At 44.6% G+C, this 288358-nt stretch overlaps 1 protein-coding gene across 1 annotated transcript; it reads left to right on the top strand.

Annotated features, from left to right (window-relative positions):
• Positions 1-47490: 47490 nt before the first annotated feature.
• Positions 47491-281659, top strand: LIPC (lipase C, hepatic type). Its single transcript, XM_066589963.1, has 11 exons — positions 47491-47549; positions 129255-129381; positions 172940-173008; positions 236455-236642; positions 247811-247990; positions 256374-256491; positions 260460-260693; positions 264746-264988; positions 275914-276034; positions 278093-278302; positions 281300-281659. The coding sequence occupies exons 1-11, from the start codon at positions 47529-47531 to the stop codon at positions 281433-281435; spliced, it is 1647 nt and encodes a 548-aa protein (XP_066446060.1). The 5' UTR covers positions 47491-47528; the 3' UTR covers positions 281436-281659.
• Positions 281660-288358: the final 6699 nt, after the last annotated feature.

Genomic DNA, 288358 nt, shown 5'->3' with positions numbered 1-288358 from the left:
CCCACCCATGCTGTGGGTCCACAGGGAATTATAAATGCATCTGTTTCCACTTGTAAAGAACCCCAGTCAGACTGGGGCATGCAGTGTGGGCCGAAGCCCACCTGCATTAAGCACGACATTACTACCTCAGCTGTGTTGGGCAATGCAATGGGATATTTCTATGTACCGCCGGTGGCTTCCTGGCACCCACCCATGCTGTGGGTCCACAGGGAATTATAAATGCATCTGTTTCCACTTGTAAAGAACCCCAGTCAGACTGGGGCATGCAGTGTGGGCCGAAGCCCACCTGCATTAAGCACGACATTACTACCTCAGCTGTGTTGGGCAATGCAATGGGATATTTTTATGTACCGCCGGTGGGTTCCAGGGAGCCACCCATGCTGTGGGTCGACAGGGAATTATAAATGCATCTGTTTCCACTTGTAAAGAACCCCAGTCTGACTGGGGCATGCAGTGTGGGCCGAAGCCCACCTGCATTAAGCACGACATTACTACCTCAGCTGTGTTGGGCAATGCAATGAGATATTTTTATGTACCGCCGGTGGGTTCCAGGGAGCCACCCATGCTGTCGGTCGACAGGGACTTCACAATAGGGAGTTGTACCTGCCTGTGTCTATGAATTAAAAAGCCCGGTCTGACTGGGGCATGCAGAGACACCTTGACAGAATGAATAGTGTGTGGCACATAGGTTCCCCATTGCTATGCCCACGTGTGCAGCTCCTGATGGTGGTGGCACAGGATTCTATTTCTCATTGCTTCTGTACAGCATTGTGGGCTATCGCCCCGCCCCTTTTAAGGAGGGTCGCTGCCTAGCCGTGCCAACCCTCTGCAGTGTGTGCCTGCGGTTCCTCGTCATGGCAGACGCACTTCTAAATAGACATGAGGGTGGTGTGGCATGAGGGCAGCTGAAGGCTGCGCAGGAACACTTTGGTGTGCGCTGTGGGGGGGAGGGGGGGCGGTTGGGCAGCATGTAACCCAGGAGAAGTGGCAGTGGAGTGTCATGCAGGCAGTGATTGTGCTTTGTTGGAGGTAGTGTGGTGCTTAGCAAAGGTATGCCATGCTAATGAGGGCTTTTCAGAAGTAAAAGTTTTTGGCAGGGGGGGGCCCCACTCTTGCCGCTATTGTGGCTTAATAGTGGGACCTGTGAACTTGAGATGCAGCCCAACATGTAGCCCCTCGCCTGCCCTATCCGTTGCTGTGTCGTTCCCATCACTTTCTTGAATTGCCCAGATTTTCACACAAGGAAACCTTAGCGAGCATCGGCGAAATACAAAAATGCTCGGGTCGCCCATTGACTTCAATGGGGTTCGTTACTCGAAACGAACCCTCGAGCATCGCGAAAAGTTCGTCCCGAGTAACGAGCACCCGAGCATTTTGGTGCTCGCTCATCTCTACTAAAGTTATAAATATATAGTACTGTGCAAAACTTTTAAGCAGCTGTGCAAAATGCTGCAAAGCAAGAATACTTTCAAAAGTAAAGTGTTAATAGTTTATGTTTGTCAATAAACAAAATTTAAAGTGTATGAACAAAAGAGAAATCTAATTCAAATCAATATTTGGTGTGACCAATCCTTACCTTCAAAACAGCATCAATACATCTAGGTACACTTGCTCAAGGTCAGGGTATATAGGATCATAGTCAGGTGTATGATTAACCCCTTCCCGCCACAGGGCATAACTGGCTCCCTGGTACTTAATGCAACAGGACTAACAGTTACGCCCTGTGGATACTGCGAGATCAGAAGAGATCAGCAGTGCCCCATTGAAATCAATGAGATAGCATTGCGGACCTCTGTGACAGCTGTGGCAGGGGATTCTTTCGTGCCACCGGGGGGAGCCATCATCACTGAACACTGTGACAGTGCTGTCACAGTGTTCAGTGATGAGTGGACCTTCGTGGAGCAGGTGCACTTCTACAAGCACGGCTGCTTCAGTGAACGGGCATCTGAAACTTTGCCCATTGAAGGCCTGCACATGTAAAAAAGAGCACAGAAGCTTCAGTCACATGCATTTTGCATGCGCACATAGGCACGCAAAAAAAAAACTGCTCATCTGACCAAGCCCTCACTTAGCATTTTTTTAATTAATCAAAAACTATTAATCCTTTAATTCTTGAAAGCATTTTTACATTTTTTCCACATCTGCCAAAACCTTTTGCACAGTACTATACAGTATTGATTAATATCACTGCTGATTGGGGCAGTGGGCTAAGATAATCTTATGGGAAAACCTCAAATAAGCCTCAAGCTTGATAATGATTTCTCATCAATACACATAAAAGTTAACATAATAATAAAAAAATTGATTTATATGTAGTCAGCATTTGTCCACCATACTGTTGCTAGTGCCATATAAAAGTGATAATGTAAGAATAAATTTACATTCAACCCTGTTTTGATGATCCTCAGCTATATAGTAAGGAAAATGTAAATTCTAGTGTCTTTGTAATATATATCAATGCTAATTTTGCTTTGTTGTTGTTTGGTCTGTTTTCTCTTTGTGTAGTCCAGAAAAAACTGTGAACAAACTGTCATTGTTGGACTTGCTGAGGTAAGTTCTCACAGGTCAAAAATGCTGCAAAATGATCGCAGCAAGATTAGCTGTGGAAAGGCTCATGCGTCAGAATTCACTAACGAATTCCACCTCAAAAACCACTTATTTTGGCATGGATGCACAAACAGAATTGGCTCTGTCAATTGACAAAATCCAAGTGCAGAAAGCCAATGTGGAAAATTGCATCTCCACATCAAAATCTGACACATTGCTCATGGCATTTACACTAAAAGATTATCATTCAGATTCCTGTGATCCAGCGAGAATCTGAATAATTAGCAATCAGTGTAAAAGGTCCCTTAGGTGTTCATAGAGTTTAAAGTTCACTTTCTATAGTGAAAGACCGAGAAATGCAATGCTTCTAAAATGTAGTAAAAGTCCCAAAGATCAGTAAAGCTCTCTCTCAAGTTAAAGGGCCACTCCGGTGATTTTTTAAATTCATATCTGATTTAGCTAGGCCTCCAGTATAAATAAGTGAGCTAGCGTTACCTTGGTTAGTTATTTCTTTGTCTGAAACTTACATACTCTTTTGCCTCAGATGGTCACCACATTTTTGACCAGCTCAGATCTACTTGGGGCATATGGATTCATTTTCTAGTGAGTTTTTTCAGTCTATGTAATGCTGTTACATGAATCCTACCACAGAAACTGTCTAAAGAGGAATACTGGCTCTCCTGTCACAGTTACTGATGATGATTACTTGTCTCCTGTCACACAGTTATAATAGAGGAGATCACAGCTCATCCTCCTGACTGCCTGACTGTATACTTATGGTCTGTAGCTTATATAGGTGAAAACAGAAGGTAATGATAATTAAACTGCCCCCCCAGCAGGCAGAATGGTGGCAGAATGTTATAACCTTAGGTAATTCTGTGCTGATGCATCATAGGCTCTCAAGATGGGGACTGAAAAACATCAGAAAGGGAGCTGCATCGCAGGGAAGGGGGCAGGCATGTAAGAATTGCGTCCCTTTAAGACAGCCATTGTTGGTGCCGGTATATGTTTTCTCTTTAATTGTATATTTTTAGACAGAAAATGTATCTTTCCAAATGTTGTACAACTGCTGGTCCCAGCACACATAAACATTAACTAGTACTGATATCCAGCTGGCCAGAACATTGCTCTACAGTAAATATAAATTAGAGATAAAGCAGGGGTCACAAATTATTTCCCTTTTGAAGAATTGACATTTTTGAAATGAAATACATAAGGTTGAATATGCATTGGTTTACAGCAAAAAAAAACTGCAGCAAATTATAGGACAAGTTGGTGGAACTCTTTTCTAGACTCGGGAGGATCTACCATGGTGTTTTTGTTAAAGAAGGTCAGGACAATAATGAAAATTATTATCAGATGTGTTGAGTATGTGAAAAACAAAAACTGTTGGGATGCACTAGAGCAGAACAGCCTCAATATAGTATTACAGGATTGTACAATATGATTCAGCCCTCTGCCAGCAGATAATGCCTTGTTAACTGCATGCATCACATAATAGTAGAGACAAAATGGTATTGGAAGCCGTAATTTGAATTTCAAGATTATGCAGTATATTTGTGTACACAGTGTATATCGAAGATAGCATGCTGTATGTAATTTAGTTGTGAGAGTTATTCTTGAATGATTGACATCTTCTTCTCATTGTCATTTTCCAAGTAATCCTGGGTCTGCTTATTATGTTCAGAGAATCAGCATGGAGCTTCCTGTCACTGAACATAGTGTTTATGCACTGGATTTCTTGGTAACGACATGCTAATGTAGTGTAGCTGAATACGTTGGCGTAGGTACATTGAGTTCAGGTCATTTAGGACAGCTCATCATCATATGTGGGGTCTGTGATTTTCAACAGAAATGCAGGCAAACCTACTGAGTTATCCTAAGGCCAATTTCAGATGAGCGCATTACAAGTGAATTCCTGTGCCCATATTACAGATGTATTGTGTCTAGAGTTGAGCGAACGTACTCTGGTGAGCTTGATGCTCGTTTGAGTATTAGCGTACTCGATGGTGCTCGTTACTCGAATGAGCATCAAATCGTGTTCGACCCCGCCCCAGCTTTTGACTCCTCCCCGCTGTGACGTGCCTGTTTTGGCCCCTCCCTGCTGCGATGCAGCGCGCGCCATTTGAACATTTTTGGTCTGGCAGGAAGGAGAGGGGGAGAGAGGGGGAGAGATAGGGAGAGGGATAGGGAGAGGGATAGGGAGAGGGATAGGGAGAGGGATAGGGATAGGGAGAGGGATAGGGAGAGGGATAGGGAGAGGGAGAGGGAGAGGGAGAGGGAGAGGGAGAGAGAGAGGGAGAAAGAGAGGGAGAAAGAGAGAGAGGGAGAGAGAGGGGGAGAGAGAGAGAGAGGGTGAGAGGGAGAGGGAGAGAGAGGGGGAGGGAGAGAGAGGGGGAGAGAGGGAGAGAGAGGGAGAGACTCGGGACCCTGCGTTCCACAAACAAAAGTGCTCGAGTCTCCCATTCTAGTCAATGGGGTTCGTTACTCGAGTAGAGCTGTCGAATTTTACGAAAAGCTTGACTCGAATAACGCAGACCCGAGCATTTGGGTGCTCGCTCATCTCTAATTGTGTCCATAGGTCTACTGACCCAAACTCACAGCATTATAGATCTCGATGATGCTGTGAGCTCAGGTCAGGAGATGCAAAGTTGAGCTGGTTTACGCAGCTGTAATATAGGCACAAAAATGAACCTAAAGTTCTCCTCTGAAAGTTGTCAAAGGCTGGAATCAAACATGCAGTTTTTGATACAATTTTAGGTGTAGTTTTCAAAGCCAAAGCAAAAACTAGATACAAAAAAATCACACATTTTCTTATTTGTATCCACCTCGGCATTGGCTTATGTAAATTTTTTTACAAGCTGCCACAAAAACTGTACGTGAAAACTTTTCTTGGTATTTGTTTTTGCATTTTTTCTTGCCTCATAATGCTGCAGCCAATTAATTGTTAATCTTTCCCTCACATAGTGAATACTACATGGGGTAAAGATCAGCAGCACCTATCTTCCCGCAGTTATTTTCAAACTCCTGTGCTGTCGCACGAAGTTTGAATAGCCAGCAAAGGGGAAGAAATTCCCCTCGTTCAGGTGCAACTATGCTCCATGCAGTCCAGTGTAGTTGCGCCTATGCTCGTCTGAATAAGCCCCTAAAGGAACACTAGCTAACATACATGATGCGGCAGAAATAACCTATCACCAGCTGCCTCCATATTCCTGAATAGCCAAGCGATCAAAAACCTTCAAGTGATTACAAAAGCCCTGCAGCAATATTTAATGGAAGCAGCAATTAAGTTTCTATTTGTACAGTAAGGGCCTATTCACATAGGGGCATTTTCTGTCTGTATACATTTTTACTGACTGAATACGGAAAGCTTACAGACCCATTGAATTAAATTGGTGCCTTTAGTTGTTTTTTTTCATGGACTGATGTGGCAAGTAGAAAAAATGTTGTAGCACTTCTATATTCATGTAACAAAATCCCCCATTAAAGTCTATGCATTAGCGCCACGCCTTTTTTTGCTCAACCTTTTTTCTGTGGGCTGTGACAAAACTGACATTGCTTGGGTCTTCTTGCACTTTTTATTGCCTGCATGAAAAGTGGATATCACACAGATGCAACACAAACTTTATAAAGCACACATATGCACCAAAAACACATACCCACACTGTGAAAATGGTGCGTTTTCACAGCCCAAAATTGTATACACCCTTTAGACACATACGATTTACCCTGGCGGGACAGAACACCTATATTACTAAAGACAGAACAATACCAGGGAATACGGAAATGAGGGAGGACAAGCTGAGAAGGATAAACAGAAAAGCAGACTCACGCGGATAACAGACAGTAGAACACACGAGTGGAAAATACAGAACATGAGCAGATAGCAAGGTAACTGCCGGAGCAGCAGCTAAACATGAAGTGAAGGGAAAGAATCTCATGAAAACGCTACAGCACTGTCTGAAAGGCCCAAGGCAGCTTTATAGGGTGGTGATCAGAAAAGATGCATCAGCTGAGCAGGAGGCCCAGAAGCAATTAAGCCTAGGAGTGAAGAGAATTAGCTCATAAGTTTACTGAACAGGGAAAGCAGGACAATGCCCACGTCTGCCAGACACAGAAGCAGAGGATTGTGTCTGAACAGTGCACCTAACAATTCTGGAGTAGCCAGCACAATTGTCTACCCTAGCTCCATAAAATTCTTTGGTGGGAGTTAAAGAAGGAGGTTGCAGCACACAAACCCAAGACAATTAGTGAACTGGAGGCCATGCCCATGAGGAGTGGGCTAAGATTCCTTAGGAATGTTGACAGAAGCTGGTGTCTGGCTATGCATCACATTTGAAGCAAGTCATAAAACGCAAAAGGGTGTTCTACTAAGTTCTAAAGATGCTTGTCGGGGGGTTGAAAAATTCTAAAACTGCTGTAGCCATTAGGAGTTGAACAATTTTGATTACAACTGTAGATGGATCTGTACAACCCATGTATTTATTACATTGATTGTCCAATTCTTTCTATATTGACTTAAATGTTAAAAAGAAGCATACGGAACTCCTTTCAAAAAGCATGCTGTTACTTCCGCTCGGTGCACTAAAGCGCCACGCCTCAGAATGGAAGCAGGATTGTGTCCTTTTAAAACCGCAAACACTCACTCAGCACCTGCACTAACAAATTGCACCTCTCCAGGCTGAGATGGAAGGACGCCTGTCCCTTACTAACCAGGGCAAGTGGGGCACCCCTGCCTAAAAGCGGGGTGATCGTCCTGATAGGGTCAGCCCCACTGTCTTCATCTGGGACCTAGCTATTCCTGATCAGGAACCTGGAGAAGTGCGCAAAACACACATAGGACACAACACTGTTCACACACTACACAGAATAGGACTGCACATAGAGGACATGTCTGGCCACCTGCACAGACATACAAAACACGTCACTGTTCACACCAACATACAGAGTAACACAACCACACAGGACAAGACTGCACATAAAGCACATGTTTGGCTACCTGCAATGACATACCACATGTCACTGTTCACACCAATACATATAGTTGTGCATACAACATATAACAGGAACCCCACCCAGAGCTCACATAAAGATGGTAAACCATGGCCAGTCCAAGTGTCCTCACACCAGGAAAAAAAGACAGTCAGACACCATGCTGACATAGAGAACAGTGTCAGGCATCACCTATCTGACACACACAAGACATAAGATGTCTGGAGACCACACCTGTCAAAGGGAACAGAAAAAGGGCGTCTGCATATGATGCAGACAGGGGCTACAGGTGTCCAGACCGTTTTCAGGGGAAGAGCGAGACACTTCAGACAAGCATGCACCACACCAGCTCTGAGGGGGATTAACAGTGATATATAAAGCACTAAAATGACCAGCAATCTTTCACAAGAGTTTGATGGTATTTATCTGCTGCAGATGGGAAGGGGTGGGGGGATTCGCTGGTGGACAATACCACATCCAGCCAGCTCAATTAATCCCTACCTGTGAAGGTGTGCACAAGGAAGCCTGTAGAACCACAGGTCCGAGATGCACGACCTTAACACATACTTTATCTTATGCATCTTTAACACTGAAGCCAGTGGAGAATGGATTAGACAACTGAAATAAAAAAATTCACGAGTTGCTGTATGCATTCCTATCATGCATATAAACTATGAGCGGTCCGTCTCTGCCAGTGATCCGGCCCTCTTCTAGCCTTTCTGCTAAAAACCGACACATTTCTTAATGAGTGATGCCCCCAGATCTTCTCACTGGAGACGTCATGCATACCACCTCCAATGCTGCTTGTGCCGCACTGATGACAGTGCATGCGCGTGACATCAGTCCGGCTTGACAATGAATTAATGTGTTACTTGATGACTCAGTGTGGCACAGGCTAGAAGAGAGCCAGAAGCATATGGTGTGGGTGAAACTTATTGGCCGATATCTTTGCATAAGAGACATTTTGGCAAAAGGTAAAAGCAACACTGGGTTCCTTATGACAGTGCATATATAACAGTATATTGGTTACTACCATGTTGTCCCGAAAATAAGACCCTGTCTTATATGAATTTTTGCCCCAAAAGAGTCACAGGGCCTTATTTTCAGGGTGTGTCTTATACTTACCTAGCAGGCGCCATTCGGGTCCCTCCCGCTGGGCTCCCCAGTTCTGGGCAGGCTTGCTTGCAGTTCTCAGTGCCGGCAGAACATCGCTTGCTGGTAATGGGATTTGTATACTCCGCCTCCAGCAAGCAATTGCTCTGATTGGTTCATCGAGCAGCGCAGTGATTGGCTGAGCCGTGGTGCTCGAGAACCATTTAGAGCAATTGCTTGCTGGTGGTGGGGTTTACAAACCCTTTTACCAGCAAGCGATGTTCTGTCAGTGCTGAGAATTGCAAGCAAGCCTGTCCGGAATGGCGAGAGGTACCCGGACTGTGCCTGCTAGGTAAGTATTGTTTTTTTACACGTAGTATAACTAAGGCTTATTTTCGGGTATGGCTTATATTTCAATGCCCCCTCGAAGATCAGGGTAGGTCTTATTTTAGAGGTAGGTCTTACTTTTGAGAAAACACAGTAGGTCAAATTTAGGTGACAGATATCCTTTAAGTATTTTCCCTCGCTGAAATCTTGCACCTGTGATAGACTTCTGGAGCATACACAGATAAGCTAATGCTGGCTTCCTTATGACAGTGCATATATAACAGTATGTTGGGTTACTAGGTCAAATTTAGGTGACAGATATCCTTTACGTATTTTCAGATAACATTTTTGACACATCTCAGAAAACCTTGTGGAAGTCTGTAATTAATAAAATGAGAAAAATATATAAAAACTGGCAGCTCGGCCTATATAATAATATTCACAATATGCTTCACAATTGATTAGGCTTGGTTGTTTGTACAGATATGGAACAATGCAATGTCTGTATCCTCCTCCTCACCATGTACTGAGATTCACTCCAGTAACTACAATTTATTCACTGCTAAAATCTTCCATTTTCACGCCGCCAGTTCATTACCAATTTATTATTAGAACATTGAAGATTTGCAGAAAAAAATGTATATTTTCAACAGCTGAAATTGGAATGAATCCCATACACTATAATCTCAAGAAAGCAGGTATTAATGCTCTTAAGAAAATGGTGCTCAACTATAAAATACTCCACATTCTTGACTAAGCTGCTGGATTGAGAATTAAGATTTATATACAGGTTGTAATATTTACATCCATTACTGAAAATGCTAAAAACTGCTGTTTGTGACTTTTCAAGCATATACGCCATTATATCAGTCCAAACAAATGTAACTTACTATTCATAGAGTTATGGAAAAAGCAGGTGCAGGCAAACCAGTATAAGAGAAAATGTGGTACCTTAGGTATTTAAGCAGAATGGGAAGGCCTAAGGAAAAGGTGAAAAACATAATGTTTAGGCTGGCAATTCACAGCAAAATGAGTCACAAATTATATTTTCTCTTCATTTCTTGACGGTTGATTTATTTCCACGCAGAAAGCTAGAAGAAAATTGTATAACTAAGAGATTTAAATAGCACCTTGGAGAAAATCACTTTTTTCCCGTGGGTCCTTGCTATTACTATATGGCCAGTAGGACAGCTATCACACTACAAAAGTCATTGCTTAGGGCTGTTTACATTAGGATTCTAATGTACGTTTAATATATACATTAAAAGTCCTTAAAAACTGTATACAAACCTATGCAATTTTAAAGAGTATCTGTCATCAGTTTTCTGTTAATTAAACCAATAACAGTGCTACAATAGTGTTGCAGCAATCTTTCCCACACTGACTTTTTTTTAATAAATGTTCATTAAAGCATACCCTTACAATCAAAGTTTTAAAATCTCCCGCTTTGTAGGTAAATGCAGCCTAGCGGTCTGGAGGGACATGCTGGACTGACTCCCCTAGCTGCATTTTTTCAACAAAATCCGCCTCCACAGCCCCCCATGTAATGTGAATGACATAGTTGGCGTCATCCGTGCATCTTGTTGGCATTGCTTTCAAATGATGAGTGTTCACACGTAAAGATAATTGTTTGAAATCCTCCCCATTTCCCTAGATTGCTGGGTCATTTGTTAGTGTTTATATGTAAGCTGGACATAGCTAAGAGAAGATGCGATAAGTGGACAATTGTTTGCAGGTGGGCGTGAGTGTATGCAAAGAATCTCTAGGCAGTAGGTTTTTAATTAGTGCAAAGAAAAAGCCATTGTCTACTGCTGCAGTATGTAGATTGGCTTTTGAATGGGTCATTCTGTTTAGCTGGGCAAACAATCACCCCTCCCCTCAAGTTGTTCGAAAGACTGAATGACTGAACAACTGCTGTTTAAACCTAACAGCAAGTGAATAAACTAGAGACTATTTTTATGCAGGCTGAAACTCAACGACCAGCGACAAGTGAACAAATAGTGCACGATGTTTTCGAATTTACACATTGCATGTAAACGGACCATTACAAACTTTGTAAACAAAGCTCTGGGGTGAGTCAATGTGCTCCAATTAATCTGCTCCAATTAACCCTTTTCGAGAAACAGGTAAAGTGTTACTGGTAAATGCATAGAGATGGGAGGTGCCAACAGCCACGAGTTGATGCATGTGTTTCCGGAAATTGCAGTTTCCCAGTTAGAAATACTGGTCATGTGACTGAGCAGAACAACCAACCTGTTTTTTCAAAAACCTTTACCAATTGGAGTAATAGAGTGTAAATACATAGAGGAGAAGGACATAGTAAGCTCATTTGGGTATGCGGCATTCTATGTTACAAAGGTAATAGGCTTCTGACAAAAATGTGGGATTATGGGATGATACCCTTAACTGTCTTCATTGTGTTAGGTTGCTATGTCTATAAGATAATGTATGTTTAATTTATATAGATTAAATATATACATAAAGTATAGGCTAAACTCATTAAAATTATGGTTAGTGATAGCAAGTAGCATCACACTCTGTAAGTGTTCTCACTTCATGATTTACCCTTCAACTATAATCACTATATACATTTGTCTTTTTTTAGATGGGATGTTGCAGGAAGAAGAGACTTGTCACTGTAACAGAAATGTCATTTCCAATGTAAATTCCATTGTAAAAGTCACTCTTCAAACAGCTATTGCCCTTACTAAATTGTCCCTGTCACAGGTTGAGCCAGAATAACATCAGGGAAATTGACAGCTGCACAGACGGGAGCCACAGTACATTGAACATGGCAACAGTATACAACTGTGAAGTACTGTACATTACGTATCAGTCATTCAGACATACTTCAATAAGCATAATTATACAGTATAAATAGAATTTTGTGCATACCTAAATATACAGTGTTAAAACAACTCAACAATTTCTAATAAAAAAAGAATAGAAATTACATGTCTTCAAAAAGAAAACTATCATACCACATACATAGTATTACTTTGGTAATATCAATAATTACACCATCCTTGACAGGTTATGATGAAGCTCTGTTTCTGAGTCAATTTAGACAATATGTTAGAGGAACGAATGAACAGTATAGTTACCAATAAAGGAAATCTGTCAGGTTGAACATGCTGTCAAAACTGCAGGCATCATGTTATAGAGCAGAAGAAGCTCACCGGATCGATATATAGTCTTATGGGAAAAGATTCAATATAGCTTGTGTTTTATTCATTTATATGTCTGCTCTTTCTGAGCTGAACAGTCCAATGGGCGGAGCTATCAGTGATTGTACATGCAGGGGTAGCTGTTAATCATTCACAGATAGCTGTCAATCACTGATAGGACCGCCCATTGGACTGTTCAGCTCAGAATGAGCAGAGGTTTAAAGGAATAAAATACAAGTTATACTGACATTTACTCCATAAAACTATATAACAATCTGCTAAGCTCCTCCTGCCCTATAACAGGCTGCCTGAAATTTGGATGGCATATTCAAGCTGATAGAATACAATATTATAATATATTTAGGTAGGTAGAGAGATAGGTAGGTAGAGAGATAGGTAGGTAGAGAGAGATAGGTAGGTAGAGAGAGATAGGTAGGTAGAGAGAGATAGGTAGGTAGAGAGAGATAGGTAGGTAGAGAGAGATAGGTAGGTAGAGAGAGATAGGTAGGTAGAGAGAGATAGGTAGGTAGAGAGAGATAGGTAGGTAGAGAGAGATAGGTAGGTAGAGAGAGATATGAGAGAGAGAGATATGAGAGAGAGAGATATGAGAGAGAGAGATATGAGAGAGAGAGATATGAGAGAGAGAGATATGAGAGAGAGAGATATGAGAGAGAGAGATAGATAGGTAAATAGATAGATGAGAGATAGAGAGATAGATATGAGATAGATAGATAGATAGATAGATAGATAGACTTTGGAGAATATTAGATCATATTCCTGTGTAATTGTGCTGGAGGACCATCGCTGTTACCCACAAGAGCCGACTTTCATGTTCTCTTATTCCACAAATGATGAAATGATCTGTTTCAATTCACTGACTTTAATCTAAATAGGAAAAGAACAACCCATCATATTGAAATCACATAGGAGGTATATTCTGTTTTGAGTACCCAGAAATGTACAGTATGAAAACTGAAATATATGGAAACGGATGATCGGACTTCTGAAAGGTTCTATATAGAAAACTGATGCAAAAGCTGAATATGCTTCTCCGTAACATCAATTATATGATTGTTAACTGATCTAGTCATTTCATGGTCTTTTTTTATTCCATCTTTGATCTCAGTACCGTGACAAATGTTGAACAATAAAAACAAACCAGTTAGTATAAGACAAGTTTACTTTAGGTTGCTTTAACATACGGAAGCAAGACCTGTATGGAATACAGAACCTTAGTTAAATATAAAGTTTATAGCTGATGGTTGCGTCTGTGTCTTCAAAACCCTTACAAGTTCTACATATGGAGCAAATTTGTGTCCGTGTATGTCCCCAATGATATGACTATTATCTTGCTATATTGCTTCCTAAAGCCTGAAATATAGTGTGTGATATTTGTTGCTGCAGCTCTTAATTGAAAATGACTGCAATAAGGCAGCGCTCAAACATACATATAAGCTTCTTCCAATAATTTCTTGATGAAACAGATGTTGAATTGTAAACAACAAACACAATCCGTGTTTCTAATGGTGACTTGCATAATGCGGAGTGATTTGATTTACAGAATAATTCCCTGGAAATTACTGGTTTATTTACATAACCTTTACAAACATTCACATGAGTTGTTTTGTTTATAATGTTGTTTCTCTTTAAACACGCAATGGAAATTGAAATAATGAAGAGTTTTGTGTAACATTTCATGTTAAGGGAGAAATAAAATTAGTGTGGCACTGTGTTAGCCAGAAACATGTATGATGTTAAATACTCTTGTATAAAATAAGACAAAAGTATTAGAGAGGTGATACTTAGAGATGAGCGAGCATACTCGCTAAGGCAAACCACTCGAGCGAGTAGTGCCTTATTCGAGTACCTGCCCGCTCGTCTCTAAAGATTCGGATGCCGGAAGGGGGCGGGGAGCGGCGGGGGGGAGTGGGGAGGAATGGGGGGGGGGGGAGAGAGATCTCTCTGACTCTCTCCCCCCTGCTCCCCCGTGCTCACCGCCGCAACGCACCTCTCACCCACGCCGGCAGCCGAATCTTTAGAGATGAGCGGGCAGATACTCGAATAAGGCACTACTCGCTTGAGTAGTTTGCCTTAGCGAGTATGCTCGCTCATCCCTAGTGATACTTTCATTGGCTAACCACAATAAAATATATAGGCACGCTTTCGATGCAACTAGGGCTGTTCGTCAGGTTGGTGTAGCAACATATATCTGAAGAAATATATATGTTCTGTGTATATACACACTTCTCAACATTGAAATTGCAGCACCAAGAAGGAAAAGCCTTGGAATTATGGAAATCGCAGGATCGATAGACATGTTAGTGATATGTAAATGATGAAAAAATAGAAACAAAATATTAAAAACATTTCTATTAACTCAATGTCGAGCATGAGCACCATGCACAGAAATATACACACCTACACGCAGGCTATCAGTAAGATTATTATTGGTTGTCTGAAGACTGTTCTGCCACGCTGAATGCACTTGGGCACGCAAATCATCAAGATGCGCAGCTGGGAACTCTGTTTGCAATTGCCAACCAATTTGCTCGATGGAAGACAAGTCTGGAGACGCTGCAAGGCATGGTAGCACGTTTAGGCCATGTAGGTTGCTCACAGCTGCACAAGCAACATGCAACCTGGTGTTGCTGTGTTGAAAAATGGCTCTTGGGACACTTCAGAGAAATGTCTGTATGACTGGTTCCACAACATAATTAACATAATGCTGAGCTGTTAGTGTACCTGTAATGAAGACTGGAGGGGTCCAGATACTGCACACTATGTCACCCCACAATAAAATCTCAGGAGTAAGATTCTGTCACTTGCAGTTTGCAACAAGTAGCGATAACTAACACGTTGATGCATTGCACAATCATACCGCATGACTTTATCCAATTAATTTGGATAAATTTAAGGTTTCATATGGCTGAAAAAGCCTGCTTTCGATCTGGCTTTGAGACCATTGAAGCCCCTCCCGCATGTCACAAATTGGAACTAAGTACTCGAAAATGTGACCATTTGCAAATTTTAACGACATCTTCAAGTTCCTCGATTTGCATAACCTAACAAATTTTCCTTCATTGTGTTGCAATTTCAATGTTGAGAAGTGTATATTTCTTCAGATATCTGTTCTTACATCTGCTTGACGAAGAGAACTAGTAGCCTAAAAAACTTGCGAATATATTTGTTCTGGTTAGCCAATAAAGGTATCACTTCTATAATACTTTTGTCTTTTTTATACAACAGTACTTAACATCATATTTTAAGGGAGGAAAACGTATACAGCAAATGCATATCCAGGATCAGGCTTTGTAGCTCCTAAGGATTGCAGGTTTTCACCCTTTAACCCCAAACGGGATGTGATTTTTAGCTGCTATGATCCCCAGGTTTCATCTCCAGAATAGCCGCTGGTTGGTGAAGCAAATAGGCAATAGAGTCAAACAAGCCAGGGCTCAGTACTGAGAAGTTAGTGTAGAGTCAATTATAAATAAGAATTAGAGTCAGGTACAGAGCAAGATGAAAACCAGGAGATCTACGAGGTACAAGGCAGTAGGAAAATGGGTAGTTAGACAGACAAGCCAAGATCATCAGGTCAGGATAACAGAACAGAAGGGGAAATCAGAAACAGGTACAAACACAAAACAGGTAAATAGGTAATCAGAATCAGAACAGGTATTCAAGATCAGGTAAGGGTACTTTTAGACAGAGCGAGAAATCATTTGCCCAAACGAACAAATGATGTTACTGTTACGATCGTGTGGGCAGGCAAAGCACGGGACCCACACGATCGTGACCAAAGGGACTCATATGCATACAGGCTTCACACAACTGACCCTGTACTGCAGAGGAGGATGACCTGGCCCTACCTAAGTGGGGACATTGCCCCAATAAGGGCAGCCCAGCGGTCTTCAGATCTGGGCCCTAGCTGATCCTAGGAGCCACGCACCGTACAGGATACATACACATGCCACATGACAGGGACAGTACAACTGGATACACAGCATACAAAATGCAACCACTAGTAACAGATAGGAAGTTGAATATAAATACCAGGTATTAGTTGACATGTTGTACAATATGTGGAAGCTAGCAGGCCACTTTCACTCCTGCTCACCTTGAACTCTAGACACAGACTGACCAAGAGCTGGGTTTATATGTAAACACAGACCCAGGAGATTGGCTGCTGGAGATTAGCACACCCAGCCAGCTCAATCAGCTCAATCAATTAACCCTGTGAGGGCTGTGCTGCTGGAAGCACCATAGTACAACATGTCTCAGCAGCACACGTAACTAGAGATGAGCGAACGTACTCGTCCGAGCTTGATATTCGTGCGAATATTACGGTGTTCGGGATGCTCGTTACTCGTAACGAGTACCACGCGGTGTTCCGGTTACTTTCAGTTTCCTTTCTGAGACGTTAGCGCGCTTTTCTGGCCAATTGAAAGACAGGGAAGGCATTACAACTTCCCCCTGTGACGTTCAAGCCCTATACCACCCCCCTGCTGTGAGTGGCTGGGGCGATCAGATGTCACCCGAGTATAAAAGTCGGCCCCTCCCGCGGCTCGGCTCAGATGCCGTGTGAGTTAGCTGAGGGAAAGTGCTGTTCTATTGGAGTTGCTGTAGGGAGAGTGTTTGTAGTGAGTGTAGGCTTCAAGAACCCCAACGGTCCTTCTTAGGGCCACATCTACGTGTGTGCAGGCTGCTGTTAGCAGTGGAAAATTTTTTTTTTTTTTTCTCAAAATCGGCAGTGCAGAGCATTGCACCCGGTATTAGGGACAGAAGTGGTGCTTAGGCAGGGAGAGTGTTAGGAGTGAGTATAGCCTTCAAGAACCTCAACGGTCCTTTCTAGGGCCAAATTTAACCGTGTGCAGTACTGTGCTGGCTGCTGTTAGCAGTGTTGCATATTTTTTTTTTTCAAAAAATCGTCTGTGCAGAGCATTGCACCCTCCATTGATACTACAGGGACAGAATTGTGTAGGCAGGGCCACAACACAGTTATTGTTCATTGAATATCCGCAGTGGGGCCCTCCCTTTGCAAAAAAGCGAATTAAAGGGGTGGTCTCGCGAAACCAAGTGGGGTTATACACTTCCGTATGGCCATATTAATGCACTTTGTAATGTACATTGTGCATTAAATATGAGCCATACAGAAGTTATTCCACTTACCTGCTCCGTTGCTAGCGTCCTCGTCTCCATGGTTCCGTCTAAATTCGCTGGCAGCTTGCTTTTTTAGACGCGCTTGCGCAGTCCGGTCTTCTCCATTCAGCACGAGCCGCTTCAGTGTGCTCCCCGCTACAGCTCTTCTGCGCATGCGCAGACGAGCTGTCACTGCTCGGGAGCGCGCTGGAGCGGCCATTCTGCACCATCCTCTGTTAGAGGAAGGTGCAGAAACTGGAGCTGCCCAGCGGAGAAGACCAGCCCAGCCCAGCCCAGCAGCCCCGAGAAGCCTCCCAGGTAAGTGATGGGTCGGGGGGGGGGCTGCCGCTGCGCCGGGCTGCGCCGGGGGGGGGGGCTGTCGCTAGGCCGGGGGGGGCTGTCGCTGCGCCGGGGGAGCTAGCGCTAGGCCGGGGGGGCTGTCGCTGCGATGGGGGGGGCTGTCGCTAGGCCGGGGGGGCTGTCGCTGCGATGGGGGGGGCTGTCGCTAGGCCGGGGGGGCTGTCGCTGCGCCGGGGGAGCTAGCGCTAGGCCGGGGGGGCTGTCGCTGCGATGGGGGGGGCTGTCGCTAGGCCGGGGGGGCTGTCGCTGCGATGGGGGGGGCTGTCGCTAGGCCGGGGGGGCTGTCGCTAGGCCGGGGGAGCTAGCGCTAGGCCGGGGGAGCTAGCGCTAGGCCGGGGGGGCTGTCGCTGCGATGGGGGGGGCTGTCGCTAGGCCGGGGGGGCTGTCGCTAGGCCGGGGGAGCTAGCGCTAGGCCGGGGGGGCTGTCGCTGCGCCGGGGGAGCTAGCGCTGGGGAGCCGGGGGCTAGCGCCGGTTACCTGCTGTCTGGTCGGCGGCTGCGGGGCGTCTGGTCGGCGGCTGCGATGCGTCCGGTTGCCATGGAGACACAGCTGGCGGCGTCTCGGGAGCGCGCACGTCGGGCTGCAGCGAGCGACTGGGAAAGAGCCGGCGGCCATCTTGAGGAAACTTTTATAACTTGCTGAAACGCTGGAACGGTAAGTACGAACCAGCTAGAAATGTCATTTACAGGGGGGCTTAGTAATGTGTGTTTAATGGGGGGGACTGGGCAAAAAAAAAAATTAACTGCTTCCTCGAGACATCTCCTTTAATTATATTTGGCCTGCCTGTGTCAGTCCTAAGGTCTCCGTGTACGTGTGTGCTGCGTGGAGAACGTACAAAAATCAAACGCAACCAGCTACGGTTTACTGCAGGCTTGCGCCATTGTCTTTCCTGACTGGCAAATACCTGCTCTGCCAGAGTTAATAACTCTGCTACACTAAAGTTGTGTGACACTTTTTCAGGGCCACACCACAGTTAAACGTATTGTTCATTGAATATCCGCAGTGGGGCCCTCCCTTTGCAAAAAAGCGAATTAATTATATTTGGCCTGCCTGTGTCAGTCCTAAGGTCTCCGTGTACGTGTGTGCTGCGTGGAGAACGTACAAAAATCAAACGCAACCAGCTACGGTTTACTGCAGGCTTGCGCCATTGTCTTTCCTGACTGGCAAATACCTGCTCTGCCAGAGTTAATAACTCTGCTACACTAAAGTTGTGTGACACTTTTTCAGGGCCACACCACAGTTATTAAACGTATTGTTCATTGAATATACGCAGTGGGGCCCTCCCTTTGCAAATTTGCGAAAAAATTATATTTGGCCTGCCTGTGTCAGTCCTAAGGGCTCTGGGTACGTGTGTGCTGCGTGGAGAACGTAAAAAAATCAGACGCAACCAGCTACGGTTGAGTGCAGCCTTGCGCCAATTTCTTTCCTGCCTGGGAAATCAAATCACTGGTAATACAGCATGCTGAGGGGTAGGGGTAGGCCTAGAGGATGTGGACGCGGCCGAGCACGCGGAGGGCCAAGTGAGGGTGTGGGCACAGGCCGAGCCAGTGCGGTGGCCAGGGGTAGAGGCAGGGCCAGACCGAATAATCCACCAACTGTTTCCCAAAGCGCCCCCTCGTGCCATGCCACCCTGCACAGGTCAAGGTGCTCTACGGTGTGGCAGTTTTTCACAGAGACGCCTGACGACCGACGAACAGTGGTGTGCAACCTTTGTCGCGCCAAGATCAGCTGGGGAGGCACCACCAACAGCATGCGCAGGCATATGATGGCCAAGCACCCCACAAGGTGGGACGATGCCCGTTCACCGCCTCCGGTTTGCACCACTGCCTCTCCCCCTGTGCCCCAACCTGCCACTGAGATCCAACCCCCCTCTGAGGACACAGGCACTACCGTCTCCTGGCCTACACCCACACCATCACCTCCGCTGTCCTCGGCCCCATCCAGCAATGTCTCTCAGCGCAGCGTCCAGACGTCACTAGTGCCACAGTTTGAGCGCAAGCGCAAGTACGACGCCACGCACCCGCACGCTCAAGCGTTAAACGTGCACATTGCAAAATTGATCAGCCTACAGATGCTGCCGTATAGGCTTGTGGAAACGGAGGCTTTCAAAAGCATGATGGCGGCGCCTGCCCCACGCTACTCGGTTCCCAGTCGCCACTACTTTTCCCGATGTGCCGTCCCAGCCCTGCACGACCACGTCTCCCGCAACATTGTACGCGCCCTCACCAACGCGGTTACTGCCAAGGTCCACTTAACAACGGACACGTGGACAAGCACAGGCGGGCAGGGCCACTATATCTCCCTGACGGCACATTGGGTGAATTTAGTGGAGGCTGGGACAGAGTCAGAGCCTGGGACCGCTCACGTCCTACCCACCCCCAGAATTGCGGGCCACAGCTCGGTGGTGGTATCTGCAGCGGTGTATGCTTCCTCCACTAAAGCACCTTCCTCCTCCTCCTCCAACGCAACCTCTGTCTCGCAATCAAGATGTGTCAGCAGCACGTCGCCAGCAGTCGGTGTCACGCGGCGTGGCAGCACAGCGGTGGGCAAGCGTCAGCAGGCCGTGCTGAAACTACTCAGCTTAGGAGAGAAGAGGCACACGGCCCACGAACTGCTGCAGGGTCTGACAGAGCAGACCGACCACTGGCTTGCGCCGCTGAGCCTCCAACCGGGCATGGTCGTGTGTGACAACGGCCGTAACCTGGTGGCGGCTCTGCAGCTCGGCAGCCTCACGCACGTGCCATGCCTGGCCCATGTCTTTAATTTGGTGGTTCAGCGCTTTCTGAAAAGGTACCCCCACTTGTCATACCTGCTCGGAAAGGTGCGCCAGCTGTGCGCACATTTCCGCAAATCCCACACGCACGCTGCCACCCTGCGGACACTGCAACATAGGTTTAATCTGCCAGTGCACCGACTGCTGTGCGACGTGCCCACACAGTGGAACTCTACGCTCCACATGTTGGCCAGACTCTATGAGCAGCGTACAGCTATAGTGGAATACCAACTCCAACTTGCGCGGCGCAGTGGGAGTCAGCCTCCTCAATTATTTACAGAAGAGTGGCCCTGGTTGGCAGCCATCTGCCAGGTCCTTGGAAAATTTGAGGAGTCTACCCAGGTGGTGAGCGGCGATGCTGCAATCATTAGCGTCACCATTCCTCTGCTATGCATCTTGAGAAGTTCCCTGCAAAGCATAAAGGCAGACACTTTGCGCTCGGAAACAGAGCCGGGGGAAGACAGTATGTCGCTGGATAGTCAGAGCACCCGCCTGTCTATATCTCAGCGCGTTGAGGAGGAGGAGGAGGAGGAGCATGAGGAGGATGAGGAGGAGGGGGAAGAGACAGCTTGGCCCACTGCTGAGGGTACACATGCTGCTGGGCTGTCATCCTTTCAGCGTGTATGGCCTGAGGAGGAGGAAGAGGAGGAGGAGGAGGATCCTGAAAGTGATCTTCCTAGTGAAGACAGCCATGTGTTGCGTACAGGTACCCTGGCACACATGGCTGACTTCATGTTAAGATGCCTTTCTCGTGACCCTCGCGTTACACGCATTCTGGCCACTACGGATTACTGGGTATACACACTGCTCGATCCACGGTATAAGGAGAGCCTTTGCACTCTCATTCCCGAAGAGGAAAGGGGTTCGAGAATGATGCTATACCACAGGGCGCTGGTGGACAAACTGATGGTAAACTTCCCATCCGACAGCGCTAGTGGCAGAAGGCGCAGTTCCGAGGGCCAGGTAGCAGGGGAGGCGCAGAGATCAGGCAGCATGTACAGCGCAGGCAGGGGAACATTCTCCAAGGCCTTTGCCAGCTTTATGGCTCCCCAGCAAGACTGTGTCACCGCTCCCCAGTCAAGGCTGAGTCGGCGGGAGCACTGTAAAAGGATGGTGAGGGAGTACGTAGCCGATCGCACGACCGTCCTCCGTGACGCCTCTGCCCCCTACAACTACTGGGTGTCGAAGCTGGACACGTGGCCTGAACTTGCACTGTATGCCCTGGAGGTGCTTGCTTGTCCTGCGGCTAGCGTCTTGTCAGAGAGTGTTTTTTTAGTGTGGCTGGGGGAATCATCACGGATAAGCGTACCCACCTGTCAACCGACAGTGCCGACAGGCTTACACTCATCAAGATGAACAAAGCCTGGATTTCCCCAGACTTCTCTTCTCCACCAGCGGACAGCAGCGATACGTAAGCAATACGTAGGCTGCACCCGCGGATGGAAGCTACGTTCTCTCTCACCATCCAAAACGGGGACATTTCTGCTTCATCAATCTGTGTCTAATATTCCTCCTCCTCCTCCTGCTCCTCCTCCTGAAACCTCACGTAATCACGCTGAACGGGCAATTTTTCTTAGGGCCACAAGGCTCACTCATATAATTTTTCTAAACAATTTTTATATGTTTCAATGCTCTTAAAAGCGTTGAAACTTTAACTTGAACCAATTTTTCGTTAAACTGGGCTGCCTCCAGGCCTAGTTACCACTTAAGCCACATTAACCAAAGCGATTAATGGGTTTCACCTGCCCTCTTGGTTGGCCATGGCCAATTTTTTTGATGTACATTAGTACTGTTGATACAGCAATTTTTGTGGGCCCTCGCCTACAGTGTAATCAAATGAATTTTTAGCCCACCTGCATTACAGCTGATGTTACATCTGCTGTGTTGGGCAATGCAATGGGATATTTTTGTGTATCGCCGGTGGGTTCCAGGGAGCCACCCATGCTGTAGGTGCACACGGAGTTTAACCTACATCTGTCCACTTGTAAAGAACCCCAGTCTGACTGGGGCATGCAGTGTGGGCCGAAGCCCACCTGTATTAAGCACGACATTACTACCTCAGCTGTGTTGAGCAATGCAATGGGATATATTTATGTACCGCCGGTGGCTTCCTGGCACCCACCCATGCTGTGGGTCCACAGGGAATTATAAATGCATCTGTTTCCACTTGTAAAGTACCCCAGTCTGACTGGGGCATGCAGTGTGGGCCGAAGCCCACCTGCATTAAACATGACATTACTACCTCAGCTGTGATGGGCACTGCAATGGGATATTTTTATGTACCGCCGGTGGGTTCCAGGGAGCCACCCATGCTGTCGGTCCACAGGGACTTCAGAATAGGGAGTTGTACCTGCCTGTGTCTATGAATTAAAAACCGCGGTCTGACTGGGGCATGCAGACACCTTGACAGAATGAATAGTGTGTGGCACATAGGTTCCCCATTGCTATGCCCACGTGTGCAGCTCCTGATGGTGGTGGCACAGGATTATATTTCTCATTGCTTCTGTACAGCATTGTGGGCTATCGCCCCGCCCCTTTTAAAGAGGGTCGCTGCCTAGCCGTGCCAACCCTCTGCAGTGTGTGCCTGCGGTTCCTCGTCATGGCAGACGCACTTATAAATAGACATGAGTGTGGCGTGGCATGAGGGCAGCTGAAGGCTGCGCAGGGACACTTTGGTGTGCGCTGTGGGGGGGAGGGGGGGCGGTTGGGCAGCATGTAAGCCAGGAGAAGTGGCAGTGGAGTGTCATGCAGGCAGTGATTGTGCTTTGTTGGAGGTAGTGTGGTGCTTAGCTAAGGTATGCATTGCTAATGAGGGCTTTTCAGAAGTAAAAGTTTTTGGGAGGGGGGGGCCCCACTCTTGCCGCTATTGTGGCTTAATAGTGGGACCTGTGAACTTGAGATGCAGCCCAACATGTAGCCCCTCGCCTGCCCTATCCGTTGCTGTGTCGTTCCCATCACTTTCTTGAATTGCCCAGATTTTCACACAAGGAAACCTTAGCGAGCATCGGCGAAATACAAAAATGCTCGGGTCGCCCATTGACTTCAATGGGGTTCGTTATTCGAAACGAACCCTCGAGCATCGCGAAAAGTTCGTTCCGAGTAACGAGCACCCGAGCATTTTGGTGCTCGCTCATCTCTACACGTAACAGTTACAGTTTGCTCGTTCACTTGGGCAGTCAGTTAAAACAAAAAGATAATTGTTTATTGTTTTCTTTACAGGATTGTTTAGTTTTCTGTGCCAGTAAATGAGAACAACTGAACGATCTGTGTTTAAACCAAACGATTAGCAAACAAGTCAACAATGATTTTAATGCTTGCATAAAAGGAATGATAAATGATAAGCGAATAATCACCATTCAGTCGTTGGCCATATTTACACTGAATGAGTATCATTCAATTCCGAGCGATCCAGCATTTTTTAAAACTATAATCATTCCGTGTAATAGCACCCCTAGCCGTTCAGAGTTAAGACAAACAGATCATGAGGAAGAACACACAAAGACTCCATGAGTGCTGGCAAGTTTTGCAGGGCTGAGCAGGTTTATATAGAGCGGCAAGCATACTCATCGAGCAATAGAAAGAAACGGTGGTTGAGTGTTATATAGAGATGAGCGAGCACCAAAATGCTTGGGTGCTCGTTACTCGAGACGCAATTTTCGCGATGCTCGAGGGTTCGTTTCGAGTAACGAACCCCATTGAAGTCAATGGGCGACTCGAGCATTTTTGTATATCGCCGATGCTCGCTAAGGTTTTCATTTGTGAAAATCTGGGCAATTCAAGAAAGTGATGGGAACGACACAGAAACGGATAGGGCAGGCGAGGGGCTACATGTTGGGCTGCATCTCAAGTTCCCAGGTCCCACTATTAAGCCACAATAGCGGCAAGAGTGGGCCCCCCCCTCCCAACAATTTTTACTTCTGAAAAACCCTCATTAGCAAGGCATACCTTAGCTAAGCACCACACTACCTCCAACAAAGCACAATCACTGCCTGCATGACACACCACTGCCACTTCTCCTGGGTTACATGCTGCCCAACCCCCCCACACGACCCAGTGTCCACAGCGCACACCAAAGTGTCCCTGCGCAGCCTTCAGCTGCCCTCATGCCACACGCTGGCCTCATAGCCACACCACCCTCATGTCTATTTATAAGTGCGTCTGCCATGAGGAGGAACCGCAGGCACACACTGCAGAGGGTTGGCAGGGCCAGGCAACGACCCTCTTTAAAAGGGGCGGGGCGATAGCCCATAATGCTGTACAGAAGCAATGAGAAATCCAATCCTGTGCCACCTCCATCAGGAGCTGCAAACGTGGGAATAGCAATAGGGAACCCATGTGCCACACACTATTCATTCTGTCAAGGTGTCTGCATGCCCCAGTCAGACCGGGGTTTTTTATAAATAGTCACAGGCAGGTACAACTCCGCAATGGGAATTCCGTGTGCACCCACAGCATGGGTGGCTCCCTGTGTGAGGGTATATGTATATATTGCCATATGATTTTTATGCTTCATACCTATATGCAAGTTCTATTCAATTCCAAATAAGAAAAAACTTAATCTGTCGCCTTAACATCAGATATTCCAAAGGCCTTGGAAGACAAAATGTATCTTGAACAAAATGTATCTTTAAACACAGCAAAGGAAGAACCAGACACAAGGACGCGTACTTGGCTGTTTTTCCAGAGGCGCCGTAGCAAGATATCAAGATGTTCAACTATGTACATAATTTTCACTGTCTCAGGCCGGAAATCCGGACTTCCCATATATGGTTATGAGCCCATCACCCCTTGCTGGTGATGGGACAAAGGGTATAAGATCTCATGTAATCTGTAATAAAGGACGGCAGAGAGCCATGTCCCGTGTGAGGAATGATACCAGACATCTGTGTGGTGTTTCTTTCTTTGCGGCCGGCAGCGGGGCAAGTGGGGTGGGCCTGATTGGTGCTGTACTTAGAATATTTTACCCTGTCACCTGGAACCCACCGGCTGTACATAAATGTATGCCATTGCAGTGCCCAGAACAGCTGAGGTAACGTCAGGTTTAATGCAGGTGGGCTTCGGCCCACACTGCATGCCCCAGTCAGACTGGGGTTCTTTAGAAGTGGACACATGGAGTTACAACTCCGTGTGGACCGACAGCATGGGTGGGTCCCAGGAAGCCACCGGCGGTACATAAATTTATCCCATTGCATTGCCCATAACAGCTGAGGTAACGTCCGATTAAATGCAGGTGGTCTTCGGCCCACACTGCATGCCCCAGTCTGACCGGGGCTTTTAATACATAGACACTGGCAGGTACAAATCCCTAATGTGAAGTCCCTGTGGACACACAGCATGGGTGGCTCCCTGGAACCCACCGGCGGTACATAAATATATCCCATTGCATTGCCCAGCACAGCTGAGGTAACGTCAGGTTTAATGCAGGTGAGCTTCGGCCCACACTGCATGCCCCAGTCAGACTGGGGTTCTTTAGAAGTGGACACATGGAGTTACAACTCCGTGTGGACCGACAGCATGGGTGGGTCCCAGGAAGCCACCAGCGGTACATAAATATATCATATTGCATTGCCCATCACAGCTGAGGTAACGTCCGATTAAATGCAGGTGGTCTTCGGCCCACACTGCATGCCCCAGTCTGACCGGGGTTTTTAATACATAGACACTGGCAGGTACAAATCCCTAATGTGAAGTCCCTGTGGACCCACAGCATGGGTGGTTCCCAGGAAACCACCGGCGGTACATAAATATATCCCGTTGCAGTGCCCATCACAGCTGAGGTAACGTCAGGTTTAATGCAGGTGGGCTTCGGCCCACACTGCATGCCCCAGTCAGACTGGGGTTCTTTACAAGTGTACACATGCAGTTACAACTCCGTGTGGACCGACAGCATGGGTGGCTCCCTGGAACCCACCGGCGGTACATAAATATATCCCATTGCAGTGCCCAGCACAGCTGAGGTAATGTCAGCTTTAATGCAGGTGGGCTAAAAATTACTAGGATTACAATGTAGGCGAGGGCCCAAACAAATTGGTGTACCAACAGTACAAATGTACTTCAGAAAAATTGCCCATGCCCAACCAAGAGGGCAGGTGAAACCCATTAATCGCTTTGGTTAATGTGGCTTAATTTGTAACTAGGCCTGTAGGCAGCCCAGTTAAAATAAAAATTGGTTCAGGTGCAAGTTTCAATGCTTTATTGAATTGAGAATTGAAACGTATAAACATTGTTTACAAAAGTTATATGACTGAGGAGGAGGAGCAGGAGGAGGAGGATGAATATAATACACAGATTGATGAAGCTAAAAGGTCCCCGTTTTTTATGGTGATAGAGACCGATGCTTCCATCCGCAGGTGCAGCCTACGTATTGTTTAGGTATCGCTGCTGTCCGCTGGTGGAGAAGAGAACTCTGGGGAAATCCAGGCTTTGTTCATCTTGATGAGTGTAAGCCTGTCGGCACTGTCGGTTGACAGGCGGGTACGCTTATCCGTGATGATTCCCCCAGCCGCACTAAACACCCTCTCTGACAAGACGCTAGCCGCAGGACAAGCAAGCACCTCCAGGGCATACAGCGCGAGTTCAGGCCACGTGTCCAGCTTCGACACCCAGTAGTTGTAGGGGGCAGAGGCGTCACCGAGGACGGTCGTGCAATCGGCTACGTACTCCCTCACCATCCTTTTACAGTGCTCCCGCCGACTCAGCCTTGACTGGGGAGCGGTGACACAGTCTTGCTGGGGAGCCATAAAGCTGTCAAAGGCCTTGGACAGTGTTCCCCTGCCTGTGCTGTACATGCTGCTTGATCTCCACGCCTCCCCTGCTACCTGGCCCTCGGAACTGCGCCTTCTGCCACTAGCGCTGTCGGATGGGAATTTTACCATCAGTTTGTCCGCCAGGGTCCTGTGGTATAGCATCACTCTCGAACCCCTTTCCTCTTCGGGTATGAGAGTGGAAAGGTTCTCCTTATACCGTGGGTCGAGCAGTGTGTACACCCAGTAATCCATAGTGGCCAGAATGCGTGTAACGCGAGGGTCACGAGAAAGGCATCCTAACATGAAGTCTGCCATGTGTGCCAGGGTACCTGTACGCAACACATGGCTGTCCTCACTCGGAAGATCACTTTCAGGATCCTCCTCCTCCTCAGGCCATACACGCTGAAAGGATGACAGGCAAGCAGCATGGGTACCCTCAGCAGTGGGCCAAGCTGTCTCTTCCCCCTCCTCCTCATGCTCCTCCCCCTCCTCCTCCTCCTCCTCAACGCTCTGAGATATAGACATGAGGGTGCTCTGACAATCCAGCGACATACTGTCTTCCCCCGCCTCCGTTTCCGAGTGCAAAGCGTCTGCCTTTATGCTTTGCAGGGAACTTCTCAAGAGGCATAGCAGAGGAATGGTGACGCTAATGATTGCAGCATCGCCGCTCACCATCTGGGTAGACTCCTCAAAGTTTCCAAGGACCTGGCAGATGTCTGCCAACCAGGCCCACTCTTCTGTAAAGAATTGAGGAGGCTGACTCCCACTACGCCGCCCATGTTGGAGTTGGTATTCCACTATAGCTCTACGCTGCTCATAGAGCCTGGCCAACATGTGGAGCGTAGAGTTCCACCGTGTGGGCACATAGCACAGCAGTCGGTGCACTGGCAGATTAAACCGATGTTGCAGGGTGCGCAGGGTGGCAGTGTCCGTCTTGGACTTGCGGAAATGTGCACTGAGCCCGCGCACCTTTCCTAGCAGGTCTGACAAGCGTGGGTAGCTTTTCAGAAAGCGCTGAACCACCAAATTAAAGACGTGGCCAGGCATGGCACATGTGTGAGGCTGCCGAGCTGCAGAGCCGCCACCAGGTTACGGCCGTTGTCACACACGACTATGCCCGGTTGGAGGCTCAGCGGCGCAAGCCAGCGGTCGGTCTGCTCTGTCAGACCCTGCAGCAGTTCGTGGGCCGTGTGCTTCTTCTCTCCTAAGCTGACGCTTGCCCACCGCTGTGCTGCCACGCCGCGCGACACCGACCGCTGGCGACGTGCTGCTGCTGACACATCTTGATTGCGAGACAGAAGTTGTGTAGGAGGAGGAGGAGGAGGGTGGTTTAGTGGAGGAAGCATACACCGCCGCAGATACCAACACCGAGCTGGGGCCTGCAATTCTGGGGGTGGGTAGGACGTGAGCGGTCCCAGGCTCTGACTCTGTCCCAGCCTCCACTAAACTCACCCAATGTGCCGTCAGGGAGATATAGTGGCCCTGCCCGCCTGTGCTTGTCCACGTGTCCGTTGTTAAGTGGACCTTGGCAGTAACCGCGTTGGTGAGGGCGCGTACAATGTTGCGGGAGACGTGGTTGTGCAGGGCTGGGACGGAACATCGGGAAAAGTAGTGGCGACTGGGAACAGAGTAGCGCGGGGCCGCCGCCGCCATCATGTTTTTGAAAGCCTCAGTTTCCACAAGCCTATACGGCAGCATCTCCAGGCTGATCAATTTGGCTATGTGCACGTTTAACGCTTGAGCGTGCGGGTGCGTGGCTGCATACTTGTGCTTGTGCTCCAACACGTGCGCTAGCGACGGCTGGACGGTGCGCTGAGAGACATTGCTGGATGGGGCCGAGGACAGCTGCGGTGAGGGTGTGGGTGCAGGCCGGGAGACGGTAGTGCCTGTGTCCTGAGATAGGGGGTGGATCTCAGTGGCAGGTTGGGGCACAGGGGGAGAGGCAGTGGTGCAAACCGGAGGCGGTGAACGGCCTTCGTCCCACCTTGTGGGGTGCTTGGCCATCATATGTCTGCGCATGCTGGTGGTGGTGAGGCTGGTGGCTCCACAGCTGATCTTGGCGCGACAAACCTTGCACACCACAGTTCGTCGGTCGTCTGCACTCTCAGTGAAAAACTGCCACACCTTTGAGCACCTCGGCCTCTGCAGGGTGGCATGGCGTGAGGGGGTGCTTTGGGAAACAGTTGGTGGATTATTTGGTCTGGCCCTGCCTCTACCCCTGGCCACCGCACTGCCTCTTCCAACCTGCCCTGCTGCTGCACTTGCCTCCCCCTCTGAAGACCTGTCCTCAGTAGGCTTAGCAAACCAGGTGTGGTCAGTCCCCTCATCGTCCTGCTGCTCTTCCTCTGAATCCTCTGTGCGCTCCTCCCTCGGACTTACTGCAATTACTACTCCCTGAGTGATAGACAACTGTGTCTCATCCTCGTCGTCCTCCTCACCCACTGAAAGCTCTTGAGACAGTTGCCGGAAGTCCCCAGCCTCATCCCCCGGACCCCGGGAACTTTCCAAAGGTTGGGCATCGGTCACGACAAACTCCTCCGGTGGGAGAGGAACCATTGCTGCCCATTCTGGGCAGGGGCCCGAGAACAGCTCCTGGGAGTCTGCCTGCTCCTCAGAATGTGTCATTGTAATGGAGTGAGGAAGCTGGGAGGAAGGAGGAGCAGCAGCCAGAGGATTCAGAGTTGCAGCAGTGGACGGCGTAGAACTCTGGGTGGTCGATAGATTGCTGGATGCACTTTCTGCCATCCACGACAGGACCTGCTCACACTGCTCATTTTCTAATAAAGGTCTACCGCGTGGACCCATTAATTGTGAGATTAATCTGGGGACACCAGAAACGTGCCTCTCTCCTAATCCCGCAGCAGTCGGCTGCGATACACCTGGATCAGGAGCTCCGCCTGTGCCCACACCTTGATTTGGGCCTCCGCGTCCTCGCTCGCGTCCATGTCCTCTAGGCCTACTCCTACCCCTCAGCATGGTGTATTACCAGTAGTGCAGAAACAGAACGCTGTAATTAAATGTGCCGCTTATTGGCCTGTGGTTGGAGGCTGACTTCGCTTACGGAACGCACAGCAGAGCCAGGAAAGAATTTTGTGCAAGCCTGTAGTGAGACGTAGGTGCGTATGACTGAGCTAGTGGAATTCACAGCGCAGAAGCAGTCAAGTGTCCAAAGGCCACTAGTAGGCCTTAAGTATTTTGCTTCTTTTTTTTTAAAGGCTGAGCTGAGACAGCAGACAGATACTGTAGGCAGCGTATATATGTATACTGTTTCCCTCTGGACGGGATGACGGCGGTGATATAACGGGCAACGCAGAGCCAGGAAACAATTTTGCGCAAGCCTGCTGTAACACTTAGCTGCATAATAATTAGGACTACTACCCCCAGCAGAGACGCAGTACACTCAAGACGGTCACAGGCAGCCCAAAGATAGTATTTTTCCCAAATTTGTTTGAAAAATTCCACTGCCTATATAGACAGTATATCTCTTTCACCTTTCCCACTGTCCCTGCCCCACCAGTACTGGCCCTATACTCTGTACAATGACTGCAGACTGAGGATGCAATACTCTGCACGCCCGATTTACAAAAAAAAAAAAATTGTGCAACACTGCTCACAGCAGCCTCAACAGTACTGCACATGGTCAGATGTGGCCTTAAGAAGGACCGTTGGGGTTCTTCAAGCCTAAAATAACTCCTAACGCTCTCCCTATAGCAGTAGCAGCACTGTACCTGAACTATGTCAGAATGCATCTGTGGCGAGCCGCGGGCGGGGCAGATTTAAATACTCGGGTGACACCTGATCTCCCCAGCCACTCACTTCAGGGGGGTGGTATAGGGCTGGAACATCACAGGAGGAAGTTGTAATGCCTTCCCTGTCTTTCTATTGGCCAGAAAAGCGCGCTAACGTCTCAGAGATGAAAGTGAAAGTAACTCGAACATCGCGTGGTGCTCGTCTCGAGTAACGAGCATCTCGAACACCCTAATACTCGAACGAGTATCAAGCTCGGACGAGTACGTTCGCTCATCTCTAGTGTTATACATATTAGATGTCTAGAAATTGCTCTCTGCATTCCTTCTTTGATGACCTAGTGTGTATGGGGCACTGTATGGGGAGAGTATGCTCCTGGATGAAAATTAGAATTATATTTAATTCCAATATAGGCCCTTGAAATAAGTTACTTAAAAGAATATTCTGATGACTGCATTGTTAGAAATATACATAGGATATGTCATAAATGTTTAATAGGTACTTGTTACACATCTGGGACACTCACTATTCCTGAATTCCAAAATCAAGAAATCAGTTCAGTTGCAAAAGCCAAAAGGGATGCCTTTAAATTGGGTTACAATATCAGAATTATAGATTATCCACTACATAAATGTAAAATGAAAGATGTTTGGCCGAGAGTCAAATATAAGAAACCTGAGATAGAATGTTCGCTGGCTATACAATACCCACCTGTAGTGTGAACATACTAAGAATTCTCTAATGCTGCAAGTAAAAAAAACTGCATTATGCTAAAGAAATGATGTCACATTAGATGCATTTAACATTGCATTAAATGGTATTTATGTCAAAACTGTCATGATTGCCCATAGCTCTCAATTAAGTGCTAGCTACAGTTTACCTGTTGTAGTCTGATCAGCCACCGACTCTTACCTGACATTAAAATATTTGATCACACGAATCTTCTAACTTGATATCTCCATTCACTATTGCTTTGCTGGAGTATTAGATGCCACAGTAAAGGAAAATGATTGTTGTCACAGAACAAAATGTTCTGGTTGAGATCAGGAGTGTCAGGGATAAGTTCTTTATAAATTGTACACTCTGAGAATCAGAGTGTTTAGAAATCCACTCTACCCCCCTCCGTACGGATTAGGCTGCTATTCAGCTTTTTAATCTATTGCAATGTTGTTCTCTTTTACACGGGCCGAGAAATCGCTCAGGTTCCTGAGACTCTTCCCAGAGTGTACAGCTTACGGAGAACACTGCCTGGGTACCATAAGTACACGAAAACTATGAAATCACAAGTGTCACAAGCAGTGATTGAAGAACTCATTGTTTATTCAGGTATTATTTTCAAGAATGGATTCTTATGGAGTACTGCATGTTATATAAATGCCACACTTTGGTATTTTCTATGGTCAGGTGAGTATAAAGTAACACTGGTGTAATCATAGCAGGTATATAAAAATAGTGGTGTAAAAATAAAAAATATATCATATGACGTGGACAATTAAGACAAATGTGCATGTTTTATAGAACATCTCATATATACTAAAGCCTTTGATTGTGTGTAAATCGGGAAAAAAAACATATAACACAGTTCAAAAAACTAATGTATTAGGCTTCCTAAATGTATTACCTTCTCAAGTCACACAGATAGCCAACAACAGAGCAAGCAAGAAGATGATGAAGATCAAAAGAATTCCAACTGTGATTTTGACCTAGAGGAAGAACCCGATCCATGATAACCTCCAGCTTGTGAACTGTTTCTTAGGGAATTCAGTGTATAAAGTCATAGCTTTTATCTGCACAAGAATATATTCTATTTTTTCCAGCAATTTTATTATATTTATTTATTTTAACCCCTTAAGGACGCAGCCCTTTTTTTCCCTATTTTCGTTATTTCCTACCCTCTTTTCAAAAATCATAACTCCTTTATTTATCCATCAACGTAGATTTCTGGGGGCTTGTTTTTTTGCGGGATGAGTTTTATTTTTCAATGGTACTATACAATGTATCATATAATGTACGAAAAACTTTAAAAAAATTCTAAGTGGAGTGAAATGAGAAAAAAATTAATTCTGCGATCTTTGGGAGGGTCTTGTTTCTTTGGCGTACACACTGCAACAAAAATGACCTGCAAATAACATAAAATACAAAGATTAACCTGTTGAGATTTTGTATGGAAATATGAAGAGAACTTAAGTAAAAATATGAGCACCTTGAGAAATAGGAACACAGACAACATGCAGGTAGTAAAAGCATAGAATATACAGTGCAAGGGTACAACATGTAATATATGGTGATATGAAGCAGAAGAGACAGCACTGCAGTGTATCATAGAATGAAGTTTATTCACCTATGTTTCAGCTCTTCCATAAGGTGTTTTGTGGGTTTTCCAATGCTGTTCTGAACATACAATTGGTGATTAAAGTTCATTCCTTAATATATTGGAGCACTGTCTTTTCTGATTCTTATCATTAGATTGAGGAGTTCCCTCTAGTTTGGTTTCTGGAGAGCTTGGAATCCACCTAAATAAGTCAATGAGTGTGCTGCTCTATTCTGTGTTTTTATGTAATATATAATATACTTCAGACCAAACCTATAAGGTAGTGTTCAATAATCAGACCTGTATAATGGGACTTTACTGAAAAGCTCTTTTATAAGTTAAGTTAGCATCTTGCGAACACTGCCCTTTCATCTGGCTGGATAGCAAGAACTAGGGGAAAGATGGGAGTATGGCTGCATATCAGAATACAAAGAGTATATTTGCAGTTTGCAACAATGAAGACACAAAAGAGTCCATAGGAGTTAAAACAGTGTGATATATATTTTTTATTGAATAGTTCTTTATTAGAAACGTTTTTAAAGTGTAAACTAAACTTAAATGATTAACAAGGCCAAATCCAAACAAAACTGAGCAAATAGTTAACAAAGGAAACAATATAGTTGTTACAGAAAATGTATAAGGTAGACAAGGAAGTTCTTAGGCATGTACAAAATTATTAGGTGTTGAGCATCCACCACTCAACCAACTCAAAGGAAAAAAGGGGGGAAAGAGAGAGAAGGGTCGAACAGGGTTGTGCTGTTGTACAATGTTAAACTATGCAGATCGTGAGCTCCTGCCAAGGCTGCAAAAGTAAAGCTCTTTTACACGCAATGATTATTGCTCAAAATGAGCGATAATTGCTACATGTAAATGCGGGCATTGTGCATTTTTCGTTTGAATGATGAATTTTAGCTTCGCATAAAATACATCGTTCAGCAGTTGAAAGACTGAGCAAATACATTCCATTTAAATAGCATTTTGCTCATCTTTCAAAAAACTGCATGATAACAGTGTACTTGTGTTTTGCTTTGCATACATAACCAGTACACAGTGTACTCTGCCAGGAGGAGAACAATAGAAGCTGCCAGCAGATGTTTACACACGCCCAGCTCAGCAAACAACTCCTGGAGGAAAAAGAAGATAATTAAATGTCCTTTTACATGCAAATGAAGATGATTAAAGTGTTAAGGTCAATTTACACACACAGATAATCTTCCAAAAGATTTAAAGATCAGCGATCATTTTACATAAAGTACTAATAGGCACTAATTTCTATTAGTACTTTATCAGGTTCATTTGCATGCAAATGAGCTTCTGGGAGCTGTTACAGAACTCAGCAGGAGGTCTGAGTTCTGTAATTAGCACCATTGTTCAGCCAAGGACTGCTAAGAGAAAACCATGTAATCTCTATCTCCATGTGGAGAATTCAGCACCATGGACAGCAGACACAGCATGCGGTTCTGCTTATCAGCTGTTCTGCCAAAGGATGGTTTTCAAGCAGAATTGAAAACCGTCATTCAGCAGAAAACTGAAAGATGGGCACATTTAGACACAATGATTGTCGCTCAAAAGGTGGTTTTTGAGCAAATTTTGAGCAATAATAGTTGTGTCTAAAAGGGCCTTTAATGGCCATTAAAGACATTAATACTTTATGCAAATACATCGCTAAATCTTTCAATCTTTTGGCCATTTGAAAGATTATCTTTGTGTGTAAAAGGACCTTAAGATAAAACAAGAGGAACTTTTTCTCTCAAGACAACAATATAAACAATTAAGGGTTTATGGTAAAATATAATGTCTAAGAGTGGCTTCACACGAGCGTGTGCGTAAATAGGCGCTCAGCCAATCACAGGCAGCTCTCGCCTGTCATTTATTCAGCGTAAGCTGCCTGTGATTGGCTGAGCACCTCAGCCAATCAGAAGCAGCTCTTTGGGCAGGAAGGGATTTTAATTCTCTGCCTGCTGAAAGAACTTCAGTGCAGAGCTGGGGACAGCGCAGACAGGATGTGGCTGAGCCCCGGCAGCTGAAGAAAGGTGAGTATGTTTATTTTTTTATTTTTTACACTAGTTTGGCTTATTTTTCAGGGTAGGACTTATATTTAAAGCCCTTCCCTGAAAAGCAATTAAGGGATGCCGGCAGCTGGGTCCTCTAGCGCAGCTATCATCTGTGACAGCTGTGCTAGGGAATTCTTTATTCCCAGCGGGGATGAAGAAAACATCCACCGCATGTGGCAGACGTGTTCTTCATCCTCGCGGGGGACACGGCAGCGGCAGACAGGTAAGTATATATATATATATATATTGTTTTTACACTATAAGGGATGATTTTTCAGGGAAGAGCTTATACTTAAAGCTCTTTCCTGAAAATCACTTCAGGGGTGCCGGAAGACCATTGCCTTCAATGGAGCTACCGGCAGTGACCACTGCTCCGTTGAGGGCAATGCGTGCGCTCCCTATGGTGCACGCATGTCCTATCTTTGCAGGCGCACGCCTGTAAAACATGAACATGTGAACACACCATAGGGAATGCAGTGGTTGTAATATATGCATTTTTTTTGTGCGTGCACGCACAGAAACACGCTCGTGTGAAGGCACCCTAAGGTGTCAAAGAGGAATATGTAGAAGCCTTAGAATTATATTTGTAAGAATATAGTGTAGTTCTTCCAGATAGTAAGTAAGGGTAACTGAGTTAATGACTTAAATAAGGGGAGGTGCACTTGCAGATTGGAGATTTCCAATTTTTGACAGTTGCCAAATGGCATGCAAGGGGTACATAAGAGCTAATTACAGAATAGTGAGGTGGAAGATTATTCATATTTAGAAAATAGACAGCCAGAGCTAGGTTAGGAGCCACAAAGTGGCGAGCTACTGAATAATTTAAGCTAATAAACACTGTGATATTTTTCATCCAGAGTGGTTGAAAAGTTTTATGTGGAACCACAATGAAATAGAGGGCAGTACTGTTTGTCTCCAGAGTTTTGGGACACATGCACTTGCTGTGTTTATTAGATGTCTCACCACCGAGCACCTGTAGGTTTACTCTGGGATGTCACTAAGATGAAGGAGGAAGAATGCAAGTGATTTTGGCAGACCGAAGTCCGTGAATTTGGAGGCAATATGCCACACCTCAGACCCGAAACATGTCAGCACCGGGTAGTCCCACAAAATGTGTGCTAAAGTCCCCTGGCCTGCACCGCATCTCCAACAAAATGGGGAGACCGCAGAAAACATTTTATTTAACCGGGAGGGCACCCTGTACCAGCGAGAGAGAATTTTGAATCCTGTTTCCTGAATCTTGCTTGAAATGGAGGACTTATCCGTGTAAGTGTAAATTTTTTTTAACTGTTCAGGTGTAAGCGACATCCCCAACTTCCTCTCCCAAGCCAAGTCATATGGAGGTGCGGAGTTCTCCGCGTCCAGCAATAGAATACTATACATGCGTGAAAGGGTATGGCATGAGGGACCCGTCCCACTACAAAGTTGCTCAAATAGGGTCTTTGCTTATGAAAACCCCATGGCCGAGGGTAGTGAAAGGGGAAAATGTCTAATTTGATGAATTTGCCAGAAGTTCATCCACATTGGCTCTGTGATGCTGGTCATCTAGTCTACCGACAACCACTGTCCCTCTGAGAAAAAGTGGATCGCTCTAAACCTGCCATTATGAAGCCAGAATTGAAACCCACCAACCTCTAGACTAGGAGGGAAGGCTGTGTTATCTAAGATAGGAAACAGGGTTGAGGGACTGGGTGAAACCCCAGGCTTGTGGAGAACCTGAGACAGCACTCTAAGAGTGGCTACTATTGTAAGATGCGACCTAATCTCAGCCAGGATGTCTCCCTGAACCCAAGGGAGGGCCAACAAGGATATTGCGGAAAACGTCTGTTCCATTGAGATCTACTGCTTACTTTCCGAATACCTGAGCCAGTCGACCACTCTCATTAGTAGGCAAGCCTGGTGGTAAGCACACATTCACTTTTAAACGTTGCTGTTGTCATTGCACAAACAAGACATATTATCAATAAGGTACAGTAAAGGTTTTTTTGTGAATGAACTCGTCTAGAAAAAATAGACCCTAGTGGCAAAAAATTGCATCAAAATAAGCTCCTCCTGGATCTTTGTGCACCCTCACTTTATGGGAACTTGGGGCCACCGATAATTCTGTGACATTCTGAAGGGCCAATTCTAATTGTAGGACTATGTGTGGTTTGACTGTAATGACAATCAGTATGGCACTGACAGCACATTGATGGTTAGAGTTCTTGCCATCTATCACATTTCACATATACATTGTAATGAAACTGTAACCAACCACAACTAAATGAATAAACCATCTAATTCTAGTCTAAGGCAGAAGCATTCTTAGATAAAATATAAACAAATTCTTGATCCTAAATTACATAGCAGGTAAATGATGTCAATAAATAGTAAATACACATGAAATGACTAGTATTAATGAATCAATAAGTAACAGGATATATAAAACCTCTACCGAAATTCATCTGGACATCTAACCCACCACAGTTTATTTCGATTTTCCTCCATCTTTTCTTAGTAATGTATTGTAGACAAGTTGTCTTCAGTTGTCTACATGACAAACCATGTGTCTGCTTTTTATTCTAGTGCAATCTAGTGCAAGGTTTTGCATTGGGGCCCAGGAGCTTCAAGTTACGCCTCTGCGTTAACAGGTTAAGAGAAGTTGGGGGGCCCCAAGATAAACTTTTGCACCTGGGCCCACGAGCCTTTAGCTATGCCCCTGGGGAACCTGATGTTATCAATAGGTATTTAAAACTCTCTGCACTATAACATGCAGTTTGCTTTTTCCTCCGAGATGGAAGTTATACTGCAGATGCACTGATGGCGATTGCCCTGGACATATCTAGTGATATATATCTATTTTGATTTGTATTAGTGCTCACACCCACTGGTGTTTTATTTTCTCTTGCGCTGCGAGAGCAAGTGAAAACACTCACCTCGCAGCGCAAGAAAAATGCTGTGATATCGCCAATGTTTTCAATGGGGCCAGCGGCAGCAGCGCTAGCCCCATTGAAAACATAGGGAGAATATTGCGGACTTCTGTCACAGCTGTGACAGCTGTGACAGCTGTAGCAGAGGTCCAGCATGCTATCCCATTGCTTTCAATGGAGTCGGCGCTGCTGCCAGCCCCATTGAAAGCAGTGGTTTGTGGCAGCCCCCACAGCATGATTTTCAGGGAAGGGCTTGAAATATAAGCCCTTCCCTGAAAATCATACCTATCTGGTTAAAAAAAAAATCTACTCACCTCCGCCGCTGCTCACCTCTCTCTCTGGCCGGCTCCCCTGCACTGCTGTCCAGCACTTTCAGCCAGCCGGGGATTTAAAAATCCCCGCCTCCTGAAATGGCTGTGCTGATGCACTTTTTCTTATCCACGTAGGCGCGTGCAAAAAACGCTCGTATGACTTCGCCCTTAAGGGAAAAAATTCCTTCCTCCAATCTGGCAATCAGAATAATCCCTGTATTAACAATCCTTCTGAAGTAACTAGCAATTATAACATATAACATTATAACGCTCAATAAAGGCGTCCAGGCCACTCTTAAACTCTTTTGTCGAGTTCACTGCCATCACGTCCTCAGGCAGAGATAGCTGATTCTTCAGAGTTCTTAACACGACACACACTGTGCACCGGAAAAATAACATGGAGCTACCCCCACCTGGTATCCAAAGAAACAGCTTATCCGGGCACAAGTAAAAAGCAGTACAGAATATGTAGTAATGCTCTGTACCATAGAGAGGTGCTAGTAAACAGCCAATCAGTGCATGCAATTCAGTAATACAGGGATATTACCAGTGAAATGTCCATGCTCATTGGCTGGATTTTCCAGTAAAGTGCATGTTCTGCAAACTCAGATTGTCTGTCTGTGACATTGTATATTGAGTCTTGTTTCAACTTATAATGTCTGAAAAAGAGAATTGTGTGTTGAAATTATTGTATCTGGAGTCAGAGGCGTAACTTGAAGCTCCCAGGCCCCGATGCAAAACTTGTAACGGGGCCCCCAACTATAATGCTTTACTCATAGTACTAGGTTCCCTATATGGAGAAGAGAGGGCTTATGGGCCCCCTAAGGCTCCTGGGCCCTGGTGCAACCGCATCCCCTGCATCCTCTATAGTTACGCCCCTGTCTGGAGTCCATTGTAACTTGAGAGAACACTGCATATTTATCTGCTTCAGTATGTACTCATATAAGCATGTATGTATAAGAGGAGATGTAGATTTGTGTCTTCTAGTACTTATAGTAAAGTATCCAATGATACATTGTCAGAACTTGGAGCTTTCCATAGACAGAATTTTCCAAGTAGTGCAAAACTTTCTGGCACTCTATGGGATACAGACAACCTTGTATCTTAGGGCTAACCACTCATTAATAACTATAGATGCCCATGTAACAAATAAGTGATGGTGATTTTAGATATCTTATTTACAGCTTTAGTTATCTTTTAAATACAAAACACACGTGACAGATCTGCACAGTGACATAAAAGAGAAGAACAACTGACCCAACTTTCCCTTTCAACAATAACTTCAGGAACATCAGCATAGTGCGCTTGCAAGAGAAGGATACTTGGGACTTTTTGCTACTTTCCACACAGTTTGGGTATGCATGGTTTCATGGGAAAAGGCTTCATTGCACTTAACTTCCTTACTTCATTTTAGAGATTAATGGGGGTTCCAGAAAATAGACTTCCAACAATCAGACATTAATCAGACATCCTATAAATACACTATAAATACATTTAGTGGGTAAAACCCCTTTAAGTTCTATTTGGCACCCACAAATAGGCAAGGAACAATAAACTTTTTCAGCAGCAATCCAGAATTACTTCTCTTAATCCATCGATGTCTTTAATAATCACTTGGACATGGTTAACAGAATCAGCAACGTTTTGATCCACACGTTAGGATCTTTCTCTAATGTGTGGATCGAAACGTTGCTGTCTCTGTTAACCATGTCCAAGTGATTATTAAAGACATCGATAGATTAAGAGAAGTAATTCTGGATTGCTGCTGAAAAAGTTTATTGTTCCTTGCCTTACTGTTAGTGGAGTTTGGATCCAGCTCTGCATTCAGCCTGCAATCGTGAGTTGGTTTATAACCACCACCTAGGGGTAAGTACTGCAACCACTTCCCCTATTGGCACCCACAAATAGTCACATGCAAAATACAAACAGAAGGAAAGCGAAAGCATCTAATTAATTACCTTATATATAGATAATTCATTCAACATTACAAAAAAGCAAAATAAAACAAGAATCATAGGCTTACATTTTTTAGCTTAGCTTAAACACAAAATCATGTCAAATTTAAGATATATTGCTACCTTCCAAAATTCTGTAGGAAGCCAGAATAAAAAGCTATAAATCAGTCTAAAGCAATGAGCAGCTCATTGGTTACACTGTAACTTTTAGTATGTATCAGTTGAACTGTAAATTTCTTTTCAGAAACAATAAAAGAATAATCTAAACGCGTGGAGATCAAAATGTCCTAGATGCTCCACTAAGCATTTCTTGCAATGTTTCCGTATTTATTTGTAAGAAATGCAAAAGCCATTAAAGCAGAGTACATTTCATATAAAGAAATAATGGCCTGCATAGCAATTTTCTGAACACAAATGGGAACAATATGAAAAACAAAGATTCTTCTAGTTAAATGAGTCTACAATGTTTTCAGCATTGTGTCAATGTTTCATTCATTTTAAGATTTTAAAGACAATTGAGCAAGCACAATAAGTGAAAACATGCCACTGCTTTGCAATGTAGGTAGCGTCAAATATAAATGAAGAAAGTTAAAGGGGTTTTCCAAGAGCTTAAGAAATATGGAATATTATGATAAAGTACAACTGTTCGTTTAAAGCTACACAATCCTCAGCTAGTTATACTACCCAATGCCCTGGTGGCCTCATTGTTAATAGTGCCAGGCCGCTCTCTGTGGGTGGGACTGCAATTCAGGCAGTGGGATTGAAAGCAGTGCTCTAAAAGAATAGGTTATATTATGCTGCAGTCCTCATACTGCATCTCTTCACTTTGTGATGATATTTGTGATAACCATGTGCAACAACACAAAGTAAGAGCACATATTAATGCAGCATGAGCAGAGAGGGAGGAGACATCAATAACATTGTATAAAGCAACTTACAGCCTGTCCAATTAGTCCAAGGAGGATTATAATACAGTTATATATATATATATATATATATATATATATATATATATATATATATATATATATATATATATATATATAACTCTTAAAAAACAGGCAATAAACATTGAGTGTCTTTCCATGTAATGAATAGATGCATTGAGGCCGCCAGAATGAAAGCTACTCTTACAGAGTATCCGTTATGAGATTGTGAGGTAATTACATAATTCTTTTAATTACACAGATAATGACACATGGCTGCATGTTAGTGACTTTTACAGGAATGTTGCCAAAGCAACTCCCGCTTCTTTGACATCACTTCCTGCTATGAAACTATTGGCGAAAGCTGCCCCTAACAAACTTCCTGCTCTACCTGCAACCTGCATGCATTTTGCACAACCTACTGGTGATCCTGGTGATACTGAGCGCTCTTGGCTTCCTTTCAGATAAATCTTCCTGGTTTTTGCTCCAAAAGAAGGAAAAAGTAGCTAAAATGGAAAAGAGTGTGCAATATTAACAGTATTATGTACATAGGGCATGCAGGGGGCATATAGGGCAGGAAGTCTGTAAGCCGCTGCTTCAACCAATAGCTGCAGAGGGCTGAGTGACATCAGAGAAGGGGGTATTATTTTGTCAATTTCTTATGTACAGCCCAATAACATGCAGCCATTTTGATACATTTCTATGGTATTGAGTACCTTTGGTGTATGGAGCACCTTGGAAATTTGCATTTGGGGGACCAGATTGCATGAATGAATGAACGGTCTGTTATGTTACATGACCCTAGTAGGTCCTTTTTACTAATTGTGAATATTTGCTCAGCCTTTCAATCTAAGTTGTATCACTGTCATCTATTAATTATACTTTACGCCAGTGGTAATGAAGGAGTTCGATAGATATGGGAGAGTAAGTAATTTTAAAGTCAATTTACAAAAATCGGAAATCCTAAACGTAACACTGGCCCAGACGGAGGTAGAGGCCCTTTCGGAGTCTTTCCCCTTCAAGTGGAGACTTTCGGCCATTAAGTATCTGGGGGTACAGATTCCAGCAGACCCTTCACAGATATTCGAACTAAACTTCCTCCCATACCTGGAGGGCCTGAGGGCGGAATTGAGCAAATGGAGCCCGCTCTATGTATCGTGGACAGGGCGGATAAATGCAGTCAAGATGGACTCCCTCCCAAAGTTTTTGTACTTATGCCAGACCCTCCCGGTGGCCCTGAACCGGCAATACCTTTTAATTATCCGGTCTTTAATCATTAAGTTTGTATGGATGAACCGCAAATCTAGACTTAGTCACAGGCTACTAACAAGAACCAAAGAAGAGGGGGGACTGGGGCTCCCAGACTTTTCACTCTACTACAAGGCTTGTATTGCTAACTTCGTCCTCTCGCTGTTACAAGCGAAAGCAACTAAACTATGGGTAGAAATGGAACATGCAGCCGACTCCAGGATAGTCCAGGGGGCCCCCTGGATCCCTAGACAGTACCTCGAGGAGGTAGAGAGCCTCCCACCATACCTCATAAAGGTCCTCAAGAAATGGGTGGCATGGGCCACAAGAGCGAGACTGATATCAATACCAGGCCCGCTTACACCACTGGTGGCCAACCCACAGTTCCCACCAGCGAGAGACAAGAACACATTCCTGGCCATACCAGACATTCCAATCCCTAGAATTGTAAACGTAGTAAATCAAGACGGGATGAAACCCCTGAGAGAGTTTTATGGCAACTCGCTTTACCCCCCCCCCAGGAGCCTGGTTGAGTTACCTTCAGCTGAGGTGCTTTGTGGGGTCCTGACGCCCGGGGAGTGTGTTAATAGACAGCTGACGCCATTCGAAGAGATGTGCATGTCGCCGGGGCCTACGGAGCACGGCATATCAGTAATATATAAACTGTTGCTGGACGGTGAGACGGGGGACTCCCTTCCAAATTACACGGGTCAGTGGGAGAATGAGTTAGGCGGCAACCGCTCTGCATCAGACTGGCAGAGGGCCTTCCTCATGTGCCACAAAAGCACCAGGTACGGCAGACTACAGGAGCAGAATTTTAAGATCCTCTCATGATGGTATCGGACACCGTCAAGACTACACCAAATTGACAATAGAATACCTCCGATATGTTGGAGGTGCCAAAACGGTCCGGGGACAATGACCCACATATGGTGGGACTGCCCCCCAATCAGGACCTTGTGGAGTAACGTGGAATTATTATATAATGACATGACCAGGTCTAAAGTGTCCATAACAGCGGAGATGGCCCTGCTCCTGATACTGCCCGGATCTATGGCTAGAATTAGAGCTGACTTGTTAAGGGTGGTTATTCTAGCTGTAAGAATGTTGGTACCTGAATTGTGGAAATCAGGATCTCCACCCACACGAATAATGTGGTCAGAGAAACTTAATATGTTAATGAGATATGAGGAGGAAGGAGCTGAAAGCGAAAAAGAACAAATGGGGATACATAATCTATGGAGCCCGTGGATGTCGATGAGAGCCTCGGACACGTTCAAAACCTGTCTGGAATCAGGTCAACTCGAAGGGTGAAGAATACCAATGCAAACAGGCAAGATGATTTACTACCCCCTAAAACCCACCTTCCCCTACCCCCCCACTCCTAGCCTTACCCGTTCCTCTCCCCCCACCCCGTTAGTTAGTTATAGTTTGAAATACACTTATTTGTTTTGTAGTATTTATATGTGATGCAGAGAAAGTCGGTCTAATTATCCCCACTGCACAAGAAGATGCGAAGCAAAGACAAAATGTTAAGATGGACCCAGCGAAAGATTACTGTTTATTGTAATGCATCATTTTGGTTTATAAAATCAATAAAATTCAATTGAATCTAATTATACTTTACAAGGACTTTTTGAGAACTTTCAACAGCTCCCTTAAATTAAATAGTGACGTAATCTCTTGTCATTTTACATAAGTTGTCAAACACCTTTTAGAACAGATTCCATGGAGAGAATGTACAGTAAAAAAGAAAATATGACAGAATTCTATTGCACTATAGTCCAACAAAGTGGAATACATTGTATGTGACAAATTTCTAAAATGCTCTTCAAAAGTTTTACAACTAATGTACCTGAACTTTGAAAAGTGCCAAGGGAAAAGGAAGTGACTAACAGCACATTTAAAATATTTTTTTAGCTTAAAAAAAACATTTTTTTTCAAAATATCAACATAAAGTATCAAGAAAAAGTAAATGCCCATTTGGAGTTACCTAGATTTCTGCATGAGCAAAATGTGGTCTGATTGTTACCTGAATCACAATGATAGACAAAGACATTTTATTCATGCACAGACAGTTGTACCGCTGATGTCTTTTATTGTGCACATTGAATAAATATTCAGAGGGCAGGGGGGAAAAGTAAGTGAACAATTAAATTTAATAACCTGCAGATTCCCCCAAACGTTTCTTGTAGCTGTAAATAGGATTTGCATTATGAAGAGGAATTTTGGACCATTCCTCCCCGCAAATGTCTCTGGGATGCCTTTTTTGCACAGCTGTCTTCAAATGATGCTATAATATCTCAATAGGGTTAAAGGGTTTCTCCAAGATTAGAAAAAATGCATCTTTCTTCCAAAACAGCGACACCCCACCTGTCCATTGGTTGTGTCTGATACTGCAGCTAAGAGTAAGTAGGGCTCAGCTACAATTTTAGTTTTTTAGTTTTATTGGGGGTAAAAAAAGAATGATTTATTTTACATTTATAGTAGCTTTTTTTCAATTATTATATTTATGCTAAAAAACATATGGGAATGGTTCCCTCGTTTTGTTTCGGACATTTTGATATATAATATGTATGGTTTCAGAATACAGGAGCCATACGACGACGGTTTGGGTTAGTGTCAGCTTTGGGTCATTTTCTTTTTTATGTAAATATTTTTATTTTATTCTGTAATTTTTTTACTTATTCCTGTAACAATTTTTTCCCATTTATGACCCCTTATGACATCATATAAGACCCCTTGGGGACATTCACATGCTTTTTTATTATATACTTTTCCACTGTAGGTGAGGCATCCATAGGAGCCCTAGTTTCAGGGGAAAACATCCCCTTTTAGGCCTTAGTCAGACGGGCGGTTTTCTGCGCGATTTGCGCATGCGTCCCGCGATTTTTTAAAACCATTGCTTTGCAATGGTATCGGACACAGGAGCGCTTTTTATGCGCTCGTCCGATAAATTATAGAACAGAAATCGCAGATCGCACCTATCTGCGATCTGCGATTCCTGTTCTCTTCTCTATATGCGCCCAATGGGGCCGGCGGCAGCAGCGCCGACCCCATTGAGAACATATAGAAGACAAATCATTCTTCTCTGTCATGAATTCATGAATGGGTGTGAGTGAGACCTGCCTCTGATTGGCTCAGGCTGAGCCAATCAGGGGGCAGGTCTGACTCACACCCCCTTCACACCCACTGCAGGCCAGCCGCGCTGAACTCCGGCTGCCGGGACAAGGTGAGTATATATTTTTTGTTTATTTTAACACATTTCTGGATGAATTGCAGGGAAGGGCTTATATATTTAAGCCCTTCCCGACAATTCATCCCACACTCGCCCGCAGCGCATTGCTTTCAATGGAGCCGGCTGTATTGCCGGCTCCATTGAATGCAATGCGCTGGACAGCTCTGGCCCGTTTCTAATGAAACGCGGCTAGGAGCAGATTTTCGGGCACCGGTCACGCGATTTGTGGATGCGCATCAGTCATGCGATCCGCAAAAAGCGCGAAAAAACGCCCGTCTGACTAAGGCCTTAGTAATAATAGTCACTGGCAGAGCTAATCAGGGTCTGCTAGGACCCTGCAGCTCTGCTGTGCCAGGGGGCTCCCGGTGGGTACCCGGTAATCGCCGGCTCGCATAGTGGAAGAAACACTTCCACTCTTTAGTACATAGCGCTCATTGATTAAAAAACTCTTCTACCTTCTCCTCTGAGTTCTCAGCTGTGACTAACTGCTTATAACCCGACCTGCTCCTGCTTGATTGCAGGAGTAAAGACTTTAATCCCAAGCCGTATTTTTGCTATCAGCCAGAATTAAAGCCCAGGACCAAGGGCCATAAATTTACAGCTCTTGGTCCTTAAAGGGTTAAGCAACATTTTGTAGCTCTTTTCCAGTTTGAGTTGCCTCTATAGCATGTCTTCACTGAAGTATTGTAAGACGTAAAACCTAACCTTTGTTATGTATGCATATTAAAACACTCTTTATAGTTGCTACACTGGATGTTTAGCCCAACCTAATTCATATATTCAACCGGTGATTATGTGAGTGACTGCTCACTATATATTGTGAATCACTGTTGATTGACGTACATTCTAATTCGCTTATGGGCCATTTATACGGAATCGAATTTGTGCGATAATCGTGCAGTGTAAATGCACAGAAATCGCTCACTTTTTGTTCACAGGTTTTTAAGCTGACTTTTCAGCCTAAAAGTCATCACCGGATAGCCGGCTTGTCATTCCGTGTAAATCCTCCCTGCTCAGCACTCCACATAGAAGATGAAGCACTGAGCAAGAAGCCAGCGATCCAGCAGAGAAGCCTGTCAGTGTTAAAACTCTACACAAGCACTGATGACCTTAGCGGTGACGCCAGTGTTCGTGCAGTCAGTTACCCAACTGTTGGCCTGTGTAAAACAGCCATTACTCTGAATATGCTGCTCTCTTAATGCTATGGCCATGAGGATAAGCTAGCTTTTATGGCCTCATCTATACACTAAATGTCAGTAGAGTTTAAAACTGCCCACCACAAACACACCCTAGGAATGACTCTGCTTAAAGGTTACCAAAGTCACCCCGCAACCACATTAAAAATGGGGTACACATATTTTCACAAAAAAATTATTTTGACCCAATATAGTCTGATTCAATGTCCTTTACAATCGCTGCTTTTCTATAGCGGCATGTCAAACACTGCAGCAAAGACCTTGCTGTACGCAAGACAGTAAAGCTTTAAAAATCTACTGGTAGCTATCGAAGTTCCATTTAGTAGCTGACTATTGCTCTAGGGTTTGACAAGTTATCTGCCTGATTACTGGTATCTCGCTATCTGTAGCTCTAGTAGCATTTGTTGTACTGTCTACTTAAGCTTCTTGACATAGTTTCTAGCAGCCATTCAGCACAAGTGTATTCTGAAGCCTTGATGTTAGAGGAGTCCAGATGAAGCTGAGGCAAAATGTGGTCAGTAATGTTGTTTGACAGGTCTTTCATAGTTTTACCAGCATTTACTTTCCTTTGTGTTCTTGAAGTCTGACATGATATTATTATGTATGCACATATACTTTATGTGTTTAATGGAGGATTAGTATAGTAATAGAATATGTGTTATTGATATTTACGATGGAGCTCATTAGTGAGTGTAATGTACTAATTTTTATTATTTTATGTCTGTTAATACATTTTGAACAGATTTGGGTTACACTAGTTTTGGTGTGTGTTGATTTGATAGGCGTATACTCTTTAATAAATAGTGAGGGAGGAATTGTGAAGGTTAATGAGGCAAAAGCAATTTAATTGAAGATTTTTTCTGCCACTGTGTTTACAGAGGAAAATGAAAGGCAGAGAGATAAAGTAAACTCTCAATAAAATATTGTCTGTGTAAGGGCTCAGTCACACGGGCATTTTTCCGCACGTAAAAAAGATCGCACTAGATAGAACCAATGCTTTTCAATGCAAATTTTACATGCGGAAAAACGCCTGCGGTGAAAAATATAGGACGCCGGTTCGTAAAACGCAGGTAACTGTGTCAGCAAATGTTTTTTGTATGTGAAACCCCTGGATGTGACAGCAGCGCCAACCCCATTGAGAACATATACTGAAGATCACAATCCTCTGCCATAGCTGTGACAGCTGTGACAGAGGAGTGCGATGTTTTCCCATTGAATTCAATAGAGTTGGCAATACAGCCGGCTCAGTTGAAAGCAATGGGCTGCCGGCAAGCCCTGCAGTGATTTTCGGGGAAGGGCTTAAAATATAAGCCCTTCCCTGAAAGGCATCCCAAAAATGTGTAAAAAATAAAAAAAATCTATACTCACCTCTCTGCAGCGTCCAGGACTCAGGTGCGTCCAGCAGGCTCTTCTCCTGCACTGCTATGGAGAGCTTTCAGCAGACGGGGATTTAAAATCCCTTTCTGCTGAAAGGGCTGCCTCTAATTGGCTGAACACTGTGACCAATTAGAGGCAGCTCTCTGAATGAATGATATGAATGAATTCATGAATGGGTGAGTGCTGCCTCTGATTGGCTGAGCGCAGGGACCAATCACAGGCAGCTCTCAGCTGTTATTCAATAGCTGAGAGCTGCCTCTGATTGGTCACAGTGCTCAGCCAATCAGAGGCAGGCCTTTGCTGTCAAAGTGTTTAGTGACAAAAGGACTCCCTGTGGAGATGAAGAAATCCTCTGCCACAGCTGTAGCAGAGGATTGTGATGCTCTCTGTATGCCAATGGGGCTGCCGCCAGCCCCATTGACCACAGGTAAAACCCCTGGATGCTGTCACATCCAAGGAATCCCCTGCTGCAGCTGTCACAGCCGCAGGAGAGGATAGCAGGCAGCTCACTATTGGAGCCGAAAAACGCTGCTAGGTGTGGTTTTTGCTGTGTGCCATCCGCTTTGGTCACCAAATTTTTGAACTCAAAATTTGCGTGTCAAAACGCCCATGTGACTGAGCCCTAACCCAGATAAGAAGTGCAGCGCCACCTTGAAAAACTAAAATGGACAAACTACTGCGAAATAGCATACACCCCCCATGTTCTAAGCGAATTAAAGGCTATTTCACATGGGACTACTCTTGAGCATGTAAAACTGATAGCCGTTCCGGTGATGATCACTCCTGGGCTTTTACACAGGAGTGATCATCATTCAGTGACTGGAGGCGGAACGGGACAGAGATTGTTTCAGCCCACCTGCCTCCATTCACAATAAACAGGTCGTCTTTCATTAATGAACGATGTTTACACAGAACGATGCAGCGGCAAAGCAACAATGACTTTTAGGTCTGCATGAAAAATTCGATCAGCAATTTATTGCTCATTGGTCTTTCACTACATGTGTTCACACAGCACAATTATCGTGCAAACAGCTTGAACTTCCAAGTGATTTGCACGATAATCATGCAGTGTAAAAGGGGCTTAAGTACACTGTTAGAGCAACCGTTATTTCTAATATTCAAAGTGCATCTCCAACTATAAAAATCTTTCCATAAATCAATATTTAAAGTGAATATAGGACACATTGTAACATTTGTTGCAATATGTCTTATTAGAGAAAATGCCCCTTTTTATGCTCAAGTTACTTTCCTCCCTCTCACCTCTTTAAGGGTGGACGCACACTTGCGATATTTTCTCTCTTGCGCAGCGAGAGCACGAGAAAACTCTCGCCTCGCAGCGCAAGAAAGAGGCCGGTATAGAACCGGCATATGGCAAGTGGTTTCAATGGGGCCAGCGACAGCAGCGCTAGCCCCATTGAAAGCATAGGGAGAATGCCGCGGACTTCTGCCACAGCTGTGACAGCTGTGACAGAAGTCTGCGGCATTCTATTCCATTGCTTTCAATGGGATCGGCACTGCTGCCGATCCCATTGAAATCAATGCTTTCTGGCAAGCCCCGCAGAATGATTATCAGGGAAGGGCTTGAAATATAAGCCCTTCCCCGATAATCATCAATAAGTGTGTAAAAAAATGTAAAAAATTATTACTCACCTCTCCTGTGCTCAGCCGCGTCCTCCTGCTGGCTACCTGGCACTACTATTAAGCTCTTTCCGCAGTCAGGGATTTAAAAATCCCTGCCTCCTGAAAGGGCTGTGCAGATTGGCTGAGGGCTCAGCCAATAGCAGCTACTGCTAAGCTATTGGCTGAGCGCTTAGCCAATCACACATAGCCCTTAGCTATTCATTCAAGCTGCCGATCCCATTGAAAGCAATGGAATAGAATGCCGGGCACTTCTGCCACAGCTGTGACAGCTGTGACAGCTGTGGCAGAGGTTTCCTTCATCCCTGCGGTCCCCACGGGGATGAAGGAAACTCCTGCCACAGCTGTCACAGCTGTCACAGCTGTGGCAGAAGTCCCTGGCATTCTCCATCTCTTTTCAATGGGGCTAGTGCTGCTGCCGCTGGCCCCATTGAAAAGACTGGCGATATGTCGGCGTGATGCCGATATCCCGGCGTCATGACGATTTTTTTCTCGCACTGCGATGCAAGACTTTAACTTTAGTCTTGCATCGCTGTGGAGAAAAAATCGCCAGTGGGAGTCCACCCTAACTGTTTACTGAGTTTGAGTTCACTGATAAAATCCACCCCCAGAGAGGATATTGCTTTTCTATTTCACTGAGAGATCAGATTACAGTTGCCTATACAAGTCAATAGAGAAGGGAGGTCTGAGGTGAAAGCTATGAGCATGAGACTAGCAACTATGTTATCTCCTATACAAGACACACAGAAAGAAGAGGACAACTTGCTTCTCTAAAGATGATCATACATTTTAGATAGCTGTCAGCCAAACAATTATTCAGCCAACTGTTATTCCTCCTGATCCCCAATACATCTGCATGTTCACCATGTGTTCTCAGTGGGGAGAAGGAAGGAAATATTTGTTAGCTACCTTTGGTGATGACTTTTCTCCTCCAAGAAATAAATGGGGTATGTTCTTGCCTCTAACACCTGCCGTTGCAGGAAAGTCGGGAGACCCCCTACACATTAGATGTTCTTGCTGAAATCATAAGGTTCAACCAACATTCATTTAATATGTTATATTATACAACAGTACTGTATAGTTTAATTATGATTCAAGCACTGGGGTGAGGTAGAAAAATTAATAGAGCTTTCAGCAGCATCTCTGTGACTGTTTCTCTCTACTTTCTCACTATTCAGCTGTTCCCTCTCCCCCTCCCTTTCCTTAGACTTCTGTGGGCAACTGTAATATGATTTATCAGTGAAACTCAAAACCATAACCTCTCTGCAGATGAATTTTATAAGCAAATTCAATAGGAGTAAATAGATAAGGAGGTGGGGGCCCTGATAAGGGACATTTTTCTCCAATAAATAAATTGTAGTATTTCTGATATTCACTTGTGCTATTTATTTATGGAAAGCTGTTTCTAATTGGAGGTACACTTTAAGGATTCTATAATGCCTGTATATGTTTCATAGGATTGGTGCATTGCAAATGTGGTAGCAGTAGTCAAAAAGGGGTCTAAAGTCCTACAGGCAGGGCCGTAACTATAGGGGATACAGAGGATGCGGTTGCACCCGGGCCAAGGAGTCTTAGGGCACCTATAAGACCTCTCTTCTCCATATAAGGAGCCCAGTACTATAAATAAAGCAGGGGCCCTGTTACAGATTTTGCATTGGGACCCAGAAGCTTCAAGTTACGCCTTTGCCTACAGGCCTATAACTTTTCCCTCCATTGTAGATAAAATGTATGAAGGGTTTATAAGAGATTATATTAAAGAGTATCTCAGTGAAAATAATTGTACACTTTCCATTTCAGCTTGGGTTTATGAGTAATCAGTACTGTTAAACAAGTTTGACCAACTTGTATGATGAGGCAAGTTCTAGATTAGACCAGACTAAGTAGTCGAATATCATATATCTTCCTTTCTCCAATGCATTTAACATGGTACCCCAAAAAGGTTAATACATAAAATGAGAATGCTTGGACTGAGGAAAATGTGTGTAAATCGCTAAGTAATTGACTCAGTTTCAAGCAGTAGAGGGTAGATAAAAACAGTACATACCCTGAATGGGTCACTGTTACTAGTTGATATTGAACTATATTTTCTTTAAGGTCTCCGTCAGTCGAGTGTTTTTTTGGCGTACCTGTGTACGCAAAAAGAAGCACTCCACGCGTTAGCAAAATGCTTGTGACCATGGCTCTGTGCCCATTGCTTTCAACAGGGCCGGCACTACAGCCGCCGGCCCTATTGAAAGCAATGGGCTGCAGGCAACCCACGTAGCGATTTTCGGGGAAGGGCTTGAAATATAAGCCCTTTCCTAAAAATCATCCCTAGCTTGTGTAAAAAATAAAAAATATATATACTCACCTCTCCGTAGCTGTTGGAGCTCCAGCGAGTCTTGTTGCTTGGCTCCCTGGCACTGTTATGAAGCTATTTCAGCAGCTGTGTCTGATTGCGCTCAGCCAATCACAGGCAACGCTCAGCCATTAATTGATTGACAGCTAAGCGCTGCCTGTGATTGGTCACAGCGCTCAGCCATTTAGAGGCAGTGCTCAGCCATTCATTGAATTCAAGTGAAGCCTGCTGAAAGAGCTTTCGAACAGTGCTGGGGAGCCAAGAGACAACACATTTTATTTTTTATGCAAGCTAGGGATGATTTTCAGGGAAAGGCTTATATGCCTGTAGCCCATTGCTTTCAATGGAGCCAGCTGCAGCGCCAGCCCCATTGAAAGCAATGGGAGAAGATCGCGATCCTCTTCCCCAGCTGTGACAGCTGGGGCAGAGGATTCCTTCATCCCTGTGGAGAGTCCCCTGGTCACTGAACACTGTGGGGACTCTGTGGGATATTTTTTTGACCGCTGCTCAGCCAATCAATGCAGCGCTCGATGAATCAATCATACCCATCGCATTGGTTCATCAAGCGCTGCATTGATTGGCTTAGCAGCGCTCGAGAACCAATCAGAGCCATCACTTCCTGAAGGTGGGATGAATCCTGCAACCAGAAAATGATCTTCTGTAGGCGACCGATGACTGCAAGAAGCTCTTCAGAACTCAGGAGAACAATGGGAGGGACCTGAATTGAGCCTGCTAGGTAATGTATTTCTTTTTATATAAAGCAGCCTGGGCTTATTTTTGGGGTAGGGCTTATATTTCAACCCTACCTGAAAAATCGTAGGGAGGGCTTATTTTCAGGGTAGGTCTTATTTTTAGGAGAACTGTGTATTACTGGAAATAATCCCCCTGTTTTTGTAAGCGCTGTGTAATATGTTGGCGATATACTAAGATAATTATTATTATTAATTTTAATATATTGCCATCTATGTCACAGTGATGTTTATCCAAATGGCATAAAATGATTAACCTTTTTTGCAAGTGAAGTTGGAGAACAATGAAAAAGGAGGCATGAATCAACCCCCAGAAAGAAACTATCACATTTTTCTGTGAAAAAAAATATATTTTGGTTTCCCCAATGGGGTTAAAAAAATTCTAATGGGTGCAGGCAACCCAAATAATGTCTTAACCTTCAAGTAGGATGTATGTATAATTTTGTCAGTCAACAGTAAAAAATTGAATGTAGGCACAACCTTTTTAGAGAAGTACAAGACATCAGGGGATTCGCTCAGCGTCTCTGTTTTATTGAAACCAGCATAAACAGACGCATAAATAGCGGGAAGTGCTCCTCTTCTCTACTAACAGGACACATGCCAAAGTGCTGCCCACACCTCTGGTAGTGTGCCTTCAGCAAATACCGAGGAAGGGGTGCCATAGCTCCGAAACACATCTATTTATGCTGGTTTCAATAAAACAGAAAAGTTGAACTAATCCCCTTGTGCGTCTTTAAAAACTTGTGTCTACAGCCAGTTTTTTTATTGTTGACCGACAAAATTTGGGAAGCGAAGGAAAGCTATTTAGAAACAATCGCAGTGTGGCATGTTATAATGTTATATTACATTACACAGGTACCTGTATCCTTATTTGAACTTTGAAACTTTATTCGAGGGAGAAATGAAAGAGCATTGTGTATGTGTCCTTGTCTGCGTACACATAAAACATTATTCTGCTTAGAAGCTTCTTCACAGAGTTCTCATACAGAAACAGCTTGAAACATGCTCATTATTTGATTGTCTTTATGAAAGTGCACAAATAAAGCAGGTAAAGCCTTTGAACCCCTGTGGCTATGGTTACCTCTAGTGAAAGATTTGAACAGCGATAAGAGAGATGAAATGGAAATGCTTGCCACTGTTTGCAATGAAATGCAGAACATTTGCATCATATGAATATTGCACGCTCAGGCTTCAGGATTTCTATATTATGGTGTGGCAGATCTATTTCACACACACATAAATAAGAACTGAGAAATTCTACTTCATGCACCTGCGCATTCTAACTCTTCAAATATCATTCAAGACACAAAAAAAGTACAAAATCTGAAATGGACTCAGTACATGTTAGGTTGCTTCCAGACTAGCGTATTTTGCCATCATATTTAGTACATGTTTTGCAGACAGTAATACGGAGCTAATCTAAACCTATCTAATCAAAACATGTATCTATTCACATAGCTGTATTTTTCATTTTCTAAAAACTCAGCCATCTTTTCCATTCTTGCCTCCATATTGCTATTACTTTCTATTGAGTAAATAGGGATTAGTATTTGTCCAGTAGGAAATAAAATATACAGAGGCAAATACATATCAAATACTGATGAAATACAGATGATATATGTTTGTAATGTCATCTCTTACGCAACCGGATTACGGCCGTGTTAAGGCCCATTTAGACACAACGATTATCGTTGAAAATTTGCTCAAAAGCCATCTTTTAAATGATAATCGTTGTGCCTAAATGTGCCCATCTTTCACTGTTCAGCCAAACAACAGTTTTCAGTTCTGCTTGAAAATTATCATTCAGCAGAACAGCTGATAAGCAGGACCACGTGCTGTGTTCTGCCCCCAGAGAGCTAATAACATTGTTACAGCTGTGCTCAGTTTTCAGCCCTGCTGGCAGAACAGCTGAATAAACAGGACCAGGTGCTGTCCATGGTGCTGAATTCTCCACAAGGAACCTGTGGCTGAACAATGGAGCTAATTGCAGAGCTCAGACATCCTGCTGAGTTCTGTATTGGCTCCCATAAGCTCATTTGCATGCAAATGAAGCTAATAAAGTACTAATATCAATTAGTGCCTATTAGTGCTTTATGCAAAACGATCGCTGATCTTTGTTTGTAAATGGGCCTTTACAATATGCTCATCTGAAACCAGCCTTACAACTTCAATATGTGTACAAAGAACAAACCCTATACTCAATAATTTTCAGTCATAGTTGTGCAAAACTGTTAACTGAGGGTAAAGTAATATTTCTATGGCTTTACCACTAATTAAATAACAATAGTTCCCCACGGTGCAGTAATGGTGAGACTTTCTCCATGTTATTGTTCCTGTAACCTCTTACCTCTCCAGGGTTACCAGTGCAGATTTCCTATCAAGCCATGCCTGTAGCGTGGCTTGATAGGTTGCCTGTCAGATTGCCATATAATGTAATACTATGGTATTACATCATACTGCAGGAATAGTCAGACCATCGCAAGCTCATGTCCCCTATGGCAGGTGTCCCCAACTCCTGTCCTCAGGGACCACCAACAGGTCATGATTTCAGGATATCCTATAGTAAGAACACCTGTGGCAATGTCTGAGGAACTGATAATAATTACATCACCTGTGTAACACTGAGGAAATCCTGACCTGTTGGATGTCCCTGAGGACTGGAGTTGGGGAACCCTGCCCTATGGGGACTAAAACAAATGTAAAAGTCGGTTTAAAAAGTTTTATTAATTATAAACAATATAAAAGCTAGTAAAAGTTTTAAAAAAACCTTGTGCCATATTCATATAAAAGGAATCTAAATAAAAAAAAAACTGCAAAACATATTTGTTATCATTGCATCCTTAGGCCTTAGTCAGACGGGCGTTTTTTCGCGCGATTTGCGGATCGCATGACGGATGCGCATCCGCAAATCGCGTGACCGGTGCGCGCAAGTCGCCCGCAAATCGCCCGAAAATCTGCTCCTAGCCGCGTTTCATTAGAAACGGGCCGGAGCTGTCCAGCGCATTGCATTCAATGGAGACGGCAATAGAGCCGTCTCCATTAAAAGCAATGCACTGCGGGCGAGCCCGGGATGAATTGTCGGTAAGGGCTTAAATATATAAGCCCTTCCCTGCAATTAATCCTAAAATGTGTTAAAATAAAAAAATAAATTGTATACTCACCTTCTGCCGGGAGCCGGAGCTCCGAGCGGCCGTACTGCAGTGGGTGTGAGGGGGGTGTGAGTCAGACCTGCCCCCTGATTGGCTCAGCGCTGAGCCAATCAGAGGCATGCCTCACTCACACCCATTCATGAATTCATGAATGGGTGTGAGTCAGACCTGCCCCTGATTGGCTCAGCGCTGAGAGGCAGCAGTCACTCACCCATTCATGAATTCATGAATGGGTGTGTGAGTGTTTTCAGCCTCTGATTGGTCAGGGCTGTGACCAATCAGAGGCAGATCATTCAGCAGGCGGGGATTTTAAAGCCCCGCCGGCTGAATAGTGCCGAGAAGCAGTTCAGGAGAACTGACAGCGGCCGCGGCTGGACTCCGGCTGCAGCGGAAAGGTGAGTATACAATTTTTTTTTATTTTAACACATTTTAGGATCAATTGCAGGGAAGGGTTTATATATTTAACCCCTTCCCGACAATTCACCCCGCGCACGCCGGCAGCCCATTGCTTTCAATGGAGCGGCTGTATTGCCGCTCCATTGAATTCAATGGGCAAACATCGTTCTTCTCTGCCACAGCTGTTACAGCTGTGGCAGAGAAGAAGGATTTGTCTTCTATATGTTCTCAATGGGGTCGGTGCTGCTGCCGCCGGCCCCATTGAGCTCATATACAGAAGAGAACAGGAATCGCAGATCGCGGATAGGTGCGATCTGCGATTTTTTGTTCTATAATTTATCGGACGAGCGCATAAAAAGCGCTCATGTGTCCGATACCATTGCAAAGCAATGGTTTTAAAAAATCGCGGGACGCATGCGCATGCGCAAATCGCGCCTAAAATCGCCCGTCTGACTAAGGCCTTAAAAGTCCAATCTATCAAAATAATGTATTATTTACCCCCCATAGTGAATGTTATCAGAAAAAAAAACAACACCAGAATTTTGGCCACCCCATCTCCAAGAAAAAATGTTATAAAAAGCGATCAAAAACTGTTGTGTACTCCAAAATCATACCAATAGAAACTATGGAATGTCCGGCAAAATGATCCATTGTACAACTATGTCGACAAAAAAGTAAAAAAGTTATGGCTGCCAGAAGATGGCATAAGAAAATAATTTTATTTTTTTCCAAAGATATTTTATTTTTTTCAAGTAGTAAAAAAAAATATAAATTTGGTAACGTAGTAATCATACTGACTAGAGATGAGCGAACGTACTCGTCTGAGCTTGATACTCGTTCGAGTATTAGTGTGTTCAAGATGCTCGTTACTAGAGGCGAGCACCACGCGATGTTCGAGTTACTTTCACTTTCATCTCTGAGACGTTAGCGCGCTTTTCTGGCCAATAGAAAGACAGGGAAGGCATTACAACTTCCCCCTGCGACGTTCAAGCCCTATACCACGCCCCTGCAGTGAGTGGCTGGCGGGATCAGGTGTCACACGAATATATAAATCGGCCCCTCCCGCGGCTCCCCACAGATGCATTCTGACATAGCTCAGGGAAAGTGCTGCTGATGGTGAAGCTGCTATAGGGAGAGTGTTAGGAGTGATTTTAGGCTTCAAGAACCCCAACGGTCCTTCTTAGGGCCACATCTGACTGTGTGCAGTACTGTTGAGGCTGCTTTTTGCAATGTTGCACCTTTTTTTTTTTTTTATATCGGCCGTGCAGAGCATTGCGTCCTCAGTCTGCAGTAATTTTACATAGTCCAGGGCCAGTAGTGGTGAGGCAGGGGCAGTGAAAGAGATATACTGTGTATATAGGCAGTGGGCTTTTCCAAAAAAATTTGTGAAAAAACATTCTATTTGGGCTGCCTGTGACCGCCCTCAGTGTACTGTGTCTCTGCTGGGGGTAGTAGTCCTAATTAATACGCAGCCAGCTAAGTGTTACAGCAGGCTTGCGCAAAATTCTTTCCTGGCTCTGCTGTGCGTTACACATCACCGCTGTCATCCTGTCCAGAGGGAAACAGTCTGCAGTAATTTTACATAGTCCAGGGCCAGTAGTGGTGAGCCAGGGACAGTGAAAGAGATATACTGAGTATATAGGCAGTGGGCTTTTCCAAAAAAATTTGTGAAAAAACATTCTATTTGGGCTGCCTGTGACCGTCCTGAGTGTACTGCGTCTCTGCTGGGGGTAGTAGTCCTAATTAATACGCAGCCAGCTAAGTGTTACAGCAGGCTTGCGCAAAATTGTTTCCTGGCTCTGCTGTGCGTTACACATCACCGCTGTCATCCTGTCTAGAGGGAAACAGTCTGCAGTAATTTTACATAGTCCACGGCCAGTAGTGGTGAGCCAGGGACAGTGAAAGAGATATACTGTGTATATAGGCAGTGGGCTTTTCCAAAAAAATTTGTGAAAAAACATTCTATTTGGGCTGCCTGTGACCGTCCTGAGTGTACTCGTCACTGCTGGGGGTAGTAGTCCTAATTAATACGCAGCCAGCTAAGTGTTACAGCAGGCTTGCGCAAAATTCTTTCCTGGCTCTGCTGTGCGTTACACATCACCGCTGTCATCCTGTCCAGAGGGAAACAGTCTGCAGTAATTTTACATAGTCCAGGGCCAGTAGTGGTGAGCCAGGGACAGTGAAAGAGATATACTGTGTATATAGGCAGTGGGCTTTTCCAAAAAAATTTGGGAAAAAACATTCTATTTGGGCTGCCTGTGACCGTCCTGAGTGTACTGCGTCTCTGCTGGGGGTAGTAGTCCTAATTAATACGCAGCCAGCTAAGTGTTACAGCAGGCTTGCGCAAAATTCTTTCCTGGCTCTGCTGTGCGTTACACATCACCGCTGTCATCCTGTCCAGAGGGAAACAGTCTGCAGTAATTTTACATAGTCCAGGGCCAGTAGTGGTGAGCCAGGGACAGTGAAAGAGATATACTGTGTATATAGGCAGTGGGCTTTTCCAAACAAATTTGGGAAAAAATATTCTATTTGGGCTGCCTGTGACCGTCCTGAGTGTACTGCGTCTCTGCTGCGGGTAGTAGTTCTAATTAATACGCAGCCAGCTAAGTGTTACAGCAGGCTTGCGCAAAATTCTTTCCTGGCTCTGCTGTGCATTTCGTAAGCGAAGTCAGCCTCCAACCACAGGCCAATAAGCGGCACATTTAATTACAGCGTTCTGTTTCTGCACTTCTGGTAATACACCATGCTGAGGGGTAAGGGTAGGCCTAGAGGACGTGGACGTGGACGCGAGCGAGGACGCGGAGGCCCAAGTCAGGGTGTGGGCACAGGCCGAGCTCCTGATCCAGGTGTATCGCAGCCGACTGCTGCGGGATTAGGAGAGAGGCACGTTTCTGGCGTCCCCACATTCATCTCACAATTAATGGGTCCACATGGTAGACCTTTATTAGAAAATGAGCAGTGTGAGCAGGTCCTGTCGTGGATGGCAGAAAGTGCATCCAGCAACCTATCGACCACCCAGAATTCTGCGCCGTCCACTGCTGCAACTCTGAATCCTCTGGCTGCTGCTCCTCCTTCCTCCCAGCCTCCTCACTCCATTACAATGACACATTCTGAGGAGCAGGCAGACTCCCAGGAACTGTTCTCGGGCCCCTGCCCAGAATGTGCAGTAATGGTTCCGAATCCTCTCCCACTGGAGGACTTTGTCGTGACCGATGCCCAACCTTTGAAAAGTTCCCGGGGGTCCGGGGGATGAGGCTGGGGATTTCCGGCAACTGTCTCAAGAGCTTTCAGTGGGTGAGGGGGACGATGACGATGAGACACAGTTGTCTATCACTCAGGTAGTAGTAACTGGAGTAAGTCCGAGGGAGGAGCGCACAGAGGATTCGGAGGAAGAGCAGCAGGACGATGAGGTGACTGACCCCACCTGGTTTGCTACGCCTACTTAGGACAGGTCTTCAGAGGAGGAGGCAAGTGCAGCAGCAGGGCAGGTTGGAAGAGGAAGTGCGGTGGCCAAGGGTAGAGGCAGGGCCAGACCGAATAATCCACCAACTGTTTCCCAAAGCGCCTCCTCGCGCCATGCCACCCTGCAGAGGCCGAGGTGCTCAAAGGTCTGGCAGTTTTTCACTGAGAATGCAGACGACTGACGAACAGTGGTGTGCAACCTTTGTCGCGCCAAGATCAGCCGGGGAGCCACCACCACCAGCATGCGCAGACATATGATGGCCAAGCACCCCACAAGGTGGGACAAAGGCCGTTCACTGCCTCCGGTTTGCACCGCTGCCTCTCCCCCTGTGCCCCAACCTGCCACTGAGATCCAACCCCCCTCTCAGGACACAGGCACTACAGTCTCCTGGCCTGCACCCACACCCTCACCTCCGCTGTCCTCGGCCCCATCCACCAATGTCTCTCAGCGCACCGTCCAGCTGTCACTAGTGCAAGTGTTGGAGCGCAAGCGCAAGTACGCCGCCACGCACCCGCACGCTCAAGCGTTAAACGTGCACATAGCCAAATTTATCAGCCTGGAGATGCTGCCGTATAGGGTTGTGGAAACGGAGGCTTTCAAAGGTATGATGGCGGCGGCGGCCCCGCGCTACTCAGTTCCCAGTCGCCACTACTTTTCCCGATGTGCCGTCCCAGCCCTGCATGACCACGTCTCCCGCAACATTGTACGCGCCCTCACCAACGCGGTTACTGCCAAGGTCCACTTAACAAAGGACACGTGGACAAGCACAGGCGGGCAGGGCCACTATATCTCCCTGACGACACATTGGGTGAATTTAGTGGAGGCTGGGACAGAGTCAGAGCCTGGGACCGCTCACGTCCTACCCACCTCCAGAATTGCGGGCCCCAGCTTGGTGGTGGTATCTGCGGCGGTGTATGTTTCCTCCACTAAACCACCCTCCTCCTCCTCCTCCTCCTCCTACGCAACCTCTGTCTCGCAATCAAGATGTGTCAGCAGCAGCACGTCGCCAGCTGTCGGTGTCGCGCGGCGTGGCAGCACAGCGGTGGGCAAGCGTCAGCAGGCCGTGCTGAAACTACTCAGCTTAGGAGAGAAGAGGCACACAGCCCACAAACTGCTGCAGGGTCTGACAGAGCAGACCGACCGCTGGCTTGCGCCGCTGAGCCTCCAACCGGGCATGGTCGTGTGTGACAACGGCCGTAACCTGGTGGCGGCTCTGCAGCTCGGCAGCCTCACGCACGTGCCATGCCTGGCCCACGTCTTTAATTTGGTGGTTCAGCGCTTTCTGAAAAGCTACCCATGCTTGTCAGACCTGCTCGGAAAGGTGTGCCAGCTCTGCGCACATTTCCGCAAGTCCCACACGGACGCTGCCACCCTGCGCATCCTGCAACATCGGTTTAATCTGCCAGTGCACCGACTGCTGTGCGACGTGCCCACACGGTGGAACTCTACGCTCCACATGTTGGCCAGGCTCTATGAGCAGCGTAGAGCTATAGTGGAATACCAACTCCAACATGGGCGGCGCAGTGGGAGTCAGCCTCCTCAATTCTTTACAGAAGAGTGGGCCTGGTTGGCAGACATCTGCCAGGTCCTTGGAAACTTTGAGGAGTCTACCCAGATGGTGAGCGGCGATGCTGCAATCATTAGCGTCACCCTTCCTCTGCTATGCCTCTTGAGAAGTTCCCTGCAAAGCATAAAGGCAGACGCTTTGCGCTCGGAAACAGAGGCGGGGGAAGACAGTATGTCGCTGGATAGTCAGAGCACCCTCCTGTCTCAGCACGTTGAGGAGGAGGAGGAGGAGGTGGAGGAGCATGAGGAGGAGGGGGAAGAGACAGCTTGGCCCACTGCTGAGGGTACCCATGCTGCTTGCCTGTCATCCTTTCAGAGTGTATGGCCTGAGGAGGAGGAGGAGGATCCTGAAAGTGATCTTTCTAGTGAGGACAGCCATGTGTTGCGTACAGGTACCCTGGCACACATGGCTGACTTCATGTTAGGATGCCTTTCTCGTGACCCTCGCGTTACACGCATTCTGGCCACTACGGATTACTGGGTGTACACACTGCTCGACCCACAGTATAAGGAGAACCTTTGCACTCTGATACCCGAAGAGGAAAGGGGTTCGAGAGTGATGCTATACCACAGGACCCTGGCGGACAAGCTGATGGTAAAATTCCCATCCGACAGCGCTAGTGGCCGAAGGCGCAGTTCCGAGAGCCAGGTAGCAGGGGAGGCGCGAAGATCAGGCAGCATGTACAGCACAGGCAGGGGAACACTCTCTAAGGCCTTTGACAGCTTTCTGGCTCCCCAGCAAGACTGTGTCACCGCTCCCTAGTCAAGGCTGAGTCGGCGGGAGCACTGTAAAAGGATGGTGAGGGAGTACGTAGCCGATCGCACGACCGTCCTCCGTGACGCCTCTGCCCCCTACAACTACTGGGTGTCGAAGCTGGACACGTGGCCTGAACTCGCGCTGTATGCCCTGGAGGTGCTTGCTTGTCCTGCGGCTAGCGTCTTGTCAGAGAGGGTGTTTAGTGCGGCTGGGGGAATCATCACGGATAAGCGTACCCGCCTGTCAACCGACAATGCCGACAGGCTTACACTCATCAAGATGAACAAAGCCTGGATTTCCCCAGACATCTCTTCTCCACCAGCGGACAGCAGCGATACCTAAGCAATACGTAGGCTGCACCCGCGGATGGAAGCATCGTTCTCTATCACCATCAAAAACGGGGACCTTTTAGCTTCATCAATCTGTGTATTCTATTCATCCTCCTCCTCCTGCTCCTCCTCCTGAAACCTGACGTAATCACGCCGAACGGGCAATTTTTCTTAGGCCCACAAGGCTCAGTCATATAATTTTTGTAAACAATTTTTATACGTTTCAATGCTCATTAAAGCGTTGAAACTTGCACCTGAACCAATTTTTATTTTAACTGGGCTGCCTCCAGGCCTAGTTACAAATTAAGCCACATTAACCAAAGCGATTAATGGGTTTCACCTGCCCTCTTGGTTGGGCATGGGCAATTTTTCTGAGGTACATTAGTATTGTTGGTACACCAATTTTTTTGGGCCCTCGCCTACAGTGTAATCCAATTAATTTTTTGCCCACCTGCATTAAAGCTGACGTTACATCAGCTGTGCTGGGCACTGCAATGGGATATATTTATGTACCGCCGGTGGGTTCCAGGGAGCCACCCATGCTGTCGGTCCACACGGAGTTGTAACTGCATGTGTCCACTTCTAAAGAACCCCAGTCTGACTGGGGCATGCAGTGTGGGCCCAAGCCCACCTGCATTAAACACAACATTACCTCAGCTGTGATGGGCAATGCAATGGGATATATTTATGTACCGCCGGTGGCTTCCTGGGACCCACCCATGCTGTCGGTCCACGCGGAGTTGTAACTGCATGTGTCCACTTCTAAAGAACCCCAGTCTGACTGGGGCATGCAGTGTGGGCCCAAGCCCACCTGCATTAAACATGACATTACCTCAGCTGTGATGGGCAATGCAATGGGATATATTTATGTACCGCCGGTGGCTTCCTGGGACCCACCCATGCTGTCGGTCCACACGGAGTTGTAACTGCATGTGTCCACTTCTAAAGAACCCCAGTCTGACTGGGGCATGCAGTGTGGGCCCAAGCCCACCTGCATTAAACATGACATTACCTCAGCTGTGATGGGCAATGCAATGGGATATATTTATGTACCGCCGGTGGGTTCCAGGGAGCCACCCATGCTGTTCGTCCACACAGACTTGACAATAGGGAGTTGTACCTGCCTGTGTCTACTTATAAAAAACCCCAGTCTGACTGGGGCATGCAGTGTGGGCCGAAGACCACCTGCATTTAATCTGACGTTAGCTCTGCTGTCCAGGGCACTGCAATGGGATACATTTATGTACAGCCGGTGGGTTCCAGGGAGCCACCCATGCTGTGGGTGCACACGGAATTCCCATTGCGGAGTTGTACCTGCCTGTGACTATTTATAAAAAACCCCGGTCTGACTGGGGCATGCAGACACCTTGACAGAATGAATAGTGTGTGGCACATAGGTTCCCCATTGCTATGCCCACGTGTGCAGCTCCTGATGGCGGTGGCACAGGATTATATTTCTCATTGCTTCTGTACAGCATTGTGGGCTATCGTCCTGCCCCTTTTAAAGAGGGTCGCTGCCTAGCCATGCCAACCCTCTGCAGTGTGTGCCGGCGGTTCCTCCTCATGGCAGACGCACTTATAAATAGACATGAGGGTGGCGTGGCATGAGGGCAGCTGAAGGCTGCGCAGGGACACTTTGATGTGTGCTGTGGACACTGCGTCGTGCGGGGGGGGGGGGGGTGTTGGGCAGCATGTAACCCAGGAGAAGTGGCAGCGGAGTGTCATGCAGGAAGTGATTGTGCTTTGTTGGAGGTAGTGTGGTGCTTAGCTAAGGTATGCATTGCTAATGAGGGGTTTTCAGAAGTAAAAATTGTTGGGAGGGGGGGGGCCCACTCTTGCTGCTATTGTGGCTTAATAGTGGGACCTGGGAACTTGAGATGCAGCCCAACATGTAGCCCCTCGCCTGCCCTATCCGTTGCTGTGTCGTTCCCATCACTTTCTTGAATTGCCTAGATTTTCACAAATGGAATCCTTAGCGAGCATCGGCGATATACAAAAATGCTCGGGTCGCCCATTGACTTCAATGGGGTTCATTATTCGAAACGAACCCTCGAGCATCGCGAAATTTTAGTGCCGAGTAACGAGCTCCCGAGCATTTTGGTGCTCGCTCATCTCTAATACTGACCTATAAAATAAAGTTATCATTTCATTTTTGCTGCAGTGTGTACACCATAGAAAAAAAACCCCTACCAAAGATGACATAATTGCCCTTTTTTTCCATTTCACTCTACTTAGAATTTTCTAAAAGTTTTTCAGTACATAATATAGTACATTAAATAGCACCATTGAAAAGTACAACTTGTCCTGCAAAAAGCAGGCCATCAGACAGCCACATTGATGAGTAAATAAGAGTTATGCTTTTTTAAAAGTGGGAAGGAAAAATTTTAATAGAAGCACCTGTGTCCTTAACCCCTTATGTTTTTTTTTAAATTTAGATTTTTTCTTATAAATACGGGAAAAGTTTTTTGTTTTTTTTGTGTAACCTTTTATTTTTTTAATAAATAATAAAATGTTTTTCCAAACTGATTTTTACATTTTCTTTTACTTCCTATAAACTTGTGATGGTTTGATCGCTTCTGCAGCATGATGTAATACCATAGTATTACATCTTCTTGCGATCTGACAGGCAATCTATCAAGCCACGCCACAAGCATGGCTTGATAGGTAATTTGCAATGGCAGCCTTGGGGGCTTTCAGAAGGCCTCCGGCTGTCATAACACCTGATTGTTAAGGGATTAATGGGAATATATAACCTACATTTTTTCAACTCATTAAAACCAGATAGTGAAAGATATTCCATTTTTCTAATGTACTTATTTCATGATTGTATATTTTTTAAATTCTATTTTCTGTACACAACTAAGGCGGCTGCCATCTTGCTTTTGTTACAGTAGCATTTGGAGAGATACTTTACAGGAGCCTCATGGACCATTCTCACAATGGACAGGAGTTAACCCAATGATTTCCATAGAAGACTGTTCTAGGCATCCACTGTAAGCTGTACATAAGGTCATTGCGCTGAAAAGGGCAACATGGATGCCAGATACAGGTGTCCTGCTTTTCTAGTGCCCATGATCGCTATAACAAGCGGTAAAGCATTGCAGGACAGAAGTCCTACAATGTTTTATCATAACGATCATAGGTGTTATAGTACAAGTCCCCTAAAGGGACATAAATAGCGTAAAAAAAGATAAAAATAGTGTCAAAATAAGTACATGTAACAAAAATGTACATAAAAAACATTTTTTGTGCTTTTTCCCTGATTAGTATTAAACAAAATGTAAATCCGTAACAATTCGTGCAACAAATTAAACACACTTTAGATCCTGCACGGCAAAAAGCGCAAAATAATCCTAAAAAACTGAGCCAAAATGCTTTTTTTTTTCATTTTGCCTCCCAAAAAACCCAATGAAAGTGATTCAAAAATCTAAATGTACCCTAAAATAGTACCCATAAAAACTGCAGTTCGTCACGCAAAAAACAAGCCCCCACAGAGCGCCATCCATTAAAAAATAAAAAAGTTATAGGACTTCAAATGCAGCGATTTAGAAAAAAAATTCCAAAAAAAGGAGTTTTATTGCGGAAACATGGACAAAGCTAAAATAGAAAGTAAGAATTTTGGTATTGTTGCAATTGTACCAACCTGCAGAAAAAATGTATTGTGACATTTACCCAAAAATGGCACCAATAAAAACTACAGCTTGGCACACAAAAAGCAAGTCCTCCTACGGCCATGTCGACGGAAAAATAAAAAAGTTATGACTTTTGAAAAGTGAAGATGAAAATCCCCCAAAAATCCTTGCATTCTCATGGCCAAAATAAGACACGTCCTTAGGGTGGCTTCACACGAGCGTGTGTTTTTGTGCATACATAGGTCTGTGCATTGCCTTCAATGGAGCCGCGGCTGCTGCTGGCGGCTCCATTGAAGGCAATGGTCTGCCAGCACCCCTGAATTGTTTTTCAGGGAAGAGCTTTACATGTAAGCCCTTCCCTAAAAAACCAGAATTTTAGTGTAAAAAAAAAAAATATATATATATATACATATATATATATATACTTACCTGTCTGCCGCTGCCGTGTCCCCCGTGGGGATGAAGAACACGGCCGCCTGCAGACAGCTGGGTCAGATCCCCTGCGAGAATTCTCGCAGCGGGATGTGACCCGCGTCCCTGCAGGGATTAGTGCGGCTTCCACCTGGTCCTGTGGCTCCGGCTCTATGATGTGCCAGCTGCCGCCCAGTCAGCACATGCGCAGAGTGGAGCCGGCACGCCGGGGGTGACATTTCTGTGCGGGCCTCTGCGAGACCCGCACAGAAATAAAACATACCACGATTTATTTTCCACGTGTATTTTCACGCGGACAAATCGCAGCCATCTGCATAGGATTGTGTCTTGAAATACAATCCTATGCAGGCAGGCACAGGCGGAAATTCTTCGGAAAATCCCGGCACGGAATTTCCACCCGTGTGCAGGGGGCCCACATCTGCCTTCATCCCCACGAATAAAAAGAATTCCCTGCTGCACCTGCTACATCTGCGGGGAATAAAGAATTCCCTACTACAGCTGTCACAGATGACAGCTGCAGTAGGGGATCAAGCTGCCGGCATCCTGTAATTATTTTTCAGGGAAGGGCTTTAAATATAGCTCTCAGCTATTGAATGACAGCTGAAGCTGCCTCTAATTGGTCCCTGCGCTCAGCCAATCAGAGGCAGCACACACCCACTTACCCAGGGGTTTAAGTTAGGGCTCTTACCCACTTGCGTTTTTTTAATCCTGTGATATTGCTGCGTTTAATTTTAATAATGCATTGCACAAAAATTGCAAAGCACAAACTTGTGATGCCTTAGAAAGTCCCATTGACAATCGCGTTAAAAAAAAACTGCGATATCGCAGCTTTAAAAAACGCAAATGGGTGTGAGCCTTAAAGCTTCACTTTATGTAGCCAGAACAATCACATTATTGTTTTTAGAATTTCATTTTCATGGCATTTGAAGTGTTCTATACATAACATAACTTTATTCTGTGGGTTTTTATGATGATGAAAATTACAAAGTTATATCGATTTTAAAGATATGGGTTCAATCTACAATGAGTTACCTTGTCACAGCAGATAGACTCACACACTTCTCATTTTTACATGTGCAGTAAATACAGCAGTTATGCAATTTTGAATTTTAATGCTAAATGCTTTTAGTGTGCTGTAACCACTCATGTTGCTTTTATTGGATGTACCGTGCACTGTATCGATTATGTTTAGTTTTTTCTTACAAAAATAAAGCACTTTGTAAGTGAACCAAGCAATTTTTGCTTTTTTTAACTTTAACACTTTTTTAAACTATTTTTCAAAAGAAACACTTTCTTTGACTTTTTTCTAAGTTCCAGTAGTTGAATATGCAATCCATTGATCAATTATATAATACACTGCAATACTTTTGTCTGACAGGCAGCTTATATAGACACTGACCACAGCACTAAGGGATAACAGTAATCTTCAATCCTGGTCATTAAAAGGAGTGTCAGTTGAATACAGCTGACCCTCAGAAGTTATAATACTAGGACATCTCCTGAGTAAATAACACAGCTACATGTTGGAACTATATATACATAACTATTTCTAGCTAAACTGAAGGATCATAAAATTATCTACAGCTCTTTAAGTTATTACCAGAATGTGTCTGTGCGTGAAGGAAACATTTCTGAAACTAATGTTATACTGAAAAACATTTCCACCCAAAGCTTTAAATAACTTATATTTCAAGCCCCCCTCTGAAAATTATTGCTGCAGGGGTTGCCCTCATCACATTGCTATCAATGGGGCGGTAGCAGAGTCGGCTCCATTGAAAGTAATGGGATGGCATTTGTGCTCCTCTGCAACAGCTGTGACAGCTGTGGCAGGGAATTCTTTCATCCCCGCTGCAGTTCCCTCATCACTGAACACTGTGACAGTCCTGTTACAGTGTTCAATGATGAGGGGACTCCCCTTGGGTATTAATGGAACCCTTGGGGAGTTCCCTCATCCCCGCGGGGACTAAGGGGTTAACAGCGGTACATTTAAAAAGTGCTTCAGGACTGAAGCACCTTTTAAATGCCCTGCTGTAAGCATAGAATCATAGAATGGTAGAGTTGGAAAGGACCTCCAGGGTCATCGGGTCCAACCCCCTGCTGAGTGCAGGATTCACTAAATCATCCCAGACAGATATTTGTCCAGCCTTTGATTGAACCCTTCCATTGAAGGAGAACTCACCACCCCCATGGTAACCTATTCCACTGATTGATCACCCTCACTGTCAGAAAGTTTTTTCTAATATCTAATTTGTGTCTCCTCCTTTTCAGTTTCATCCCATTGCTTCTAGTTTTTCCTTGTGCAAATGAGAATAGGGCTGATCCCTTTGCATTGTGACAGCCCTTCAGATATTTGTAACATAGTAACATAGTATGTAAGGCCGAATGAAGACATTGTCCATCTAGTCCAGCCTGTCTATCCTACTGTGTTGATCCAGAGGAAGGCAAAAAACCCCAAGGCCAGAAGTCAATTGGCTCTTTTGGGGAAAAAATTCCTTCCCGACTCCCTAATGGCAATCAGACTGTTCCCTGGATCAACCCCTAATAGTTCCTACCTGCCTATATACCAGGATTGACACTTAAACTAAAATTTATATCCTGTAATATCCTTCTCCAGAAAGACATCAAGTCCCCTTTTAAACTTCTCTATGGATTTTGCCATCACCACTTCCTCCGGTAGAGAGTTCCACAGTCTAACTGCTCTTACAGTAAAGAACCCCTTTCTGTGTTGGTGATGAAACCTACTTTCCTCTAATCGTAGCGGATGTCCTCTTGTTACCGTCGTGGTCCTGGGTGTAAACAGATCGCGGGAGAGATCCATGTGTTGTCCCCTCATGTACTTATACATGGTTATTTGGTCGCCTCTTAACCTTCTTTTTTCTAGAGTAAATAGTCCCAATTTGGACAGCCTCTCTGGGTATTCCAGTCCCGTCATTCCATGTATTAGTTTAGTCGCTCTTCTTTGAACCCCCTCAAGCACTGTGACATCTTTCCTGAGCACCGGTGTCCAGAATTGTACGCAGTATTCCATGTGAGGTCTGACAAGTGCCTTATATAATGGAAGGATAATGTTCTCGTCCTTCACCCCTATACCTCTTTTAATGCACCCCAAGACTTTATTTGCCTTTGCAGCGGCTGACTTGCATTGGTTACTCCAGTTTAGTCTATTATCCACTAGTACCCCCAGATCCTTTTCCATATCACTTTTCCCTAGTGGTACCCCATTAAGTGAATATTGGTGACATCCGTTCCTCCTGCCCATGTGCATAGTCTTACATTTTTCAACATTGAACTTCATTTGCCATTTTTCTGCCCAAGCCCCCAGCTTATCCAGGTCCGTTTGTAGCCACACATTGTCCTCCGTTGCATTAATTATATTGTATAATTTTGTGTCATCTGCAAATATTGATATTTTGCTGTGCAGCCCCTCTATCAGGTCATTGATAAATATGTTGAACAGAGTGGGGCCTAATACTGAACCCTGTGGCACCCCGATACTGAACCCTGTGGCACCCCGACCCTGTAGACAGCTATTAAGTCTCCTCTCAGCCTTCTTTTTTCAAGCTAAACATTCCCAGATCCTTGTTCCTCATAGAACATGATTTGTTGACCACTCACCATCTTGGTAACTCTTCTCTGAACTTGCTCCAGTTTGTCTGCGTCTTTTTTAAAGTTGGGTGCCCAGAACTGGACACAGTATTCCAGATGAGGTCTGACTAAGGAAGAGTAGAGTGGGATAATTACCTCACGTGATCTAGATTCTATGCCTCTTTTAATACATGCCAGAATTGTGTTTGCCTTTTTGGCTTCTGCATCACATTGTTGACTCATGTTCAGTCTATGATCTATTAGTATACCCAAGTATTTTTCATATGTGCTGCTTAGCCCAATTTCTCCCATTCTGTATGTGCTTTTTTTTTTCATTTTTCTTGCCCAGATGTAGGACTTTTCATTTCTTCTTGTTAAATACCATTTTGTTAGTCACCGTCCACTATTCAAGATTTTCTAGATCATTTTGAATACTTTCTCTTCCCAAGTGTTAGCTATCCCACCTAGCTTTCTGTCATCTGCAAATTTGATCAGTTTCCCATCAATTCCATCCTCCACATCATTTATAAAAATGTTGAACAACACTGGGCCTAGGACAGAGCATTGTGGTACCCTACTTCAAACACTCTTCCACTTGCATGTGCAGCCATTTATGACCACTCTTTAAGTACGATCATTCAGCCATTTGTGAATCCACCTAACATTTGCCTTCTCAATCCCATATTTGGTCATTTTTTCAATAAGTATGGTATGAGATACTTTGTCAAATGCTTTACTAAAATCAAGATATACTAAATCCACCACATTAACCTGATCAACTTAGTAGGTGATTCTGTCATAGAAGGAAATTAGATTTGTCTGGCATGACTTGTTTGTTACAAAACCCATGCTGGCTCTGGTTAATTACTTCATTTTTATCCAAGTACTTGCATATGTGTTGTTTATTTTGATCAAAGATCTTTCCTGGGATAGAAGTTAGGCTCACAAGCCTGTAGTTTCCTGGATCCACTTTCTTCCATTTTTTGAAGATAGGGACAACATTTGCCATTTCCAATCTTTTGGGACTTCTACTGTTCTCCAGGAATTTTCAAAGATTATGGCGAGTGGTTCAGCAATTACCTCTACTGCTTCCTTTAGTATCCTAGGGTGCAATTCATCTGGACCTTGAGACTAGAATTCATTTAAGTTAGTTATGTGTTCCCTCATGATCTCTCTGCTAATGGATAGCCTGCATTCTTTTATTCCCCCAATAGCACAGGGAAGATCAGTTGATGTTCCATCTACTTTCTGAGAGAAAACAGATACAAAATAGGAATTTAAACATTCGGTCTTCTCAACATCATTCTTAACCAATTCAGCATTATCATCTTGTAAGCATCCAATAGGATCTTTGACTTTTCTTTTGCTTTTGACATACCTCCAAAATTCTTTTTATTGCTTTTGGCCCGTGTTGCAAGCCTCCATTTATTATTAGCTTTAGCTTTTCTGACACTTTTCTGACACTACAGTTTCTGTAGACCGCATTATAGTCTTCTTTAGATATTTCCCCCTCTTTCCATTTGATAAACATATTTTTCTTCCTTTTTAACATGTGTGCAAGTTCTGTGTTCATCCATCCTGGTGTCTTTAAATGCTTCCCATTCTTCCTTCATTAAGGGATTGTTAACGATTGTGCTTCAAGAATCTAATTTCGCAATATTTCCCAACCTTCTTGGACATTTCTGTCTTTAAGAACATTCAGCCATTGGATTCTTCCTACTCTTTCTCTGAGTTCATTAAAATCTGCCTTACTGAAATCCAACCTTAAGGTCTGAGTTTTCTCAGGACTTCCTCCCCTTTTTATCCAAAATTCAAGGATAACATGAACACTGCCTCCTAAGCAGTGAGGAAGCTATTCCCTGTGCAGGAGTTTCCATTAACTCCTGCTCCCATACGAGTCAATGGAAACTACTGCAAAACGCACAGTTATGTCCTATCTTTTTAGGTGTGTTTTGTGTTTATAATTCTGTGCAGCTGAATGCTTCTTTAGGAACCCATTGGTTCTTTTAGAAGCGTGAATTATGCACGTGCAAAACACACGCTTGTGGGAATGAGGCCTAAATTGGGAACAGTTTAGTGATTATGTTTCATTTACATAGAGAGATATTGATGATTTTTTTATTTTATTCCATCATTTTTGCAAAAATGACATTATGAAGTGCAGCCAAATTGGTTGTCGTCTTGCAAAATGCTGCTCAGATATTAATGGTAAACTGTTGATTTGTCAGTATTTTTTTTCAACATATAACATAAGCGTTCAAAAATTTGCGTAACCGAAGCAGGTGGCACGCAGGAAAAACCGGACCTGGCAGCGTTTTTCCACTTAAAGTGTGCTACCCGCTATCCCCTGTTATAGCTTTGACAGCTGCAGCAGGGAATTCCTTGGATGTGAAACTCCTGGATACTGTCACATCCAGGGGTGTCACCTTTGGCCAATGGCGCTGGCGGCAGCCCTATTGACATACTGAGAACATCACAATCCTTTGCCACAGCTGTAAATGGGTGAGTGCTGCCTCTGATTGGCTGAGCGCAGGGACCAATCACAGGCAGCTCTCAGCTGTCATTCAATAACTGAGAACTGCCTCTGATTGGTCACAGTGCTCAGCCAATCAGAGGCAGCCCTTTCCGCAGGCGGGGATTTTACATCCCTGACTGCTGAAAGCTCTTCATAACCGTGCAGGAGAAGACCCTGCTGGACGCGCCTGAGCCCCGGCAGCTGCAGAGAAGTGAGTATATATATATTTTTTTTCACACATTTTAGGGATGATTTTTCAGGGAAGGGCTTATATTTAAAGCCCTTCCCTGAAAATCACTGCAGGGCTTGCTGGCAGCCTATTGCTTTCAATGGTACTGGCTGTAGCGCCAGCTCAATTGAATTAAATGGGAGAACATCGCGCTCCTCTGCCACAGCTGTCACAGCTGTGCCAGAAGTTTGTGATCTTCACTGTATGTTCTCGACGACATCCAAGGGTTTCACAATCAAAAAACACTGATGCCGCAATTACCTGCGATTTCAAAAACGGTGTCCTATAATTTTCACCTCAGACATTTTTCCATGTGTAAAATTCACACGTGACCGCTGCCATTGAAAAGCATTGGTTCAATTTAGTGCGATCTTTTTTACGTGTGGAAAAATGCCCATCAAAGCGCCTGCGTGACCGAGCCCTTAGGCCTCGGTCACACGGGCGATTTTTCACGCGATTTGCACTTGCGCATGCGATCGGCGATTTTATAGAGCCATCGCTTTGCAATGGTATCGGACACATGGGCGCTTGTAATGCGCTTGTCCGATAAATTATAGGACAAGAAATCGCAGATCGCGGCTATCTGCGATCTGCGATTCCTTGTTTCTCTATATGCGCTCAATGGGGCCGGCGGCAGCAGCGCTGACCCCATTGAGAACATATACTACACAAATCATTCTCCAGTGCCACAGCTGTAACAGCTGTGGCAGAGAAGAATGATGTTTGCCCATTGAATTCAATGGAGCCGGCAATACAGCCGGCTCCACTGAAAGCAATGGGATGCCGGCGAGAGCGGGATGAATTTTCGGGAAGGGCTTAAAAATATAAGCCCTTCCCTGAAAATCATCCAAAAATGTGTAAAAATAAAAAAAATATATATACTCACCTTGTCCGTGCACCCGGAGTTCAGCCGCGGCCGGCCGGCAGTTCTCCTGAACTGCTCTGAGTAGTATTCAGTATTAAAATCCCCGTCTGCTGAATGGGCTGCCTCTGATTGGTAACAGCCCTCACCAATCAGGGGCAGCACTCAGCTGTCATTCAATAGCTGAGAGCTGCCCCTGATTGGTCCCTGCGCTGAGCCAATCAGAGGCAGCACTCACTCACCCATTCATGAATTCATGAATGGGTGAGTGAGAGCTGCCTCTGATTGGTGAGGGCTGTTACCAATCAGAGGCAGCCCATTCAACAGGCGGGGATTTTAAATCCCTGCCTGCTAAATACTACTCAGAGCAGTTCAGGAGAACTGCCGGCCGGCCACCGCTGAACTCCGGCTGCACGGACAAGGTGAGTATATATATTTTATTTATTTTTACACATTTTTGGATGATTTTCAGGGAAGGGCTTATATTTTTAAAGGGGTTGTCTCGAGGAAGCAGTGAATTTTTTTTTTGCCCAGTCCCCCTAATTAAGCATACATTACTAAGCCCCCCTGTAAATGACTTTTCTAGCTGGTTTGTACTTACAGTTCCAGCGTTTCAGCAACTTATAAAAATTTTCCCAAGATGGCCGCCAGCTCTTTTCCCATCGCTTGCTGTAGCCCGACGTGCGCGCTCCCGAGACGCTACCAGCTGTGTCTCCCTGACAACCAGACGCCCCGCAGCCGCCGACCGGACCCCTGGATTGAACACGGCTGACCACGGCACACAGTCACCCACCGCCAGGCAGCAGGTAACCGGCGCAGCCCCCCCCCCCCCTCCCCAGCACAGCGACAGCCCCCCCATCACAGCGGCAGCCCCCCCGCACAGCGGCAGCCCCCCCATCACAGCGGCAGCCCCCCCGGCACAGCGGCAGCCCCCCCCATCACAGCGGCAGCCCCCCCGGCACAGCGGCAGCCCCCCCATCACAGCGGCAGCCCCCCCCGGCACAGCGACAGCCCCCCCATCACAGCAGCAGCCCCCCCCCGGCACAGCGGCAGCCCCCCCGACACAGCGACAGCCCCCCCATCACAGCGACAGCCCCCCCCCGGCACAGCGGCAGCCCCCCCGGCACAGCGACAGCCCCCCATCACAGCGGCAGCCCCCCCGGCACAGCGGCAGCCCCCCCGGCGCAGCCCCCCCCCCGGCACAGCGGCAGCCCCCCCGGCCCATCACTTACCTGGGCGGCAGGACGGCGGGACAGCTGGGCGGCTTCTCGGGACAGCTGAGCGGCTCTGCACCTTCCTCTAACAGAGGATGGTACAGAATGGCCGCTCCAGCGCGCTCCCGAGCAGTGACAGCTCGTCTGCGCATGCGCAGAAGAGCTGTAGCGGGGAGCACACTGAAGCGGCTCGTGCTGAAGGGAGAAGACCGGACTGCGCAAGCGCCTCTAAAAAAGCAAGCTGTTAGCGAATTTAGACGGAACCATGGAGACGAGGACGCTAGCAACGGAGCAGGTAAGTGAATAACTTCTGTATGGCTCATATTTAATGCACGATGTATATTACAAAGTGCATTAATATGGCCATACAGAAGTGTATAACCCCACTTGATTTCGCAAGACAACCCCTTTAAGCCCTTCCCGAAAATTCATCCTGCGCTCGCCGGCAGCCCATTGCTTTCAATGGAGCCGGCTGTATTGCCGGCTCCATTGAATTCAATGGGCTGGACATCGCTCCTGTGCTCTGGCCCATTTCAAAGGAAACGCGGCTAGGAGCAGATTTTTCCGGCGATTTTTCGGCCCCGGTCACGTGATTTGCAGATGCGCATCCGTCATGCGATCCGCAAATCGCGGCAAAAAACGCCCGTCTGACCGAGGCCTTACAGTGAGTTTAAAGTTTTGACAAAGTAATTTCAAAATTGAGAAACAATATGGCTGTATTTGCTGTTGTCACTTTTGCAAAAATGCTGATGCAACAAAATAAAAAAATACCAATATTCCTGTGAGTTAAGAAAACATCATTCTAGCGGTAATTATCTTGAGTGCAATATTTTTTTCCTATAACCTCTCAAAGGCAAATGCTCTATAATACAGATAATTATGGAACTGTCTCTGAGCATTTTAATAATAATTGCTGCCAGGCAATGGGAAAACAAACCTGCAAGCGCATACACAGATGATGGGCCAATACATCACATGATAATCGCCTATTAACTAGTAAATACTAAAGATAAAGTTTATTGCACAGGGACAGGCTATTAATTGTATTAAAGGGTCAGCATTAACGTAAGATTAATACCAACAAAATAATAGGGTCTTAATTTACTAGGATCACAACCAATAAACAGTATTTTAGCACTTATCATGGGTTATAAGAACGGCTGATTTAAAAATCATTCCTGCTAAAATGATTAGAAAATCGAGTTTTTATTTATTTTTAAGTTAGGTGCATTGAAGCAATAAGAAATTGTTGTAGTATTGCACATAGCCTTTAAGCAGCATTCCAAATACCTAGAAAAATAAGTCCTGAATCGTCCGTATATGGTAATGTAGTGGTGACAACTATATACCTCTAGAGCTGGTATGGCTGTCACCTAGATTTCCCTAAAGAAATCTATGGTGCTGAAAGTTTTATTCAGTAGAACGATGGGTGATTTGGGCAGGACAGGATGAATTATACTATACTGTAGGTCACCAAAAGGTAAAGGACTGGTGAAATACATGTAATAATTGTGGGAGCACACTATGGTTAAGTATAGGTCAAAAATGAAATAATGTGACTAGTGTAAACTCTTTACCGTGAATGGAGGTGGGTTGTTATTTGTATAGCAACACCTTATTCTGCTTTCAGGTTATTTAATTTATTTATAAGATGGGTACTCATTTTACCAACAAATGATGGAAGGGGATTGAACTCGCAACCTTCAGGTTGTGATGTGAGTGAGAGATTAGGACTGCATCTCTGCTGCCTTAGCACTCTGCGCCACACAAGGCCTCCATTTTTTGAATGACTATTGCTCCTCTGTGAAAGCATAGGACTAGCAGTCTTTGGGATGACTGCTGAGCACTTATGTGCCCAGCAGTCATCCTGTGTAAAATAACCCTAGCAACGAAATCTAGATACATTGTAAAATATAGTCCCTTTACATGGGACTATTATCATGTAAAATATCATAATATCAAGTCAAAATTTGCAATCATTGTCCAGTGTAAGCAAGTGCAGCATTTGTACAAACAGCAAGAATTTGTTTGTCATTGAGAGGTTTTCCCACTAATGACATGTATTTTCTATCCATAGAATACCAGATAAATGTCTAATTGCTAGGGATCTGACCACTGGGAGCCTGAACAATCCCAAGATCTGCACATCTCAAGTCCTGCATGTGAATGGTGTGGTGGCACCCATACATGACTATGACTTCACTCACTTCTATATGTCATTGGTACGAAAACTCCTTTAAATATTTTATGATGACTTAAAAAACATAATTTTTGGGTGATATATCCTCACGTGTGAACAGGCATTTGCTAGTCATTAGCAGACGAGAAAGAAGGAAACGAGGAAAGACAAAGCAATCTTAAAAGTGATAAAACCTACAATTATTGTTAGAGTACATATAAATGCATGTCTTCTGGATGTTGACAGCTTGCTATATTGTCGATCCATGCTCATTTTTAAACATTTATGTTTAAAAGGACCCTTTCAAATTATAAACAATAAGGATTAGAAGAAGGCATGAACAAAGGTACTTTTAAATCTATTGTACATTGGAATACTTTGTGTAGGATATAGGTTTTGTATTCACAATACACCAAATATACTTTAAAGACAGGAACAGAAAAATGATTACACTGTTCAATAGCTTAAGTTTTAACCCGTTAGACGTGCCACTCTGGCCTTGAGCACATTCACTTGGTGTTCTTGATTGTTCTGAGACGATATCACCTATACTAATGCAGAATAACTGGTATTGTTGAAGAGCAGCAAATTGTATAACTGGTTACCACGGAAACATTCTGCTTGTTTAAATGATGTTTATTTCATTGTTTCTTATAGGAGGCAACTTGTTTTGTTAGTGTTTTTTTTTCCTTTTTTCATACCCTTTTATTTTAAACCTTTGTGTACTGAACATTTCTCTTTCTAATTAGCTTTCCCTTATGTCTCTCTAGATGCTAAAAAGAATATAATTACTTAACATCTCAATGAGATTGAAAAATATCTGCTCAGATAATTCCAGGGGGGCTGCTATAATTTGTAAAAAAAAAAAGTAAACATGTAAATCAAGTTGCTGCCTTGTAGATGCTGCCACATCCAGTAATCTAGAGTGAATTATTTCTTGTGCAGCTGTATAGGAATACTCAAATATACTTATGACATAAAGAGGAATAAGGATATAAAGTGAGATGTGAAAAAGAAACACATTTGCATGGAAACTCTTTGCTTGCATTTGACACAGCAAATAAAAGGGTTATCCGGTTTGTAGAAATTGAAGGCGTATCCTCAAGGTTAGGTAATCAATATCTGACCGAAGGGGGTCTGGCCCCCAAGTACTGCGCCGAGCAACAGCACTCATGCAAAGGCTGCAGCTTCTTTAATATTTACATTTGAGAATGATCCTGATCATACTTAGAACCTCAAATGTTTCGTACTGGCCATACTGGTACTGCAGCCTTGTCCCATTGAAGTGAATTGGACAAGACTGCCGTACTCAGAATGGCTGCTATAAAAGTACAGCATTCTAAGTATGAACAGGATTATACTAGGATTAGAGATGAGCGAACGTACTCGTCCGAGCTTGATGCTCGTTCGAGTATTAGCGTGTTCGAGATGCTCGTTACTCGAGACGAGTACCACGCAATGTTCGAGTTACTTTCACTTTCATCTCTGAGACGTTAGCGCGCTTTTCTGGCCAACAGAAAGACAGGGAAGGCATTACAACTTCCCCCTGCGACGTTCAAGCCCTATACCACCCCCCTGCAGTGAGTGGCTGGCGAGATCAGGTGTCACCCGAGTATATAAATCGGCCCCTCCCGCGGCTCGCCACAGATGCATTCTGACATAGTTCAGGGACAGTACTGCTGGTACCGGAGCTGCTATAGGGAGAGCGTTAGGAGTTATTTTAGGCTTCAAGAACCCCAACGGTCCTTCTTAGGGCCACATCTAACCGTGTGCAGTAGTGTGGAGGCTGCTTTTTGCAGTGTTGCACATTTTTTTTTTTTTGTATATCGGCTGTGCAGAGCATTGCGTCCTGCAGTAATTTTACATTGTCCAGGGCCAGTAGTGGTGAGGCAGGGACAGAAGACATATTTAGTGTATATAGGCAGTGGGCCTTTCCAAAAACATTTGGGGAAAAAAATCTATTTGGGCTGCCTGTGACCGTCCTCAGTGTACTGAGTCTCTGCTGGGGGTAGTTGTCCTAATTCATACGCAGCCAGCTAAGTGTTACAGCAGGCTTGCGCAAAATTCTTTCCTGCCTCTGTGTTGCCTCTTACATCACCGCTGTATTCCTGTCCACAAGTGTACTGGGTCTCTGCTGGGGGTAGTTGTCCTATTCATACGCAGCCAGCTAAGTGTTACAGCAGGCTTGTGCAAAATTCTTTCCTGCCTCTGTGTTGCCTCTTACATCACCGCTGTATTCCTGTCCACAAGTGTACTGGGTCTCTGCTGGGGGTAGTTGTCCTAATTCATACGCAGCCAGCTAAGTGTTACAGCAGGCTTGCGCAAAATTCTTTCCTGCCTCTGCTGTGCGTTCCGTAAGCGAAGTCAGCCTCCAACCACAGGCCAATAAGCGGCACATTTAATTACAGCGTTCTGTTTCTGCACTACTGGTAATACACCATGCTGAGGGGTAGGGGTAGGCCTAGAGGACGTGGATGCGGCCGAGGATGCGGAGGCCCAAGTCAGGGTGTGGGCACAGGCCGAGCTCCTGATCCAGGTGTATCGCAGCCGACTGCTGCGGGATTAGGAGAGAGAGGCACGTTTCTGGCGTCCCCACATTCATCTCACAATTAATGGGTCCACGCGGTAGACATTTATTAGAAAATGAGCAGTGTGAGCAGGTCCTGTCGTGGATGGCAGAAAGTGCATCCAGCAATCTATCGACCACCCAGAGTTCTGCGCCGTCCACTGCTGCAACTCTGAATCCTCTGGCTGCTGCTCCTCCTTCCTCCCAGCCTCCTCACTCCATTACAATGACACATTCTGAGGAGCAGGCAGACTCCCAGGAACTGTTCCCGGGCCCCTGCCCAGAATGGCCAGCAATGGTTCCTCTCCCACCGGAGGAGTTTGTCGTGACCGATGCCCAACCTTTGGAAAGTTCCCGGGGTCCGGGGGATGAGGCTGGGGACTTCCGGCAACTGTCTCAAGAGCTTTCAGTGGGTGAGGAGGATGATGACGATGAGACACAGTTGTCTATCACTCAGGTAGTAGTAATTGGAGTAAGTCCGAGGGAGGAGCGCACAGAAGATTCGGAGGAAGAGCAGCAGGACGATGAGGTGACTGACCCCACCTGGTTTGCTACGCCTACTCAGGACAGGGCTTCAGAGGGGGAGGCAAGTGCAGCAGCAGGGCAGGTTGGAAGAGGCAGTGCGGTGGCTAGGGGTAGAGGCAGGGCCAGACCGAATAATCCACCAACTGTTTCCCAAAGCGCCCCCTCGCGCCATGCCACCCTGCAGAGGCCGAGGTGCTCAAAGGTCTGGCAGTTTTTCACTGAGAGTGCAGACGACCGACGAACAGTGGTGTGCAACCTTTGTCGCGCCAAGATCAGCCGAGGAGCCACCACCACCAGCATGCGCAGACATATGATGGCCAAGCACCCCACAAGGTGGGACGAAGGCCGTTCACCGCCTCCGGTTTGCACCGCTGCCTCTCCCCCTGTGCCCCAACCTGCCACTGAGATCCAACCCCCCTCTCAGGACACAGGCACTACCGTCTCCTGGCCTGCACCCACAACCCTCACCTCCGCTGTGCCCGGCCCCATCCACCAATGTCTCTCAGCGCACCGTCCAGCCGTCGCTAGCGCAAGTGTTGGAGCGCAAGCGCAAGTACGCCGCCACGCACCCTCACGCTCAAGCGTTAAACGTGCACATAGCCAAATTTATCAGCCTGGAGATGCTGCCGTATAGGGTTGTGGAAACGGAGGCTTTCAAAGGTATGATGGCGGCGGCAGCCCCACGCTACTCAGTTCCCAGTCGCCACTACTTTTCCCGATCTGCCGTCCCAGCCCTGCACGACCACGTCTCCCGGAACATTCTACGCGCCCTCACCAACACGGTTACTGCCAAGGTCCACTTAACAACGGACACGTGGACAAGCACAGGCGGGCAAGGCCACTATATCTCCCTGATGGCACATTGGGTGAATTTAGTGGAGGCTGGGACAGAGTCAGAGCCTGGGAACGCTCACGTCCTACCCACCCCCAGAATTGCGGGCCCCAGCTCGGTGGTGGTATCTGCGGCGGTGTATGCTTCCTCCACTAAACCACCCTCCTCCTCCTACGCAACCTCTGTCTCGCAATCAAGATGTGTCAGCAGCAGCACGTCGGCAGCAGTCGGTGTCGCGCGGCGTGGCAGCACAGCGGTGGGCAAGCGTCAGCAGGCCGTGCTGAAACTACTCAGCTTAGGAGAGAAGAGGCACACGGCCCACGAACTGCTGCAGGGTCTGACAGAGCAGACCGACCGCTGGCTTGCGCCACTGAGCCTCCAACCGGGCATGGTCGTGTGTGACAATGGCCGTAACCTGGTGGCGGCTCTGCAGCTTGGCAGCCTCACGCACGTGCCATGCCTGGCCCATGTCTTTAATTTGGTAGTTTAGCGCTTTCTGAAAAGCTACCCACGCTTGTCAGACCTGCTCGGAAAGGTGCGCCGGCTCTGCGCACATTTCCACAAGTCCCACACGGACGCTGCCACCCTGCGCACCCTGCAACATCGGTTTAATCTGCCAGTGCACCGACTGCTGTGCTATGTGCCCACACGGTGGAACTCTACGCTCCACATGTTGGCCAGGCTCTATGAGCAGCGTAGAGCTATAGTGGAATACAACTCCAACATGGGCGGCGCAGTGGGAGTCAGCCTCCTCAATTCTTTACAGAAGAGTGGGCCTGGTTGGCAGACATCTGCCAGGTCCTTGGAAACTTTGAGGAGTCTACCCAGATGGTGAGCGGCGATGCTGCAATCATTAGTGTCCCCATTCCTCTGCTATGCCTCTTGAGAAGTTCCCTGCAAAGCATAAAGGCAGACGCTTTGCACTCGGAAACAGAGGCGGGGGAAGACAGTATGTTGCTGGATAGTCAGAGCACCCTCCTGTCTATATCTCAGCGCGTTGAGGAGGAGGAGGAGGAGCATGAGGAGGATGAGGAGGAGGGGGAAGAGACAGCTTGGCCCACTGCTGAGGGTAACCATGCTGCTTGCCTGTCATCCTTTCAGCGTGTATGGCCTGAGGAGGAGGAGGATCCTGAAAGTGATCTTCCTAGTGAGGACAGCCATGTGTTGCGTACAGGTACCCTGGCACACATGGCTGACTTCATGTTAGGATGCCTTTCTCGTGACCCTCGCGTTACACGCATTCTGGCCACTACGGATTACTGGGTGTACACACTGCTCGACCCACGGTATAAGGAGAACCTTTCCACTCTCATACCCGAAGAGGAAAGGGGTTCGAGAGTGATGCTATACCACAGGACCCTGACGGACAAACTGATGGTAAAATTCCCATCCAACAGCGCTAGTGGCCGAAGGCGCAGTTCCGAGGGCCAGGTAGCAGGGGAGGTGCAGAGATCAGGCAGCATGTACAGCACAGGCAGGGGAACACTCTCCAAGGCCTTTGACAGCTTTCTGGCTCCCCAGCAAGACTGTGTCACCGCTCCCCAGTCAAGGCTGAGTCAGCGGGAGCACTGTAAAAGGATGGTGAGGGAGTACGTAGCCGATCGCACGACCGTCCTCCGTGACGCCTCTGCCCCCTACAACTACTGGGTGTCGAAGCTGGACACGTGGCCTGAACTCGCGCTGTATGCCCTGGATGTGCTTGCTTGTCCTGCGGCTAGCGTCTTGTCAGAGAGGGTGTTTAGTGCGGCTGGGGGAATCATCACGGATAAGCGTACCCGCCTGTCAACCGACAGTGCCGACAGGCTTACAATCATAAAGATGAACAAAGCCTGGATTTCCCCAGAGTTCTCTTCTCCACCAGTGGACAGCAGCGATACCTAAACAATACGTAGGCTGCACCCGCGGATGGAAGCATTGTTCTCTATCACCATCAAAAACATGGACCTTTTAGCTTCATCAATCTGTGTATAATATTCATCCTCCTCCTCCTGCTCCTCCTCCTGAAACCTGACGTAATCACGCCGAACGGGCAATTTTTCTTAGGCCCACAAGGCTCAGTCATATAATTTTTGTAAACAATTTTTATACGTTTCAATGCTCATTAAAGCGTTGAAACTTTCACCTGAACCAATTTTTATTTTAACTGGGCTGCCTCCAGGCCTAGTTACAAATTAAGCCACATTAACCAAAGCGATTAATGGGTTTCACCTGCCCTCTTGGTTGGGCATGGGCAATTTTTCTGACGTACATTAGTACTGTTGGTACACCAATTTTTTGGGGCCCTCGCCTACAGTGTAATCCAATTAATTTTTTGCCCACCTGCATTAAAGCTGACGTTACATCAGCTGTGCTGGGCAATGCAATGGGATATATTTATGTACCGCCGGTGGCTTCCTGGCACCCACCCATGCTGTGGGTCCACAGGGAGTTGTAACTGCATGTGTCCACTTCTAAAGAACCCCAGTGTGACTGGGGCATGCAGTGTGGGCCGAAGCCCACCTGCATTTAATCGGACGTTACCTCAGCTGTGATGGGCACTGCAATGGGATACATTTATGTACAGCCGGTGGGTTCCAGGGAGCCACCCATGCTGTGGGTGCACACGGAATTCCCATTGCGGAGTTGTACCTGCCTGTGACTATTTATAAAAAACCGCAGTCTGACTGGGGCATGCAGACACCTTGACAGAATGAATAGTGTGTGGCACATAGGTTTTCCATTGCTATGCCCACGTGTGCAGCTCCTGATGGCGGTGGCACAGGATTATATTTCTCATTGCTTCTGTACAGCATTGTGGGCTATCGCCCCGCCCCTTTTAAAGAGGGTCGCTGCCTAGCCGTGCCAACCCTCTGCAGTGTGTGCCTGCGGTTCTTCCTCATGGCAGACGCACTTATAAATAGACATGAGGGTGGTTTGGCATGAGGGCAGCTGAAGGCTGCTCAGGGACAATTTGGTGTGCGCTGTGGACACTGGGTCGTGCAGGGGGGGGGGGGGTTGGGCAGCATGTAACCCAGGAGAAGTGGCAGCGGAGTGTCATGCAGGCAGTGATTGTGCTTTGTTGGAGGTAGTGTGGTGCTTAGCTAAGGTATGCATTGCTAATGAGGGCTTTTCAGAAGTAAAAGTTGTTGGGAGGGGGGGGCACACTTGCCACTATTGTGGCTTAATAGTGGGACCTGGGAACTTGAGATGCAGCCCAACATGTAGCCCCTCGCCTGCCCTATCCGTTGCTGTGTCGTTCCCATCACTTTCTTGAATTGCCCAGATTTTCACAAATGAAAACCTTAGCGAGCATCGGCGATATACAAAAATGCTCGGGTCGCCCATTGACTTCAATGGGGTTCGTTATTCGAAACGAACCCTCGAGCAGCGCGATAATTTCGTCCCAAGTAACGAGCACCCGAGCATTTTGGTGCTCGCTCATCTCTAACTAGGATGTAAACATTGAAGAGAGTGTCACAGCCTCTTCAAGAGAAATAGGTAGAGAGAGAAGTGGAGCAAACCCACAGTGAAGACTGAGACTAAAGGCCTGGGAAGATACTCTGGTCTTAAAGTGCTCAGATTGGATATGGCAGATAACAGGAGGTGCTGCCACCCAGATTAACCCACTGATGATGGGAGGGTAGAATATGCTAAAAAAAATATCCAACTTCTCGGGTTTATCTAGAATATTAAGATTAAAAATTCAGCTAATAAACGCATTTCAGGGTAAAACCCCTTCAACAGTAGTGCTGGTATGACTAACAGTACATGGGCAATGGCAAAACACATATGAATATAACACAAGGGTACAGTAAATAAAAAAAACAGAGAAAGGAAGGGAAAAAATAAAGGAGGATAAAATCAAAACAAAAAAACATTACATGGTGGATGAATGGATAAAAATAACAGCAATATATACATAGTAATACATGCATAATAATAACAATGTTGATAAAATTGCAAAGACTACAGACTGTAATAAAATACATATAACAAATCAATTTAATGAATCAGTGGATGGTAACAGTGTTTTTTTTTCTTTTTCTTTTTTTTTTGTTTGTTTTGATTTTATCCTCCTTTATTTTTTCCCTTTCTTTCTCAGTTTTTTTCTTCACTGTACCCTTGTGCTATAGTCATATGTGTTTTGCCATTGCCCATGTACTGTTAGGCCTCATGTCCACGGGGAAAATCAGGCCCGCTACTGATTCTTCATGGAGAATCTGTAGCGGGTCCCTCCTGCCCCGCGGACATGAGGCATAAAAATAAGAATAAACTTACCTCTCGCCCGCTCCAGATCTTCCCTTCGCCGCGGCTTCATCTTCTCTCCGTTGCGGCCGGATCTTCTTTCTTCAGCTCGGCGGATGTGCACCGCACGTCGGTTACGTGCCCCGTGCATGCGCCGGCCCAAAGAAAAAAGATCCAGCCGCGACGGAGAGAAGATGAAGCCGCGGCGAAGGGAAGATCCGGAGCAGGTGAGTAAATACCGATTTTGGTCTCCCGCGGATCCGGACGGCTTCCATAGGCTTCAATAGAAGCCCGCGGGAGCCGTCCCCGCGGGAGACCCGCACGAAAATGGAGCATGGTCCAGATTTTTTCATGCTCCATTTTTTAAAAAATCACTTTTATTGACCATCCGCGGGTATTTATCTACCCGCGGGTGGTCAATGCATCCCTATGGGATGCGGATCCGCGGGCAGGAGAAGAGCTAAAATCCGCTGCGGATTTCAATTCTTCTTTTGTCCATGGACATGAGGCCTAAGTCATACCAGCACTACTGATGAAGGGGTTTATCCCAAAACGCGTTTATTAGCTAGATTTAAAATTTTAATATTCTAAATAAAATGAGAAGTTGGATATTCATCCAATAGTTCTGGTACCTTTATTGGAACCCCTGGAGAGTTGCGCCTACACAGCAGATTTTTCTTTCAGCACAGCCTCTTCAAATCAGCTTACAAGCAGGGGTCCCAGGTGGCAGACCCTCACCAATCAAATAGTGATGATTTATCTTGAAGATTGACAATGTTATATTTATGTCATGAAAGGGATGGTAATGTAAATATAACACCCTTCACTGAAAGCATCAGGAAAAATTTAAATTGCTAATTTTGTGCTATTGATTTTCAGATCTTTTTCATTCAAAAAGTTTTTATTAGGACAGAGAAAACAATGTACATTTAGCAGCAAAATACATTTATGCATCAAGTAAGAGTATGTACCAATGGGGAAGTTGCCTTCCTTAAACTTCGCTTTACAAACATGAAGCTCTTACAAATAAATCATCTCTATCTGACTTTTCCAATTAATTTATAATTAACTTTCTCTGTAGAAAACTTTAAAATATTGGAGGGGAAAGGGAGTGATGAGGGAAGGAATGACAGAGAAAGCGGTGGGGACCCCAATATGAAAATAAGTGATTATGTACTTAAACTAGTGGCCACCTCAGTCACCAGGTCGTTAGGAGAAAGAGGAGTAAGAATAAGCGTTGCCATGAAGAGTAATGAAAGCCTGGTATGTGTATGATAGGCAGAGGTTGGGTCATGGGATATACACCGCAATAGACCTTCGAGTCAACCATTCTCTAAAATTGGAGAATGCCCTAAAATAAAGTCATGGCTGCCAAACCACTCAGAACCCAGAAACATCTACATCCTCATCTACTCTAATCTCCTCATAGCGTGCGAGGGTGTTAATTGCATCCACCCAATGAACTCTGGAAAGGGATAAGCTAGAGCGCCAGAACCTGGGATGATTTGTCTGACAGCCTGTACAAAGAACCTTAGCAGACTCTTCTTTACACTGGCGATGGACCCCAGGAACATGGATAGCATGGCCATCTTTAACAAGAGAACCACAGAACCGCCACACAATCTGTTATACAGCCCTATTACATCTGAGCAGTGTGCTGCTATTGGCGTGCACTCCCACCATATATGGAGCATATTGCCCCTGCCACTGCATCTCCAGCACAAGAGGGGGACTGAGCAAACATTCTGTGTAGTCGTTCTGGGGTCCTATACCAGCGCACCATGATCTTGTAGTTGAGTGCCTGCAATTTGAAAATGATGACCCCTTATGAGATAGAACAAAAGCTTTCTGCCAATTCGCCAGGGAAAAGCGGTTTCCTAGCTTCTCCTCCCAGGCACCCACGAACTTCGGGAGCCTGTACCCCCTCTCCTGGTCCAGCAACATCTTGTAAAAAATTGAAATTAAATCTTTTGGAGAGTCTGAGGAAACACAAATTTCCTTGAAAGCAGTGAGTATTTTAACTATATTCACCCCGGGCATCAGTGATTCCAAGGATCCCCTCAACTGCAAGTAAACCATCTATGCCCCAGGTGGGGCTCGGGACTCTGTGAAGAACTCCACTAATGGTCTCAACCCTGATCAGCTGGTCACATCTCTCACCTGTGGCAATGGATTTGTAGGGGGGAACAAGAGGGACTTACTTTGTTCGAAAGCTTTAAATTGGGAGTTGGCCAACAGTGGCGTGAGAGGGCAAGGGATAGACAGTAAGGACCTCTTTTTTATCGAAACCAACCATGCATCCATTAGTTGGGAGAGTAAAGGAGATAATTCAGATGAGTTTCTGAGTAAACTACCCAGGATCCAAAACACTCCTTGAGTCAGCCTGGGATCTAAGTCATATTCAATCTCTACCCACAATTTGAACATGCAATGTTTGAGAAGGTTCAATACACAGTTTGCCATGTTGGACATGTAGTATAGGGAAAAATCTGGAAAGCCAGGCCTCCTGATTCCTTGGCCCGTGTGAGTGTGCTGTATTTTAGCCTAGGTCTGCATCCTCTCCAAACAAACTTAGTAATAAGTGAACGTATATGCTTCAGTAATGGCCTGGGTAATCTAATGGGAAATGCCCGACAAAGATAAAGGAATCTTGGTAAGGCGTCCATTTTAATCAAGTTTATTCTGCCACACCAGGACAGGAAGAGTGCGTTCCATTTATTTAGGTCTTTTTCTAAATTGGATACGTAGGGTTTAAAGTTTAGATTGAATGCGCAGGAAGGGTCTGCTGGGAGTTGGACTCCCAGGTATTTAATGGAAGTGTCATGCCATCCGACTGGGAACTGATTTTGTAAGAGCAGGGTGACATTCAGAATTTCAGTTTTTTTGCATATTGACTTTGAAGTTACTTACTTCACTGAATCTATTGAAGTAGAATTCCCACGCTTGGATTAGATAAATAAAGGAGGAGGTCGTCTGCAAAAAGGGATAATTTATGAATCGTGGGACTCACAGCTGTAGTGACTTAGACTACGGCATGTAAAGGGTTAACACAGCAGAGATCACAGGTTTTCTCCATTCTCTGCTCTGTAGAGCTGGTGCCTGGCTATCCTCTGACAGACAAGCACCAGCTCTCCTTGCCACAGAGACCATTGGCTGGCTTCTGACAAGCCAATGGTCTCCATGGCAACCTGTAAACAAAGCAGTGCAGGACTTTAAAAAAGGAAGCTTGCTGGCAGATCGGCAATATCTTCCTGCTTCTGTTTTTCAAAGTCTTGCACTGTGGGTCTGTGCAGGCAGAGCACAATGCCCCAGCTTATGGCATTGTGCTCTGAAGCTCCCATAGTGAAACATATCACTATCGGCAGTGGAGCTCGTCCCGGAAAATTTCCGGGCGTGCCATTCAAGGGGTTAAATAATCTTTGGTAAAATAAGATTCAAAGACAACAGTGAGTATTTTTTCTTTTTTTCCCTTTTCTTTTTTTCCTCCCCACGTTTAAAAAATCATAACTTTTTTATTTATTCATCGACATCGCTGTACGGGGGCTTGGTTCTTGCGAGATGAGTTGTATTTTTCAATGGACATGACAGTTCCATGCTGTCAGCTACTGGAGAAACATGACAAGCAGGAGCTGTCATGGGGGTCCGCAGGAACCCCCTCCAGTTATGTGATTGGCGCTGTCCAATGGATAATGCCGATCGCATAAAAGTAAATAGCTACTCAACCCCATCCTCCGTGATGTCCCGTGATGATCTGATCCAGAACGGACTCTCCGCTGTCTTCTGTGGATATGCGCCAAAGAAAAAATGGCGACACATGCACAGAAGCTCAGATTGGCTCTGGACATTTAAAATCTCCTGGCTACTAAAGGTAGCCAGGAGGCAGGACATGTCACCAGGGACCGCGGTAAGCAGTCCCTGGGCCTGTGATCGCCGGTATCTAATGGATGCCGGCGATCGCTGAGAAGTTTTAAAAAGTTTCATCTCTGCTCATGGATTGCATCCATGAGGAGAGATGAAAATACTCACCTAAAGTCCCCCGCAGCCTCCTGAAGTGTAGGGCATCATCACTGATCTGCGCATGTGCTGACAAAATGGCAGCACATGCGCAGTAGAAGCATATGCCAAAAGTGCCTTGGCATAGTAACCAGCAGGAACCAAAGTGATTGGTCCCCGCAAACATGGATGGCTGTGATATACCTGTCACAGCCATCCATGTCATTTGTTTAATGAATATGGCACAGGATCAGTCCTGTGTATATCTCTATCCACACTGAGAGAGATTTGTGAGAGGAGAAAGATAGCAGCGAAAAATCTTGTGCCGTATACAGAGTGGAAAAAAATGGTCATCACTTCCCCTCACAACCTAATCACCCCGCTATAACCACGTCCTTTTTGGGGGGGGGCTGGGGGGAGGGCGGTAAAATTTTTTTCATTTTGTCTATGTCCCTTAAAAAAAAATATTGGAATGTACACATTACAGCGCAAAGCAGGCATACGCGTTTTTGTTCGCTAGCAGTTCAGGTAGCGATACCACCACTGCGTTGGTAGGAAAGCTATATTGACAGAGAATCTGCTTCTACTGCTAGCCCTGTGGTGGTTGAGGAAGAGGTTGAGGCAGCAGGGCTGAGTAGTGCAGTGCCTTCCCAAATGTGGAGTTCCGCTAATTTAATTTCACTCCAAATTCCCCAATTTACTGTGACTCCAGGCATTAATGTGGATGTCGCTAATTTTGCCGCCTTCAATTTTTTAAATTTATTTATTAGTGACAGCATTCTAGAATTAATTGTCCAGCAAACTAACATTTATACTGGACAATTTATTACAGAGTATGCCAGCTCTGTATATTCTAGGACGTGAACTGCCACAAATGTCCCAGAGATTAAAACATTTGGGGATTTGTCCTATTAATGGGACTAGTAAAAAAGTCCTCAATACGGTCCTATTAGTCCACTAGTGCTGTTCACGCGTCTCCTGTATTTGCGTCAGTAATGCCCCAACGCAGATTTGAAAACATTATGCAGTTTTTCCATTTTCCCGATAATGCCCAAATCCCCTCCAGAATTGACCCTGCGTATGACAGATTATGTAAATTGAGCCCCTAACTACCCTATTAAAAGATTCTTTTAAAAATATTTACAGCCCTGAAAAAAATTTGTTCGTGAATAAGTTCTTTATGAGTTTTAAGGGCTGTCTCCCATTCCACCAATTCATAACATCAAAGTGCGCATGGTACAGCGTTAAGCTATACAAAGTTTGCGAGAGCGCTACTGGCTATACATGCAATTTTTTTATTTATGAGGGCAGGGACTGCCAACTAAATCCCCCTAAGTCCCCCGAAAATATAGGCACAAATGGCAAGATCATTTGGGAGTTCATGGGCCCATTTTTACAGAACATTACGCAAAAACAGGGTGGGATTCCCACAAGCCCTGGTGTCCAGGAGCATAGAAAGGGGGGAGTCATACACGCTGGCAAGTCACCCCCTGCTTGCCGTAAAATGGTGTGACAGGAAGGATATTTTTATGCTTTCCACCGTGCATGCAGACACCTCAGTTGCAATAAGGGAGAGGGGGGTTGCAACAGAGAAAACAAAACCTGTCTACGGATTACAATAAATTTATGGCTGATATAGACCTCTCTGACCAGGTCCTTCGGCCATATTTGGTGAAACGCAAGACCAGGGCCTGGTATAAAAAAGGAGTGATCTATCTGATTCAGATCGCTAGATATAATGCATACATCATTTATAAGACATCCCTTAATGAGCACCTTTTGTTTGAGACCACCGCATCTCAGGATGCATTACAGTCTGAGGAGGTGCAGAGGCTCACAGAGTGCCACTTTCTGCGCCCCATCCCCAACCCCAGCCCCAACCCCCTGAAACTGCAGGCAAAAAATCCCCCCTCCCCCACCCCCCAGAAAAAAAAGTGTTGGGCTTGCAACAAGCAAGAGAGGAGGGATACCCGATTTTACTGCCCCATGTACCCATGCCAACCAGGTCTCTATAATTACCCCTGTTTTGAGACCTACCATACAGTCTTATATTATAAATGTTCTCTAATATATAGGAAATGCCAAAAAGGAGGGGGGTATTCTTTTTAGGAAGTCAGTTTTTTTCCTGCACCAGTGAGCAATGAGGCCTGGAATTTATTCAGTTGTGCCCTGGAAGACAATGGGTGTTCCCTCCATTATAAGCCTAGCCATGTGTCCTATAAGAAGATTGGGGCTACAATGGGAGTACTGCTGAACACAGAAGAACTAGTGCTATAAAATTTGGGGTGCGTCTCCCCAACTTTCCCTGCTTGAAACAAAGAAAACTGTAATAAAAGTGCCAAATTTGTGAAAAAAATAAAATTGCATTTATTTTTCACTTGCTATATAATAATTTAAAAAAATAAAAATGTGGAGTCAGAACACTCTGTCCGCACCTAGTTAAATGGCCTAAGGGGTCTTGATTTAAAAATTGGGTCACTTTGGGGGGGGGGGGCGTTTTATTGTTTTGACAGTTTAATGGCTCTACAAGTGAGCAATGGGGTCTGGAATTTATTCAATTGTCCCTGAAATCCAATTGGTGTTCACTCCATTCCAGGCCTAACCATGTGTCCAGTAAGAAGACTGGGGCTACAATGAAGTATGTTTTTGAACACAAGACAAACAGGGGTATCCATTTTTGGGGGTGTCTATCATTCTGACACCTATGAGCCTTTGCAATCTTGGCTTGGTGTAGGAAAACAAAGTGTTACTCAAAATGTTGATGATCAATGTTAAATTTGGGCTTTGAAAAATAAAGTTTTTCAAAAGTGCGTCCAAAATAAAGTAAACAGATGGCAATATATATCTTATCAAAATGTGTACAGTATGTTTTCACATGTTTGAGATATTGCAATTGAAAATGTGAAAAAATGATAATCTTTTCAAGATTTTCCCAATTTTGGTACTTTTAAAAAATATATACTAATTCTAAGTCTATTTTTACCACGTAAATGAAGTACAATATGTGGTGAAAAAAACAATATTAGAATCACTTGGATATGCAAATCCTTTACAGAGTTATTCTATGTTAGGGCTCAGTCAGACGGGCGTTTTTTTACGCGATTTGCGCATGCGCATGCGTCCGGCGATTTTACAAAACCATTGCTTTGCAATGGTATCGGACACATGAGCGCTTTTTATGCGCTCGTCTGATAAATTATAGAACAGAAATCGCAGATCGCACCTATCTGCGATCTGCGATTCCTGTTCTCTTCTCTATATGCGCTCAATGGGGCCGGAGGCAGCAGCGCCGACCCCATTGAGAACATATAGTAGACAAATCATTTTCCTCTGCCACAGCTGTAACAGCTGTGGCAGAGAAGAATGATGTTTACCCATTGAATTCAATTGAGCTGGCAATACAGCCGGCTCCATTGAAAGCAATGGGCTGCTGGCGATCGCGGGATGAATTTTCAGGAAGGGCTTAAATATAAGCCCTTCCCTGAAATTCATCCAGAAATGTGTAAAAACAAAAAATATATATATACTCACCTTGTCCCGGCAGACGGAGTTCAGCCGCGACCGGCGGCAGTTCTCCTGAACTGCTCAGAGTAGTATTCAGCAGCCGGGGATTTAAAATCCCCGCCTGCTGAATAAGCTGCCTCTGATTGGTCACAGCCTGACCAATCAGAGGCAGCTCTCACTCACACCCATTCATGAATTCATGAATGGGTGTGAGTGAGAGCTGCCTCTGATTGGTCAGGCTGTGACCAATCAGAGGCAGCTCATTCTCTGAGCAGTTCAGTTTCTAATCCCAATCCCATATAGCTGCTCTGGGCCTTTCAGACCTTGCTGCAGTGTTGTTAAGAGTTTTTTCCTATCACTTCCTGTCCAGCCACTGTTTTGGCAGTAACCTTGCTACCTTGCATTCTGCTTGTGTTCTGTGTTCTGTGTTCTTCGTTCATGTACTTTGTGGTCTGTAATTCCCGTTGTCCACTTCTCTGTTTATCCTTGTCCGCTTGTTCCTCCTTTGTTTCTTTACTCCCCGGTATTGTTCTATCTTTGTCTCATAGGTATTCTGGCCCGTCAGGGTAAGTCAGCACCTAGAAGAAGACTGTAGGGTCGTCCTTATTGGGAGGAGTGCTCCGCTTATAGGCAGGGGTTTCCTCTCCTGGTTATCAGTTCAGGGCAAGATACCTTCCCTAGTTTCCATCCATGTATGGGGCTGTTCATCTGGTATCTTACCTCCCATGCTGGGGTTGGCTGTCATCCATGCTGGTTCGGATCTTCATTCTTCACCTACCCAGTAGGTTGACACAGTGGTTCCACATCCATAATCTTTACAGTATGTATCCATGTGCAGAAAAATTTTGTTGTGTGGCTTGTAGAGTTGTACTAATATTGTGTTAATAACCCAGCATTGTTAGGATTCTGTATGAAAGAAATCTTTTTTGACCAAGAATGATAAAACATTTTATGCACTGTAAAGAGCCATGATGGCACAAGGGGGAAGCCTGCAGACATACATGTATTTTGTTGCAGCCTACATGACGGACGGAATATAAGACGTATAAGACTAAATTGAATGATACATGACACTTGATTTAAGATACAGCCAGTAGGTTTGTTTGTTTTGAAGAAAGATTGTTGAGGAAGGTTGCCTTAAAGGGGTTGTCCCGCGGCAGCAAGTGGGTCTATACACTTCTGTATGGCCATATTAATGCACTTTGTAATGTACATTGTGCATTAATTATGAGCCATACAGAAGTTATAAAAAGTTTTATACTTACCTGCTCCGTTGCTGGCGTCCTCGTCTCCATGGTGCCGACTAATTTTCGGCCTCCGATGGCCAAATTAGCCGCGCTTGCGCAGTCCGGGTCTTCTGCTGTCTTCTATGGGGCCGCTCGTGCAGAATGCCGGCTCCGTGTAGCTCCGCCCCGTCACGTGCCGATTCCAGCCAATCAGGAGGCTGGAATCGGCAATGGACCGCACAGAAGAGCTGCGGTCCACAGAGGGAGCGGACCCCGGCGGCCATCTTCAGCAGGTGAGTATGAAGACGCCGGACCGCCGGGATTCAGGTAAGCGCTGTGCGGTTTGTTTTTTTAACCCCTGCATCGGGGTTGTCTCGCGCCGAACGGGGGGGGGGTTAAAAAAAAAAAAAAAAACGTTTCGGCGCGGGACAACCCCTTTAAGGCTGTTGATTTCTAAAGCCATTAAGGGGTAGGATATGAGTTTAGAGTTAGAAATTACACTTCTGGTAATTTTCGGCATGTTATTTGTTACTTTCATAGTATGGATAATGTATAAAATTGCAGCTGATCAAAAGAAAGGGTACCCCACCTTTTGGTTCCCATAAAGGGCACACCAACAAAGGGCTAGTGTGATATTTAGCTGTGCCGGCACCAGAGGTCATACTGATTACAACAGGATACTACTAAGAGTGGTGCAGTATATGTCTGTGTTGTAGGTTGCCGGGCTAGACATTTGCAGTTTTTCCGATTGCAACCAAAAAGACAAGGGATAAAGCAGTAAGTGCTTGTATAGAGAGAAGCTGGACCTGGGTCGTAAGTAGTGAGAAAAACTTCAATTATGGGGAACATACAGGAAAGGGGGGGGGCGCTAAAACTACAATCGTAGGACTGGTAGTTGGTGGAAGAGCAAGAAGGCAAAGAAGGGGTAAGAAGTTGTGGGAAAATGTTGATAAAAGGCAGGTATGATACCAGAAGTTTCTTTAGATGTAAAAGAAATGTTAAAAATTCATAGAGAACAGAGGGGTGGCTGAGTGACAATGGTCTTACAGAAAAAGTGAATAAGGGGATGAGAGTATCTGAAAAATTGATAAGGCATGGATTTAGGGATTATAGTGCCAATAATTATAAAAGATCCAGAAATTCCACAGCGCGGAGAAAGTGGGTCACGCAGTAGGAGAGGGCCCCTCCTTATGTGTCACTATTACAACTTACCGCACCAGGGTTTGGGGATCTTTATGCTGATGTAAAAGCACTGTTTCAACAAATAAAGCAAGCACCTCAAGGACATAACGCTTTAGGTTGTCCATAAATAGGTGAAATAGATGAAGATGACCAATGATGGAAATACATGTGAAACCGCAGGAAGACCTTGCTTGCCATGGTTTATTCACTATCTGCCTGTGTATGAATGTATAAATGTTCCAAATGTTTGTGTAGCTTAGATTTGCAGTTTATAAGGGAGGAAAGTTTTCTTTTGTGGAGTCTTGACTAGAAACAGTTAATGGCTTCTTGTTTCTTTTTACTTGTCCTCAAAGATAAGGTGAATTCCGAAGGGAGAGGCTGTCAGCTCGAGAATTATAGGATAAATTCTATTACTGCTGCATAGAATTATGCTTAATTAATAAAAATAAAGTGGATAAGTTAGTTCAAATTGTCACAGAAAATGTGTAGAGAAAATTGAAAGGATGTTTGTGTACAGTGATTTAAATTTGTCTGTGTAAAATATGTGAATTGAAATTCTGTGATCCTTGTCAGTTCTGATCATAAATAATGTGGATCCATTATTTTTGTGAATTTTTGTATGTGTGTGAGTGTGAAACCAGTGTATGAGTTGTATTGTGTTCTATATAGTATGTGTGCTGTCGGACAGTTACAATTAGAATAGGAAAAACACGCTCGGGCAGTTGGCCAGACTGGAGCTAGGTGAGGTAAAGAAAGGGAAGGAAGAAGAGTATGAAATGGTTTTGCCCCATCGCCAACACAGACCAACCTAACAAAGAAGAAGTGTATCTCTATTTGGGCGGAGAGTGTGTGTATGTATGTATGTATGTGTGCATGCACAACACAATTATAATGGAGTGTTCAATGTGTTGAGTTCTACCTGCTATTGAATTTTGATGCTAAAATAAGATAATTATGTACTTGAAAATCCTAAAAGGTACATTACAAACAGAATTAAATTAGTAACAAGAGTTTACTAAGGCCTTCCTCATACATGAACGCAGAAAAGCACCACGTTTTATTTTTGCTGCAGTCGACACTGGAACTTAGCCCCCCTCATCATTGATGAGGAATGCTAAATGCTCAAAAATGGGACAGACTCCACTCGAAAATCGCTAAATCACACTAAAAAGCACCGCATTCGAGCAACTGTCTGAGGCTGTGTGAGAGGCTCCATTGAAAACAACTGGAGCTGACAGCGTTTAGCACTGCGCTGAAGGCAGAGTGCTAAACGCTCAAAAAAAAAATCTGTGTGAGAAAAGCCTTAAAGTGTTTCACATTTAGGCCTTAGTCAGACGGGCGTTTTTTGCCGCGATTTGCGCATGCGCATGCGTCCGGTGATTTTATAAAACCATTGCTTTGCAATGGTATCGGACACATGAGCGCTTTTTATGCGCTCGTCCGATAAATTATAGAACAGAAATCGCAGATCGCACCTATCTGCGATCTGCGATTCCTGTTCTCTTCTCTATATGCGCTCAATGGGGCCGGCGGCAGCAGCGCCGACCCCATTGAGAACATATAGAAGACAAATCATTCTTCTCTGCCACAGCTGTAACAGCTGTGGCAGAGAAGAACGATGTTTGCCCATTGAATTCAATGGAGCCGGCAATACAGCCGCTCCATTGAAAGCAATGGGCTGCCGGCGTGCGCGGGGTGAATTGTCGGGAAGGGCTTAAATATATAAGCCCTTCCCTGCAATTCATCCTAAAATGTGTTAAAATAAAAAAAAATTGTTTACTCACCTTTCCGCTGCAGCAGGAGTCCAGCCGCGGCCGCTGTCAGTTCTCCTGAACTGCTTCTCGGCACTATTCAGCCGGCGGGGCTTTAAAATCCCCGCCTGCTGAATGATCTGCCTCTGATTGGTCACAGCCCTGACCAATCAGAGGCAGGTTTCACTCACACACCCATTCATGAATTCATGAATGGGTGAGTGACTGCTGCCTCTCAGCGCTGAGCCAATCAGGGGCAGGTCTGACTCACATCCATTCATGAATTCATGAATGGGTGTGAGTGAGACATGCCTCTGATTGGCTCAGCGCTGAGCCAATCAGGGGGCAGGTCTGACTCACACCCCCTTCACACCCACTGCAGGACGGCTGCGTGGAGCTCCGGCTGCCGGGAGAAGGTGAGTAAATATATATTTTTATTTTTACACATTTTAGGATGAATTGCAGGGAAGGGCTTATATATTTAAGCCCTTCCCGACAATTCATCCCGGGCTCGCCCGCAGCGCATTGCTTTAAATGGAGCCGGCTCTATTGCCGTCTCCATTGAATGCAATGCGCTGGACAGCTCCGGCCCGTTTCTAATGAAACGCAGCTAGGAGCAGATTTTCGGGCGATTTGCGGGCGACTTGCGCGCACCGGTCACGCGATTTGCGGATGCGCATCTGTCATGCGATCCGCAAATCGTGTGAAAAAACGCCCGTGTGACTAAGGCCTTAAGATGTGGGTAGATTTTTTATGTCAAAGACCTGACCAGTCGACATATTGGGGGCAGACATGCTTACAGTGATACAAGCAGTAATGGAATATACCTCAAATGGTATTAGACCCTTAATGAATCAGCAGTTAACCACCATGTGTGCAGTTCTTATGGTAGCAGATTGTAAGTTAGATCAAAAACACATGGCCGTTATGAATGAGACTGTTATGAGCAATAAATATGAGTGGTCTAGAAATGGCTATGGGCAAGCCATTAGTCACTGCTCAAATAATATATACAACACCACTATTAGTCTAAGAGGAATCTACACACTTTGGTGTGGTTTATTGATATGCAACCGTACCACCCTATTCCCATACTATTACAACCCTGCTCAGTTTTTCTTAACATTGATGACAAGAACTCCTGTAGTAGATACTAATAACCTGATAAGAATTGCTGCCACCTGAAAAAAGGTATCCACTAAATCACAGAAAACAGTAATGCACTTTATTATATCATTCTCCATATTGCATAAGTGTAACGGAAAGTGTAAAAAGAAAGGAATGGCATGACACCCTACTGAGAGGAGTAGGTACTGGAGTAGGTGTACTGAACTACATTCATAAAGAAGTAATGAAAAATAAAGTATCCCAGGTGGGAGCAGCTGTGGCTCAGGAATAAATCTACAGGCCCAGTGGATGCCATCTATATTTTTTCTTCAACATTTAATGTAGATTTATTAATGCCACAGAACATAATCTTCAATAATATATATATGCTTCATGAAAAAGATTAAACTAAGTCTAACTTAATGACCAATAACGAGCGTCTGTGGAGAAATATTTTTAAACATGTTATACCCAATGATATTTGGGTTTCTCCCAGACCACAAAGTGGCCGTGTTGGTCAAAATCTCTTTCAGGTAAAATTAATGGATCCAACAAATTCTTATCCACTCTTGCTGACAACTTTATCTTCCAAACGGGCGGAGAGAAAACAAGGGGATCTGCTATCTTGGGCCTAATTCTTACCAACAGGAAGGAGATGGTTGAGGAAGTAAGGGTGGCTGAGACCTTAGGAGGCAGTGATCATGCTATCCTTGAATTTTGGATAAAAACGAGAGAAAGACCTGAGAAAACTCAGACCTCAAGGTTGGATTTCAGAAAGGCAGATTTCAATGAACTCAGAAAGAGGGTAGGAAGAATCCAATGGCTAGATGTGCTTAAGGAAGAAATGTCCAAGAAGGTTGGGAAATTTTGCAAAATGTGATTCTCAAAGCACAATCGTTAACAATTCCTAAAAGATGGGAGAATAGGGAGCATTTAAGGAAACCAGGATGGATGAACACAAAACAAGCACACATTAAGGGCGCCCACCCACTGGCGATTTTTTTCCCTGCGAAATTCGCAGCATTTTTTACTCTGCAGTGGTCTATGGGACTTGTAATGTTAAAATCGCGATCGCGCAAAATCGCAATTTACCGCGAAATCGCGATTTTGCGTGATCGCGATTTTAACATTACAAGTCCCATAGACCCCTGCAGAGAAAAAAATGCTGCGAATTTCGCAGGGAAAAAAATCGCCAGTGGGTGGGCGCCCTTAAAATGAAGAAAAATATATTTATCAAATGGAAAGAGGGGGGAATTTCTAAAGAAGAATATGATGCTGTCTGCAGAAACTGTAGGGCAAGTGTTAGAAAAGCTAAAGCTAATAATGAGTTGAGGCTTGCAACAGAGGCCAAAAGCAATAAAAAAGGATTTTGGGGGTATGTCAAAAGCAAAAGAAAAGTCAAAGATGCTATTGGATGCTTACAAGATAAAAATGGTCAATTGGTTAACTTAAGAATGATGTTGAGAAGGCCAAACTTTTAAATTCCTATTTTGTATCTGTTTTCTTTCAGAAAGTAGATGGAACATTAACTGATCTTTAATGTGCTATTGGGGGAATAAAAGAATGCAGGCTATCTATTAGCAAAGAGATAGTGAGGGAACACTTAGCTAACTTAAATGAATTCAAGTCTCAAGGTCCAGATCAATTGCATCCTAGGATACTAAAGGAAGCAGCGGAGGTAATTGCTGAACCACTCACCATTATCTTTGAAAATTCCTGGAGAACAGTAGAAGTCCCAAAAAATTGGAAAAAGACAAATGTTGTCCCTGTCTTCAAAAAAGGGAAGAAAGTGGATCCAGGAAACTACAGGCCTGTGAGCCTAACTTTTATCCCAGGAAAGATCTTTGATCAAAATAAACAGCACATATGGAAGTACTTGGATAAAAACTGGGGGAATAAAAGAATGTAGGCTATCTATTAGCAAAGAGATAGTGAGGGAACATTTAGCTAACTTAAATTAATTCAAGTCTCAAGGTCCTGATTAGAGATGAGCGAACGTACTCGTCCGAGCTTGATATTCGTGCGAATATTAGGGTGTTCGGGATGCTCGTTACTCGTAACGAGTACCACGCGGTGTTCCGGTTACTTTCAGTTTCCTCTCTGAGACGTTAGCGCGCTTTTCTGGCCAATTGAAAGACAGGGAAGGCATTACAACTTCCCCCTGTGACGTTCAAGCCCTATACCACCCCCCTGCTGTGAGTGGCTGGGGCGATCAGATGTCACCCGAGTATAAAAATCGGCCCCTCCCGCGGCTCGGCTCAGATGGCTTGTGAGTTAGCTGAGGGACAGTGGTATCGTGCTGGAGCTGCAGTAGGGAGAGCGTTAGGAGTTAGAGTAGGCTTCAAGAACCCCAACGGTCCTTCTCAGGGCCACATCTAATAGTGTGCAGTACTGTGTTAGCACTGTATTTTATTTATTTTTTTCAAAATTGGATCTGCAGAGCATTGCGCCCTGCAATAGGGACAGAAGTGGTGGTTAGGCAGGGAGAGTGTTAGCAGTGAGTGTAGGCTTCAAGAACCCCAACGGTCCTTTCTAGGGCCACATCTATCCGTGTGCAGAACTGTCCAGGCTGCTGTTAGCAGTGTTGCATTTTTATTTTTTTTTCTCAAAACCGGCTGTGCAGACCATTGCACCCGGCATTAATACTACAGGGATAGAATTGTGTAGGCAGGGCCAGAAGACATACATTATTCATTGAATACACGCAGTGTGGCTTTTCCTTTGAAAAACAAGGGAAAAAGTTCTATTTCGCCTGCCTCTGACAGTCCTCAGGGCTCTGGGTACGTGTGTGCTGCGTGCAGAACGTTAAAAAAAATCAGACGCAGCCAGCTACATTTTACTGCAGGCTTGCGCCAATTTTTTTCCTGCATGGGAAATCCCTGATCTGCTGTAGCGAATAACTTTGCATCACTGCAGTTCTCTGACACATTTGCAGGGCCACAACACAGTTATTAAACTTAGTAGTATTCATTGAATACACGCAGTGTGGCTTGTCCTTTGAAAAACAAGGGAAAAAATTCTATTTCGCCTGCCTCTGACAGTCCTCAGGGCTCTGGGTACATGTGTGCTGCGTGCAGAACGTTAAAAAAAATCAGACGCAGCCAGCTACGTTTTACTGCAGGCTTGCGCCAATTTTTTTCCTGCATGGGAAATCCCTGATCTGCTGGAGCGAATAACTTTGCATCACTGCAGTTCTCTGACACATTTGCAGGGCCACAACACAGTTATTAAACTTAGTAGTATTCATTGAATACACGCAGTGTGGCTTGTCCTTTGAAAAACAAGGGAAAAAATTCTATTTTGGCTGCAGGCTTGCGCCAATTTTTTTCCTGCATGGGAAATCCCTGATCTGCTGGAGCGAATAACTTTGCATCACTGCAGTTCTCTGACACATTTGCAGGGCCACAACACAGTTATTAAACTTAGTAGTATTCATTGAATACACGCAGTGTGGCTTGTCCTTTGAAAAACAAGGGAAAAAATTCTATTTTGGCTGCAGGCTTCCGCCAATTTTTTTCCTGCATGGGAAATCCCTGATCTGCTGGAGCGAATAACTTTGCATCACTGCAGTTCTCTGACACATTCGCAGGGCCACAACACAGTTATTAAACTTAGTAGTATTCATTGAATACACGCAGTGTGGCTTGTCCTTTGAAAAACAAGGGAAAAAATTCTATTTTGGCTGCAGGCTTGCGCCAATTTTTTTCCTGCATGGGAAATCCCTGATCTGCTGGAGCGAATAACTTTGCATCACTGCAGTTCTCTGACACATTTGCAGGGCCACAACACAGTTATTAAACTTAGTAGTATTCATTGAATACACGCAGTGTGGCTTGTCCTTTGAAAAACAAGGGAAAAAATTCTATTTTGGCTGCAGGCTTCCGCCAATTTTTTTCCTGCATGGGAAATCCCTGATCTGCTGGAGCGAATAACTTTGCATCACTGCAGTTCTCTGACACATTCGCAGGGCCACAACACAGTTATTAAACTTAGTAGTATTCATTGAATACACGCAGTGTGGCTTGTCCTTTGAAAAACAAGGGAAAAAATTCTATTTTGGCTGCAGGCTTGCGCCAATTTTTTTCCTGCCTGGGAAATCAAATCACTGGTAATACACCATGCTGAGGGGTAGGGGTAGGCCTATAGGACGTGGACGCGGGCGAGGACGCGGAGGCCCAAGTCAGGCTGTGGGCACAGGCCGAGCCAGTGCGGTGTCCAGGGGTAGAGGCAGGGCCAGACCGAATAATCCACCAACTGTTTCCCAAAGCGCCCCCTCGCACCATGCCACCCTGCACAGGTCAAGGTGCTCTACGGTGTGGCAGTTTTTCACAGAGACGCCTGACGATCGACGAACAGTGGTGTGCAACCTTTGTCGCGCCAAGATCAGCTGGGGAGGCACCACCAACAGCATGCGCAGGCATATGATGGCCAAGCACCCCACAAGGTGGGACGATGCCCGTTCACCGCCTCCGGTTTGCACCACTGCCTCTCCCCCTGTGCCCCAACCTGCCACTGAGATCCAACCCCCCTCTCAGGACACAGGCACTACCGTCTCCTGGCCTGCACCCACACCCTCACCTCCGCTGTCCTCGGCCCCATCCAGCAATGTCTCTCAGCGTAGCGTCCAGACGTCGCTAGTGCCACAGTTTGAGCGCAAGCGCAAGTATGACGCCACGCACCCGCACGCTCAAGCGTTAAACGTGCACATTGCAAAATTGATCAGCCTAGAGATGCTGCCGTATAGGCTTGTGGAAACGGAGGCTTTCAAAAGCATGATGGCGGCGGCTGCCCCGCACTACTCGGTTCCCAGTCGCCACTACTTTTCCCGATGTGCCGTCCCAGGCCTGCACGACCACGTCTCCCGCAACATTGTACGCGCCCTCACCAACGCGGTTACTGCCAAGGTCCACTTAACAACAGACACGTGGACAAGCACAGGCGGGCAGGGCCACTATATCTCCCTGACGGCACATTGGGTGAATTTAGTGGAGGCTGGGACAGAGTCAGAGCCTGGGACCGCTCACGTCCTACCAACCCCCAGAATTGCGGGCCACAGCTCGGTGGTGGTATCTGCGGCGGTGTATGCTTCCTCCACTAAAGCACCTTCCTCCTCCTCCTCCTCCAACGCAACCTCTGTCTCGCAATCAAGATGTGTCAGCAGCACGTCACCAGCAGTCGGTGTCACGCGGCGTGGCAGCACAGCGGTGGGCAAGCGTCAGCAGGCCGTGCTGAAACTACTCAGCTTAGGAGAGAAGAGGCACACGGCCCACGAACTGCTGCAGGGTCTGACAGAGCAGACCGACCGCTGGCTTGCGCCGCTGAGCCTCCAACCGGGCATGGTCGTGTGTGACAACGGCCGTAAGCTGGTGGCGGCTCTGCAGCTCGGCAGCCTCACGCACGTGCCATGCCTGGCCAATGTCTTTAATTTGGTGGTTCAGCGCTTTCTGAAAAGCTACCCCCACTTGTCATACCTGCTTGGAAAGGTGCGCCAGCTCTGCGCACATTTCCGCAAATCCCACACGCACGCTGCCACCCTGCGGACACTGCAACATCGGTTTAATCTGCCAGTGCACCGACTGCTGTGCGACGTGCCCACACAGTGGAACTCTACGCTCCACATGTTGGCCAGACTCTATGAGCAGCGTAGAGCTATAGTGGAATACCAACTCTAACTTGCGCGGCGCAGTGGGAGTCAGCCTCCTCAATTATTTACAGAAGAGTGGCCCTGGTTGGCAGCCATCTGCCAGGTCCTTGGAAAATTTGAGGAGTCTACCCAGGTGGTGAGCGGCGATGCTGCAATCATTAGCGTCACCATTCCTCTGCTATGCATCTTGAGAAGTTCCCTGCAAAGCATAAAGGCAGATGCTTTGCGCTCGGAAACAGAGCCGGGGGAAGACAGTATGTCGCTGGATAGTCAGAGCACCCTCCTGTCTATATCTCAGCGCGTTCAGGAGGAGGAGGAGGAGCATGAGGAGGATGAGGAGGAGGGGGAAGAGACAGCTTGGCCCACTGCTGACGGTACCCATGCTGCTTGCCTGTCATCCTTTCAGCGTGTATGGCCTGAGGAGGAGGAAGAGGAGGAGGAGGAGGATCCTGAAAGTGATCTTCCTAGTGAAGACAGCCATGTGTTGCGTACAGGTACCCTGGCACACATGGCTGACTTCATGTTAGAATGCCTTTCTCGTGACCCTCGCGTTACACGCATTCTGGCCACTACGGATTACTGGGTGTACACACTGCTCGACCCACGGTATAAGGAGAGCCTTTGCACTCTCATTCCCGAAGAGGAAAGGGGTTCGAGAATGATGCTATACCACAGGGCGCTGGTGGACAAACTGATGGTAAACTTCCCATCCGACAGCGCTAGTGGCAGAAGGCGCAGTTCCGAGGGCCAGGTAGCAGGGAAGGCGCAGAGATCATGCAGCATGTACAGCGCAGGCAGGGGAACATTCTCCAAGGCCTTTGCCAGCTTTATGGCTCCCCAGCAAGACTGTGTCACCGCTCCCCAGTCAAGGCTGAGTCTGCGGGAGCACTGTAAAAGGATGGTGAGGGAGTACGTAGCCGATCGCACAACCGTCCTCCGTGACGCCTCTGCCCCCTACAACTACTGGGTGTCGAAGCTGGACACGTGGCCTGAACTCGCGCTGTATGCCCTGGAGGTGCTTGCTTGTCCTGCGGCTAGCGTCTTGTCAGAGAGTGTGTTTAGTGTGGCTGGGGGAATCATCACGGATAAGCGTACCCACCTGTCAATCGACAGTGCCGACAGGCTTACACTCATCAAGATGAACAAAGCCTGGATTTCCCCAGACTTCTCTTCTGCACCAGCGGACAGCAGCGATACCTAAGCAATACGTATTCTGCACCCACGGATGGAAGCATCGTTCTCTCTCACCATCCAAAACGGGGACATTTCTGCTTCATCAATCTGTGTATAATATTCCTCCTCCTCCTCCTGCTCCTCCTCCTGAAACCTGACGTAATCACGCCAAACGGGCAATTTTTCTTAGGGCCACAAGGCTCACTCATATAATTGTTCTAAACAATTTTTATACGTTTCAATGCTCTTAAAAGCGTTGAAACTTTAACTTGAACCAATTTTTCGTTAAACTGGGCTGCCTCCAGGCCTAGTTACCACTTAAGCCACATTAACCAAAGCGATTAATGGGTTTCACCTGCCCTCTTGGTTGGCCATGGCCAATTTTTTGGATGTACATTAGTACTGTTGATACAGCAATTTTTGTGGCCCCTCGCCTACAGTGTAATCATAGCAATTTCTATGTTCATCGCCTGCACTCATGGTACAGAAAGGTGTGTGGGTTTGGCCTACACTTTAGCTACATAAATGTAACTTGTGCCTTGTCTATACTGCAGCTACTGAAATGGAACGAAGACTGCGCTCCCACTATACTGCTGCTTCGGAATTGTTACTGGGGCCTGTCTTGAGTGCTACTATTACTGAAATGGAACGCATACTGTGCTCCCCCTATAATGCTGCTAGTGATATGTTAGTGGGGCCTGCCCTAATGCTACGGCTGAAATGTTACTAATTATGGGCTCTGCCTATACCGCTGCTAATGGTATGTCTCTGGGGTGTGGAAACAGAGGCTTCCCAAAGACATGATGGCGGCAAGGCCATTTCCCACCAACGCTGTTACTGTTAAGGTGCATATAACCACGGACACGTGGAGAGGACACGTAGTGCCTCAAAAACATTCCCCGCCACAGCCCACTTAATCCTGGGCACATTCCGAAAACCAACAAAATAAAACCGCGCTACTAGGTCCGCAGTCACCAACACATTACCACCAACGCGGTTACTGTTAAGGTACATATTACCAGTCTGACTGGGGCATGCAGTGTGGGCCGAAGCCCACCTGCATTAAGCACGACATTACTACCTCAGCTGTGTTGGGCAATGCAATGGGATATTTTTGTGTATCGCCGGTGGGTTCCAGGGAGCCACCCATGCTGTAGGTGCACACGGAGTTTAACCTACATGTGTCCACTTGTAAAGAACCCCAGTCTGACTGGGGCATGCAGTGTGGGCCGAAGCCCACCTGCATTAAGCACGACATTACTACCTCAGCTGTGTTGGGCAATGCAATGGGATATTTCTATGTACCGCCGGTGGCTTCCTGGCACCCACCCATGCTGTGGGTCCACAGGGAATTATAAATGCATCTGTTTCCACTTATAAAGAACCCCAGTCAGACTGGGGCATGCAGTGTGGGCCGAAGCCCACCTGCATTAAGCACGACATTACTACCTCAGCTGTGTTGGGCAATGCAATGGGATATTTCTATGTATCGCCGGTGGGTTCCAGGGAGCCACCCATGCTGTCGGTCGACAGGGACTTCACAATAGGGAGTTGTACCTGCCTGTGTCTATGAATTAAAAAGCCCGGTCTGACTGGGGCATGCAGAGACACCTTGACAGAATGAATAGTGTGTGGCACATAGGTTCCCCATTGCTATGCCCACGTGTGCAGCTCCTGATGGAGGTGGCACAGGATTCTATTTCTCATTGCTTCTGTACAGCATTGTGGGCTATCGCCCCGCCCCTTTTAAAGAGGGTCGCTGCCTAGCCGTGCCAACCCTCTGCAGTGTGTGCCTGCGGTTCCTCCTCATGGCAGACGCACTTCTCAATAGACATGAGGGTGGTGTGGCATGAGGGCAGCTGAAGGCTGCGCAGGGACACTTTGGTGTGCGCTGTGGGGGGGAGGGGGGGCGGTTGGGCAGCATGTAACCCAGGAGAAGTGGCAGTGGAGTGTCATGCAGGCAGTGATTGTGCTTTGTTGGAGGTAGTGTGGTGCTTAGCAAAGGTATGCCATGCTAATGAGGGCTTTTCAGAAGTAAAAGTTTTTGGGAGGGGGGGGGGCCCACTCTTGCCGCTATTGTGGCTTAATAGTGGGACCTGTGAACTTGAGATGCAGCCCAACATGTAGCCCCTCGCCTGCCCTATCCGTTGCTGTGTCGTTCCCATCACTTTCTTGAATTGCCCAGATTTTCACACAAGGAAACCTTAGCGAGCATCGGCGAAATACAAAAATGCTCGGGTCGCCCATTGACTTCAATGGGGTTCGTTACTCGAAACGAACCCTTGAGCATCGCGAAAAGTTCGTCCCGAGTAACGAGCACCCGAGCATTTTGGTGTTCGCTCATCTCTAGTCCTGATGAATTACATCCTAGGATACAAAAGGAAGCAGCGGAGGTAATTGCTGAACCACTCGTCATAATCTTTGAAAATTCTTAGAGGACAGGAGAAGTCCCAGAAGATTGGAAATGGGCAAATGTTGTGCACATCTTCAAAAAAGGGAAAAAGGGGAATCCAGGAAACTATAGGCCTGTGAGCCTGACTTGTATACCAGGAAAACTCTTTGAACAAATTATTAAACAGCATGTATGTAAGTACTTGGATGAAAATGAAGTAATTAACCAGAGCCAGCATGGGTTTGTAACAAAGAAGTCATGCCAGACGAATCTAATTTCCTTCTATGACACAATATCCGACTGGGTTAATCAGGAAAATGCGGTGGATATAGTTTATCTTGAACTTAGTAAAGCATTTCACAAAGTATCTCATACTATACTTATGGAAAAAATGACCAAATATGGGATTGACAAACAAACTGTTAGGTGGATTCACAACTGGAGTGATCGTACTCAAAGAGTGGTCATAAATGGATGCACATCCAACTGGAAACATGTACCCAGTTTCCCTGAAAATAAGACCTTGCCCAAAAATTAGCCCTACCCCGATTTTTCAGGTTTTTTGTGGGGGCTTGAAATATAGGTCCTACCCCAAAAACAAGCCCTAGCTGCATTACATTAATAAAAGCAATGCATTATATTGCAGGCTCTGTCCATGTCCCTCCTGCTGCTCTCCGGAGCTCCTGCATACTTCCTGTAGTCCTAGACTGCCCACAGTAGATCTCTTCCTAGTTAGGGGATTCATAAATCCTGCCTCCAGAAAGGGATGGCTCTGATTGGTGCTTGAGCAGCACTCAAGAAATCAATGCAGCGCTGCAAGAACCAATATGTGTGATTGGCTGAGCAGTGCTTAAAAAACCAATCACAACCAATGTGTTGTGGAGGTGGGATTTATGAATTGGCCAATCACTGCTGTGGCTCAGAGAAGTGGACCAAGCCTGCTAGGTAAATATAATAAGACATCCCCTGAAAATAAGGCCTAGTGCCTCTTTTGGGGCTTTGTCGCAGGCCCACGCTGTTCAATATGTTTATAAATGATCTGGAGGAGGGAATTGATGGAAAACTGATCAAATTTGCCAACGATACAACGCTAGGAGGGATCGCTAACACGAAGGGAAGAGAGAGTATTCAAAAAGATCTAGAAAAGCTTGCACAGTGGGCAGCAACTAACAGAACGGTATTAAACAAGGAAAAATGCAAAGTCCTACATCTGGGTAAGAAAATGAAGAAGGCGCATACACAATGGGAGGAATTGGGCTAAGCAGCAGGCATAAAAAGAGAAAAAGACTTGAGTATACTAATAGATCATAGACTGAACATGAGTCAACAATGTGATTCAGCAGCCAAAAAGGCAAACACAATTCTGGATGCATTAAGAGAAGCATAGAGTCTAGATTATGTGAGGCAATTATTTCCCTCTACTCTTCCTTAGTCAGACCTCATCTGGAATATTGTGTTCAGTTTTGGGCACCCCACTTTAAAAAAGACATAGACAAACTGGAGCAAGTTCAGAGAAGAGTTACCAAGATGGTGAGCAGTCTGCAAATCATGTACTATGAGGAGCGGTTAAAGGATCTGGGAATGTTTAGTTTACAAAAAAGAAGGCTGAGGGGAGACTTAATAGCTGTCTACAAATATCTGAAGGGCTCGCACAGTGCAGCAGGATAAGCACTATTCTCATTTGTACAAGGAAAGACTAGAAGTAGAGATGAGCGAGCACCAAAATGCTCGGGTGCTCGTTACTCGGGACGAAATTATCGCGATGCTCGAGGGTTCGTTTCGAGTAACGAACCCCATTGAAGTCAATGGGCGACTCGAGCATTTTTGTATATCGCCGATGCTCGCTAAGGTTTTCATTTGTGAAAATCTGGGCAATTCAAGAAAGTGATGGGAACGACACAGCAACGGATAGGGCAGGCGAGGGGCTACATGTTGGGCTGCATCTCAAGTTCCCAGGTCCCATTATTAAGCCACAATAGCAGCAAGAGTGCCCCCCCCCCAACAACTTTTACTTCTGAAAAGCCCTCATTAGCAATGCATACCTTAGCTAAGCACCACACTACCTCCAACAAAGCACAATCACTGCCTGCATGACACTCCGCTGCCACTTCTCCTGGGTTACATGCTGCCCACCCCCCTCCCACTCCCCCGCACGACGCAGTGTCCACAGCGCACACCAAAGTGTCCCTGCGCAGCCTTCAGCTGCACTCATGCCACACCACCCTCATGTCTATTTATAAGTGCGTCTGCCATGACCAGGAACCGCAGGCACACACTGCAGAGGGTTGGCACGGCTAGGCAGCGACCCTCTTTAAAAGGGGCGGGGCGATAGCCCACAATGCTGTACAGAAGCAATGAGAAATAGAATCCTGTGCCACCGCCATCAAGAGCTGCACACGTGGGCATAGCAATGGGGAACCTATGTGCCACACACTATTCATTCTGTCAAGGTGCCTGCATGCCCCAGTCAGACCGCGGTTTTTTATAAATAGTCACAGGCAGGTACAACTCCGCAATGGGAATTTCGTGTGCACCCACAGCATGGGTGGCTCCCTGGAACACACCGGCTGTACATAAATGTATCCCATTGAAGTGCCCTGGACAGCAGAGCTAACGTCAGATTAAATGCAGGTGGGCTTCGGCCCACACTGCATGCCCCAACCTGACCGGGGTTTTTAATTCATAGACACAGGCAGGTACAACTCCCTATTGTGAAGTCCCTGTGGACCCACAGCATGGGTGGCTCCCTGGAACCCACCGGCGGTACATAAATATATCCCATTGCATTGCCCATCACAGCTGAGGTAATGTCATGTTAAATGCAGGAGGTCTTCGGCCCACACTGCATGCCCCAGTCAGACTGGGGTTCTTTAGAAGTGGACACATGCAGTTACAACTCCGTGTGGACCGACAACATGGGTGGGTGCCAGGAACCCACCGGCGGTACATAAATATATCCCATTGCAGTGCCCAACACAGCTGATGTAACGTCAGCTTTAATGCAGGTGGGCAAAAAATTAATTGGATTACACTGTAGGCGAGGGCCCCAAAAAATTGGTGTACCAACAGTACTAATGTACGTCAGAAAAATTGCCCATGCCCAACCAAGAGGGCAGGTGAAACCCATTAATCGCTTTGGTTAATGTGGCTTAATTTGTAACTAGGCCTGGAGGCAGCCCAGTTAAAATAAAAATTGGTTCAGGTGAAAGTTTCAACGCTTTAATGAGCATTGAAAGCCTCCGTTTCCACAACCCTATACGGCAGCATCTCCAGGCTGATAAATTTGGCAATGTGCACGTTTAACGCTTGAGCGTGCGGGTGCGTGGCGGCGTACTTGCGCTTGCGCTCCAACACTTGCGCTAGCGACGGCTGGACGGTGCGCTGACAGACATTGGTGGATGGGGCTGAGCACAGCGGAGGTGAGGGTGTGGGTGCAGGCCAGGAGACGGTAGTGCCTGTGTCCTGAGAGGGGGGTTGGATCTCAGTGGCAGGTTGGGGCACAGGGGGAGAGGCAGCGGTGCAAACCGGAGGTGGTGAACGGCCTTCGTCCCACCTTGTGGGGTGCTTGGCCATCATATGTCTGCGCATGCTGGTGGTGGTGAGGCTGGTGGTGGTGGCTCCCCGGCTGATCTTGGCGCGACACAGGTTGCACACCACTGTTCGTCAGTCGTCTGCACTCTCAGTGAAAAACTGCCAGACCTTTGAGCACCTCGGCCTCTGCAGGGTGGCATGGCGCGAGGGGGCGCTTTGGGAAACAGTTGGTGGATTATTCGGTCTGGCCCTGCCTCTACCCCTGGCCACCGCACTGTCTCTTCCAACCTGCCCTGCTGCTGCCCTTGCCTCCCCCTCTGAAGACCTGTCCTCAGAAGGCGTAGCAAACCAGGTGGGGTCAGTCACCTCATCGTCCTGCTGCTCTTCCTCCGAATCCTCTGTGCGCTCCCCTCTCGGACTTACTGCCCATACTACTATTTCACTGATAGACAACTGTGTCTCATCGTCATCGTCCTCCTCACCCACTGAAAGCTCTTGAGACAGTTGCCGGAAGTCCCCAGCCTCATCCCCCGGACCCCGGGAACTTTCCAAAGGTTGGGCATCGGTCACGACAAACTCCTCCGGGGAGAGAGGAACCATTGCTGGCCATTCTGGGCAGGGGCCCGGGAACAGTTCCTGGGAGTCTGCCTGCTCCTCAGAATGTGTCATTGTAATGGAGTGAGGAGGCTGGGAGGAAGGAGGAGCAGCAGCCAGAGGATTCAGAGTTGCAGCAGTGGACGGCACAGAACTCTGGGTGGTCGATAGATTGCTGGATGCACTTTCTGCCATCCACGACAGGACCTGCTCACACTGCTCATTTTCTAATAAAGGTCTATCGCGTGGACCCATTAATTGTGAGATGAATGTGGGGACGCCAGAAACGTGCCTCTCTCCTAATCCCGCAGCAGTCGGCTGCGATACACCTGGATCAGGAGCTCGGCCTGTGCCCACACCCTGACTTTGGCCTCCGCGTCCTCGGCCGCGTCCACGTTTTCTAGGCCTACCCATACCCCTCGGCATGGTGTATTACCAGTAGTGCAGAAACAGAACGCTGTAATTAAATGTGCCGCTTATTGGCCTGTGGTTGGAGGCTGCCTTCGCTTAAGGAACGCACAGCAGAGGTAGGAAAGAATTTTGCGCAAGCCTGCTGTAACATTTAGCTGGCTGTGTATGAATTAGGACAACTACCCCCAGCAGAGACCCAGTACACTTGTGGACAGGAATACAGCGGTGATGTAAGAGGCAACACAGAGGCAGAAAAGAATTTTGCGCAAGCCTGCTGTAACACTTAGCTGGCTGCGTATGAATTAGGACAACTACCCCCAGCAGAGACCCAGTACACTTGTGGACAGGAATACAGCGGTGATGTAAGAGGCAACACAGAGGCAGGAAAGAATTTTGCGCAAGCCTGCTGTAACACTTAGCTGGCTGCGTATGAATTAGGACAACTACCCCCAGCAGAGACCCAGTACACTTGTGGACAGGAATACAGCGGTGATGTAAGAGGCAACACAGAGGCAGAAAAGAATTTTGCGCAAGCCTGCTGTAACACTTAGCTGGCTGCGTATGAATTATGACAACTACCCCCAGCAGAGACCCAGTACACTTGTGGACAGGAATACAGCGGTGATATAAGAGGCAACACAGAGGCAGAAAAGAATTTTGCGCAAGCCTGCTGTAACACTTAGCTAGCTGCGTATGAATTAGGACAACTACCCCCCAGCAGAGACCCAGTACACTTGTGGACAGGAATACAGTGGTGATGTAAGAGGCAACACAGAGGCAGAAAAGAATTTTGCGCAAGCCTGCTGTAACACTTAACTGGCTGCGTATGAATTAGGACAACTACCCCCAGCAGAGACCCAGTACACTTGTGGACAGGAATACAGCGGTGATGTAAGAGGCAACACAGAGGCAGAAAAGAATTTTGCGCAAGCCTGCTGTAACACTTAGCTGGCTGCATATGAATTAGGACAACTACCCCCAGCAGAGACCCAGTACACTTGTGGACAGGAATACAGCGGTGATGTAAGAGGCAACACAGAGGCAGAAAAGAATTTTGCGCAAGCCTGCTGTAACACTTAGCTGGCTGCGTATGAATTAGGACAACTACCCCCAGCAGAGACCCAGTACACTGAGGACGGTCACAGGCAGCCCAAATAGATTTTTTTCCCCATATGTTTTTGGAAAGGCCCACTGCCTATATACACTAAATATGTCTTCTGTCCCTGCCTCACCATTACTGGCCCTGGACAATGTAAAATTACTGCAGGACGCAATGCTCTGCACGGCCGATATACAAAAAAAAAAAAATGTGCAACACTGCAAAAAGCAGCCTCCACACTACTGCACACGGTTAGATGTGGCCCTAAGAAGGACCGTTGGGGTTCTTGAAGCCTAAAATAACCCCTAACGCTCTCCCTATAGCAGCTCCGGCACCAGCAGCACTGTCCCTGAACTATGTCAGAATGCATCTGTGGCGAGCCGCGGGAGGGGCCGATTTATATACTCGGGTGACACCTGATCTCGCCAGCCACTCACTGCAGGGGGGTGGTATAGGGCTTGAACGTCGCAGGGGGAAGTTGTAATGCCTTCCCTGTCTTTCTATTGGCCAGAAAAGCGCGCTAACGTCTCAGAGATGAAAGTGAAAGTAACTCGAACATCACGTGGTACTCGTCTCCAGTAACGAGCATCTCGAACACGCTAATACTCGAACGAGTATCTAGCTCGGACGAGTACGTTCGCTCATTTCTAACTAGAAGCAATAGGATGAAACTGAAAGGCAGGAGACACAAATTAGATATTAGAAAATACTTTTTGACAGTGAGGGTGATCAATGAGTGGACCATGTTACCATGGGAGGTGGTAAGTTCTCCTTCAATGGAAGTGTTCAAACAAAGGCTGGACAAAAAAATCTGTCTGGGATGATTTAGTGATCCTGCACTGAGCATGCGGTTGGACCAGATGACCCTGGAGGTCCTTCCAATCCTACCATTCTACGATTCTATAAATCGGTCCACAATATGTGTGTATGTTAACAAATTATGTAAATACCACAGTGATGTACAATGCAACCCTCCCCTTTTCCAGGTGTCTTAAGGATGTACCTCTTTTACACTGGTTTAATGAAACATATACGTTCTTTCCTGATGCAGCGCAAGCAATGCCGCTGCAATTGCACCCAAATGTATTGCAAATGTCTCACATCTCATTATCACTAAATAATATTAGCAGATTGATGAAGAATGCAAAACACCTTGAAAAACATGTACAAATGATGAACCACGCCTTAATTCAAAAGGTCTAATATCTAAAGCAGCAAAAATACAGGCAGATACTTGTGATTATTGGCATGACATTTTTTCAGGATGGTCACTAGAGATGAGCGAGCACACTCGTCCGAGCTTGATGCTCGTTCGAGTATTAGGGTACTCGAGATGCTCGTTACTCAAGACGAACAACACACGGTACTCGAGTCAATTGCATTTCCTTCCCTGCATTTCTACCGCCATTTTCTAGCCAATAAACATGCGGGGAAGGCATTATCACTTCCTGCTGTGACGTGCCAGCCCTCTGCCCACCAACAGCAGTGAGTGGCTGGGCTGATCAGGTGACCGCCGAGTACTTAAACTGGTCCCGCCCAGAGCTCGCCTCAGACGCATGCTGGCAGAGGTTAGGGAAAGTGCTGCTTATACAGGGATAGTGTTAGCGTAAGATCCTGTCTTTAAGAACCCCAACGGTCCTTCTTAGAACTACTCCTCATCATGTGCATTATAGTTGTAGCTGGTTTGGAGCAGTAGTGCACCAATTTTTTTTTTAAGCATCTCGGGCTGTGCAGGCCATTTCAGCTATAGCGTTCTCAGTCTGCAGTGCATTACGCAGAGTTTAGGGACAGAGCTGCCTATATAGGGAAAGTTTTAGAGTCCTCCTGATCCTCCGTGCAAGAACCCCAACGGTCCTTCTTAGGGCTACATCTCACCGTGTGCATTATAGTTGTGGCCTGCTGGGAGCAGTAGTGCACCAACCTTTGTATTACGCATTTAGGCCTGTTCCCAGCATTGCAGTTATAGCGCTCCCAGCCTGCAGTGCCTTACAACGAGCTCTCACCGTAAAATTGCACTCTAAAACTTCCTAGGCTACTGCAAAGTATTTCAGTTATACAGTTCTGTGTGTGCAGTGCATTACGCAGAGTTTAGGGACAGAGCTGCCTATATAGGGAAAGTTTTACAGTCCTCCTGATCCTCTGTGCAAGAACCCCAACAGTCCTTCTTAGGCCTACATCTCACCGTGTGCATTATAATTGTGGCTGGCTGGGAGCAGAAGTGCACCAACTTTTGTACTATGCATCTAGGCCTGTTCCCAGCCTTGCAGTTATAGCGTTCTCAGCCTGCAGTGCCTTACAAGAAGCTCTCACCATGAAACAGTACTCTAATATCTTCTAGGCCACTGCAAAGTATTTCAGCTCTGCCACTGTGCAGAGCGTCTCACAATACCATTTCCTTGAGAGGGGTTGAGATAGCCCAGTTACCAGCACTATCCATTGGTTTTAGAGTCTTCTCCCACTCCATACAGCCTCTTTTATCTACAAGTCTCTGTGAGCGGTAAATTACCCCTAGGTATCAGCACAAGACACGGGTTAATTTTTTCAAGTCACAGCATAGAGCCTCTGCTACCTACAAGTCTCTGTGTGCGGTGAATTAGACACAGTTGTCAGCGCTGTACAGTGGGGTAATTTATTTGGGCCCTGCTCTACTCTTAATCCTCCATGATGAGAAGTAGGGGTAAGGGTCGAGGACGTGGACGCGGACGAGGGCGTCCACGTGAGGGTGTGGGCACAGGCCGAGTTCCTGGGCGTGGTGAATCACAGTCGGCTGCTGAGGGATTAGGAGAGAGGCAAGTTTCTGGCCTCACCAGCTTCATATCACAATTTGCCGGTCCGCGTGGTAGAACTTTATTACAAACAGAGCAGTGCAAGCAGGTCCTGTCGTGGATGGCAGAAAACGCGTCCAGCAATGTAATGACCACCCAGTCTTCTATGCAGTCCACTACTCCCGGCCTAGGGACTTCAACTCTGAATCCTCTGGCTGCTTCTCCTTCCTTCCAGCCTCCTCACTCCATGAAAATGACATATTCTGAGCAGGCAGACTTCCAGGAACTGTTCTCGGGTCCCTGCCCTGGGTCGGAAAAAACGGTTCCTCTCTCACCTGAGGAGTTTGTTGTGACCGATGCCCAACCTTTGGAAAGTTCCCGGAGTCCGGGTGATGAGGCTGGGGACTTCTGGCAACTGTTTCAAGAACTTTTTGTGAATGAGGACGATGAGACACAGTTGTCTGTCAGTGAGGTAGTAGTAAGAGCAGTAAGTCTGAGGGAGGAGCGCACAGAGGATTCGGAGGAAGAGCTGCTGGACGATGAGGTGACTGACCCCACCTGGTTTGCTAAGCCTACTGAGGACAGGGCTTCAGAGGGGGAGGCAAGTGCAGCAGCAGGACAGGTTGGAAGAGGCAGTGGAGTGGCCAGGGGTAGAGGCAGGGCCAGAGCGAAGAATCCCCCAACTGTTTCCCAAAGCACCCCCTCGCGGCAAGCCTCAGTGCAGAGGGCTGGGTGTTCAAAGGTGTGGATGTTTTTTAGTGAGAGCATAGACAACTGTCGAACAGTGGTGTGTAACCTGTGTCACACCAAGATGAGCCGGGAAGCCCCAACTACCAGCCTGACCACCACCAGCATGCGCAAGCATATGATGGCCAAGCACCCCACAAGGTGGGACAAAGGACTTTCACCGCCTCCGGGTCACACCACTCCATCTTCCCCTGTGCCACAACCTGCCATACAGATCCAATCCCCCTCCCAGAATGCAGGCACGAGCGCCTCCCGGCCTGCACCCACACCCTCACCTCCACCGTCCTCCACTCTATCCAGCAATGTCTCTCAGTGCAGCATTCCGCTGTTGCTAACACAAGCGTTGGATCGAAATCGGAAATACATCACTACCCACCCACATGCACAAGCTTTAAACGTGCACATTGCCAAATTAATCAGCCTGGAGATGCTTCCGTACAGGCTTGTGGAAATGGAGGCTTTCAAAAACATGATGGCAGCGGTGGTCCCACGCTACTCGGTCCCCAGTCGCCACTAGTTTTTCCGGTGTGCCGTCCCCGCCCTACACCAGCACGTCTCCAACAACATAAATCGTGCCCTCATTAATGTGGTTACTGGGAAGTTCCACTTAACCATGGACACGTGGACAAGTACTGGCAGGCAGGGCCACTATATCTCTCTGACGGCACATTGGTTGAACTTGGTGGAGGCTGGGACCAAGTCAGAGCCTGGTGTGATAGACAGGATGATCATTTAGTATAAAATGTCTATCGATTTGTATAACGTAAATGTATTTTGCTATTGTAATGACTTTTAGCTCAGGAGTTTAAAGGACACACACACAATCTAATCATGGTATTTGCTAGACAATGGATGTATGATGTTAATGTTAGCTAAGTACATAGAAGTTACACAAGAAGCCTCTAAGAGTTAAGGGCCATAGTGTTGTGTAGATCTGTGTTCAATACTGAGTGTTTACCTAGCCCCCTTCCACTCCCATCCTGAAGCTAGTTAAACAATGATTCATCACTACACGGAGCTGACTTCAGCTAGGACAAAAGTCCATACTACATCAGCACTTGGAAGAGGGTGGGCAGAGAGGTGGGAGATTCTATATGATCCGACAAATGAGAATCTTATATGTTACTGATGTAATCTGTTGCACGCCCATAAAGGGCGGTTGTCATGTGTTATAATAAAAGGCTTGAGCCTCTATACATTGTAGAGACTCTCCCAGTTTTAGACCAGCATTTGTGTCTGATCTGGTTCGATGATGTGTGCACACGATACAATTCGGAAGCGGCAAAATACCCCAAAGCCTGCTGGAGAAAATCATAATCCAGAACACTGGGACCGCTCACGTCCTACCCACACCTATAATAGTGGGTCCTACCTCGGTGCTAGTATCTGTGGCATTTTATGCCACCTCCTCCAAACCCTACCCCTCCTCCTATTCCGCCACCTCTACCTCTCAATTAAGAAGTGTGAGCACATCGCCAGCAGTCGGCAGCGCGCTGCGCGGCAGAGCGGCGGTGGGCAAGCGTCAGCAAGCTGTGCTGAAACTAATCAGCTTAGGTGACAAGAGGCACAGGGCCCCCAAGCTGTTGCAGGGTCTGACAGCAGACCGAACTCTGGCTTTCGCCGCTGAACCTCCAACCGGGCATGGTCATGTGTGACAATGGCTGTAACCTGGTGGCGGCTCTGCAGCTTGGCAGCCTCACACATGTACCATGACGGGCCACATTTTCAATCTGGTGGTTCAGCGGTTTCTGAAAAACTACCCCCACTTGTCTGACCTGCTTGGCAAGGTGCTCCGCATCTGCGCACATTTCCGCAAGTCCACCACGGACACTGCCACCCTGAGGACCCTGCAACGTTGGTTTCAGCTGCCAGAGCACCGACTGCTGTGCGACGTGCCCACACGCTGGAATTCTATGCTGCACATGTAGGCCAGGCTGTACGAGCAGCGTAGAGCAATATTGGAATACCAGCTCTAACATGGGCGGTGGAGTGGTAGTCAGCCTCCGCAATTCTTTACTGAGGAGTGGGCATGGATGTCAGATATCTGCCAGGTTCTCGGAAACTATGAGGAGTCGTCCCAAAATCATTAGCGCTACCATCCCGCTGCTTTGCCTGCTGAGAAGTTCGCTGCTAAGCATAAAGGTCAATGCTTTGCGGTTGGAACAGGAGACGGGGGATGACAGTATGTCGCTTGATAGCCAGACCACCTTCATGTCTATATCTCAGCGAGTTTTGGAGAGGGAGGGGAAGGAGGAGGAGGGGGAAGAGACAGCTGGCCACACTGCATAGGGTACCCATGCTGCTTGCCTCTCATCTGTTGGGGTACGAGAGTGATGCAATACCACAGGGCCCTGGTGGAAAAAGTGATGCTAAAGTTCCCATCTGACAGCGCTAGTGGCAGAAGACGCAGTTCTGAGGGCCAAGTAGCAGGGGAGGCGCAGGGATCAGGCAGCATGTCCAGCGTAGGCAGGGGAACACTCTCCAAAGCCTTTGCCAGCTTTATGGCTCCCCAGCAAGACTGTGTCACCACTCCCCAGTCAAGGCTGAGTCGGAGGGAGCACTGTAAAAAGATGGTGAGGGTACAGCCGATCGTACCACCGTCCTCCGTGATGCCTCTGCTCCATACAACTATTGGGTGTCAAAGCTGGACACGTGGCACGAACTTGCGCTGTATGCCCTGGAAGTGCTGGCCTGCCCTGCCGCTAGCGTCTTGTCAGAGAGGGTGTTTAGTGCAGCTGGGGGAATCATCATGGATAAGCATACCTGCCTGTCAACTGCCTGTGCCGACATGCTTACACTCATAAAGATGAACAAAGGCTGGATTTCCCCAGACTTCTCTTCTCCACCGGCGGAAAGCAGCGGAACCTAATGATTCTTTTTGCTGTAACAGGAGAAAAATGCATCCTCTATCACCACAAAAAAGGGGGAATTAGCTTTGTCAATCACTCTCGGATATTATTACTCCTACTACTACTCCTCCTCCTCCTAAAACCGCATGTCATCACGCTAAACTGCCAATTTTTCTGCAGCCCAAAAGGCTCTGTTTAAAAGTTTTTTACAATTTTTCAAAGTTTCAAAAGTATTTATACTTTAATAGAAACCAATTTTTTTCACAGGGCTGCCTCCAGGCTCTGTTACAAATTAAGCAACAGCGAGCTGTATCTTTAAAAAATGTTTATGGGTTTCACCTGCCCTCGCAGTTGAGCAATTTTTCAGGGGTACACTTGTACTCTTGGTACACCAATTTTTCAGGCCTTTGCCTATACTGTTATCCAACTAATTTTTCCGGCCTTCGCCTATACTCTAGGTAACCAAATTTTTTCAGGTGTTCGCCTATACTCTTGGTACACCAATGTTTCAGGGGTTTGCCTACACTCTTGCCACAGAAATGTTTGAGGGGTCTGACTATACACTTGATACAGAAATGTTACAGGGGTTCGCCTATACTCTTGCTACAGAAATGTTACTGGGGTCCGCCTATACTCTTGCTACAGAAATGTTACTGGGGTCTCCCTATACTTTTGCTACAGAAATGTTACTGGGGTCCGCCTATACTCTTGCTACATAAATGTTATTGGGGTCCGCCTATACTCTGGCTACAGAAATGTTACAGGGGTCCACCTTTACTCTTGCTACAGAAATGTTACAGGGGTTCGCCTATACTCTTGCTACATAAATGTTACTGGGGTCCACCTATACTCTTGCTACAGAAATGTTACTGGGGTCCGCCTATACTCTTGCTACAGAAATGTTATTGGGGTCCGCCTATACTCTTGCTACAGAAATGTTATTGGGGTCCGCCTATACTCTTGCTACCTAAATGTTACTGGGGTCCGCCTATACACTTGCTACTGAAAGGTTTGAGGGGTTCGCCTATACTCTTGCTACAGAAATATTGCAGAGGTCCACCTATATTGTGGGTCCACAAAGGTTTCCCATTGCGGTGTTCAGCTGCCTAACACATACACAGAATGAAGTGTGTGGGGACATGTGGATTTCCCATAGCTATTTAACTCACGGCACCTTGGGTCACACAAGGTGGAGGCTGGGACCAGACCCAGGGCCCGCTCATGTACTTCCCATACAGAGTATTTTGGGTCCTACCTCGGTTATGGTTTCTCGGCCTTATTATGCCACCTCCTCCTCCTGCTTGGGGATTGGAGATCAGCGGTTGGCAGCATGTATTTTCTCTCGTGTTACCACGAACGCTGCATTAATGAGACATTCACAGCTGCACTAGAATCTGACTCCGCTTGAAGCCCACGATTACTGAGGGTGTGGGCAGAGGCCAAGGTCCTGGGGGGAAGAATCAACTGCGCCAGGTATGGCCTGTGGAACTTCTTTGTAGTTTATCCAGTCTTTGGAGCGATAAAAGCAACCGTAACTGCTTTAAAGAGACGTTCACGGCTATACTAGCATCCAAGTCAACTTTATGTCCACGATTACTAAGGGTGTGAGCCGAGGCCGAGGTCCTTGGTGGGATGAAACTGCCTTGTTTGGGGGCTTTTATTTTTTTATGTGTAATACCGTCTTTGAGTTTCATGGGCTCCCCTATGCTGTGGGTGCACAAAGACTTCCCATTGCGTTGTTTTACCTGTCCAGCAGAAATACACTGACTGACTTGGCTAGGGTAAAGACGGCTTTCCCATTGCGGTGTTCTACCTATATGGCACATATACACTGAATGACTAGGGCAGAAGTGTGGGCCAAGGTCCTGGGCGGGGTGAAACTCTGCCATGTTTGGGTACTCTCTTTTCTTCATGTTTAATACTGTCCTTGAGTTTCATGGGCTCGCCTATACTGTGGGTGCACAAAGGCTTCCCAATTGCATTGTTCAGCTATCTGACACATACAAAAAATGAATTGGGCAGAAATGTGGGCTGAGGCAGAGGTCCTTGGTGGGGTGAAACTCTGCCATGTTTGGTCACTCTGATTTCTTCATGTGTAATACTTTCCTTGGGTTCCAGAAGCTCGACTATGCTGTGGGTACACAAAGACATCCCAGTGCATTGATTTACCTGTCTGGCACAAATACATTGACTGACTAGGGCAGAAATGTGGGTCGAGGCACTTGGCGGGGGGGAAACTCTGGCATGTTTGGGCACTCTGTTTTCCTCATGTGTAATACCATCTTTTAGTTCCTTGCGCTCGCCTATGTTGTGGGTGCACAAAGACTTCCCATTGCGGTGTTTTACCTGTCTGGCACAAATACACTGACTGACTAGGGTAGAAATGTGGGCTGAGGCCCTTGGCGGGGTGAAACTCTGCCATGTTTGGGCCCTCTGTTTTCCTCATGTGTAATACCATCTTTTAGTTCCTTGGGCTCGCCTATGCTGTGGGTGCACAAAGACTTCCCATTGCGGTGTTTTACCTGTCTGCCACAAATACACTGACTGACTTGGGCAGAAATGTGGGCCGAGGCCGAGGCCCTGGCCCTTGGTGAGATGAAACTCTGCCATGTTTGGGCACTCTGATTTCCATCTGTGTAATACCATCTTTGTGCACTGACAGCATAGGCGAGACCAAGGAACTCAAAGATTTCCCATTGCGGTGTTGAGCTATCTGACACCTACACAGAATGAATTGTGTGGGGACACATGGATTTCCAATTGCTATGTAACTCGTGGCACCTTGGGTCACACAAGGTGGAGACGGGAATCGAGCCTGACCCTGGGCCCGCTTATGTGCTTCCCACACAGAGTATTGCTGCATTGTGGAGATGTGTAGAAATGCTGGCACCTGAGTCCCCTTTATGCCCGTGTTTGCGGCTTCTGACAATTTTGTGATGGAGGTGGCACGGGATTGGAATGATGATTATATGTCAATTTATCATCAATTCTCAACAGCATTGTGGGCTATCACCCACACATTCAAAGAGGGTCGCTGCCTAGCCCTGCCAACCCTCTGCAGTGTGTGCCTCCGGTTCCTCCTCATCCAGTACGCACTTATAAATAGACATGAGGGTGTTGTGGCTATAAAGCGAGCGTGTTGCATGAGGCCAGCTGAACGCTGTGCAGGGAAAATTTTGGGTGCGCTGTGGACGCAGGGTCGTGCAGCAATGGGTTGGACAGCAATGCCAGCATGTAACCTAGGAAAAGAGGCAGAGGTGTTACCCGCAGGCAGTCATTGTCCTTGGTTTCAGGTAGTGTGGTGCTTAGTTAGGATGTGCCTTGCTAATGAGGGTTTGTCCGAAGTAAATTGTTAGGGGGGTGACCACCAGGCTCTTGCCCCCATTTTGGCTTAATAGTGGGACCTGGGAGCCTCAGATGCAGCCATGCATGCTGCCCCTGCCCTTCCCTATCCGTTTCTGTGGTGTTTCCATGACTTTCTGATGTTTTCTGGTGCTTCACAAGTCATCACCTATGCGGAGCATCGGTTCCATACAAAAATGCTCGAGTCCCCCATTGACTTCTATGGGGTTCGTTACTCGAAACGAGCTCTTGAGCATTACGAAAAGTTTGACTCGAGTACCGAGGACCCGAGCATTTTGGTGCTCGCTCATCTCTAATGGTCACCCTTAGCAAAGAAAATGCTGGATTGGGTATTACATCCTCTGTTAACTGTACTTCTGCCGTGTGTTTTTTTTAATGTTGTGGAATAGTTGTCTTGCATACAAGATTTGTAGGACCCACTAAGCAAAAGAAAATCCTCCATTTTCATCTCCAAGGAAGGAAACACCATAGTGCATATCATATTCTATGGAGCTGAATAAAACAAAGCAGCAAGTGATAATCACTTACTAAAGTGTGCATTCCGCATGCATCACTAAAGGATAGCTGATCAAAGATAGCTAAAACTGTGTTTGGAAGCACTCTCTCATGATAGTTGATCAAAGATGGACTGTGCTTTGAAATGTGTTTTACAGTGTTTAAACATTGCCGCTTAATGGAACATGCATAAGACTATACACCTCTATAAAGTATAGTGTTCTGTCTTCTGGTCTCATAGCTACACACGCCCACTCCTTTTTCTCACAGCGATAAAGCAGTTGCTATAGGTTACTGCATGGGAGTACCATGTATGGGGGAGAGGTGGGAACTCCTGTAAAAAGTAGCCAGGGAGCATTCACACCATTCTCCTAGTACTAGGTAAGGCCACCTGCCCCAGTAGAACAGAGACAGTTTTTGAATAGGAGAATAAGAAGCTTGCATGGGATAATGAGACAAAGCAGAAGCAGTCACAAAATGGAGGAATGTTAGAGAATATAGCAAGGACGACTCCAACTTTATATTTCTTAACATGATCAAAATTGTATATGTAGCTTTAAGAAAGTTATGGACAGATAATCCACATTAAGTGGTTTTGAGCAAAAACAAGATATGGGTGTAATCTAGTAAAAATGCTTAGGACATTTATCTGGATGACACAGCCAGAAGAAACACCCTTGATAAGAAATGGTTGATGCCATAGAGTGTGCTGGAATAGCAAAGATAAGATGACCAAGCAGAAACTAGAGATGAGCGAGCGTACTCGGAAAAGCACTACTCGCTCGAGTAATTTGCTTTATCCGAGTATCGCTGTGCTCGTCCCTGAAGATTCGGGTGCCGGCACGGAGCGGGGAGCTGCAGGGGAGAGCGGGGAGGAACGGAGGGGAGATCTTTCTCTCCCTCTCTCCCGCCCGCTCTCCCCTGCTCCCCGCTGCGACTCACCTGTCAGCCGCAGCGGCACCTGAATCTTCAGGGACGAGCACAGCGATACTCGGATAAAGCAAATTACTCGAGCGAGTAGTGCTTATCCGAGTACGCTCGCTCATCTCTAACAGAAACTAATGTTCTACGAAAACATGTTTTTGTAAGTGCACACTTGTTTCTTTTAGGCCAGGTGGATAGGCACACCTGTGTACACCCTTTGATATAAAAGTATAAAGATTTACTATATGATGGAATAAAGGAGAGATCATTCTGATTACGCTAAACTGAGAGTGATGTGTCATGATTTCCAAAGTAGCTGCTATCTTTTTATAACAAATTTAACACAAGCAAGGTATACCTGTTTCACAGACTTGCTGCGACAACACTCCCATCTTTAACAGCATTGCGAATACTGAGATCCATTGTGTACTGTAGCATATCACTCATTCACTGATTGTTTTCACTATGCTAATTTTATTTTATCTTTCATTTTGTGCCATTTATTTTATGCATCTTATGTATAATTATGGCTATTAACTGTTTATTTTATATATTTATTTTTGTTTTTTGTTGTTTCTCCTCTTTTTTTACATTTCCTTCCACTTTCTTAATATGCACACTGTATGTTGTTATTACTTCAGCTATATTTTTGTATATTAGTCTTTCCCAGCTTGACTGATAAAGGAGTTCACCCTGAAACACATTTTTTCTGGCTTTTAATTCATCAGATAAAAAGAGAAGTTTGATATTTCATCTCAATAGTTTCTTTTTGTTATTTAACAAAACACAAAGCGAATGAACAAAAGAGAAATCTAAATCAAATCAGTATTTGGTGTGAACAACCTTTGCCTTCAAAGCAGCATTAATTCCTCTAGCTATACTTGCACAAAGTCTGGGATTTTGTAGGATTATAGTTAGGTGCTTGATTAACCAATTATACCAAATAGGTGATAATGATTATTGTTTTCATATGTAGGTTGAAATAGGTCATTAACTGAAATCGAAGAAGCTGTGAAGAAGGCTTAAAAGTGGGTGAGGAACAACCAAACACACAGCCAAAGGCACAATCTAGTTTTACTGCATCAGCAAAGTCTCTCCCATTTCAAAGCTCTTTTGAAGAAGCACAAAGGCTGAGGACCATAGATGCATGGTCAGCCAAGTTAGAGCAGCAGATGAAAGACACATCAATGATCATGTTTTTTTTCAATTGAAATCTTCCTTCAGGGGTGTCATCAGCTCAGAACTGTTAGAAACCAGTGGGACCCAGGTGCACCCATCTACTGTTTGGAGAAGTCTATCGAAAAGTAGTCTCCATGGCAGAATGCAAAAAAGCCATATTTAGGATGTAGAAACAAAGCCAAGTGACTCAAAAAATGCACAAAAACATGGCAACTGGAGTGGAGAAAACTGGCTGCAGTTGATCTAGACTGATGGGTCAAATTATAAAATATTTGTAACAGAAGACAGTTTGTTCACCAAAGGACCGGAGACCGGTATAATAATGAGTGTCTGCAGACAGAGTTGGGGATGTGGTCAGGATTAATTGTGTCCTCAACGCTGAGAAATACAGGCAGAAACTTATCCATCATGCAATGCCATCAGGGAGGCATCTGATTGGCTCCAAATTTATTTGGCATCAGGACAACAACCCCAAACATACAGCTAAAGTCATTTACAACTATCTTCAGCATAAAGAAGAGCTGTTCCTAGAAGTAATGATATGGCCCCCACACTGCCCTGATCTCAAGATCATTTAGTCTGTCTGGGATTACATGCAAATCTACATCCACAGAAGATCTGTGGTTAGTTTTCCAAGATTTTTATAACAACCTACCAGCTGAGTTCTTTCAAAAACTGTGTGCAAGTGTACCTAGAAGAATGAATGCTCTTCTGAAGACAGACGGGGGTCACAAAGATCATAATAATGGTCAAAATAATGTATTAAACAAACCAGAAAACTCAGGGACAGGAAGTTCAGGGCTGAAGATTTAAACAAAGCGCCAACAATTGTAACTAAATACGAAGCAGATGAGGTCAATAATTAATCCCAAGACGCACAAAGCACACAACTAGGAGCAACAAAGCTTGGACAGCAAGATTGTCAAGGCTGCAAGTTATAATGAAGAAGATCAGGGATCAGGTTCTGGTGTGTTCAGTTCCTAACAGTGCTTCTGCCCTTGGCTCTTAAAGGGGTTGTCCCGCGCCGAAACGGTTTGTTTTTTTTTCAATAGCCCCCCCGTTCGGCGCAAGACAAACCCGATGCAGGGGTTTAAAAAAAAAAACGGATAGTGCTTACCTGAATCCCCGCGCTCCGGTGACTTCTTACTTACCTTGCGAAGATGGCCGCCGGGATCTTCACCCTCGGTGGACCGCAGGTCTTCTGTGCTCTCCATTGCCGATTCCAGCCTCCTGATTGGCTGGAATCGGCACACGTGACAGGGCGGAGCTACGAGGAGCCGCTCTCCGGCACGAGCGGCCCCATTCAGAAGAAAGAAGACCGGACTGCGCAAGCGCGTCTAATCGGGCGATTAGACGCTGAAAATTAGACGGCACCATGGAGACGGGGACGCCAGCAACGGAACAGGTAAGTGAATAACTTCTGTATGGCTCATAATTAATGCACAATGTACATTACAAAGTGCATTAATATGGCCATACAGAAGTGTATACCCCAACTTTGTTTCGCGGGACAACCCCTTTAAGGTTTAGCACCATACCTGTTGAATGGACAAATGTGAATTTAATTGCCCTCAATCTTCCAACTTCCTACCAATCTCTAGAGTTCTTATTTGTTAATCCATACTTTACATTTCCCTTCACCCAGTTCACACATACACAGTACTCAATGCAGAATAAACTAACCATTCTACCACATATCTGCAACTTCTCTCCTGGCTCAGTCTTTCACATATGTTAAACTTTCTTTGAAAAAAAACAGAAATAGTGCCCACCTCTCATTGGTTTCTTATGCAGCCCTCTACTTCCTATTGTCACACCTCAGTTTCTGTGTACCCTAATGTTATCGGTTTTGTGTTTACAGAATGCATTAAGGATCCATTTTGATCTACACTGTGATATTTCCTAAAGCTTTCTATTAACCCCTTAAGGACACAGCCTTTTTTTTTTTTTTTTCGTTTTTTCCTTCCCACTTTAAAAAAAAGCATAACGCTTTTATTTATCCATCAACGTAGCTGTATGAGGGCTTGTTTTTTGTGGGAAGAGTTGTATTTTTCAATGGCACTATTTAATATACAATATAATGTACTGAAAAACTTTTAAAAAATTCTAAGTGGAGTGAAATGTAGTAAAAAATTCATTCTGCTATCTTTGGGGCGTCTTGTTTTTACAGGGTGCACACTGCAGCAGAAATGACTTGTTAACTTCATTCTTTGGGTCACTACGATTACTACAATATCAAATTTATATACTTTTATTTGCTGTACTACTCTTAAAATATAAAATATCTTTGGAAAAAAAAATGTTATGCTCTCATCTTCTGACAGCTATAACTTTTTCTATTTTTCCGTTAACATAGTTGTATGAGGGCTCATTTTTTGCGGGGTATCCTGTAGTTTCTACTGGTACCATTTTGGAGTACATATGACATTTTTCATATTGGCGCTCAGCCAATCACAATCAGCTCTTTCAGCAGGCAGGGATTATAAATCACCGCCTGCTGATAGATCAGCACTACAGAGCTGGGGACAGTGCAGAGAAGATGCGTCTGAGCCCGGCAGCTGAAGGAAGGTTAGTATTTATTTTTTTTACACTATTATTCCATTTTTTTCAGGGAAGGGCTTATATTTAAAGCCCTTCTCTGAAATCCAATTACTGGGGGGCCGGCAGCAGGATCCTCTACTGCAGCTGTCATGTGTGACAGCTGGGTTAGGGAATTGAAGAATTCCTCTGCTGTATCTGTCACAGATGTGGCAGATGTAGCAGCAGGGAATTCTTTTCACTAGCGGGGATGAAGGAAACATCTGCCACATGCGGCAGACGTGTTCTTCATCCCTGCGGGGGTTACGGCAGTGGCGGACAGGTAAGGGGAGGAGAAGGTGAAATTTTCTCGAGCACCGTGTGGTGCTTGGCTCGAGTAACGAGTACATTCGAGTATGCTAATGCTCGAACGTGCATGCTCGCTCATCTCTAGTCATCAATCATTTAGAGATGGAGAATCACTTTAAGATACTGTATGATGATTTTCAGATTCCCTTTTTTACTGGAAAAACTAGTTCAACAGACTGTACTATTATGCTTGTTAGGGATAACTAAAACATGGCGTGATGAAACTGCATATAATAATTATTCTTATTAACTTCTTGACATTTTTATTTTATACTTTTATATTTAATATAAATGTATTTAATATTTCTACAGTAGTATGCACATTATGTACTTTTAAATAGTTCTGTGCAAGGAAATAAATGGAGAAATAATAGTCATAAGTTATAAAAATGTGCTGAGGTTATGAGCATGTATTTGCTTGAAGATATATTTAAAGAATTCTCTTATCCTGTAAAGTACTAATTAATATCAGTGTGTTATTTAACAAAACTATTTAAACCTCATTCTACAAAGTAGTTAAAAGTAGCATGGGGACTTTTATTCCAGTCTAGGTTATGGCCATTTCCCAAGGTAAATGGATTGAATCATTTATCATCCTGCTTTTTCCATGTGACCTATTACAGCTTTATAAAAGTGTGACACATATTATTCTACTTTTTTCAAAGCCAACTGTAATATCTCCTTCAAGCATCAGGTATTTACAATGTCTCATTTTCAAGTGTATTTTCCAATATATTCTACACTGACGAAATCATGTGCAGATTTATGTTCTTTTTTTCTTTTAAATGAAGTTCAAAGCAGTGTGGTAAATATTTAATAATTAACATGTGGTCTGACTCCTGTGTAGGTACATAAAGTACAGACATCCTGCATCAGCAAACTCATCTCGGTCACTATGAGGAATATTCAAATCCTTCGGCTCTTTCTGATTATTCTGATCTTTAAACAGGCAGTTGCAAAAAAGCGATGCAAATGTAAGTAAAATAACATTCTATGCACTTTACTGTTAAATGATATTCTTATCTAGAAAGGGAAATGTAGATTTTGAAATATTAGGTGGCAAACAAATTTCAATAGGATTCACAAACACTTAAAATACATACAAAGTTATAGAAAACGCTGTCTATTTTAATTTTAATAAGTATTATAATTATGATAAATCATCATCAATATGTTGTTAAAAGAAAACATGATTGGCAGTTAGATAAGTAAACACAAAGAATGTCACCAACCATGCAGTATGCATTGGATAATGATTACACTGTGCAACAAATTTTTTAAAAAATCGTCATAACAGAAAGTAAAATTAAAACCTGCTGATCACACCAGTAACATTGAATAGCAGCACGTCTCACTTTCAAGTTACTAACAATTTCCTTTATTTAACCCCTACGTGACAGCAATACACCTTTTAATAAACAAAAGCACATATTTGGTATTGATTAGAGATGAGCGAACGCGTTCGTCCGAGCTTGATATTCGTGCGAATATTAGGGTGTTCGGGATGTTCGTTATTCGTGACGAACACCATGCGGTGTTCTGGTTACTTTCACTTCCTTCCCTGAGACGTTAGCGCGCTTTTCTGGCCAATTGAAAGACAGGGAAGGCATTACAACTTCCCCCTGCAACGTTTAAGCCCTATACCACCCCCCTGCTGTGAGTGGCTGGCGAGATCAGGTGTTCGCCTAATATAAAAGTCGGCCCCTCCCGCGGCTCGCCTCAGATGCGGTGTGAGTTAGATGAGGGACAGTGCTGTTTATACCGGAGCTGCTGTAGGGAAAGAATTGGTAGTTAGTGTAGGCTTCAAGACCCCCCAAAGGTCCTTATTAGGGCCACTGATAGCTGTGTGTTGGCTGCTGTTAGCAGTGGGATTTTTTTTTCTTTCTCAAAATCGCCTCTGCAGACCGTTGCACCTGGCATTAGGGACAGAAGTGCTGCATAGGCAGGGAGAGTGTTAGGAGTGAGTGTAGCCTTCAAGAACCTCAACGGTCCTTTCTAGGGCCATATTTATCCGTGTGCAGTACTGTCCAGGCTGCTGTTGGCTGTGCTGCATTTTTTTTGGGCTTCTCAAAATCGCCTCTGCAGAGCATTGCACCCTCCATTGATACTGCAGGGAAAGAATTGTATAGGCAGGGCGACAACACAGTTGTTATTCATAGAATATACGCAGTGCTGCCTGTTGGTGGGAAAAAACTGAAAACAAATCTATTTGTCCAGCCTGTGTCCGTCCTTACGCCTGTGGAGACGTGTGAGCTGCGTGAAAAACATTGCTAAATCATACGCAGCCAGCTACGCTTTACTGCTGGGTTCGCCATTTGCTTTCCTTAATTGGGAAAAAAAATACCTGCTCTCCAAGAGTTATAATAACTCTGCTACCCTCACGTTCTGTGACACATAAGCAGGGACACAGCGCAGTTATTAAACTTCGCAGGTTCATTGAATATACGCAGTGCTGCCTGTTGGTGGGAAAAAACTGAAAACAAATCTATTTGTCCAGCCTGTGTCCGTCCTTACGCCTGTGTAGACGTGTGAGCTGCGTGAAAAACATTGCTAAATCATACGCAGCCAGCTACGCTTTACTGCTGGGTTCGCCATTTGCTTTCCTTAATTGGGGAAAAAAATACCTGCTCTCCAAGAGTTATAATAACTCTGCTACCCTCACGTTCTGTGACACATAAGCAGGGACACAGCGCAGTTATTAAACTTCGCAGGTTCATTGAATATACGCAGTGCTGCCTGTTGGTGGGAAAAAACTGAAAACAAATCTATTTGTCCAGCCTGTGTCCGTCCTTACGCCTGTGTAGACGTGTGAGCTGCGTGAAAAACATTGCTAAATCATACGCAGCCAGCTACGCTTTACTGCTGGGTTCGCCATTTGCTTTCCTTAATTGGGAAAAAAAATACCTGCTCTCCAAGAGTTATAATAACTCTGCTACCCTCACGTTCTGTGACACATAAGCAGGGACACAGCGCAGTTATTAAACTTCGCAGGTTCATTGAATATACGCAGTGCTGCCTGTTGGTGGGAAAAAACTGAAAACAAATCTATTTGTCCAGCCTGTGTCCGTCCTTACGCCTGTGTAGACGTGTGAGCTGCGTGAAAAACATTGCTAAATCATACGCAGCCAGCTACGCTTTACTGCTGGGTTCGCCATTTGCTTTCCTTAATTGGGAAAAAAAATACCTGCTCTCCAAGAGTTATAATAACTCTGCTACCCTCACGTTCTGTGACACATAAGCAGGGACACAGCGCAGTTATTAAACTTCGCAGGTTCATTGAATATACGCAGTGCTGCCTGTTGGTGGGAAAAAACTGAAAACAAATCTATTTGTCCAGCCTGTGTCCGTCCTTACGCCTGTGTAGACGTGTGAGCTGCGTGAAAAACATTGCTAAATCATACGCAGCCAGCTACGCTTTACTGCTGGGTTCGCCATTTGCTTTCCTTAATTGGGAAAAAAAATACCTGCTCTCCAAGAGTTATAATAACTCTGCTACCCTCACGTTCTGTGACACATAAGCAGGGACACAGCGCAGTTATTAAACTTCGCAGGTTCATTGAATATACGCAGTGCTGCCTGTTGGTGGGAAAAAACTGAAAACAAATCTATTTGTCCAGCCTGTGTCCGTCCTTACGCCTGTGGAGACGTGTGAGCTGCGTGAAAAACATTGCTAAATCATACGCAGCCAGCTACGCTTTACTGCTGGGTTCGCCATTTGCTTTCCTTAATTGGGAAAAAAAATACCTGCTCTGCCACAGTTAATAACTCTGCTACCCTCACGTTCTGTGACACATAAGCAGGGACACAGCACAGTTATTAAACTTAGATAATTCATTCACTAGAGGCAGTGGGGCCTTTCGTTTTCCAAAAAGGGCAAAAATTATATTTGGCCTGCAGTCTTGCGCCAATTTATTTCCTGCCTGGGAAATCTAATCACTGGTAATACAGCATGCTGAGGGGTAGGGGTAAGCCTAGAGGACGTGGACGTGGACGTGGCCGAGGACGCGGAGGGCCAAGTCAGGGTGTGGGCACAGGCCAAGCTCCTGATCCAGGTGTGTCGCAGCCGACTGCTGCGCGATTAGGAGAGAGGCACGTTTCTGGCGTCCCCACATTCATCGCCCAATTAATGGGTCCACGCGGGAGACGGTTATTAGAAAATGAGCAGTGTGAGCAGGTCCTGTCCTGGATGGCAGAAAGTGCTTCGAGCAACCTATCGTCTACCCGCAGTTCTGCGCCGTCCACTGCTGCCAATCCGAATCCTCTGTCTGCTGCTCCTCCTTCCTCCCAGCCTCCTCACTCCACTACAATAACACCTGCTCAGGAGCGGGAGCACTCCCAGGAACTGTTCTCGGGCCCCTGCTTAGATTGGGCAGCAGCGGTTCCTCTCCCACCAGAGGAGTTTATCGTCACTGATGCCCAACCATTCGAAAGTTCCCGGGGTCCGGGGGAAGAGGCTGGGGACTTCCGCCAACTGTCTCAACAACTTTCTGTGGGTGAGGAGGACGATGACGATCAGACACAGTTGTCTTGCAGTGAGGTAGTAGTAAGGGCAGTAAGTCCCAGGGAGCAGCGCACAGAGGATTCGGAGGAAGAGCAGCAGGACGATGAGGTGACTGACCCCACCTGGTGTGCAACGCTTACTCAGGAGGACAGGTCTTCAGAGGGGGAGTCAAGGGCATCAGCAGGGCAGGTTGCAAGAGGCAGTGCAGTGGCCAGGGGTAGAGGCAGGGCCAGACCGAATAATCCACCAAGTGTTTCCCAAAGCGCCCCCTCGCGCCATGCCACCCTGCGGAGGCCGAGGTGCTCTAAGGTCTGGCAGTTTTTCACAGAGACGCCTGACGACCGACGAACAGTGGTGTGCAACCTTTGTCGCGCAAAGCTCAGCCGGGGAGCCAACACCAACAGCCTCACCACCACCAGCATGCGCAGACATATGATGGCCAAGCACCCCACAAGGTGGGACGAAGGCCGTTCACCGCCTCCGGTTTGCACCCCTGCCTCTCCCCCTGTGCCCCAACCTGCCACTGAGATGCAACCCCCCTCTCAGGACACAGGCACTACCGCCTCATGGCCTGCACCCACACCCTCATCTCCGCTGTCCTCGGCCCCATCCAGCAGTGTAGTTCAGCGCACCGTTCAGCCGTCGCTTGCGCAAGTGTTCGAGCGCAAGCGCAAGTACGCCGCCACGCACCCGCACGCTCAAACGTTAACCGTCCGCATCGCAAAATTCATCAGCCTTGAGATGCTGCCGTATAGGGTTGTGGAAACGGAGTCCTTCAAAAGTATCATGGAGGCGGCGGCCCCGCGCTACTCAGTTCCCAGTCGCCACTACTTTTCCCGATGTGCCGTCCCAGCCCTGCACGACCACGTCTCCCGCAACATTGTGCGCGCCCTCACCAACGCGGTTACTGCCACGGTCCACTTAACTACGGACACGTGGACAAGCACAGGCGGGCAGGGCCACTACATCTCCCTGACGGCACATTGGGTGAATTTAGTGGAGGCTGGGACAGAGTCAGAGCCTGGGACCGCTCACGTCTAGAGATGAGCGAACGCGTTCGTCCGAGCTTGCTATTCGTGCGAATATTAGGGTGTTCGGGATGTTCGTTATTCGTAACGAACACCATGCGGTGTTCTGGTAAATTAAACTTTCTTCCCTGAGACGTTAGCGCTTTTTTTTGGCCAATATAAAGACAGGGAAGGCATTACAACTTCCCCCTGCAACGTTTAAGCCCTATACCACCCCCCTGCTGTGAGTGGCTGGGGAGATAAGGTGTCCGCCTGATATGAAAGTCTGCCCCTCCCGCTGCTCGCTATGGATGCATTCTATATGCGCTCAATGGGGCCAGCGGCAGCAGCGCTGACCCCATTGAGAACATATAGAAGACAAATCCTTCTTCTCTGGCACAGCTGTAACAGCTGTAGCAGAGAAGAACGATGTTTGCCCATTGAATTCAATGGAACCGGCAATACAGCCGACTCCACTGAATGCAATGGGCTGCCGGCGATCGCAGGATGAATGGTCGGAAAGGGGTTAAATATATAACCCCTTTCCTGCAATTCATCCAGAAATGTGTTACACTAAAAATATATACCGGCGTATAAGGCGACCGGGCGTATAAGACGACCCCCCAACTGTCACCTTATACGCCGGTAATACAGTGGAGCAAAGAATAAAAAGCATTACTTACGTTTTTAGATGATCTGCGGCGCTCCTGCAGGCTGTCACTCCCTCCTGGTCCACGGCAGACAAGCTTTCTCCACGAAAGACTTTAAATCCCTGCCTCCAGAAGCACATGTGCCTTCAGCCAATCACAGCCAATGACAATGATGTCATTGAATGGCTGTGATTGGCTGTGTTTCTGGAGGCGGGGATTTCAAGCCTTGAAATCCCCGCCTCCAGAAACACAGCCAATCACAGCCATTCAATGACATCATTGTCATTGGCTGTGATTGGCTGAAGGCACATGTGCTTCTGGAGGCAGGGATTTAAAGTCTTTCGTGGAGAAAGCTTGTCTGCCGTGGACCAGGAGGGAGTGACAGCCTGCAGGAGCGCCGCAGATCATCTAAAAACGTAAGTAATGCTTTTTATTCTTTGCTCCACTGTATTGCCGGCGTATAAGGTGACAGTTGGGGGGTCGTCTTATACGCCCGGTCGCCTTATACGCCGGTATATATTTTTAGTGTAACACATTTCTGGATGAATTGCAGGAAAGGGGTTATATATTTAACCCCTTTCCGACCATTCATCCTGCGATCGCCGGCAGCCCATTGCATTCAGTGGAGTCGGCTGAATTGCCGGTTCCATTGAATTCAATGGGCAAACATCGTTCTTCTCTGCTACAGCTGTTACAGCTGTGCCAGAGGAGGACGATCTTTATGCCGACAGTGGGGGGGGGGGGGGGGGGCACTCTTGCCGCTATTGTGGCTTAATAGTGGGACCTGTGAACTTGAGATGCAGCCCACCATGTAGCCCCTCGCCTGCCCTATCCGTCACTGTGTCATTCCCATCACTTTCCTGAATTGCCCAGATTTTCACACATGAAAACCTTAGCGAGCATCGGCGAAATACAAAAATGTTCCGGTCGCCCATTGACTTCAATGGGGTTCGTTGTTCGAAACGAACCCTCGAGCATCACGGGAAGTTCGTTACGAATAACGAACACCCGAACATTTTGGTGTTCGCTCATCTCTACTCACGTCCTACCCACCCCCAGAATTGCGGGCCCCAGCTCGGTGCTGGTATCTGCGGAGGTCTATGCTTCCTCCACTAAAGCACCCTCCTCCTCCTCCTCCTCCTCTGTCTCACAATCAAGATGTGTTAGCAGCAGCATGTCGCCAGCAGTCGGTGTCGCGCGGTGTGGCAGCACAGCGGTGGGCAAGCGTCAGCAGGCCGTGCTGAAACTACTCAGCTTAGGCGATAAGAGGCACACGGCCCACGAACTGCTGCAGGGTCTGACACAGCAGACGGACCGCTGGCTTGCGCCGCTGAGCCTCCAACCGGGCATGGTCGTGTGTGACAACGGCCGTAACCTGGTGGCGGCTCTGCAGCTCGGCAGCCTCACGCACGTGCCATGCCTGGCCCACGTATTTAATTTGGTGGTTCAGCGCTTTCTGAAAAGCTACCCACGCTTGTCAGACCTGCTCGTAAAGGCGCGCCGGCTCTGCGCACATTTCCGCAAGTCCCACACGGACGCTGCCACCCTGCGCACCCTGCAACATCACTTTAAGCTGCCAGTGCACCGACTGCTGTGCGACGTGCCCACACGGTGGAACTCTACGCTCCACATGTTGGCCAGGCTCTATGAACAGCGTAGAGCTATAGTCGAATACCAACTCCAACATGGGCGGCGCAGTGGGAGTCAGCCTCCTCAATTCCTTTCAGAAGAGTGGGCCTGGTTGGCAGACATCTGCCATGTCCTTGGTAATTTTGAGGAGTCTACCCAGGTGGTGAGCGGCGATGCTACAATCATTAGCGTCACCATTCCTCTGCTATGCATCTTGAGAAATTCCCTGCAAACCATAAAGGCAGCTGCTTTGCGCTCGGAAACGGGGGCGGGGGAAGACAGTATGCCGCTGGATAGTCAGGGCACCCTCCTGTCTATTTCTCAGCGCGTACAGGAGGAGGAGGAGGAGCATGAGGAGGATGAGGAGGAGGGGGAAGAGACAGCTTGGCCCGCTGCTGACGGTACACCGGCTGATTGCCTGTCATCCTTTCAGCGTGTATGGCCTGAGGAGGAGGAGGAGGAGGAGGAGGATCCTGAAAGTGATCTTCCTAGTGAAGACAGCCATGTGTTGCGTACAGGTACCCTGGCACACATGGCTGACTTCATGTTAGGATGCCTTTCTCGTGACCCTCGCGTTGCACGCATTCTGGCCACTACGGATTACTGGGTGTACACACTGCTCGATCCACGGTATAAGGAGAACCTGCCCACTCTGATTCCCGAAGAGGAAAGGGGTTCGAGAGTGTTGCTATACCACAGGACCCTTGCGGACAAGCTGATGGTAAAATTCCCAGCCGACAGCGCTAGTGGCAGAAGGCGCAGTTCCGAGGGCCATGTTGCAGGGGATGTGCGTAGATCGAGCAGCATGTACATCCCAGGCAGTGCAACAGTCTTTAAGGGCCTGGCCAGCTTTATGGCTCCCCACCAAGACTGTGTCACCGCTCCCCAGTCACGGCTGAGTCGGCGGGAGCACTGCAAAAGGATGGTGAGGGAGTACGTAGCGGATCGCACGACCATCCTTGGTGACGCCTCTGCCCCCTACAACTACTGGGTGTCGAAGCTGGACACGTGGCCTGAACTAGCCCTGTATGCCCTTGAGGTGCTTGCTTGTCCTGCGGCTAGCGTCTTGTCGGAGAGGGTGTTTAGTGCGGCTGGGGGAATCATCACCGATAAGCGTAGCCGCTTGTCAACCGACAGTGCCGACAGGCTAACACTCATCAAGATGAACAAAGGCTGGATTTCCCCAGACTTCTGTTCTCCACCAGCGGACAGCAGCGATACGTAAGCAATACGTAGGCTGCACCCGCGGATGGAAGCTACGTTCTCTCTCACCATCCAAAACGGGGACATTTCTGCTTCATCAATCTGTGTCTAATATTCCTCCTCCTCCTCCTCCTGCTCCTCCTCCTGAAACCTCACGTAATCACGCTGAACGGGCAATTTTTCTTAGGGCCACAAGGCTCACTCAAATAATTTTTCTGAACAATTTTTCTAAGTTTCAATTAGCTTAAAAGCGTTGGAACTTTAACTTGAACCAATTTTTCGTTATACTGGGCTGCCTCCAGGCCTAGTTACCACTTAAGCCACATTAACCAAAGCGATTCACCTGCCATCTTGATTGGGCATGGCCAATTTTTACTGAGGTACATTAGTACTGTTGGTACACCAATTTTTTGGGGCCCTCACCTACAGTGTAATCATAGTAATTTCTATGTTCTTCGCCTGCACTCATGGTACAGAAAGGTGTGTGGGGTTGGCCTACAGTTTAGCTACATAAATGTCACTTGTGCCTTGGCTATACTAAGGCTACTGAAATGGAACGAAGACTGCGCTCCCGCTATACTGCTGCTTCAGAATTGTTACTGGGGCCTGTCTTGAGTGCTACTATTGCTTACATGGAACGAAGACTGCGCTCCCGCTATACTGCTGCTTCAGAATTGTTACTGGGGCCTGTCTTGAGTGCTACTATTGCTTACATGGAACGGACACGTGGAGAGGACACGTAGTGCCTCAAAAACATCCCCCTCCTCCTCCAACAGGGAAAACATTGTTGGCAAATGCCTTTGCATTGGTTCGTCTGGCGGCAGTCCAAGAATTTCACCTTTACCGACACTACTAGAGAGCCCCCCCACCATCCCCCCGCCACGGCCCACTTAATCCTGGCCACATTCCGAAAACCAACAAAATACAACCGTGGTACTAGGTCCGCAGTCACCACCACATTACCACCAACGCGGTTACTGTTAAGGTGCATATAACCACGGACACGTGGAGAGGACACGTAGTGCCTCAAAAACATCCCCCTCCTCCTCCAACAGGGAAAACATTGTTGGCAAATGCCTTTGCATTGGTTCGTCTGGCGGCAGTCCAAGAATTTCACCTTTACCGACACTACTAGAGAGCCCCCCCACCATCCCCCCACCACGGCCCACTTAATCCTGGCCACATTCCGAAAACCAACAAAATACAACCGTGGTACTAGGTCCGCAGTCACCACCACATTACCACCAACGCGGTTACTGTTAAGGTGCATATAACCACGGACACGTGGAGAGGACACGTAGTGCCTCAAAAACATCCCCCTCCTCCTCCAACAGGGAAAACATTCTTGGCAAATGTCTTTGCATTGCTTCGTCTGGTGGCAGTCCAAGAATTTCACCTTTACCGACACAACGAGAGCCCCCACACCATCCCCCCGCCACGGCCCACTTAATCCTGGCCGCATTCCGAAAACCAACAAAATACAACCGTGGTACTAGGTCCGCAGTCACCACCACATTACCACCAACGCGGTTACTGTTAAGGTGCATATAACCAGTCTGACTGGGGCATGCAGACACCTTGACAGAATGAATAGTGTGTGGCACATAGGTTCCCCATTGCTATGCCCACGTGTGCAGCTCCTGATGGCGGTGGCACAGGATTGTATTTCTCATTGCTTCTGTACAGCATTGTGGGCTATCGCCCCGCCCCTATTAAAGAGGGTCGCTACCTAGCCGTGCCAACCCTGTGCAGTGTGTGCCTGCGGTCCCTCGTCGTGGCAGACGCACTTCTAAATAGACGTGAGGGTGGTGTGGCATGAGGGCAGCTGAAGGCTGCGCAGGGACAGTTTGGTGTGCGCTGTGGGGGGGAGGGGGTGCGGTTGGGCAGCATGTAACTCAGGAGAAGTGGCAGTGGAGTGTCATGCAGGCAGTGATTGTGCTTTGTTGGAGGTAGTGTGGTGCTTAGCAAAGGTATGCCATGCTAATGAGCGCTTTTCAGAAGTAAAAGTTGTTGGGAGGGGGGGGGGGGCCCACTCTTGCCGCTATTGTGGCTTAATAGTGGGACCTGTGAACTTAGGATGCAGCCCAACATGTAGCCCCTCGCCTGCCCTATCCGTCACTGTGTCATTCCCATCACTTTCCTGAATTGCCCAGATTTTCACACATGAAAACCTTAGCGAGCATCGGCGAAATACAAAAATGTTCCGGTCGCCCATTGACTTCAATGGGGTTCGTTGTTCGAAACGAACCCTCGAGCATCACGGGAAGTTCGTTACGAATAACGAACACCCGAACATTTTGGTGTTCGCTCATCTCTAGTATTGATGCATCCGTAAAAGTCCAATCTATCAAAGTAATGCATTATTTACCCTGCATGGTGAATGTCATTAAAAAAAATAAAGAGCGCCAGAAATGAGCTTTTTTGGTCACCCATTGTCAAAATGCAATACAAAGCGATCAAAAAGTTGTATGTATTCCAAAATGGTACAAACGGAAACTACAGGACATCCCACAAAAAATAAGCCCTTGCACAACTATGCCGACGGAAAAATAAAAAAGCTATTTTGCACAGAAATGGTGGCAGAAAATAATTTTTTTTAAATTAAATATCTTTAAAAAAAAATACAAGTGCAGCAAAAAAAAAACAATATAAGTTTGGTATCATAGTAATCATACTGACGCATAGAATAAAGTTATGTCATTTTTGTTTAAGATCGTGCACCGTAGAAATAAGACGCAATGAAAGATGGTGGAATTTCATTTTTTTCCATTTCTCTCCACTTAGAATTTTTTTTACGTTTTTCAGTACATTACATGGTACATTAAATAGTACTATTGAAAAATACAACTCATCCCACAAAACATAAGCCCTCATACAGCGATGTCAATGGATAAATAAAGGAGTTAGGATTTTTTTAAAAGGGGGAGGAAAAACAAAAATGGAAAAACAGAAAAAAGCTTGGTCACTAAGGGGTTAAGATGATAACAGTTTGGACATACCGTAATATTACAATTCAACTGTTTTTGGTGGAAAATGATGCTTGAATCTTCACTTCTTCCTGTAAGAAACATTACTTTCCCTTTGTAAGAACCAGCATAAGTTGGCCATCATATTTAGAGATGAGCGAACACCAAAATGTTCGGGTGTTCGTTATTCGGAACGAACTTCCCGTGATGCTCGAGGGTTCGTTTCGAACAACGAACCCCATTGAAGTCAATGGGCGACCAGAACATTTTTGTATTTCGCCGATGCTCGCTAAGGTTTTCATGTGTGAAAATCTGGGCAATTCAAGAAAGTGATGGGAATGACACAGTGACGGATAGGGCAGGCGAGGGGCTACATGGTGGGCTGCATCTCAAGTTCACAGGTCCCACTATTAAGCCACAATAGCGGCAAGAGTGCCCCCCCCCCCCCCCCCCACTGTCAGCATAAAGATCGTCCTCCTCTGGCACAGCTGTAACAGCTGTAGCAGAGAAGAACGATGTTTGCCCATTGAATTCAATGGAGCGGCAATACAGCATGTTCCACTGAATGCAATGGGCTGCCCGCGATCGCAGGATGAATGGTCGGAAAGGGGTTAAATATATAACCCCTTTCCTGCAATTCATCCAGAAATGTGATACACTAAAAATATATACCGGCGTATAAGGCGACGGGGCGTATAAGACGACCCCCCAACTGTCACCTTATACGCCGGTAATACAGTGGAGCAAAGAATAAAAAGCATTACTTACGTTTTTAGATGATCTGCGGCGCTTCTGCAGGCTGTCACTCCCTCCTAATCCACGGCAGACAAGCTTTCTCCACGAAAGACTTTAAATCCCTGCCTCCAGAAAGACACGTGCCTTCAGCCAATCACAGCCAATGACAATGATGTCATTGAATGGCTGTGATTGGCTGTGTTTCTGGAGGCGGGGATTTCAAGGCGTGACACCTTATCTCCCCAGCCACTCACAGCAGGGGGGTGGTATAGGGCTTAAACGTTGCAGGGGGAAGTTGTAATGCCTTCCCTGTCTTTATATTGGCCAAAAAAAAGCGCTAACGTCTCAGGGAAGAAAGTTTAAGTAACCCGGACACCGCATGGTGTTCGTTACGGATAACGAACATCCCGAACACCCTAATATTCGCACGAATATCAAGCTCGGACGAACGCGTTCGCTCATCTCTAATCATATTCAAATTGTCTTCAATGAATGGGATATCTTGTGTGCATAATATGCAGTGCATAGAACCCATTGATTTTAATGCATTCGTTCACATGAGTGTAGCTTTTCACATGATGTACAACCACGTGAAAAAATACACAGCATGACCTTATTAGGGCGTATTATACACTGTAGTAAGCCATTGAAGTGAACGGGCAGGCATTACATTATTTCCCAAAACTGGAAAAGCTTACATGGCAGAAAAAAATGGATATTGTATTTGAATTCGGCACACTATTAGTTACTATGAGTCAAATATCTGCTTATCTATTACAAAACTTGTGTTGCACAGTGTTCTGAAAATCTAACTCATGACCTATGAAAGTCTGTGAAGTAATCAAAATCTTTTCAATTTATGCCAAATACCTAACTATCAATACCAAACAACATATGGACAAAAAGTAATGAATGCTACTAAATGAGATAAATGCTGTATAATGCCAATTTATTTGGCCTCCAAATTGTTGACTTGGCCTTCTAATTTTCAAAATTTCAATCTCAGGGCTCTTTCCAACAAGCATATATCGGACAGCCGTTTTCACGGCTGGCTGATATATGCTGTGATCTGCTGCATTGAATTTCAATGCATCAGATCACATGGTCGTATTCCTGAGACGTAAAAGCGCCCGGCCGGGCCAATATAGCGACGGGCGTTTTTACGTCGAGCCCAAAAGATAGTCCTAGAACTATCTTTTGGGCCGGAATACATCGACCGCTGCATGGGCTCTTATAGGAGCCCATGACAGCGGCCGGAAGTGTGAGGGAGTTTACCATGCTGCTAAACTCCCTCGCTCTGCTCTCCTCCCCCCATGCAGGCTCCCCTCTGCTCTCCTCCCCGCTGGCTCTTCTCGATGGGATGGGTAGGTGGGGGCGGAGCTAAGCGCCATCCCATCCCGCCTCCTCCCATAGCTGGCTGCAAACAAGGGGCGGAATGTGGGCAGAACTAAGCTCTTGCCCTCTCTCCGGCCCTTGTCCATAGCCATCAATGGGAGGAGGCGGGACAGGACAGCGCTTAGCTCTGCCCCTGCCTCTCCCCTGCAAAGAACAAGTGAGGAGGAGAGCAGAGCTGAGCCTGCGATGGGGAGAGAGGGAAAAGGGGCACGGCATGGTAGTCTCAGCGTATATGCGCCGGGACCCATGCTGTCTAAACGGGCACACAAACATTTGATTTGTGTGCAGGTTCACCAGTTTTATCTCTTCCAACGTCACATATATCGGACGGACATGGAAACGGACGTCTGGTATACGCTCGTGGAAAAGAGCCCTCATGGAGTAGCTCTTAGGGTGCTTTTACATGCAACGATTTATCGTTCGCTCATTCCCTCGTGCAGCCTGTTTATACAGGTAGATAAGTCATTCGTTCACTCAATCGTTCAGTCATTCATAATCACGATCACTGCACAACTGAACGATTGGTAATTAAACCGAACGATTAGCGAACGAGCTAACGATGATTTTCATGCTTGCATGACTTGAAAGATAAGCAAACTAATTATTGTTCATCATTCGATCGTTGGCTGTGTTTACACTAAATGATTATTATTAAAATTTGAACGATACAGCGATTGTTGGAACATTAATCGGTCCATGCAAATGCATCTTTAAATGTGCTGACAAACAAGTCTAATACACGGAGCCCCACCTTGCAACTTACAGTACTTGTAGATCTGTCGCTAACATCCTGATGCTGGATATCACAAGACAACAGTGGCACAGCGGTATCTACACAATATTACACAGAAGGTTTTAATGTGATCAATGAAAACATAAAAACTAGTTCATTAGCATTTAAGATATTGTGGAGAATGGTTAATTTTAAGAGGGTTTCAACTGACCACAAATGGAGAGTAGTTGGAAATGTAAATTTATAGGAGGAATCAGGGGCGTAGCTAAAGGCTTATGGGCCCGGGTGCAAAAGTTTATCTTGGGGCCCCCCAACTTCTCTTAACCCCTTAATGCAGAGGCGTAACTTGAAGCTCCTGGGCCCTAATGCAAAGCCTATAACAGGGCCCCCAACTATAATGCTTTATTCATAGTACTAGGCTCCCTATATGGAGAAGAGAGGTCTTATGGGCCCCCTAAGAATCCTGGGCTCGGGTGCAACCGCATCTCCTGCATCCCATATAGTTACGCCAGTGGGAAGAATTATGGAATTCATATAATGTGCCATGTGAACAGCTCTATTCCATAGTTATTAGACTATGAGAAGCCCAAATGAGACCTGCAAATGATATTCAGCACAAACAAATGTGACCATTGGACAGGAATGCATATTGCGAGCTACTAAGTTTTGTCTGAATATGATGCACTTTTGGACTGCAAAATATATTACACTAACTTAATAGAATTTTCATAGATATTTGGATGTGTATGAATAGTACGATGATCTTATGCTGGACATAGCATATTAAGGTCCATAATTGGGTCTCTTTATTAAGAACAAGTTGGTAAATGTTATTGATTGATTTTGGGTTGAAAATGAACTTGTTCTTTATTTTCTTCTTGTTTCATGCATTACTGTGTAAAATATACTTTCGTTGTATAACAATGCTCTTTGTCTCTCATCCTATCTTGTCACAACTGGTTTAAGTAAAGTACTCCTATAATAGGTTGTTGTGCAGTGTTGTTAAACTGTCATTATATCATTAAGTATAGTCATTTACATTTTATATCTCCAAGATTGTATTTCTTACAAACACATCACTTTTGTTACTCAAATTGCTTTCATTACAGCAGCTGCTATTACTATGGTTCTAAGTCTATAGTTTTAGGTTATTTTACCCACATTTTATGTTCATTTTGGATTAAATAATGTTTATTGCATACATATGAACAGTAAAAAAAAAAGCTCATTGACACTTTGGGTAAACTGTAATTTTTATTTGTTCTTTGCAAACCACTTAGTACAAAGATGTCCTTCTGAAATGTCAACTGAATGTCAAAGATAACATGGGTTAGTCACAGTTAAACATTTATATTTGAATAAGTCTGGGAGAAAATCAATATCCCTTAGTCATACCATCATATCTCCTTTGATGGGAATTAGCAGTTAAATGGATTTTGAGACCTCGCACAATTTGTTCTTCTTTTAACTATCATAATGCACAAGCTAAAATATTAAAGGGGTTGTTCGGTTACTGGACAAGATTCCCCATATACAACCAACTGTGGTAAAATAATAAAAGGAACAGTACTTGCCCCTCCTCTGCCCCTGCGATCCAGGGCTGCAGCCCTGTCATGGTCCTGATGTTTGTTGTGGTCAGCAAAAGTCACTTGACCGCTGCAGCCAATCTGGGTCCATGGTGGAGCTGCAGCGCTGGATCGGAGAGGAGCTGCAAGTATTGATTCTTTTCTTATTTTAGGACAGTTGATGATGTAGGGGAAATCTGTAGCCCCCTAATACAAATTCAGTTCCACATCTACCCCCAATATCCCCTGTTTAAAAGCTATGCCCATATGTAAACAATACAGCCACAGTAGTGTTCTTTCCTAGTAATATTATGTCTAGGTGATTTAGTGATATAATCATGTGATTGTATGGGAAAAGTGGCCATAGACATTAGATAATTGTTGGCTAAACCCACTGATTTAAGTGGGGCCAGCTGACCATCTATTGAGAATAGCGTTGAGAATAGGCAAAGAAAGGTCAGGTTGTTGAATTTGGTCATTTCCCTTCTTTTTGTTCTCATGGAAATAAACCTCCAATAGAGGTGTCTGACAGCAGCTTTATTTCCTATCCCTATTCAGAGCACATGCGCACTGAGTCACATAGTTATGGGGTATCACAAGACCCCTTCACTTTTTCCACATTTTATGGTACAGCCCATAGCAATGTGCTCCTTTTTAACATTCTCCCCTAAGTACAGTGTTAAGAGCCTATTGTGACCTGCTGTTCAACAGCTCAGTATTCAGTAATAATTAACCTCTAACTCCCTTGTGGTAATGATCCCTTTTTTGGATATTCTCATTAAGGGAAACAGTCAGGATGGGTCCATCAACAGTCTATTATATAGAAATAAAGATGCTGGCAACACGACTTTACACGTATCAAGTTGCCATCCGATGCAAACCATACAAGCAATTCCATTGGGAGAGTTATTGAGGGCAAAGCGCCTTTGCACTTTAAGTACAGATTACCAGCATGCAGAAAAACAAATCTGTGATAGGTTGAGGAATAGGGGATACGGAGCACGTATTCTACAACGGGCCAAAAAAAGAGCAGCTTCTAGACAAACAAGAGAAATTAGTTTAAATGAAAGGAATACAGACAGATTTAAAAGCAGAGAATGCATCACCATTTCAACCCCTTTTAGCAGACAATTTACACAGATCAAAAAAATTTTTTTAACAACCTAGCCATTTTAAAACCAGATCCTAAATTAAAATCTATATCGGAGTCAGGCACCAGATGTGTGTTCAGAAGGGCAAAATCAATTGATTACATGTTTAGGAAAAATAGAGTTCACCCAAACAGAAATAGTAATATACAGCAATTGGATTAAAAAAAAACAATGGCTTTTACAGATGCATGCAATCACGGTGCCCTATGTGCAAATTCGCACCAAGAAGTGTAAAGGAGTTCGGAAGTGACAATATTAGTACAGTATATCCAATCAAATCATGTATACATTGCAGGTCCACAGGAGTTGTCTATATGGCAGGTTGTACGTCATGTAAGTTACAATATATTGGATGCACTACACGTAAATTGAGCATCAGAATTCAGACCATCTACAATATTTGGCAAAAGGCCAAACTGGTTGCTCAAATTTGGCTAATCATTTTGTCAATTCACACTCATGTAGCACCGCTAGTTTTACATATTTGTTATAGAGAAAGTAACAAGGCAAGGTAACATTTAATGATATATTGATTAAAGAGTCCTTTTGGATTCATAAATTGGGGACAAGATCCCCTCAGGGGTTAAATTATAAGTCAGACCTGCATTGCATATATAGGGATCAAACATGAGCATAATATATATATTTTTTTTTCTTTTTTGGGAGCAGACCCCCTCAGAGGTCATACTACAAGTCACACCTGCATTGCATATACAGGGATCAAATATGAGCATAATTTTTCAAAAGAAATTTTTTTTCTGGCAGCCTGTAAGATTTAGATATAATCGAATATGCAGGCTAACTGTTTTGAAAAGGTAGGCCAATTGTAATGTTATTGGATAGTAATGGGAATTTTATATAATTTCTTGTATATTTATTCTTCTTACCAATACAAATGCAGGGCTCAATCATAAGAGATATGAATAAAGTGCAACCAGGGGTTAATATGGACTTATGTTAGAGCACCCGATGGTATCCATTTTGAGTTATGTTCATATCTGCATTGTCACAAGAAATATCTTGCCAGTTAAAGTTTGATGTTTCTATGTATTTTTCCTTTGCCCTATAGCCTGTACAGCTGACAGTCAGTGTAATTACTTGTTCTGATACACCTATTTAAGCTGGTCCCACACTCTATTCAGATCATACCACTGACGAAGGCTCTGTGCAGCCGATACACGTCTGGTCAGAGATGTGTATACCTGGCAATTTTATTATGACTAAATAAAGGAAGATTACAAATTTTAGTCTTCAAGCAAGTGTGGATTACACTCTTTCCTTGCATGGAATTTCTTATTGACCCCCTGAAGAGTCCAGATTATTGGGGACAGAAACATGTCATGTCAAGACAGTTTTTACGATAGGGCTATATAGGGCTTTCTATTATGAGGGCAAGGTTCCAGTTAGGGTTGATACTGTCAGAGTGGGGCTCAGGGGGTGGTGATTTTAGGGAATGATAACCAAATACTTGGGGCATACTAGGGACATCTACGGTCCCCCAACTTCTAAGGCCGCCTGCAGACGGGTGGGTCGGATCCGGCTGCGAGGATTCTCGCCGCGGGACCCGACCCGAGCACCTGCAGAGAGCAGCGCGTACTCACCCATGCCGGGCAGCTGGTGCATGCGCAGACCGGAGACGGCAGCCGGGCACTGACGTTTCTGTGCGGGGCTCTGTGAGCCCCGCAGAGAATTAGAACATGCTGCGGTTTGTTTGCCGCGCAGGATTTTGCACGGACAAACCGCAGCGGTCTGCCTAGGATTGCGTTTGCTAACGCAATCCTATGGCAGCTTCCAAGGGTGGAAATTCCGCGGAATTTCCGCCCGTCTGCAGGCGGCCGAAGTCTTCCTACTTTTCATTACCGCAGACAAATGTCCTGAATATCTTGCAGCAGCCTTCTGAGATTGTAAGACTATTCTTCATTATTCCAGGAAGTATAGTGTGACCTTTTGTTTACTGCTTTTATGTTTTAAACAATTTTCTTACCTCTGGCATTTTGAGTTGGAGTTTTTGTTGAGAAATCCAGATTGAATTAGATACCGTATATTGGTGTTGATTTTTGTGTTGTCAAAATTTGTGCAAATTGATTAAAAATAAAGAACTGCAATATCACATTTATACAATGTCTTACAAAATTATTCACCCCGTTGGTGTTTTTCCTGTTTTGTTGCATTACGACCTCTAATTCAAATTGCCTTTTGCGAAGTTTGTGGCATTTCATTTACATAACATGCCAAACACTTTGAATCTTCAAAGTATTTTTACTGTGACAAAGACAAAAAACAGAGCACTTTAATGTGTGTAACTATTCATCCCCTGAAGGTCAATATCTTGTGGAGCCACCATATACTTTAGTTACAGATGCACGTTTCTTGGGGTATGTCTCTATTAGCTTAGTACACCTAGACAATGGGAATTTTGTCCATTCTTCCAGGAACAATGCTCCAACTCCTTCAAGTTACAGGAATTGCATTGGGGTACAACAGTGTTCAAGTCATGCCATAGGTTCTCAATTGGATTGTGGTCTTGGTTTTGGTTAAATTTTTCCAAGACATTTCAATGTTTTTCCTTAGACCATTCCAAGTGTAGCTTTAGGGTGACTACCCACTAGTGTTTTTTTTCCGCTGCGAATTCGCTGCGTTTTTTTTTCCAATTGTCAGTGGGACTTTTTAATGTTAAAAACGCAATGCACCAAAAATGCAAGTTGCGTTGCATTGTGTCACGTTGCGGTTTTAACATAAGAAAGTCCCATTGACAATTGGAAAAAAAAAACGCAGCGAATTCGCAGTGGAAAAAAACACTAGTGGGTAGTCACCCTTAGTGGTATTTTTACAGTCATTGTTCTGCTGGAAGGTAAACCTCCAACCCAGTCTCCAATCTCAGGCAGATTGATATAGATTTTCATCAAGAACTGCCATGTATTCACTGCATCCATCATTCCTTCAGTCCTGGCTAGTTTTCCAGTCCCTGCAGATGAGAAGCATCCCCGCAGCATGATGCCACCATCACTGTGGGAATGGTGTTCTTGGGGTGGTGGAAAGTGTTGGATGGGTAAAACGTTTAGTTTAGGCTTCATCTTCTAGATCTAGACTGCTTGCTTAGACAGTCAAGAGCAGTCAGATGAGTGATAGCCTGCAATTTAACATACATTTAAACATAATGTAGTAAAGTGATCACTTTTTCGAACAGTTGACTAGCTGTCTAGCGGGGAAAATCATACTGCGCACCATAGCAAATTCACAAATTAGCTTACGTTCAGTAAATCCAATCACTTATTTACTGAAACAGCTCATTCATCTCTAGTAATTGCATCACCTCTCTCTCCCTGCCATGTTCTAGAAGAAAAATTGTAATGTGTTGTTTATATTGTAGCAATGACTTTTCAGCTGCGTGTCTTTGAAGATGTCATTTCAGTGAGGCAGCTGTTGCTTTTCTAGGAAATAAATGAGGACTCAGTTTTGATACTCAATAAGTATTAACACATAAAATAAAAAAAACAGTAGATGTTAGTTCTCTAGTTCTGTTCCTCCGTTGTAAAACACTGCATTTATAATGCAGCGTTCTACCGCTGTGTGAGCCGCGGTAAGGCAACAAATGGTTATTGCGCATAACAGCATATCTCACATTCGCCGTGATGCGCAGTCTGACTTTTTCATTTTTTTAAATGCTCTGTCTATTAGTGACATTGCATATAAACGCCACACATATGCAATGTACAGCGTTTATTATGCACCCATAGAGAACAGGGCTCTATTGCATGTAATATGCTTTAAAATAGAACACGCTGCGTTCCTTTTTACGCAGTATATACATTAGTGTGAATGGATCAATGAAAATCAATGTACTTTCATTGACTCCATTCACCTCATATTATGCGCATGTACATCGTTCGCGTAATACGTTCTTACCGTAATAAGTTCTCACCGTGTGAGCCTACCCTTAGATTGTTAAAATTTATATTCAGTCATTGCGGTTCCATAAAAAGCAGGGTGACAACCTTTATGCCTGAAATGATACATTTTAAAGAGTTTAATTCTCAACTTTAGGCCTTATTCATACAAGCGTTACTACGCAGCTAAATTAGCCGCAATGAAAAAATCACAACCATCTGAAGCATTGGATTCCAATGTATTCATTCATATGAGCGATTTTTAGTGTAAAACATTGCGCCAGGAGAAATAAGACATTGGCGACTGATTTTATACACTGCCTGAAAAGATAGATCTATCTTTTTTGCCGAGATATGCTGGAAGCTCCCATAGACTCCTATGGGAGCTGAAAAAGAAGGGAGGAGGTGGTAGTTTAACTTGCATCCAGTACTAGGAAAAGATTACAGCTGGCTCATTCCAAGGATTTCTGCCAACAGAGGGATTTCTGCACTGCAGTGTATATTTTCGCTAATACATCACAGCTGCCTGTGTGAATGGATAAGAAAATGCTTATTAAGATCGAGAGTTGATCGTGGCTTTTTTCTTCTCACGCATTTTTCAGCCGTGATGCGGCCACAGTGAAAGCACATACACTTGTGTGAAGGAGGCCTTACTTGAATTCTGAATTGCAAAAATTACTAATTTTGTTGCAACATGAGAGTGGTGATTGTATTCCGTTATTGAGGCTGATCTTGGAGTTAAGCAACTTAAGTGCTATTTATATGTGATGATAATCGATCAAAATTCGGTCAAACAAATGAAATTGAGCGATAATTGTGCTGTGTAAATGCAAAAAAACTTGTTTACGATTCGTTCACTTCTTGTTATCGCTAACTTTCAGTCAGTATAACTTGCACCTGAACCAATTTTTATTTTAACTGGGCTGCCTCCAGGCCTAGTTACAAATTAAGCCACATTAACCAAAGCGATTAATGGGTTTCACCTGCCCTCTTGGTTGGGCATGGGCAATTTTTCTGACGTACATTAGTACTGTTGGTACACCAATTTTTTGGGGCCCTCGCCTACAGTGTAATCCAATTAATTTTTTGCCCACCTGCATTAAAGCTGACGTTACATCAGCTGTGATGGGCACTGCAATGGGATACATTTATGTACAGCCGGTGGGTTCCAGGGAGCCACCCATGCTGTGGGTGCACATGGAGTTGTAACTGCATATGTCCATTTCTAAAGAACCCCAGTCTGACTGGGGCATGCAGTGTGGGCCGAAGCCCACCTGCATTAAACATGACATTACCTCAGCTGTGATGGGCAATGCAATGGGATATATTTATGTACCGCCGGTGGCTTCCTGGCACCCACCCATGCTGTCGGTCCACACGGAGTTGTAACTGCATATGTCCATTTCTAAAGAACCCCAGTCTGACTGGGGCATGCAGTGTGGGCCGAAGCCCACCTGCATTAAACATGACATTACCTCAGCTGTGCTGGGCACTGCAATGGGATATATTTATGTACCGCCGGTGGGTTCCAGGGAGCCACCCATGCTGTGGGTCCACAGGGAGTTGTAACTGCATGTGTCCACTTCTAAAGAACCCCAGTCTGACTGGGGCATGCAGTGTGGGCCGAAGCCCACCTGCATTTAATCGGACGTTACCTCAGCTGTGATGGGCACTGCAATGGGATACATTTATGTACAGCCGGTGGGTTCCAGGGAGCCACCCATGCTGTCGGTCCACGTGGAGTTGTAACTGCATGTGTCCACTTCTAAAGAACCCCAGTCTGACTGGGGCATGCAGTGTGGGCCGAAGCCCACCTGCATTAAACATGACATTACCTCAGCTGTGATGGGCAATGCAATGGGATATATTTATGTACCGCCGGTGGCTTCCTGGCACCCACCCATGCTGTCGGTCCACACGGAGTTGTAACTGCATGTGTCCACTTCTAAAGAACCCCAGTCTGACTGGGGCATGCAGTGTGGCCCGAAGCCCACCTGCATTTAATCGGACGTTACCTCAGCTGTGATGGGCACTGCAATGGGATACATTTATGTACAGCCGGTGGGTTCCAGGGAGCCACCCATGCTGTGGGTGCACATGGAATTCCCATTGCGGAGTTGTACCTGCCTGGGACTATTTATAAAAAAACACGGTCTGACTGGGGCATGCAGACACCTTGACAGAATGAATAGTGTGTGGCACATAGGTTCCCCATTGCTATGCCCATGTGTGCAACTCCTGATGGCAGTGGCACAGGATTATATTTCTCATTGCTTCTGTACAGCATTGTGGGCTATCGCCCCGCCCCTTTTAAAGAGGGTCGCTGCCTAGCCGTGCCAACCCTCTGCAGTGTGGGCCTGCGGTTCCTCCTCATGGCAGACGCACTTATAAATAGAGGCCAGCGTGTGGCATGAGTGCAGCTGAAGGCTGCGCAGGGACAGTTTGGTGTGCGCTGTGGACACTGGGTCGTGCGGGGGGGGGGGGGTTGGGCAGCATGTAACCAAGGAGAAGTGGCAGCGGAGTGTCATGCAGGCAGTGATTGTGCTTTGTTGGAGGTAGTGTGGTGCTTAGCTAAGGTATGCATTGCTAATGAGGGCTTTTCAGAAGTAAAAGTTGTTGGGAGGGGGGGGCCACTCTTGCCGCTATTGTGGCTTAATAGTGGGACCTGGGAACTTGAGATGCAGCCCAACATGTAGCCCCTCGCTTGCCCTATCCGTTGCTGTGTCGTTCCCATCACTTTCTTGAATTGCCCAGATTTTCACAAATGGAAACCTTAGCGAGCATCGGCGATATACAAAAATGCTCGGGTCGCCCATTGACTTCAATGGGGTTCGTTACTCGAAACGAACCCTCGAGCATCGCGAACATTTCGTCCCGAGTAACGAGCACCCGAGCATTTTGGTGCTCGCTCATCTCTAGCGCTGAGCAAGAAGTCCGTGATCCAGCTGTGAACTTTGCCTGTCTGAATGCTCTGCATGAGCGCTAATGACCTTAGCAGTGATGTCAGTGCTCGTGCAGTCTTTTAGACCAGTGGTTTTCACCCTTTTTCAGCCCAGCGCCCCCTTCAGGTGTTGGGATGGCGGCCAGTGCCCCCCAAGGCTTGCAAGTTTAAACCCAGTCAAAGTTTACCTTGTTTACAAAGTTCAAAGTACAAATTAAAATACCAAATACTTTTTTTGGAAAGTTTGATAGTGTTTAACAGATTAGCATTAATTGTGAAAACATGTCGCTAAAAATTTTACCAAAGTAGTATTATAGTCAGTTAAATTTTAGCTGCTAAAATGTAGGTGCTAAATATTTAAAAACAAGTTAATTGTGGATACAATAATAAATAGGCTTTATTGCAGGAAATAATTTTTGGGGGGAAGCAAGCAATAATACCATCTTTAATTATTATTCGATAGAAATGTACAATGTATAACGAAAATAGATACACGTTAGCCGAAGGGAGGTAAGTATGTATTTTTTTTTGTTTTTTACAGCACTTTTTCAGGATTTTCAGGAAAGGGCTTATATTTCAAGCCCTTCCCTGAAACCAATTGAAGGGGTTGCCAGCAGCACAATCCTCTACCGCAGTTGACAAGTGTGACAGCTGTGGTAGAGAATTGAAGAATTCCTCTGTTGCATCTGTCACAGATGTGGCAGATGTAGCAGCAGGGAATTCTTTTAACTAGCGGGGATGAAAGAAACATCTGCCGCATGGGACAGATGTGTTCTTCATCCCCGCGGGGGTCACGGCAGCGGCGGAGAGGTAAGTATATTTTTGATTATCTTTTTTTTTTGCACTAAAATCTTTATATTTCAGGAAAGTGCTTATATATAAAGTGCTGGCAGACCATTGTTTTCAATGGAGCCGCCGTCAGCAGCCGTGGCTCTATTAAAAACAATGCATGCATTCCAAGTGGCATACGCATGTCCTATCTTTGCAGGCACACGCCTGTAAAGCACGGACATGTGCACACACCATAGGGAATGCAATGTTGCACATAGAAGCGTGTTTTTGTGCATGCGAATTCACGCACAAAACACGCTCGTGTGAAGCCACCCTAACTAGCTGTAGCCATTTAATGCACGTAGGCATTAAAGAAGTCCATCTCCCATTCTAATTTTTATTTTATCAAAAGCAAAAACAGCTCCCAAGGTAAGAGAAGAAGGAAAACATACCCACTGCACCTTCTCCATGTAGCTGTTTCAATGTAAATTGAGCCTAATATTAGTTCTTTATAGTAACTTTAACAATATGACACTAAAATAATATGTCATGCTACTAAATTGCAACTAATGTTAGTGGATGTGCTTGCATTGCTATCCAGCAGGTTTGGTATTTTTGGTGACTGTCATGTCACAGTCACATTAACTTGCCTAACAGCATTCACTATTATTAGTGGCAATATAGCAGAGCAATATTGTAATCTGAATGTCACACAGCCAAAGTTGCCTTTTAACCCTAGCTTTTTAACGCAAAATATGCAAAAAATAAAGCCCATTGATTTCAATCAGTTTGTTCACAAGTGCATATTTAGCCTGCACAATTGCATCATGTGAGGAAAAACACAGCATACTATATTTTCCTGCACATCTGCGCAGGAAAAGAACAAATTTTAGGCCGAAGCCAAACTAACGTTTTTTTGCGCGAGCCTATGTGTGCAAAAAAAAAGCGTGTCTATTAGAACCATTGGTGCAGTGCAATACTCACACCTGCAAAAGATAGGCCATGCGTGCACCGGTAAGGTCTGTGCTGCGCGTAACATCGTGTGATGTTACAGGGAGTAACCTCATCACTGAACACTGTGACAGCACTGTTGCAGTGTTCAGAGATGAGGGGACTGCAGCAGAGACGAAAAAATCCCCTGTCACACGCTGCTGCCGCCCCATTGAAGGCAATGGGATGCAAGCAATCCCAGCAGGAATTTTCAAGGAAGGGCTTCTGTAAAAAACAAAAAAAATACATACATCACCTAGCAGCACTGTCAGTGCTCCAGCACATCTTTTCTCTGGTTCCCCCGGCACTCTTCTGAAGCATCTCTTATGGCTAGGGATTTAAAAATCCCTGCCTCGCTGAAAGCGTTGCCTCTGATTGGCTGAGCGCTGAGACCAATCAGAGACAGTGCTCAGCCATTGAATGACAGCTGAGCGCTGCCTCTTATTGGTCACAGCGCTCAGCCAACCAGAGGCAGTGTTTTCTGGAGGCGGGGATTTTTTAATCCCCAGCCACCAGAATACAGATGAAGACTGATGGGAAGAAGAGTCGGACAGTGCTTCTAGATGAGTTAATTTTTTTTAACAGCTAGGGATGATTTTCGGGGTAGAGCTTATATTTCAAGCCCACCCAACCCTTTGACAGCTCTCGCAGGGGATTCTTTTATCTCTGTGGTCCCCGTAGTAAAAAGAGGAATCCCCTGCCATAGTTATCACAGCTGTGGCAGAGGATCGCGATCTTCTCCATATGTTTTCAATAGGGCCGGGGCTGCTCCCGCTGGCCCCGTTAAGATCAAGGTGAAGCCCCTGGATGTGACAGCATCCAGGGGTTTGACATCCAAGGAATCCCCTGCTGCAGCTCTCACAGCCGATCAATTAAAAGCAATGGGCATAGAGCTTTGGTCAAGCGCATTTCGTATATCTGTGGAGCGCATTTTTTTTGCGCACATAGGCATGCAAAAAAAAAATTGATCATCTGACTGATCCCTAAAAGTCATTAAACCAATTGTCCATTTCAGAGGCTGAGAGCATAGTAATTGCGCATGACTTGAATATGCAAAAAGTACAGTAAAAAACGCTGTTACGCATGCAGATATGCAATACCTGATGCTCAAAAACGCTTCGTAAATACAGATACGTTCGTGTGACACAGGCCCAAGGGATACTTTTTGCACTGCTTCTTACTATCAATTCTGTAATAGACTTACTAATGCATTTTTATAAAGACTGTGCAGTTTGTGAAATATAATACTGTTTCATCAAGTTATAACATGTTATGCTGCTGACAAACGAAACTCAATTTCATAAGAGACTACTGAAGATCGATTTTTCAAGAAACTTATTTGTAACAGACAATGAAAGATCCTCTGTAAAAAAAATACTTCAGGGAGTTCCTCTTTTGATGTATTAAATCTACCTTATGAGATGTTTGTAGTGAACAGTGTCTTTCTTCAACAAACATGAAAGCCAACCATACAATGTTAGCATATTCAATTTGGAATACAGTTACCTTCAAGGAGCCAAACGAATAGACCTTCGCCTTTGGTGAACCTACATATATTTGTTTGGAATTGGATTCATTTTGAACCCAGTCCAATCTCAATATCAAACATGTACCATAAATTAAGATTCATGCAATTCCACAATATATAACTGCAGGTTAAAAGTTGGCCCTACGCTAACTAGAGATGAGCGAGCGTACTCGGTTCAGGTGTTTTTGCACTCAAGCACCGCTTTTTCCGAGTAACTGACTACTCGGACGAAAAGATTCGGGGGCCGCCGGGGGGCAGGGGGCGGCGTGGTGGAGCGGGGGTAACCATGGGAAACAGGGGGGGAGCTCTCTCCCCCACTCCCCTCTGCAACCCCCTGCTCCACCACGCCGCCCCCCGAATCTTTTCGTCCGAGTAGTCAGTTAATCGGAAAAAGCGGTGCTCGAGTGCAAAACACCCGAACCGAGTACGCTCGCTCATCTCTAACGCTAACATAATAACTTCATATTTTTCAGCTGTCTCCCAATCGTAGGCCAAGAAGTTGCCTGGACAAAACATCTGAAATTAGGGATGGTTCAGGAGAAAATTGTGTCCTAGTCACCAAGCATATTTGTACCCTCATTGACACTTTTGGACAGTTTTTCTTGTAATTCCTAACTGCCAAGACATTACTTCTATATACAGCTTACATAAATGCCTTTATATAATAACTAAATAAAATGCATAATAATAATCGTTATTTGTATAGCGCCAACATATTCCACAGCGCTTACATAGACAGGGGGAATACAGAAAGACCAAGAATTACAGAACCACGGTTACATAGTAATCAGTTGATGGAAACAATAGGAGTGAGGGTCCTGCTCCAACAAGCTTACATACTACAGATAATGGGGTGATACAGAAGGTAAAGGGCTGGAGAGGTGCACAGTATGGCGAGGTGGAGAGTGAGGAATGCTATACACATAGACAATGGTCAGACATTTGGCCCTGTGACGGCAGAAATGGTATGACTGCAGGAGCGGTTTATAATGGCTAGCAGGGATTGCAGTCAGTAGGTCAGGGAGCATGTTATCAGGTGGAGTACAGAGGGGTTTGTTTAGGGAATGCGGTATGCCCGCCTGAAGAGGTGCGTTTTTAGAGCACGCCTGAAGTTCTGCGAGTCCTGGATTGCCCAGGTAGCTTTTGGTAGTGCGTTCCAGAGGACTGGTGCTGCTCTGGAGAAGTCTTGGAGGTGGGAATGAGAAGTTCGAATTAAAGGGGCGCTCAGTCTGGTTTCGTTAGCAGAGCGGAGAGCCCAGGCTGGGTGATGGATTGAGATGAGGGAGGCAATATAGGGGGGCGCTGCGCTGTGGAGGGCTTGGTGGATGAAGGTAGTGAGTTTAAATTGAATTCTGTATTTAACAGGCAGCCAGTGCAGTGACTGGCACAGGGCAGAGTCATCCGAGTAGCGGCTGGACAGCAAGATGAGCCTGGCTACCGCATTCAGGATGGATTGGAGAGGTAGAGGTAGAGTCTGGTGCAGGGGAGGCCGATCAGCAATGAGTTGCAATAATCGAGCCGAGAGTGGATGAGGGCAACAGTAAGCATTTTTAACGTGTCCACAGTAAGAAAAGAGTGGATTCTTGCGATCTTCTTGAGGTGCAGCTGACATGTTCGGGCGTGAGATCGGATGTAGGGGGGTAAATGCTAGATCAGAGTCGAATATGACCCCAAGGCAGCGGGCATGTTGTCTAGGAGTTATGGTGGCATCATCCAAATAATATTCCCTTAAAGTGACCCTCTGGGCCTGGGGAAACAAAGATGGTCAAACTTCTTCTCTGACTACCTGATGCACGTTGTGTATTAGTATGTACTGGTAGTCACCATGTGCTGCTCTAACTGGCAGCATGGCTCATGTTGGCAGCACTGGTCAATCAAAGCGGCTGTAGCGTATTAGACTAATGGTGTATACTAATACACAGTGTGCATCAGGTAGTGGGAGAAGCCGATGTGGCCATCTTTCTTTCTTCCCAGAGGGTCGCATTGCAGAGCCCACCAAATACTGCCATACATGCCTTATTCCATCATAATGCTTGAACGTAATTCCCAAATAATTCCACCATATACTTCTAAACAATACTAGGGGCTTTTAGTTGTCTTCCATAAAACAGAAGCCCTGGAAGGACAATCACTCAGTTTACCACTCCAGAAATACAGCTATCCATACTCTGCCTGGTTTTCACATAGCCCCTAAAATTGCATGGGCTATTCTTGTCCATGAAAACAGACCACGCTGGTACATCTTTTTCATCTGGACCATTCGTTGCTTAATTAGCTTAATTAATGTAACTCTGTGAAGTATCAATATATGATCAAAACTAAAGTAAACATTTGGATTACCATAGGGTAGGCTCAAAAGGGTCCTCAGGCTCTTTAAAGTGAATTTGTACATTGCAAAGTCGTGAATGTTGTCAGATATGTGAAGAGTGGGAAGGAGAATGGCATAGTAGATTAGGCCTAGTAAATTTTATGTCAGCTCAATATTGCCTATATGTTATCAACAATGTACTACAAGCTACAATTTTATTTTTTTTCAGCTCAGTTTGGCCATGATAGTTTTCAACAGCGTTTTGATATTCTTGTACAAAGGAGAGAAATCGTTTAGAAATCAATAAAAACGTATGCTTATGGCCACCTAAAGCAGGAATTAGTTCCATGACCTGTGACTCACTCGTAAATGAATGATGCATTTGTTTTTAATTTCTTTACTACTGTCTATGAAAACCAATATAACAGTTATCGAGGCATATAATACAATGATATGACTAAGCTCTTTTCAGAATTATAATATAAATATGATTAATGGCATGTTTAGTAATTAAGAGTGTACAGTGTTAAAGGAAAATAGTTACTTATTTACAGGATATGAGACTTGATATGGTTCAGGGTTTTACATTACCACAGCTCACAACAGTGTGCATTTCTGTATGGAGCAGAATTCTAATATTATGTAATATTATGCTTATCACCTGGTAATGGCTTTTAGGGGGGTTTTCATGGACCAAAAAGTAATGCTTTTTGTATGTGCTTATAGTTTGCAATTTATTACTTTGCTGTTTCTGCTGTCCTTTAACAAGAAAAGATATCATAAATCAATGGGCTAGTTCTACAGCAACATGAAAGGTCCTGATGCTGCAAATCCAAAGAATAGAATGTACAGTTTCTCAATCCAATAAAAATGATGTCTGTATTGGAATTACCATATAAAATACATGCTCACAAAAAGCTCAGGAAAACCTGGAGCACACCAAAACACATACGTGTGAGCCATTTTTCTGCATGCATAGGGTATTGTGGGTTTAACATTGCTATCAAATGAATTACATTAGATAACATGTGATAGGCCTCCCCTAAGAGCTGTGTTTTTAGGGCAGACATAAAACGGTGGGTATTGGGAATTAACCTGATTGTCAGTGTACTTCCAGAGAGCTAGAGCAATTCAGAAATCTTTCAAATTGAAGTTAGAGGTTCACATTAAGAGGAACTAAAGGCTCTTTTACATGCAACGATTATCATTTGAACGATTGAACTAATTAACGACTTTTTTGTATAAAATACTGGACATTTACAAGTACAGATAATTAATTGAAACCCTCTCCATTCCCCTCATTAGCTAAAGTAAATTCTGTATATGTTGTTTGCTCAGGAAGTGTGTGTTTATGCACGGAATACTCTGTCCTGCGGGTTTTTAATTAGTATGGAAAAAAGCCATTGTCTTCTGCCATGTCATGAGTAAACAAGTAGTCACTGTGTTTAGCATGGCAAACAATCACACCTCCCCTCAAGTCTTTCAGTCTTTCATAGACTGAATGAATGTCATTTAAACAAAACGAAAAGTGAAATACCTAACGACTATTTTTATGCAGGCTGAAATTTAGCAAAAAGCGACAAATGAACCCATAGTGCATGACAGCCATGTGTTTACGCGGAACAATGATCACTTACCTTTGCTTGTTTGATCGCATTTTGAGCAATCATTGTTGCATGTAAAAAGGCCTTTGCTCTAAGATTATTAGCAGAACGGAGAATATGAATAGGGTGGAAGACACAGATAAGGGAGGATATATAGAGTGGAGCAGCACTGTGGAGAGCTTTATGGATGAGAGTGATGAATTTTAATTGTATTGCATAGTGGACTGGCAACCCCCAGAGGGACTGGCACAGGGCGGAAGCATCGGTGTAGTGGATGGACAAAAAGATGAGCTTGGGTGGCTGCATTCAGGATGGTCTGAAGAAGTGAGAGTTTAGTGAATGGAAGTTGAATCCATAGTGAGTTGCGGTATTGAACGAGAATGGATTGGGGCAAGAATAAGAGCTTTTGCTGTTTACACAATAAGGGAAGTTTCTGGATATGTTTATGAAGCACAGGTGACATGAGTAAGAAAGTGATTGAATATAGAGAGTATCGGAAGGATCAGAGACAAATATGACCGCAAGACAGCCAACATGCTGCCTAGGAGTTATGGAAATATCAGGTTTAGGTAAGTTACTAGATGGCAGAAACACAAGAAGTTCAGTTTTGTAAACAATGACTACTTTGCCATGGAGAGACAGTTTTTCTCTTTAACCCTCTAACAGTCACATTAAAATTGGAAAAAACATCCTGAAAACTGTGACCTCTGTATTGTAGATTTTGAATTTATATCACATGTAAATATATTTGGTGTGATACTCAGTCATTTAGGCCGGCTTCACACGAGCGTGACGGGCTCCGCCGCAGAATATTCCGCAGTGAAGCCCGTCATGGCGCCCCCCAGAGACCCCATACTTACCAGCGGAAGATAGCGTGAAGACGCTTCCCCGCCCACCGCCGTCGCGTCATGTGACACGCCCACCGCGTCACATGACGCGGCCGGCCGTGTCACGTGACGCGCCGGCCGCGTCATATGACGCGGCGGCGGTAGGCGGGAAAGCGTTTTCACGCTATCTTCCGCTGTGTTACAGCGGGAGATAGCGTGAACGGACGGCTTCCATTGACTGCAATGGAAGCCGTCCGTGCGTACACCCGCGGCAAATAGAGCATGCTGCGGGTGAGGACGGGAGATTTCACGGTGCAAAATTCCGCGGTGGAATTCCGCACCGTGAGCATGGAGCTATTAGGTTCAATAGAACCTAATAGCAGGGGGCAACGCAGCGGATTTTTGCCGCGAATTTACACGGCGTAAATCCGTTTGTGGGAAGGAGGCCTTAAAGTGTATATTTTGCTTCTTAGTGACATAACTAATTTTAACTTTAAGAACGAGTAAATTGTTTCAACTTTTGTGTTTAGGTGAACATAACTTTTTTATTTTATCATCAATTTATGGGGTCCATTTTTTTTCTGTTTAGCTGTCCGACATTTCATGCCAGATCTGCAGTGGGGGCTCTGAACACAGATATGAACATAGCCTACATTGTATGATCACGCTGCATGAATTGTACTGCACTGACAAAGCCCCATGAATTGCGACAGAAGATTTTACTAGTAAAAGGGCAGTAAACCTGTTAACCATTGGCCCCCACAGGTGAGTGGGGTATCACCTGCATGTGGTTTATGCAGCAAAGGACCATACCCTTTGCTGGCTTCAACAATAGGGGCTGTGACCACTAAAAGTGCCTAGAGCAGCATGAACTCTAAATCCAGCTCTGCCTAGAAGTATTGTTAATAATTTGTATGCATATGACTTCGTGCTTTTGCTTTTAATTGCACAATGTGATATCATGCCCTGTGCAGATAATTACCATTAAGCATATGCTGTCAAGCATAATGATGTTTACTATTATGCATATCAATGCATTGCTGTCATCTTTATATAGAAATATTTTAAAGTAATATTCCCATAACAAGTGCAACAGAAAAGTAGACGGTGACATGTTGATTTTGTTTCCCGCTTGTTACAGGGCACATTGAAGTGCAATCTATCATTACAGAGAATTATTTATCGATTTACTCTACACATCAGTTGACAGTAGAGGAATCCCTGTTCAAATCACATTTATTGTGATGTGTAAGGTAGAGTGCACCACATAATCTAGACTGAATAGATGTGTATAGCCTGTCACATGATATATCCAATCCATTGTACATCAAGTCGGGAAGCCACTGTAAAGGGCTTACTGTCTTACTACAAGTTAGTAGAATATTTAAGTGGAAAAGATGAGTCACAGTAACATAAATGAGCGGAGACTACATGTAGCCTACTCTTTCCACCCTTGCTCCCTTCCTTGAGCTGCACACATTCTACATACACTACACAGAACCAGAAAGAATCTGTTTTCTAGTACTGATCTGACCCCAGAGCAGGTGGAGCAAAGATAGAGCTGGAACATTTGCCAACTAACTTTCATTAAGAGAGCCTGCAGCCGAACTGTAGGAGGAGAAAATGGAAATGCTGTGTGTTCAGCTCATTATCCACTATATACAGGCATACCCACTGTGTCACCCAGGTTGCACATGCAGGATTGATACAAACACAGTTTGGTGGAGTCCCCAGTTCAAAAGCTATGAAAACCTATGTGCATGAAAAATCAATATCCACATATCTTACTCCCTGCAGAAAAGCATGATGTACTTATCTGGGTTTTTGCATTGAGTTTTCCTTCTCATGTATTTAGAAAGCATCACACCTGGTTTGAAGGCTCTCTACATTCACGTTTCTGGCTTGGGGAAATTCTTAGCACTGATCAGATAGTCCCCAGTATGAATGCACAAAAGCTCAGCTCCCCCTCCTCTCTCCTATTTCATAGACTGTGCAGCATAACCACACCCACTTAATACCTCATAATATATTTCAATCTATCTCATTTTCTCTATTAGTAGCTGCTGGTAGTTCCCCCTTATTGCTGATAAGAGAAGAAAATTCACCTGGAGTGAGTTACAGCACATTGTAATAGTAGCTTTCTCTGCTCTGTATCCTGCTGATCTCCTCTACTATCTCCCAGCACTGTCATAGAGTCCTTTGCAGTAGCTCAGTGGAAAAACAGTGAATGCATATTCCCCATGTTTACAACAAAGAAACAGACTAGGGGAGGAGTCAGCTTACTCTGACTGATAACATTTGCTAAGATTTGCTAAGTCCCTAAGTCTGCAGTGATGTGGAATACAATACAAGCATATAGACCAAACAATTGGAAGCCTTTCATGAAAACCTATTAAAAAAAGTTTTCATGACAAAAAACCCGCAATGGTTAAGATTTAAGAAAAGAGTACAAAGGTGTGCATAGCCTGAAAGGAAAGCACTACATTTGGGATGCCAGGTAGCACTCGCAGGATCTTAAATCCAAGTTGCAAAATTTATTGTTACAGATCATCTGCACAACAGTCTGCGGACAATATTTAGAAATCATATAGCATATTAGGGAATTCTGAGTTAATGGAGGGGGTCTGCTGTTCAGGATAGAATCCAAATCACTTGGCTAGAACAATTACATAGAGTCTCTCTTGTATTCTTTCTCTCTCTAAGGGCCCGTTCAGACGAGCGTATGTGTATGCGCTAATGCGCGCGTTTGAACGTCCGCGCAAAAATGCGCGGGAACGAAGGTCCGTGCTTTACATATGCGTGTTAGCAAATGTGATGTTGGCTGCATGGAGCGCATGTAGATGCGCTCATACCTTGAGCTGTATCAGCATCCCAGCCAATATACACGGCGCCAGTATTTTAAGTATTGATAGTTGTGAGACACACGATTTTTCGCGCCCCAGCGAACTTTGGATTACTAAGTTTCTTCCTTTATATAACAGGCTGCACATCGTTTATTGGTGTTTACAACAAAACACATCTGGAACACAACATGGAGTGCTTTATGCCAAGGGAAAGACGCAAAAGCATTTAGCTTTAGCATAAAAAAAAAATTTACATTGCTGTCTATTGGGTCGTTCACACGAGCGGACTCGCATGCAGCGTGTCCCATAGGAGCCAATGTTAAGAGCAGCACAGTACGGAGCAAACTGGTACGCATGTCCTTTATTCGTTGCTGCGCGCGTTCGCACACACTAAAAACACGCCCATGTGAACACTTCATAGGAACTCCATAGTTTTATATAGGAGCGCAGTTTTGTGCGTGCGTATATGCGCGTGAAAACACGCTCATCTGAACGGGCCCTAAGGCCTTGTTCAGACGAGCACTGTTTTTGCGCATGATAGGCATGCAAAAGAATCCTGGCTATACTGCACTGAAGATCGTGTTAACAGGTGAATTTCAGCTATTTGAACTAGCCCATTCACACGATCTGAGGTCCATGGTGCGTGTTTTCCAACTCCCATAGGAGTCTATAGAAAGCACACACCAAAGATAGGTGAGGTCCTGTCTTTTCTCACACCACGGACCTTAGATGCAAGTTTCACTTGCATGTCCTAGTTGCACTTGCATGTTCAATTTTAGATGCGCAAAACACTCGTTAGGTGCGAGTGTTTCTGCATCTAAAATTCATTCATCTGATTAAAAAAGCTCTGTTGCGCTATTTCCTCATTGTGGCCAGGGCTGTAATCCCACACTGTTGGCAAAGTAGTGTCACCCCATTGATCTTGGAATTTATCCAGGAGCTGAATCAATTGATGTATATGGATAGAGATGAGCGAGCGTACTCGGAAAAGCACTACTCGCTCGAGTAATTTGCTTTATCCGAGTATCGCTGTGCTCGGGTCTGAAGATTCGGGTGCCGGCACGGAGCGGGGAGCTGCAAGGGAGAGCGGGGAGGAACGGAGGTAAGATCTTTCTCTCCCTCTCTCCCGCCCGCTCTCCCCTGCTCCCCGCTGCGACTCACCTGTCAGCCGCAGCGGCACCCGAATCTTCAGGGACGAGCACAGCGATACTCGGATAAAGCAAATTACTCGAGCGAGTAGTGCTTTTCCGAGTACGCTCGCTCATCTCTATATATGGAGGAGTTGGTGGACGAGGGCTCCGGGGTTGCATGCTCAAACGGACATGCCTGGGTACTATGGAATGCATTCCGTGACTCACCCGAATTCCAAAATATAATGGGATAGTAGAGAGATGGGCCCCGATGGATTCATGAGGTGGCCTGTATGAGGACTCTCACCTTAGTGACACATAGAGAAGTTCTTTTTTCTTCTTTTTTTTCTCCTTGTACCCAAGAAGTACTAATCCTATTTTTGTTTAATCTTAATTTTTTTTCATTTTAATGGCAGCAGGTGTTTGAAAACTGCATTATTCTATGAGCACAAGAAATTTCTAGGCCTGGGGGCCTGATGTTACAATTTTTTTTGTTATGCATGTATAAGTTATATTGGATGTATTGGAAGGATATACAGAAAAAATAATTCGGTATTACTGGGTACAATACCCTTTTAATTTTTTCTAATCTATAAGCTATTATTGCGGTCCTGCGGGACCTGCTATATGTTGTTCTTTTTTGTTTGTTTATGTGTAAAATTATGCAAAAGTTCTATTAAAACATATTAAACATAAAATTCATTCATCTGAATGGTTCTATAGGAAACCATTGGTTCTATTTAGATGCTTGTCTGAACGAGGCCTAAAGAGCAGAACTTTTAAAACATGTAGTACCCTGACCCCCTTCAGACCCAAACCATTTTTAGTTTTTCCATTTTCATTTTATTTTCTTCGCCTTCCAAAAGCTATAATTTTTGCATATTTCAGTTGACATAGTTGTTTAAGGACTTGTTTTTTGCAGGACAAGTTGTGTTTTATAATGGTAGCATTTGCTATACCATATAATTTACTAGAAAAGTTTTATAAACTTTTAAGCATGGTGAATGGGGTGATGGAGAGCCTCATCCTCCTCTGTCTAGATGCCACAAGCAATATGTACATCTACACCCTTTTCCGTGACGTGGTTTAACCCCTTCAATGGCAGGTTTATTATTACCATGTCAGTGTAGCAAGCCATTTTCCTGAGGTAATTCGAAGTGGCAAATGTGTACATAAGCACAATAACTGTGTGTCCTGGCCAGCATTTCAGCACTAGAGCTGTCCACGGAAATCTTCTGGGGTTTAACTGTATGGTCAGTGCAGCAAGACCTGGAGATTTTCCAGGCGTGCCACTAAAGGAGTTAAATAAATAAATGACTGTGACTTATAACTGTGGAATAAATAAGACTGTGTTTTGACTAACATGGGAACTGTAGTCAGAATCTGGACAATGATGTTATTTTAGTATATTATGGTGATATTGGAGTGTTATGGTGGTATTATTTAATCACAGTATAGCCATGGTATTGTTTGGCCCTGGTATGCTAGAGGTATTTGAAAAAGTCAGAATGGTTTGGAGTTTGTGTGGCAATATTATTTTAGCACTGTAGAGAGGATTATTTTGAGTACACAGAGGTCAGAACTCTCCCAAAGAATATGATGTTGAGGGACATAACGGAAAGCAATATCTCATAACAAGTATGTTTATTAAAAGCGTAAGTGCTTACTAAAGTGCTATCTTGCAAATATGTTGCTATAGAGTTCACAGTATTCTCGTAATGTATACACATTCATTTTATTTGTTGTCTTCAATTAAAAATGGCCATGCGTCTATTGAGACAGTCCAGCCATATCAGAACAAAACATTTGCACCTGGAGAGAATTTCACAGCACAAAAACAAATCATTTCCTCTGCTAATCCTGCCAAGTTAAAATGAGATTTAAGTTGGATGTATGAGAAAAATACCTAGTTTTAGTGTGTGCTGGTACAGGAAGGATATTATGTGATGTTGTTCCTACTGTCTGCTCTTGCCTCTTAGATGATTATAAAGCTGAAGGAAAAGCCCGTGGCATGCATTGTTTGTTGAGACTTATACATAAAGGTACTGGAGCATTTAATTGGATATTATAAATGCACTTTAAGTATGGCCTTTCCTTCAACACACGCAACTATGATGTAATTTAGAGGAACAATATCAGAGGCTCTATCAAAAATTGTATTACTTCTTGAGAAGTCAAGGTGGATTTTTATCAGATATATTTTCTTGTGCGGCATGTATTGAAACAATTGTAGCAAGCATCTAGCCAATAGATGTGAAGCTTTTAGAGTTTTACCAATGCCTTGTGAAACTCTTTTGGCCAGTACAAAAGTGTTGGCAGGAGGTAAAGATAGAGCCGCCGCTTTCAAGAAAACTTATTTAAAATTCCCTGGCAGAGCAAAGCATGTTTGGCATGTAAAATCCAAGTAACTATCCATCTGCAAGCATAAAGCTCGGATGATAAAGTTTACTCCTCTGATAAAATGCCAATGTATGTACATTTTTCTAGAGGATTTTCTTGGCTGAGTGATTTCATTCCTTTCCTTTAAGGTTTACTTTTGCAGAAGAACATGAATAAGGAAATGAATTTAGTAAGTGTCCATAGCAATTGAAGATATTTCTCGGGAAAACCAAGATAATTGTCAAGGTGAAATGTTTGTGAGGAAACAGCCTTGATGATTTATTGCAGGTTCTACTTTGATGTTTCCATTAATTTAATTCAACCTATGACAGGCAAGTCGTTGCAATAAAATATTCAAACACTATTTGAAAGATAACATTTTTGGAGTAGAAAGATGAAATGGGAGGAGGGTCATGGATAGTTGACTGAGTAGCTCACCAAAATAGAGACATAAGAACAAAAGCCAATGGTTAAAAGTAACCCCTTCACATTCGTCCTATGTAATTCAATAGACTAATGTAACAGGGAACTGAAATAACCAGTTCCTTTTCCATAAAAACATGAAACAAAACTCATATCAAGCGCCGTGTTCACAAATACAAAGTCGCTACTTCTGGAATCCCTATGGCATAGCATGGTGAAGAGTATGCAGAGAAGACACAAAGTGTACCTTCTCTGCATTTTCCTGTGTACAGATCACTGTTAACAGTGTTATAATTAAGCTGTACATGGGGACAGCATGAAAAATTCAACATGTCATGTGTTCCCTGCTAACCTGAATTTTAGAAGTGAAAACTAAAGAAATAAATACAGATGTGTCCACCCTTACCTGTCCAAGAGTTCCATTAATGGAGTTATCTGGGTTTTAGAAATTAATGGTCTATCCTCAAGATAGCTCATAAATATTTGATTGGTGGGGGTGCAGCACCCAGGAGCCGAGATGATCAGTTGAGTGAAGTAGCTGTGGCATTAATGTGCGTGCTGAAGCCTCTTCAATGTTTACATCTGAGTTATATCATGTTTGTACTCAGAATGTTGTACTTTTCTAGTGGCCATTCTGAATACTGAAGTCTTGTTCCATTCATTTCCATGAAAAAAAGGGCTGCAGTGCACTGAATAGCCAGTATGAAAAGCATGGCGTTCTGAGCATGAACAGGATTGTACTCAAGTGCAAAAATTGAAAAGACTGTAGCTCTCACACGAGAACCATGACCCATTCAACAGGTTGATTGGTGGAGTTCCTTAATGTCAAACCCTACCGCTCAGATATTGATGACCTAATCTGAGGATAAAACATCATTTACAACCTAAATAAACCCTTCAAAGACTCCAATTCATCATAAAACAAATTTAGTACATTATTGCAACATGCTAGCAAAACTGTTGATGGGCTGTGGTCCACATCACAACCACTGGCCACATATTGTATAAACACATCTCAAGACATGTTGAGCCAAGAGGAAGGGTAAAGGAGGACATATCTATCTACAAAATATAAATAAGAAAAATGTTATGAAAAAGTGCTTTTACATCATGCAAAATGTATGTTGCACCAAACATATAAATCCTTTATATCTTAATAGGATCATTAGCATTCTGTTTTGTGTGGGTGCTCAAGTAGACAACCAATCCAATGCATATGTGAAAGAGAACTCTGTCCACCAATATTGTTGGACACTTCAATGTATATATTATACAGGAAATCCAATATATATAATGTTTCAACCCTTACAATTCGGGCCTTTATAAAACATGATTGCCTCAGACACTGGACAGAATAACCAGGTAATAAGGACATGTAGTGCTATAATGAAACAACGTCTGTTATGCTGGCCACGCAAAGTATTTCAGGTGGTCCAAAAACAAGAATACATGAAACATTAAAAATGTTAGGATTGTGAATGGAAAGAATGAAATAGCATGGACTTATTATGATTAAATTTGATTGGAGTATCTGGAATTGAAAAGTACTTCTAAGAGTCGGGATGGGGAGCATACCTTGAAAGTATCAATGCATCTTGTTAGAAAAGTTAACTGTCCAATGCATTTCAACCCAGAATTAACTTTATACTTTCCTTATGAATTCAATTCATGAAATAAAAAACTGCTGTTAACCATAGCATAGGAACTGATCATAATAGACTTGCCCAACACACCCCGGGTTAGAATGGAGATGGAGTTGGTTTAGTCCCCTCCCTTCCCCTGTGGTGTTGTATCAAAAACTCCAGGGGCTTGGTATACAAAAAAGCTGCCAGGTGCGTGCCCTAGCACATGTGCCCCCTAGAGGGAGCTGCTGTTATACTCTGATTAATGATTACCCAGAGAAAGTTCTAGGTCCCCTTGTCCCATACAGGTTAGCGCAAATGTCTGTTGAGAGAGGGATAGTATTCCTATATCCCTACCCCACCCCCTTAAGCATGGTTACACAGTTTATTACTAATACAGTGAAATCTCTCCTAAGGATCTCTACTTTGAAAAGATCACAATTAGAAAAATTAGGATAGCGCTCCTGAATAAACGGCTTAGTATAATATTACACAAGTGTGCTCTATATAAGAAATACACACTTACCCGGTGTATGGTAGAGACCTTGGCTAAGATCCCCACCAACACCCCACATCCAGATAAACCTGTAACCAGTATCCTGCCGGTCCGTCCCTAAGAATCCCTCTGGGCTAGACAGTGGGAGAGCTGTGCGGATCCTCCGTCTCTCTGGCCAGAGAGCCGCTGAAGAAAAGTCTGTATGTTTAAATATGGATACCGCGCTCCTTAGGACATACACACCCCGGTCAGTAATTATTTTCTTCCACTCCGTTTATTGTACAACGCGTTTCGTCTTTACAAGACTTCCTCAAGCACACACTAATCACACGTATAACACATCTATATATACATACAATATGTAAAATAACCGATTATTACCTTTGCTGATTCGCTAGTCTCGTGGTTCCCGTCCTCCTCCTGCGTCCAGCGGCGTCTCGCCCTGCACTGAGCGTCCCTGGTGACGCGGGAGCACGTGACTCTGACGTCGCTGTGTTGGGCGCCACCCCTTGTGTGGGGAGGAGTACAGACGGGCCAAACCACGGCATCTGTTTGGGGAAGGTTCCCATGGTTACGCATATGTAAACGGTGTTTCTAGCCCACACCATATACTGTTGTTATATGCTATTGCTATGCATGTTTTTACTCCCCCGTTTTTGTTATATTCAGAATCTATCTATTTGAATTGATATACTTATACAAATGTAATATCTATAAAATTTGCATAAAAATCTAAATATTTAAAATTATTAAATCTTATCTTAAATAAATTTTATATTCCCTATTAATACATATATAAATGAGAAAATAAATTAAATCCAATATAAATACATATACTAAAACCAAAAATATATATATTATATAAAAATATATATATAAAAAATCCAGAACATCTCCACACAAAAACTTAGAGAAAAGGAGATGTTCTGGATTTTTAGGATCAATACGTTGATCCCTAAAGGACTCAATGAAATTTTAGAAAAATTATGAAGTTTTTTATATATATTTTTATATAATATATATATTTTTGTTTTTAGTATATGTATTTATATTGGATTTAATTTATTTTCTCATTTATATATGTATTAATAGGGAATATAAAATTTATTTAAGATAAGATTTAATAATTTTAAATATTTAGATTTTTATGCAAATTTTATAGATATTACATTTGTATAAGTATATCAATTCAAATAGATAGATTCTGAATATAACAAAAACGGGGGAGTAAAAACATGCATAGCAATAGCATATAACAACAGTATATGGTGTGGGCTAGAAACACCGTTTACATATGCGTAACCATGGGAACCTTCCCCAAACAGATGCCGTGGTTTGGCCCGTCTGTACTCCTCCCCACACAAGGGGTGGCGCCCAACACAGCGACGTCAGAGTCACGTGCTCCCGCGTCACCAGGGACGCTCAGTGCAGGGCGAGACGCCGCTGGACGCCGGAGGAGGATGGGAACCACGAGACTAGCGAATCAGCAAAGGTAATAATCGGTTATTTTACATATTGTATGTATATATAGATGTGTTATACGTGTGATTAGTGTGTACTTGAGGAAGTCTTGTAAAGATGAAATGCGTTGTACAATAAACGGAGTGGAAGAAAATAATTACTGACCGGGGTGTGTATGTCCTAAGGAGCGCGGTATCCATATTTAAACATACATACTTTGAAAAGATCACATTTGATCTAGAACAACATTTTTCTGGGTTAATTTCCATTTGTATACTGACATCCTTCTTTAAGAAGACCTTCCAACTAGAAGACGTTTTCTACTGAAATTTTAAGCGGTAATCTCAAATCTATCTAACTACATTTTTATATCATTGTTTAGCCAGATGGGAAATGGTTAAATCAGAAATCTTCTAAAAGTACAAATATTCACCTTCCTAAATGTCAGGCATAATATGCACTGATGTTCTTCTAAGATTGCAAAGTGTTTGCCTTTGGGGTTTGCTGGCACGATTTCCAAATTATTCATGGTTCTACCTTCAACCAGTGACAGCAAAATGTACCTGCTGTTCTGATTCTAGAAGCGGAATGTCTGAATATACAGTAACCTTAAATGTTACAACGGCATATTCTCTAGATGAATGGATATCCTGGAAGTTCTTGATGTACATTTTAGAATGCAACAATAAATGGAAACATCACTATGTTTAGGGAATAATTTACCTAAAAGTCAAATGCCTGGAGCAGAACAAGTTATGCATATTACCTGAAGCGTTTTTTAGATCACTCATCTGAAGAAAAACAAAACATTGTACGTTAAAAGTATAAGAGGCCTCAATTAACATACAATGTCTCATAGCACAAAAGATACAGTAGAGAGGCCTTATGTAACATTACATGGGCCGATATGATGCCGTGGGCAATTTTTATAATTTTTGTCTGCCTTTCATTTTGAAATGAGGCTGCCACATTGTTTCTATAATACAGGATAGCTGGCAATACTTGCATTACATTTTCCTCTTAGAACAGATATATATTTATCCCAAGCATGCTTACATTCACTGTTGATTCTCCAATCAGATCTGATAGACATTTTATTCTAAGCGGGGCATAACTATAGGGGATGCAGAGCATGTAGTTGCACCCGGGCCCAGGACCCTTAGGGGGCCCATAAGGCCTCTCTTCTCCATATAGGGAGCCCAGTACTATGAAGAAAGCATTATAGTTGGGTCCCTGTTACAGGTTTTGCATTGGGGCCCAGGAGCTTCAAGTTACACCTCTGGTTCTTTGTTTTAGGCGGATTATCCCTTAATCATAGTGCAAATGTAAAAAAGTAAAAGGCATTGAGAAGTAGCTCTATGAGTCTGAATCAAGTCCTCCAGCTAGGTGTGCTCACCATTGTAATGTGATTGAGAATAAAAACTCTTTTTCACAGAAATTATTTATGTGATCTACATTAGTGGAGTGTATTTACATGTGTATATAATCAATGGTGCTAACAATAATCATCTATTGCAAAGTCATGCTTTGAATTGTTACTAGAAAATTATATGCCCCTATCTCAGTGAATGAGGTTCTATCAGTAAATTGTTATAATTTGACATATGCTTAATATAAGTTTTCATCGTGTCTGTATAGTAGTTCCTATTTTTGGATACTGTAGAAATAACTACTAGTAAGTTTTTTATGTTCTGTTTTTTTGCATTTTATGTTTGTTAAATTGTAAATGATAGCTTGTTGTTTTTCAGAAATGTTATTCTTATGTATCTTATTATCTATTTTTCTAGGTCCTTCTGATGGAAATACTGAAAAAAATCCACTACAACAATATTTAAGTAGCAGTCCATATTCTACAGGTAATCTCACCTCTAGATTATTTCGCACTGATGCAGTATTAAATTCTTCTGGAGCTCATTTTTCTCCTTAATACTAATTTAATTTGGGTAAGTTATTTTCTATGAAAGGAATAAACATTTTCTTTGGCTTTTCTCTTAGCTTCTCCCTCGACTGATGGCATTCTTATCCATCATTGTTTTTTAGGCACTGTATAGTCCAATAAATTTGGAAGCTCTGTCACAGTTTTGATCCTGCATCATTCCAGATATGTTGTGGCATGTTCATGTGGTAGATTCTTCCATCAGAAGAGCTTTGGATTTCTACCGCCTATTCATTTCTTAAAATGCTGCGATCCACATATAGATTTATCCACATTAAATGAGGAAAATCCACATGCAGCCTTCTGACATGAGTTTTCATGCAGAAACCATGTCAAGAGTTGACATATCAATTCCTTTTTTTTCACATTGCGAATTTCCCTGTCCATTGAATTGAACTCACTTCCCACTAGATTCATGTTGAACTAAACGTCATACTAAAATGACACAGAATCTGTGCAAAAAACTCATGTGAATCTCAAAATAATGCAGAGTCATGTGAACCGGGCCTAAAAGAGAACACACTTTGTGAAAACTGTATGCTGTGTTACTAGAGAGAAGCTATTGTCATATGGAAGGAAAACTTATGTTTGCAAACACATAGGAGCATCAATGTGTCTCAACTATTAAACTTGTGTTAGGAGGATCTGTCCTCACTTGCATATGAGGGTTTTCAACAAGTTCTTCAGTCTTTGTTTTTGATAGCAAGAATAACAGTCTCCAAAAAGTTGGTTATATTGGTATGGTGCTGTGAAATAATCTTACTAAGGCCTTGAAACAGACTTTTATCTTACAAAAGTGGGATCAAGCTATGTCAGGTCAGACCTAGTACAGAGCTTCCAGGCGAGATAAGAAAAGACTCTGTAGTGTCAAAATGAGAAATGGAAATCTCCACGAATGTTCAGGCATTACAATTTATTATTGCAAAATAATTGCATGCATAGCTATGGTTACTTGTGCAGTTACATCAGCCAATTATCATTATATTGTATCAGCAACAGAAGAGAAACCTGCCATGTATTACACTCACTCATTAATTTGAATAGGTGCTAGGTAATAGTTAATTTGACTAGTAGGGAAAAAGTGATGCCAGTGAAAACTTTTCTCAGTGATATCAGCTCATTAGCCAGGTTTTCAGAGGCCTTATGGACAGTAATCAGTGCAGAGTGAAGAGATCACAACTCCATGTCATGTGACTGCTGCAGCTTATCACTGGCTGAAGGGAGCTGGTGAATGGCTATAGCAGTCACATGGCCTTGGTGTCATAGATGTTATTGCCAACTCCCTGTACCTGGAAGTGAAGACAAGCCAGGCCCAGGCCCATACAAAACTAAAGCTGCAGGGGAGCAAGGGAGGGGGAGTATGTCTCCTTTTATGTTACTACAGCACACAAAAAGTTTCCCCCAGATCACCTCTTTAAGGCCTCATACAGAGTAGCGTGTTTTTTTGCGCAGCTATGTGCACTCCTCGCTTATGCAGAAAACCTGTGAACGGGCAAAGTTTGCGCATGAAACTTTGCCCTGTTCACTGCAGCAGCTGCTCCACGCAGGTCCTCTCATCACTGAACACTGTGACAGCACTGTCACAGTGTTCAGTGATGATGAGACTCCCCGCGGGGATGAAAGAATCCCCTGCCACAGGTGTGATAGATACTATGCCATTGCTTTCAATGAAATGGGATGAAGATAACCCCTGCAGTGATGATTTTCGGGGTGGGGCTTGAAATATAAGACATACCCCAAAAATCATTCCTAGCTGTAGAAAAAAAGGAAACTCACCTAGAAGCACTGTCCAGCTTTTCTTCCTGGGCTCCGCAGTCTCCTGTGTCTCTCTGGTGGCTGGCGATTGAAAAATCTCTGCCTCCTGAAAGCACTGGCTCTTATTGGCTGAGGGCTGTGACCAATCACAGGCAACGCTCAGCTGTTATTCAATGAATGGTTGAGTGCTGCCTCTGATTGGCCACAGCGACCATCCAATCAGAGCCAGCGATTTTTCAAACCCCGGCCACCAGAATACAGATGAAGATTGACGAGGATGAAGAGAAGAGCCGGACAGCGCTTCTAGGTGAGTTCACTTTTTTTTCTACAACTAGGGCTTATTTTCAGGGAAGGGCTTATATTATAAGCCCTTCCCTGAAAATCCCTGTGGGAGTTGCCTTCATCCCATTGCTTTCAATTGGGGGGCAGCAGTACCAGCCCCATTGAAAGCAATGGGATAGCATCGCGCTCTTCTGCCACAGCTGGTACAGCTGTGGCAGATGAGTGCATCTTCTTCCTATGTTTTCAATTGGGTCGGCACTGCTGCCGCCGGCCCCACTGATAACAAAGTGAAGCCCCTGGATGTGACCTTATCCAGGGGTTTCACATCCAAGGAATCCCCTGCTGCAGCTGTTGCAATAGCGCCGGCCACATTGAAAGCAATGGGATAACATCGCACTCCTCTGCCACAGCTGTGACAGCTGTGCCAGGGCATTCTTTCGTCCTCCCTGCAGACCCCTTATCACTGAACACTGTGACAGTGCTGTCACAGTGTTCAGTGATGAGGGGACTCCCAGCAGGGATTAACAGAACCCTCGGGGAGTCCCTTCATTCCCATGGGGATAAAGGAGTTAACAACGGGGCATTTAAAAGATGCTTCTGGCCAGAAGCACCTTTTAAATGTCCTGCTGTAAGCAGCACGGAATCTGCTCCCTGCGCTGGAGTTTTCATTAACTCCTGCTCCCATATGAGTCAATGGAAACTATCTTTTTTAGGTGCGCACTGTTTTGCGCTTAAAATTCCGCGCACATGAATGCTTCTATAGGAACCCATTGGTTCTTTTAGAAGCGTGTATTATGCGCGCCTAAAACACACGCTCGTGTGAATAAGGCCTAAGACAACACGTTTGAGCTGGTCACTTAATACCACATGCGTCTGGGGTTTAAATGACCAGGATATTTATATATATTTTCTACTTGTGCTTGTTAAACAGCTATAAATATGTTCGCATCATTTTTCGGTGGCAAAGAGGGCTTTGCTTTTTCCAGCATTTTTATATACATAATATTTTTCATAATTATTGGGCTTTTAGTTGTGGCAGGCTGAAAACAATGAAATTTCCGAGCTTAAACTATTTTTTATCACATAGAGGAACCTTAAAATAGAAATAATATGTGTGTCTGCTAGCATCTAACATTTATTATGTGATATAACATGGCCTAGTTATTGTAATTGCATAGGGAATAGAGCTTTAGATACATTAGCCAGACGTAATTATTGCTTTCCTAATTATTATTTAAATTATTTTTATTTTTTATTTTTACTGTTTCCTAACAGTTGTCTTAATCAGGGGCTATTCTGGGTATAGAGCAAACCCAGTAGCAGTATCATTTGGCAGTCACTATTCTGTAGTGTCCTGTTTATAAGGCATTGCGGAATAAACACCATTGATGATTGCCATAAAAATATGTATGGGCGGTCATTAAGGGGTTAAGCAAACACCCTTCACCTGACACTGCCATTACCAGAGTAGTTATTTCCAGAATAGGTCTATAATTTCTTGATTTTGTAGTATCATTATAATACACATTCATTTTGTTTCTGTGCAGAATGGGTTCCGTGCTCCAATAGCCCTTTTTTTCCAATTTATTTTTTGGAATTCTTTATTGAAATTCTCATCATCACATCACTAACCATTAGAGTCATGTTTATAATGTCGTGTACACTGCTATGAGAAATTAAAGGCAATGTGTAACATTTTCAGTTTTTTAGAATTACACAAACTTTTCAACATAATAATTCCTATTGCTCCTGCACTGCCAGTCAGCATCCTATCAGTCCTTGTTCTCTTAATACATAAGGCTATAGTGCTCTTTTCTGGGGGTACTGGACACCGCTAGGAGGACAATCTGTATATAGCTGTATGGAGCTCCTATTTATCTACATAGGAACTGCATCCATATTTACCACCTAGTAGTGTTGGAAGAGAGAGGGGAACAGAGAAACAGTGCTTTGTATTAAAGTAGGGAAACTCTGTAGCCTTACCATTAGAGATGAGCGAGCATACTCGTCCGAGCTTGATGCTCGTTCAAGTATTAGGGTGCTCGAGATGCTCGTTACTCGAGACGAGCACCACGAAAAAAGTTAAGTTGGAAAACCCCTCTATAGACACAGACATCCCTCATGACACAAATGCATGTTTTGTGTGCATCATATATATACTTATTTTTTAATATGTTTATACTACATAAAATGCTCATTACCACGAACATACAGAAATGACCTCTAGCCATCATTTTATATCTGCACTATTCTCGAGCTATTTTTTCTGGCGTCTACATAAAAAATTCATATCAGTCATGCATTGGTTAATCTCACTCCTCTTTAGTGCGAAGTCAGACAAGTGTTTTTTGGCGCGCACCAATGAGTGCAAAAAAAGTGCGTCTGATAGAACCATTAATTTCCTATGACGTGTTCAGATGTCTGTCTTTTACATTTGCAAAATACTCGCACCTGCAAAAGATAGGACATTCGTGCAGCGGCAAGGTCTGTGCTGCATATAAAATATCCCCGTGGGGAGCCCCCTCATCACTGAACATTGTGACAGCACTGTCACAGTGTTCAGTGACAAGAGGACTCCCTGCGGGGATGAAAGACTCCCCTGTCACAGCTGTGGCAGAGGATCGCAATCTTCTACCACTGCTTTCAATGGGGCCGGCGCTGCAGCTGCCCCTTGGAACGCAATGGGATGCATGCAACCCCCGCAGTGATTTTTGCTGTGAACTCAATGTAATTAAAAGTGCTGGTCTGATTGGTTGAGTATTCAGCCAATCACAGGCAGCACACAGCTATCCATTGAATCGCAGTTGAGCGCTACCTGTGATTGGTCACAGCACTCAGTCAATCAGAGGCAGCGCTCAGCCATTCATTGAGTGCTCAGCCAATCAGACCAGCACTTTTTAAATCCTCGGCCATCAGAAAGTGCTTCAGAGCAGTCCCAGCATGGAAGAGAGAAGACATGCCAGAGCTCTGACAGCGGCGGAAGTTAATGTATATATATTTTTAATTTTTTTACATGAGCTAGGGAAGATTTTCAGGGAAGGGCTTATATTTCAAGTCCTTCCCCGAAAAGCACTGCGTGGGTTGCCTGTAAGCAATAGGCACTGGCCTTCGGTCATGCACATTTTTAACATGCGTGGAGCAGGGTTTTTTTTGCACACATAGGTGCACAAAAAACAACGCTCATCTAACTGAGCCCTTTAGAATGAACAGGTTAATTTAATACTGTGGAAATATATACATTTCAATCATGATTAACTTCAAAAATAGTTTGATTTAGGACTAGAGATGAGCGAATATACTCGTTTCGAGTAATTACTCGATCGAGCACCGCGATTTTCGAGTACTTCCGTACTCGGGTGAAAAGATTTGGGAGGCGCCAGGGGGCAGGGGGAGGCGTGGCGGAGCGGGGGGTAGCAGCGGGGAACAGGGGGGAGCCCTCTCCCTCTCCCCCCCCAACTCCCCGGTGCAACCCCCCACTCACCCACGGCGCCCCAGAATCTTTTCACCCGAGTACGGAAGTACTCGAAAATCGCAGCGCTCGGGCAAAAAAGGGGCGTGGCCGAGTAGGTTTGCTCATCTCTATTTAGGACCTTTTATAATGGAAGAAGCATTTCACCAAGATGTAGTCAAAATTATAGTAAATACAGTAAAAATATCCATATTTATGACTATAAATCCACGTCATATCAATTCTTTCATAGTGTATGGTTACTGGTTTGTATATAATGTGCATGTACACATAGAGTGTGTTTATATGTATACTGTATACAACTTAGTTCAGCTTTAAATAAGTGCAATATCTTTAAAAGCTTTATCATTACTACTTGTTTATTTTTCATTTTGCTCGCTGTGACTCAGTAATGACTAATGTTTTAATGATATGACTATGCATGTCACCCTATGCCCCAAGCATCTGCATTTTTCTGTTTCTAGAGAGAAAATAATATAGTAAAAAATGTGTTCTGTCACTTTTCTAGTTAAAATATTTGTCATTCTTCTGTAGCGTATTACATCCTGCAGTGTATTTAATGAGGATTAAACTGATTTGTAGCTGTTGTGTTTAACACACAGTTGTAGCCACAAATCCATCATGTTCCATCGTTAGGGCCCAGGTCCAGAACCTCATTCCACAATAATGTATATGCACAAGTGCAGTCTTATCCTTTGGTAATTTTGTAATGCACAGCTGCTGCGGAACATAATTTTTTAGCAATTAAAGATTAAAGTGATGAATAATCAACTGCAAAAAATGGCCAAATTTAAATTAAAATCAACAATGAGGTCATAGAATTCATGCGAGACTTCATCCACCTTGGTTCGAAAATTGACTAGGCTGTAGAATCTATGCCAAAGATAAAAGGTAGGATAGCATTGGGGCGAAGCACAATGCTAAACATGGACAAAATCTGGAAAAGTACGGATATCGGCAACTAAACTCAGGATAGAGCAAACCATCGTATTCCCCATAGCCATGTATGGATGTGAAAGCTGGACTGCAAAGCTGATAGGAGGATTGATGCGTTTGAGCTGTGGTGTAACAAACAGAGAAGTCCTGAATCATATAAGACCTGATATATCACTGTAGGGCAAGATGACCCGATTCAGACTCATGTATCTTGGCCATGTAATGCGAGCAGAGTCGCTAGAAAAATCTATAATACTTGGACAGATCAGTGGCAAAAGAAGACCTGGCCGCCAAAGAACACAATGGCTGATACTGTCAGAGCTGATACTGGCACGGATATCACACTACTAAAAGAACTGAAAAACATGAAGGGAGTTTGCCTTTAGGATCGCCGAGGGTCGAGAACAACTAACAACAACAACATATTAAAAATGGATTCAATTTCCTAACATGCTGTGTTTTCTCTACCAATTCTTCTTGCATTTTGCAGATATCTCATTGCTGCCATTGAATGGAAAATGTCATTGTAAAAAACTATCTTGGTCATACAAAGGATATATAGACGCGGAATTGACTAGTTACAGTGCAGTTATCTACTATAAGTGTTAAAGTGAATCTCCACTCAAAACAGATGAATAGGCAAGGCATGAAATGAAGGTACAGTCGATAATGACAACAACAACATATATACCTTTAAAGTATGTAGTATGAGGAGCAGGGTATACCAGAGTATAGTCACACAGGTCAGCTGAAGAGTAATGGTGATCAAACAGAAGCGTGAAGTGGAATCAGTATGCAGTATGGTAGAGAATCCAAAGACTAGTCAGGACACAATGTCTAAAACTGGTACAGAGGTCAATATATATATATATTTATTTTTTTTTAAATAGACCATCTTTGCCGCAATCAACACCCCTAACTGTGTCACTGAAAAAAATGAGGGCTTTCTCACATGAGCATTTACCACGAGTATTCCCTACATGGAGAGCATGCAGCTTTACACAATGCATTGCATACTACTGCATGCCGAAAAATCATATACATGCCAAGATCATGCATGCTGCGTTCTTTTTTTGTGCACGCAAAAAAACTGAACCTCTCAAAAACGGACCTACTGGTGTTTCCGCCCTCTGCTAATCGACCTCATCCTGACATCTCCATCTCAGTGTGTGGCGCTACCATAACTCTCAGACAGCACGCCCGCTGTCTTGGGGTTATATTAGACTCTGATCTCTCCTTTACCCCCCACATCCAATCTCTTGCCGAAACATGTCACCTGCACCTCAGGAACATCGCAAGAATCCAACTTTTTCTCACCGTACACACACTAAAAAAGCCCTCATCCACTCTTGGCTCAATTACTGCAACTCACTGCTAAATGGCCTTCCCTGCGCCAGACTCTCCCCCCTCCAATCCATCCTGAATGCGGCAGCCAGGCTCATTTTCCTGTTCAGACGCTATACAGACGCCTTTCCCTGTGCCAGTCACTGCACTGGCTGCCTGTCAAATACAGAATACAATTTAAACTCACTCCCTTTATCCATAAAGCTCTCCACAGCACCGCACCACCCTACATTGCTTCCCTCATCTCAATTCACCACCCAATCTGCTCCCTCTGCTCTGCAACGAAAGCAGATTAAGCGCCCCTTTAACTCGAACCTCTCATTACTGCCATCAAGACTTCTGCAGAGCAGCACCAGTCCTCTGGAATGCGCTACCCAAAACTTTCTGGGCAATACCCGACACGCAAAACTTCAGGCGTGCTCTAAAAACGCAGCTCTTCAGGGAGGCATACTGTATCCCCTAAACCAAACCCCTCTGTACTCCGCCTGATAACATGCTCCCTGTCCTGCTGACTGTGATCCCTGCTAGCCGTAATTAACCGCCCCCTGCAGTCATACCGATTCAGCCACTACACGGCCTGACCATTGCGTGTGTGTATAGAATCCCTCACTCTCCACCCCGCCATACCGTGCACATCTCCAGCCCTTTACCTTCTGTATCACCCCATTATCTGTAGTATGTAAACTTGTTGGAGCAGGGCCCTCACCCCTTCTGTTTCCATCAATTGATTTCTTCATGTAACCGTGGTTTTGTTTTTGTTCCTTCTGTCCTGTAAGCGCTATGAAATATGTTGGCGCTATATAAATAAAGATTATTATTATTAGTCCCTGCAATCAATTGCAGAGAAACCAATTCAATAGAGACACCTACTATGGCAGAGGATGCGGCCATCACTTTTGCAAATGAGATTGCAAAATAGAACAATGCAGAACAAAAAACCTGCTATTTATGAGCACCAAAAAAGAATGATTAAAGAACTTCCGATGTACTAGTAGAAGGACATTTTTAATGTTTGATTGAAATCCTCTGATTGTAATCATGTAATAGTGTCATCTACCTTACTGAAAAGTTCTAAATGATGTGCTTTGTAAGCACTTAGAGCACACTGATTATGGAATTTCAGTACAAAATTGTTTGCATCATTAAAATTGCTCCAAGGGAAACAAACTCCACAGCACTCATCAAAGTGCCTTGAGATAGCATGAATACACGCAGAATAGCCATAGGCTATATCTTCATTTGCATCCGGTGACCGTGATTTTAAAATAAAGAAGCCTTGTGCCATTTTTAATGTGTTGTAGGGTTTGTCTTCTTTGGAGTATATTTGAGTTTGCCACTATCCCCACAGATCACTGTGATAGCACTCTTTACAGTTCTTTCCAGGAACATATTCACTGTCTTCCAATGGGACTTGCTCTACCATTACAAGGCAGTGCAGTCTTCTTCTCCAAAAACACATGGGCGCATGCGCTAATACGCTTGCTGCTACGGAACATACTAGCGAATGACTATTCAAACTCTGCGCTACTGCACACGAGTTTGAAAAAAAAGTGGGAAGCTAGGTCCTGCCCTATCTTTTTTGCACGTAGTATTAGCACATGAGAATCCTGATAGTGGAAACAAAACCATTGAAGTCAATGGTTTCATCCAATTATGCGGCTGTGATTTTCATGGCCACATAACGAGACTAAAACACGCTCATGTATTTAAGTGCCCAAACTGTAGATTCTTAAAATTGCTTGGTTTTTGGAACAGTAGATAAAGAAGAAATTATCCCCAAAAATATCAGGTCATTTATTGCTATCAACAGAATAGTGCCATCTATTGACAGCTTTATGTACTTAAAAATAGAGAAGGTCTAATCTGTAAAATTCTCATATGTACAAAAGTTACTGATTCTTCACCAGCATAGTAAACGTCATAAACATGTCTGATCCCGCCATTACAAAGCATCCTCAATCACAGCTACTAGGAAGCTATGAAATGCGTTGACAAACAAGCTCAGAACATTTACAGCGATTCCTTTGTGCTACTCTCTTCTGCAGTTTGTTTTCTGCTGTTTGTTCATATGTAATCCGTGACTGATAAGTTGTCACTACGTCTTCACCATCTGCCATCTAATGTAACATGTGTGATCTCCATTTGCATGTACTCAGCATATTCAGGTTCCTAATTCCCAAGAGCCCCACCTTACATCTGTTGCCATACACAATACATTCTTTCCACTTTTCACATCTCTGTCTGTCACATCCCTGCAAAATGCGGAAGTGATTAGAAGTGTGATCTTGTTATCTGGATTTGGTATACTTTGAAGGCAAAGCTTAGGGCAAGAACAGCTGCTAGCTAAATGGCACAAGCTCTTAGCTTCTTCTTCTTCTACCGAGACATCTATCTCTCTTTGGACTTCTTGTCTGCAAAGATTTGGCAGTGACAATACAAATTACGTTCAATTTCCTTTTTATTTTTCTAGCGCATTAAAAAAAAGACTTCGGAGACCCATTGTACAATGTAATTCTGTCTGTTAAAGGAATGGAGAGAATTACACTTGAGTGTATTCTAGATTGAGAAAATGTAACACTGTAATAGTTATTTGTGATGGTCCCACCGTGTATTACTTTATGATCTGAGTGTATTTTCTTGACCCTTTGGCGTTGAAAAAGCCAAGTTAACCAATGTATTTCATTTTTTCACACACAAAATTGGTTTTAAATCTAGATGAGGTTAGCAGGAGTCCCAGGAATGTGGTTTCTTGGTCATCAATCACAATGATTCATATAAGTAATACACATATAAGTAATTGCTGCTCAAAAATGAATGGCGTGTTATTCAGAATGGCCAAAATAGAAGACAAAGCATGCTGTCTTTCTAATCCATTCTCTAGCCTTGAATTTACAGAAATAATTTTAGTTGAAGTAACAGAGTGATAAGAATTATGAAAAAAAAATGTGTGAAATTAGTAAAAAAAAGAATATACTTTTCATTAGGTGCATAGACAATTATCGGCACACTGAGATTCAGCCTTGTGGAGCAGTGGAGTAAGTCCATTTATAAAAGAGATAACATTCCTGGCATACTTATAATAAATTGATAGACCTTGGACCGTTCCTCCGAACAATGTCGTTATTTGGAAACATTTTATTTAATGAGCTGCCTTGTAAAATTGGAATTTGTTTTGCTGGAAACTTTTCTTATTGGCAGAATTTCCGGGTTGCTATGTGAAATTACAATATCTTAGCCTATAGGCGATTTTTTTGTGCAGTGAAATATTTCGGAATACTCATATTTTATTCACATACACATAAACCCTGCTGTTACAAATTAAAAAAAATGCAGATCAGAATAATTTTTCGTAAAATTCAGGAATTCCATTAAAAATGTATGTTTTGGTTAGGGAGGGGCTTTGCTTGCAGTTGTATTGAAATGCATACCCATTTTCACTTTTCAATACAATAGGCAAAGGTTTTTGGCTTCAATAAAGGCCCATTTACACAGAGCGATGATCGCTCAAAGATCGATCAAGCAATAGTTTGAGTGACAGCTTTGAGCGATCATTTTGCATAAACTATTAAGTAGCTACTCAGCTACTTAATAGCTATTTAGTGTGCAAATAAAGCCTTTGCTGAATGCAGTTAATAGCCCGAGGGCTCTTATCTGCTTTCAGTTCCTTTATTCTCAACGGGAAACAATGCTATCAGCACTACCCGTGGAGAACTCATAATAAGGCCGAACGATGATTTTTAGGTTGGCCTGAATTTAACGATCAGCTAACAGTGCACAAAAAGTGCACGATGGCCGTGCGTTTAGACGCAACGATGATCGCTCAAATGATTGCTTTTTAGCGATTTTTAAGCAATCATCGCTCCGTGTAAATGGGCCTTAAGAGAAACAAATCTTGTTGATATGATACCTTTTAAGGGCTACCAAAAAGAAAGAATGTTGCAGCAAGCTTCAAAGGTTTGTTAGCCCTTAAAAGGTATCATAACTACAAGATTATTTTGCTCCCCTTATTGAAAGCAATAACATTTTGTTCCACTGTCTAAGACAGTGCCAAACCTTTTTATGTCTAGGCAAGGGTCAGTCTTTTTGCATATGTTTGGCTAATGAAGCTTATGGACACTTTAAATGTATACATTTCAAGTTTTTCCAGACAAAATCTGCCAAATGTTTATCACCAGATATAAACCTAACCTTACTCTACTAAAGTCAGTCACTATTTATGTTCAATAAATTTTTATTGACTTTACCAACTGTAAACATCGTATACAGTTTACAATCTCTTAACCACATTAATGTCATATTTCAATGGCAACACATTACTAACTAACTTTTGCTGAGTAATAATATAAGCTCGACTCCCTAGCTGAAAATATAAAATGTAATATAACATACCACTGCCATAATCACCTATGACACACACACCACATACATAGGGAGACACAAGAGGGAAGGGGGGAAGAGATCCAGGTATGAACCCCTGAGTATCCATCTCTGTGTGGTACTTGATCTCATTACTCACAGGTACTATCCTGTAGCCATCTGGTGAAGGTAGAGGTGCTCTGGATATCTGTCCACATCACCCACGTACGTCGGAAGCCCTCCACACCCACCTCAGAACCCTTGAGTCTGAGCCCTTTTAGGTGTTTAATCTCATCTATCGTCACCACCCACGCAAGCCTGGGTACTTCTATAGCCTGTTTCCAAAACCTAGGTTTTACCTGTCTCATGGCCCTGATGAAAAATCTCAATAAACCCGATTTGAGTGATGGGGCAGTGTCGGGAGAAATGGACAGCAACGCCAATTCTGGTGTCAGGGCCACCAATTTTCTGCTCACCCTCCTATAGAGACGCGTCACATCCCTCCATAAGGGTGACACCATGAGACAGTCCCATCAGCAGACATCTGAGGTTGAAGGGAAAAGTCTATGCAGCCTTTTCGGGGTCATGATGATTTTGAAATTTAGCTCCTAGAGCTTGCTAGAAATGGACATTTTGTGCATTAACTGGAAGGCCCTGTCCCAGAGCTCCCTGGGAAAGGACCTCCCTAAAGCCGCCTCCCATGCCCCTATCCATCTCAGAAGGTGACTATCGAGGCGCTCCTCTCGTAATTGGTTATAAAGTATTGAGATCGTATGTCTCAGTGGCAAGGCACAACCTCTTGAAGGGGGTACACCCCAGGTTCCAGCCCTATTCAGGTTTTATTTTACCCAGATAACTGCATATCTGAACGTAATGCATCCAAGAGACTGGGGGCATCTCCCCTGTTCCACATAAGTCTGTCAGAAGTCGCAGACCCTCCAAGATCATCACCTACGCCACCCTGGCTTCCTTTTCCTCTGTCAGAAACCTCAGACCACATAGACCTAATGTAGATGGCAGCTGTGTGTTCCCACCTATAGGAGTGAGGGGTCCCAGGACCACCATTCTGCACCCCCCCCAAAGTAACCATCATTACCGAGGTCCCTGTCTTTTCCCAGTTGACCCTCCCTGGGATCTAAAAGGCCCCATGTATCTTGAAGGGGTTGCTCTCTCTTTCTATTGACACCTCTAGTTTGTCGGTCCCATGGTGTAACAGGTCGAATATGCACGTTCCCACTGGAGCCTTATGGTATAATCGGAGGTCGGGGAGGCCGACTCCCCATTTTTCATTCTGTTTGGTCACACTCTTAAAACTAAGCCTCTTCGATCCCCCTTTCCATATAAATTTGAGTATTATGCTCCGCAGTCTATATTATCAACAATAATACTATCATATAAAATGTCACATCAAGCATACTAATAATAACTGCATCTTATCATATACAATACAGTAACATAGTGTATAGAGCCCACTTTAACACCAGCACCCTGATACGTGTTTCGCCCTTAGGATACCCGGTGAGATGCTGAGCTATCCAAACAAGGTGAACTCTCGCATGATATTGGGTAGACCTACTAGAGGGTGGGGAATATAGATCAAAAGATCATCTGTGAAAAGTGAGAACTTGTGCTATGCAGCGCTGACCTGCACCCCCTGAGGGGTTATTTCTGATAGCATTGGCCAAGGCTTCCATCACCAAGATATACAAAGTCGGTGACAAGGGGCACCACTTTTGCGTGCCATTCTTGATCCTAAAGGGGACGGACAGTCTTCCGTTGACCCTAACCTATGCAGAGGGACCGTAATACAGAGTTATGATCCAGGAGAGAGCCATGGACTCAAGACCCATCTTCATGAGGGTTTCCTGAAGGAATCTCCAGCTGATACTGTCGAACGCTTTCTCTGCATCAATAGATAACATACAGAGGGGAGCTCTCTCTGCATTCCCCCTGCTATCCAGGATCGGGTCTTAAGGGTGTTATCCCATGCCTCCCTGCCTGGTACAAAGCCTACCTGGTCCCCATGTATAAGGCAGGGGACCAGAAAATTCAATCTATTTGCCAGCATTTTTGAAAATAATTTGGGAAGCCCTTGGCTTCTGCCACTCTGGGAGGGAAACCATTGGCAGCCATAGAGCAACAAGAAACCTAGGTGGGTCGCCTTGGGACCTGAAGATCACCGTCATGTCTTCCCCTCTGGCTACCAATTGGAATGGGTGCCCCCATTGGTAGGTTATCCCCTGATTCTTCAGGGCTGACAATAGAGAGTGCAGTACTCTGGAACCTGTAGATCCTGTCTATCTCGATTGGAACATTTGAGGGTCTCTTCAGGAGTACTCCAAACCATGTCTGTGCCCATGCCTCCAGGTGTTTACTCTCCCCCTCTTCACTCAGGCCCCGTATTCTCAAGTTATTTCACCTATGATGGTATTCAATGTCGTCCAAGTGTGTGGCGAGCTCTGCAATCTGGTTGGCGTGGTCTCATAGAAGGTCCCTGTGGTCGCTGATATGTTGGAACACCAGCTCTTGCTTCTCCTCTGCCTCTACTAGGTGATGTCCTAGATGTTTGATTTCTTTCTGCAGGGACTCCAGTGCGGATTTCTGAGATGAAGCGAAGTGAGCAAAAAGATTATCCAGATCTCTTTTAGTGGGGATGGCTCTGAGGTGTTTCTTCCAGTCCCAGTTTTCCCCGTCGGGTTCATTAGTAGTTGTGGTTATTCACTCCTCCATTTGGATCTGCGTCCTAATTGCTTTATGAGTGTTCGCCCACTGTGGGCCCTGGAGGGACGATGCAGTAGAACAATAGGAGCGGGGTCTGGTGCACCCTCTATCCTCTCTGGAGTTAGTCTCATGAGTCTCCATGTTATCCCTCTATATTTTATCCATGGGGGCCTGGTTGTGCTGGGCCATGTGGGTCATTGTCCTCTGGTTAGAGGTAAGACGATCTCTAAGGCTTCCAGCCTCCCTATTCCTCTGAGGCAAGGGTGGGGGTCCCTTTCCTCTCCTATTTCACAGGTGGCCTCTGCTGATAGTCTAGGCCACTGTTGTGCCTCCTTTTCCTCATCCCCCCTCTCAACACCACCATCTTCCCTCCCCCTACCTCCTCAGGCAGCAAGAAGTTATACTGTCTCCCCCTCCCTGTACCTTCTGCAGCTCTGGAGGTGGTCTAGGCAGTGTCACATGGAGCTGCGAGGTCTCCCGAAGGCTGTTCCCTGTACTGCTGCCAGGACTCAGTTGTTATAATCAGCGGTGCTAGCATCCCCATGTCGGCAGTCCGGTCCATCGCGGTCCTCCGGCGCCATCGTGCCTCCGCCATGTGTGATCGGCCACCGAGCGCTGGTAGGTGCCGGGGTCTCTGGGCTCCCCTTCTCATGACTCCTGACCCCTCTGTCCGCACCGCTTTCTTGCTTCTCTTATCCCCCGCTGGCAGTGCGGGGAATGTCAGTTTGCCTCCGCCATGCTGTCCACCTCCGTCACTGCCAGCTGGGATGTAACGGTCTAGAGAGCCAGAATCCTCCTCTCTTGTCCTGCCGCTGAAGGTGTCTCGCTTCTTCTTCCCCATAGTGTCTGCTGGGGCAAGCAATTTTAACTGGATGCCAGATTTTTGGTCTTAAATGCCTTGAGGGTGATGGAGTACAGGAGCAGCACGTCCTATCCCCCCATGCGCTAGGCCATGCCCCATTGGTCACTATTTAAAAGAGTTGTCCCATTACTGTGTGAGGTTTTAATGACAGTTGCACGTGTATTAAATCAGGAGGACCCTGGGGCTGCAGTGCTGGATCACCAAAGCTTAGGATAGGTAAGTACTGTTAGATTTCTAATTTTAACCTATGTCAAGATCTTTAAAATTTTACATAATAACCAGACAACCCTTTAAGATAGTCACTAAAGGCTCTTAAACACCTTAAAACATATGTTGGACAAATCATTGTTCATCCTACAGCTGTTTACACTGACTCCACTATATACATGGACATTCAGTTTAGATGAACACTCGTGTTTAGGGAGTTAAACCACAGTCTGACAGCCCTGGCACTAGTTTATCCCCTAAGGAGCAAAAGGATCAGTCACTGAAATTCAACATCCCCAAACCTTCTTTTTTATATCATAGGTAGAGGAAAAGTTGCATCATCCCCATACACATCAGAAAGTCAACTGGCCACACCATTATTGGCGGGTTCAGACAACAAAAGTCTAATGTGTATAGAGGCCTTAACTTTTCACTTGTGCTTATGTGATAGCCAATGTGATTACTAGTACAAATAACTTTATCTAAAATGACATTTTTGTGCTGTGCACTGCCTGTTGTCCAGTGATACCCATCTTTAGTGACAGATAACAAGACAAAGTGCAGTGACTGAGGAGCGGGCCACGGCTTAGGAGGCAGCAGGGTAGAATGTGGGTCTTGTCACAGTGGCTCTACCGTCTCCCACGTGGAGGGTAACTGGTGACACGTCCAAGGGCCGAGGGCAAGTTAATAAAGGGGAACCCAAATAATGGATTACCTTTGGTCCTGTTTTGTCTCGTGACGCCACCGTTTCTTCTACAGCAGGGGATTCCTGGATGATGGAATAAATCCTCTCCCGTGTAGCTTCCATGGGGAAATTCCTGGGTGACGGAGTAAATCCACACACACACGGGTACTGTTTAAGACACAGCCTCTGGAAACGGACAGGCGACTGGTCGTTGTACTTAACTTCATGGACAGAAACAATTTCAGTAGCTTCTTGACAAGTGATGTGACAGGGAGAACTCACAGGGTGACAGGAGAAACCACAGGCTCGGTTATCTGTAGGTCCTAGCCCTGTACCACACTTTTCTCTCCCTCAGTCTCGACCGGTTCACACTCATGGACGGAAAACATGCTTACGAACTTCTGGGGAGTAGAAGTCCCCAGTATTCACTAGGCCATCCTCTCAGCCTCCTCCATTCTGTGTCTGTGGGTTGAAGGTACTCACAGACAGCTGCCTTGCACTCCTCTCTCTGACAGGACTAGAACAGAACCCCGAACAGACTCAGAACACACCTTGTCAACACATATATCTTACAAGGTCACATGAAAAACAAAAAGATACAAAACCCAGACAGTCATCTCACATACCAGACAGTTAACTCATTCAGTACTGCAGCTATGCAATGCACACCATTCTTGCAACATGAAAGACACTGACAACATAATACTGAGCATACACACTGTTCAGGAGGGGCCCCGTTGTACTGGGCCACTACAAAAGAACTGGGAGTGGAGAAGGGTGATAACTCATGCTGCCCATAGGAGACTGTAGAGAGGTGGGAGGAGTAAGCTGCTGGAGGGGCAGAGACTCACACACAGACATGCCTGCAAGCATTTATAGGAGCCCTTTTCCACTGAATGATAATCGTTCGGATTCTTACTGGATTGCAGGAATCTTAACAATTATTGTTCAGTGTAAATGCCAGCAGCGACTAAAAGATAAATGATAATTTGTTCATTGCTCAGTTTCTGCAGGCATAAAAATCAAACAATGATTGGTCTGTGTAAACAAGCCATGGTTCATTTATGAACGACTGCCTGTTTTCTGTGAATGAAGTCAGGCAGCTAGAGCGATCTCCGACTCGCTCTGCTTCCATTCACTGAGTGATGCCTGCTCCTGTGTGAAAGCACAGGAGCGGTTATCGATGGGATGACTGTCAGGAGCTGTCCCATGTAAGAAGACCGTAAGTGAATTACAGCTACTGAAATCACATCTATACCGCTCAATGCTGCTCCAGTGTTCTCCACACTAGCTGATGTTATTTCTCTCTGTGTGCTACAGACAGTTCAGGAGCAGTTTTCTCCATGTACAGTTTATAGAAGACAGAATAACAGCAGGCTCTTCCTACCAGCTCAGAGAGAACTGAAAATCAGCAATGCAGCCCACAAAGAGGAAAACTGGTGAAAATGCAGAATACAAGTCATGATGACCAGAAATAATGTTTTTCCTGATGTATAGAATGGCAACTTATTCTGTAAAAGTCATATGAAAAGTAAGGTACACTTTAAAGGTTGCAAACCTGCCAGTAAGCTACTTGAAATGCATTTAAAGTTCAATTTTTTAATTCACCTTGAGAGCATATACCTTTCTATAGCCAGCAACAAATGAAGGGAGTGGAGAACAACATCAGCATTTGCTTTTCAGCCTTAAATTCTTGCAACATCATAGTGTAGATGACCTTTTGTTCTGCTTACAGCACAAGTTTTTTCTTACATCTTCCGCCACAAAAAGCCTGTACTTTACTGTACCTGGGTGACCCTGTTTGAAGAAATCCTGTTAGCAAAACTGTTAAAAACAGACACATCTGACAGGAATCAATGACATATGGCAACTATGCATTGAACACTGAGCAGGCTAATAGGATTATATCTGTTCTGAATACAGAAAACTGGAAGTTCAATGTCACCCACTTGTTCTTCATTCTTCCATTATCGATTCAGCCAGGCTTATTGTTAATATAAACTATAAAAGCTTTTTGTTTCAGTCCAAAATTATGAATATAAAAAGCTATATTTCCTACAGAATGCAGGCCATGAATAAATTCTCCTAGTTACCCTCCAGTTAGCTATGGCTTATCAGCAAGTAGCATATGTAACTGGCCTTGAACATCAAACATAAAAGAGTCTAGTTAGGCTAAATATCTCCTATACATCTGCGACAGTACTGGCTACAGGTAGTTTTTGATACAGCATGAAGGAGCTGTTACAAAGAAAAAACTGCACTTGTATAGAAAGGGCAGAATGCAGAACAACACAGGGGTTAATGCTACATATTGTATAATGAGATATGGCCTTAACTGTTGTATAATGTTAGCTCTGATCTCAACAATAATATATAGAATATATCTGAGTACCTTGAAATACATAGTAGTGAACCATTTGTTAGATCATATTATACATAGCCTCTATGAGTTATATACAACATAATCAGAAGGGAGAAACAGCAGCATAAAGCTTTATTACATAGCTCCAGGGCAGCCCCACCCCAACACCAGAAAAAAGGAAGCAGTCAATTATTTGGTTGCCTGCTGTCTCTATGGAGGCAGTGGTGTAATTTCAGACCAATTTACTGTCGACATGAGCAAGCTAGTGGGAAAAGCTCGTTCCGAGTTTTGCTATGGAACTGTGTAATTTCTATTCACTTCCTTGCTCAACACATAGAATTGAAATTGCACGCTATTTTATTCATTTTATTTATTACCGCCTTATATAGCGCCAGTATACCCTGCTGTTCTATAAAGAGATTGAATGTGCTTGAGATAGGAAATTGTGACTGATGCATATGATGGAATACACACTAAGACCAACTTCACGACAAGCTATCAACCTCTCCATATGTTTTTGGAGTGTGGAGTGAAACTAGAAGACACATAAGAAAGCTACCAGGATACATTCATTGTATTATACATTAAAGGGGTATTCCCATCTCTATAATTTATATATAGATTCAGAAACTTCACCCTTGGCGCGTGTCCAAATTTTTACAGATGTGGCCACCGCTTCATTCACTTCTATGGGAACTGCTGGAGAGAGCTGAGTTGAACCATCATCAATCTCCAATGGACCCATTGAAGTGAATGGGGCGTTGGCATGTATGTGCAGCCACTGCTGTCAAAATTTTGGGACGCACCAGAAAAGATATCTCTGTATTGGTGGTGGTTCCCAGCAATTAGATCCCCACCAATCAGCAAGTTATTCCCTGCACTGTGGATAGGGGTTAATTTGTCAAGATGGGAATACCTCTTTAGGGGTGTTTTTAGATTGCATCTTTACCTCTGGGCTGACTCTCTGTCTCATATTTCTGTTTCATGGAAACCTTGGTGTAACCATAGCCTTTAATTTGTGAAACGAAGACCAGTGTGGTCTCCTAGGTTTCTGTCCCTGTCCGTCTTTTTAGCAGGATAGAAAAGTGACGTAAGCTGTGCTTTTCTATCCTTCTAAAAAGACTGACATGGACTGAAACCTTGTGAAACGAAGGCCAAAGTGGTCTTTGTGTCAATTGTTAGAGTCTTTAGTTATGGTTCCTGGTTTTCGGCATGTGAGATGGAACTTAGAGCAGGAGCGCAAAGGTGGAAAAGAGGTTAAAGCTAAGTACATCTTTGCACTCCTTTTTTTCTTTAATCAATGTTTTTGAAAATTAAGACTTTTTGTAAATGGTTTTCATTAAAAAATATATAATGTCAGGTTTTCCTCAGACATTATTACTTCCAGTTTATCTACTTTATTGGTCAGACATCTAGCATTAGTCACTAGAGATGAGCGAACGTGCTCGGCCCCGCCCCTTTTTCGCCCGAATACCGCGATTTTCGAGTACTTCCGTACTCAGGCGAAAAAATTCGGGGGGCGCCGTGGCGGCGCGGGGGGTTGCGGCGGGGAGTGGGGGGGAGAGGGAGAGAGAGAGGGCTCCCCCCTGTTCCCCGCTGCTACCCCCCGCACCGCCGCTCCTCTCCCCGCCCCCCGGCGCCCCCCGAATCTTTACGCGCGAGTACTGAAGTACTCGAAAATGGCGGTACTCGGGTGCGTAAGCACTCATTACGAGTACGTTCGCTCATCTCTATTAGTCACCATACATGTTAGAAGGTTTTAGTTATTTTTTTTTCATTTTAAGTGCATCCCTATTATCGATTCTGTCAGTTCTAACTGTACTAACCTCTCCTATCGCTCCATCTCCATTCCTTTTACTTAGTCCCAGGGCACTGTCTACATCATTTCCCTCTTTATCTCTCTGGTTGCCCCCCCTCCCAGTCCCTAGTTCAAACACTCCTCCAACATTCAAGGCATCTTCTCCACCAGCACAGCTGTACCCTTACTATTAAGATGCAGCTATTTTACAGTAATGCAATAAACATTTGACTAGAATACTTCATAGTCTCATTAATACACAACAAAAGTAGTTCACAATTATGTAGATTGAGGGAAAAGAGAGAAGAAAACATTGCTAAAATTCAAATTAAGAATACTCTTCTCCTTAGTGTCCTGGTCCAATCTTGAAGTTGGACTACTATAAAAAACAATCAGAATACTAACGGCCTGGCCAGGGCCTAACTTGAGTTAAGGCCGAATAGGTGTAGGTGGGGACGGGGGTAAGGATAACTTCTAAGACAGGAGAAGCTTTTTTCATAGAGTGGACACTGCAAAAGATAGTTTCGGGCTGTAGGTTGGGAGTTTAGTGAGCATTTTATGATATTGCTTCCTTTACAGGGAGGCTAGGGATCCATTACTTTGTGGGGGGAGAGTATATTCTAGCCAAGGAGTCCATATTTTCAAGAATTTTCCATGTCTATCAGGTAGAATAGAGGTCAGTTTTTCATAGATACCAATCCACCCTGCGCTTGACCTCGGTAAAGTCCAAGGAAGCTTTGCGCCACAAACGATCAACTTGTTTTGTGTCCAGAAAAAGGAAAGAAATTATTTTTCTAGATTCGGGGGGGGGGGGGGCATTAATATTCATTTGTTTAATAACACTTCCCAAGGGTTTTTGCGTATGTTGTTGCCTGGTATTGAATATATTAAGGAGTAAACTCAAATCCATAACCTCTTAACCCGAGGACAGGACCACCAGAAGTGGAGCATATCTCCCGAAGTTGAGCATCTGCGGAAACAGTTGGGAGAGTGTCCGGGTATTGCATGGGACACTCAGTCTGGGGTTAAGTACCAGCGGGACAAGATTTTAAATGAAGTTTCTAGCATTAATATATTTCTGGCGCTGCTGTTAGTAGATTCCCATATCTGGGTCCAGTCCTCTTCGGAGACTGTTTTGCCGAGGTCCTTTTCCCAATGCGTTACGTATGTTAATTGTGTGCAGTAGGGGGAATGCACCAATCCTGAGTAAATTTGCGAAATGAGGCTGCTTGCGTGTGAGTACCTATAGCAATAGCTCTCAAATGGGGTTGAGGTCAATGGAGAATGTGTATTCTTTGGGAGAGAGGAAATAAAATGTTTTAGCTGTAGGTACCGGAACACTTCCGAAGGCAGTAACTTATATTTTTCCTGTAAGGTAGGAAAAGGGGTGGGTTCATTTATTGAAAGCAATTGGTATAATTTGGTGAGGCCTGATTTTGACCAATTCCCAAAGGACTGGGGTGACTTCATTCCCGGTGGAATAGGATTTTGCAGGAGTGGCATTAGAGGCAGGTGAGGGGATATTAGCTTTCCTGAATATTTTATGGAGTCCCAAATATAAAGGGAGTGGTTGGTAATGGGATTGTTGATCGGGGGCCTATGATTAGGTGGTAACCATAAAATAGAGTCTGTATTAAAGGGGTGTATTTCAATTGCTTCTAAGGACACCCAGAGAGGGGTGTTAGATGAGGAGTGTAAGAAAGCTAGCTGAGCCACCTGGGCCGCCTGGTAGTATCTTAAGTAATTAGGAACTCCCAAACCACCCTTCCGTCTGTGTCTAAACAAGGTAGATCTCGAAACCCTTGGAACTGAGTTGTTCCAGACAAATCGAAGGGACATCTGCCGAAACGTAGCTCTGCTCTGCCTTTTACCCTGAATGTCCCAATAAAGCTAAGTATTTTTTACTTTTTGAAGAGAATGCTGTGAAGAATCTTTCTTTTTTTTTGGTGTGCTGCTTTTCATCTATATATTTATGGTCTATTTCTTTGGAGCTTATTGAAGTCTGGACTCCTGCTGAAGCTTGCACCCAGTTTGTTTTTTGCACCCCCACGCAAAGTGGTATTTATTTAGGTGTGCTGCTGCTTATACATATGCTTGCAAAAGCTTTGTGTATGTCTAGGGATTAGAGGCGAGTGAGCATGCTCGGATAAGGCAGTTACTTGAGCAAACATCGCTCTTCTCAAGTAACTGCATTTTCATCCAAGCAGGCTCTGGGGGGCGGCGGAAGGTGCGGGGGGGAGAATGAGAGAGATCTCTCTGTCTCCCCCCCGCTACCACCCGTTGCCCCCCGCCAACCTCCGAGCCTGCTTGGACGAGAATGCAGTTACTCGAGAAGAGTAACTGCCTTATCCGAGCATGCTCACTCATCTCTACCAGGGATAGTAGCATGGCTGGGATACCTCTGGTTCTACAGAGGTGGGTGAGGTTGATTACTCTTTGGATGCTGTCAGGGGCCTGACGGCCTGGGACAAATCCAACCTGATCTTTACCAACTAGTGAAGGAAGGGCCATTTTTAAATGTGACGCTAGGATTGTGGTGAGGAGCTTAACGTCCACGTTTATTAAGGAGATGGGGAGATAATTCTGTTTGTCCAAAGAGTCTCTCTCTGGCTTAGGTATCATGGAGATTGAAGCCAAAAGAGCTGTCTGGCCGATTTCATGACCATCTCTAATTGCATAAAAGTAATCTGCTAGATAGGAGCACAGAATTAGTGAAAATCTTTTATAATACAGGGCAGAAAAACCGTCTGCGCCAGGTCTTTTATTCGCCTTCAGTGCTTTAATGGCATCAGTCACTTCTTCTTGGGTGATTTTAGATGCAAGATTGTCAATCAATGATTCTTGGAGTGCAGGTAGTGGTATTTCTTGGAGATAAGAGGAGATTTGGTTTATAGGGAGGGAATGTTGCTGGGAGTATAATTTGGCTAGGAACTGCTGGAATTCTTGAGTTATCGTGAGTGGGTTTGCAGCGACTACATTTTGGTTTATGCATAATTTGTAAAGGGTGTTTATGCTGGTATGTGAGCGGAGTCTGCGGGCGAGGGGCATGGAGGGTTCATTGTTAAGTACGTAATATCACTGATGGGACCAGCGTAGTTTCTGTTCTATGGAATCGGTAAGGCAAAGGTCTAACTCAGTTCTGGCCCTAGATAACATTTAAAGGTTATTTTTAGATGGGTGTTTTTTGGCCACTTCTTCGAGCTGAGAGACTCGATGTTCTAATGCCAGTTGTTGTGACATACGTTCTCATTGGGCGGCTATTTGTATTAAGTGGCCTCGAATCACTACCTTGTGTGCTTCCCAGAGAGAAATGGGGGAGGAGGCAGACGAGCTATTAATTTGTAAGTATTCCTCTAGCCTTGACATCAATATGGAGATAGCCTCAGGGATTGATAGGAGGGAATCGTTGAGGGTCCAAGCAGTATCTGTGGGTTTAGACATCAAGGAATTGCAGGTGATGGACAGAGGGCTGTGATCTGACTATGGGACAGAAAGAATTTTAGATTGTAATATCTGTGGTATGAAGGTGTCTGGAACTAGGATGTTGTCTATTCTACAGTATAGGGAGTGCAGAGCTGAAAAATGTGTATAGTCTTTAGGAGTTGAGTTCAGTTCCTGCCAAGTGTCTACTAGATGGTATTGCTGAAGGATAGACTTAAAGTTGTACGAGATCGAATGTTGGGGTAGTGGAGAAAGGGCTGGGAGGGTGGTAGAATTCCTATCCAGATTCGGGTTAAGAATGCAGTTTGAGTCACCGCAGAGAATTACTGTGCCTGTTTTATTAGCCTCAACCAGTTCAAAAAGTTTCGTGAAATATTGAATTTGCCTAGAATTTGAAGCGTAGTAGGAGACAATGGTCACTGGGACATCCTGGATAGAGCCTGTCAATAATAGGTAGCGACCCTCTGGGTCCGCAATGGTGGAGGTATGTGTAAAATGAATTGACCTACTGAAACAGATGGTGACATGTTTGGTTTTGGAAGATGCCTTAGCTGAGTAGAATGTGGGATATTGAGGAGAGAGGTGGCATGGGGCGGAGTTAGTGAAGTGGGTTTCTTGCAGGCACACTATCTGTGTGTCTGCTCTTGTAATTTCGGAATGCCTTTAAACGTTTTTGTCGGGAATTAAAGCCCTGTACATTGTGAAAAATAATTTTTAGGTCCATGGAGAGAAGTGAGGATTATTAGGAGTGGTAACTGTCTCAGAGCCTCCACCCCATGGGAGGTGGGGGGAGGGAGGAAAGGAAAGAAACAGGGGAAAACAGGATGCGGCCAACAAATGCAATTAGCACTAGAAACAATGGGTGGAACTGCCTTAGTGGCAGTAGCTAATACGGATCTCATGGTTACAGGAGGTTTTAAAAGAGGGAAGCCACTTCAACTCTGAAGTGGAGTGGTTTATAGTACTGATGGCTAAAAGTAGAAAGAATAGGAGAAGACCCTAAGGACGGTGGGGAGGAGAAGAGGCAGAAGAAACTAGAAGAAAATGGAGGGGGATCTAAGCAAAAGAAAACCTGGCAGCGATATCTGAGTGTCATTTATTTGTAGGTAGCCGGCTTAGAAGGCGAATCTTTCTGTTCTTCCACAAGGTTGTCACCAGGAATGTATCTGTTATAGCCTATTCTCCTTGCTTCCTGGGTGGGAACTCGTTGGATACAATTGTGAGGTGAGTTCCCACACATTGGGATGGAAAGGAATGTTCACAACAGGTGAGGAGGAAAGAGCCGACAGAAGAGTTACAGGTCGTTTTATCTTGAGAATCCAAGACTATGGATTGTTTCCGGTAGTTGCGATGCTTTTGTCTTTGGCTCCAGGTGTAGGTTTAGGAGGCAAGGAGGATGTAGGAGATGAAGCTAAAGAGCCCGGCTGAGGTGAAGGTTGCTGTAGGTCTAATTCCTTGAAGCAGTGTCGGGCACCCTCAGGAGATAAAATATTGTGCACTTTGTCCTGATGTGAAAACGTCAGCTTAAATGGAAAGCCCCATCTGTATTGTATCCTTTCCTGTTGCAGGATCAATAAGTACGGCTTCAGAGCGCGCCTTTTGGATAGTCTCGATGGTGCCAGGTCGGGAAACAGCTGGTAGTCAAAGCCCTGAAATGTTAGCTTTTTGGAGGAACGAGAAGCACGTATTAATTGCTCTTTAGTACGGTGAAAGTAACATTTTGACACAATGTCCCTTGGGGGGCTGTTTGGGTTTTGTGCTCGCAAAGCTCTATAAATTTTGTCAAGTTCCAATCGTTTAATTGGGATGCACGGGCAGAGCTCCTGGAACAGCACCATCACTGTTGACCCTACGGTAGAACCTTTATCCAACAGCAAAGTCAACCCAGTCCTCCAGGAACCAAAATCCCTCCTTGCAACACCTAATCTCCCACTGCCTTTCTTGTGTGTCACCTGGAACAGGTAGTATTTCAGAAAATACTTTTTTGAAGGTCCCTTCCATAAGCCTACATCCTAGTTCCCTGAAATCATTTTTAAGGACTTTCCACCTGCCTCTAACTTTGTCATTGGTGCCAATGTGTACCATATCCCAATAATCTATCAATCCAATCTGTGATGTGTCAAACTCCAGCACCAGGAAGACAACACACAGTTTGTCGATCATGGTCTTTGGGGCAGATTGGCCTATCTGTCCCCTAATAATTGAGTCTCCCACTACCAGAACCTGTCTAGCCTGCCCTGTGCTCCAATTCTCCTTCTTACTGGAGCAGACATCAGAAAGCATGTCATGCTGCAGCAGCGCCAATCCTGTGATGGCATTCCCCTCATCTGCCAACTTTGCAAACTTGTTGGGGTGTGCCAGTTCAGGACTAGCCTCTCTGGATCTCTTTCCTCTACCCCTTTTAACTGTCACCCAGCTAGCTGCCTGCTTATCCTGCACTCCCATATTATCATTCACCCTCATATCTACCCCAACAAGTGCCTGTTTAGTAAGCAGCAAACTCCTTTCCATATTGCCAATGTATCTCAGTGTTGCAAGCTGCGCATTTAGATCCAGGATCTGGGCTTCCTAATGCGCAATCAGCTCACAATTTGCACAGCAGTATGCACCCTCGAACGGCTGTTCAAGGACTGAAATACATGGCACAAGATGTACACTGGACAGCATTGTTAATCATGGAGCACATTCCAAATGAGGATCGTACAGATGGATTAGATAAAAATATATATGTACAACTAAACAGTAATTAAAATAAATTAAGTCACTAATCCCAAATCACACACTTAATACACAATACACTTATAAGACAGTACAATTAGAGGATAGCCATGCACACTCACTCAGATCACACGCTCACTAATGACCATTTACACGGGACAATTATTGCTCAAATTTGTTCAAGTGAGCAAATTTAAGCAATAGTCATTTACTGTAAATGCAAAAAAAATGTTTTCTATTAGTTTTTCTTAGCGCTTGTGCAGTTGTTTAGACAACTGTCGTCCCGTGTAAAACGGACATTAGGTTTTGATTAATATCTGTAGCTATTCCACCACAACCAAGCTATCACCCATATGTAAATAGTAAAAGGAGAGATAGCATTGTACAGTATTGGGGTAAGGAGTTTGTGCTGATCAGTGCTGGGAATGAATCTCAGTGAGGACTTAAAGGGGTTGTCTCGTGAAAGCAAGTGGGGTTCAGCACTTCTGTATGGCCATATTAATGCACTTTGTAATATACATCGTGCATTAAATATGAGCCATACAGAAGTTATTCACTTACCTTTCCTGCGCTGGCGTCCCCGTCTCCATGGCTCCGTCTAACTTCAGCGTCTAATCGCCCGATTAGACGCGCTTGCGCAGAAGGGTCTTCTGCCTTCGGCTCGGTTCGGCAGCAGCGGCGTTCTGGCTCTGCCCCCTTCTACGCGTCATCACGTAGCTCCGCCCCGTCACGTGTGCCGATTCCAGCCAATCAGGAGGCTGGAATCGGCACACATGATGGGGCGGAGCTACGCGATGACGCGTAGAAGGGGGCGGAGCCAGAAGCCGCTCCTGCTGGGCAGACCCGAAGGCAGAAGACCCTTCTGCGCAAGCGCGTCTAATCGGGCGATTAGACGCTGAAGTTAGACGGAGCCATGGAGACGGGGACGCCAGCGCAGGAAAGGTAAGTGAATAACTTCTGTATGGCTCATATTTAATGCACGATGTATATTACAAAGTGCATTAATATGGCCATACAGAAGTGCTTAACCCCACTTGCTTTCGCGAGACAACCCCTTTAAGGCACAGCATGTATAAGGCATTTTAAGTGCACAAGAACAAAAATGCAAAGCTAAAACTGTGTCCTGCAGGGACATTTGAGCCATTTACACATAATGATTATTGCTCAAAATTTGTTCAAACAAACAAATTTAAGCAATTATCATGCAGTGTAAATGCAAAAAGGAAAAAAAAGCTCACTATTTATTCACTTGTCGTTATCACTGACTTTCTGTCAGCATAAAACGCTCCCTGCTCAGCGCTTTACATAGAAAGCGAAGCGTTGAGTGAGAAGCCAGTGAGAAGCCTGCGATCCAGCGATACGTCTTTCTATCTAAACACTCTACACGAGTGCTAATGACCTTAGCATTGAAGTCAGCGCTCGTGCAGTTGTTTAGATGACTATCGTCCTGTGTAAAAGGAGCATTAGACCTTATGCACATGGCCGTGACGGGCTCCGCAAGCGGAATACCGCAGCGGAGTCAGTCACGGCGCCCCCCCCCAAAGACCCCATACTTACCTCCGGGTCAGCTGCACGAAGTCCCACATGACGCTCTGGCGCGCATGCGCAGTAACAGCATGACGCAACCGGCGGTGGGCGGGGCACGTATTCCCGCTATACTTCCGCTGTACTACAGCGGAAGTATAGCGTGACGGGCGGCTTCCATTGACTACAATGGAAGATGTCCGCGTGTACTCTGGCGGCACATAGGACATGATGCAGGTAATTTCATGCTGCGGAATTCCGCAGCATGTACATTGAGCTATTAGGTTCAATAGAACCTAATAGCTGTCGTGAAACGCCGCGTTTTACGTGGCGGAAATCCGTCCGTGGGAATTAGGCCTTAGTTAGATATGTGTGTATTGATTTTTCATGCACAAAGGCTTCCATAGCCCTTAAGCAACTCACTTCTTTGCTAAATATTAGTGTTACTTATCTGATGTATATCAGACAGTGTGTGCAAGAGTTTACAGATAATCTCAGAAATTATGACTAGTTGTTCATGTTACCTTTTGCGCACATTACTTAACTATTCAATTAAAAAATCCAATTACTCAATATCTAGCAGAGGTTTTCAGTTGTTTTCCAAGTGAATGTGCGTACATCGATAGGGTTATCTAAGGTCTTGCTCTTTTCTGGGTAAAAGGTGACCTGTTTCTCAAGAGAGGTTCATTTCAGGTATGGAACTGGTACAGCTACACACAGACAACACAAGGCATTGCATATCTACAGTATATATCATATGCATACAGGAAATGAGAAGTGCAATGGGTTCGTTATACATGCAATAATGTATCCTCTACTGAAATTAGAACAATATAAAGACTAGACCACAGGCATATGTAGGCTGCGATGTGATTTCACAAAGTAGTCCCTTCAGGAATCAAGCATGTACTTGAAACAATGTTGAGTGGTAATTTATGCAGAAAACTATTGGATTGACACAATTATAATTATACTACATATAATTCTTGCTTGTAGCAATTAAAGTTGCAGTTGTATAAATGTAACATTAGGGGAGTAATACTTCCATCGGAGTCCAAATTCTAAATCAACTTAATAATGCCAAATGTCCTCGTATTATCAACGTGCAAAATCATACATAAAATACATGTGCATTGAGCTAATGTCAGAGCTTCTTTCCCGCAGTTACCTTGTCAGTTTCAAGATATAAAGAATACATATTCAATTGAATAGTCTATTTTGACAGCCCATTAAAATGAGGCAAGGACAAAGAAGTCTTTAATTATATTCATGGATGCATACAAAAGTCATTCAGCAGGAGGAGTGCTGAGCGCAGGTTTTCTTACAAAACCCCAGAGGTTACCTTTATATCCTAGAAAACCTTATTGTTTATACACAGTTGTGCTGCCCAATTTAAAACATAGGCACAGCCATGCTTCACTGATTTGACACTAAGTAGTCTACAGACCCACCCATCTCTTTAGGACTTACAATACGTGACTAAAGCATTGGCAACAATTTAATTAACCTTTTTTGACCGGTACAATATCATCCCTGGTGACTTGATACACTTAGTAATTATTACTGCAGTATTTTTAATAATAGCTCGTTAATTTGCATGCCGATTTTTCCCTTCAGATCTAAGATTTATTGGGTTCTATTAATTTCACAGCCAATCAGAAACATCTATGAATGTCACCTTGCTCTGATATGTTAAATCAACTTTACTTTCCAATTAATGGTTTTAAAAGTAGATGGCACAAAGTTATTTGATAAAAAAGTAAAGGTCATAAAAGATGAAACAATTCCAAATACTCTAAATGTTGCATTTTATTAACGTCACATTACAGTCACGTTTACATTTGGAGCAGCAGTGGGAAGCTGACTGATTGTGAGATTCACTGGCAGATTTTGAAGGCCAACAAAAAAAATCATCTCTCATAAATTAAAAGAAAAATGTCCAATTTGTATTACAGTTCATTACCACTAGAGATGAGCGAGCACCAAAATGCTCGGGTGCTCGTTACTCGAGACGAACTTTTCGCGATGCTCGAGGGTTCGTTTCGAATAACGAATCCCATTGAAGTCAATGGGCGACCCGAGCATTTTTGTATATCGCCGATGCTCGCTAAGGTTTTCGTTTGTGAAAATCGGGGTAATTCAAGAAAGTGATGGGAACGACACAGCAACGGATAGGGCAGGCGAGGGGCTACATGTTGGGCTGCATCTCAAGTTCACAGGTCCCACTATTAAGCCACAATAGCGGCAAGAGTGGGCCCCCCCCCTCCCAACAACTTTGACTTCTGAAAAGCCCTCATTAGCAATGCATACCTTAGCTAAGCACCACACTACCTCCAACAAAGCACAATCACTGCCTGCATGACACTCCGCTGCCACTTCTCCTGGGTTACATGCTGACCAAACCCCCCCCCCCCCACGACCCAGTGTCCACAGCGCACACCAAACTGTCCCTGCCCAGCCTTCAGCTGCCCTCATGCCACGCCACCCTCATGTCTATTTATAAGTGCGTCTGCCAGAGGACAAGCAGGCACACACTGCAGAGGGTTGGCACGGCTAGGCAGCGACCCTCTTTAAAAGGGGCGGGGCGATAGTCCACAATGCTGTACAGAAGCAATGAGAAATGCAATCCTGTGCCACCTCCATCTGGAGCTGCACACATGGGCATAGCAATGGGGAACCTATGTGCCACACACTATTCATTCTGTCAAGGTGTCTGCATGCCCCAGTCAGACCGCGTTTTCTTATAAATAGTCACAGGCAGGTACAACTCCGCAATGGGAATTCCGTGTGCACCCACAGCATGGGTGGCTCCCTGGAACCCACCGGCGGTACATAAATATATCCCATTGCATTGCCCATCACAGCTGAGGTAATAAATTCATGTTTAATGCAGGTGGGCTTCGGCCCACACTGCATGCCCCAGTCAGACTGGGGTTCTTTAGAAGTGGACACATGTAGTTACAACTCCCTGTGGACCGACAGCATGGGTGGGTGCCAGGAAGCCACCGGCGGTAGATAAATATATCCCATTGCATTGCCCATCACAGCTGAGGTAATAAATTTATGTTTAATGCAGGTGGGCTTCGGCCCACACTGCATGCCCCAGTCAGACTGGGGTTCTTTAGAAGTGGACACATGTAGTTACAACTCCCTTTGGACCCACAGCATGGGTGGCTCCCTGGAACCCACCGGCGGTACATAAATATATCCCATTGCATTGCCCATCACAGCTGAGGTAATAAATTCATGTTTAATGCAGGTGGGCTTCGGCCCACACTGCTTGCCCCAGTCAGACTGGGGTTCTTTAGAAGTGGACACATGTAGTTACAACTCCCTGTGGACCCACAGCATGGGTGGCTCCCTGGAACCCACCGGCGGTACATAAATATATCCCATTGCATTGCCCATCACAGCTGAGGTAATAAATTCATGTTTAATGCAGGTGGGCTTCAGCCAACACTGCATGCCCCAGTCAGACTGGGGTTCTTTAGAAGTGGACACATGTAGTTACAACTCCCTGTGGACCCACAGCATGGGTGGGTGCCAGGAAGCCACCGGCGGTACATAAATATATCCCATTGCATTGCCCATCACAGCTGAGGTAATAAATTCATGTTTAATGCAGGTGGGCTTCGGCCCACACTGCATGCCCCAGTCAGACTGGGGTTCTTTAGAAGTGGACACATATAGTTACAACTCCCTGTGGACCCACAGCATGGGTGGCTCCCTGGAACCCACCGGCGGTACATAAATATATCCCATTGCAGTGCCCAACACAGCTGATGTTACGTGAGCTGTAATGCAGGTGGGCAAAAAATTAATTTGATTACACTGTAGGCGAGGGCCCCCAAAAATTGGTGTACCAGCAGTACTAATGTACCTGAGAAAAATTGCCCATGCCCAACCAAGAGGGCAGGTGAAACCCATTAATCGCTTTGGTTAATGTGTGGCTTAATTGGAAACTAGGCCTGGAGGCAGCCCAGTTAAAATAAAAATTGGTTGAGGTGAAAGTTTCAACGCTTTAATGAGCATTGAAACGTATAAAAATTGTTTAGAAAAATTATATGACTGAGCCTTGTGGGCCTAAGAAAAATTGCCCGTTCGGCGTGATTATGTGAGGTTTCAGGAGGAGGAGCAGGCGGAGGAGGAGGAATATTATACACAGATAGATGAAGCAAAAAGGTCCCCGTTTTGGATGGTGATAGAGAACGATGCTTCCATCCGCGGGTGCAGCCTACGTATTGTTTAGGTATCGCTGCTGTCCGCTGGTGGAGAAGAGAAGTCTGGGGAAATCCAGGCTTTGTTCATCTTGATGAGTGTAAGCCTGTCCGCACTGTCGGTTGACAGGTGGGTACGCTTATCCGTGATGATTCCCCCAGCCACACTAAACACACTCTCTGACAAGACGCTAGCCGCATGACAAGCAAGCACCTCCAGGGCATACAGCGCGAGTTCAGGCCACGTGTCCAGCTTCGACACCCAGTAGTTGTAGGGGGCAGAGGCGTCACCGTGGATGGTCGTGCGATCGGCTACGTACTCCCTCACCATCCTTTTACAGTGCTCCCGCCAACTCAGCCTTGACTGGGGACCGGTGACACAGTCTTGCTGGGGAGCCATAAAGCTGTCAAAGGCCTTAGAGAGTGTTCCCCTGCCTCCGCTGTACATGCTGCCTGATCTCTGCGCCTCCCCTGCTACCTGGGCCGCGGAAATGCACCTTCGGCCACTAGCGCTGTCGGATGGGAAGTTTACCATCAGTTTGTCCACCAGCGCCCTGTGGTATAGCATCATTCTCGAACCCCTTTCCTCTTCGGGAATGAGAGTGGAAAGGCTCTCCTTATACCGTGGGTCGAGCAGTGTGTACACCCAGTAATCCGTAGTGGCCAGAATGCGTGTAACGCTAGGGTCACGAGAAAGGCATCCTAACATGAAGTCAGCCATGTGTGCCAGGGTACCTGTACGCAACACATGGCTGTCCTCACTCGGAAGATCACTTTCAGGGTCCTCCTCCTCCTCCTCTGGCCATACACGCTTAAAGGATGACAGGCAAGCAGCATCTGTACCCTCAGCAGTGGGCCAAGCTGTCTCTTCCCCCTCCTCATGCTCCTCCCCCTCCTCCTCCTCCTCCTCCTCTGGCCATACACGCTGAAAGGATGACAGGCAAGCAGCATCTGTCCCCTCAGCAGTGGACCAAGCTGTCTCTTCCCCCTCCTCCTCATGCTGCTCCCCCTCCTCCTCAACGCGCTGAGATATAGACATGAGGTTGCTCTGACTCTCCAGCGACATACTGTCTTCCCCCGCCTCCGTTTCCGATTCCAAAGCATCTGCCTTTATGCTTTGCAGGGAACTTCTCAAGAGGCATAGCAGAGGAATGGTGACGCTAATGATTGCAGCATCCGCTCACCATCTGGGTAGACTCCTCAAAGTTTCCAAGGACCTGGCAGATGTCTGCCAACCAGGCCCACTCTTCTGTAAATAATTGAGGAGGCTGACTCCCACTACGCTGCCCATGTTGGAGTTGGTATTCCACAATAGCTCTACGCTGCTCATAGAGCCTGGCCAACATGTAGAGCGTAGAGTTCCACTGTGTGGGCACGTCGCACAGCAATCGGTGCAGTGGCAGATGAAACCGATGTTGCAGTGTCCGCAGGGTGGCAGCGTGCGTGTGGGACTTGCGGAAATGTGCGCAGAGCTGGCGCACCTTTCCGAGCAGGTATGACAAGTGTGGGTAGCTTTTCAGAAAGCGCTGAACCACCAAATTAAAGACATGGGCCAGGCATGGCACGTGCGTGAGTCTGCCGAGCTGCAGAGCCGCCACCAGGTTACGGCCGTTGTCACATACGACCATGCCCAGTTGGAGGCTCAGCGGCGCAAGCCAGCGGTCAGTCTGCTCTATCAGACCCTGCAGCAGTTCGTGGGCCGTCTGACTCTTCTCTCCTAAGCTGAGTAGTTTCAGCACGGCCTGCTGACGCTTGCCCACCGCTGTGCTGCCACGCCGCGTGACACCGACTGCTGGCGACGTGCTGCTGCTGACACATCTTGATTGCGAGACAGAGGTTGCGTAGGAGGAGGAGGAGGAGGAGGAGGAGGGTGGTTTAGTGGAGGAAGCATACACCGCCGCAGATACCACCACCGAGCTGGGGCACGCAATTCGGGGGGTGGGTAGGACGTGAGCGGTCCCAGGCTCTGACTCTGTCCCAGCCTCCACTAAATTCACCCAATGTGCCGTCAGGGAGATATAGTGGCACTGCCCGCCTGTGCTTGTCCACGTGTCGGTTGTTAAGTGGACCTTGGGGGAGACGTGGTCGTGCAGGCCTGGGACGGCACATCGGGAAAAGTAGTGGCGACTGGGAACCGAGTAGCGTGGGGCCGCCGCCGCCATCATGCTTTTGAAAGCCTCCGTTTCCACAAGCCTATACGGCAGCATCTCCAGGCTGATAAATTTGGCAATGTGCACGTTTAACGCTTGAGCGTGCGGGTGCGTGGCGGCGTACTTGTGCTCGCGCTCAAACAGTGGCGCTAGCGACGTCTGGACGCTGCGCTGAGAGACATTGCTGGATGGGGCCGAGGACAGCGGAGGTGAGGGTGTGGGTGCAGGCCAGGAGACGGTAGTGCCTGAGAGGGGGGTTGGATGTCAGTGGCAGGTTGGGGCACAGGGGGAGAGGCAGTGGTGCAAACCGGAGGCGGTGAACGGGCATCGTCCCACCTTGTGGGGTGCTTGGCCGTCATATGCCTGCGCATGCTGGTGGTGGTGCCTCCCCAGCTGATCTTGGAGCGACAAAGGTTGCACACCACTGTTCGTCGGTCGTCAGGCGTCTCTGTGAAAAACTGCCACACTGTAGAGCACCTTGACCTCTGCAGGGTGGCATGGCGCGAGGGGGCGCTTTGGGAAACAGTTGGTGGATTATTCGGTCTGGCCCTGCCTCTACCCCTGGCCACCGCACTGGCTCGGCCTGTGCCCACACCCTGACTTGGGCCTCCGCGTCCTCGGCCGCATCCACGTCCTCTAGGCCTACCCCTACCCCTCAGCATGCTGTATTACCAGTAATGCAGAAACAGAACGCTGTAATTAAATGTGCTGCTTATTGGCCTGTGGTTGGAGGCTGACTTCGCTTACGGAACGCCAGGAAATAATTTTGCGCAAGCCTGCTGTAACACTTAGCTGGCTGCGTATGATTTTGTAGAACTACTACACCCAGCACACACAGACCCAGAACACTGAGCACAGTGACAGGCAGGCCAAATAGATTTTTTGCCCAATATTTTTTAGAAAAGGCCCACTGCCTATATTCAATCAATAATATGTCTTCTGTCCCTGCCTCCACACTTCTGTCCCTGGGGTATGTCACAGAACTGCAGAGTGTTGCACTGTTAACTGCAACACAGCGGTGATTTCAGAGCCCAGACAGAGCCAGGAAATAATTTGGCACAAGCCTGCTGTAACACTTAGCTGGCTGCGTATGATTTTGTAGAACTCCTACACCCAGCACACACAGACCCAGAACACTGAGCACAGTGACAGGCAGGCCAAATAGATTTTTTGCCCAATATTTTTTAGAAAAGGCCCACTGCCTATATTCAATCAATAATATGTCTTCTGTCCCTGCCTCCACACTTCTGTCCCTAGGGTATGTCACAGAACTGCAGAGTGTTGCACTGTTAACTGCAACACAGCGGTGATTTCAGAGCCCAGACAGAGCCAGGAAATAATTTGGCGCAAGCCTGCTGTAACACTTAGCTGGCTGCGTATGATTTTGTAGAACTACTACACCCAGCACACACAGACCCAGAACACTGAGCACAGTGACAGGCAGGCCAAATAGATTTTTTGCCCAATATTTTTTAGAAAAGGCCCACTGCCTATATTCAATCAATAATATGTCTTCTGTCCCTGCCTCCACACTTCTGTCCCTGGAGTATTACTGCAGGGCGCAATGCTCTGCACGGCCGATATACAAAAAAAAAAATGTGCAACACTGCAAAAAGTAGCCTCCACAGTACTGCACACGGTTAGATGTGGCCCTAAGAAGGACCGTTGGGGTTCTTGAAGCCTAAAATACTCCTAACGCTCTCCCTGCCTAAGCACTTCTGTCCCTGGAGTATTACTGCAGGGCGCAATGCTCTGCACGGCCGATATACCAAAAAAAAAAAAATGTGCAACACTGCAAAAAGCAGCCTCCACAGTACTGCACACGGTTAGATGTGGCCCTAAGAAGGACCGTTGGGGTTCTTGAAGCATATAATAACTCCTAACACTCTCCCTATAGCAGCAGCACCAGCAGCAGCACTTTCCCTCAGCTATGTCAGAACGCATCTGTGGCGAGCCGCGGGAGGGGCCGATTTTTATACTCGGGTGACAACTGATCTCGCCAGCCACTCACTGCAGGGGGGTGGTATAGGGCTTGAACGTCACAGGGGGAAGTTGTAATGCCTTCCCTGTCTTTCTATTGGCCAGAAAAGCGCGCTAACGTCTCAGAGATGAAAGTGAAAGTAACCCGAACATCGCGTGGTACTCGTTACGAGTAACGAGCATCTCGAACACGCTAATACTCGAACGAGTATCAAGCTCGGACGAGTACGTTCGCTCATCTCTAATTACCACTGATTCATCTGGAAATTGCAACTAATTGTCTATAGTAATATTCTATATGAAGAGTACAAAGTACTATGACAAAGTTGGTAGAAACTTTAGTATTCTACTGTACTAGTACACATATGTCATACACAAGGCCTATGAGCGGAATCCGGCCCACCGCCTCATTTTATGTGGCCCGCCGGCCACACATCTAACCTAACAGGAATTCTATTTTAGTCGTACATACACGCAGAGTATTAGCATGACCGAAATTGTTTACTCCTGTGTTTTTCAACCACTCTGGCATGTTTTTATGACTGCAAATAAAATACATATTTTCACACGCAAAAAGAACATAGACAGACCCATTGAAATGGTGTGCAAATACCTAGTGAGTACTCAGGTATCCAGCGTGTTTGCACCCGCCCATTCACTCCAATGGCCTATTGAGGTGCGTAATACACACCAAATAGGTCATGCCAAAGAGTTTTTCACATGATTGCCTATTATGTGAAAAAAATACGCTTATGTAAACAAACCCATTGAAATCAATGGGTTCTATTCACTGCATATGGAGCACGCAGTATGCCGCACATATGAGGTCCTCGGTGAAAATGAGTTTAACATCCCTGAATCTAGTATTACAACTAATACTAGATCTGATCTGCTCCTTAGTAATGCATGTTCCAAGTTTCTTCAACTGCAGCTCAGTCCAGGGAAGTATTGACTACTATGCACGCCAAAATCTTAAAAAAGTTTGCTTGGTTCATATGGAGTGGGAGTAGTCTAAATGTTTAAAGGGAACCTGTCACCATTTTTACACCTATTAAACCCTTTATACAGTTTAATAGGTGATAAACTGGGCATTTGTATAGGTAATTTTGTAACCATGCAGGTCTGAGCATACCTGTGAAATCAATGGTTTAAATGTTCCTGTGCCATATTTAAATGATGGGTAATCTAGTCCGGAGGGCATGGCGGACCATCAGCCTGTGGGCTGTCCTGGCTGTCTCGGAAGGACTACATGACTCCCCAATCACTGCCTCACTCTATTCACATCATCGCTGTTGTGCTCAAAAGTGCACACAAGTGCCATGAGCAAAGGGATTGGTGCATGTGCAGTGAATTTTATGAAGCTGCCCTGATCAGAGACAGATGAAGTGTGCATGGACTAGTCATGTTGTTCGCAGCAATGTAGACAAATTTATTAAAGGGGTTGTCCCGCGCCGAAACGGGTTTTATTTTTTTTTCAACCCCCCCCCCGTTCGGCGCGAGACAACCCCGATGCAGGGGTTAAAAAAGAACACCGCACAGCGCTTACCTGAATCCCCGCGCTCCGGTGACTTCTTACTTACCGGTTGAAGATGGCCGCCGGGATCTTCTACCTCCGGGGGCCGCAGCTCTTCTGTGCGGTCCATTGCCGATTCCAGCCTCCTGATTGGCTGGAATCGGCACGTGACGGGGCGGAGCTACACGGAGCTACACGGAGCCCCATTGAGAAGAGAAGAAGACCCGGACTGCGCAAGCGCGTCTAATTTGGCCATTAGACGGCGAAAATTAGACGGCAACCATGGAGACGAGGACGCCAGCAACGGAACAGGTAAGTGAATAACTTTTGATAACTTCTGTATGGCTCATAATTAATGCACAATGTACATTACAAAGTGCATTAATATGGCCATACAGAAGTGTATAGACCCACTTGCTTTCGCGGGACAACCCCTTTAAGTTAAAATACATAACATGATGCATTTTTGGTACAGATTTACATCTGCTCATAACAGAAGTAGATTTAATTTTCTATCTTTCACGTTCTCCAAAATGCACCACATTTTTTAAGAGGTGTGTATATTATATTTTCTACAAACCACTTCAATTATCTTTTTTAAAGATTGGCATATGTCAGACTTAATAAAGACAAATCTACTATACTGTTTGTAAATATCAATGATATGCAGACATATTGAACTAATGTCTGCGCTGATATATACGGATTATTGATTTAAATCACAGATGCAGAGGGGATGATTTGATTTCAAAAGAATTTCACAGAAGACATCCTAAAACAATTTTATTTATTTAGTGCTAAATTGAGAAAACAAAATATTTTTTTATTTTTTCTCATGCATCCCTATTGTAAGAGAAAAGAGGGATAAATGGCCTTATAAGTAGCATAGTGGAAATCCGGTTGACTGTAATGTAATCAGGTTTCCTGCGAGGATGCGGCACTCGTGACCATATTGCAAACCTAAGATGGACCATTGAAAAAACTCGAGAATACCAAAAGAATATCTACAGGTGCTTCATCAACTACATCAAGGCCTTCGACTGCGTTGACTATGACAAGCTATGGCGCGCCCTACAAGAGCTGGGCGTATCTACACATCTAGTCAAGCTAACAAAATTACTTTATACCAATCAAGAACCCACTGTGAGAACACAGTATGGGGACACAGATTGATTTGGGATTGGCAAAGGCATCCGACAGGGCTGTATCCTCTCACCCTTCTTGTTTAACCTATATGCGGAAGTGATCATGCGTAAAATGGACCTAAATGAATTGGAAATCGGGATAAAAACAGGTGTCGGAAACATCAACAAACTCCGTTATGCGGATGACACAACTCTGCTTGTAGAAACAAAAGCAGGTCTGAAGCAGCTGATATGGAAGATTAAAACTGAAAGTGAAAAAATGGGCCTCTACCTGAAATCAAACAACGACAACGAGGCCCTAAAATATGCGCAAGACTTCATCTTCCTTGGTTCAAAAATTTACCAGGCTGGAGAATATATGCCAGGCATAAAACATAGGATAGCATTGGGGCAAAGCACAATACTAAACATGGACAAAATCGGGAAAAGTAGGGATATCGGCATAGCAACTCAACACAGGATAGTGCAAACCATCGTATTCCCCATAGCCATGTATGGATGTGAAAGCTGGACTGCAAAAAAGCTAATAGAAGGATGATTAATGCATTGGAGCTGTGGTACTGGCAAAAGCTGCTGCGTATACCCTGGACGGCAAGAGTAACAAACAGAGAAGTCCTGAATCGTATAAGACTCAATATATCACTGGAGGGGAAGATGCGGGACTCAGACTCACGTATCTTGGCCATGTAACGTGAGCAGAGTAACTAGAGAAATCTATAATACTTGGACAGATCAGTGGCAAAAGAAGACCTAGCCACCAAAGGACACGATGGCTGATACTGTCAAAGCTGATACTGGCATGGATATCACACAACTGAAAGAACCGAAAAACATGGAGGGAGCTTGCCTTTAGGGTCGCTGAGGGTTGTGAACAACTGTTTATATATATTTGACCAGGATAGAATTATTTTCTCCCAAACTAGAAAGGGTGTTTAAATATACCACCAATCCAAACAAGAGGGAAAAAAACGAGTCTCTATCCCCAAAAAAAGTAAAGCTGCTCATCACTACATCTCTATAATATATATACAAAATATTGACTCTGCCTTGGCTAGATACCTTACTAAAAAAAATATATGCCTCATAGGCCCACAAGATTCACACCATTTTGGAGCGTCATTGGGGTACATTAATGGAAGACAATGGTATTAGGAACTATCTGACTGACAGACTATCAATAACTTACAGGTGTGGTAGAAATCTGAGGGACAGATTGGTCCGTAGTCATCTCAGACCAATGACTAACCAGGATTTGTGGCTAGGCAGGACTCACAGACACATATGCCTATTCAGAATGCAAGAACATCAAAAAAAGCCAATCATTCACAAGTGTGTCAACAGGCAAGGAATTTAGAAATAGAAAATGTATAAACTGTAAAAGTGCAAATGAGTGGAACAGGTTACCATGGGAGGTGGTGAGTTCTCCTTCAATGGAAGTGTTCAAACAAAGGCTGGACAAATATCTGTCCGGGATGATTTAGTGAATCCTCCACTGAGCAGGGGGTTGGACCAGATGACCCTGGAGGTTCCTTCCAACTCTACCATTCTATGATTCTATGAAATATTGTTTATCTAGCAAAATGTTCTTGCCCTATGGGTTATGTTGGGAAGACATCACAACAATTCAGACGACGAATATTGGCGTATGTGTGAAACATCAAACGCCATGAAGAAACACCATTGGCTGTTCATATGCAACAATGCCATAATAGTAATCTTGCACAGCTACATTTCCAGGAAGACAAGTTTATACGTTCTAATGGAAGGAGCGCTGATGTTAATAAAAAACTTGCAAAGAGGCAACATGGATTCATAAGTTGAATTCTGTGGTCCCTGATGGCTTGAATGGAATCCTGTCCTTCAATTGCTTTATTTGAAGGTAATTGAGGAAGATGTACGATAACAGGGTTTATTGTTTGGGGTGGGGGGGTTTGGTCTTCTCTTTCCTCTATCCACGCGCATCTAATTCCTATATTCATGTTCTTTGAGTAAGTATCTACTAATATGTACATTGTGACAGACATTTGTTGTTGTTTTTCTCTATCACCCCAGCATAGTGGATCTACTACTCTACAGGTTTTATGCTGATAGCGACCTATTCAGGGTATATATTGGGAATAGTTGATCTATTCTCTCTGGGACCGACTGTATATCCATGTCAACTGTTTGGCTGAATGACTCTCTGCTGGTAATGTCTGCCCTAAGTCGATTGGACTGTGGAGCTGAGTCTTCTTGGTGAGCGTTCTTAAATGTGCTATATAAACTGGATAGCATAAGGCTATACTAGAGGCTCTTACACACATCACCAGTCCACCATGAGGACTTGCAGTATGTTTGTTATTTTCAGCTTAAAGCATTGGGTCTGCTGACATTGGCAATCTTGTGGGCTGGTGATTTCCATGTAACAATTATCGCTCATTTTCGGCCATTTGAACGAATTTTGAGCGATAAGCATTGCGTGTAAAAGGGCCTTTACATTAGATGTCTCTGGGACTTTGATGCAAAGAAATTGGTTTGGCTGTAGTGTCTCTTAGAGTCTTGACTACCTCAGGCCTTATCAGTTATTATGCTCCTGATGTTCTAGACAACTTTCTAGAGAAACGCATCGAGCCAGAGCTTTTTATAAGCTTCATATCTATTATAGAGATGCAGTGATGAGCAGCTTTCCTTTTTATAGAATACACCCTTGTTTCTTTTCTTTTCTTTGGATTGGTGGTATATCTAAACACCTTATTTATTTACAGTACAGTTAACCGGATATTCACTTTGCTCCGTATAAGGGCATTCATCCATCTTTTCTCTTGGAATAAGGGTGTGAGGAAAAAAAAAAAAAATTTTTGTCCCATTTTAGCCTCAAGGGACTTTTTTGGCGATTATTTTTATGTTTGTTTTGCATTGTCTATCAATTAGCCCTGTTTTTAGTATTATGAAATACATTTATTTAGGTGGATTATTTATTTGCAGCGAATACCACGCAAGCATTTCATACTGTGCCTTTTTTAATCTTTCATGGGGGGCAGTTATGAATTATACAAAAGCAAGTCTATTGATAGTTGAAATATTTTCCAGGAAAATCCTATGAATAATGAATGTAGATTTCAAGCTCACATTTTTCTGGGAAGGAGCGGGAAACAAAGATTTTCATTAACTATTGATTAAGATGAAGAATAAATATTTACTTCTAGGCCAATTAAAGCGTAACTTTTAACCTGATGTTTTAAATAACAATATTTTAGCATCTGTTACAATGCTCTCTCCGAAATATATTCTGCATGTTTACAGATAAGTAACAGACATGATGACAAGTTCCAGAAAAACTATTTCAGCAAGCAAACGTGAACAAAAAAAATTAGAATTTTTGTTTAATGCAGTAAATGATTTGTACAACTGAAGACATTAAAGGTAGCTTAAGACATTTTGTCCTGAATCCACTGCAAATCCACAAGGAACTATCAGAAATATCTGCATGCATCACATGGAGGTTTGGCTGCAGATTTTCAATTGAATTTATTTTCTTGTTTTTGGCCATGTTTTTGTCTTTAAAGAGGTTGTCTGACTTCATTTTTTCAATATTGTTTTGGGCCCCTGGTTCCAAAACCTATATAAAAGCAATATACTCATTGTGTCGCCGGGGCGCAGGTTAGGTGTTCTGACGCCTTGGCATCTGACAGGTGGCGTCACCAAGTCTTCAGGCCTGGTGATGTCCATAAACCTGTCACTTGGGCTTCCAATGTACCAAAACCCTGCAGGTTTATGGGATGTCACTGATGACGCCCCCTGCCAGGACCTCGTATTGGATACAGCGGTCACGTGGGTAAGCAACCAAGTGACCATTGCAGCTGAAGTAAAGAGGAGACTGGAGGTCTGGAGCCAGTGGTGGGGAAACAGGGCAGCAACTAGGAGCATTATTGTTTTTTTCATATATAATTCATCCCCCCGACTACCACAAATGGTTACATTAATCATAAAACCCTTTTAATTTTTCCATGGCACTATGAATATTTACAAAACTCCCATTAAAAGAATTTTCAGTAGTCATGTCATAATCATGACTGACAGGATTACAGTGAAAGATAACACATGAATATAGATAACACAAGATCCCTCATTCACAATAGGTGATGATGACAGCTTATCTAATCGCATTCCCTGCTCAATGACCTGTGCACAGGTCACAGGGCATGCTCACAAAACTCTAGATATCAAGCACTTTTTTGTAACTGAGGTCATGGGACATGATTACTTAAAGCAAAAGTCAGAAAAATCCCAAATAGTGGCTAAAAGCAAACTAAAAAAGTCTGAGACTGTCCATTGCATTCACTAACTTACATAAATATTTATATGTAGCTTAACCCATTAGTGACCACCCCATTGCCTTTTTACATTCTAGATTACTGGGCTTTAATTTTCAGGGCCATAAAAACACGCTCAACCTGAGGATTAAAGCCCCGGGGCCTGTGGATGTGACAGCTCCCTGCTATCGGATGCCAGCGTGGTGAGCGACCATAAAAGTGTGAAAAAGTTAAATAAAGTTAAAGATTCAGCTACTCTCTTGAATTGGATCCATGAGGGGAGCTGAAAGTACTCATCTCCATCGTCTGCGATGTCCCACAATGTTCTGGTCCTTCCGTCGTCAGTCGCATGCTCAGAAGGGCACGCAGCCCGGGAATTTTAAAATCTCTCTGCTCTCTTGCCAAAAAATGAAAATCGTAATTTTTTTTTCTTCTGCTTTGCTTATATCCATTCAAAAACTGTGGGGTCAAAATATGCAGTGCACCCCTAGATGAATTAGTTAAGGTGTCTAGTTTTCAAAATGGGGTAACTTGTGGGGGTTCTCCATCGATTTGGCCGCTCAAGGGCTCTACAAGTGGGCAATGGGGCCTAAACCACCTTCAAGCAAAATTTCTGTTCTGAAAGCCACCATTTGCTCCTTTCAGCTTGGGCCTCGTTGTGCACACAGACACAAGATTAGGGCCACACCGGGTATGTTTCAGAACACAGGAAAAGTAGGGGTATCCATTTTGGGGTGCAAATCTTCATTTTCATATGCACTTTAGAAAAAAACTGTCTTAAAATGACATATTTGCAAAAATATGAAATTTTATTTTTTTCCCTCTAACTAGCATTAACTCCTGTAAAAAACGGTGGGGTCAAAATACTCATTGGACCCCTCAGTGAGTATATTAAGGGGTGTGTAGTTTTTAAAATGGGGTCATTTGTAGAGGTAGCTATCATTCTGACACCTATGAGCCTTTTCAATCTTAGCTTGGTGTAGGAAAACAAAATTTTCCTTGAAATGTTAATCAAAGTTACATTTGTGCGTCTCCTAAATGGTTAAAAAAAACTAATGCTTTTAGGTTTAAAACCTTAATGTTTTAAACCTAAAAACCTAATGTGCGTCCAGAATAAAGTAAACAGATGGAAATATATATCTTATCAAAAATGTGTACAGTATGTTTGCACATATTTTACATATTGCAGGTGAAAATGTTAAAAAAAAAATGTTGTCGCTTTTAATAAATATACACAAATTTTATCGGCCTGTTTTTATCACCTAAATAAAGTACAATATGTGGCGAAAAAACAATGTCAGAATCACTTGGATATGCAAAACCTGTACAAAGTTATTGTATGTTAAAGTGACACATGTCAGATTTCCAAAATTTGGCTTGGTCACTAAGGTGTTAAGGTTGGACATTGTCTTGTAGGAAAATCACTTTGTAAAAGGTGGCACTTGAGAGGCATTGTACCACTGCCATTTGCATATCAAGTTTCCCAGAGAAGCATTACATAGCCTTTTAATACAATCGCTGCATTCAGAGTACTATAACTTTTTTATTTTTCCATGGACAGAGCTCTGTGAGGACTTATTTCTTGTGAGACGAGCGGTAGCTTTTATTGGTACCATTTTGGGGTACGTACGGCTTTTTTTATCACTTTTATTGCGTTTTTTGTGAGGCAAAATTTAAAAAAGTCTTTTAGAGTTTTTTTTCCTTTTTATGCTTTTTGCCATGCAGGAAAAAACTGAGTTCAATTTATTGTACGTGTAGTTACAGATACGATGATACCAAATATGTGGGATTTTAATTACATTTTTTTTGATAATATGGGAAAAACCACAAAAAAAAGTTTTTTTTACCTTTTTCCTTTTTTTTACATTATTTTTATCCTTTTTTCTCTTACACTTTTTATGTCCCCATGGGGGACTTGTGCAATAGCATTTATGATCGCTACAATAAGCCATGCCGTATTGCTTGTATTAGCGATCATAGACAATGGCAAAGCAGGACGCCTGTATCTGGCATCCTGCTGCCATAGCAACTTGTCTGGCTCTCTGCGATTACATCGTGAGAGTCTGATGACCTCACAGAGGGAGTGCGCTCCCTCTGTGAATCCTTTAGATGGCGAGATGTACATAGATCGTGGCAGGGAAGATGTTAACATTGGGGGTCATTGCTCTGATGCACCCCCGCTGTTGCAGGCAGAGGCTGGCTATCGGTGACAGCCGACTCCCTCTGCTAGATAGCACGGGATCTCTTATGAGCTTGCGCTATTCCCAAGGCATAACTGTACGTCCTGTTGCACTAAGTACCCCTCTGCCAGGACGTACAGTTACGCCCTGTGGCGGGAAGGGGATTAAACAATTCCTTTCCATATAACATTTTAAAACATATGAAAATTGAACCAAGAAAGACAGCAAGTGTGCTGCTTGTTTTAAAAGCAATGTCATACATTTTACAAGGCAAAATTCTTCCAGGGGAAGACAACACTCAAGCACAGTCCTGCTCCAAAGACCAGCCGTAGAACGATCAGAAATTTTGCTATGCAAAACAGCAGATGTGCTGCTTGTTTTAAAAGCAATGAATTTTACTAGGAGAAATTCTGCAAGATAAACACAACACTCAAGCACAGGCCTGCTCCAAGGAACAGCTGTAGAGCTACCAAAAATTTCACTACGCCAGATAGCAGGTGTGCTGCTTGTTTTAAAAGTAATATCATAAAGTTTGCAAAGGACAAATTCTACCAGATAATTAGAACAGCCAAGCATAGACCTTCTCCAAAGAAAAGCTGTGGAGCTACAGCTGTTTCCTGTGCTTAGAAAATTTTCAATTTGAGAGAGGGAGGTGGAAACATGGCAGAAGCAGAAGAAAAGCAGCAGCAGTTCCACCACCACAACCACCAGTAGCAACAGCACTTTGAGGGCAGAGCAATAGCTGCATATTTCCAAGTTGACATATTTTTCATCTGGGGGGTAGTAGGAGGAGGAAGCGTAGTGGAAGGAGAAGAAGGAGAGCAGCACCATTACCACCAGCAACAGCTGCAACAGCACCTTGACAGCACAGTTATTTAATCCAGATCCCGACAGAAATTCCCGAATCAAAAGACAAGTTACCCTAACCAGAGAAGACAGAGACTAAAATGACTGTCCCTATGTTTGACCAGACAAACCCTTTGACATGGTACTTAGGACCATCTGGGACCATGACCATGCCACATCATCCAATCCACACTACTGGCTTATCATCCAGTGGATTACAAACATCAATTGATCACCAAGAGAATTAACCCATCTAAATCATTCAACGCTCACAGAGGAGCAATATTGGACAGCTTTCTGTGAGATATAGGAACTACTGTGGTTGTACCATTTTGTTTCAGAACCTGTTTAAGAACTGTGCCCTGAGGGACTACTCAGCGACGTGTTTGCAACGTTTTAAGGATTGTGCCCTGAGGAACTACTCAGAGAGCCATGTTACAGTTACCATTTTTTTCTTTTCTACTGTGAATTGCAAATTCATTATAGCCGATACAATAACGTGTTTTATGCACTGTATGCCCCAAACTATACCCGGCGACTAGAGATGAGCGAACACCAAAATGTTCGGGTGTTCGTTATTCGTAACGAACTTCCCGTGATGCTCGAGGGTTCGTTTCGAACAACGAACCCCATTGAAGTCAATGGGCGACCAGAACATTTTTGTATTTCGCCGATGCTCGCTAAGGTTTTCATGTGTGAAAATCTGGGCAATTCAGGAAAGTGATGGGAATGACACAGTGACGGATAGGGCAGGCGAGGGGCTACATGTTGGGCTGCATCTCAAGTTCACAGGTCCCACTATTAAGCCACAATACCGGCAAGAGTGGGCCCCCCCCCCTCCCAACAACTTTTACTTCTGAAAAGCCCTCATTAGCATGGCATACCTTTGCTAAGCACCACACTAGCTACAACAAAGCACAATCACTGCCTGCATGACACTCCGCTGCCACTTCTCCTGGCTTACATGCTGACCAACCGCCCCCCCTCCCCCCCACAGCGCACACCAAAGTGCCCCTGCGCAGCCTTCAGCTGCCCTCATGCCACGCCACACTCATGTCTATTTAGAAGTGCGTCTGCCATGAGGAGGAACCGCAGGCACACACTGCAGAGGGTTGGCACGGCTAGGCAGCGACCCTCTTTAAAAGTGGCGGAGCGATAGCCCACAATGCTGTACAGAAGCAATGAGAAATAGAATCCTGTGCCACTGCCATCAGGAGCTGCACACGTGGGCATAGCAATGGGGAACCTATGTGCCACACACTATTCATTCTGTCAAGGTGTCTGCATGCCCCAGTCAGACCGGGCTTTTTAATTCATAGACACAGGCAGGTACAACTCCCTATTGTGAAGTCCCTGTCGACCCACAGCATGGGTGGCTCCCTGGAACCCACCGGCGGTACACAGAAATATCCCATTGCATTGCCCAACACAGCTGAGGTAGTAATGTCGTGCTTAATGCAGGTGGGCTTCGGCCCACACTGCATGCCCCAGTCTGACTGGGGTTCTTTATAAGTGTACAGATGTAGTAAAAACTCCGTGTGCACCTACAGCATGGGTGGGTGCCAGGAAGCCACCGGCGGTACATAGAAATATCCCATTGCATTGCCCAACACAGCTGAGGTAGTAATGTTGTGCTTAACCCTTTCCAATCCAATTTGTATATGGTTTTCCTAGGGGGCTTACTCTTTTTCTGCCGTTATACAACGGCGCTATATGCTGGCTAAAGCCAGTACTGCATGAGCTGACACGTAGGATAGGCTCCGACAGCAGAGAGGCTGGCAATATACAGTAAGAGAACCCCGACGGACGTCTACCAACAACGGAGCTGTACAGCCTTAAACCCTAATGTCTTCACAGGTCACACAGTGGACTGGAAAGGGTTAATGCAGGTGGGTTTCGGCCCACACTGCATGCCCCAGTCAGACTGGGTTTCTTTATAAGTGGAAACAGATGCATTTATAATTCCCTGTGGACCCACTGCCTGGGTGGGTGCCAGGAAGCCACCGGCGGTACATAGAAATATCCCATTGCATTGCCCAACACAGCTGAGGTAGTAATGTCGTGCTTAATGCAGGTGGGCTTCGGCCCACACTGCATGCCCCAGTCAGACTGGGGTTCTTTAGAAGTGTACAGATGTATTAAAAACTCCGTGTGCACCTACAGCATGGGTGGCTCCCTGGAACCCACCGGCGGTACATAAAAATATCCCATTGCATTGCCCAACACAGCTGAGGTTACGTCAGCTGTAATGCAGGTGGGCTAAAAATTAATTTGATTACACTGTAGGCGAGGGCCCACAAAAATTGCTGTATCAACAGTACTAATGTACATCCCAAAAATTGGCCATGGCCAGCCAAGAGGGCAGGTGAAACCCATTAATCGCTTTGGTTAATGTGGCTTAAGTGGTAACTAGGCCTGGAGGCAGCCCAGTGTAACGAAAAATTGGTTCAAGTTAAAGTTCCAATGCTTTTAAGCGCATTGAAACTTATAAAAATTGTTCTGAAAAATTATTTGACTGAGCCTTGTGGCCCTAAGAAAAATTGCCCGTTCAGCGTGATTACGTGAGGTTTCAGGAGGAGGAGCAGGAGGAGGAGGAGGAGGAATATTAGACACAGATTGATGAAGCAGAAATGTCCCCGTTTTGGATGGTGAGAGAGAACGTAGCTTCCATCCGCGGGTGCAGCCTACGTATTGCTTACGTATCGCTGCTGTCCGCTGGTGGAGAACAGAAGTCTGGGGAAATCCAGCCTTTGTTCATCTTGATGAGTGTTAGCCTGTCGGCACTGTCGGTTGACAAGCGGCTACGCTTATCGGTGATGATTCCCCCAGCCGCACTAAACACCCTCTCCGACAACACGCTAGCCGCAGGACAAGCAAGCACCTCAAGGGCATACAGGGCTAGTTCAGGCCACGTGTCCAGCTTCGACACCCAGTAGTTGTAGGGGGCAGAGGCGTCACCAAGGATGGTCGTGCGATCCGCTACGTACTCCCTCACCATCCTTTTGCAGTGCTCCCGCCGACTCAGCCGTGACTGGGGAGCGGTGACACAGTCTTGGTGGGGAGCCATAAAGCTGGCCAGGCCCTTAAAGACTGTTGCACTGCCTGGGATGTACATGCTGCTCGATCTACGCACATCCCCTGCAACATGGCCCTCGGAACTGCGCCTTCTGCCACTAGCGCTGTCGGCTGGGAATTTTACCATCAGCTTGTCCGCAAGGGTCCTGTGGTATAGCAACACTCTCGAACCCCTTTCCTCTTCGGGAATCAGAGTGGGCAGGTTCTCCTTATACCGTGGATCGAGCAGTGTGTACACCCAGTAATCCGTAGTGGCCAGAATGCGTGCAACGCGAGGGTCACGAGAAAGGCATCCTAACATGAAGTCAGCCATGTGTGCCAGGGTACCTGTACGCAACACATGGCTGTCTTCACTAGGAAGATCACTTTCAGGATCCTCCTCCTCCTCCTCCTCCTCCTCAGGCCATACACGCTGAAAGGATGACAGGCAATCAGCCGGTGTACCGTCAGCAGCGGGCCAAGCTGTCTCTTCCCCCTCCTCCTCATCCTCCTCATGCTCCTCCTCCTCCTGTACGCGCTGAGAAATAGACAGGAGGGTGCCCTGACTATCCAGCGGCATACTGTCTTCCCCCGCCCCCGTTTCCGAGCGCAAAGCAGCTGCCTTTATGGTTTGCAGGGAATTTCTCAAGATGCATAGCAGAGGAATGGTGACGCTAATGATTGTAGCATCGCCGCTCACCACCTGGGTAGACTCCTCAAAATTACCAAGGACATGGCAGATGTCTGCCAACCAGGCCCACTCTTCTGAAAGGAATTGAGGAGGCTGACTCCCACTGCGCCGCCCATGTTGGAGTTGGTATTCGACTATAGCTCTACGCTGTTCATAGAGCCTGGCCAACATGTGGAGCGTAGAGTTCCACCGTGTGGGCACGTCGCACAGCAGTCGGTGCACTGGCAGCTTAAAGTGATGTTGCAGGGTGCGCAGGGTGGCAGCGTCCGTGTGGGACTTGCGGAAATGTGCGCAGAGCCGGCGCGCCTTTACGAGCAGGTCTGACAAGCGTGGGTAGCTTTTCAGAAAGCGCTGAACCACCAAATTAAAGACGTGGGCCAGGCATGGCACGTGCGTGAGGCTGCCGAGCTGCAGAGCCGCCACCAGGTTACGGCCGTTGTCACACACGACCATGCCCGGTTGGAGGCTCAGCGGCGCAAGCCAGCGGTCGGTCTGCTGTGTCAGACCCTGCAGCAGTTCGTGGGCCGTGTGCCTCTTATCGCCTAAGCTGAGTAGTTTCAGCACGGCCTGCTGACGCTTGCCCACCGCTGTGCTGCCACACCGCGCGACACCGACTGCTGGCGACATGCTGCTGCTAACACATCTTGATTGTGAGACAGAGGAGGAGGAGGAGGAGGAGGGTGCTTTAGTGGAGGAAGCATACACCTCCGCAGATACCACCACCGAGCTGGGGCCCGCAATTCTGGGGGTGGGTAGGACGTGAGCGGTCCCAGGCTCTGACTCTGTCCCAGCCTCCACTAAATTCACCCAATGTGCCGTCAGGGAGATGTAGTGGCCCTGCCCGCCTGTGCTTGTCCACGTGTCCGTAGTTAAGTGGACCGTGGCAGTAACCGCGTTGGTGAGGGCGCGCACAATGTTGCGGGAGACGTGGTCGTGCAGGGCTGGGACGGCACATCGGGAAAAGTAGTGGCGACTGGGAACTGAGTAGCGCGGGGCCGCCGCCTCCATGATACTTTTGAAGGACTCCGTTTCCACAACCCTATACGGCAGCATCTCAAGGCTGATGAATTTTGCTATGCGGACGGTTAACGTTTGAGCGTGCGGGTGCGTGGCGGCGTACTTGCGCTTGCGCTCGAACACTTGCGCAAGCGACGGCTGAACGGTGCGCTGAACTACACTGCTGGATGGGGCCGAGGACAGCGGAGATGAGGGTGTGGGTGCAGGCCATGAGGCGGTAGTGCCTGTGTCCTGAGAGGGGGGTTGCATCTCAGTGGCAGGTTGGGGCACAGGGGGAGAGGCAGGGGTGCAAACCGGAGGCGGTGAACGGCCTTTGTCCCACCTTGCGGGGTGCTTGGCCATCATATGTCTGCGCATGGTGGTGGTGGTGAGGCTGTTGGTGTTGGCTCCCCGGCTGAGCTTTGCGCGACAAAGGTTGCACACCACTGTTCGTCGGTCGTCAGGCGTCTCTGTGAAAAACTGCCAGACCTTAGAGCACCTCGGCCTCCGCAGGGTGGCATGGCGCGAGGGGGCGCTTTGGGAAACACTTGGTGGATTATTCGGTCTGGCCCTGCCTCTACCCCTGGCCCTGGCCACCGCACTGCCTCTTGCAACCTGCCCTGCTGATGCCCTTGACTCCCCCTCTGAAGACCTGTCCTCCTGAGTAAGCGTTGCACACCAGGTGGGGTCAGTCACCTCATCGTCCTGCTGCTCTTCCTCCGAATCCTCTGTGCGCTGCTCCCTCGGACTTACTGCCCTTACTACTACCTCACTGCAAGACAACTGTGTATGATCGTCATCGTCCTCCTCACCCACAGAAAGTTGTTGAGACAGTTGGCGGAAGTCCCCAGCCTCATCCCCCGGACCCCGGGAACTTTCGAATGGTTGGGCATCAGTGACTATAAACTCCTCTGGTGGGAGAGGAACCGCTGCTGCCCAATCTGAGCAGGGGCCCGAGAACAGTTCCTGGGAGTGTTCCCGCTCCTGAGCAGGTGTCATTGTAGTGGAGTGAGGAGGCTGGGAGGAAGGAGGAGCAGCAGACAGAGGATTCGGATTGGCAGCAGTGGACGGCGCAGAACTGCGGGTAGACGATAGGTTGCTCGAAGCACTTTCTGCCATCCAGGACAGGACCTGCTCACACTGCTCATTTTCTAATAACCGTCTCCCGCGTGGACCCATTAATTGGGCGATGAATGTGGGGACGCCAGAAACGTGCCTCTCTCCTAATCGCGCAGCAGACAGCTGCGACACACCTGGATCAGGAGCTTGGCCTGTGCCCACACCCTCACTTGGCCCTCCGCGTCCTCGGCCACGTCCACGTCCACGTCCTCTAGGCTTACCCCTACCCCTCAGCATGCTGTATTACCAGTGATTAGATTTCCCAGGCAGGAAATAAATTGGCGCAAGACTGCAGGCCAAATATAATTTTTGCCCTTTTTGGAAAACGAAAGGCCCCACTGCCTCTAGTGAATGAATTATCTAAGTTTAATAACTGTGCTGTGTCCCTGCTTATGTGTCACAGAACGTGAGGGTAGCAGAGTTATTATAACTCTTGGAGAGCAGGTATTTTTTTTCCCAATTAAGGAAAGCAAATGGCGAAGCCAGCAGTAAAGCGTAGCTGGGTGCGTATGATTTAGCAATGTATTTCACGCAGCTCACACGTCTCCACAGGCGTTAGTACGGACAGAGGCTGGACAAATAGATTTCTTTTCAGTTTTTTCCCACCAACAGGCAGCACTGCGTATATTCAATGAACCTGCGAAGTTTAATAACTGTGCTGTGTCCCTGCTTATGTGTCACAGAACGTGAGGGTAGCAGAGTTATTATAACTCTTGGAGAGCAGGTATTTTTTTTCCCAATTAAGGAAAGCAAATGGCGAAGCCAGCAGTAAAGCGTAGCTGGGTGCGTATGATTTAGCAATGTATTTCACGCAGCTCACACGTCTCCACAGGCGTTAGTACGGACAGAGGCTGGACAAATAGATTTCTTTTCAGTTTTTTCCCACCAACAGGCAGCACTGCGTATATTCAATGAACCTGCGAAGTTTAATAACTGTGCTGTGTCCCTGCTTATGTGTCACAGAACGTGAGGGTAGCAGAGTTATTATAACTCTTGGAGAGCAGGTATTTTTTTTCCCAATTAAGGAAAGCAAATGGCGAAGCCAGCAGTAAAGCGTAGCTGGGTGCGTATGATTTAGCAATGTATTTCACGCAGCTCACACGTCTCCACAGGCGTTAGTACGGACAGAGGCTGGACAAATAGATTTCTTTTCAGTTTTTTCCCACCAACAGGCAGCACTGCGTATATTCAATGAACCTGCGAAGTTTAATAACTGTGCTGTGTCCCTGCTTATGTGTCACAGAACGTGAGGGTAGCAGAGTTATTATAACTCTTGGAGAGCAGGTATTTTTTTTCCCAATTAAGGAAAGCAAATGGCGAAGCCAGCAGTAAAGCGTAGCTGGGTGCGTATGATTTAGCAATGTATTTCACGCAGCTCACACGTCTCCACAGGCGTTAGTACGGACAGAGGCTGGACAAATAGATTTCTTTTCAGTTTTTTCCCACCAACAGGCAGCACTGCGTATATTCAATGAACCTGCGAAGTTTAATAACTGTGCTGTGTCCCTGCTTATGTGTCACAGAACGTGAGGGTAGCAGAGTTATTATAACTCTTGGAGAGCAGGTATTTTTTTTCCCAATTAAGGAAAGCAAATGGCGAAGCCAGCAGTAAAGCGTAGCTGGGTGCGTATGATTTAGCAATGTATTTCACGCAGCTCACACGTCTCCACAGGCGTTAGTACGGACAGAGGCTGGACAAATAGATTTCTTTTCAGTTTTTTCCCACCAACAGGCAGCACTGCGTATATTCAATGAACCTGCGAAGTTTAATAACTGTGCTGTGTCCCTGCTTATGTGTCACAGAACGTGAGGGTAGCAGAGTTATTATAACTCTTGGAGAGCAGGTATTTTTTTTCCCAATTAAGGAAAGCAAATGGCGAAGCCAGCAGTAAAGCGTAGCTGGGTGCGTATGATTTAGCAATGTATTTCACGCAGCTCACACGTCTCCACAGGCGTTAGTACGGACAGAGGCTGGACAAATAGATTTCTTTTCAGTTTTTTCCCACCAACAGGCAGCACTGCGTATATTCAATGAACCTGCGAAGTTTAATAACTGTGCTGTGTCCCTGCTTATGTGTCACAGAACGTGAGGGTAGCAGAGTTATTATAACTCTTGGAGAGCAGGTATTTTTTTTCCCAATTAAGGAAAGCAAATGGCGAAGCCAGCAGTAAAGCGTAGCTGGGTGCGTATGATTTAGCAATGTATTTCACGCAGCTCACACGTCTCCACAGGCGTTAGTACGGACAGAGGCTGGACAAATAGATTTCTTTTCAGTTTTTTCCCACCAACAGGCAGCACTGCGTATATTCAATGAACCTGCGAAGTTTAATAACTGTGCTGTGTCCCTGCTTATGTGTCACAGAACGTGAGGGTAGCAGAGTTATTATAACTCTTGGAGAGCAGGTATTTTTTTTCCCAATTAAGGAAAGCAAATGGCGAAGCCAGCAGTAAAGCGTAGCTGGGTGCGTATGATTTAGCAATGTATTTCACGCAGCTCACACGTCTCCACAGGCGTTAGTACGGACAGAGGCTGGACAAATAGATTTCTTTTCAGTTTTTTCCCACCAACAGGCAGCACTGCGTATATTCAATGAACCTGCGAAGTTTAATAACTGTGCTGTGTCCCTGCTTATGTGTCACAGAACGTGAGGGTAGCAGAGTTATTATAACTCTTGGAGAGCAGGTATTTTTTTTCCCAATTAAGGAAAGCAAATGGCGAAGCCAGCAGTAAAGCGTAGCTGGGTGCGTATGATTTAGCAATGTATTTCACGCAGCTCACACGTCTCCACAGGCGTTAGTACGGACAGAGGCTGGACAAATAGATTTCTTTTCAGTTTTTTCCCACCAACAGGCAGCACTGCGTATATTCAATGAACCTGCGAAGTTTAATAACTGTGCTGTGTCCCTGCTTATGTGTCACAGAACGTGAGGGTAGCAGAGTTATTATAACTCTTGGAGAGCAGGTATTTTTTTTCCCAATTAAGGAAAGCAAATGGCGAAGCCAGCAGTAAAGCGTAGCTGGGTGCGTATGATTTAGCAATGTATTTCACGCAGCTCACACGTCTCCACCGCCCGTAAGGACGGACACAGGCTGGACAAATAGATTTCTTTTCAGTTTTTTCCCACCAACAGGCAGCACTGCGTATATTCTATGAATAATAACTGTGTTGTGGCCCTGCCTATACAATTCTTTCCCTGCAGTATCAATGGAGGGTGGAATGCTCTGCAGAGGCGATTTTGAGAAGCCCAAAAAAAATGCAGCACAGCCAACAGCAGCCTGGACAGTACTGCACACGGATAAATATGGCCCTAGAAAGGACCGTTGAGGTTCTTGAAGGCTACACTCACTCCTAACACTCTCCCTGCCTATGCAGCACTTCTGTCCCTAATGCCAGGTGCAACGGTCTGCAGAGGCGATTTTGAGAAAAAAAAAAATGCCACTGCTAACAGCAGCCAACACACAGCTATCAGTGGCCCTAATAAGGACCTTTGGGGGGTCTTGAAGCCTACACTAACTACCAATTCTTTCCCTACAGCAGCTCCGGTATAAACAGCACTGTCCCTCATCTAACTCACACCGCATCTGAGGCGAGCCGCGGGAGGGGCCGACTTTTATATTAGGCGAACACCTGATCTCCCCAGCCACTCACAGCAGGGGGGTGGTATAGGGCTTAAACGTTGCAGGGGGAAGTTGTAATGCCTTCCCTGTCTTTCAATTGGCCAGAAAAGCGCGCAAACGTCTCAGGGAAGGAAGTGAAAGTAACCAGAACACCGCATGGTGTTCGTTACGAATAACGAACATCCCGAACACCCTAATATTCGCACGAATATCAAGCTCGGACGAACGCGTTCGCTCATCTCTACCGGCGACAATACCACTCCAAAAAGGTTAGGCTGTCTACCTAGGCCTTGAGATGGCACAGCTGTACCCTGGTTGAGACGCTGCTTGCTTAAGCCTCCGAAGAATGACAACAAGAATAATTACTTTAGTGCCATTATTTCCTGCTGTTTTAAATGTTATGTAATGAACTTTGCTATCGTTTTTCTGTCCCACCTGGTGGATTGCTTCCATTTGTTCTCTCTGTTATTGATAAAATGTTATTGTAATGCATTGCTAAATAATATACATAGTACAGACTTGTATGCAGAAGTGCATGTAAGGGCCCCATAGCTCATTGAGATCTGCGGGGCTCAGCCCCTACTCAATCAATTGTTCCTAAGTTGAGGATCCTTGTCTGAGACTAATTGTCAGCATTCAGCCATCCACCTGTTCCGTCTTTTTGGAGGAACACTGAAGATGGCTGTTTTTAAAGTAGGGAAAAGTTGTAGTGGCCTAAATAGGTCCTACAAAAGCACCTTGCTTTTAAATGGCGCACTCAGTTCATGTATAACCAGCAGGGGTTAACGACTACTTAAGTTGCCCTACGATAGAGCTCTTAATAATCTGCCAGCTGGACAGATAATTCTCATTGGTTGCAGGCAGACTGAACTCAGATTGGCTGCAAGCCAGTAGAGTGACAATTGGGAGGCAGTTGATCGTGCAGATCTGGGGAGTGAAGAGAAAGAGAGGTAGGATAAGAGTCATGTCATAGTTATAGGGAGAAGATCGTCAGTCAGTGAGATTTCAGTCAGATCAGAACAGTAAAGTGCACAGAGAGTTTGTCAGTAAGTCAGCTGTTAAACAAGTGAACCATATAGTTAGTCAGTGTGATCGTGTCTGTAGTTGAGAGGAGTTAGTCAGACAAGTGAGAGAGTTAGATAGTGAAAATCTTTGGGCGTCCATCAGAGAGAGAGGGGGACAGTGTTAGTGGCTACAGAGAGTGAGTTAGGATTACTGGGAGAAGGAAGATCCCTGTCAGCACTACAGTCAGGGAGCTGCCAGAAGCTACTAGAATAGTTGTTGCATCCAGAGGCAAGCGGCGGCCTGTCACAGGAGAGTCCCTGTGATGTGGCCGAGACACGAGAGGTAAAACACAGAAGTATTCATTTTACCATGAGGAAAGGGCTCCAAATACAGAGAAGAGTTAGAATTGCGGACACCAGAGCAACGGAATGAAAAGCTTATATGTGTACTCTGATATATGATCACTACTGACATCAACAAAGAAATGAAAAATAAAGTTATTACGTTTTAAACCCTGGTTCTTGTGATTTCTTAATTGCATCACATTTAACATTTTGTACTAATGCAGTACTGGTGTCACAAATTATTATTATTAATAAGAAAAAAATAGCAATAGGCCATTGTGGCTCTATCGTACATGACAGGGAGTTACTTCAGAACACCTAAACAGCAAGGTGTCCACTGCTGCCCATATACAAAACGAAGGACACATTTGGAGACATCAGCAATGTGCCATGGTTGCTGATTGGCTGCTCAATCTTCCCGTAATCTTCAGCAAAAAGTAATTTGGACTTACCAGATTTGATTTTGCAAATATCAGGGTGATTTTGTCGTCAAGCTGATCAAGATAAACAACACTAGCCATGAATGTCTGAGATAGGAATAGTCCTTTAATATTTTCTATTTATAATTAAGGAAATGTGATATATTTTTATTTAACCCCTTTTTGGAAATCTGATGTGTCACTTTGACATAGAATAACTCCATAAATGCTTTGCATATGCAAGTGACTGTGACATTGTTTTTTGCCACATATTGTACTTCATTTAGGTGTTAAAAATAGACCGATACAATTTATGCAGATTTATTAAGAGCCAAAATTGGGAAAATTTTGAAATTAATCTTATTTTTTCCATATTTTCAATTGCAATATCTCAAATATGCGCAAGCATACTGTACAAATTTTTGATGAGATATATATTTCCATCTGTTTACTTTATTCTGGCCTCACATTGGAAAAAATTTCGATTTTTTTTTTTGTTTTTTTTTTTTAACCATTTGAGAGATGAACAAATTTAAAATTGAATATCAACATTTTGAGGAAGACTTTGTTTTCCTGCACGAAGCCAAGATTGAAAAGGCTCATAGGTGTCATAGTGATAGATACCCCTATAAATGACCCCATTTTAAAAACTACACCCCTTAATGTATTCACTGAGAGGTGTCATCAGTATTTTTACCCCACAATTTTTTTCAGGAATTAATACTATTTAGAGGAGAAAAAATAAAATTTCATATTTTTGCAAATACATCATTTTAAAGGCATTTTTTATAGTGCACATGAAAATGAGGATTTACACCACAAAATGGATACCCTTGTTTGTCCTGTGTTCAGAAACACACCCATTGTTGCCCTAATCTTATGTCCGTATGCACAATGTGGCAAAAACCGAAAGGAGCAGCCGGAGGCTTTCAAAATGGAAAATTTGCTTGAAGGCATTTTAGGCCCCATTGCCCACTTGTAGAGCTCTTGAGCGGCCAAAACGATAGACAACCCCCACAAATGACCCCATTTTGAAAACTAAACCCCTTAACGAATTAATCTAGTGGTGTACTGTGTATTTTGACCCCAAAGTATTTGAATTAATCTAAGCAAAGCAGAAGGAAAAAAATTACGATTTTCATTTTTTTTGGCAATTGTGTCAATTTTAAAACAGGTTTTTTTTGTACAGCACACATATGAATGAAGACTTTCACCTCAAAATGGATCCCTCTGTTTGTCCCGTGTTCCGCATCATACCCATTTTGGCCCCAATCTACTTACTGGACACATGGCTAGGCCTATAATGGCGGGAACACCCGTTGGATTTCAGGGCACAAGTGAATAAATTCCAGTCCTATTGACTCCCTAAAAATAATCCCCCCCTCCGTGCCTTTTTTGGCATTCCTTTAATCTTAGATAAAAGTAATAATGTAAACTGTGTGGTATGTCCGAAGACAGGGGTAATTACGGAGGCCCAGTTGGGATGGGCACATGGGGCAATTAAACTGGGTATCCCTCCTCCACCCTTGCTTTTTAGGGGGGGGGTTTCTTGGCCTCAGCGGCAGGGACAGGGTGTAGAAAGTGGTGCTCTGTGAGCCTTTGTACACTTGCTGAAGTGCAGCGGTCTCACACAGAAGGCGCTCAACAAGCTGCTCCTGGAACTGCAGAAAGGCGAGCGTTCCAGGGGCTTATTGTAAAATACATATTATAATTAGCAATTTGAATAACGCCGGGTTCACACAGCCATATGTAGAATCCGCTTGCGGAGCCCTGCAGCGGGTCCCAGCTGTGAGCCCATCTGTGGCCCTCCGTACGGCCGCGTAATGTACTGCACATAATTTCGTACTTACACAGGCGGTCATGCGCAGTACACAGTTTTTTGTTTGTATTCCCTGCGCCGTTGCTTAGCGATGATGTGGGTACCCGCAGCCCGTATACAATGTAGTTGCGTATGGGCTGCAGGTATATCCGTGAACTTGGAGCACAATGGGCTCTATGTTGCGGATATCTGCAGTAAAATAGAACCTACTGCATTCTGTTTTCTGCGAGTTGATTACGTAATTCCAACCCGCTAATGTGAGCGGAATTGTGTATGCGGAATCCGTAATTCCTATCCGATCGTGTAAGACTGGCCTAATTGTAGATGACTACCTTTTTATCACGTGACCGGGGACTGCTCAACGAGGCCACCGGTCACTGCTCCAGGCTCTCAGCGACCATTGGTAGCCGGGAGCAAGGAGATTTTAAATTTCCCAGGCCCTCCCTGGCTCCTGTGAATGTGTCTGGCATTTTGCCAGCGGTCGCATGCACAGAAGCCGGGAAGGTCCGTGGAGGAGGATCATGTCGGGGTTCAAATACGGAGGCCTCCAGTAAAAAGTTTCATCTCCTCTCACCAATCGCATCGGTGAGGGGAGATGCAACTTCGACTTTTTTTTTCCTTTTACATGATCACCGTTATCCATTGGATAACAGTGATCACGTGACTAGGAACCACTCACCGCAGCCCCCGATGACCTCTCCAGGCTCTCAGCTACCTTCGGTAGCAAGGAATAGGGAGATTTTAAATTTCCTGGGCAATCCTCGACTTTTGCGTATGCGTCCGCCAGGGTAAGGTCAGGGTAAGGTCCGTGGATAAAGATCCCATTGTGGGACAAATCTGGGGACCTTAGTTATGTAATTTCATCTCCCCACGTGGATACGATCCGTAAGGGGAGATGAAACTTTAACTTTTTAAACTTTTTATTTTTACTTTTTTTTAACTTTCCATGATCACTGTTATCCTATGATTTTCCTTCATCCTTTTCTGGGATCCATTCATTGTTCAGTCACTGGTGATGAAATAAATTATTGAAAACATTTGTCATTCCAAACATTAAATGAGTTTGACTAGCTCCAAGCATTTCTGTAATCAGGAATATTCTTGAGGCAATTGTCAATTCCCTTTCACCACTCTTCTTGGCAGCTCAAACAGGGGCAGATCCATTAAAATTGGTACATCTGCTGTCAGGTACACCAGACCTTTTAGAGTAAAGCTCAAGTTTTCAATTCAGAAAAAGAAACTGATATAATTGCATTCACCTACAAATGCAGGGTTGTCATTACTGTATAGTGCCTATGTAGCAATACCACAAAGTCCCCAAATAATATTGTTCTCAGTGACCAAATAATAGCTGCATACATACATTCATCTAATAACATGGCTTTACAATTTGTAAAAAATATCACTACATAAGCCTTTATGTCATATGTACTGCCTCTATAAGGAGTCACTGATGCGCTCTGTGCAACCACAAAGTTCACTCACCCCTATGGATGGCAGTGACGAAATGCAATGGGAAAATTATTATTTCAAAAAAAATTATTCCCATGGTAAAATTAATTTGGTATTGTAATTGAACTTCATGTATGATAGGTATGAAATACAAAATCTGAAAGTAGAGATGAGCGAGCATACTCGCTAAGGACAATTACTCGAGCGAGCATTGTCCTTAGCAAGTACCTGCCCACTAAGAAGAAAAGATTCAGGTGCCGGCGGGGGGCGGAGAGCGGCGGGGGAGAGCAGGGGGGAACAGAGGGGAGATCTCTCTCTCCCCCCCGTTTCCCCCTGCTCACTTCCGCAACTCATCGCTCACCCGTGCCGCCACCCAAATCTTTTCTTCCGAGCAAGCAGGTACTCGATAAGGACAATACTCGCTCGAGTAATTGTTCTTAGCGAGTATGCTTGCTCATCTCTATCTGAAAGGTATTTAACAATTAGTTTTATTAATTGCATATATTTAGGTTTTAAATGTTTATGCATTTTGTATTAATTGATACAAGCACAAACTGCAATTAGAGTTCCTCTTTAACCCTTAACACTAGAGATGAGCGAACGTACTCGGTAAGGGCGATTTCGCAATCGAGCACCGCGATTTTCGAGTACTTCACTACTCGGGTGAAAAGTACTCGGGTGCGCTGTGGGGCGGGGGGTTGCAGAGGGGAGTGGGGGTAGCAGCAGGGAACAGGGGGGAGCCCTCTCTCTCTCCCCCCCACTCCCCGCTGCAACCCCCCGCTCACCCACAGCGCACCCGAGTACTTTTCACCAGAGTAGTGAAGTACTCGAAAATCGCGGTGCTCGATTGCGAAATCGCCCTTACCGAGTACGTTCGCTCATCTCTACTTAACACTACAGCATGTAGGGTTACATCCTGGCTGCGGGGTACTTAATGCAACAGAATGTGCCAACTTACATCCTGTGTATGGCGTGGGATCAGAAACTGAGCTCGCACCATCCCACAGCTGGAGCCGACTATTACAGATAGACGATCTCTCACTGCAACAGCAGAGATACATAAGAAAAGCGATTCCCACTGTTAACCTGCTACAAGCTGCGACCTATGTAGATCTATATAGATACTAGCATCCTGGCTTACCATTGCCTATGATTGCTATTGTAAGCGTTAAGGCATTACAGTACAGAAGTCCTGCAATGCATTATCATAGCGATCATAGCTGTTATGGTTCAAGTCTCCTACAGGGACATAAAAAATGTAAAAAAAAATTAAATAGTGTATGAAAAAAATCATGAAAAAAACAACAAAAAAACTTTTTTGCGTACTTTTCTCTATTTGTATAAAAAGGTTTAAAAATTCCACATATTTGGTATCATCGTATTTGTAACAACCTGTACAATAATATAATACTAATCTTTATTTATATAGCGCCAACATATTCAGCATCGCTTACAATACAGGGGAAATAAATAAATTGAACACACCATTTATCCTTCATGGCAAGAACTGTAAAAAAAAAAAAACTGCGAAACTTCTAAAAAACAGAGGCAAAATGTTTATTTTGTTTGTTTTGCCCACCAAAACACGCAATAAAGGTGATTTTTAAAAAAACGTATGGACCCCAAAATGGAACCAATAAAAACGACATCTCGCAATGCAAAAAAGCAAGCCCCCATATGGCCATGTCGATGGTAAAATAAAAGTTATGGCTTTTGAAAAGTGGAGATGAAAATTCCCCCAAAAAGCGTTGCATCCTTTGGACCAAAATAGGCCATGTCTTTAAGGGGTTAAAATTAATTGTGAAAAAAAAAACTGTTTGAGCTTGAAGATATATAAATCACATTTTGATTTATACATTCAAGTATTCTATTGTTTTGAGTATTGTATGAATTGCATCTATGCGTTTTTTGGTTTTTGTTCTATAGCCAATAACACTCTTACATTGTTGTCATACACTTAGAATTAAAAGTATTCTACCAGCAGTAGACTACCTGCAGGATTAGACATTGTATGTTCCATTTTATTACAGTTTTCCTGTTGTTACCAACAATTTGTTTTCGTAGACTACAAAGAAGAAATTCGCAAAGCAGTACAAATCAAAAAGGATCCAAATACCGAGGCCAAGTTCTTGTTGTACAATGAAGGAATAGGCAATAATATGTGTCCAGTGTTAGTACATCGGGCTGAAACTCTAGAAAACTGTGCCTTCAATGCTACATTTCCCCTTGTTATGATAACACATGGATGGTCGGTACGTATTTCATTCTGCTTCAATGTTATTTTTTTATTTAAAACTGTATGAAATTGAAAGCCAGTCTAGGTGCAACTTCAGAAACCAGGAGACTCTGCAGCCAGCCTTATATTTCCCTTCTTATGGCCTCTGAAGAGAAAATATGATATTATATGCCAGCCGTTGAAATTGTTGGCTGACCATGGATAAGTTGAATTCGCCAGAGCCAAAGCCACTCTTTCTTAGAGCCTCTGTGATATCCATACACCTTAAGGCCTCATGTCCACGGGGAAAATTAGGCCCACCGCGGATCCTTCATGTAGAATCCGTAGCGGGTCCCTCCTGCCCCGCGGACATGAGGCCTAAAAATAAGAATAAACTCACCTGCTCCGGATGATGCGGTTCTTCCCTTCTTTGCGGCCGGATCTTCTTTCTTCGGCCCGGCGGATGTGCCCGGCACGCCGGCAGCGTGCCGCGCGCATGCGCCGGGCCCCTCCACTGGGCCGAAGAAAAAAGATCCGGCCACGAAGAAGGGAAGAACCGCATCGTCCGGAGCAGGTGAGTTTTAATTCTAGTACAGGTCTCCCGCGGTTTTGGATGGCTTCCATAGGTCTCAATAGAAGCCTGCGGGAGCCGTGCCCACGGGAGACCCGCACTAAAATGGCACATGGTCTGATTTTTTCCCGCACGCGTATCCGCGCCTGATGAGAAAAATGACATCCGCAGGTATTTAACTACCTGCGGGTGTCCAATGCATCCCTATGGGGCGCGGATCCGTGTGCGGGAGAAACGCTGTGGATTTTAACCCCGTGGACATGAGGCCTAATGGAGTATATTAGTGGAAGTGGAACATCTCTCATAAAGTAGAATTAATGTTCCTGTTCATGCAATAGCAGTTCCCTATGAACTGTAATCTGTTACGTATTGATGACTGGCATGTATCTTGTATTAACCTTATGTCTGGTGTATTTTCTCCTATGCGGTGACACTTTTTCAAGATTTGTCAAATTATTTTTGTCTCAAGTTGTAATGCTTAGATTGTGGGCTAAAGTTCAAATTGTTTTGTTTCAAGACAATGCCCTACTTTAATGTTGATTTGTTTAGATGTGTGAACTGCCATTGCAAAATGAAACTTAAATTAGATTGGTGGGATCCTGATCCTGAAATATTCCTTTAATATCTTCCCATATTTGGATATACATACTACTATGTCCTAATTGTGGTGCTCTGACCACAACAGGGCATAAAAGTATTTCCAGTGGATGTACACACTCCATCAGCAGTGGGTGCTTACTGTTATATAGAGCTGACCTCCTGCTGCAATAGACGATATTGGAGATAACTCAGATCCCAGTCATTTAACCTCTTGAATGCCATAGTCCATAGCAATCTTGAAGAGCCAACAAGTTATTATGACAGATGGGGGCTTCACAAAGATGTACAGGCCTGCCATGGCTATATGCAAAAGGCACAGCCTAACAAGATAACCTGTCAGCACATTACCAACAGACAATAATGCTTGCAAATACAAATGATTATAGAAGTGATCAACAGATTGCACTATGAAGTCCCCTAGTGGGAATAAAAGTTTTACAAAATAATGTTAGTTTATTTTATTTTTTTAAACTGTTCTAAGTTTTAAAAATAAGCTTTTTTTCAATTAAATCACTTTTTTATTCAAAAGATTTGTGTTTAACAATGCTGCTAAAGACATAATCTTGCATTTTCATATTCATATAACAACATATACAAAATCTTGCGTTTTCAGTTAAAATAACAAAATACCGGCCCGAGCCTTCGCTTCAGCAAGCTGTTTCGCCGCCGCCGCCGAGAGAAACAGCTTCCATGGGGAAGAAGAGGACACCGGAAGCCCCCAGGCAGCCGCTGAAGCCCCCGGCCCCGAGTATGGAGCGGTTTCTCCGCTCCCCAGGAGCTCCGCTACTGAGCGGCAAAAAAAAGATGGCGCCGCGCCGGCCGGCGCGGGTAACCGCCGGAGGAGAAGCAGCGCAGCCATGGGCACAGGAGGAAGAGGAGCCTCGGGCCGGACCATCGCAACTAGCAGAGGCGGGAGCCCGATCGGAGGGGGCAGCAGGAGACAGCAGTGAGGAGGAGGTATGGCCCCGGGCAGAAGACAGAGGAGCGGAGGGTCCGGCTGCGGAGGGGGGAGGGGGAGCCGGCGCTCCCAGCACACAGGAGAAAAACACAGCAGGGATAAACCCTCTAGGCATGCTGACAGCCAGCTCTCCCCAGGAAATGAGCCCTGCAGGGCAGCCTACATCCCCACAAGTACCCCCTAGAGAACCACAACAGGGAAGCCCAAAAGAACAAGGGCCCCAAACAATACAAAGGGAAAGGGGCACTGAAGAGAGGGGGAGAGATAAGGGGGAGCCAGGAAGCCGCCAAGAACTAGACCCTGGCGCTGCCCCCCTCCCGCAGAGACCCACACAAGGAGGGAAGGGAGCGGTGATCCACACCAAACCCGGGGAAACAGAGGGGAAAAGAGTAAATAAAAACAAAATACCTGAAAGCCCCCCTGCACAGCGCAGCAAAAGATCTTCAACCATACAAGCCCCAAGCAGCCCCGAAGCCCAACACGCTAGCCACAAAGGACCCCAGGCCCCACAAACAAATGATGAGGAATGGGACTGGAGAGCCCACCTGAAAGCAATTCCCACGAAAGGGGAGATGAATGAACTTCTACAGAAACTGGATGCAGCCCACAAGCAAGACATAGCAATCCTACAGAAAGACATCAGAGAAGTGGGGCAGAGAGTGGCGGAAGTTGAAGACGTACAAGAAGAGTTCCAAACCACTATAGTAGAACACGCGCATATTTTGGAAGCACAAGCGCACCAGATTGAAGAATTGACCAATCACATCGACGACATGGAAAATCGTCATAGGCGCAACAACCTTAGGGTTAGAGGCCTGTCTGAAGAGATAAACAACGACCAACTGGAGGACTGGATCACTGAGTTTTTCAATCACTTGCTGCAGAGACCGGCCGATTCCGCCTTAGAACTGGACAGAGTCCACCGAGCCCTGGGCCCGAAACCGGCAGATCCCGCCAGACCCAGGGACGTTCTCTGCAGAGTGCATTTTTATAGAGAAAAGGAGCAAATCCTACAGCGAACACGCATGCTGGACACTCTGCAGTTCAAGGGCTACTCGGTTAGTGCGTACCCAGACCTATCTAAGCGCACACTACAGCTACGCAGGGCCCTGAAGCCCCTCCTAAATGCTTTGAGAGAAAGAGACATTCCATATAGATGGGGGTTCCCCCTACAGCTTCACGCGAGAAAAGGAGGGAGATCGGCTGTATTTAGACACCTGGGAGACTTACCCAAATTTCTTGGGACCCTAGAGCTGCCACATATTGCAATACCGGACTGGCCCAAAATTGGTGAGATGCCGGTCCCCCCACCCAGAATGGAGTGGCAGAAAGCGGGGAAACCGCGAAGAGAACCCGGGAATGAACCTCTAAGAAATCAAGACAAAGGCTGAAAGAGGAGGCACAGAAGTCCTGAGGACTTATACACAGGAAGTCTGGTGTAACGAACTGACCAGACCAGCCTAATTAGGCCCCTCCATGTGTCCAGACTAACGGATAACGAAGATATGATACTATCCACCTTCTTGCATACCTGTTCTTCTCTTTCATTTCTCCCTTTATGTGATGCGGCAATAGACCCGGCGGCGGGCGAGATCAGTGCCATTAGCTACTTAATTTAATTTCTATATCTGTCATATTTCTACGTTTCTTCTCTTCTCTTCACCAAGCGAGGGCGAGGGCAGGGGCAGGCCTCCATTGGTGGTCTCCTCTCCCTCACCTAGAGTAGGCAGCTCTTAAGCTGCGCTTGAAGCTAGTTAATAGCGACTAATAGTGATTAGTGTTGAATAGTGAGGCCTTGCGAGAGGCCTGTAGATGTTTTATGTTTTTTGCCCCCCCCTTCCCCCCTGCCCCATGCTCTATCCTCCCCCCACTATCCCCAACCCCGTCCACCGTAAACCTCGCCTGAAGAATGTGACAAGTGACCTAACCAGTGTAGTCCATGGCTGACCTGACGATTGCCTCGTATAACGCCAAGGGGTTGAATATCCCCTCCAAGAGGGGTCAGATTTTATACCACATGCAAAAAAAAGGTAGGAAGGTGCTTCTCCTACAGGAGACCCACTTTAAAACAGACGAGATTCCTTCCTGCTCCACAAAGGCATTCCCTACCTGGTTTCGTAGCCCGAACCCGAACCGGAAGGCGGGAGGAGTATCTATTGCATTCCATAACTCGTTACAGATGCAACCCCTTGGCGTTCTACAGGACCCAGTAGGTAGATACCTATTTGTTAAAACAGAAATTTTTGGAAAGATGATAACTTTTGCAAATTTATACTTCCCGAACCAGGGACAGATATCTTTTGGCGTGACCACCCTGAGGGAGCTGGCGAGGTTCGCGGACGGCTCTACCATTGCTTTGGGAGGCGACTTTAATCTGGCTGTGGATCCGGAACAAGATACATCGTCAGGTAGGTCCTCTGTCTCACGGGCAGCAACAAGAACCCTAATGAGAGAACTAGGAGACATGCACCTAGTGGACATATGGCGCTTGCTACACCCGGGCGTCAGGGACTATACATTCCACTCAATCCCCCATAATAGTTACGGCAGGCTTGATTATGTATGGGTCTCACACGCTCTCCTAGACTACAGGCCTGTATGCGAATTCGGTCCATTTATCTGGTCCGATCACGCTCCGGTGTACGCTGACTTCAACGGATTTCAAAAAGACCTACGGGTTAGAACGTGGAAACTCAATGACAACATACTAAAAGACCCCCAATGTGTCCAAGAGATTAAAACAGCCATAGGCAATTTTGTACAAGACCACCAAAACGATAGCACACGGGCCCCAGTCAAATGGGAAGCATTGAAATGTGTCCTGAGAGGAACCATGATCTCCCAAGGGGCAAGGCTAAAAAAAGAGCGAACAAGGGAGTTGGGAGCCCTGCTAACGGCCCTACAGGAGAAAGAGACAGCCAACAAAAAAAAACCAAACGACGTAATCCGGGCAGAATTATCGACACTACGCCAGAAGATCCTGTCAATATTAGACCAGAGGACGCTGGCTCTGAGAGACAAGTTCCGTAGGGAAGCGTACGAGGCAGGGGATAAATGTGGAAGAAAGTTAGCTCGAACGTTACACCCCAGAACACCGATGACATTCGTACCCAAAATACAGAGAGCAGGGAGGACACCAGCGATCTCCACTAGGGACATCCTGGAAGAATTCCGCCTATACTACGAAAGACTTTATAACATAGAACAACCCCCACGGGCAGGAGATAGAGAAGGGGAGGAGGAAAGGACGTACCTAGAAAAACACGGCCCGGGCCCGCTAAAGTTAGAGGATACAGCAGCCTTGGAGGAGGACTTCACATGTGAAGAGGTAGAGGAGATAGTCGAAAATCTAAAGATAGGCAAAGCGCCAGGCCCGGATGGGTTTTCGGCCAGATTCTACAGAATCTTTGGAAAAGAATTGTCCCCCATGCTAACGCAGATGTTTAACGAGGTTTCTCAAGGGAGCCCTATTCCACCTCAGGCCCTCCAGGCGCATATAGTAGTAATCCCGAAGCCGGGGAAGGACACCACCTCCTGTGCAAACTATAGACCTATATCCCTGATAAACTTAGATGTCAAGATGTTAGCCAAACTCATAGCAAATAGACTCAGCAAGCACATCCCTGACTTGATACATAGAGAGCAGGTGGGATTTGTCCCTGGGAGGGAAGCCAGGGACAATACCATTAAAATGATCTCACTAATATCCAGGGCGAGAGCAGCAAATAAACCACTGTGCTTGCTGACAATAGACGCAGAAAAGGCGTTCGACAGGGTCAGGTGGAGGTTCTTGGAGGGGACCCTCCGTCAGATAGGCCTTGGCCAGAGAATGAGGGAATGGATTATGGCCTTATACAAGGGACCATCAGCCAGAGTTCGGGTGAATGGGACCCTTTCAGATTCCATCTCGATCAACAATGGAACTCGACAGGGGTGTCCCCTGTCACCCCTGTTGTACATCCTGTCCATGGAATCCCTGGCCAATGCCATCAGACAAAACGGGTCAGTCAGAGGACAGATGGAGGGCCCCTCTGAGCATAAGTTAGCACTTTTTGCGGACGACCTCCTCCTGTTCCTGTCGAACCCAAGAGTAGGACTGCCAGTGATAATGAAGGAATTCGAGAGATATGGGAGAGTAAGTAATTTTAAAGTTAACCTACAGAAATCGGAGATCCTAAATGTAACATTGGCCCAGACGGAGGTGGAGGCCCTCTCGGATTCTTTCCCCTTTAAGTGGAAGCCTTCGGCCATTAAGTATCTGGGGGTACTGATCCCAGCTGACCCTACACAGATATATGAACTAAACTTCCTCCCATACCTGGAGGGCCTGAGGGCGGAATTGAGCAAATGGAGCCCGCTTTACATATCGTGGACAGGACAGGGCGGATAAATGCAGTCAAGATGGACTCCCTCCCAAGGTTTCTGTATCTGTGCCAGACCCTCCCGGTAGCCCTGAACCGGCAATACCTTTCGAGTATCCGGTCATTAATCATTAAATTTGTATGGATGAACCGTAAATCTAGACTTAGCCACAGGCTACTAACAAGGCTCAAAGAAGAAGGGGGGCTGGGGCTCCCGGACTTTTCACTTTATTATAAGGCCTGTATGGCAAACTACATCCTCTCGCTACTACAAGCGAAAGCAACTAAATTATGGGTGGAAATGGAACATGCAGCCGACTCTAGGATAGCCCAGGGGGCTCCCTGGATACCTAGACAGTATCTTGAAGAGGTGGAAAGCCTCTCACCTTACCTTTTAAAGGTCCTCAAGAAATGGGGGATATGGGCCACAAGAGCAAGATTGATATCAATACCAGGCCCACTTACTCCACTGGTGGCCAATCCACAGTTCCCACCAGCGAGAGATAAGAATACAATCCTGTCCATCCCAGATTCTCCAATTCCTAGAGTCGTTAACGTAGTAAACCCGATGAAACCCCTGAGAGAGTTTTATGGTAACTCCAGTCCCCCCTCAGGAGCTTGGTTGAGCTACCTCCAAGTAAGGGGCTTTGTGGAGTCCCTGACGCCCGGGGAGTGTATCAAAAGACAGCTGACGCCATTTGAGGAGATGTGCATGTCGCCGGGGCCTACGGAGCACGGCATTTTGGTAATATACAAGTTGTTGCTGAACGGTGAGACAGGGGACTCCCTCCCAAACTACACGGGTCAGTGGGAGAAGGAGTTAGGGGTCAACTGCACTGCATCAGAATGGCAGAGGGCCTTCCTCATGTGCCACAAAAGCACCAGATACGGTAGATTACAGGAGCAGAATTTTAAGATCCTATCACGTTGGTATCGGACACCGTCAAGACTACACCAAATTGACAATAGAATACCGCCGATATGTTGGAGGTGCCAGAACGGTCCTGGGACAATGACCCACATTTGGTGGGATTGCCCCCCAGTCAGGACCCTATGGAGTAACGCGGAATTACTATACAACGACATGACCAGGTCTAGGGTGTCCATAACAGCGGAGATGGCCCTGCTCCTGATTCTGCCCGGTTCTATGGCTAGAGTGAAGGCTGACCTGTTGCGGCTGGTTATTCTAGCAGTGAGGATGTCGATACCTGATTTATGGAAGTCAGGATCTCCACCCACACGAATAATGTGGTCAGAGAAACTTAATATGTTAATGAGGTATGAGGAGGAAGGAGCAGAAAGCGAAAAGGAACGAACCGGGATGCATAACCTATGGAGCCCGTGGATATCGATGAGAGCCTCAGACACGTTCAAAACCTGGCTGGAAACAGGTCAACTCGAAGAGTGAGAACACCAATACAAAAAGGCAAGGAGGTGAACTACCCCCTAAAACCCACCTCTCCCTACCCCCTCTCTCCTAACCTTACCCGTTCTCTATACCCCCCCTGTTAGTTAGTTATAGTGTGTATAACATTTGAGTCAAGTTTTATTTAACATTGATATATGATGCAGATGAAGATGATCTAATTATTCTAATTATTTTCATTGTGCAAGAGGAAGTGAAGCAACGTCACAGGTTAAGATAGACCAATGTTTATTGTAATGCATCATATTGGTTTAATATGTAAAATCAATAAATTTAATTGAATCCAAAATAACAAAATACCGTTATCAACTTAGCTTTACCAGATTTCACAACATTCTGATTTATAGTAATTACTGCTTTGGTTACAATACTAAGTTTAGACACAATCTTATTGTGTTCATAAGGCCTTAGTCAGACGGGCGTTTTTTCGCGCGATTTGCGGATCGCATGACGGATGCGCATCCGCAAATCGCGTGACCGGTGCGCGCAAGTCGCCCGCAAATCGTCCGAAAATCTGCTCCTAGCCGCGTTTCATCAGAAACGGGCCGGAGCTGTCCAGCGCATTGCATTCAATGGAGACGGCAATACAGCCGTCTCCATTGAAAGCAATGCGCTGCGGGCGAGCCCGGGATGAATTGTCGGTAAGGGCTTAAATATATAAGCCCTTCCCTGCAATTCATCCTAAAATGTGTAAAAATAAAAAAAAATTGTATACTCACCTTCTGCCGGCAGCCGGAGCTCCGCGCGGCCGTCCTGCAGTGGGTGTGAAGGGGGTGTGAGTCAGACCTGCCCCCTGATTGGCTCAGCGCTGAGCCAATCAGAGGCATGCCTCACTCACACCCATTCATGAATTCATGAATGGATGTGAGTCAGACCTGCCCCTGATTGGCTCAGCGCTGAGAGGCAGCAGTCACTCACCCATTCATGAATGGGTGTGTGAGTGTTTTCAGCCTCTGATTGGTCAGGGCTGTGACCAATCAGAGGCAGATCATTCAGCAGGCGGGGATTTTAAGGCCCCGCCGGCTGAATAGTGCCAAGATGCAGTTCAGGAGAACTGATAGCGGCCACGGCTGGACTCCGTCTGCAGCGGAAAGGTGAGTATACAATTTTTTTTTATTTTAACACATTTTAGGATAAATTGCCGGGAAGGGCTTATATATTTAACCCCTTCCCGACAATTCACCCCGCGCACGCCGGCAGCCCATTGCTTTCAATGGAGCGGCTGTATTGCCGCTCCATTGAATTCAATGGGCAAACATCGTTCTTCTCTGCCACAGCTGTTACAGCTGTGGCAGAGAAGAATGATTTGTCTTCTATATGTTCTCAATGGGGTCGGCGCTGCTGCCGCCGGCCCCGTTGAGCGCATATACAGAAGAGAACAGGAATCGCAGATCGCAGATAGGTGCGATCTGCGATTTTTTGTTCTATAATTTATCGGACGAGCGCATAAAAAGCGCTCATGTGTCCGATACCATTGCAAAGCAATGGTTTTAAAAAATCGCCGGACGCATGCGCATGCGCAAATCGCGGCTAAAAACGCCTGTCTGACTAAGGCCTAAGTGATTATCATAGTTACAGAAAAGCAAAATAAGGAATCTTTGCAAGAACTGGGAATACCATTTTCTCTCGTCTCTGTGACCTCACAAGCCACTCTAATTCACCTACCAGACTAACTTTCTGACACCCACTCGCTCCTCCCAACCTAAGAGTGGGCTTCGCAAAACCAGGAAGGCTGCAGATTCACAGCATACCTTGCAGGGAAAAAAAGGGGAAACAAGAGAGAAACTAATATAAACTAGCCAAAGAATAGTAGGGGGAGGGGGTGGAGAAAAAGGAGAGGTGGGGGAAATGGGGTTGAGGGGGCGGGGAGGGGGTCCCAGAAAGAAAAAGTTTTTTTTTGTTTTTTGTTTAAACTCCTGAATATAGCGCATTTTTAAGGAGATAGCGCCAACCTTAAAGTAAGAATAAAGCATCATAAAGTATGTGGAGTTCATTTTGTTGGCTATCGTAGGTATCACATGGGGTGTATTATGAGTATTTTTTCCAGGGTGTCCATATTTTAAGAAATGATATGTTTGATAAATTAGACCCACCGAGCAATTCTTCAAATACATAAATTTTATTTAACTTATCCTTCCACATATCTATAGATAAAATGTTTGTTTTTCCCCAAAAGGGGGATTAATGCTTTAGCTGCCGCGATCATATAAGAGACTAGCCTGTCTTTTAGCGATTTGTAGGACGTATGAGGTCTACTAAGAATAATTGTGTCAGGGAATAACTATGTTTTTCCTGAGTACAATGCCCATTTCCCTCTCTACCTCTGCTACATCTGCCACATCTGTGCCACATGCAGCAGAGGAATTCTTCAATTCTCTACCGCAGCTGTCACACATGTCAGCTGCGGTAGAGGATTCTGCTGCCGGCAATTGATTTCAGGGAAGGGCTTTAAATATAAGTCCTTCCCTGAAAATCAAGTAAAAGTGGTTTAAAAAACAAAAAAATAGATACTCACCTCCCTTCAGCTGACGGGGCTCAGTCGTGTCTTCTCCTGCTGTCCCCTGTACTGTGGTGCTGATCTATCAGCAGGCAGGGATTTAAGATTGATTTGAGGGGATTTGAGGTGCTCAGCCAATCACAGGCAGCTCTTGCCCGTCATTCATTCGGAATGCATTGTTGCAAATAGAAGCGCGTTTTTGTGCGTGCGTATGTACGCACAAAAACACGCTTGTGTGAACGCACCCTAAATGTTTAGTTTTCTGGGATAAATTATCTTTTTGCTCTGATATTGTAACCACTCACTTATATCAATGTTACAGCAATCACACATAGAAATTTTCATTGGATTCCAACAACTCTTTCTAGTTGCTTGATTTTTTTGACAATGAGTGTATATCACCACAATCGTAAAAGCCTTGTAAAATAGTAAACGTTTCATTTATACCACATGGTGAACACCTTTAAAAAAATTGCAACAGTGACAGAATGGTTGTTGTTCCCCCCAGAGTTCATAAAAGATAGTCAAATAGGAACCCAAAATGCTGAAAAAGTAAACTCACCCAGCAGAAAACAAGATCCATGCAGCTACATAAATGAAAAAATTATAAAACATGGCTTTCTGAATGCGGCAACACAAAAAGGAAAAAATTCATTCAGTCCTTAGTATAAAATGTGGAAGTTGCTTTAGATATTATGTACTGTACATTTGCAATATATATTGTAATGAAGAAGATTTGCATAATAAAGATCATTATCATTCATAACACTTTTGCTATGTGGTTTGTTTTAGATTGATGGAAATCTGGAAGCTTGGATTCCAAAGATGGCATCCACATTCAAATCCAGCAAAAGGCAAATAAATGTCATCATCGTGGACTGGCTCTCCTCTGCCCATGCACATTATGCAGTTGCAGTACAGAACGCTCGATATATTGGTCTAGAGATAGCAGAATTCCTGGAATGGCTTGAAGTAAGATTAACATTGGGTGGGAAAAGGTATCAGGTTTGCAAATTCCAGTGTAAGCAACATGTAGTAGAACATAAATAAGTTAAAAGCGTACAACTAAATTGACAAAAGGGGTAAGAGAGGTCTCTTGCGTTGAAAGAAAAGTTGGTTTCAGTTCAAGAGTTTTATGAAGACATAAAGATCCAACTTCCTGGCACACAGCCAAATCGCCGGGCCATTGCACAGACACTGTTGGAGAGTGAGACTTTCTTGACTTGGGTCATAAACTCAATTCCCAATGCTATTCACACACAGTACATGAACTTTAGATTGACTTAAAGTTGTTTGTACTAACCTGACTGGTAATTTTGTATATATATATTCAAGGTAAAAGGGTTTAGAGGAAAAATTATGGCAATTTCAAGCATTATTATGTCTTTTATTAACAACTAGATCCTCAACTGCCCTTAAAGGGGTATTCAGGCAATTCATAGTGAAAGTTATATGCTTCATAAGATGATAACATGTAATTTTGCAATTTAATGTTATATCTTGTTTTACAAAGCTGCAATGATATTCCTTTACCCCACTTATTACTCCATTGGTATCCAATGATTACAACCTGTATTACTGGTCAGGCAGGCTCAGTGCCTTCAAATTCTCCAATGACAACACAGTTTGTACAGTTATGAATGCACATTCCTTATTTTAAATAGTAATATAGAAAACTGAAGCTTACTAGAAAGCAGTGGTGGGAATAAAAGCTACTGGATTTTAGTTTGAGGATTTAGATCAGTGTTTGGAATAATGGGAACAAGTGAAAAAGTTAGGGAAATTTTGAAAATTTTGCACAGTCTCCACAATACCCCTTTAAGTATCAGACTATCGCTTATTTTCAAATTAGGGTCAAGGCCCTTTTACATGGAGCGATTATCATTCATACGAGCAAAAGTGAAAGATAATCGTTCATTATAAATGGAGCCAACAATCGAATGAACAATAAATCATTCTCTTTTCATTCATCGTTCATTTTATGCAGGCATAAAAATCATCGTTGGCTCATTGGCTAATTGTATGTTTTAAATACTGATCATTCAGTCCTTCTCAGTCACTTATACAGTGAATGTGCATGCCAGAACCATTTCTCATTTGAACCAGCCAACAATGTATCTGCCTGTATAAACAGGCTGCCAGAGCGAATGAGCAAACTTTGACATTGTTCACTTGTTCAAACACTGAATCATTTGGTGTAAACGGACCCTTATGTCAAAGAAATAGTAATTGATCCAACCTTAAAACATTGCATCAATTTACTGACAATAAGTATATGCTAATTCTAAGGAAAGGTCTGTCCTTGGATCCATTATAATACAGTCCTTGGATCCAGTAGAATTCTACAGAAATAATCTCTATAGAAGTCATGGTTCAAATGATGAGATTGATTAATACAAGTCTTATAAACTGTACCTTTAAGGTGGATTTAGCAAGAATGCAGTTTTCCATTAGGCAGTGATTATTTGGTTCTTTTACATGAGCTAATCTGTACTAATGATAAAATTGGTTGGAAAGTACTGCATAAGATAAGTTACACAGGTAGTCAAGGAAATATGAAAAAGTCACTATTATTATTGCTGAAGATTAATCCGTCTGCCTAGTTGTCACTCACTGAGCTAGTATCTTGTCATTCATGTCATTTACAATAATATGCTGTCACTTCAGCAGATGGAGCTGAGGCTTTGGCTGAGGAATCATTTTGCAGAATTTTGAATACCAATGATCAAGCCTCATCTGTTTATATATATATATATATACACTACCGTTCAAAAGTTTGGGGTCACCCAAACAATTTTGTGTTTTCCATGAAAAGTCACACTTATTCACCACCATGCGTTGTGAAATGAATAGAAAATAGAGTCAAGACATTGACAAGGTTAGAAATAATGATTTGTATTTGAAATAACATTGTTTTTACATCAAACTTTGCTTTCGTCAAAGAATCTTCCTTTTGCAGCAATTACAGCATTGCACACCTTTGACATTCTAGCTGTTAATTTGTTGAGGTAAGCTTGTGAAATTGCACCCCACGCTTCTAGAAGCATCTCCCACAAGTTGGATTGGTTGGATGGGCACTTCTGGCGTACCATACGGTCAAGCTGCTCCCACAACAGCTCAATGGGGTTCAGATCTGGTGACTGCGCTGGCCACTCCATTACCGATAGAATACCAGCTGCCTGCTTCTGCTGTAAATAGTTCTTGCACAATTTGGAGGTGTGTTTAGGGTCATTGTCCTGTTGTAGGATGAAATTGGTTCCAATCAAGCGCTGTCCACTGGGTATGGCATGGCGTTGCAAAATGGAGTGATAGCCTTCCTTATTCAGAATCCCTTTTACCCTGTACAAATCTCCCACCTTACCAGCACCAAAGCAACCCCAGACCATCACATTACCTCCACCATGCTTAACAGATGGCGTCAGGCATTCTTCCAGCATCTTTTCATTTGTTCTGCGTCTCACAAACGTTCTTCTTTGTGATCCAAACACCTCAAACTTGGATTCATCCGTCCACAACACTTTTTTCCAGTCTTCCTCTGTCCAATGTCTGTGTTCTTTTGCCCATCTTAATCTTTTTTCTTTTATTGGCCAGTCTCAGATATGGCTTTTTCTTTGCCACTCTGCCCTGAAGCCCAAAATCCCGCAGCCGCCTCTTCACTGTAGATGTTGATACTGGTGTTTTGTGGGTACTATTTAATGAAGATGCCAGTTGGGTACCTGTGAGGCGTCTGTTTCTCAAACTAGAGACTCTAATGTGCTTATCTTCTTGCTTAGTTGTGCAACGCGGCCTCCCACTTCTTTTTCTACTCTGGTTAGAGCCTGTTTGTGCTGTCCTCTGAAGGGAGTAGTACACACCGTTGTAGGAAATCTTCAATTTCTTAGCAATTTCTCGCATGGAATAGCCTTCATTTCTAAGAACAAGAATAGACTGTCGAGTTTCAGATGAAAGTTCTCTTTTTCTGGCCATTTTGAGCGTTTAATTGACCCCACAAATGTGATGCTCCAGAAACTCAATCTGCTCACAGGAAGGTCAGTTTTGTAGCTTCTGTAACGAGCTAGACTGTTTTCAGATGTGTGAACATGATTGCACAAGGGTTTTCTAATCATCAATTAGCCTTCTGAGCCAATGAGCAAACACATTGTACCATTAGAACACTGGAGTGATAGTTGCTGGAAATGGGCCTCTATTCACCTTTGTAGATTTTGCACAAAAAACCAGGCATTTGCAGCTAGAATAGTCATTTACCACATTAGCAATGTATAGAGTGCATTTGTTTAAAGTTAGGACTAGTTTAAAGTTATCTTCATTGAAAAGTACAGTGCTTTTCCTTCAAAAATAAGGACATTTCAATGTGACTCCAAACTTTTGAACGGTAGTGTATATATATATATATATATATATATATATATATATTACTGTTTTCTTGTACATATAAAGATATGGAGGTCATTTATTCTTACAGTATAGAGCAATACAGAACTAGTGCAAAAGGGTGATACTATTAGAGATTCTCAAATGTATCTATGTCTAAAGCCCCATTTACACGGGATGATTGTCGGGAAGTGATGCCTGACACTCATCCCTGCATGTACTCTCTCCATTACTGTCACACAGGAGCGAGTATCACTGGCTCGCAGCAGGCTGGCTGGAGGAGATTTCTCTCCTCGCTCTCCCCCACCCCTCTTCATTCACTTTAGCAGCGGACATTCAGTACTGAACGGCTGCTGTTTACACTGAACGATCATCATTCAGGATTTTAAGCTGCATAAAATCCTGACCGATGATTGTTCAGTGTAAATAACAACCATTCAGCCATATCATTTGCCCAACAGTTGTCCTGTGTAAATGGGGCTCTACTCTGATATTTGCCTTTATACAAGGAGTGACCCCCATTCTTTCTGGGTTTAATCATTATTATAGGCTATTTCTTAAGCAAACTATACACCCTTTATATACATTATTAAACCTCCATGATAGCCTCCATCATAAAATACCTCACAAGCTAGGATAAACACAAATCTTAAGAATCAACGGGCAAAACACACGCTGGGGAAGTGAGATCCTTCATATAGTTATAAGAAAAAATAAATTAACCTGGCTTTCTGCATTGATAACTTTTAATATGTAGTCTGATGGATGAAGTCCCAATTAAAGACAAACACAATCCATCTAGACTAATAACACACAAATATGGACCATATTTTTAATTTATAAGACGCATAGTATGTAACTCGAACATATTAACAATTTGATCATACAAAAAAAAATACTAATCTAACGATCAAGTCATGGAGCTAGTATATATATATATATATATATATATATATATATATATATATATAGGCAGTTAGAGCATATAAGATTTTTGCATATAGCAAACTTTACTTTGTATGCAAACTTCCCAATTTTTCATAAATTTCCCCTTTTTATTTGAGGCGCAAGAATGGATATATGCGAACCAGCTGTTGCTGTTTACAGCTCTAATTATATCATTTATAGAAGGTGTACAATCACCGTTCCAGAGTTGAGCGATGGAAATCCTGGTAGCTACTAGAATATAAAGGGGGTGCGAATATTGTAAGGTAATTGATTGGAGTCTAGGTTTAGTAAAGCTATAGCTGGATTGGGGGATATTTGTATACCGCATAAAGTGGACATTAATTGGTTCCACTAACCTGAGATGTAAGGACAGTTCCACCATAAATGTATTAGAGTTCCTTCTGGTGATCCACATCTCCAGCAACATTCAGAGAAGTGTGGTGATAATTTGTTGAGTTTCTGGGGTGTAAGATAAAATTTTTCATAAATTTTCCAAGTGATTTGTACATCTGGATATCGCTGAAACAGAAGAACAACTGTTTATCCATTGTTTATCTATTATTGGGATTTGCAAATCTGTCTTCCATTTCTCTTTTAAAGAAGCTAGTAGGTCTTGTATACTAGAAACCAGAATTTGGTAACATACAGATATTCCTTTATTGGATCCTTGAGAGGAATTCAACGAGGCCTCTAATCTCGATGGGACATTAATTCTTGTAGGGGAAGGTGATTTTTGTAGTAAGTGAAAAATATGGTATTTTATTGAGAACATTGAGTAAACACCCACAAGGCAAGGAGAATACGTGAACCCTCAGATTTAACAAACTGTAGTTCACCCTTTAGCAGCTATAGCATCCATCAAATGTTTCCTGCAGCTGCAAATAAGATCTGAACAATGTTGAGGAGGAATCTTGGACCATTTCTCCTTGCAAATGTATTTCAGTTTATTAATATTTCTGGGATGCACTCTTAAGGTCACGCCATAGCATCTTGATAGGATTAAGTTCAAGACTCTGACTTGCTAATTCAAAGACCGAAATAATCATCTTTTTCAGCCATTCTTTAGTCAATTTAATTATGTGCTTTGGACCATTTGCCTGTAAAATATTTTGATACACCTTGGAATTCATTGAACCTTCAGTGACAGCAAGATGTCCAGGACCTGATGTAGCAAAGCTTCTCTATAGTACATCTTCTGTGGTCTTCTGATAGTAGTTTGCATCAAAGTAGGGTTCACGCTAACCAATCCTTCTTGAAAAGAACGGATTTGTGAGTAAAAAGGCTTTCTATGTCTTTTATTAATTGTCAATCTCATGTGAAACCTATACTTTCTTCAATCTCCAACCTTTTGCTAATTAGCAACATGGTAGGTAAAGCCAATCCAGTTCAGCCTATTACACCCCAATGTTGATCCAGAGGAAGGCAAAGAAAAAAACATTTAAGGGACAAAATGCCTCCCTGACTCCAGTTTGGCAGTCAGAATAATCACTGCATCAACAACCCCTTTTGAAATTATTAATGATTATATTATATACAGTATTTTTTTGCTCTATAAGACGCACCAGACGATAAGACACACACACGTTTTAGAGGCGGAAAATAGGGAAAAAATATTTTGATCTCACCCAGGGACAGTGCAGGGGATAATACCGGGTGATGGAGCAGAAGGAACAGCAGAGCTCTGAAACACTAGTTCTGTCATGTCTCTTTTTAGATTTTTTTTCGAATTGTGTATTGTTAAATATTTAAAAGCTACTTGAAATAAGCAATAGATTATATAAAAAGAATAGAATTCGTAGATGGTATATCCCTTATATTCATGCCTAGTGTTAAGTGAACTGAACCAGTAAAGCCACAGGCCCCCCTTTGCTAAAAGTTCGGTTCAGCACAACTCCAAACTGAGCTTTTAGCAAAGTTCTACCCGAAACAGGGATCTAGTAGTTCAGTTTGCTCAACACTAGTCTGAAACACTGATGTATAACACTAAGAGCTATAAAAGCTCTGTATAACACTCTCAAAAACATGGTGAACCGGACATTTCAAAAATACACACCTCACTATTTATGCCTATGTGTGAAAAAATGACAACAGAATCTACCATACCATTAAATGTAGATGTACACTTGTTTGATAAACCTGTAGAATAGACTCTCAGTCCTTTGTTGGCACAAACATGCAAAAGTCTAACATAAAAATATTACAGAACGGACCTGAGAATGTTCGTGCAAGCGCTGCTTCTCAAAAACAATCCCATAACTGATGCCTTAACTCATTATCATGTACAAAAAATAGTTTTGTAATAGAACAATCCATTTAGCCCTCTTATAATCACCTCATTTCTGGCTGCATGCTTCATAAGGGAGTAAATTACTGCACAATAAAAGCAGAATGCTAAATCGAGATTAGTCATAAACAAAAATGATATCCTTGCCATATTACAATATATAGTCAATGGCTAGCAGTAGACAGTGATTGAGCTAGTAAGTGGCAGGCCTGTGTGTTTCTGTTTGATGTCCAACTATGAACTGTATTTCTTTCCTTCTGGACAGTAATGCACCTGCCAGATTTACTCCTCTCCTCTTATTTTTATGGCATTGTTAAAGCAGTAGTTCAGCAGCCATATAATCAGCCTCAAGATGTTCAGCTAAGTTAACTACTCTGCTGTGTGTACTGGTGCCAGCACAAACATTTGCATTGTAAAATATAACAGCTATATTTATTTACCTTAGCTTCTGCTTTCTCATTTGCATTGGTGACTTGTCATTTCCAATGGCTGGGAAGCAGTTTGCTCACAAAGAAAATCATAAACAAGGAAAATGATCTTGTTTATACCATGTATAGATGATGGAACGATTTACCCTTCCTGTAGAAGTAGAGCATTACCATCGCATAAATACCCGAGAGAACAGGAGAAGGCTATCGTGCAGTAAAAAGTGGAGGAACCCCTTATCTGATTCTATCTGAATATAGTAGGGAACTCTTAAAATAAGAATTTTCAGATGTGTATCTGCAATTATGTTCAATGACCTATATAAAAGGCATTTGATCTGCAGCCTCTTGCTTTTGTAAGGTTGTAAAAATCCTTGGTGATTTCTATTAGTCATAGTCATTTAGAGTGAGAAGGTACATTATTCCACATAATACACAGCAGCAAATGGGTTGTGTATTGCAGTGTCAGTAAACCCTTCTCCCATACAGTATGTCTACTAAGGTTGGTCATGGTGCTCCACTGTAAGCCACAATGCCCAATGTCAGCTGAAGCTTAGAACAGGTTCCTCATGTTCTCTCATTGAGAACTGTATGGTCAGATGTTAGTGGTACTATCAGATTCTACTAATGTCATTTGACAACTGTCTCCAGTAACAAGCAGGTCTCCAATCACTTGTGACACTTTCAGACAACTCACTAGATACATTATAATAAACAATCATAGACTTGAAAGGGAGGTTAAATAAAAAGTAGTTTCCAATTAACCACAAAGACCAAGACAAGCAAGGGACAAAAAACATCCTTCAGAAGCAGTGATGTGGATACATTTTAGAGCCATGGTAACAAAAGACTTCTTTCAACCCCATTAATAATGTAAATTTAGAATAAAACTATAAGGAAATCTATCAAAGTGCAAAAGTTAAAAAAAAACAACCGGACATGGGAATCCTGAAAATTTTGTTTACCAGCACTCCACATCTGGCAAAACTGTAATAAAAACTATGAACAGGGGCATTACTACAGTGGGTGCAGAGGATGCAGTCATACCCGGGCTCTGGAGGCTTAGGGGGGGCCAATAAAATCTCTCTTCTGCATATAAAGAGACCAGTAGTATGAATGAAGAATTAGAGTTGGGGGTTAAAATTGCAGAATTGCATTGGGTTCCGTAGCTTCAAGTTTTGCCTCATCCCATAAAATTGCCCTTATTGTATAACTAGAAGAGCCATCCCTTTTCTTAGAATTTTAATTGTACAGCCTTCTCAAAAACACACGTTGTCTTGTCCTCATATTGGGGTTGACTTGATCTCTAATTCATGATGTTTTTCAGTCATCCATCCAATTTCCTAGAAGTAATGTTCATTTGATTGGGTACAGCCTTGGAGCTCATGTATCAGGATTTGCTGGCAGTTATATTAACGGATCAGCCAAGATTGGAAGAATTACAGGTAATTTCTAATTATTTACTACAATCCTACAACACAATTCATTGCAATAACATATTGATGAATTCTATTCAGAATCCCATGCGTTCTGTGATAGTGTGTTTCCAGGACTCACTTTCAGTCACCGGTAACACTTATTGGCAATGCTAGAATGCAATCATTCTAACTAACATTAAAAGAGAAAAAAATGAAAAAAGTATTTTTAGTTTATACAGTATTACAGCATAGAACTCCAACTGTTAACTATAAACCTTCATCTTTCTCCTATAATTGCACTTTATGGTTATTATCTGCCTGTTTAATTATGCAGCTGTTTCAATTGCTATGCACTTGCAAGAATACTAGTTTTATGTAGTGTTACGATTCTATATACTACAATGTTTGGCTATTTTATGAGTCTATATTTCTGCGTATATACACCAGGACACTGAAGGGTTTTGTCATTGCTTTGCTTTATTGTCTTATTTTCTGGTTTTTATGTCTGTCGTTTGGCTTTTCTTCATTCAAATTAAAGATGGCAGAAAAATGAAGAATGGGCCATTACAGAACTTGTAAGGAGAAGAGTACATGTTCTGCTCTCTGACTCTCTCTACCCATGTATGTGTGTGTGTATATATATATATATATATATATATATATATATATATATATGTATAAAGAGAGCGCGCCAGAGAGCAGTACATGGCTCTCACTCTCCATATATACATATATGGGGAGTGAGAGCCAGAGAGCAGCACATGTACACTTTAGCTGAAAGAGAACGATGAGCCTTATCAGTGCCGCGTGCTGAGTTCTCAGCGGGATACCGCTGATACTATTGTTGCAGCTGGTATCCCGCTCGGAGAACACAGCTGGAGTATAAAGAAGACAGCGCTCTAGCTGTGTTCTGCATACCCCACTCGGAGAGCTCAGCTATATACCAGCTGTGCGCTCCGTGAACACAGCAGGAGTATGCAGAAGACAGCGGTCCAGCTGTTTTCTGTACACCCCGCTCAGAGCGCTCAGCTGTATAACAGCTGAGCACTCTAAGAAGAAAACAGCTGTATACAGAGGACAAGCAGCCCCGCTTGTCTTCTGCATGCCCCACTCAGAGCGCTTAGCTGTATACCAGCTCAGCGCTCCAAGAAGACAACAGCTGTATGAAGAAGATAGTGGTCCCTCTTGTCTTCTGCATACAGCGTGAGCCTTATGCAAAGTGAATGCTCAAAACTGTCACTCAAACTGCCATTTTGATGAATTTTGAGCAATCATCTTGCCGTGTAAATGCACACAACGATTATCGCTCAAAAGATGTCTTTTGAGTGACTTTTGAGTGACAATCGTTGTCTCTAAATGGGCGGTTACACCTATTTCTTTTTATTATCTTGTGGGCATAATATGTGTGTTGATCTAAAGAGTGGACTGCATGTTAATGAACACTAGTCCCTCTCTCTTGTAGACATGGCACCAAAGAACAGCACTTGAGGAGTGGATTTTGTTATACCTTAATTATTTCATGGATAGAGCACTCCATATTACTTGTGTAATATGTAACAATCGACAAAGCTGCAGAATGGGAGTTCACATGTGGCAGCTACTGCTGGAGCCCTAGCACAAGTGGGGGCCTAATGAATCTAATTGCATTGGGTTAAAGAACATCAAGTTATGCCTCTAAATCTGCAAATTAATTATCAACATTTCAAACAAGTGTCCAATAATAATATATAAATGCAAAAGTACATCAGTGGGTTGTGTATGTAATGCACAGACGGGCCCTGCAGAGTTAGAGATGTTCTATATTGCTACTCTCCCTTTAGTTATTAGAGGAGTGTTTAATAGCAAAATATAATCTATAAACGCAGAATTTCCTATAGTTGTTCATACAAATCAGACTAAAGTTGAATGAAATAGATGATTTCAACCAAAACGATTGTTAGTTGAAACTCAATGTACATTCTAGCCACCTGACAAGACATTGTCATCTCGAAAGAAGTGATTCGGCTTTGGAATTTTGTCTGATAGGTCTCCACTAGTACCTCCACATACTAAATTGAGGGCAAATATGCCTTAGGTGTCTAAATGTACTCCAAAACTTGAAGTTCCACAATTAGATAATAATGATGCCAATTTTGCAGATGCAGATGGTTATACAGTATGTACACTTTGTTCAGTGGAGTCATAATATCATCATATCACATTCCAAAATGTAACCTTGGAATATGTTTTGAATATTCCTTGACATATTCCATGACTTAACTGAACATATATTTTACAAGTATTTTTAATGATGTGTAAAAATAAGGGTAAGTCTTTAAACACTGATATGCACAATGTATTGCTTATTTAGCAGACATAGTATAGAGCAGTAAGGCAGGCAGCCAGTGTAGAAACGGATTGGAATATTGTTTGTTAATGCTATATTTATAGAGATTAGCTGTAGCTTCGCTGTGCTAATCCCGCACAGTCATTAATAAGAAAAGTTCTGAAATGTAAAAATATCTAAGAATATCTCTAATCCCTTCACCAATTAGCAGTGCAGAATTACAATACTGCTGATTAGTAATTTGCACCTAAATATTACAGGATTAGTGTGGATTTCACACTACTGTTCCTTTAGCACAACACTTTCTTAGATGTTTATTATGTCATTTATTAATTTTGAGAATTCCTCTGATTTTAAGAAACAGGGAAAACAGATTATTCCAAACCTCATAAAAGCTTTCTCCCTTCTCATTTTAATAGGGACTGCTGCGTACAATACTAATAAATGGACTTACAAGTCAGTTTATTACTTATTAGTAAGATAAATGCATTCTTAAATCAATCTGAAAAAACAGAGATGTCTATAGAAAATACGGGCCCTGAAGCATAAATCAATCCTTTTTATGTTACTACTGGGACAGAAAGGTCTGGCACCTGTTTTCTCATTTCAGTTCCTTGTAAGGGAGATGATAAGCAGGACTCTAAAGGTACCTTTACACGATATGACTGTCAAGCACATAGGAGACCAACAGTTGTTCCAGCGACTACCACTGCTGTGCTTTCATATAGAGCGATAGTCATTCAAAGAATGAAGGCGGAGTAGTTGGAGACATCTTCAGCCGCCTGCATCTATTCACTGCAAACAGTCACTCGCTCAGAGATTGGCTCCTGTTTACACTGAGCGAGAGGTCACTCATTAGTCATTCCATTTCAGCTCACTGAAACTTTACGAATACCGACTACTGAGTGACTTCCTACTCAGTGCCCTATTGGGGTCCATGCATGGGCATACATATAGGGTGTGCAGGGAGCGCAGTCGAACCTGGGCCAGGAGTCCTAGGGGGCCCATAAAGTCTCTCTTCCCCATATTGCAAACATGAAGCTTTATAGTTGGGGGCCAGTTCCAGATTTTGCACTGGGGCCCAGCAGCTTCAAGTTATGCCTTTGCGTCCATGTGTATATAGGCTGACAGTCAGCCACAATTGCTCATTTCAGTAATTATTCAGGCAACTGTTATCCAATGTAAAGGTACCTTAAAATTGGTTCCATGCCTTAGAAAATTTCCAGTACCTATTAAAATGAGGAGTCCTGCAGAGGTTCACAATTCTCATAGGGAAGAGGCAGAAGGTCAACCAAAGATGAAACTGCAATCTACAGACCTCATAATGTACTCTCTAAATGTGCCTATTTGGTTTTAGATTAAAAGAACTGATGAAGAAACAAAGAATAGAGAAAGTTTTCTAAATCTGGAAATCAGAAGGTTCTACTTGAAAAACCAGAACCAAAAAATTCCAGGCATATCAGGATATCATGATGTCCAAGTACTGCTATCCAAGCCTGTGCCAATGAAAAGTGCACGGCTGAGTATATTAGAGTGTAATCTGCTGTAGGTGCTTATGGGGCTCTGCTCTGATCCAAAAATAGAAATAGAGATTTGACAGCAATAGAACACTAAAAAAAGACAAGCAGCTTTGTCCAATGAAAGTCTTAAGATCATATTTTTTTTGTAGGTCTTGACCCTGCTGGTCCTTTATTTGAAGGGATGTCTTCAATAGATCGCCTGTCATCAGATGATGCCACCTTTGTTGATGCCATTCATACTAATACACAGCAACATATTGGACTAAGTGTTGGCATTAACCAGAAAGTTGGTCACTATGATTTTTACCCTAATGGAGGAGACATTCAGCCTGGCTGCCAGTTTCGAGACTTGTACAGTCATATAGCAGAGCATGGAATCTTTGGTAAGAAGCTACGAGTACTCATAAAATATATATAATGGGAGAATAGCTACCATAGTTGTGTGTTTGTGCCACCAGAGGGCCAAATGTTAATGGTCCTTTTAGATTGGCTGAGTTCTCAGTCCAATCCAGCCATTGTATGTCGATTGGCACTCGTTTCATCTTCCTTCATATGGGCCAAAAATCAGCTTATGGGGACAAACAAGCATAATTATGATCATCATCCTCATAGGCTGGCAGTATAACTCCCTGTTCACCCAGGAAAGATATACAGACGATCATCAAATATTTCTATGCCCACAAAAACTGAACACAAATGAGTGTTTGCTTGTTCATTGGCTGATCGTTGGTCATCTTACACAGCCCAATTGTCTGGTGAACAAGAGTTCAGGCCCTATAATTGGACCTTAATAAATAGACCATAAGAAAAGGTCCAGCAGGGAAATAGTTTCTTTGTGTTTGAGGTCTCTAATGAAGGTAATTAGAAAGAAGCTTGGTTTGTTGCAGAACTTCTCCCAACCTAGGGAAAGGACAGGTTTATGCCAAAGGCCTGTGAGAGCCTCATAAGTAGACGTGTTAATTTTGAGGTGTAGACAGTAGCCCTGATATAGAGTGGGAAAGTTATATGTTTAGCTATTGGACAGGTTTTGGGTTGCCACGTTACATGAAGTGCTGTGAATAAAAAAATGGTAGGAGACTAGTTTATGATTTAATTTAAGCAGAAACTAACTTAATCAATTAGCAAACTCAAAAAACTGGGCAGAAATACAGGATCAGTGTATTATGATGAACCAATAATATACTTCTATTATTAGGGTGAAAAGCTGTGCTGCCTGCAGACTCCAGAAAATGCAAATTTCACATAAGTAAATTTACACTTTCCTGATCATCCTATGGAATCTCAATGTAAATGGGATTTGCAAAGCAATTACTGTTTTTCTGTATAAGTGAGATTGAAAGCATTATCAGCAGCACTCTTTTGTCAAAATCTGAGCCCTCTGCTTAGAGTGTACGTAGCCTGTAGTGTTTGACTGACCATTTCACATCTAGGGTATGCCATCTTTCCTTATCTTCATCTTGCTAATCTGGAAAAAGAACTGGCAGACAATTTTTTTTTATTTTCTGTGATGCCACTTTCGGTAGAAAGCCCAGTATAATCCATAACAATACAGACAATCCCAAAGTCTCTAAGATAGAGCTCCTTATATCACAAGGCCAATAACTCACTGATGTGTCTAGCGGATGTTATTGTGACCTGGAAGAAGATTTTGAAAGTTAAGAGTCTTAGTGAAGCATTTTCCAGGGGCTCAAATGGGTGTTTAGTAAGTCCTGACGACACCATGGTTAAAGCCCATGTAAGTACAGAAACTGAAAGGCCAGATTTTTCAAGGCCCTAAAGAAAGTCCTAATCATCTGGTTGTTAGGGTCTTTCCTTGTAGCTGTGTATTAATGAAATATTCATACAGGTCATTCGAATCTCCTCTTCTGAGGATGTTGAGTCTGAGGGGTCAACTTTAGGAGAAGACTACAACTGAAACTTCTTTTGCTTTTTATGTCTTCGTGAAGATCTTTTCTCTCATAATCTGAGGACAATTGATATTTAAACCATTACTGGAATTCTTTTGGCTTCCTCTTGGTGTGGATTAATTTCAGGAGATGAATATTCTGTGTAAATTTCCAAAGGAAAATCATCTGGTAGCAGTTGCAGACACTTTCTACAGATTTTATGCTTGACTTTCTTACTTCTTTTTCTGCTCTCTTCCCAATAGATGCACATGCTAGGCAGAACAAAGTGACATAAGTACATGTGAAAAACTTTTAACAGCCTATAAACAGACAAAAAAATCAAGACTAAAAGTAGCCAACAATTCCTTATTGACAAAGTCCCTTGGTACAAGCACCGAGTCATGACTGACTTCTAGGGTGATGTCACATGTCTGACGTTTTCTTGGCAGACTATTTTTGCGGGGTGGTTTGCCCTTGGCTTTCCCCAGTCATCTTTTACCCCCCAGCAAGCTGGTTACTCATTTTACCAACCTGAGTCAGCCTTGAGTCGGCTGTCTGAACCACGTGGGGATTGAACCCGCAACTTTCAGGTCGTGAGCAAGAGCTTAGGACTGCATTTCTGCTGCCTTAACATTTTGTGCCATTCGAGGCTCTATTGATATAAAAGACCTTAGCAAACAGGAAAACTGCACTTTTGTTACCCTGGGAAGCACAGCTGTTAGGCGGAGCACAGCAAAAAAAAAAAAAGAGCGATGTTCTGGCTCATATAGCACGTTGTTAGGCTTCTGGCATTACTACTGGTGAGCAGTTTGTATCACTTCCAGTCACGTGGATCCAGTCTCACCTGACTTCCTGTAGGCCTGCTTCTTCACTTCTGCTGATACAGCTGAAGTAACAACTAGCCTGCTGATGTCACTTCTGGCAACAGCGTTTCTTCAATGATGTGCACTCCTGCGTCATTTCCAATGACATACCACTGCCCTTGGCTCTGAAATAAAGCTCCACCAATGCATCCAGGTCAACTTCTAAACAGCGGCCATGAGTCTGTGGTGGGATGCCAGGCAGAAAGCCGATGGGCACCCACAAACTACATCTTTAGGCCTTAGTCAGACGGGCATTTTTTCACGCGATTTGCGGATCGCATGACGGATGCGCATCCGCAAATCGCGTGACCGGTGCCCGAAAATCGCCCGAAAATCTGCTCCTAGCCGCGTTTCATTAGAAACGGGCCGGAGCTGTCCAGCGCATTGCATTCAATGGAGCCGGCAATACAGCCGGCTCCATTGAAAGCAATGCGCTGCGGGCGAGCGCGGGATGAATTGTCGGGAAGGGCTTAAATATATAAGCCCTTCCCTGCAATTCATCCAGAAATGTGTTAAAATAAAAAAAATATATATATACTTACCTTGTCCGGGCAGCCGGAGTTCAGCGCGGCCGGCCTGCAGTGGGTGTGAAGGGGGTGTGAGTCAGACCTGCCCCCTGATTGGCTCAGCCTGAGCCAATCAGAGGCAGGTCTCACTCACACCCATTTGCGCTTTGCAGCCATGGGACAATCAGGAAAAATATATATATATATATATGTATATTCACTACTGTATATATAGTGACAGCATATATATTGTGGCATGTCAACTCAATGGGTTTACAGTCTCTGGGATCAGATGTTGGCTCTCTGGGAAATTCACTCCCAGACCACGGTTTTTAGTATATTTTAATCTCAGCCAGTTTATTTCACACATAGCACAGCATTTCGCAGCAATGCAAAATACACAGTCCCTCTCTAATGATCACTGGGTCTACCATCCAGCGACCACAAAGTCAAACACAAGGTGCGCCTCATGCCCTGCAGCACAACATGGTCCCCCAGGCTGAGAGCATTCTGAGAAGGGCTCCCTTGAAGAGCTCTCCCAGGAGTGAGTGTTATAGATAAGAATACTAGGAAATTTTGGTTAGGAAAGGACAGGGGATCAAAGACAGGAATGATTGTCCATCTGATAACTATAATACTGTATGTAAAGGAAGATAATGAGGTGCATTCTGAAAGCCCTATCAGGGCCATTGAGAAAACTTGTCTCACCCACAAACATTTTCCAGAACTGTATGCAAGTGACTAATAAGTTAAGTTTATTATCATATTAAATCCTCCACTTCCCTGAAATGATGCTAGGTTGTTTTGATTTACGGCCCAATATCGCGCTCACCTGTGTGAAGTTAGCCTAAATAAGTGAAACTAAAAATAAGAGCCCTATCATCCATGGGTGTCAACTTTTATATATAAAATAGCTAATGGGTGCTCTGATAGGGCATGCAGAGGTAGCAGCCATACCAAGGCCCTGGTGCCTGAGAGGGTCTAACAACTCTTCTGCCACAAGAGAGGACATGTATATTATAAATGGCACATGGTATGTTGGGGTCTTGTTACAAATTTTGCATTGTGGCCCAGGAGCTTAAAAGTATCCCTCTTAAAATAACTGTTCATATATTTTATGCTTTTGTTAGAACGACGAGAGAAAACATACTTAATATTAATGCTGGCTTTTCATTTTAAGGGTTTACACAGTCTGTGAAATGTTCTCACGAGAGGTCAGTTCAACTTTTCATTGACTCTATACTAAATGAAGATCAGCACGTCATTGGCTATGAATGTAAAGACATTAAAACCTTCGAGAAAGGGATGTGCCTGAAATGTCCAAAAAGTGGATGCATTGTTTTGGGGTACCATATCAACAAGGAAGGAATACGACCTGCACATAGCCTCTTCCTCAAAACACGGCTAAACATGCCATTCAAAGGTAAGTGATGGAGGAGGTACCTTTATTATCACGTTCCACATCTTCCTGAGAAGTATGTAAAAGTAGAAACAGTTTGTTGTGACAGGAATGTAAAGTAGTGCGACATTTTGAAAGCCACTTAGGCACAAATAAAGAAATTTATAATAGTTCTGTGATGGATTTGTTTTAAATGGTTTAAATACTTTACAGAAAAAATGTTGGTATTTTTCTAAAATAGTGAAGGCAGACATGCCACATTAGTTTGTTCTTTTAAGGCTATTATCGGTGAGGGCCAATTCACAAGGGCATATTTTCTGTCCGTATTACATCCATATTTTTTACGGATGTACTACAGACAACATACAACACCATTGATGTATTCAGATGAGCATTTTTTGCGCTGACCATAAGTTCATGTAAAAAACACACTACTTCCTATTTTTGTCTGTAATTACAGTCCAAAATCACATAACTATTCACTGCATTTTTGCACATGTTGCTAGCAGACAGTGGGAAAAATTGATATCAAGTGGGCTTTCTTGGGTGAAAAATGCAGTGAATACAGATGCAATACGGACATAAAAGAAACACAAACATAAAAAATGTCTGAAACACGCACATATACACATAATGCAAACGGTGCATTATTCAAGGCCGAAATAGCATAAGCCAGTCTGAATGAGCACTAGTTAGATGTTTGATAAGGCTGCACTCTTATTGAAGAATTGCCTAATCAGCAATTCCCTACTAGAACAATATTATTGCCAACACTTGCCTTCTAAGTAGCAGTAATTACAATAATTACATATACTGTATAATAGTAATTCTACCTACTGCAAAGCAGTCTACAGCTACATATAGGATAATATACTGCATATATTATAGTTACATCAATTCACCACGATCCCAAAAATATTGATACAAGCAAATATCATCCAAATGATAATTAACACACAAACATACAAATATTACTTTAGGTAATAGCTGATAATGTAATGCGCAGTCCTAATATAACGAGTTAAATTGCTCCAAAGTAGAGCATTTCTTGCATGGGACTTAAAGAAATATATGCACATGCTGCAGGAACAACCCCATTTAGGTGTAGGAAACTGATTTTTCAGCTGCAGAAAATTTGTCAATGAACCTGCCGCACGTGAATATGGCCCTAAGCGTTGTATGCAAGCATTATTAATCAGAAGTTAACGGCAGATGCAAATTCCTCTGCATGAAGCACTTTATTGTTTGACGTATGATTGTTTAGATACATCTGTGGGCTCCTTCCGAGACGGAATTAAGTTGACTGCAGATAAACTTCGTATGCTCACGAGGAACCATTCTGAAAGGATGTTACAATCCGCACCATAAATAACCTTTAGAAATGATGATAGGAAGACTCACACTTGTTATTTGCTGTCTGAAAATCTTGCCTTTCTGGGCATCAAAAACATCTGCCTTTATGCATCATATTTTTTTATCTTCTTGTAAATGTCATAGATAATATTTCACATGTTCAGGACAGAGGGTGGTAGTGTGCCAGCTGTCTTGGATGTCTGGGAAAACAAATTACTGGCTGAAATGTTAATATTCAAAGGGACTTTCACCATATGCTTCAATAAATATACAGTATTACAGATTTTGTTATTCCTACAGCCAATAAAGTCAGATAAGATTCATCAAGATAGGGAACTCTATAGAGAAATTGGAAAGCATTGAGTTGGCGGGTACTTGACTAGGCTACACAGGAACACTCACCTGTCATTGTAGTAGTGGGGAGTGGAGTTCACATACATGCAAGAATACAAAAGTTAAACCTATGACGATATACATTACAATGGGTTTTACCTTGTCTGCGTTTTGGGGACTGTCATGTGCAGCTAATATATATCTATGCATCTATGCACATGCTATATTTTTCACATTTGTTTTTTAAAAACGAAGCATGGCCTACCATATTTTTCGGACTATAAGATGCACCCAAGTTTTAGACAACAGAAAATAGTGAAAAAAAAGATTTCATACTACTTAAAACTCTCAGGTGGTCTGAGGAAATGGAGAGGTCTAGGGGTGTAATTGGTCTAGGGTAGTATCTTCTTTCTTGGTGTTCTAGGGTAAAGGTCTTATTTTCAGGTTAGGTCATATATATATATATATATATATATATATATATATATATGACAGAGGCGGAGCTACGATGACGACACGCAGACCAGCTCTCTGGCACGAGCGGCCCCATTCACCAGGCAGAAGCACGGACTGCGCAAGCGCGTCTAAAAACGCCAGAAGACACCGAAATTAGACGGAGCCATGGAGACGGGGACGCCAGCAACGGAGTGGGTAAGTGAATAACTTCTGTATGGCTCATATTTAATGCACAATGTATATTACAAAGTGCATTAATATGGCCATACAGAAGTGTATAACCCCACTTGCTGCCGCGAGACAACCCCTTTAATATTGTATGGGCTATTTTCATCCATAAAAATGGATCAGAGTAGGATAATAGCAATCCCCACTGTGTTGGCCCTTTAACACCACTTACTGACTTACAACTGAAAAGTTGATGCTAGAAAATAAAGTCAGTGAGTGTGGTCACTCAGGAGGCTGCTGTCCTCATCAGGAGTGGAAATTACTGTAGCTTCAACCTTTCAGACTATCAGCAGTGGAGGAATAGTATAAGACAGCTCTGCAATGTGGGAAGCAGCAGCTGTCTGGCATTAGGAACCAATGAAGGATGAGCTGCAGATAAAGCACTTGTTTCCTGCTTCACAACTCCCTGCAGCACCCGGGCACCACAAGACACTTTGGATGAAAAGGCACTACCACCTTTTAGAAAGATTTTTTTTTCTTGTTAAAAAGTGCATTTTAGGCCACTTTCACACAGCCAAGAAAATCATGCAGGATTTGTGCATAATCTCACACAAATATGAACCCCATTCTTTTGAATGGGGTCATATATATGAGCATAGTACCTACACGCTCATATGCATGGATGAATGAAAGTTCTTTGATTTTAATTGATTCCATTCACCGGATATCACATGGCAGTGCATTTCCTAATACGTGGTGAAAAACCACCCGTGAATATGAGCCTTTGTAGTCATGAAAATATGGTAATTTTTGCGTTTCTGCCACCGAATTGCTTGTATTTTCTGTTGCGCAAATACTGATCAGTAGAAAATATAAACAACACAGAGGCAAATGGTGATGAGTTACCGATGCCATACAGTTTTAATGTTGTTTACAGATCCATGTTATGGACGTTTTACACTATGCTTGTCTGAAACCACACTAAAGGTGTGCGCTCAAGCTTAGTGCCGAGGGCACATGAACTGTAAATACGGCCCTAGGAAGAAGCCAATATATTGAATGTCTTCTGTTCTAAATTTACAGAAAAAATGTCAGGGGATTGAAATAAAATAAACCCTCCATAAAATGTTTCCTGATTAACATATAAAGAAGTGCAGAGCTGTATTAATAAGACCAAACTAGGCAAGTAATGGATCCAGGTGGCTTACATCTAAGAGTTCAGCAGGAGTCTAATGAGATGTATCAGCATAGATATTGGCGACATATCAGTATCAGTGACACTACATGCCACCATTGTCAGAATAGCAGGGGCATGACAGATGTAGCCACCGCTGATCTCTAAAAGAAACTAGTAGCAACATTGTACAGCTTCTTTTCCTGTCAACTGTTTCATTAGAGATCAAAAGAATGGGCTATTACAGTCCACATTCGTAAGATATGTCATCATTTTCTCAATAGTGAGATGCAACTACCTGGATCCTCACTGATCTTCACTATTTTTCTAGTACTTCACAGTAATTCCCTGTACATTAGGGTTTTCCTGCCTCTGCTGTGCAAAGAATTGGACCAGGGCTCCATTCACTTGAATGGGGTTGCAATGCAGTCGCCTGCATGGTTGGAGGCCGGGAGGGCTGTGCAGGAGAATTACTGAATGGATCCTTGTTTTTTAGGATCCTACTGACTGTTATGTGACTATGAGCTACATGAGCGTACACTGAGGCAGATGTACAGTATTATTGCTCTTCAACACATACAAGATGGTTAAGGGGCAACCAAATAACTATGTATGACTAGGTTAGGGACAATACAAGGATCTCTCCCATGATCTGTTTATACCCAGGACTGTGACTGTAACAAGGGAGCATCCTCTATGTTTAGAGGAGAGAAGGTTTCATCATCAACACAGAAGGGGATTCTTTACTGTAAGAGCAGTGAGACTGTGGAACTCTCTGCCTGAGGGCTTAGTCACACGGGCGTTTATTGCCGCGATTTGCGCATGCGCATGCGTCCGGCGATTTTTTAAAACCATTGCTTTGCAATGGTATCGGACACATGAGCGCTTTTTATGCGTTCGTCCGATAAATTAGAGAACAGAAATCGCAGATCGCACCTATCTGCGATCTGCGATTCCTGTTCTCTTCTCTATATGCGCTCAATGGGGCCGGCGGCAGCAGCGCCGACCCCATTGAGAACATACAGAAGACAAATCATTCTTCTCTGCCACAGCTGTAACAGCTGTGGCAGAGAAGAACAATGTTTGCCCATTAAATTCAATGGAGCGGCAATACAGCCGACTCCATTGAAAGCAATGGGCTGCCGGCGTGCGCGGGATGAATTGTCGGGGAGGGGTTAAATATATAACCCCTTCCCTGCAATGCATCCTTAAATGTGAAAAAATTAAAAAAAAGGATGTACTCACCAGCTCCCGGCAGCTGGAGATCCCGGCGGCCGGCCTGCAGTGGGTGTGAAGGGGTGTGACTCAGACTGGCCCCTGATTGGCTCAGCCTGAGCCAATCAGAGGCTGATCTCAGTCACACCCATTCATGAATTCATGAATGGGTGTGACTGAGACTTGCTTCTGATTGGCTCAGCGCTGAGCCAATCAGGGACAAGTCTGAGTCACACCTCCTTCACACCCACTGCAGGCCGGCCGCCGGGATCTCCAGCTGCCGGGAGCTGGTGAATACATCCTTTTTTTTAATTTTTTCACATTTAAGGATGCATTGCAGGTAAGGGGTTATATATTTAACCCCTCCCCGACAATTCATCCCACACTCGCCCGCAGCGCTTGCATTCAATGGAGCCGCTGTATTGCCGGCTCCATTGAATGCAATGCGCTGGACAGCTCCGGCCCGTTTCTAATGAAACGCGGCTAGGAGCAGATTTTCGGGCGATTTTTGGGCCGATTTTTCGGCGCCGGTCACGCGATTTGCGCATGCGCATCCGTCATGCGATGCGCAAATCGCGTGAAAAAACGCCCGTGTGACTAAGGCCTGAGGAAGTAATTATGGCAAAATTGATATAGGAGTTTAAGAGGGGACTTGATGTCTTTTTAGAGCACTACAATATTACAGGATATACAGTAGACATTAAATAAACAGCGGGGTGGTTGATCCAGGTCTTGGAGTCAGGTAGGAGCATTTCAAATGTTAATACAGGAATTATTCTGACTGCCACTATGGAGTCAGGAAGGACTTTTTCCCTATAATGGGCTTAATTGGCTTCTGAGTCATTGGAGTTTTTTTGCCTTCCTCTGGATCAACAAAGGGGGGTGGAACCTGGCTGAACTGGATGGACATTGTCTTCTTTCAGCCTAACATACTACGTTACTATGTTACAAATGTGTCATAGAAAAGTGGGCAGGGGTCTAGGGTTGTACCCGGTGCATCTAATTTGTTAAGATTTCCAGTTAGTTTTCTAAGTGGCAGAAAACACCATAGGCTACCTGATAAAATATTGCATGGGGTAAAGATGCTGAAGTGCCAGTTTAAATAACTGTAACCCAATCTGTGAAGTATCTTCAGTTATGCAATAAATATTTAGTCACTGAGAACTTAAGCCTAGGAAGCAGTGGATGTGGGGTCACTAATACCTACTGCGCTATCCATGGTCCTGATGGAAGAATCAGTAAAACAGACAATTTTCTGCCTCTACCAGCTATAAACATGTATTAAAAAGCTATTGAATATGCACTACAATATAACCAGATATCAAATGTGTGCATTACAAACCACCTGCAAGTAGACTTCACATACTTGCATTGGTCTAAGTTAAAAGCAAAGATTTAATGATACCGTGTTTCCCCGAAAATAAGACAGTGTCTTATATTAATTTTTGCTTAAAAAGATTAAACTTGTTTTACATATATAGCTGCCTGGACACTATTTAAATTGACTTTTTTGAATTACCTGTAAGCAGCACTTAATTTTGGAGTAGGGCTTATATTTCAAGCATCCTCAAAAATCCTTAAAACTCATTTTGCATCTGCAAAAATCCTGGAAAATTATGCTATGTCTTATTTTCAGGGAAACAGGGTAGCATAGTATGGGAACAGGGCAAGCAGCATAAACAAATATTGTATATAAAATGAGCTGCTGTGTCTAAGAATACAGCTAGACTAATTGGGTTAATAGGATAATAGCAGAGCAGATCTGTCACCATACTGTTTCTTTAAACACAGCAGTATAGTCTAATGGCAGAACCTTTAACTCCTTCCTGACCAGCCCACATAAATGAAGGAGCTAACAGACGGGTCCTTGTGCTTGCAGCCATTAATGTATATGTTGTGTGTAACAGCACTGTGTTCTCTGCATACATTACTATCAGCAGGATTGGGCCGCCACACTGATAGCCCCATTCTGTAGTATGATGTGTAACAAAAATTAACAGTTCCCTATCACAAAGAACTCCACACACAGCAGTCATATTAAGAGATGTGCTTCTGCATTGAGGTGGTTGTATAGGTTCCATGCGGTCAGTAATGACGTCACAGGGATTCCCTGTATAGACGGGCCTTGGAGGCATACAGAAAAGAGGCGATGTGTGTCCTCATGTCTTGGCATACAGATCACAGATAACAGTGATCTAATGGGCTCTTACCATTTGATCACTGTTTACCAGTAATCAGTATGTGGGAACATACAGGGAATATATTATCTATGTGTTCCCTGCTGTCCCCATAAACAAATTACTGATAAATGGTGATATAACCCGTGCACCCTAAGGCCCAATGCACACAGGCATATTTGCATCGCAAAATGTGGAGCAGGCGTCCGCCTCCGGATTCCGCAGCAAATAATGCCCATAAACATGCTATGGAAAATCATTTTTCCATGTCCATGAGCAGAAATTATTTGTGATTTTCCGCTTGCGGAGGGAAAATCACAGCATGTCCTATTCCAGAGCAGATTCTGCGCGGACAGTTTCCATTGATGTCACTGCGGAAGAGTGGCAGATTCTGTGTCATCGCCTAGTGACGGCAAAGCATTTTCTGTACTGTGCATGTGCACCGGCCCGCACATCCGCAATACAGAAAAGACGACTGCAGACAGGTATGCAGGGGTGACTGGCCAGGCACAGGGTCAGATTCCACTGTGGGATCCTGCATGCTGTGTACATTCAGCCATTAGAAAAATTAAATAAATAAATATGATGAAGTGTAAATAAATAAATAAATAAATAAAATGAGAAAGAAAAATAAAGTTGCCCTTCCCCTAAAAGGGTAAATGCCTTCCCAAACCTGCATATACCAATATTAGACATCCTGTGTGACATGGATGTGTTTTGCATGAGCTTTGGGTACTCTGGCATTATTATGTTCCTGTCACACAGAATATATGTTACGTAAAACGTACAATAATTACCGCCAGCTACCATTTTTAGTCTGCTATATCACAAGCCTATGTGCTTTGGTGTCTTTACTAAAAATATTTGTACTTGGATGATTATCATCCACATACAGAGACTGCGGCTAAAGATAAGGGAGATACATCTAAAGATAAAATATGGTTTTGGTTTTTGCTGCTTAATCGATATCATTACACAATGTGCAAATATTTGATACTGCTATGGAAGAATTAGGGTTAATTCTGGGGGTAAATGTTATTAATTGAACTGTCTTACAGCACAGTATGGGAAAATTAGGGAAAACTGTGTTTTTCGTGTTTCTGACTATTTTTCCCCTAAAAAGACCTGCAAAAATAATTAAGATTCATTCCCTTTTATAATAAGAAGAAAGCTCCATGGGTTTCGAAAAAAGAAACAAAATTTTTTGGGGGTAGACTAAGAAACAAAAAAACCTCAAAAAACCTTTAGGCCACCTTTTCACATTCCGCAGCAGATGGTGCAGATTTGGCTGCAGTTTTTGTAACAGATCTGTTGCAGCATTCCGAAAGTGAAAATTTGCTCAGGGTGTGAAGGTCTGAAACACCCCTGGTCATAAAGGGGTCAAATTGTATTTTAGTGCTTTAATTGTACACCCCGAATCTGCAGAAGAAATAAGCCCATGTATTATACATGGAACACATCCCACATAGCTTGAATTAGTTGAAGAAAAGCAATCTCACAAAAACAAAGTTGCGTAGCCTTATTTTATAAAAACTAACTCCCCATTTCTGAATACGAGATGTGTTTTTCCTTACTTATGGTAAAACACTTACGTGCTTATGCAGTATGAGACAGAAACAGGTGTGCATTGGGTTGCTTTGCCTTATGGTAGTCTTTCCATATAATTTTGTATTCCACCCATTATCTTACATGTCAGCATGAACTCCTGTATTAATATTTGCTGTGATATGTAGGGAACAATGGTGCTCTGGCAGCACATGTACACTGTGTTCTCAGCTTGTAACTCTTAGTTCCTGAGGTGACATAGCTATCTTCCTTGCTCAGGATTCTTCCCTAGAGGTAATAGTATGAACTCCTCCAAAGGAATTTGGGATAGATCTTTTCATTCCTGCTTTGACTTTGAAGATGCATAACCCAGGGTTAAATCTCAGCTTCTGTTCCTTAGGAGTCTGGCCAGCTCACTTTATCTCCATTTGCCTCAGGCAGCACACTGCAAGATTTTCCCTACAAGAAACTCAATGTACCTGTAAATTCAACCATGTAATTTAGTTTGTATATTGCTTGCAAAGGATAAGAATAAATTATAAAAAATAATCATTATGAAAGTAGATTTCAGTGAAAGCTGTGGAAATGCTGATTATTACCCATGACACAATTTTAGTAGACTTTGTCTAATCAGATACAGTTGTCAGACTTGATGAGATGTGTCTGTTTGTCTACGTTACATCACAACATCTTACCCACTGCTCAAGTTGTCTGGGTTATGACCTAGTTATGGCTCTGTGAGATTTAACATATCCTTATCTATAAGATGAGCAATTTTCCAAAAACCTTTCTTCTTTCTTTTTAATTATAAAGAGAAGCAGATTTCCCCGAGACTAATATTGTATGCTTGCTTCTAATATAAATATGCGCAAAAGAAGCTGCTGCCTGAATCCCAATGTGCAAGATTTTATTGTACCATCCCTTCTTTGTGAGCCAGAAGGAACATATGCAGGCGCCCAGCCAAGCACGAGAAAGTCTCAGTAATTGCTCTCCGACACCTGAAAGCATTTCCATTCTGCATACAGACTAACATTTATAGCCATAATTAGTCTGCTGAGGACTCATTGTTACTCCACAAATCAGTAACTGCTATCGAACATTTGTGGTTCTATGTAGGAATATACATTCACTTCTGTCAGATAACAAGAGGTGGGAGCCAGGTTCTCCAAGCACAAATAACCAACTCCTATAATGGATGGTCACGGATGTGTTCCTTGAATTTCCCACATCTTCTGAGAGGCTTAGAGAATGTAATCAAAAGTTTGATAGTGAAAGAAGTAAGGGGAAAAAGTACTAAAGTACTAATATATGGATGACCACATTGATTTCTCAGTAGTGCTTCATGTAGTCAAATCCACACATATCCATATCCAAAAAAACTGGGCCAACAAGAATAGCCGAATCAGACGCATAAATGATGAGCCAAGAATAATATGCAACTGGTTCTAAGAAAAAAAGAAGTAGGAACTAAAGTTTAAGATCTGCACATTTAAAAAAAAAAAGATCTCTTCTTCCAGGAAATTGTATACTGAGTGATTTAAAGTCTTAAATGATTTAAGTAGCAATAAAAAAGGATCAGATCCCATTTTGTAGCCAACAAGAACATTCTTTTCATTCCCCTAATAAGTGCTTTGTAGTGACAGAGAAACTTCCTTCCATGTACTGTATAAAATATCAAACACTCTTCCTGAATATTAAGTACACCGTGCAAAATATCTCCTGAAATAAAGTGTTTGGTGAAACTACTTGGATGTTTGCAGAAACACAAATGGCTGATATCGAAAAGTACAAGACAGAGAAACAAGAAAGCAAAAATATGGCTGGCAAAAAGGATACAAAATTGAGAACAATGCCAGGATTCGTTCACTTCTCATTTGTTTAGTTTCTGCGTGTAAACAGGCAGTCATTCACTTTTTACTGGTTACCGTGAATAAAGGGGGAAGAGGGGCTGGAACATTCCCTGGTCCCTCTGCCTCCATTCACTGAGCAATGCTCATTCCTAAGTAGAAGCATCGCTGGGACGACCCGCCAGGTCATCTGCACCCGCCAGGTCATCCCATGTGAAAGGGTCCTAAGAAAGCTAGGTTTCAGTCAAACAAAATATGTCCTACCACAAGGTAATGACTCAAGGTACACATCGAAAACCCAACATGTATCTACTTACTTCTGAAGATATTGGCTTTTTATACTAAACAATTAAGGGTGTCAATAATGCTGACCACAACTTTAGCTCTGATACCCCAATCATTTAGAGACAGATAGGTGTGCATATTAAGCATGGAGGGGTGAGGTGGGCTGGGTGACAGTGATGTGGGCCTGGAAATCCAAGAGACCAGATCACTTAGCAGATCCAGAATGTAATTATGGATAAATAGTTGTGAACTGTGATCATTCTATGAGCAGCTTGAGTAATATTGTGAATTACTGTATTTGCTTTAAAAAACAAACTAAATTGCAGATTTTATAAAAGTAATACATGTGAAGAGCTGCTAACATCATTCACAATACTATTATATTGATTGTTGCAGCTCATCATTACCAGTTCAAGATCCAAGTAACCAATCATATTGCAGACAAACAGGTGTTTCCTTACCTATCAGCATCTCTTACGGGAACTAAAGAAGACATAAAAGGCATATCATTAGAAATGTGAGTTTGGAGTCACATATATATGTGTATATATAAAAATTTATTTTTTTTTTAATTAATTTTTTTTTCAGACATTCATTGTAAAAATACTGTATGTTTAAATATTATATATATAAAAATTGACAAGGTAAACAAATCAAGAAACAAAAGCAGCTTAGATTCTCTAAGAGCTCTTTCACATGAGCATGTATCAGCCGCCATTTTCACAGCCGGATGATATACGCTACGATCTGATGCATTGGATCCCAATGCATCAAATCACATGGCCGTATTGCTGCAGCATAAAAGTGCTCAGCCAGGCCAATATAGCACCGGGCACTTTCACGCAAGCCTGAAAACATAGTCCTTGAACTATCTTTCCATCCGGAATACTTTGGCCGCTGTATGGGCTCCTATGGGAGCCAATGACAGCGCCCGGAGAAGGGAGGTGGGAGAGAGTTTAGCAGCTGACTGCTAAACTCCCTCACTCTTCTCTCCTCCCCTCCGGCTGTTTGCAATGGGAGGGGGAGGGGAGGGGGAGGACTGCCTCCCATTGCTGGCTGCGGACAAGGGGAGGGACAGGTACATAGCTCTGCCTCTGTACTGCCCACTCCCATTGCAAACAGACGGAGGGAAGGGGACACAAAGTATGTGCCAGAACGTTAGATTTAAGCGTCCGTTCACGCGTTTTTACAGCGCTGGCGGGTGCATGTGGAAGAGGCCTAAAGGTGTGGGCTAAGCTATCTACCCTCCAGAATTGGTTATATGCTTCATGCAGACTGGGAATCTTTGCATGGTGATTTTTACAAGTATAATTTATTAGAATACGGAAGCGTATTCCTCATTGTCATGCGTCCTAAAGTTAATTACCATGTAACAAATATATATATAAAATGCATTAAGACTTATTGACACCAGCTTTAGAAAATGCTTGGTAATAGGCAGTACAGTGAGCATGAGAAAATAGCAGCTCATATTTCATTACACCTATGGGGGTAAGAAGTACACAACATCACAAGGATAAGGATTTAGACCCAATGCACATGGACAGATTTTTGCTGCTGGATTCACGTCCAGAATCCCGCCACAAATTCCACAGCAATATCCATCCACAGCATGCAATATAAAATGATTCTTCCACGCACGCGAGCGGAAATCACTTGCTCGAGGAGGAAGAATAGCAGTATGCTCTATTTTTATGCAAGACTCACATAGACAGCTTCCATTGCAGTCAATGGAAGCCGTCCATCTCGTGGCTGTTCCGTAATGTCAATTTTGAAATTGCCTCTGATCTGTGTCATCGATGGCGTATCATTCTCTGCACTACGCATGTGCAGCTGCACGCCCGCTGGCACATCTGCAGTGGATCCGAGACAGGATGCATTGGCTGGCACAGGGTCGCATTTCGCTGCAAGATCTCACAGTCGGTATCCGACCCGGCCGTGTGCATCTGGCCTTATAGCGACTGTCCTGTATTAAAATTAATCTTATTTTTATGCTTAAATAGTGCCGCTCTTGTCCATGGGCTCTGCCTGGCATTACAGCTGTAACCCTTTCAACAGAATGAACTGAAATACCAGCCATAACCTGAGTAGTGCAGTGCGGTTTCTGGGAGGAAAAAAAACTGCATGTTTTCTAATTCTGGACATCACAGAGGACTAATAATGGAGTAATGGCCAAAAGCTAGAACATGCTGCTATTTTTTTTCTTGCACCACTGGAACATATAAAATAAGCTAACTTTCCTGTTTTCCACAGCTCACTTGTCAGCTTTGCAGTTTAGACTTTGCCAGATTCAGCAGAGGGGAGGGATTTAATAAGAGACCTATTTTGAAGTTTTAAAAATAAAAAAATCACCAACATCGTAAAAATAACAGCAGATAGTAATAATGTAATTTACATTCAAAATAGTATCAAAATGACATCACATAAAATTGTGTGGGCTATTACAGTCTACAAAACTTTTCATTGCATTAAATATTTATGTCAAAGATATAAGACCAACATGTGCTGTGTGTTTTGTATGTGTCTTTAGCTGACATATGTTGTTGTAAAGTAATAAATGATATTTGTATCCCAGATCTGGAGGCATAAGGGAGAGTGGAACCTACTCTTTCCTGGTCACATTAGACACTGATATTGGAGATCTCATGATGATTAAATTAAAATGGGAAAGCAGCAAAGACATTAAGAGTTTTTGGTATACTTTCCAAAAGAAGATTTCATGGGACACACTCCCAGGAGTCCTAGTAAAGAGAATAAGAGTCTTAGCTGGAGAAACTCAGGAGAGGTTAGTATCTGAACTGCAGCTCAAGATAACATTTTCTATGTGAGCAATGAATTGTGTCTTACAGGAAGTGCTCATCAGAGTATAATCCACTTTCTAGCCATATTGTACTATGTAAAGTTAAAGGATTTGCGTGGCTATGTTGGTCTGACAGCTGGGACCCCCACCCGCATGCTACAGCCCCTTGTTTTCAAGGTCTTAACAGTCAGAGCTGCACCAATCACACGTTGATGGTATATCCTAGGGATTATGTTCGGGCCCACACAATTTTAATATTTATGTGAAGCAAGAGTGTCGTAAATAGGTTGCAGCTCCTTAACATATCTAGTAAAAAAAAGACCATTTCGAGTTTACCATCTGATGAAATAATCTTTTCATACTTAGTCGGGTGCGGTGCTCTGTCTCATTTTTCCCTTTGCTTGCCCTAAAAATGTTAATGGCCTGCAACTACAACGAAAACATTGTATTAGTTAAAGCTGTATATGCCGCCTGTTAACTTCGACAGAATGTCACTATAATGGGGGTGGGGGGTGCTGAAGATGTATCTCACTCCATAATCTAGAACAAAAAGCAAAGAGGAGGAGGATGGTGAACTCTGGGTGAAAACAATTCCATAAAATGCTGCATTTATAAAACGATTTATGTTGCAAAACATGGGAAATGATAATCTTGACACATTATGGATTTACATTTCAACAGCCTGTAAGCACAGATTGCCTGATATCTTAACCCACCTCCAAACCCACCTTGTCATATGGAATTTTCGACAGTTTTGCTAAATAAAACAGAACATTATGCTGGGCTAACCCTCTGTGCAGCTTCCTCTCTATAAACATTAACTATATGATTATAGACTTTGCCTTCTATCATTGGGTTTTGTACATTTGGCCATTTTCGTGGCAGATCTGTTGTGAATTTTAATTGTGTGATCCTCGCAAAAAATCTGCAAAAATTGCAGTATACTGCAAGTGCAGGGCAGCTTTAAAGCTTAATTAATTACTCACTAAGAAGGGGGTTGTCAGAATCAGCTGAATGAGAACAATATCCTACTAAAGGAGTTTTTCACTGATTGATGGCCTATCCTTAGGAGAGGTCATCAATAGTTGATCAAGTGTTTGCTGGGCTAGTGTGCTGATGCTCAGAGCTGATCTCTGCAGGAATTAATCAGCTCCATTCCCACCACAATGGCTAGGCTTAGTATTAAATGCTTAGTTCCCATTCACTTCAGCGGATGCTGTGCCTGCACTACCAAGCATGGTCACTGCACTGAGAATGGAGCTATCTGCTTTCTATAAAAGTTAGCTGAGTGCATGAGCGCTCTGGCTCAGAGAACAGCTGATGAGTGGGTGGTCCCTAACAACGGACCCAAGTCATTGTACTATTCTGAAGCTAGGACATCAATAGTTTACAAGTGGACAACCCCTTTAAGGCGAGAAACAGTGTATTCTCAGTTTGATTTCTAGATGACTTAGAACCCCTTGTAATGACTAGGGGTCTAAGAGGTCCGGTTCTGAGCTAAATTTCCTTGATAAACAGGATATAAAGCAAAAAAAAATTGTTGTGTGACAACCGCTTTAACCCCTTCCCGCTCCAGGGTGTAAGTTTACATCCTGGCAGCGGGGTACTTCCCGCAACAGGACGTAAACTTACATCCTGGGGATAGCGGAAGATCATAAGGGATCTCACGCCATCCCGCAGTAGAAGTCGGCTGTCAGTCATAGCTGGCCTCCCGCTGCAACAGCAGGGGTGCATCAGAAATAAGCACCCAGCTTTTAACCCCTTCCCTGCCGCGATCTATGTAGATTGCAGCATGGGAAGGGTTCAGAGAGGGAGCGCGCTCCCTCTGTGAAGTTGCCAGGCTCTCATGATATAATCGCAGGGAGCACGGCTGGTTGCCATGGCAACAGGATGCCAGATACCGGCGTCCTGTATTGCCATAGCCGGTGATTGCTGTATTAGCGGTAAAGCATTGCAGGGCAGTAGCCCTGCCATGCCTTATCACAGCGATCATCAGTGCTGTGCTGTAAGTCCCCCAGAGGGACACAAATAGTGTGAAAAAATGATAATAAAAATGAACAAAAAAGAAAAATGTAAAAAAAATAGTGCTTTTTGTCATATTAGCATAAAAAAAGGTTAAAAAAAATTTAAATCCCACATATTTGGTATAGTCGCGTCCGTAACACGTTGCACATGCTTTTGACTCTGCACGAAAAAAATCGTTAAAAAAACGGCAAATTTTTAGTCTATTGCCTCTCTAAAAACGTAATAAAAGTGATCAAAAAAGCCGTATGTACCCCCAAAATGGTACCAATAAAAACTACAGTTTGTCTCGCAAAAAATAAGCCTTCACAGAGCTCCGTACATAGAAAAATAAAAAAGTTACAGGACTTTGAATGCAGCGATTTAGAAAAAGAAAGATTTCCAAAAAAAGGGTTTTTATTACAGAAAAGTGGAAAAACCTAAAAAAATGTAAGCATTTTGGTATCGTTGTAATCGTACCAGCCCGCAGAAAAAAAGGATTGTGTCATTTATGCTGCAAGATTAACGCTGTAAAAAAAAAATTATATATGGCAGAATTGATGCGTTTTCTCTCCCTGTTATCATAAAAAAAAATAAAAAAGTTTTACAATATAGTCTATGTATCCAAAAATAGCACCATCAAAAACTACAGTTCGCCATGCAAAAAACAAGCCCTTATACGTCCACATCAACAAAAAGTTTAAAAGTTATGGCTTTTGAAAAATGGAGATGAAAATTCGCCAAACATCTTTGCGTCGTTAAGCCCAAAATAGGCCATGTCATTAAGGAGTTAAGGATTAAAAAATAATTTTGTTCAGTGTCAAAAAGTAACTCAAAAAAGTTTGAGCCATGCCCAGCATGTCACACAGGCTACAATAGAACAGGCTTTCTTCAGGGCCATGGTGGTGTGTACTGGAATGTGTAATTAACTAATATAAGGTGAAAACATTTTACATAAAATACATTGTTTTTTTTTCCCAGAATAACGTTTTGTGCTGAAACTGTCGATGACTTTGAACTCCATCCCGACCAAGAGAAGAATTATGTGAGATGTTTAAACAGACTTCAGAGGAAAAAAAACAGAAAACATCAGAAGCTACAAGGACAAGACAAATAAAACTATCTTCTGCAGTACTAATTCACTTGATAAAGCATGTTTAGGCGAATCTGAAGTCAACTACCCCAATGTGCCTTAAGATATTGCTGACATCTAAACTTTAGGACCACTTTTACAACTCTTTGACAGGTTAACTAGATCAATTTCTTTTTGTTCAACCATGTTCCGAGAGTCTTTTGCTTTTCACTATCACTTTTCATCATGTTTCAAAACGGCTTCAAATAAATTGCCATTTTCCATAGTGGTTTGTCCCATTTATTTGCAGATTGATGCTTATCATGTACTTGCTCACTGTATACTACTTGTTCCTTTTAATTTTTAGATGATAAAAGATAAGTATGACAACTCTTTGATCGGGTTACGGTAGATAAGGTACTGCATGGCAAATCTTCACTTAATTTTTCTTGAAACTGTACTTCTTAAGGCATGGCGAAATCTGATGGCTGTTTTGAACAATTAGGAATTGCCTAAATGTCTGCATTGAATATTCTGCAACCAGAATGTGGTACATTGGGGGTTAATGCAGAAGGCTAGCAGGGCAGGGTTCTCATGTCCCAGGCTCCACACTATACCCTTTTGCCAAGGAATCTGCTTCAGTTATATGGAGTGCAGGATGGACTTCGGACACAAAGATTTCGTAAAACAACTTTTATCTTTACTGTAACTGGTTCTGCATATTCAGGTTACAACAGTCCATTATAGCATAATGTGAGGTATTACATAACAGCAGTAGATAAATGCCCATTTGGTTATTGTGACTTTAAAGCCTCATGTCCACGGGGAAAAATCAGGCCCGCCGTGGATTCTTCATGCAGAATCCTGCAGCGGGTCCCTCCTTTCCCACGGACATGAGGCTTAAAAATAAGAATTACTTACCTGTCCGGACACTGCGGATCTTCCCTTCGTTGCGGCCGGATCTTCTCTCTTTGGCCTGGCGGATGTGCTTGACACGCCGGCAGCGTGCCGCAAGCATGCACCATGCACTCTTTCTTTTTTGAACTCCTGCTCTACCACGCTGGAGAGCAGGAATTTAGCTGCGGGTGTGCCGCGGATCCGGACAGCTTCCATAGGCTTCAATAGAAGCCTGCGGGAGACCCGCACTAAAATGGAGTATGCTGCGGGTGATTTCCCGCACACACAATCCGGAAAATGACATCTGCAGGTATTTAATTACCTGCGGGTGTCCAGTGCATCCCTATGGGGCATGGATCATGGGTGCGGATGATCCACTGCGGATCTGTCCCCGTGGACATGAGGCCTAAAGGTGACTGCTTTAGCAGCAGTTACTGAAAATACAGCCTATAATGCTTTTTGGAATGTCTCTTACTTGGCTCGTAACAAGAATACTTTTGCTAACAGTTATTGATTCAATTGTGAACATGCACAGTCCAATTTAGATTAACCTCTGCTGTGGGGCTCAAAAAATCACAGAGGTGAGGGAAAAAACAAAGACATTATTCACAGAAAAAGCCAAAAATACAATACCTGAAGGTCTGCAAAGCAGACACGGTCGCCATAGGCACGATCGCCATAAGGCAGGCACAATCGCCGTAGGGCAGCCGCAATGGCTGCTATAGCATTACGTCATACTGCAGGAGCGATCAAAGCATTGCATGTTAAAGTCCCCCAGGGGGACTTCAAAGTAAAGTAAGAAACAGATCAATAAAGTTTTTTAAATTATAAAAAAAAATAAACTTATAAAAGTTTAAATCACCCCCCTTTTGCCGTATCAATTATTAAAAAATCTAAATCATAAAATAAAAATATGTATTTGGTATTGCCGCGTCCGTAAAAGTCCTATCTATCAAAGTAGTGCATTATTTTTCCTGCACGGTGAACGTCCTCCGAAAAAAAAAAAAAAGAATGCCAGAAATACACTTTTTTAGTTACCCTGTCTTCCAGAAAAAATGCAATAAAAAGCGATCAAAAAGTTGTATGTATTCCAAATTGATACTATCGGAAACTACAGGACATCCCGCAAAAATTGAGCCCTTGCACAACTACGTCGACAGAAAAATAAAAAAGTTATTGCGCGCACAAAATGACCGCAGAAAATAATTGAAAAAAATTAAATATCTTTAAAAAAAAATACAAGTACTACAGCAAAAAAAAAAACTATATAAGTTTGGTATTGTAGTAATCATACTGACCCATAGAATAAAAATATCAGGTCGTTTTTGTTGCAGTTTGTGCGCCGTAGAAACAGGACGAATGTCGTTTTTTTTTCCATTTCTCTCCGCTAAGAATTTTTAAAAAGTTTTTCAGTAAATTATATGGTACAATAAATAGTGCCATTGAAAAGTACAACTCGTCCTGCAAAAAACAAGCCCTCATACAGCTGATGGATAAATAAAGGAGCTACGATTTTTTAAAAGGGAGTAGGAAAAAACAAAAATGGAAAAAAGCAAAAAAGCTCCGTCACTAAGGGGTTAAACTGAACAATTACCGATAAGCCAACGATGACTTATATAGCTGCATAAAATGAACGATGAAAGAAATTTTTTTATTGTTCAGCGTTCGATCATTTGCTGCATTTACATTGAATGATTATGATTAGAGATGAGCGAGCACCAAAATGCTCGGGTGCTCGTTACTCGAGTCGAACTTCCCGCGATGCTCGAGGGTTCGTTTCGAGTAACGAACCCCATTGAAGTCAATGGGCGACTCTAGCATTTTTGTATATCGCCGATGCTCGCTAAGGTTTACATTTGTGAAAATCTGGGAAATTCAAGAAAGTGATGGGAACGACACAGAAACGGATAGGGCAGGCGAGGCGCTACATGTTGGGCTGCATCTCAAGTTCCCAGGTCCCACTATTAAGCCACAATAGCGGCAAGAGTGCCCCCCCAACAATTTTTACTTCTGAAAAACCCTCATTAGCAAGGCATACCTTAGCTAAGCACCACACTACCTCCAACAAAGCACAATCACTGCCTGTATGACACTCCGCTGCCACTTCTCCTGGGTTACATGCTGCCCAACCCCCCCGCATGACCCAGTGTCCACAGCGCACACCAAAGTGTCCCTGCGCAGCCTTCAGCTGCCCTCATGCCACACGCTGGCCTCATAGCCACACCACCCTCATGTCTATTTATAAGTGCGTCTGCCATGAGGAGGAACCGGAGGCACACACTGCAGAGGGTTGGCAGGGCCAGGCAGCGACCCTCTTTAAAAGGGGCGGGGCGATAGCCTACAATGCTGTACAGAAGCAATGAGAACTCCAATCCTGTGCCACCTCTGTCAGGAGCTGCAAACGTGGGCATAGCAATGGGGAATCCATGTGCCACACAGTATTCATTCTGTCAAGGTGTCGCATAGCTCAATCCACACTGCAAGGGGAAAGCCGTCAGTGCTCTGCCCCCTACCCAAGTCAGTCAGTGCCTTTGTGCCAGACATGTCAAACACCACAATGGGAACTAAGTTTGCACCAACAGCATAGGTGGGTCCTAGGAAACCCAAGACATGAACAAAAAATTGATCTGAGCGGCCAAACATGGCAGACTTGCACCGCGCTCACGGCATAGGCCTGGGCCCACAGATTCAGCAATCCTAGGCTGGAAGCGGACTTTCACTGCACCCAGGACATAGGCCTCTGCACAAATGCTCAGCAATCGCGTGCCTACAGCGGACTCCAATACTAGTGTAGCTGTGCACGTCTCATTAGCTCTGTATTGCTTCTGTAGTTTGTCCCAATGCAGTGCCCCAGATAGTAGAGCTAACATCAGATTAAATACAGGTGGGCTTCAGCCCACACTGCATGCCCCAGTCAGACTGGGGTTCTCTATAAGTAGACACAAGCAGGTACAACTCCGTGTGGACCGACAGCATGGGTGGGTCCCAGGAAGCCACCGGCGCTACATAAATAAATCTCATTGCATTGCCCAGCACAGCTGAGGTAACGTCAGATTAAATGCAGGTGGGCTTCGGCCCATACTGCATGCCCCAGTCTGACCGGGGTTTTTAATACATAGACACTGGCAGGTACAAATCCCTAATGTGAAGTCCCTGTGGACCCAAAGCATGGGTGGCTCCCTGGAACCCACGGCGGTACATAAATAAATCCCATTGCATTGCCCAGCACAGCTGAGGTAACGTCAGATTAAATGCAGGTGGGTTTCGGCCCACACTGCATACCCCAGTCTGACCGTGGTTTTTAATACATAGACACAGGCAGGTACAAATCCCTAATGTGAAGTCCCGGTGGACCCAAAGCATGGGTGGCTCCCCGGAACCCACCGGCGGTACATAAACAAATCCCATTGCAGTGCCCTGGACAGCAGAGCTAACGTCAGATTAAATACAGGTGGGCTTCGGCCCACACTGCATGCCCCAGTCAGACTGGGGTTCTTTATAAGTAGACACAGGCAGGTACAACTCCGTGTGGACCGACAGCATGGGTGGGTCCCAGGAAGCCACCGGCGTTACATAAATAAATCCCATTGCATTGCCCAGCATGGCTGAGGTAACGTCAAATTAAACGCAGGTGGGCTTCGGCCCACACTGCATGCCCCAGTCAGACTGAGGTTTTTTTATAAGTAGACACAGGCAGGTACAACTCCCTAATGTGAAGTCCGTGTGGACCCAAAGCATGGGTGGCTCCCTGGAACCCACCGGCAGTACATAAACAAATCCCATTGCAGTGCCCAGCACAGCTGAGGTAACGTCAGATTAAATACAGTTGGGCTTCGGCCCACACTGCATGCCCCAGTCTGACCGGAGTTTTTAATACATAGACACTGGCAGGTACAAATCGGTAATGTGAAGTCCCGGTGGACCCACAGCATGGGTGGCTCCCTGGAACCCATCGGCGGTACATAAATGTATCCCATTGCAGTGCCCTGCTCAGCAGATCTAATGTCAGATACAATACAGGTGGGCTTCGGCCCACAGTGCATGCCCCAGTCAGACTGGTAATATGTACCTTAACAGTAACCGCGTTGGTGGGAATGTGGTCGCGACTGCGGACCTAGTAGCGCGGTTTTATTTAGTTGGTTTTCGGAATGTGGCCATGATTAAGTGGGCCGTGGCGGGGGGATGGTGGGGGGGCTCTCTTGTTGTGTCGTTAAAGGTGAAATTCTTGGACTGCCACCAGACGTACCAATGCAAAGGTATTTGCCAAGAATGTTTTCATTGTTGGAGGAGGAGGGGGATGTTTTTGAGGCACTACGTGTCCTCTCCACGTGTCCGTGGTTTTATGCACCTTAACAGTAACCGCGTTGGTGGGAAATGGCCTCGCCGCCATCATGTCTTTGGGAAGCCTCCGTTTCCACACCCCAGTGACATAGCATTAGCAGCGGTATAGGCAGAGCCAAGAATTAGTAACAAATTCAGCGGTAGCATTAGGGACAGGCCCCAGTAACATATCACTAGCAGCAGTATAGGGGGAGCACAGTATTAGTTCCATTTCAGTAGTAGTAGCAGTCTGGACAGGCCCCAGTAACATATCACTAGCAGCAGTATAGGGGGAGCACAGTATTAGTTCCATTTCAGTAATAGTAGCAGTCAAGACAGGCCCCAGTAACATATCACTAGCAGCAGTATAGGGGGAGCACAGTATTAGTTCCATTTCAGTAATAGTAGCAGTCAAGACAGGCCCCAGTAACATATCACTAGCAGCAGTATAGGGGGAGCACAGTATTAGTTCCATTTCAGTAGTAGTAGCAGTGTGGACAGGCCCCAGTAACATATCACTAGCAGCAGTATAGGGGGAGCACAGTATTAGTTCCATTTCAGTAATAGTAGCAGTCAAGACAGGCCCCAGTAACAATTCCGAAACAGCAGTATAGGGGGAGCACAGTCTTAGTTCCATTTCAGTAGTAGTAGCAGTCAAGACAGGCCACAGTAACATTCCCGTTGCAGCAGTTTAGGGAGATAACAGTCTCTTGCACATTTCAGTAGTTGCAGTATAGACAAGGCCCCAGTTACATTTATGTAGCAAAAGTGTAGGCCAACCCCACACACCTTGCTGTACCATGAGTGCAGGCGAAGCCCATAAAAATTACTAGGATTACACTGTAGGCGAGGGCCCAAAAGAATTGGTGCACCAACAGTACTAATATACCTCAGAAAAATTGCCCATGCCCAACCAAGAGGGCAGGTGAAACCCATTAATCGCTTTGGTTACTGTGGCTTAATTTGTAACTAGGCCTGGAGGCAGCCCAGTTAAAATAAAAATTGGTTCAAGTTTCAACGCTTTAATGAGAATTGAAACGTAAAAACATTGTTTACAAAAGTAATATGACTGGGCCTTGTGGGCCTAAGAAAAATTGCCCCGTTCAGCGCGATTACGTGAGGTTTCAGGAGGAGGAGGATGAATATAATACACAGATTGATGAAGCTAAAAGGTCCCCGTTTTTTATGGTGATAGAGAACGATGCTTCCATCCGCGGGTGCAGCCTACATATTGTTTAGGTACCGCTGCTGTCCGCTGGTGGAGAAGAGAAGTCTGGGGAAATCCAGGCTTTGTTCATCTTTATGAGTGTAAGCCTGTTGGCACTGTCAGTTGACAGGCGGGTACGCTTATCCGTGATGGTTCCCCCAGCCGCACTAAACACCCTCTCTGACAAGACGCTAGCCACAGGGCAAGCAAGCACCTCCAGGGCATACAGCGCGAGTTCAGGACACGTGTCCAGCTTCGACACCCAGTAGTTGTACGGAGCAGAGGCGTCACGGAGGACGGTCGTGCGATCGGCAACGTACTCCCTCACCATACTTTTACAGTGCTCCCGCCGACTCAGCCTTGACTGGCGAGCGGTGACACAGTCTTGCTGGGGAGCCATAAAGCTGGCAAAGGCCTTGGAGAGTGTTCCCCTGCCTGCGCTGTACATGCTGCCTGATCTCCACGCCTCCCCTGCTACCTGGCCCTCGGAACTGCGCCTTCTGCCACTAGCGCTGTCGGATGTGAATTTTACCATCAGTTTGTC

Source organism: Eleutherodactylus coqui, chromosome 2 (genome assembly GCF_035609145.1).
Source record: "Eleutherodactylus coqui strain aEleCoq1 chromosome 2, aEleCoq1.hap1, whole genome shotgun sequence".
In the NCBI taxonomy this organism is placed as follows: Eukaryota; Metazoa; Chordata; class Amphibia; order Anura; family Eleutherodactylidae; genus Eleutherodactylus; species Eleutherodactylus coqui.
This window is presented reverse-complemented; position numbering and strand designations above follow the sequence as displayed.

Excerpts from the sequence above, each read along its gene's own strand:
- LIPC (XM_066589963.1), top strand. The coding sequence starts at position 47,529 with ATGAAGCTGAGGCAAAATGTG. Across the intron at positions 236,643-247,810 it reads TGATAACACATGGATGGTCG|ATTGATGGAAATCTGGAAGC; the intron begins GTACGTATTTCA and ends GGTTTGTTTTAG. Across the intron at positions 276,035-278,092 it reads AAAGGCATATCATTAGAAAT|ATCTGGAGGCATAAGGGAGA; the intron begins GTGAGTTTGGAG and ends TTTGTATCCCAG.